The sequence below is a fragment of the Geotrypetes seraphini genome, chromosome 2 (assembly GCF_902459505.1).
Source record: "Geotrypetes seraphini chromosome 2, aGeoSer1.1, whole genome shotgun sequence".
NCBI classification, from domain to species: domain Eukaryota; kingdom Metazoa; phylum Chordata; class Amphibia; order Gymnophiona; family Dermophiidae; genus Geotrypetes; species Geotrypetes seraphini.
This window is the reverse complement of record NC_047085.1, coordinates 1,164,504-1,408,675: the sequence shown is the minus strand read 5'-3', so window position 1 is coordinate 1,408,675 and position 244,172 is coordinate 1,164,504. Positions and strand designations below refer to the sequence as shown.

At 43.6% G+C, this 244,172-nt stretch overlaps 1 protein-coding gene across 1 annotated transcript; it reads right to left on the bottom strand.

Moving 5' to 3' along the window:
- Positions 1–115,221: 115,221 nt before the first annotated feature.
- Positions 115,222–243,860, bottom strand: SPATC1 (spermatogenesis and centriole associated 1). Its single transcript, XM_033934969.1, has 5 exons — positions 243,629–243,860; positions 200,049–200,294; positions 164,138–164,215; positions 153,946–154,088; positions 115,222–115,554 (listed from the first exon to the last, which is right to left on the bottom strand). Exons 1-5 carry the CDS (start codon positions 243,858–243,860, stop codon positions 115,222–115,224), a joined length of 1,032 nt encoding a protein of 343 aa, XP_033790860.1.
- Positions 243,861–244,172: the final 312 nt, after the last annotated feature.

The following is a 244,172-nucleotide window of genomic DNA, read 5'->3' as shown; positions in this document are numbered from 1 at the left end:
AGGCCTTGAACCCATAATATTAGGGTGTCAGGCAGCAGCAGGAATTGAACCCAGACTCCTGACCACTCATGGTTACCCAATCAGCAGTGCCCGGTCCTGTGCCAGAGTCATCCTGCCCTATGATGGTGTCACCATCCCCGTCTCTTTTGATTAGTGTGCAAGGCTCTGGGAACTGGGTTCAATTCCCAGTGCAGCTCCTTGTGACTCTAATAACACATAGCAGTTTAAACATCACTTTTTCTTTGAGCACTTAATCAGCAATTTTCTCTTTCACAAATCAAATACCTCCTTTAAAAGTATCCACCATTCAAAATGCTCATTAATATAACCTTCGATCCTCAGCAACACCACTCTGTGTTCAATAAACTTTCATGTGTTAAATCTTTACCGGATTTTTCTACTTAATATTCAATTACCATCATATCAATATTATTTATTTTCATATTATATTTCTATAGTTTCTATTGCTAGTACTTAGCTTTAATCCATGTTTCGCGGAGTACGCTTTTTCAAGGCAGAGTCCCTATTAATGTCTCACCACCATTCTAGCAAAGATCTTTACTTTATTTTTGCAGCTAAAGTCTAAGAAGATGTTTCTCAGACTGCGGGAGGCATCCTGGCTATTTCCCACAGCCTGCAGCAAACTTGGAAATTCAAAGCCAGGGCCAGATCTGTCAACCAGCCTTGAATTTCCAGTCTACTTTTAGCCGTGTCTGGCATAACTGTCCAAGCCAACATTCATTGGCTGACTGACTAAGTCACAGTGTAGGAAGAGGGATTCAAAGTACAAACCACAAAGGACAACATGAAAAGCACAGCACAATCTACTGTATGTGTAGCTTAGCTCTCTGTGGTACCAGAGAGTGTTAGAAAACTGGAACGCTCTTCCAGAGTCTGTCATAGGGGAAAACACCCTCCAGGGATTCAAGACAAAGTTAGACAAGTTCCTGGTGAACAAGGATATACGCTGGTAGGGCTAGTCTCAGTTAAGGCGTTGGTCTTAGACCAGAGGGCCGCCGCGTGAGCGGATTGCTGGGCACGATGGACCATTGGTCTGACCTAGCAGCGGCAATTTTTATGTTCTTATGATCAACTGTTACTCTGAACGTGTTTCCTTTTCCACCAGTTTGGCAAAGATTTTTCATTGTGACTTCAGTCATTTGATCTTTTAGTCTGACCCCTGAAGCAGGTGGAGATGCCGAAACACAGCTAGTGTCGGATCCATCATTAAAGTAGGATTATCTGGAACTTGAAGGCCTTTTCTGCTCCTAAACTTAAGCAGTCAGTGTTAATTGGCTATGTCACAAGACATCACTGGGATAATCAACTCTCTACCTCTGAATAGTGGTGGTTAGCCAGCAAGGAGCTGTTTCTGGCCAGTCAAGTAGTGCTAAGTATTGGGCGGTAAAGGTTCAATATTTGAAAGGACTTATCCAGGTACTAGCACTTGCTATCTGGATATAGAAACATAGAAGAAACATAGAAAATGACGGCAGAAAAGGGCCGTAGCCCATCAAGTCTGCCCACTCTAATGACCCACCCCCCTGAATTTACTCCCCTAGAGATCCCACGTGAATATCCCATTTTCTTTTAAAGTCTGACACGCTGTTGGCCTCAATCACCTGTAGTGGGAGTTCGTTCCAATGATCGACCACTCTTTTGGTGAAGAAGTACTTTCTGGAATCGCCATGAAACTTCCCTCCTCTGATTTTCAGCGGATGCCCACTGGTGTTCGAGGGTCCTATAAGACAGAAGACTTCATCTTCTGCCTCGATACGGCCCGTGATATACTTAAACATCTCAATCATGTCTCCCCTCTCTCTTCGTTCCTCAAGTGAATACAGCTGCAATTTATTTAGCCGTTCCTCATACGTGAAATCCTTGAGCCCCAAGACCATCCTGGTGGCCATTCGCTGGACTGACTCAATTCTCAGCACATCTTTCCGGTAGTGTGGTCTCCAGAATTGAACACAATACTCCAAATGAGGTCTCACCATGGATCTGTACAATGGCATTATGACTTCAGGTCTCCTGCTAACAAAACCTCTACGGATACAACCCATCATTTGCCTAGCCTTTGAGGAAGCCTTCTCCACTTGATTGGCAGCCTTCATGTCATCACTAATGATCACCCCTAAATCACGTTCTGCCATGGTCCTAATCAAGATCTCACCATCTAGTGTGTAAGTTCTGCATGGATTTCTCTTACCCAGGTGCATTACCTTACACTTTTTAGCATTGAAGCTTAGCTGCCAAGTCGATGACCACTGTTCCAGTAGTAATAGATCCTGCGTCATACTGTCAGGCAAAGTGCTTTTACCTACTATGTTAGATAGTTTGGCGTCGTCGGCGAACAGTGATACTTTTCCTCTAAGCCCTTGGGCCTTATCTCCTATGAATAAGTTGAATAGAATGGGGCCCAAGACCGAGCCCTGTGGCACTCCACTGGTCACATTTGACGTTCTGGAGTAGGTACCGTTTACCGCCACCCTCTGAAGTCTACCACTCAGCCAATCCCTAACCCATGCAGTTAGTGTGTCCCCTAATCCCAGCGATTTCAACTTGTTCAATAACCTGCGGTGTGGGACGCTATCAAAAGCCTTGCTGAAGTCCAAATATACTATATCCAGGGACTCCCCGGCGTCCAGTTGTCTAGTTACCCAGTCAAAGAAGCTAATCAGATTAGATTGGCAGGACCTGCCCTTGCTAAATCCGTGTTGGTGGGGATCACGTAGGTTTTCTTTGTCCAGGATTGTGTAAAGTTTCTGCTTGATCAGTGTTTCCATGAGTTTGCTCACTATGGATGTGAGGCTCACTGGTCTGTAATTTGCCACCTCTGTCCTGCAGCCCTTTTTGTGGAGTAGAATAACGTTAGTTGTTTTCCAGTCCAAGGGGACTCTTCCCGTGTGTAGGGAAAGATTGAAGAGCATGGCTAAAGGTGCCGCGAGGACTTCGCTCAACTCTCTGAGCACCTTGGGGTGTAGGTTGTCTGGTCCCATGGCTTTGTTTACCTTGAGTCTTGAAAGTTCGCAGTAGATGCTGCTGGGTGTAAACTCGAAGTCTTGAAACGGGTCTTTCTGGCTGTGGACCGGCTCCCAGCGCCTCACAGGTGAAGACAGATATGGCCCCCCAAGACAGATATTCAGTGACACTATCTTAGCACTAATATACAGCCAAGCAACAACACACCACTACATTACATAGCCAAGCAACATAATTACTACACTATTCAACCAAACCAGAGGGAGAGAGAAGCCAAAGGGGAAAAAGCAGATAAAACAGCAGGAGAGAGAAGCAGAGGCAGGAGACCAAGAGGGGAATCGTTGAGAGTTAGCTCCACCCACCCCCTGATGTCCACCACTGAAGCTCCGCCTTAAAAGGGGAGGGGCCAACGGAGAAGAGTTGATTTGAGCAGGAGAAAAGCAACTACAGAGAGAGGCAGAGGGAGAGAGAAGCCAAAGGGGGAAAAAAGCAGATAAAAGAGCAGGAAAGAGAAGCAGAGGCAGGAGACCAAGAGGGGAATTGGTGAGAGTTAGCTCCACCCCCCCGACGTCCACCACTGAAGCTCCGCCTTAAAAAGGGGAGGGGCCAATGGAGAAGAGTTGATCTGAGCAGGAGAGCAGGAGAAGCCGCGTGGTGGGCAGCACAAGCCGCGTGGTGGGTAGCACAAGCCGTGTGGTGGAGTAGGAGCAGGCAGCGGTGGAAGCTGAGGTAGCCGGAAGAAGGAAGGAGGGCAGAGATCGGAGGAAGGAGGGCAGAGATCGGAGAGGGTAGCGGCAGCGAGGGTGGGCAGCGGTGAGAGTAAGCTCTGCCCACCCGCACCGCGTCACCAGCAGAGTCAGCGGCCGGACTCACCTTTAAGAGGAGGGGAGCCGCGGTGCGAAGGCAGCATAAGCCGCTTGGTGGAGTTGCAGCAGGCAGCGGCGGAAGCTGAGAGGTAGCCGGGAGGAGGAAGGAGGGCAGAGATCGGAGAGGGTAGCGGCGGCGAGGGCGGGCAGCGGTGAGAGTAAGCTCCGCCCACCCGCACCACGTCACCAGCAGAGTCAGCGGCCGGACTCCCCCTTAAGAGGAGGAGAACCAACGGCGCGCAGCCATTCGGCGAGCGGCAAAGGTGCTCGCCTTAGAGAGAGTGCCTTTGAGAAGGAGCCTTGAGAAGGAGCCGGAGCCCCGGCCGCCCAGCAGATACATCTAAAACAGAGGCAGAGGGGAGAAAGCTGGGTCTGAAAGGAGAGACAGAGGGGCAGTGAACCAGAGGGCGGAAGCCGGCAAGGAGGGGCGGAAGCCTGATCGAGCTGCCCAGCAGCAAATTCAATTCAAATTCATTTCAAACTACTAAAAAAAAAAAAAAGGTACTTTTCTTCTGTTCTCATTCATTCATTTCTTTTCTTTCTTCTCTTTCAAACTAGCTGCACGCCGGGCACACTCCAACACACCGAGGAACTTTAGGTACGAGAAAAGAGAAATGAAGGCAGCAGAAACCCAACGAAGTTTCCCAGTATACTGCATCGAGTGTCATATGTATGATTACCTCCCCTCCGGGAGGCAGGCGTACATATGCGGTCGATGTCAGGAACTGGATAGCCTGAAGAAGGAGGTTGGGAGACTGCAGGTCAGGATCCAGGAGCTGGAGGGACTCCGCATCATGGAGGAACCGTGGGCAATTGCGGCAACTGAGGATACCACCAGAGAGAGCCACATCAACGAGCAGGTTAGAGAGCTCGAGAGATTCATCGAGGAGGCCTGAAAGATGGTGGAGGCACAGGAGCACCAGCAATCCAGAAGGGAACCAACAGAGGGAGGACAGAATCCACCAGACCCCAGGGGGGAAGGACTGTGCGGAGGAACTGAGCGGGCAGAGGGGGCAGAGACCCATCTGAACCCGGAGGAAGGATTGGAGGATCGAGTCACTGATACGGACCTGAGACCCAAGAGGAAGCTGAGGAAAGGCAAATCTGCAATCGTAGTGGGAGACTCAATCCTGAGAGAAGTGGACAGTCATGTAGCAGGAGGCAGAGAGGACCGACTAGTGACATGTCTCCCGGGGGCGAGGACAAAGGACATCTCCGACAGAATCGAGAGAATCCTGGAGGGAGCTGAGATGGAGGAGACAGCAGTGATAATCTACTTGGAACCAACGAAGTCAGCAGAAGGAACTACAACAGGACTACACTGACCGAGCAGTTTAAGATCCTGGGGAGGAAACTGAAGCTGAGGACAAGGAAGATAGCCTACTCAGAGATCCTGCCAGTACCGTGGGCGGATGCAAGGAGGCAGACTGAGCTGCAAGCAATAAACGGTTGGATGAGGAGATGGTGCGATGAGGAGGGTTTCTACTTTGTACGGAACTGGACAACCTTCCTGGGGAAAAGCAAGCTCTACAGGAGAGACGGACTGCACCTGAGCACGCCTGGGACGAGGATGCTGGCACGCAACATCCAGAACGGCATAGACATGGCTTTAAACTGAGGACAAGGGGAAAGCCGATAGTTGATCTGACATCGACACATCGGACTAGAGTATCAAACAAGGATACTGAACCGGGAAATGGCGATAGAGAACTTGAGACTTAGTGGACATTTTTTTTTTTTAAACCCAAAGATGCGATGCTGGGGCCCAAGGAACTAATGAAACTAAAGAGCGCAAAAAGGAGGAAACAGCCAGAGCCAGAGGGACGTTCAAAAATGGGGAAGTAGGCTGAGGACGAGATAGATGCACCACAGGAGGGGGATGAGGACGAAATAGACACACCACAGGAGGAGGATGGACGGAATGAGGCTCGGGGACTGGCAGCCCATGAAGGGGTCGGCAGGAGCACCAAACCACGAGGAAAACAAACAGAGAAAGTAAACAACAGGGACTTAAATTGCCTATACACTAATGCTAGGAGCCTAAGAACCAAAATGGGGGAGCTAGAAGTTATAGCCAGTAAGGAGGACCTAGACATAATTGGAGTCACAGAGACATGGTGGTCCGAGGACAATAAATGGGATGTGGTCCTACCAGGATACAAACTCTATAGGAGGGACAGGACACATAAGAAGGGTGGAGGAATAGCGCTATATATAAAGGACTTCAACCAGGATGGAAACAACAGTAAGGGCGGACGGCTTGGAATCACTATGGGTAAAGCTGACAGGAGGAAATGGAGCAGACATAAAATTAGGACTGTACTATCGCCCACCAGGAAAACTGGAGGCAAACGACCAGGACCTGGAGGCTGAATTGAGGCAGGTATGTAAAAGCGGAAGTGTGGTGGTGATGGGGGATTTCAACTACCCTGGGATAGACTGGAGCATTGGACACTCAAATTGCATGAGAGAAACAAAGTTCCTGGGAGGCAGTGAGGGACTGTTTCATAGAGCAGCTGGTCACGGAACCAACAAGAGGAGATGCCACCCTTGACCTAATCCTCAACGGGCTAGGGGAACCCGCAAAGGAGGTGGTAGTACTAGAGCCACTAGGAAACAGCGATCACAACATGATCCAGTGCAAGCTAGAAATGGGAACATCAAAAGTGAAAAGAACTACAACAACAGCATTCAATTTTAGAAAAGGAAATTACGAGGCCATGAGGAAAATGGTGGGAAAGAAACTCAGCAACAGCTCAGGGAAGATGGAGACCGTAGATGAAGCCTGGGCCCTATTCAAGGGCACGGTGCACAAAGCACAAAACCTGTATGTCCCCAGGTTTAGGAAAGGGTGCAAAAAAAATCAAACCAAAAACCCGGCTTGGATAACAAATGCAGTGAGAAAGGCGATAAGTGACAAGAAAACATCATTTAGAAAATGGAAAAAGGACCAAACTAAGGACAACCAGAAGGAGCACAAAAGGCACCAAAAGGACTGTCACCGAGTGGTTAGGAAAGCAAAAAGAGAATATGAGGAGAGACTGGCGGGGGAAGCAAAAAACTTCAAACCATTCTTCAGGTATGTGAAGGGGAAACAACCAGCCAGGGAGGAAGTGGGACCTTTGGAGGATGAAGACAGGAAGGGAGTGGTTAAGGAGGAAAAAGAGATAGCTGACAGGTTAAACAAGTTCTTCTCGTCAGTCTTCACGAGAGAGGACACAACTACTTTTCATCCCATCCTTTTGTGTTTTCCATTTTTGGCTTCCCACTCTGCTCAATTACATTGTAACTTCTTCCCCTACCTTCCTTTTGTTTCCAGTTTGTCTAGTTATCGTCTGTGTCTAGTCAGTTTTTAATTGTTTTAAAATTTCTTTTATTCTGTAACTTTTATCCATGTGTAAATCGCCTTGAATATTGACAAGGCGATTAATCAAATAAATATTAAACTTGAAACTTGAAACTTGACATCCAATATCCCAGAACCCGAGGAGAACATAAACGGAGACCATGATGAAAAGCTGGTCCAACTAGAAGTAAGCAAAGAGGATGTTCTCGGACAGATAGACAGACTGAAGAGCGACAAATCACCAGGTCCAGATGGCATCCACCCAAGGGTATTAAAGGAACTGAGAAACGAAATATCGGAAACACTACGCCAAATTTGTAACCTATCCTTGAAAACTGGGGAGATCCCAGAGGACTGGAAAATAGCCAATGTCACGCCCATCTTTAAAAAGGGATCAAGGGGTGACCTGGGAAACTACAGGCTGGTGAGCTTGACCTCGGCTCCGGGAAAGATGATGGAAGCACTGGTCAAGGACACAATCTACGAACACATAGAAAACAATGGACAACTGAAGGTGAGCCAGCACGGCTTCTGCAAGGGAAGGTCATGCCTCACGAACTTACTGTATTTCTTTGAGGGAATAAACAGCCAGGTGGATAAAGGGGAATCCATAGACATCATTTACCTTGACTTCCAAAAGGCCTTCGACAAGGTACCTCACGAAAGACTGCTTAGGAAGCTGTGGAGCCACGGGGTGCAGGGGGATGTCCACCGATGGATCAAACACTGGCTGGCAGGCAGGAAACAGAGGGTTGGATTAAAGGGCCATTACTCAGACTGGCAATGGGTCACGAGCGGAGTTCCACAGGGGTCGGTGATGGGACCGCTCCTGTTCAATATATTTATCAATGACCTGGAGACGGGGACGAAATGTGAGGTTATTAAATTTGCTGATGACACCAAACTCTGCAGCAGGGTTAGAAACACGGAAGACTGCAAATACCTGCAAAGAGACCTAACGAGACTGGAAGAGTGGGCAAAAAAGTGGCAGATGAGTTTTAACATAGAGAAATGCAAGGTCATGCATGTAGGGAAAAAGAACCCGATGTTCAGCTACAAAATGGGAGGATCACTGCTAGGGGTGAGCAACCTTGAAAGAGACCTGGGGGTGATGGTGATGAAAGCATCAGCACAATGTGCGACAGCCTCAAAGAAAGTGAACAGAATGTTGGGTATCATTAAAAAGGTTATCACGACCAGGACGAAGGAAGTCATCATGCCGCTATATCGTGCAATGGTGCGCCCACATCTGGAGTACTGTGTCTAGTACTGGTCGCCGTACTCAAGAAGGACATGGCAGTACTTGAGGGGGTCCAGAGGAGAGCAACTAAACTGGTAAATGGTATGGAAAACTTTTCATACGCTGACAGGTTGAAAATGCTGGGGCTGTTCTCCCTGGAAAAGCGGAGACTTAGAGGAGACATGATAGAAACCTTCAAAATCCTGAGGGGCATAGAGAAGATGGACAAGGACAGATTCTTCAGACTGTGGGGGAACCACAAGTACAAGGGGTTACTCGGAGAAATTGAGAGGGGACAGGTTTAGAACAAACGCGAGGAAGTTCTTTTTTACCCAGAGGGTGGTGGACACATGGAACGCGCTTCCACAGGTTGTGATAGGCCAGAGCACACTTCAGGGTTTCAACGAAGGTTTAGATAGGTTCCTAAAGGATGAGGGGATTGAGGGTTACAGATAGATGTAGAGGTAGGTTACAGAAATGGTCAGGAACCACTTCACAGGTCACAGACCTGATGGGCCACTGTGGGAGCAGGTATAGAACAAATGCCTCCCTCAACAAGAACCTCCCTCTAAAAATTTCCCGGAGCGAACTCACTCCAAGAACCCTTCCTCAACAAGAACCCTCTTTTTAAGCATTTCCCCGGAGTTACATACATATTTATCCCATCGTTCCTTGAAGTCGAGTGCGTTACTGGCCTCAACTACCTGACGTGGAAGACCATTCCATCAATCAACCACTCTTTCGGTGAAGAAGTATTTCCTGATGTCACCATGAAATCTCCCACCCTTGAGTTTGAGCGGATGCACTCTGGTTGCCATGGGACCCGTAAGGAAGAAGATATCTTCCTCCACCTCAATACGGCCCGTAAGATATTTGAATGTCTCTATCATGTCACCCCTTTCTCTGCGTTCTTCGAGAGAATATAACTGCAGTCTGCTTAGACTTTCTTCATATGGGAGATCTTAGTGGCTATACGCTGAACCAACTCCATTCTTTTCACTTCCTTTTGATAATGTGGCCTCCAAAACTGAACTCAGTACTCCAGATGAGGTTTCACCATCGACCTGTACAATGGCATTATGACTTCAAGCTTACGGCTGATAAAACTTCTCCGGATGCAACCTAGCATTTGTCAAGCCTTGGCTGAAGCTTTCTCCACCTGATTGGCAGTTTTCATATCTTCACTAATGATTACACCCAGGTCTCGTTCTGCGATGGTTCTTGTTAAGTTTTCACCATTCAGGGTGTATGTTCTGCAGGGGTTATTGCTACCAAGGTGCATCACCTTACACTTTTTGGCATTAAAACTCAGTTGCCAAGTATTAGACCATTGTTCCAGTAAAAGTAGGTCCTGCCTCATAGTATCTGGCACGGTTGTGCTGTCGGGCTTGGTTGCGCTGCCCACAATGTTGCATAGTTTAGTGTCATCCGCAAATAACGCAATTTTACCTTGAAGTCCCTCAGGTAAATCCCTTACAAAGATATTAAATAGTATCGGACCCAAAACCGAGCCCTGTGGCACTCCACTGGTCACTTCCGACATTTCCGAGGGAGTACCATTTACTACCATCCTCTGAAGTCTGCCACTAAGCCAGTCTTTAACCCACGTAGTCAATGTATCTCCCAGACCCATCGTATTCATCTTGTTTAATAACTTACGGAGTGGAACACTATCAAAAGCCTGAAGTCTAAATACACGATATCAAGGGATTGTACCCCATCCAGTTGTTTCGTTACCCAGTCAAAGAAGCTTATCAGATTGGTTTGACAAGACCTTCCCTTTGTAATTCCATGCTGGTGGGGATCCCTCAGTCTTTCGTCGTCCAGAAACGTATCTAATCTGTTTTTAATCAACATTTCCATAAGTTTACACACTATTGATGTGAGACTCAGCAGTCTGTAATTTTCAGCCTCCAACCTGCTTCCCTTTTTGTGAAGCGGAATGACGTTAGCAGTTTTCCAGTCCAAGGGGACTTTTCCCTTGCTTAGGGAAAGATTGAAAAGCGCGTCTAACGGTTTCACCAGGACATCTCTTAATTCCTGAAGTACTCTGGGGCGTAGATTATCTGGCCCCATGGCGAGATTAAAGGAACGAAGTCTGGAATTGGTAGTGGAAGAGAAGGGTATAGATAAAAGGAGTTCTCGGGGAGGTGTATAAGGAGAGAGATACTGAGGGGCTGCATACCGAACACATTTGTAGGTTAGTGATAGGAGTTTGAACTGTATGTGGAGGCAGATGGGAAGCCAGTGAAGTGATTTGAGGAGAGGGGTGAGGTGAGGGTAGTGATAATTAATGCAGCAGAGTTTTGTACAGATTGCAGGGGAAAGAGGTGGTTCAGCGGGAGATCTCTTAGAAGTAGATTGCAGTAGTCTAAGCTTGAATGTGGACAAGAGTTTGGGTAGTGGAGTGATATAGTAAGGGAGGGCGGTCTGCCATTGGCGCAGGCATCTGTCTTCCTCTCGGCCCTCCCACTCCTTTCTGACCCGCCTGTTGCGCACATGTGTACGTCCCTTCCCCATGCGAGCAGCATCATGAACTTGCTACCTGCATCGGTGTCAGCTTTCTCTGACATCACTTTTGGGTCCCATGCCTAGGAAATGATGTCAGAGGGAGAGCAGATACGATGCGGGCAGCAAGTTTGTGATGCTGTTTGTGCCAGGAAAATTAAAGAGGTGGAAAGGAAGGTGGTGGAGAAGACGGCAGGGTTATGGGCACCACCCACCCTTGCTACGCCACTGGGGTAGTGTGCTCAGAGTGGAAGGTGATGTTGTCGAGACAAGTGGCAGAAAAGGAGAGGTCAGAGTAAAGCTTCAACCTATTGCTGCAGTGTGCACTAAGCTACCTTATAAAATCAGGCTACAACACACCTCTACATTATACAGCCAAACTACAACATACCACTATATTTACTCTGAACTACAAGACAGGAAAAAAACCATCATAAAGTTGTAAGAAAATTCTTTAAAACAAGGGCTATCAATTCTAAATCAAGCACATCCTTACCTTAAATACCGACGGCAAACTTACTACAATACCTCAGCGTAGTACGGATGGTTGTGCAGGTTATTTAATAAGAAGCTGACATTGGACTGAATGGAAGAGTCTTCTGCTCTAGAGAGGAGATCCACTACCCTGAGGGTCAAGGGATGCTGGTGTAATTTGCTCCAGAGAGATCCATAGTCTGGAAAGGAACATCATGGAACATGCATCACTTAATCCAGAACTAGGAAAACGATAAAACATCTTCAGCCCCTGTGTTTTGAGGCTGAATTGCTCTAACAAATATTTCATGTCATATCTTCCTGCCCAATCCAACCTGCAACAAAAACTTGTGTGGAGTAAACTCCAAACAGAATTCTAAATGCGAGGCACTATGATGCAAAGTTATGCCAGTGCATAGCACAGGACCCTACAGCTCCCGCATGGTTCATGTTGATGCTTCTCCATGAAAGTGTTATTTATGATTCAATACACAAAATGTAAAAAGGGGCAACATATTGGAGAAACACGCCGAAAATTAAGGACAGGTATCAACCAACGGTGACAATGTCACAGAGGTATCGGTAGGAGACACCTTGGCATCCAGCCATGGTTTGGTTCCACCTCAAGAAAGGATCCACTAGGTCAAATACATCGACTAAGGTCCTAAATTTTAAAGGAACTAACTTTCAGGACATGGGGGACTACGTCTACCAAGTGCTGCAAAACCAAAGCACGACAGACAATGTAGAGGAACTATGGTCGACTCTGAAATCTACCCTGCAAGAAGCAACCAACATATACATTAAAACCGAGAGCAAACAACGCAGAAAAAATAGACTGCAGTGGTTCTCCGCGAAGATCTCAGAACTAGTAAAGCAAAAAAAAAAGCTTTCGTTAACTACAAACAATCACAATGATCGGAAGCTAAAGAAACCTATCTGGCCAAATCCAGAAAAGTTAAAATGACAGTCAGAGAGGCCAAACATAGCTAGGCAGGTAAAGAAAGGGGAGAAATCCTTTTTTAAATACGTTAGCGACAGGAAGAAGAACACAAGCGGTTTGAGCGCCTAAAGAAACCTGACGGCAACTTTACAGATTCGGACACAGACAAAGCAGAACTACTCAATAACTACTTCTGCTCAGTCTTCACCTGCGAAGCACCAGGATCCAGTCTTCAGCCACAGACCAAGGGGAGTTCGGAGGACCCATTCCGGGACATGGAATTTACTGCAAGCAAAGTCTACCATGAGTTATCAAAACTAAAAGTAAACAAAGCTATGGGCCTAGACAATCTACACTCTAGAGTACTTCGAGAATTGAGTGATGTCCTGGCAGAGCTATTAGCCGTACTCTTCAAGCTTTCCCTAAGTAAAGGAAAAGTTCCCCTGGACTGGAAAACTGCCAACGTTATCCCGTTCCACAAAAAGGGATGCAGGTCAGAGGCTGAAAATTATAGACCGGTGAGTCTCACATCAATAGTGATCAAATAGTGGAAAAGTTGATCAAGAACAGATTGGACACATTTCTGGATGATGAAAGATTAACGGATCCCCACCAGCACAACTTTACAAAGGAAAGGTCTTGTCAATCCAATCTGATAAGCTTCTTTGACTGGGTAACTAAAAAACTGGATGGGGTGAGTCCCTGGATATCGTGTATTTAGACTTTAGCAAGGCTTTTGATAGTGTTCCACACCGTAGGTTATTGAACAAGATGAACTCGTTAGGACTCGGAGAAACACTGACAGCATGGGTACAAAACTGGCTTAGCGACAGACTTCAAAGAGTAATGGTAAATGGTATTCCCTCAAAAACGTCAAAAGTGACCAGTGGAGTACCACAGGGCTTGGTCTTGGGCCCGATGCTATTTAATATCTTTGTAAGGGATCTAACTCAGGGACTTTGAGGCAAAATTACATTATTTGCCGATGATGCTAAACTATGCAACATTGTGGGCAGGGCAACAGAACCTGACAGCTCAACAAGTCCCAGCACTATGGAGAAGGACCTGCTTTTATTGGAACAATGGTCCAGTACTTGGCAACTAAACTTTAATGCCAAAAAATGTAAAGTAATGCACCTTGGGAGCGGAAATCCATGCAGAACATACACCTTGAATGGTAAAAACTTAACAAGAACTACTGCAGAAAGGGACTTGGGAGTAGTCATCCGGGATGATATGAAAGCTGCCAATCAGGTGGAGAAAGCTTCAGCAAAGGCTAGACAAATGCTGGGTTGCATCAGAAGGAGCTTTATCAGCCAAAAGCCTGAAGTCATACTATCGTTATACAGATCCATGGTGAGACCTCACCTGGAGTACTGTGTCCAGTTTTGGAGGCCACATTATCAAAAGGATGTGAAGAGAATGGAGTCGATCCAGAGAATGGCCACTAGGATGGTCTCAGGACTTAAAGACATCCCATATGAAGAACGTCTGACCAGACTGCGCTTATATTCTTTTGAAAAGCGCAAAGAAATGGGGGACATGATAGAAAGATTTAAATACATCACAAAACATTTAAATACATAGCATTGAAGTGGAGGAAGAAATCTTTTTTCTAAAGGGTCCCACGGCAACAAGAGGGCATCCGCTAAAACTTAAGGGGGGGAAGATTCCATGGTGACACCAGGAAATACTTCTTCACCGAACGGGTGATTGATCGATGGAATAACCTTCCACGCCAGGTGGTCGAGGCCAGTAGTGTGCTCGACTTCAAGAGTCGATGGGACAAACAGGTGGGGGGTGCTACAGAGTTATGCTTAAAAGATGGATAACCCAGGGAGAGAAGGTTCCTGAGTAGGCAGGCTTGTGGGAGGGAGGGTTCTTGAGTGGGCTGACTTGGGCCGCCGGCCCTCTTCTGCCATCATACTCTATGTTTCTAACCTTCATACACAAAATACAGCTATTACAGGAAAAAATTGAACAGTTCTATTTTTTGTTTCTTCTTGGATTTGTCTGTGGAGATCATTGGGTCAATTCTCTTGTTTTTGTCAGCTCTTTAAGTAAACATTTCTCAAAGAAAGATCATGCCTTTAAGGACCTTACAAGAAAGGTGCTTAAGGGAAACTTAGAGAGCACACAAAGCGGGGTGGGGGGTGGGGGGGGTTGTTTGTGGTGGGAAAGAGTGGACATCTCTCTCGCTGCAGGGGTGTGTGTGTGTTGGTTGGCAGTGGAAGAGATTGAACATCTCTTCCGCTGTTGTGTTTTGGGTTTATTCTGCATGCATAAGAACATAAGAACATAAGCAGTGCCTCCGCCGGGTCAGACCATAGGTCCATCCTGCCCGGCAGTCCGCTCCCGCGGCGGCCCAAACAGGTCACGACCTGTCTGAATCACCAGAAGGGGCTCCCTTGCCACCTTGGTTTCTCATTGAAGTCCTATCTTCCCATCGAAGTCCTAACCCTCCGGTCTTGCACATGCACGACCTGGTTGGGTTTCTATACTTATTACCTGGTTAGCTTTCTATACTTGTGTTACATCCCAGCTCCTCCCTCAGTATCCCACGATCCTTTTATCCCTCAGGAATCCGTCCAATCCCTGTACCGTACTCTGCCTGATCACTTCCTCCGGTAGCGCATTCCAAGTGTCCACGACCCTTTGGGTGAAAAAAAACTTCCTTGCATTTGTTTTGAACCTATCTCCCTTCAGTTTCTCCGAATGCCCCCTCGTACTTGTTGTCCCCTTCAATCTGAAGAATCTGTCCCTATCCACCCTCTCTATGCCCCTCATGATCTTGAAGGTCTCTATCATATCTCCCCTGAGCCTCCTTTTTTCCAGAGAGAAGAGCCCCAGCCTATCCAACCTCTCGGCGTATGGGCAGTGTTCCAGCCCTTTTACCAGTTTCGTTGCTCTCCTTTGGACTCTCTCAAGTACCGCCATGTCCTTCTTGAGGTGCGGCGACCAATACTGAACGCAGTATTCCAGATGTGGACGCACCATCGCTCGATACAATGGCATGATGACTTCCCGCGTCCTGGTTGTTATACCCCTCTTTATGATGCCCAGCATCCTGTTGGCTTTTTTCGAGGCTGCTGCGCACTGTGCAGATGGCTTCAGTAATGCATCCACCAGCACACCCAAGTCTCTCTCAAGTCTGCTGTCTCCCAACAATGCCCCCCCCCCCAATTTGTAGTTGAACAACGGGTTCTTTTTCCCTATATGCATGACCTTGCATTTTTCCACGTTAAAGCGCATTTGCCATTTGTTTGCCCAGTCTTCCAGCTTGTCTAGGTCCCTTTGCAGGTCCTCACACTCCTCCCTGGACCTAACTCTGCCGCACAGTTTGGTATCGTCTGCAAATTTTATAACCTCGCACTTTGCCTCCTTTTCCAGGTCATTGATAAATATGTTGAAGAGTAACAGCCCCAGCACCGATCCCTGTGGCACACCGCTTGTGACTCCCCGCCAGTCAGAATATTGGCCCTTCACTCCGACCCTCTGCAGTCTACCTGACAACCAGTGCTTGATCCATCTGTGCACATCCCCTCCCACCCCGTGGTTCCACAGCTTCCTAAGCAGCCTTTCATGTGGCACCTTGTCGAAAGCCTTTTGAAAATCGAGGTAAATGATGTCTATGGGTTCCCCATTGTCCACCTGACTGCTTATCCCCTCAAAGAAGTACAGAAGGTTCGTTAGGCACGACCTTCCCTTACAGAATCCGTGCTGGCTTGTTCTCAGTAGGCCATTCCTCTCGATGTGCTCGCAAATGCCGTCCTTGATCATAGCTTCCACCATCTTCCCTTATTTAGCGAGTCTTCGCTACTCTCCGCCTACCTCATTTGCATGAGCATTTTTTTTTTGGAGAATGACTCACTTTTTTAAAATTCGCTACCAGAACGGTTGCGATAGCAGCCTGTCGTTTTTTAAGACTCTAGGCCTCAGTAGATCCACTAGTTTCCCACCCAATATCAGACACAGGGCCCTTTCATCCGTAAAGTGTCACTGTGGTATCGTTCTGTCTATACAAACTTGTCTTCAAAATAATAACTCAAAGACCAATAACTCTTATATCAATGATCAAAGTACTATACTCATTCCCCAGAACAAATATCAGAATTAATGGATTAGCTTCTTCTCACTTTGCTCCCACGAGAGGCACCAGGCAAGGATGCCTGCTCTCGCCACTATTATTTAATCTAGCTCTGGAGCCTTTTTTACACTCCATTCGTCTCTACCAAAACATTCAAGGGGTGAGATGTGGTGATTTAGAGGTCAAACTCTCTGCCTACGCAGATGACGTCCTACTGTACCTTACTCCAGCTTCCATCCCTGCACTACTCTCTCTCATCAACAAATTCGCTGCGATCTCGGGGTATAAACTCAATAATAGCAAGATGGAAATTATGCCCTTAAACTCTTCAGTCCAACAACATATGATAGCACAACATGGATTTCAATGGACTAACAATACTCTGAAATACTTAGGTATTCGCTTTGGAAACACCATTGATTCCACCATGGAGAACTGCTCATCTCATTTATTACAATGTGTCAAGGAACAAATCAGCAAATGGACCCCTCTCTGTTTGTCATGGTGGGGCAGACTAGACTCGATTAAAATGGTTCTCACACCCAAAATCCTTTACACTTTGTGTATGCTTCCGATTTTGCTACAACCTTCACTTTACAAAAGGTTGGAAACTATTATGTCCAAATATTTATGGAATAACAGGACTCCCAGGATCGCCCTTCATAAATTGAAACAAGCTAGATCGAAGGGTGGTGTAAACTTTCCTGACCTATTTGACTATCATTGTGCTTTCATCCTCTGTCAGGGCTCCCGATGGCTTTTGTCTGGCGCATCCAACACTACATCCACTGTATGGATGCTTTTTGAAAAAGTCAAATATCACCCAATTCAACTACAATACCTGCCGTTCATGTGTCCATTGACGTCTACTATCACTCGTGATCACATTCACCTGTCAGTAATAAATGTCTTTAAACAAGTTGAGCAGTTCCTGGATATCAAGTGGTTGGACACTTTACATTCTCCTATTTGGCGCAACAAAATGCTTCAAATTCAGAATCAACTGATAGACTGGAAAGTGTGTCAGAAACTAGGGATTCATCAGATATGTCAAATATACAACGGAACAGACTGGTTCTCATTTGATCAGTTGAGTATTAATTCTGGTCTGCCGTCCACACAGCAATTCCATTGGATACAACTGAAACATGCTCTCTCCACCCATATCAAGACTTTTCCTTTGTTGACGGACGAACCTTCCATACTATCATTGTGCTCCCTCATGTCCAGTGGCAGGAAGGAGGCGTCTAATTGGTATAAGTTCATTAGATCTCACAAGACTGTTCGTCCGATTGAGACGGAGAATAAATGGTCCTCTGAATTACATCTGAACCTGGAGGAACAACAATGGGATCATATTTGGTCTAGCACCTCCTATGTTTGTAAAGCGGCCTCTTTTCTACAAACATCTTTATTCCTAACTCACAGAGCATATTGGACACCTAGACGCCTAGCTACATTCACTACTGGAATGAGTGATAAATGTTGGTCATGTGGATCATCCCCTGGTACATTACGCCACATGCTCTTTGATTGCCATTGCTACAAGCCTTTTGGAAAAGAGTATGGGGTGACATTAACTCACTGTTTCAACAGCCCTTACCTCTGACATATCACAATGTCATTATAGGTGCCAATACATCTCTCACCGAAGAACATGATTACCTTCTACACATACTCGTACTCGTAGCCATCAAATATATTCTCTCCAACTGGAAAGCACTGGAAGCGGTGGACTACCATATTTGGTGGAATAGCGTATGCATGTTAGCTAAATTTGAACGTAGTTTTGCTGAAAGGACTGGATCCTTAACTCGATTTGAGCAGATCTGGGCTCCTCTCATTGCCCACTCTAAATTACCACAAACTAAGGTTATCTGAGTTTCATACACACACAATGATTGTACATTGTTAAGCATTCTTTTATATGATGTTGTTGTCAAACTACGCCTCTCATATCTATATACATCGCCTAGAAAATTCGAAATAGGCGATTCATCAAGAGTTAAATAAACTTGAACTTGAAACTTGATAACATGCCTGTTGGGTATCTAATTTTCTTAACTGCATAACTATACAGATGTTGCTTCTTTCTCAATATGTGACTCGACTACTGTTTATTTCTCCCTTTTTTTTTTACCCTTTGCCCTACTTCAAAGTACCATTATTGCTTCGTATCTTTGTATAGAATGCTAATTATTTCTATGTTATGTATTCAAATTTTCAATAAAAACCATTTGAACTTAAAAAAAAAGACCAAGAACTCTGTTCATCCTAAACCCTCAAAAAACTCTTCATACTTGATCCTCTAACCCTTCATTGTAGCTCCTTTCTTTCCCATCTCCTGTAAACCGTGCCGAGCTCTACGAATGTGGAGATGATGCGGTATACAAACCTAAGGTTTAGTTTAGTTTAGTTTAATTCAATATATATCTTGTTCCATTGGCCAATTTATTACAAAGCCTAAATGTGATATTTTACATCTATGCTGATGATATCACTAACATAGTAACATATAGTAACATAGTAGATGACGGCAGATAAAGACCCAAATGGTCCATCCAGTCTGCCCAACCTGATTCAATTTAAATTTTTTAATTTTTTCTTCTTAGCTATTTCTGGGCAAGAATCCAAAGCTTTACCCGGTACTGTGCTTGGGTTCCAACTGCCGAAATCTCTGTTAAGACTTACTCCAGCCCATCTACACCCTCCCAGCCATTGAAGCCCTCCCAAGCCCATCCTCCACCAAACGGCCATATACAGACACAGACCGTGCAAGTCTGCCCAGTACTGGCCTTAGTTCAATATTTAATATTATTTTCTGATTCTAAATCTTCTGTGTTCATCCCACGCTTCTTTGAACTCAGTCACAGTTTTACTCTCCACTACCTCTCTCGGGAGCGCATTCCAGGCATCCACCACCCTCTCCGTAAAGTAGAATTTCCTAACATTGCCTTTGAATCTACCACCCTCAACCTCAAATTATGTCCTCTGGTTTTACCATTTTCCTTTCTCTGAAAAAGATTTTGTTCTACATTAATACCCTTCAAGTATTTGAACGTCTGAATCATATCTCCCCTGTCTCTTCTTTCCTCTTGGGTTATACATATTCAGAGCTTCCAGTCTCTCCTCATACATCTTCTGGCGCAAGCCTCCTATCATTTTCGTCGCCCTCCTCTGGACCCCCTCAAGTCTTCTTACGTCCTTCGCCAGATACGGTCTCCAAAATGGAACACAATACTCCAAGTGGGGCCTTACCAATGACCTGTACAGGGGCATCAACACCTTCTTCCTTCTACTGACTACGCCTCTCTTTATACAGCCCAGCATCCTTCTGGCAGCAGCCACTGCCTTGTCACATTGTTTTTTTCACCTTTAGATCTTTGGACACTATCACCCCAAGGTCCCTCTCCCCGTCCGTGCACATCAGCTTCTCTCCTCCCAGCATATACGGTTCCTACCTTCCTATTATTAATCCCCAAATGCATTACTCTGCATTTCTTTGCATTGAATTTTAGTTACCAGGCTTTAGACCATTCCTCTAACTTTTGCAGATCCTTTTTCATATTTTCCACTCCCTCTTCGGTGTCTACTCTGTTACAAATCTTGGTATCATCTGCAAAAAGGCACACTTTTCCTTCTAACCATTGAAATCTTTTTCAACTGAATTGAACAACTTTATTTCTAATGTTCTGAACAAAATTGAACAATGGACGGCGAAGTCCAACCATAAACTTAATCCTGAAAAGACCAAGATTTTTCTAGCAAGTCCTAATGACAAACTTATGGAGACTACTATTCACTTCAATGGTCAAAATTTTGAAATAGCTACTAATATTAAAGTCTTGGGAGTAACTTTAGACCGTCATTTAACTTTTGAGAATTATACTGATCTTATGTTCTTTTTTTTTTTTTTAGGCTTAATAGTTTTTATTTTCTACTCATTCATTTCTTGCACTTAAAGTATTCTTCGATAACATCTTTGGCCTGAGACTCTTTGCCATAGTCCTTGACAACCACACAACTGCAACCAATTACTTTGCGGGGTTTGCCCTCTCGGTCAATTTTGCAGAGGCCTACCCACTCACCCAGTTTCTTGTTGTCATCAACCTTGAACAGGTTTATCTGATGTTCTGCACACAATGCCTCAACCAGCTTCACATACATGGGTTTGTCGCAGTTCTGTGGAAATGAAGAACTATAGTATTCTCAGAGATCCTACCGGTACCGAGGGCAGATGTGAAAAGGCAGGAAGAACTACAATCAATAAATGCGTGGATGAGGAGATGGTGTGAGGAAGAAGGATTCCTCTTCGTGAGAAACTGGACAACATTCTGGGGCAAGAGCAAGCTCTACAGGAGAGATGGACTGCACCTGAGCACGGCGGGAACAAGACTTCTAGCAAACAACGTCAAGAGAGGAATAGAACAGGCTTTAAACTAAGAGAAAGGGGAAAGCCGACAGTCGACCTAGCGTCGATGATTCGGAAGAAGGTATCCAGTGAAGATACTGAGGGGAAAAAAGGCAGGGAAGAAACAAGAGACAAATTACAGGAGTCAACTAACCCAGAAGAGGAGGTTAGAAAGATTGTAGCAAAAGAGAAGACACCAAAGACCGAAGCACAGGGAAAAGAAATGAAGACGACAAAATGCCAGGATCTAAACTGCATATATACTAATGCAAGGAGTTTAAGAAACAAAATGGGGGAACTAGAAGCCATGGCCAATGCAGAGGACATAGACATCATTGGAATCTCTGAAACGTGGTGGAATGAGGAAAACAAATGGGATACAGCACTGCTGGGGTACAAGCTCTATCGCCGGGACAGGTCAGGTCAAAAAGGAGGAGGAATAGCCCTATACGTAAAAGAAAGCATACAATCGACAAGAATGGACACAGCGGAGATGATCAACAAACTGGAATCGCTATGGGTTAAAATACCAGGTAGGAAAGGGCATGAAATAAAGATGGGCCTAAACTATCGTCCACCCGGGCAAACCGGAGATAGCGATAAAGAAATGGATGCCGAGATGAAGCGAGAATGCAAAAGCGGTTACACAGTTGTTATGGGAGACTTCAACTATCCTGGGATAGACTGGAGTCTTGGAAGCTCAAGATGCGCTAGGGAGACAGAATTCCTGGAGGCTATACAAGATTGCTTCATGGAGCAGCTTGTTAGAGAACCGACGAGAGGAAATGCCACTCTGGATTTAATCCTAAATGGACTAAGGGGACCTGCAAAGGAAGTGGAAGTAGTGGGACCGTTGGGAAACAGCGATCATAATATGATCAAGTTCAAGGTTGAAGTAGGCATACCGAACGGAAAGAGAACCATAGCGACATCTTTCAACTTCAGGAAAGGAAACTATGAAGCAATAAGGGAAATGGTAAGGAAGAAACTTAGGAATACTTCCAAAAAATGGCAAACAGTAGAACATGCCTGGTCTTTTTTCAAAGACACGGTGAGCGAGGCACAAAATCTGCACATCCCCAGATTCAGAAAGGGGTGCAAAAAGGGTCGAACAAAAGACCCAGTATGGATGACTAAAATAGTGAAGGAAGCGATAGGCAATAAGAAAAATTCATTCAGGAAATGGAAAAAGGACAAAACTGAAGGGAACCAGAAGGAGCACAGGAAGTATCAAAAAGAATGTCACCGTGTGGTTCGAAAAGCCAAAAGAGAGTATGAAGAGAGGCTAGCCAGGGAGGCACGAAATTTCAAACCGTTCTTCAGATATGTTAAAGGGAAACAGCCAGCTAGGGAGGAGGTAGGACTGCTGGATGAAGGAGACAGGAAGGGAGCAGTGAAGGAGGAGAAAGAAGTCGCAGAAAGACTCAACATGTTCTTCTCGTCTGTATTTACAAACGAAGACACAACCAACATACCGGAACCTGAACAAATCTTCAATGGAAATCAAGCAGAAAAATTAACATCCATGGAAGTGAGCCTTGATGATGTACACAGGCAGATAGAAAAACTTAAAACTGACAAATCCCCGGGTCCGGACGGAATCCATCCCAGGGTTCTGAAGGAATTAAAGGAGGAGATAGCGGAACTACTGCAGCAAATTTGCAACCTATCCTTGAAAACAGGCATGATCCCGGAGGATTGGAAGATAGCCAATGTCACGCCCATCTTTAAAAAGGGATCAAGAGGTGACCCGGGAAACTACAGACCAGTGAGTTTGACCTCGGTTCCAGGGAAACTGGCGGAAGCACTGATTAAAGAACACATCGATGAACATTTGGAAAGAAACGAACTTTTGAAAACAATCCAACATGGTTTCTGCAGGGGGAGATCGTGCCTAACGAACTTATTGCACTTCTTCGAAGGAATTAACAAACGGATGGACAGAGGAGACCCCATAGACATCATATACCTTGATTTCCAAAAAGCCTTTGACAAGGTGCCTCACGAACGTTTACTCCGGAAACTGAAGAACCATGGAGTGGACGGAGACGTACATAGATGGATCAGAAACTGGTTGGCGGGTAGGAAACAGAGGGTAGGGGTGAAGGGCCACTACTCGGACTGGATGAGGGTCACGAGTGGTGTTCCGCAGGGCTCAGTGCTCGGGCCGCTGCTATTTAATATATTCATAAATGATCTAGAAACAGGCACGAAGTGTGAGATAATAAAATTTGCGGACGATACAAAACTATTTAGTGGAGCTGGGACTAAAGAGGAATGCGAAGGATTGCAAAGGGACTTGAACAAATTGGGGGAATGGGCGGCGAGATGGCAGATGAAGTTCAACGTTGAGAAATGTAAAGTATTGCATGTTGGGAAACAGAAACCCGAGGTACAACTATACGATGGGAGGGATATTATTGAATGAGAGTAACCAAGAAAGGGACTTGGGGGTAATGGTGGACATGACAATGAAGTCGACGGCACAGTGCGCAACAGTCGCTAAGAAAGCAAATAAAATGCTAGGCATAATCAAGAAGGGTATTACAACAAGGACAAAATAAGTTATCCTGCCATTGTATCGGCCGAAGGTGCGCCCGCATCTGGAATACTGCGTCCAGTATTGGTCTCCGTACCTTAGGAAGGATATGGCGTTACTCGAGAGGGTTCAGAGGAGAGCGACACGCTTGATAAAAGGGATGGAAAACCTCTCATACGCTGAGAGATTGGAGAAACTGGGTCTCTTTTCCCTGGAGAAGAGGAGACTTAGAGGGGATATGATAGAGACTTAGAAGATCATGAAGGGCATAGAGAGAGTAGAGAAGGACAGATTCTTCAAACTTTCAAAAAATAAAAGAAGAAGAGGACACTTGGAAAAGTTGAAAGGGGACAGATTTAAAACGAATGCTAGGAAGTTCTTCTTTACCCAACAAGTGGTGGACACCTGGAATGCGCTTCCAGAGGGCGTAATAGGGCAGAGTACAGTACTGGGGTTCAAGAAAGGATTGGACAATTTCCTGCTGGAAAAGGGGATAGAGGGGAATAGAGGATTACTGCACAGGTCCTGGACCTGTTGGGCCGCCGCGTGAGCGGACTGCTGGGCATGATGGACCTCAGGTCTGACCCAGGAGAGGCATTGCTTATGTTCTTATGTTCTATAAAAAAGTTCTTTGATTTGGCTTCTTTTAAGATTCTAGTACAATGCACTATTTTATCCACCCTAGATTACTGTAACATTATGTACTTGGGATCAACAAGAAAACACTTACTAGACTGTGTTTGATACAAAACCCAGCAGTATGTTTGATTTTCGGTTTGAGAAAATTTGATCATGTGAGTCCTTTCTACTTGCAGCTTCACTGACTTCCTTTTGAAGCCAGAGTCATCTTTACATTTGGTTGCATTTGTTTTAAAGTACTCTTCCCAATTGGAAATATACATGTCAAGTAAGAATACATGAAATTCCAGCATGTTTATGTATCCTACTCCAAAAGCTTGCCATTTTAATAGTTTTTTTTGAAAAGACACTTGCTTTTCAAGCTGGAAAAATGAATTCTTGGATGAGCTCCTTGATTGCACATTCACAATCTTATATATTTAGAAAGTCAATGAAAACTTTCCTGTTCGAAAAATTTGTACAATAACTCTATTGTTTATTCTCTGATTTTTGTACTTTCACTGACATGTAACATCCATTCATTGCAACATCCTCTACCTCCCATGCCTAACCTTTATGACCAAACAACTACCAACAATCCAAAATAGAGCTTTAAGACTCATCTACTCATTGAGAAAACATGACCATATCACAGAAGCCTACATCAACTCACATTGGCTACCAATCCAAGAAAGAATACAATTCAAATTCTACTGCCTGTTATTTAAAATTCTTAACGGAGACAGCCCGTCCTACCTGAACAACCGCCTCATCCCAGCATCCACAACCAGACACAGAAAAACACACTCCCCATTCATTCCCCCCCGACCAAAGAAGTAAAACGATCAAAACTACACGACGGCCTCCTGGCCAATCAAGCAGCAAGACTGGACGGCCAGATCTTCAACCTTCTGGTGTCCACCCCAGACTACAGGACATTCAGAAAAAAACTAAAAACCATACTCTTCAAGAAATTCCTGAAACAGCCCTAACCTCACGCTCTCTCAAAAACACTAATAATAGACAAAGGATCTACCCTTTACTTTCATAGCAAGGACAATTGTAGTTTATAAATCTTCTGTTAAGCCTCCCTGTTCTTAACTACCAAAGAAATGTCAAAAGATCTACTCTCTACCACTCTAGCAATTCTATTGTTCTCCCATTGTAACCCTGTTTATAAATCTTTTGTAAGCCGCCTTGAACCGCAAGGTAATGGCGGAATAGAAATCCCTAATGTAATGTAATGTAATGTAACAGTTCTCTTGATGTGAACCGCCCAGAACTATTGGTTGGGCGATATACAAAAAAATAAAATTATTATTATTATTAACTATAAATACTTATTTTTATTTACTTTTTTGAAGGCTAAAAGACCTCAAGTGTTCACTGTAGAGAGCTGTACGGGAACAGGGACAACAGAAATCCCACGGGTTCCCACTTCAGGTCATGGGGATCCCGTGGGGACGTTCCCTAGGGTCACTGGGATCCCATTGGGACGCCCCCTACAGTCACAAGGATCCCATGGGGACGCCTCCTAAGGTCACGGGGATCCTGCGGGGTTCGATACAACTTGAGCCGCGAGGCTCATCTTCTTTTTCCTACCTGCCCTGCCGCAGCACACATAGCCGACTGGAAGTCTTCCCCGATGTCAGCGCTGACGTCAGAGGGAGGGCTTAAGCAAAGCCGTCCCTCCAATGTCAGCGCTGATATCGGGGAAGACTTCCGGTCGCCTATGTGTGCTGCGGCAGGGCAGGCAGGAAATAGAAAATGAGCCTCGTGGCTCGAGCTCCATTTGGCTGAGAAAGTTGCTAAGGTAATTTGCTTGCAGATGAGGGCTGGGAAACAAACGTGGAACACAAAAGGAGGAGGGAGTGCATTTTTGGATACAAGGCATGATCTTGGGAAAGAGGAAGGGAGGGAAAGAGATGCTGAGGTGGGGGAGGGAATGCATTTTTGGACACAGAAGGCATGAACTTGGGAGAGATGAAGGGAGGGAAAGAGATGGTTGTATACACAGGGAATGGAAGAAAGGAGAATTTTTGGTCATAGGGAGGGAGTGAGGTACAGATGAGAGGGAGAAATATTGTGGTGGAAAGGGAACAGTGGGACAGATTGAAATGGATGTAAGAGCGAGGAATGTTGGACATAGTGGTGAAGGAAATGGAGGGAGAGATGTGGCATGGTGCTGGAGAGGGGTGATAGAAGGAGAAATGTTGGGCATGGGACTGGTGGGCAGGGGTGAAAGATGAGAAAGGGTAAATGCTAGACCATGGTAGGAGGAACCAATGGACAGCAACAGAAGAATTTACAGAAGATGGGAAAGCGGAAAAAAGAAACTGGGACCAACTTTATGGAAAAATAAGTCTCCAGACAACAAAGGTAAAAAATGGAATTTATTGACTAAAATATGTTAGCTTTGGGAAATGTATATAGCAGGTGCCTTTGTATTGTGTTCAAAAGAAAAGGAAATGCATTTCTGGTTTTATTTCTACAGTGTTGAAGTACTTGCTGTGACTGGTAGGGAACCCCAAGCACCGCAAGCAGAGGACCTCCTCTAGAGATGGCCAGAATTGCCCTCCACCAAGCACAGCAGTCGCTGGCAACATCCATGAGCCACTGAGGTGCCAGCATCTGTGACTCAGGGACGCTACTGCTGCCTGCCAAGCTTGGCAAAAGGGACCCCCAGCCAACTGCAAAGGAAGTCCTCAGCTGAAGCTTGGGGGTTCTCATCAGCTGAGTATTTATATTTTATATTTACATTAGAGGCTCTGGTAGAAACCTGTTTACAAAGTATGTATTCTTCCCAACTAATATTTTCAAATTAATAAAGTGTCTTTGCTTATTTGTAAATGGGTCTCTACCAGAGTCTTTAATTCAGTAGCATAATTAAATGAAATAACTATTTCTGCAATTTATAGGGACGGGCGGGGACGGAGGGGATGCCTCGCGGGGATGGGTGGGGACGGAGGGATTCCTCGCGGGGACAGGTGGAGACGGAGGGATTCCTCATGGGGACAGGTGGGATTTCTGTCCCTGTGCAACTCTCTAGTTCACTGCCGTCTGTCTTTGGAACAAGTCCTGTCAGAACGACCTCCTGTGAACTATCATTAGTCTCATATGCCTTTCTTTTTATATTATCCTTTATCACTATTAAATACTTTTTTATTAATAATTTATTTTGGCTTCAGGGTTAACTCAGCTGGTATTAACGACTCTCAGCTGAGTTCGTTATTATGCTCTGCTAATAGATGTAGAAAGTCTAAGGCTGGAAGACCTGGATGAATTTGTAATAATTAAAACTAGCTTAACTTCTTTGTTCCTAAAACAAGAAACTAATTCTAATCATTTCAAATCTTTTCTCTTTGAGATTTAGATAAAAGGGTTCCTTTAAGTCTTTTCCTTTACCATATCGTTCTGTTCATTACCTCCTTATTTTATTTTGAGAACTGTAACTCCTCCCAGTTCTCTTTTGTCCTGAATTATTGAATCTATATGTCCTTTCCCCTGTTTTTAACAATTTCTTTTTGGGTTTTTTACATTTTGTACTATGTAAACTGCTTTGGTATTTAAAGCGGTATATCAAGCTGTAATAAACTTGAAACATGAAGACAGGTTAACGCTCGTAAGTTTGTCAAACAAACATTAAGGGGCTGCATCATGCAATAAGCTAGTGGAAGAAATGGCAGAGCATGATTTCCAATTTTCTGGGACAGCAAAAGAACAAAAAGATTGTGGATCAGATTGGAGGAACCGTTTATAGTTTAAGAAACATAGAAACATAGAAATTGACGGCAGAAAAGGGCTACAGCCCATCGAGTCTGCCCATACCAATGACCCACCCCCTGACTCCTACTCTCCCAGAGATCCCACATGAATATCCCATTTTCTCTTGAACTCTAACACGCTGCTGGCCTCAATCACCCTCTGAGGCAGCTCGTTCCAATGATCTACCACCCTTTCAGTGAAGAAGTACTTCCTCGCATCACCCTTAAATTTCCCTCCCCTGATTTTCAGCGAGTGACCTCTGGTTACTGAGGGCCCTATAAGACTGAAGATATCATCTTTCACCTCTATACGCCCAGTAATATACTTAAAGGTCTCAATCATGTCCCCTCTCTCTCTTCGCTCCTCCAGTGAGTACATCCGCAGTTTTTTTAACCTTTCTTCATACGTGAGTTCCCTGAGCCCAAAAACCATCCTGGTAGCCATTCGCTGAACCGACTCAATTCTCAACACATAACTTAAAAACAATAATCTTAGAAACGATCCACAAAAAGTGCTCACAGGATAGAAATCAAATAATGCATAAAATAAAAATAACCCAACAAGGGCCGTGTTTCGGCGAAATAAAAATGCTTTCCTCGGGGATCTTAGAGTCCCTGGCTTTCTTAAATATAAAAACATAGAAATCACAAAAAATCCAAGTAGTTAAGAGGCTACAAACAAGCAGCACCGCTCACAAGTTTCTGGGAACACAATACAGACAAGGATTCCACCAAGCATTAGGCATTTTGTAATGAATTACACGAAAGGCTTTTTTAAGGCCAGAGACTGGTCTATAAGAGATAGCAAGAGGGTTTGTAAGGACTTAAGGCCTCTTTCTTTTTTTGCTGCCATCATTTATTGTGTTAGTCCTTAGTCCTAGGTCTTCTTCACTACTGCAACATCCTCTATCTCCCCTGTCCCGCAACAATGATAAAACAACTATAAATAGTACAAAACACAGCCCGGAGACTAATCTATTCACTAAGAAAATATGACCACATCACCAAGGCATACCTCAACTCACACTGGCTCCCAATTCAAGCAAGAATAATATTTAAATTTGACTGTCTATTATTTAAATCCATAAATGGTGACAGCCCAATCCAACCTACCACAACCAGACACAGGAGAACCCAGACACCATTCACATACTCTTCAATCTAATGGAAAAAACTGTACAATGGCATTCTAGCCACACAGGCAGCAAAACTAGACCACCAACTCTCCAATCTACTAATCACAACCCCAGACTATAAAACTTTCAGAAAAAAAATAAAAACCCTGCTATTCAAGAAATCCATGAAGACTAACTAACACCATATGAAACATTTCAGTCCTCTGAAGCAACCCGCTCTACTTTGTAACACCTCTGGACATGTCCATAAATCATCTTCTGTAATCTGCCTTGAACCGGAAGGTAATGGCGGAATAAAAATCACTAATGTAATATAATGTAATTGTACTAAGAAGCTAGCAATACAACAACAACAAAAAAACCCAAACAAACCAAAGGAAACAAAGAAAAAAAAAGAATTTGTCTATCATCAAATTAGAAAAGAGAAGCCAATTAAGGAAGTACTGTAAATTGAATGAACTAACTCAATGATATGTTGAGAGAACACTAACTCCCGAACAGGAATCCCAGCCAACCCATAATGACATAAAGCCATACTCCAGCCCAGTCTCCTGTTTTCACAGTGGCCAATTCAGGTCACAAGTGCCTGGCAAAAACTCAAATAGCAGCAACATTCCAGAGCTGAGATTGTGATGTCATAAGACCTCATTCCACCAATGCCTAAGAGCCAACCTCACCAGTGATGTCACAATGGCTCAATTGTCCTAGACTTGGCTCATATAAGAACATAAGAATAGCCATACTGGGTCAGACCAGTGGTTCATCTAGCCCAGTATCCCATCTTCACGGTGGCCAATCCAGGTCACAAGCATCTAGCAGAATCCCAAAGAGGAGCAACATTCCATGCTACCAATCCAGGGCAATCAAGTCACAAAAACCCAAAACAAGAACACCTCAAATACTAACAGAAATTAGTTCTTAGAGTGTGGTGTTTGGGAGAAAGGGTTACACATCAAAACAACTAATATGACATAAAAAATTTAATTTGTAAATTTTTTAGAAGACCTCGGTATGGATTGCATAAATCAGATAAACGCAAACGCGTTCAATACTTCAACCCATGCATGAACATAAAGTTCAATGCAACACACCATCATAGGATCTTCCCACGTGCATTATAATGTGTACAAGTACAAACACACAAAAAATTAAAAATAAATGAAGAGGAAACCCAAACTCAAACACACAGTCTCACTGCACAACCCTGTAAATAGGTAAGGTAATAAAAGGACTTATCTTGTGCTGAAAAAATGGTCAAAACCATCTGTCGTCCTGATTTCAAAGCTATATTTAGCTATCTTAAGATTGTTCATCCACCCGTATTTGAAAAGTAGCCCCATCTAAGTTTCTTTTTGGCCTAAGGCCCTAGGCACCCAAAAAAGGCAGCAGGGAAATGTCCATTCTCGAAAAGAACGTCCAAAAGGTGTGTGTGTTGGGGGGGGGGGGATTGAGAATGGCCTACCTTGTACGTTCAGGCGTTTAATTGCCCAGACCACCATTATGTCTACCTTTAAGCCTATTTCTGAAAAAAAATTTGCCCAAGTCCCAAATGCTCATAACAAAACCTTTTACACTAATTCGTCTAAACCCAGGATTCTCTAACTGGTGTCTGGGGGTGGGGGAAGTTCAGTGGGGGTGGGCTTGGGTGGTCCGTGTGGGCTATCTTTGGGGGGTGAGGGGTGTCAGCAGGAGGGAATGGGTATCCCTTCTACCGGGGAAGATTGCGGGAGGGTTCGGGAGTATTGGCAGGAAAGATTGGACATCTCTCCTGCCAGCGATCATTAGGGGGTGGGTCATGCCAGCTTTGTGCAGGAGGGACTGGGCATCCCTCCTGCTGCGATCGTTATGGGTCGGGGAGATGGGTTACCTGGGCTGCTGAGGTGATCGAGGTCAGTGGTCAGTTGCAAGCGTGGGAGTTAGCTTCCTACGGTTTCAATATCGGCCCCAATATATTCTAGATAACAACTTTGAGCTGGTCAGACCATGCACTTTCACTTGATTCTAAAGATAAATCTCTGCAGATTTGGAGATTGAGTGAGGAGGTGATGGCAGACCTACATTAAGTAATTCCAGAATATTTCTTTCTGAATAAGCCTCATGATTCTACTGTGGAGTGCGTGTTGGATGTTTTTATGATCCTGTGCCAGAAACAGTCTTATCAACTGGGTCTCACGCTTGAGAAAGCAACGAGAGCAGAAAGATCAGCCATTGAGGAAGGAGATAGCGGACTTTGAACAGCAATATTTTAATAACCTTTTGAACAGCAGAAAGGTAAACAGGCTGTTCTTAGAGAACAGCTGATACAGTGGAACAGGAGCTGCCTCTTGATCAGAGACTCTACTTCGAAGAAGGCAATAAAATAAGCTCAGTAATTAAAAACTAAACAAGTGCAGTCTGTTACAGCAGTAGAAAAGGGTGGAAAATAAGGTCGGGGTGCACTCAAGTCAATTGTTATGTTGTATATCTCGGCTCTAAGCTATAAATGATGGTTATATATTATTCATCGTATGACGGTTCATAATAAAAAGATTAAAATTTAAACAGAATTATTTCAAGCACTCACCAACCCTAAACCACATGTACATCTATGGATTCAGTTCAACTGTATTTAAAGAAAACCAGCATTTAGACATCCATGTTGCGATTTTGTAAAGCCAGGATAATCCAACTGACTAAGGACCAGTGATTGAACCAACAATCGAAATGAGATAATATCAAAATATGCTCTAATAGTTCTTAGCTTCCATAAAGTAAGGAAACCCTTTCAGACCAGCGAGTCAACCTGATTTTACATAGTAAGGGTATGATCCAAAATTACACCAAGTATCTTTATGGTTGATTGGATGCTATAGATTTGATCATTTCGGACAATTCTGCAATAAGTCCAGAGGGGGTTGTCTAGTTTTGGGTGGGACTAGGGAAGGGGGTTAAAACATGGAGTTGGCTGCCCAAATGATTTCAGATGAGGAAAAAATGTGTATGTTCAAAGAAATGGATGATGTTATTTGGATCTGGTACTCGTTATGTGCAGGTTACTGCTGTCCACTTGAGGAATTAAAGCAAGTCTTCTGTAATCCCCCGAATGTCAACATTCAAGGATATGGGGTCTCTACGACAGCTTCATGAACTATTGGAGTTCAGGGTACTGAATTCTCTTCACATTACCTTCTTAATTGTCCTCAGGACAGAGCTGAGGAGTATCTGATGTTTGTTTTTTTTAATTTCATAATTTTATTGAAATTTTAAATAAGTATAAAACATTACAAAACACGATAAAACAATAAAAGGCAGAGAGATTTTCCAGGAAATAACAATTCATACACTGTCACTACTATAAATATTATGGGGCTCATAATCGAAAGAGAAAAAGGTCCAAAAACCGGCTTAAGTCGACACTTGGACTAACATTATCAAAATACATCCAAGTGCCGATAATGAAAATGGGTTTTAGACGTATTTCTGAACGACCTAGGCCTTCATAGTGCCGCTGAACGACCAAAGCTAAACAGGGCATTTCAAGAGGAGTGTCAAGGGCAGGAGTTGGGCAGGATGTGAGCCAGCTTAGACTTAGTCGTACAGCATGTATAACCAAAAGTTATACAGCCCAGCATAGACAAAACTTGGACGTTGTGACTTAGACCATTTAAAACATGGTCTAAGTCACAAAAGCCCACCTAAAGTCACCAGATAAGCACTGCAAACACATAATAAAAAAACCCACACACTACCCCAATGATCACCGACCCCCCAACCCCATAAAAATCGTAATCACACCTTTAAAATTCAGCCTCCAGACCATCATCACCTGGCAGCCTGGCATAGGAAAGCCAAGCCGGCCAGCACAGAGGCTGCTTAAGCCGTCTTGGGGGTGGGTTAGGGAGCCATGGAGAGGAGGACCCATGCCCATAAGCCCCTGGAATCACTGCATTGATACTTAAACATGTGCATTTCCTTATACACCACCAAAACCCTTTTGTACTGGCATATAAGTGGCTCCTACAGCCATAAGGGCTACTGGGGTGGTAGATAAGTGAGTCTAGGGGATTCTGGAGGTGGTTTTGGGGGCTCACCATGACCTATAAGGGAGCTGTAGTGAGATCATGACATGGCACCCTTTTTGTGAAGTTCACAGCAGTACCCCATTATTTAGATGCCATGTCTGGGTGTTCAGTCCATCACTTTGCAGACCCTTCCCATGTCCAACAGGGCTTGTTCTAGGCATTTTTGACTTGGATGAAAACTTGGACGAAAATGTGGTATAAAGATGGATGATTTAGCGACTTGGACGATCAGATCGGCAGGACGTATAGTTAGATGCTTTTCAAAACAAAAAAACTTTTGGACATATTTTCGAAAATGTGTCCTAGGCTGTTTTTTACTTTGGACGACTTTCGACTTAGACGAAAACGGACTTAAACGTCCCTTTCGATTATGCTCCTCCACATGTCTGAAATGCAAGGGAAATCAGAAGGAGAAAAGTTTTAAACAAAAACATAAAATACAATTTTAATAGTTCCTATCAGTTCTAAGTATTTTTTCTGGAACCTCAAAGAAATCATGAGTGAGTAGCCACAGGGAGCTGTATTTTGTCTATATTATATCTATATTATATAGGGGCATCAGTACTTCCCTTTTCCTACTGGCCATACCTCTCCTTCTGAGGGTGGGGAGTGTGTGGTGCAGGGGTTAGAGCTACAGCTTCAGCATTGAGGCTGTGGGTTCAAATCCCTCGCTGCTCCTTGAGACCCTGGGCAAGTCACTTAATCCCCTATCGATGAAGAAATGGAAGCTGAGATGAAGCGAGAATGCAAAAGCGGTAACACGATTATTATGGGAGACTTCAACTATCCTGGGATAGATTGGAGTCTTGGAAGCTCCAAATGCGCCAGAGAGACCGGATTTCTGGAGGCTATACAGGATTGCTTCATGGATCAACTTGTTAGAGAACCAACAAGAGGGAATGTCACTCTGGACCTAATCCTAAATGGGCTAAGAGGGCCTGCGAAGGAAATGGAAGTAATGGGACCGTTGGGAAACAGTGATCATAATATGATCAAGTTCAAAATTGAAGTAGGAATACCGAAGGGAAAAAGAACCATAGCGACAACTTTTAACTTCAAGAAAGGAAACTACAAAGCGATGAGAGTAATGGTAAGGAAGAAACTTAGGAACACCTCAAAGAAATGGCAGACTGTAGAGCAAGCCTGGTCTTTATTCAAGGACACGGTGATCGAGGCGCAAAATCTGCATATCCAAGATTCAGAAAAGGGTGCAAAAAGAATCAAACAAAAGACCTGGCGTGGATAACCAAAGAAATGAAGAAAGCGATAGGAGATAAGAAGAATTCATTCAGGAAATGGAAAAAGGGCAAAACTGAGGAGAATTGGAAAGAGCACATGAAGTATCAAAAAGAATGTCACCGAGTGGTTAGAAAAGCCAAAAGAGAATATGAAGAAAGGGTAGCCAAGGAAGCATGAAATTTCAAACCGTTCTTCAAATATGTTAAAGGGAAGCAGCTGGCTAGGGAGGAGGTGGGACCGCTGGATGACGGAGACAGGAAGGGAGTGGTGAAGGAGGAGAAAGAAGTGGCGGAAAGACTAAACATGTTCTTTTCGTCTGTATTTACAGAAGAGGAAACATCCAACATACCGGAACTTGAGCAAATCTTCAAAGGAGACCAAACAGATAAACTAACATCCATGGAATTAAGCCTTGAAGACATACGCAGGTAGCTAGAAAAATTAAAAACTGACAAATTGCCGGGCCCGAACGGAATTCACTCAAGGGTTCTGAAAGAACTTAAGGAGGAAATAGCGGAACTACTACAGCAAGTTTTCAATCTATCCCTGAAAACAGGAGTGATCCCGGAGGATTGGAAGATAGCCAATGTTACGCCCATCTTTAAAAAGGGATCAAGAGGTGACCCGGGGAACTACAGACCAGTGAGTCTGACCTCGGTTCCGGGGAAAATGGTGGTAGCGCTGATAAAAGACAGCATCGATGAGCATTTTGAAATTAAAAACTTCTAATCACAAGCCAACATGATTTCTGCAAGGGGAGATCGTGCCTAACAAACTTACTGCACTTCTTCGAAGGAATTAACAAATGGATGGACAAAGAGGACCCCGTAGACATCGTATATTTAGATTTCCAAAAAGTCTTTGACAAGGTATCCCATGAACGCCTACTTCGGACACTAAAGAACCATGGGGTGGAAGGAGACGTACACAGACTGATCAGAAATTGGTTATCGGGTAGGAGTGAAGGGCCATTACTCGGACTGGAGGAGGGTCACGAGTGGTGTTCCACATGGGTCAGTGCTCGGACCGCTGCTATTCAATATATTTATAAATGATATAGAAATAGGGACGAAGTGCGAAATAATATAATTTGCAGACTACATCAAACTATTTAGTGGTGCTCGGACTAAAGAGGACTGCAAAGAATTATAAAGGGACCTGAACAAGCTAAGGGACTGGGCGACGAGATGGCAGATGAAGTTCAATGTAGAGAAATGTAAAGTTTTGCATGTAGGAAGCAAAAACCCGAGGTACAGCTATACGATGGGAGGGATACTATTGAGTGACAGTACCCAAGAAAGGGACTTTGGGGTAGTAGTGGCCAAGACAATGAAGCTGTCGGCACAGTGCACAGCGGTCGCCAAGCGAATGAATAAAATGCTAGGTATAATCAAGGGTATTAAAACCAGAATGAAAGAAGTTATCCTGCTGTTGTATCGAGCGATGGTGCGCCTGCATCTGGAGTACTGCGTCCAATATTGGTCGCCGTACCTTAAGAAGGATATGGTGATACTCGAGAGGGTTCAGAGGAGAGCGACACGTTTGATAAAGGGTATGGAAAACCTTTCATACACTGAGAGACTGGAAAAACTGGGGCTCTTTTCACTGGAGAAGAGAAGACTTAGAGGGGACATGATTGAGACCTATAAGATCATGAAGGGCATAGAGAAAGTGGAGAGGGACAGATTCTTCAAACTCTCGAAAACTACAAGAACGAGAGGGCATTAGGAAAAATTAAAAGGGGACAGATTCAAAACCAATGCTAGGAAGTTTTTCTTTACCCAACGGGTGGTGGACACCTGGAATGCGCTTCCAGAGGGCATGATAGGACAGAGTACGGTATTAGGGTTCAAGAAGGGTTTGGACAATTTTCTGAAGGAAAAGGGGATAGAAGGGTATAGATAGAGGACTACTACACAGGTCCTGGACCTGTTGGGCTGCCACGCGAGCAGACTGCTGGGCACAATGGACCTCTGGTCTGACCCAGCAGAGGCACTTCTTATGTTATGTTATATTCCCTCATTGGTCCAGGTATACTAGATAGAGTTTGAGCCCAACTGTTGAATTATTTGGAACATTTCTCCATTCTGCATGGATCACAGTCAGGATTTAGACCATCATATAGTACAGAGAGAGTTTTGGCATCACTAGTGGATAATTTATGTAGTCTTTTCAGTAAGGGTGTTAGTGCTTTGGTTTTGCAGTTGGACCTGAGTAGTGCGTTCGATCTGGTGGACCATGATAAACTGTTAGAATGTCTGGATACTATAGGCATACATGGCCAAGTTTTAAAATGGTTTGAGGGTTTTCTTAAATTTAGAACTTATCAAGTAAAGCTTAACAATGAACTTTCAAACAGTTGGAGTAACCCTTGTGGAGTACCCCAGGGGTCTCCTCTGTTGCCATTGCTTTTTAACATCTATTTGGCCTCTTTAGGCAACAGATTATCCCAGTTTAAAATAAACTATTTAGTTATTCAGATAACATCACTATTTTAATTCCTGTAGATACCTCTTTCTCTCAAATCATTCAAACTGTGGTTGAGATTTTACAGATAATTGAATTTTGGAGGTGTATAAGGAAATGCACATGTTTAAGTATCAATGCAGTGATTACAGGGGCTTATGGGCATGGGTCCTCTTCTCCATGGCTCCCTAACCCACCCTCAAGACAACTTAAGCTGCCTCTGTGCTGGACAACCAGACTTTCCTATGCCAGGCTGCCAGGTGATGATGGTCTGGAGGCTGAATTTTAAAGGTGTGATTAATATTTTTATGGGGGTGGGGGGATCGGTGATCACTGGGGTAGTGTGTGGGGGTCTGTTTTATGTGTTTGCAGTGCTTATCTTGTGAGTTTAGGTGGGTTTTTGTGTCTAAGTCACAACGTCCAAGTTCCGTCGATCCTGGGCTGTATAACTTTCAATTATACATGCTGTATGACTAAGTGTAAACCGGCCCACGTCCCGCCCAACTCCCACCCTCGACACTCCTCCTGAAAAGCCCCATTTAGCTTGAGTCGTTCAGTGGCACTATGAAGGCCTAGGTCATTTAGAAATACATCCAAAACCCGTTTTTATTATTGGCACTTGGACGTATTTTGACAATGTTCGTCCAAGTGCCAACTTAGGCCGGTTTTTGGACGTTTTTCTCTTTCGATTATGAGCCCCCTATTGTCCTAAATGATAAAATCTATAGCATCCAGTCAACTATAAAGATACTTGGTGTAATTTTGGATCGTACCCATATTATGAAAAATCAGGTTGACTCACTGGTCCAAAAGGGTTTCCATACTTTATGGTAACTAAGAACTATAATGTATGGATCTGGAATGGCCCAGTTGTCGCCCCACCTCACCCATCACCCCATTACCTTCTTGTACACCAAATCTTCACGCTTTCCTGTTTATCAGATCCCTTATAACTTCCACAATAATGACAACCACAAATAAACCACAGACTCTTTATTGATGGTCATAACCAGGCTGCAGCTTTGTTTATTGGGACAAAAAGTAAATAAGCAATTTACAATTGCGTCACCTCCCGAGCTACAAAAATATTGCAATTTTGACAAATCAAAATTAAATTCCACCTGACCCCGCCATGAAGCAAAAGTCTAGGGGGTGGCATGGACCTCCATGCCCCTTTTCCGTGACACATGCCTAAAAGCCCATTAGCTCCCCTGAGCTCACTTCCCCCTAACAATACTGAAGGGGTAACTTACTCAGCCGCTGGGTAAATACAGTAGAGTGACTAAAGGAAGATATTTGAATATGAAAAAGTCACTACTTGAAAAATCACTTCATGAAACTTTATACGTACTCTTATACAATGAACTCTGCTCAGAGACATGAAGGCATAATGTTCCGCCTCACCACCCAATCATTGCAGTGTTCAATACAAATTGCTCCAGACTTAGATTTTAACTGTTGTATTGCTAGCTGCTAAGGCTATGCTTAATTTTTTTTTTTTTTATTATATTTTTATTATTTTCAACTTAAATTTCAAGTATTACACTTGTACAGAAAGCAAGAATAGAATGGATATCAAATACAATAGTAATATAATTCCTAAGTTAACAATTATACTATTTATGCTCAAGTCCACAAATTAAGATCCAAGAATTAAAGAAACTTGACGAAGAGAAAAAAAAAAGAACAGTAATAATAACAGAAAACTGAGAGCTATAGCATTGAGATAGGGGTCACAATATCTAAATTATAGGGCTCAAAGATTGTTAACATTCAGACGAGACATAGCCACGAAGTTAGTCAGTTGTGATGGTTCAAAAAACACATATTTAAACGTACGATAATATACAATACACTTACACGGATGTCTCAAATAAAAAGTTGCCCCCAAAGATAAAACCCCAGGTTTCAAAAGAAGAAATTCACGGCGGCACCTTTGCGTCTCCCGTGCCAGATCTGGGAACATTAATATTTTATAACCAAGAAAGCTTTTTTGTCTATTTTTAAAGTAAAGTTTTAACAACCATGTTTTGTCAATTGGCAAAGCTAAGGTGATAATCATAGTGGCTGGTGATGCTAAATCCTTCTCAGATGTTTCTAAAACCTGTGAAATATTTAAAGGTTCTTGATCTGAAGATTTTACTTTTGGTTGTTGATTTTGTTCTTTATCAGGCAAGTAATAAACCCTTGAAAATGGTGGTAATGAATCCTCGGATATCTCTAAATTTTCCATTAGATATCTCTTAAGCATATCTCTAGGTGTTACTAACTCGAGTCTTGGAAAATTAATTAACCTTAAATTATTGCTACGTGAGTTATTCTCAAGCATTTCAATCTTCTTCCTTAGGTTAATATTGTCTTTAACTAAGATCTCTTGAATTTGTTTCGATGATTCAATTTCTTTTTCTATTTTTTGAATTGATGAATTAGAAGTATTTGTTTCTTCTCTTAAGTTCTTCAGTTCCTTATCATGTTCCTTAATTTTCTCTTCAATTTGTTGAAATGTAGGAGTAATATTTTTAACAAAACCAGCCTAAAGTCACTACTGCAGGTTTAATCAGTACAATTGGAGTTTGTGTAAGTGTAAATTGCTCACCGTCCTGAAGTCCTTCGAGGGGAGTCTTCTGTCCTTCCCCCTCAGATTGAGATGGTATTCCCCCAGACATCTCCATGGGGGCCCTGGAAAAGTGGGCCCCAACCTCCAAGCTCTCCAGTAAATCCTTCCTTGCCTCTGGAGAGGAGAAAACCATTGAATCTGGGGTTTCCCCGCCCCTGGGAGAGCTGGTCGTCTGGGGCTGCGGGGGCGGTGCCCTAACGTCAGGGCTCAGCGTGGTATCGGGCCCAGGAGTATCCACAACGGGTTCGCCTCCCTGTGTCCTCTGCAGGCCGCCATCCGACGTCGCTGTGGCCTCTTGCATGCGCCTCAGGAGATCTTGTATGTTTCCGAGACCCGGGGCTCCAGGACGCCGCGAGGCAGAAGCGGCACTCCGGCCCCGTCTCTTCGGCATCGCGGTAAGTAAAAACCGCTAGGAAAAATTCAAACGAATACGATCCTGGGACACGCAGCTCAGCGCGTCCTGCTCTCAGATCGCCATCTTGGATCGCTACGCTATGCTTAATTTTAATAGCGATTGCAAAATATCAAAGGAGTCTTCACTTAACTTTGAGAGAATAGCTGGTTCCGACGTGCCACGTTTCGAATCTGCGTCAGGGAACCGACACAACATGTATGGTTAGACTGAAGGTGCAAGCTCACTAAAGATGATGTGTAATTTTCTAAAGTTGTCCGAACCCGATTTCTTCTTAGCCTGCGGAGGTAAGGCATGTACCTCCATGCCCCCCATGCCGGGTCACATGACCCGTGACATCACCCCTCAGCTGATCACACTACCACATAACCGCTCATCTTCTGATGAGCCAAAGCTTGTAGCTCGGGATCACCGTCACAGGCCTGTAAACTACAGGCCTCCCCACCCAAAAACAAAGCTGCGACCCCATGCGCTCGAGGCACAGAAATGCTCCCACCCAGCCCTGCGACCAAGCAACCACGAGGCCGTCACCCCCACCAGAAGGGGACTGCCAAATACGCCACCAAAAGCAGACAAGGCCACCCAACTGAACCCACCAAATGCCCGCTTTCTACCGTGAGACCACCGCCCACGGCCGCCACTGAATCCTGGGAATAACCCCTGAACCCCACGCATCCCAGGGGCCCAGAAGGAACACAGACCCACAAGAACGGCAGTAGAATGGCCAGAAGCATCCTCTACCCCCAGGACAAGGCCAGCTGTAGCACCCCGCACTGGAACAGCCGCAAAACAGCCCGAAAACCCTACAGGGAAGGAGAAGACTCACACCACCTATGGCCACAAACCTATCCACACTCTGTGAAAACCCTCACCGGAACACACATCCCCCTACAGGCAAACCTGCCCCTCCGCCAGAAGGATGGAATACCATGCTATCCCAGCACAAGGCAGCTTCAAAGAAGGAACCCAGCAAGGCCCATCCCCCCGGTCCAGCCGACCTCCAAGCCCAACCCCAAAGCCCCAGGACCCACCTCATCGGGCGGGCCAGCACCCAGAATCAGACCCCAAGGATGAGTCCCAAACCCTGCTGAACCCACCCCGCTACCTGGTAGACAAGGGTACCCAGCCAGCCCCACACCTCTCCCACGGAGGAATCCCCCAGAACAGTAAGCAAAGCCCCAGGCAGGACAAACCAAGTCAACACCCCAGGCCACCTCCATAACATCCCCCCTGCCCCTGAATCTCCAGACTGTAACCCTAAGGCACCGACCGCCCAGCAGAGCAGATGAGAAAGACTGAAGGGAAGAAACCACACAACACAACCACAGAGAGATCCCCCGCAGAGCGCAGCCGACCCACGCCCAGGCGTACCCCGCACAGGCACTAGACGCAAAGGGGACCAACCTGACCGACAGAACTATGCCATCAAGGCACCAGGACAACCCGCAGCCCCAGGTCTAGGACCCTGAGCCAATCCCACCATTATACACCAGAGGGCCAGCAAGGAACACCATGCCCTCATCCGGCCCCAAACCCCACACACAAGTCCTGCCCCAGGACTCCCTGAAGGAACCGTCACCACTTGCCAAATCCAAAACCGCGGCTCCCCTCGACACAGCCCCACCAGGGCATGCACTGAACGACCCGTATCCAACCCGACGGAGCCACCGAATACTACCCCAGGCCACAGTACACCTCCCAAACAAGGGGGGGAGGGTAGCCAGAAACTTGGGATGGGGCCCACCGTCATGTAACCAACAGATATACCCAGCCCAAACGCGCGATACTGCAGGACTACCCCCAGCCCTGCCAACCCAATTCCACCAAAGAACAGCGTTACAGTCAGCAACACGCCGACCAAGGAAAGAGGGGAGGAAAAAAAAGGGGGCAGACCGAGACACCCAGATCCCACATTCCACAGGCACTCATACAGCCCACGCCCCAAAGAACCAGGACCAGCCACTACCAAATCGAACCACAAGCCAGTACATGGTCCGGGCAGGAGAACCATCAAGCGGGTGCCACACACCAGAGGGGCCACGATAGCAACCCCATAACCCCTCCAGCAACCAGCATGCCCACGCACCCCCCATCACCAAGAACCCACCAAACCACCCAGACCTACCACAACCCGCCACCGACACACCCAGAAACAGCCCCACATGCAGGGCGGGAGAATAGAGGCCTTTGGCACCTGAACCAGAGCCCCCCAGCCCCCATTGAACTGCAGTACCCCCCCAAGAACCAGGAGCACCTAGCTCCATCTGTGACAATCACCAACCATCCAGCACCGTCCCAAACAATAGGGGGGGGGGCACCGCAAACCCATGGACCCCTGGCAGCCGCCGCGCACATCTCTCCTACCACCGGTGTGCAACCAGCACCTCCCAGCCCACACCAGAAAACCCCCATACCTATCTAGGAGTCCACAGAACCACACCCGTTCCTAACATTCTCAAAGGAGATCCCCAGAACCTCCCCAGTCCCACCCCTGCCTTGGATACCAAAGAACCGCCCCAGGCCATCCCCAAAGACACCAGCCAAACCAGGACAGCCCTGGTCACTCCCAGGAGTCCACAGAACCAATGCCCGGGCCTGCCCCTCCAGGAGTTCACAGAACCACTCCCAATCCCACCCCTCCTGGAGTTCACAGAACTACCCCAGGACCTGCCCCCACATGGGTGTCCCAAAAACCACCCAGGTCACACCCCCTCAGGGGGACCCCCAAAACTACCCAGGTACAGCCCATTCTCGGGAAGACACAGAACTATCGCAGTCCTGCCCCTCCCGAGAGTCCACAGAACCACCCTGGGCCTCTCACCCCGGGGAATCTACAGAACCCACCTTGGTCCTGCCCCCCTCAGGGAGTCTGCAGAACCACCGCAGTCCAGCACCCCCCGAGGAGCCTACAGAACCACCCCCGATCCTACCCCCCCCCCCCCCGGGGAGTCCACAGAACCACCCCGGTCCTGCCCCCCGGGGAGTCCACAGAATCACACCGGTCCTGCCCCCCCCGGGGAGTCCACAGAACCACCCCGGTCCTGCCCCCCAGGGAGTCCACAGAACCACCCTGGCACTGCCCCCCCGTCCCAGATTAATGAAGACATGGAGACAGCGAACTATTAACAGGTATGCAAGGGCAAAGGCTCAACAGGGAATTAAACAGGGAACAGAGCAAGGAACACGGTACCTGCAAAGCTGCCTCCAATGGACATGAAAGACCCTGAACCTCGGAGGCACGTATTGCTCACCTCCTGCCATCATGCTCTGCTCCTCCTCCACCAGCTTTCAGGCTCTTTTTTAGAGCATATTTTGATATTAACTCCTTTCGATTGTTGGTTGAATCACTGGTCCTTAGTCAGTTGGATTATTGTAATATCGTGCATCTTGCTGGTACTCAGAAGAATCTCCAGAGACTGCACATGCTTCAGAATGCAGCAGTCAGATTGATTTTTAATTTGAAGAAGTATGACCATGTCACTGATTTCTATCGCCGATTGCACTGGCTTCCAGTTGAGGCTTGGGTTAAATTTAAGCTCGGCTGTATTTGTTACAAGGCACTAACAGGTCCAATTCCTCAGTATCTTATGGAATCTTATATCATTACAAATTCTAAACATCCGGGGGGGGGGGGCGCTGTTGAGCCCGACTAAGATGGTCATCTGAACAATCGGCTCCGGCAACCCTTACTATTTTCTTTATCTTCTGCTGCACTCTACTCGATTAAGACTCCTGAATTCTACACTAATTATTATATAAACAATGGCTATAGCCAAAACGGGCAAAAGACATAAGCCCGAACCTCAATCACCGGCAAAAGGATCGACATTGGAGAAATCGGAGAAACCTGAAGCTCCTTCCATGATGGACCTTTGGGAAACTATTAAAATGGTCCAGGACATAATGACAGACACCGTGTCTGAAATAAAGGATGCCGTGTCTGAAAGATGCCGTGTCTGAAATAAAGGATGAATTAGCCTCGATCCACATGGATCTCTCTACCTTCAAGTCCAAAGTTGCTGATTTGGAAATTAAAGTGGCAACTGCAGAGATCAACATCAAGGCGCTGCAGAGCCACGTGAAACGCATGCTGGCAATCGAAAAGGAACTGGAAGATGCGAGCAACCGCTCTCGTCAGAACAATGTTCGTCTTTTGGGGGTCCCGGAGGGTCAGGAGGGAAATAATATGATTGCCTTCCTAGAGACTTTCATCCCTACTCTGCTGGATCTTCATTTTAAAAAGGACTTTGAAATTGAACGCACGCATAGATCGCTATCTTCGCGCCAACCTCGTGATCGGCACCCGAGACTCATCGTACTAAAAATCCTCCGCTACCCTCAAGTGCTAGAAATTATGCAAAAAGCACGATCCCTCGCACCTCTAACTCATGAGGGCAACAAGATTCTTTTCCTCCTGGACCTGCATAAAACAACGGTAAAAGCTTTCCGCCTTCCGCCCGCAACTGAAGAAAATGGGTGCCCATTTCGGCATCTTCTATCTGGCACAGATGTGGATCACCTACATGAATCAAACTAGAGACTTCACGGATCCAGAACTTCTAGCCTCGTATATTGAAGACAAGTCTCCGACCCCGATCGACTCAGTCTGACCTTTTCCACTTCTTCTTCATCTGACTCTTCAATGCAAACAGCTAAAAATGACCAAGTGTGACTATTCTACCTTAGTGCACTTCAGCTTATTCACAATCAAAACTGACTCCTTTTATTTTCTCGATTGTCTCTGTGTCCTCCTCCCTCTTAATTACTAACTGTTTCCCCATTCATTGATTGTTTACTTTGCGGTTTATTCTACATTCATTAGTCATGCTTTACGAAAGTCTGACCATGTCTCCCCACTCTTAGCCAAACTTCACTGGCTCCCAGTGATTTCCAGAATCCATTTCAAATGCTCCTGCCTGGCTTTTAAGATCATTCACGGCATCCTTCCTCCCTTAATCCCACTATTTTATAACTCCTCGAGTCCTGACTCTACCAGACCCGCCCAAAAATATAAACTATCCTTCCCCTTTCTACACGGTATTCGCTATGCAGGCAAACTGGGAAAATCCCTTCTCTTCAGAACCACAGGTCTTTGGAATGACCTTGCTACCCCACTGCGGAACCTGGGCTCCCTCCAATTATTCCGCAAGCAACTGAAAATCTGGCTTTTCACTAAAATGTAATTCTATCCCCCCTTACTCTTCTCTTCTATATATAAGTTCATGTAAACATTTTTTTCCTTCTCTTCCTATATTTTAAGTTCTTGTAAACCGTGCCGAGCTCCACATCCATGGAGATGATGCGGTACGTGAAGTATGCAGGCGTCATACTTCATGGCCGATGGCTTTTCAAATCCCCACCACCACCGCCACCACTGTACCTTTTAAAACCCTCCACCTCCTCCCCCAACCAGCTTTGTGGTTAAGGCCTGGCTTCTTCGAGCAGCAGCAGCGTTTAAAATTCGCTGCTGTTGCTGGCTTCAGGCCTTTCTCTCTGGCGGGTCCTACCTACTTCATGTTTTCATGAAGACAGCAATTAATTATAAATGCTGCTGCCCGATGAAGTTGAAGGAGGAAAGGGAGCAGAGGGGGAGAGAATGGTAGGGCATGGAGGTAAGGAGGAAGGTATGGGGGGGAGGAAAATGCTGCACAGGGAAGTGGGGTGGGAGGGAAATGCTGCAGCACAGGGAAATGGAGGGGCAGAAAAAGGAAGGGAGGTGTACTGCTGGTCAGGGGGAGCAGGAAAAAGGGGTTGATGGACAGGGGAAGAGGTGCTGTTGGACAACGGGGGCAGAAAAATGAAGGCAGGCCTACTGCTGGAGAGGGGGAGCAGGAAGGAGGTGATGATGGACAGGGGGGAGGTAAAACAAAGGGAGAAGGGCTGCTGCTGGATAAGGTGAGCAGTGATGGGGTGGTGGAGGACACAGCGGAGGTAAAAGGAAGGGAGAATAGACAGGGGGAGCAGGCAAGGGGTGGTGGTGGACAGCCAAGGAAAAAAAAAGAAAGAAAGAAAGACAGAAATACAGAAAGCGGCTAAGGAGAGAGAAAAAAAACTAAAGACAGACACACACATATATTCTAGCACCCGTTACTGTAACAGGCTATAAGACTAGTATACAAATAGATGGTCTCCCCTTATACTTTCCTGGTGGGGCAGACTTTCCACCATCCGCATGATAATCACCCCTAAGATTAATTATATTCTTGGTATGCTACCCTTTCTTTTTCCCCACTCAGTTTACTCTCATATTGAAAAACTTCTGATTGACTTCTTATGGTGAGGAAAACAACCCAGAATCGCACTACGTAAATTGAAATGTCCTAGAATTCAAGGAGGCACTAACTTCCCCAGTTTTCGTGAATATCATTTAGCTTTTTTGATGTCACAGGGGTCTCTTTGGCTGAATATATATTCTCCACTCATGCTTCCCACATGGAAGACATGGATGCAGAATTAATTGAAGACATAGAGAATATCACTCTACGAGGAGAAGCTGTACTGCTAGGGGACTTCAATATGCCTGATGCAGACTGGAACTCATTTTCAGCGACAACCAGCGGTAGCAGGAGGCTCTTAACCTCCATAAAGGGAGCACGTCTCAAACCAATGGTAACGGAGCCCACTAGGGCCCAGGCGATCCTCGACCTGGTACTCACCAACGGGGAAAGCATCTCAGAGGTCTCAGTAGGAGATACGCTAGCCTCCAGCGACCACAACATAGTATGGTTCAACCTTAGGAAAGGCTTCCCTAGATCAAACACGAAAACAAAGGTACTCAATTTCCAGGGCACAGACTTCGCACGCATGGGAGATTTCGTCCATCAGACGCTGCAGGACCAAGCGGAGACCGATGATGTAGAAGCTAAGTGGTTAACACTGAAATCAACCATACATGAAGCAACTAGCCGCTTCATAAAATCAGTAAATAAACGACAAAGAAACAATAAACCCCAATGGTTCACCACGGAGATCTCGCACCTCATTAAGGAGAAGAAAAAAGCGTTTCTTTCCTACAAGCGCACGGAGAAAAGAGAGGCAAAAGGAGAAAAGAGAGGCAAAATTAGAATATAGGACCAGGTCTACAGCAGTCAAAATGGCAGTTAGGGAGGCAAAACTTCGAGTGGAAGAAATTCTGGCAAAAAAACATTAAAAAGGGGGACAAATCCTTCTTCAGGTATATTAGTGACAGAAAAAGGAACACAGGCGGGATAGTATGCCTTAGAAGACCGGACGGAAGTTACGTGGAAGCAGATTCCAATAAAGCCGAACTACTGAATGAATACTTCTGCTCAGTCTTCACCTGTGAGGCACCAGGACACGGTCCGCAGTTGAAGGCAACACAAAGCACAGAAGACCCGTTTCAGAATTTTGAGTTCACACCAGGTGAAGTTTACAGTGAACTGGCTAGACTCAAGGTGAACAAAGCCATGGGACCAGACAATTTGCACCCAAGAGTGCTCAGAGAATTGAGCGATGTCCTGGCAAAACCGTTGGCTGAGCTATTCAATCTCTCCCTAAGTAAGGGGAAAGTTCCCCTGGACTGGAAATTAGCTAATGTCGTTCCTCTGCAGAGCAGAGGCTGCGAATTATAGACCGGTGAGTCTCACATCAATAGCGTGCAAACTCATGGAAACACTAATTAAAAGCAAATTGGACACGATCTTGAATGAAGGGAATCTTCGGGATCCCAGTCAGCATGGATTCACCAAGGGTAGGTCCTGCCAATCCAATCTCATCAGCTTCATTAACTGGGTAACAAGAAAGTTGGACTTGGGAGAGTCTTTGGACGTCGTGTACCTGGACTTCAATAAAGCTTTTGACAGTGTCCCACACTGCAGGCTGCTAAGCAAGATGGAATCGATGGGGTTAGGAGAGACACTAACTGCATGGGTCAATGATTGGCTGAGTGGCAGACTTCAGAGGGTGGTGGTTAATGGTACCCTCTCTAAAACATCGGAGGTGACCAGTGGAGTGCCGCAGGGCTTGGTCCTGGGTCCACTCCTTTTCAACATATTCATAGGGGATCTGACTCAAGGGCTTCAAGGTAAAATAACACTATTCGCTGATGACGCCAAACTATGTAATATAGTAAGTGAATTTACAGAATTATATAGCGCAGGACCTGCTTACATTGGAAAGTTGGTCCTCAACCTGGCAGCTAGGCTTCAATGCTAAGAAATGTAAGGTCATGCACCTCGGAAGCGGAAATCCATGCAGGACGTACTTCTTGAACGGAGAAACTTTAACTAGGACTTCAGCAGAACAAGATTTAGGAGTAATCATCAGTGCAGACATGAAAACTGCCAATCAAGTGGAGAAGGCTTCATCTAAGGCAAGGCAGATATTGGGTTGTATTAATAGAAGTTTCGTCAGCTGAAAGCCTGAAGTCATAATGCCGTTGTACAGGGCCATGGTGAGACCTCATCTGGAGTACTGTGTGCAATTCTGGAGGCCACATTACAGTAAAGATGTGCGCAGAATTGAATCGGTTCAACGGACGGCCACCAGGATGATCTCGGGGCTCAAGGGTCTCTCGTACGAAGAGAGACTGAACAAATTGCAGCTCTACACTCTTGAGGAACGTAGGAAGAGGGGAGACATGATCGAAACATTTAAGTACCTCACGGGACGTGTCGAAGTGGAAGATGATATTTTCTTTCTCAAGGGACCCTCGGCCACAAGAGGGCACCCGCTCAAACTCAGGGGCGGAAAATTTCATGGCGACACCAGAAAGTATTTCTTCACAGAGAGAGTGATTGATCATTGGAACAAGCTTCCAGTGCAGGTGATCGAGGCAGACAGCGTGCCAGACTTTAAGAATAAATGGGATACCCATGTGGGATCCCTACGAGGGTCAAGATAAGGAAATTGGGTCATTAGGGCATAGACAGGGGGGGGTGGGTAAGCAGAGTGGGCAGACTTGATGGGCTGTAGCCCTTTTCTGCCGTCATCTTCTATGTTTCTATGTTTCTATGGCTACGTTTGGAACACTCTATTGTGGACCCATTTTTCCTACAATATGCTTCCGCCTTACCTCTTCCTTCATCAGCCAAATCAAATCCTATTTTGCTTAGCACCTGGCAAGCAATCAATCATATTGACTCCATCTTGGATAAAAAATGGACAGACTCGATCTCAGTCCCGATATGGAACAATCCTAAACTCAAAATTAATAAAGAAATAGTTATATGGAAATCTTGGCAACGTCAGGGAATCTGGAACCTTTCACATCTAATACAGGCAGACAAGTGGATTTCTTTCTCTGATATCATGGCCAAATATCATATCCCTCCATCCCAGTATTTTAAATGGATACAACTACACCATTGTCTCCATGTGACTTTTCCTTCTCCCTCTTCTTTACATACATCTCCGGATATGCAGCCCATGACACTATCCTTCTCAACATCCAGAGGACAAGCTTCCAAATGGTATAAATTTATCCAATCCAAATGCTTTCAATCTTTACCAGACTCTATAACTAAATGGGACCCGATGCTATAATCCCCCCTCACTATCTCTTTGCTCTGCTTCCCATATGCAAACGGCATTATTTCTCTTTCACAGAGCTTTTTGGACACCTAATAAAATGGCCAAATTGACAAGGTCGTCTGGCGGTTGTTGTTGGACCTGTAAATCCGGTGATGGCTCTTTATGTCATATGCTATATGATTGCCCCCATGTCATGGCCTTTTGGTCTCCTATTTGGCATATGATTACAAAAATTTTCCATATATCTGACCCTTTTTCATTTGATGTTTTAATCACTGGCCCAACGGCCCTCACAACACCTTTCTCCATATATCAAGAGCGCCTACTAACATTATTGCTATTTCTTGCTATTCAAATCATACTTCAAAATTGGAAAGACTCCACGAAACTTGAGTTCAATCATTGGTGGAATTCTGTCTGTTTACACATCAAATATGAACGCCATATTGCGGAACATCATAATTCAATACCCTCTTATAATAAAACTTGGTCACTGCTATTGGAACACTGTAAACTAGACCTCTGATTATGGAATGATTAACCATATCTGCAATGTTCGGTTTTATATTTTGATAGACCTTTTTATTTTTGTTCGACCTTCCTGACTGAATAAAGACCCTTCTCCCAAAGGGTATACCCTTCCTAACTCATACTTCTCTCCACTACAGTTGTTATTTTCTTTATCAGAAATCTTTATTCCCTCCTCATACCATATGTACCCAGATTTGCTGTATTTACCATTACCTTCAACCTTTTATATGTATAATTACTCTTTCTCTGTAATTGGATATACTTGACAAGTGTTATTTCTGTTTGTTTTGTGCTTCTCCGGAAGCCTTTGTTGTATCACTATTTTCATAACCATAAAACCAATAAAAATGTTTTGAACAAAAACAAATTCTAAACATCCTAGAAAATCTCATCCATTATTCTCATCCCCTTCTGTAAAGGGTTGTAAATATAAGAAATTTCAGGATCGTTTGCTGTCTTTTCAAGCAGCCTCATGGAGTAGGAAATTAACTCACATATTCAAAATCTCAAATTCATACCAACAATTTCAACGTGCCTTAAACAAATATCTCTTTAAGAAATTTTTGTAAGTTAGATATAGGATGTTTATTCATTTGTATTATTAGTCTTTGTGAATGGCATAGAACTTAATGGTATTTGCAGTATACAAGTGCTTTTTATGTTATGTTGTTATAGGAAAATATGATAAAGTACCTGAATGTAAACCACTTGGGATATAAGTGGTATATAAACAATAAAATAAATAAATAAACTTAGGAAAGTTCTGGTAGCTCCGCTGACTGACCTTTTTAACGAGTCTCTAGAGTCGGGAATGGTACCGGGGGACTGGAGAAGGGCGGATGTGATCTCTCTCCACAAAAGTGGAAGTAAGGAAGAAGTAGGGAATTACAGGCCGGTAAGTCAGACATCTGTGGTAAGCAAATTAATGGAAACACTTTTAAAACAGAGAATGGTCAAATTTCTGGAATTCTGTCGATTACAGGACCGGAGGCAACATGGATTCATTAGAGGGAGGTCTTGTCAGACAAATCTGATCAATTTCTTTGACTGGGTGACCAGAGAATTGGATAGAGGGAGTGCGCTAGATGTGGTGTATTTAGATTTTAACAAAGCCTTTGACAGTGTTCCACACAGACGTCTAATAAATAAACTGAGTGCCCTCGGGATGGGTCCCAAAGTGACAGGCTGGGTCAAGAACTGGTTGAGTGGAAGGCGACAGAGGTTAGTGATCAATGGAGATAGCTCTGAGGAAAGGGATGTTACAGTGGTGTGCCTCAAGGTTCTGTTCTTGGGCCTCTTCTGAACATTTTTATAAATGATATTGCTGAAGGGTTTTCGGGTAAGATTTGCCTCTTTGCGAATGATTCCAAAATCTGCAATAGAGTAGACATGTCGGATGGTGTGACTAACATGAAGAAAGACCTGGTGAAGCTTAAAGAATGGTCTGAAATTTGGCAGCTAAAATTTAATGCTAAGAAATGCAAGGCCATGCATTTGGGCTGCAAAAAACCGAGGGAATGGTACAGTTTAGGGGGTGAAGAACTTACGTGCACGAAGGAAGAGCCGGACTTGGGTGTGATTGTATGTGATGATCGTAAGGTAGCCAAACAGGTTGAAAAGGTGACTGCGAAAGCTAGATTGCGTAGGGAGAGTTATGGCCAGTAGGAAAAAGGAGGTATTGATGCCTCTGTATAAGACTCTGGTGAGACCTCATTTAGAATATTGTATACAATTCTGGAGGCCGCACCTTCAAATAGATATAAAAAGGATGGAGTTGGTCCAGAGGAAGGCTACTAAGATGGTGTGTAGTCTTCGTGATAAGGCATTTGGGGACAGATTTAAAGATCTCAGTCTGTATACTTTGGAGGAAAGGCAGGGGAGGGGAGATATGATAGACACGTTTAAATACCTATGTAATGTAAATGCGCATGAGTCAAGTCTCTTTCGTTTGAAAGAAAACTCTGCAATGAGAAGGCACAGGATGAAGTTAAGAGGTGATAGGCTCCGAAGTAATCTGAGGAAATACTTTTTTACAGAAAGGGTGATAGATGCAGTCTCCTGGCAGAAGTAGTGGAAACACAGACTGTGTCTGAATGGAAGAAAGTGTGGGATAGGCACGTGGGATCTCTTAGGAGATAGTGATCTGCCTTCATGTTTCTACCCCCTAAACTGTACTGTTCCCATGGGCTTGTGCAGTCCAAACACATGTTTAAAGACAATAGACTGTTTTCAGTCCAATTCTTTATATGTGAGTTTTCAAACCATTGTACCCCTGAGGAAGGCGTGTTCGCTGAAACACGGACCATTGGATTTTTATCATTGTGCTTTTTTAATTGAATTTTCATGGTTTTATATGTCAGTGTTTAATAAATTATCTCCAGAACCTCTGGATCCACAGTTTTTGTTTTATCGGTGGATCATTGGGTCTCCCCATTTTTCTTTGCTGTGCTGCATTTCTGAGCATTTAGGCAGTAGGATGGATGATATTTTAGAGCCATGCCATTTAATATCATCAGGAGACTAAGCTCATTTTGTACAGTTATTTCGTTCATATGTTTTGCCTCTTAGGGGTCCTTTTACTAAGACGTGCTAGCCGTCCATGGACTATAATGGGCACGTTAGCGTTTAGCGTGCGCTAAAATGGCTAGCCCCCTTAATACTTTATAAAATAATGATGTTGTGTGACCTTCAACCATGTCTCAAATTCAGAATGTTTAGGACAATAGGAAACGGCAAATATACCTTATTCATATAATGACAAAATTCAGTGCCTGACAATTGAAATTTATTTACAAATTGAGAAAAAGAAATGACACTGATCTAGAGTGAACTCCAGTGTGAATGAAGTCGGAGACATTCAGGGAAACTCCTCTGGGCAAGTCCCATTCCCCTGTATATATTATGCAAACTGCAGTATTTCTTATCCCATCTCCTGTGTATTTGGTGACTTGGGAGAAGAACAAGTTGCACATTGATTACTACGATTTACTTATTCAATTTTCTATACTGTTACATTACATTGGTGTCTTCTATCCCGCCAATACCTTTCAGTTCTAGGCGGTTTACAAGAGTTGGCCTGGGCATTCCTCAACAAATGATCTTTAGAACTGTTATTCACTCACTCTGAACTTTGTTTATTCCACTCAATCTGTAATACCTTTTAATCATTAAAAACCGCATAGAACTTCACGGTCCTGAGGTATATAAACTGTTATTATTATTATTTCGTATGCGTCGGGATCTGTGGAGGGTCGATCAGGTTTAGTTAGATCATTTGACAAATTTCTTGAATAGAAAAGTTTTAAGTTTTTTCCTGAATGTTTTCTAGTTGGGCATCATAGTCAACAGATTGGAGATGTGGCAGTCTAGTTTCGCTGCTCTGGTGCCTAATAGTCCGTCATATATTTTTTTGCTTTGTATACCTTTGATTGGGGGGTGGGTAAAGTGTGCTTGAGTTCTCCTTGGTCTGGATGTGTTTTTCCTGATTAGGCGGTTGCTCAGATAGCTTGATCCATTTCCATTTAGGGCTTTGAATAGGGTGCAGTAGAATTTGTTTTGTATGCGTGCTTGTACTGGGAGCCAGTGTGAATTTCAGAAAGTGGTGGTAATGTGGTCATATTTTTTCAGGGAGTAAATCAGTGTAAGAGCTGATTTTTGGACTGTTTGTAATTGTTTTACCATGTTGGTTGGGAATGACAGGTATAGGATGTTACAGTAGTCCTAGGATTAGCGCTTGTACCAAGAGTTTGAATTGTTCGTTGTTGAAGTATTTTCAGATTTGCCTTAGGTTGCGCATGGTTCTGAATGCCTTCTGGATCATTTTGCTGATTTGAAGTTACATGGTTCAGCCTTTGTCTATCATATTCCCAGCAGTTTTAGCTTAGGTTGCATAGGGTATGTGATGGAGTCTATTTCTAGGTTTGTTATGGTTGTTGTTTTTTTTTTCTAGAAGTAAGAATTTGGTTTTGTCTTGAATCAGCTTTAATTTGTGGTCTCTCATCCATTTTGACAGTTTCTAGTGCAATGTGTAGTTTGTTCATTGTGTTGGGGTTGGTTTGGTTGAAAGGCAGGACGATGCTGATGTCATCTTCATAGCTGTATGCCTATTTCGTCTAAGCGTGTGCCAAGTGTGGCTATGTAAAGGTTGAAGAGTGTTGGAGATAGTGGGGAGCTTTGGGGGACTCTACAGGGGTTGTTCCAGGATTCTGAGTGTTCCTTGTTTGCTTTTTTCCCTGTCTGTCCTGGTGGGCTCACAATCTATCTAATGTATCTGGGGCAATGGGGGGATTAAGTGACTTGCCCAGGGTCACAGGAAGCAGCATGGGATTTGAACCCACAACCTCAGGGTGCCGAGGCTGTAGCTTTAACCACTCTAGAAATCAAAATGTAGCAAAAGTGATCCAAGTGTAGGACAAACCAGCCATTGTGACATCACATAAGAACATAAGAATTGCCACTGCTGAGTTAGACCAGTGGTCCATCATGCCCAGCAGTCCGCTCACGCGACGGCCCTCTGGTCTAGGACCAGCACCCTAACTGAGACTAGCCCTACCAGTGCATGTTCTTGTTCAGCAAAAACTTGTCTAACTTTGTCTTGAATCCTTGGAGGGTGTTTTCTCCAAAACAGCCTTCTCTGGACCCTTTCGAGTAGTAACATAGAAACATAGAAATAGACGGCAGATAAGGGCCCACGGCCCATCTAGTCTGCCCACCTTAATGTCCCTCCCCTACCTTTGCCCTGTGAATAGATCCCATGTGCCGATCCCATTTGGCCTTAAAATCAGGCACGCTGCTGGCCTCAATCACCTGTAGTGGAAGACTATTCCAGCGATCAACCACTCTTTCAGTGAAAAAGAATTTCCTGGTGTCACCTCGTAGTTTCCTGCCCCTGATTTTCCACGGATGCCCTCTTGTTGTCGTGGGACCCTTGAAAAAGAAGATATCTTCCTCCGCCTCGATGCGGCCCGTAAGATACTTGAACGTCTCGATCATGTCCCCCCTCTCTCTGCGCTCCTCGAGCGAGTATAGCTGTAATTTGTCAAGCCGTTTTTCGTATGGTAGATCCTTGAGTCCCGAGACCATCCGGGTGGCCATTCTTTGCACCGACTCCAGTCTCAGCACATCCTTGCGATAATGCGGCCTCCAGAATTGCACACAGTATTCCAGGTGGGGCCTCACCATGGATCTATACAATGGCATAATGACTTCTGCCTTACGACTGACGAAACCCCTTCGTATGCAGCCCATGATTTGTCTTGCCTTGGACGAAGCCTGCTCCACTTGATTGGCAGACTTCATGTCCTCACTGACGATTACCCCCAAGTCTCGTTCTGCTACCGTTTTTGCTAGGATCTCGCCATTAAGGGTATAAGACTTGCATGGATTCTGGCTGCCCAGGTGCATAACTTTGCATTTTTTTGGCATTGAAGTTGAGTTGCCATGTCCTAGACCATCGCTCCAGTAGGAGTAGGTCGTGCATCATGTTGTCGGGCACTGAATCTTCGTCTGTTGTGCATTTGCCCACTACATTACTCAGTTTGTCCTTCTTCATGTACAGCAACCAGGGCTGGACGCAGTACTCCAGGTGAGGGCGTACCATGGCCCAGTACAGTGGCATGATAACCTTCTCTGATCTGTTCGTGATCCCCTTCTTTATCATTCCTAGCATTCTGTTTGCCCTTTTTGCTGCCACCACACATTGTGTGGACGCCTTCATCGACTTGTCGATCAGAACTCCCAAGTCCCTTTCCTGGGAGGTCTCTCCAAGTACCATCCCGGACATCCTGTATTCGTGCATGAGATTTTTGTTACCGACATGCATCACTTTACACTTATCCATGTTGAACCTCATCTGCCATGTCGATGCCCATTCCTCGAGCTTGATTATGACACGTTGCAGATCTTCGCAATCTCCCTGCATCTTTACTACTCTGAATAACTTCGTATCATCCGCAAATTTAATCACCTCGCTCGTCGTACCTATGTCCAGATTATTTATAAAGATGTTAAAGAGCACGGGTCCAAGCACCGAGACCTGCGGCACCCCACTGGTGACGCTCTTCCAGTCTGAGTATTGTCCATTTACCCCCACTCTCTGTTTCCTATGCTCCAGCCAGTTTTTAATCCACATGAGTATTTCACCCTCAATTCCATGGCGTGCAATTTTCCGAAGTAGTCGTTCATGCGGAACCTTGTCGAACGCCTTCTGAAAATCCAGATATACAATGTCAACTGGATCGCCCTTGTCTATCTGTCTATTTACTCCCTCAAAGAAGTGGAGCAAGTTCGTCAAACACGATCTGCCTTTGCTAAAACCGTGCTGAATGGTCCTCATCAGCCCGTTTCTGTCAAAGTGATCAATGATGCTGTCCTTTATCAGTGACTCTACCATCTTTCCCGGTTCCGAGGTCAGACTCACCGGTCTGTAGTTCCCCGGATCTCCCCTCAAACCTTTCTTGAAGATCGGTGTAACATTCGCCACCTTCCAGTCTTCCAGAATCTTTCCCGATTTGATTGACAGATTGGCTATTAGTTGAAGCAGTTCAGCTATGGTCCCTTTCAGTTCCTTGATGATCCTCGGATGGATGCCATCCGGTCCCAGGGATTTATCGCTCTTAAGCCTATCAATCTGCCTGCATACCTCCTCTAGACTGACCGTCAATCCTGTCAGCTTTCCGTCTTCGTTTCCAGCATATAGCCTGATGGGTTCCGGTATGCTGTGTACATCTTATTGGTGGAATGAGGCATTATGACATCACAATACCAGTTCTGGTTATCTGAGGCTGAGGCTGAGACTTTTCACACTATTTATTTATTCCGTTTTCTATACCATTCTCCCAAAGGAGCTCAGAACAGTTTACATGAATTTATTCAGGTACTCAAGCATTTTTCCCTGTCTGTCCTGGTGGGCTCACAATCTATCTAATGAAGGATTAAATGTCACAAGGAGCAGCATGGGTGCTGAGTCTGTAGTGTTAACTATTGTGCCACACTCTCCCTATTCCATACCAGACGCAAGCAGCGCTGTCCAGAGTCACAAAGAAGACAGTCCTTTCTCAAAGAGCATGGATACAGTTAATCAGTTGGCTGGGTTGGAGGGCAGAGGAGTAGGGTTTGGGACTAAAGGCTATATCAAAAAGGTGGGTTTTCAGTCTGCTTTTAAACAAGGGAAAGGAAGGGTCTTTGGAGCCCTCCATTTCATAGAGAGCCAGAGTCCCAGGGTGAGGTTATTTGCATAATTGCTTTTCATAACCATATTACTCAAACCAAACAGACTTCTTTTTCTGATTTGCAAGGCATGCAAACTATCGGGGATTGCTCTTGTGTGCTCAAGGTTTGTCGCCATTTACGCTGTATTGTTCCAGTAAAATTTACCTGTTGAGTTTCATTATTACCCAATAGCAGAAGTGCTGAGAGGCCAAGCTAGTAACCTGGAATTAATAAGCAGAAGGAGTCAACCATGCACTAGAGAGGGGGAAGACAGCCATACTTTTCCACAAAACGAATTCTTTGGGGAACTGGGAAAATTGTCTTAATGCACATGGACATCAGTATCATTCTGTGCTAAGATTTCAACAGTTCAACAGCCCCTTCGTGGTAGGAAACCCATGTCAATGCTTCCTCAGACCTTCTCTTCTTTGTATCTGACTTTACTAGCCTTGATTACCGGGGGATGGAGGGGTTTGAATGAGTTGTATGCTTCTACATAAAACCCCAGTGTAGCAATTGAGCACAGAGGTTGGGCCAAACTTGGTGCAACACTTTACTGCATTGATTCAAAGCAGGAACTGCATGGGATTGACTGGGATATAGCTATAGTTGGCCCGAATAAGAAGCTTGGGGAGGCTAAGCATCCACAGCCCCATTCCAGTTTCCCCAGCATATCTACCTCTCCCTTTCATTCCCCAGCCCTGCACAGGTCTCCATCGCAGCAATTAAAACAGGCTGCTTCAGGGGCTTCCTGCTGATGTGCCCCACACATAGCGTTACCAGGTAGTTTTTTCTAATCCCGCCCAATTACCTTGAAAAAGCAGCCCAATGTACAAGGGGGTCCTGAAAAGTTCTCAGTCCAGCAAGTTTCCTTTCTTTTTTTGTTTTGTACTTTTCCGACGGAACAAAAAAAATGTATAGCCCTCAATGGGCTGAGAACTTTTCAGCACAACACAGATATTTTCAGAGATCTACTGTGCATTTCCCAATACAAACAGAAAACATCCAAGGGATGGACAAGGAGAGAAGCTAGACCCAGGGTCAGTGAGAAAAAGGGATGATGGACCAGAAGGCAGGGAGTGGAGGAGAAGATAGAGACTAGATTGTGGAAGGGAAAGAGAGAATAGAAGAGGTAAGAAGGGACAGATGCTAGGCAATGAGGGGGGGGGGTCTGCAGGAAGAGATACTGACCCCAGAGTGGTGGAGGGTATGAGAAAAGGGAAGAGAAGAGTGATAAGGGAGAAAGAGAAGTGATGCTTGGCATGGAGGAAACATAGGACAGATAGAGGCAGTACTGGATAAAGAGGGGTTAGGAACACATGAGCAATGCTGGAGATTGGGGTTAGATAGGGGCACAGAACATAAGAACAGCCTTACTAGGTCAGAGCAATGCTCCATTCAGCCCAGTATCCTGTCTTCACGGAGGCCAATCTAAGTCACAAGTACCTGGCAAAAATTCCATGTCATCAATCCAGGTCAAGCAGTGGTTTCCCCCATGTCTCTCTCAACAGAAGACTATGGACTTTTCCTCCAGGAACTTAAATTAAAACCAGCTATTCTATCCGCTCTTACTGAATCCTCTGGCAACGCATTCCAGAGTTTGACTATTCTCTGAGTGAAAAAAGAATTTCTCCCATTAGTTTTAAAAGTATTTCCCTGTAACTTCATCGAGTGTCCCCTAGTCTTTGTAAATCTTGATACAGTAAAAAATTGCTCTAACACAAAACACCTTATCTGAAAAAAACCATGTGTGCAAAGGGTACAATATTGTACCAGGGGTGCCTGCATAATGTACTGAGGCTTTTTCTTTCATCATTTGTAGAAGTTTGGGGGGGGGGGGGGTTCTGAGGTTCTTGTTTCAGTGTCTCTTTTGGATATCAGTATGGTCTTCTCTATATACTTTTACAAAGCACTATAACTTGGATGTGGTGGCTAGGGAGGAAGATGGTTCTTGTATTTGCTGTCGGCTGTGTCCATGCTGATGTGAGCATGGCAGATTTATGAAAGAGAAAATGAGGATGATACAGGTAATAAAGACCCTGAATTAGAAGATTATCCTGGTCTATTGTTATAATAATAATAACAACTTTATTTTTATATACTGCCATACCACAAACAGTTCTAAGCGGTTTACAAGGGAAGAGACTGTCTACAAACAGCGACATTACAGAGAACTTTCGAAATTATATTGGCATGTTAAGTTAAGTCAGGTTTATCTGGAAGTGTTTTGGAAGTACATCAGGTTGAAGTGGGTGCATGCTTTTTTTTTTTTCAATTCTCTCGTGAGCTTGGAAGATTGATACACGATACATATTTTCTTAACTCCTGAAGAGGCTCATGAAAGCCAAAACTCGGACAGTGTCGGGTCCAACCCATGTGTTAATAAAGATTTACTTGAAAAATAAAGGACTGAAATTGGTTTTTGTCCCATCTTTTATCATGTGATTTATTTGTGGGGATTTTGTTCTGGGTTTGTTTGTTTTTTTTAATTTATTTCTACATATGGCATTTATTTTTAATTTTTATATATGTTTTATTACATGTTTATATTATTTACCACATTATTATGTATGTTTTATTGCAAACCACCTAACCTGTCCAGATCATTTATAGATGTTGAAGAGCATGGGTCCAAGCACCAAGCCCTGCGGCACCCCACTGGTGATGCTTTTCCAGTCCAAGTATTGTACATTTACCCCCACTCTCTGTTTCCTATGCTCCAGACAGTTTTTAATCCACGTGAGCATTTTACCCTCAATTCCATGGCTCGCAATTTTCCGAAGTAGTCGTTCATGCGGAACCTTGTCGAACGCCTTTGAAAGTCCAGATATACAATGTCGACCGGCTCGACCTTGTCTATCTACCTGTTCACTCCCTCGAAGAAGTGCAGCAAGTTTGTCAAGGACAAGATCTGCCTTTGCTGAAACCGTGCTGGCTGATCCTCATCAGACCGTGCGCGTCAAGGCGGTCCTTTATGAGCTCCTCTACCATCTTTCCCAGTACCGAGATCAGACTCACTGGTCTGCAGTTTCCTGGGTTTCCCCTTGAACCTTTTTTGAAGATCGGCGTAACATTCGTCACCTTCCAGTCCTCCAGTATCTTTCCCATTTTGATCGATAGATTGGCTATTAGTTGGAGCAGTTCAGCTAAGGCCCCTTTCGGTTCCTTGATGACCCTCGGATGGATGCCATCCGGTCCCGGGGATTTATCACCCTTGAGCCTATCAATCTGCCTGCATACTTCTTCTAAACTGACCGTTAACCCTGTCAGTTTCCCGTTTTCACTTCCAGCATATAGCCTGATGGGTTCGGGTATGCTGTGTATATCCTCTTCGGTAAATATAGACAGTAGACAGGATAGTAGACTTGGGGGTGGGTCAGTAGAGTGGGCAGACCTGATGGGCTATGGCCCTTATCTGCCGTCATCTTCTATGTTTCTATGTTTCTTCTATGACGTAAAAAACGTGTTCAGTCTGTCTGCGATTGCTTTGTCCTCCTTTAGCACTTCCTTTTTTCCTTAGTCATCCAACGGTCCCACCGCTTCCTTCACGGGTCGTTTCCCTTTAATATATCTAAAGAACGTCGATAGATTAGATTAGATTCAAATCTTACTAACCTCACCAAGAATATTATAGAATGCATAACAAAACTTCAATCTTGGGCCCTTACTGTACAAATGAAGCTAAATGGGTCCAAAACAAAACTACTTTGACTTGGCCCAAAGTTAGATCAGCTACCTCCGTTCATTACACTGCCTTCTGGACCTTCACTGCAGATTGAATTCTCAAGCAAAGTTTTGGGCATCATTATAGACTCAACACTTTCATTTACTGATCATCTTATCTCTCTAGTAAAAAAAATGCTTTTTTAGCCTCCATATGTTGAGGAAAGTGAGATCTTATTTCCACCAACAACATTTTGCTGTCCTTGTTCAATCAATCATTCTTTCGAGGCTGGACTACTGCAACTCGGTCTATTTAAGTCTGACCAAGAAAAGTCTTCAAAGACTTCAGCAGATCCAGAATACTGCAGCAAATTTTACCATGTTTTGATGCTCTTGCTACAACTCCAGTGGCTCCCAGTAATTTCCAGGATCTACTTTAAATGAGCCTGCCTAACTTTCAAAATCCTGCATGGCATTCTTCACCCTTTAATTCCTCTATCTTGGAATGCTGTGAGACCTGACATCACCAGATCTATCCAAAAGCTCAAATTATCTTTCCCCTCACTAAAAGGTGTTGCCTAAATTGGAAAATTAGGAAAATCTCTTCACGTCAAAACTACAGAGCTTTGGAATAATTTCCCTGCCCAACTGCGCAACCTGTGCTCTTTCCAACTATTCCTTAGACACCTGAAAACTTGGCTATTTTCAAAAATGTAAATTTCTGCTTCCCCCTACCACCAACTCCCACAGTCCTTTCCTCTTAATTTTTGTAAACCGTGTAGAGAAGATGCGGCATATAAGCGTGGAGGGGCATAATCGAAAGGAACATCTAAGTCCGTTTTTGTTTAAGTCGCAAGTCGTCCAAAGTAAAAAAACAGCTTAGGACACATTTTCAAAAAAATACGTCCAAATTTTTTTTCGTTTTGAAAATCGTCTAAGTATACGTCCTGCCGATCTGATCGTCCAAGTCGCTAAATCATCCATCTTTATACCACATTTTCGTCCAACTTTTCATCCAAGTCAAAAATGCCTAGAACAAGCCCTGTTGGACATGGAAGGGGTCTGCAAAGTGATGGATTGAACACTCAGACATGGCATCTAAATGGTGGGGTACTGCTGTGAACTTCACAAAAAGGGTGCCATGTCTTCATCTCACTACAGCTCCATTATAAGTCACGGTGAGCCCCTCAAACCACCTCCAGAATCCCCTAGACCCACTTATCTACCACCCTAATAGCCCTTATGGCTGCAGGAGCCACATATATGCCAGTAAAAAAGGGTTTTGGGGGTGTATAGGGAAGTGCACATGTTTAAGTATCAATGCAGTGATTACAGGGGCTTATGGGCATGGGTCTCCTCTCCACGAGTCCCTAATCCACCCCCAAGATGGCTTAAGACGCCTCTGTGCAGCACGACTAGGCTTTCCTATGTCAGGCTGCCAGGTAATGATGTTCTGGAGGCACAATTTTCAAGTTGTGATTAATATTTTTATGGGGGTGGGGGGGGGGGGGGGGTCGGTGATCACTAGGGTTATGTGTTTGCAGTGCTTATCTGGTGACTTTAGGTGGGTTTTTGTGACTTAGACCATGTTTTAAATGGTCTAAGTCACAACGTCTAAGTTTCGTCGATCCTGTGCTCTATAACTTCTGGTTATGCATGCAGTACGACTAAGTCTAAGCCTGCCCAGGTCCCGCCCAAATCCCGTCCTCGACACGCCCTGTTTAGCTAGGGTCGTTCAGCGGCACTAATATTTATTTAATTCTTATTTTTTATATCCCCTACTTTGTCTTAGGGCTCCTTTTACGAAGGTGCGCTCCCACCCTTAGCCCCCCCCTCGGGCCTACCTTACATACCCTGGTGGTCTAATGGCCTAGTCAGGGCAGGAGCCATCCCCAGTTGTTCCTTCCCATGTTGGCTCTAAAGTCAAGAGAGTTGCTGTGACTTCAGACTAGGGCTTTTTTTATGTCCTAATTTTATATGGTGACTCAGTCAGTTAGAGCACTAAACATTACCACCAAGAGGCTAAGTTTCTGTCCCACCCCTAATTCTGCCCCTGGATCAGCCACAAACTTTCCAGTTTCAGCATGGGTGAACATAAGAACATTAAAATAGCCTTAGTGGCTCAGACCAATGGTCCATCAAAAGCCCAGTAGCCCATCCTCATGGTGGCCAATTCAGGTCACTTGTACCTGGGAAAACCCCCCAAAGGAGCAACATTCCACGCTCCCAATCCAGGGCAAGCAGTGGTTTCCCCCATGTCTGCCTCATGGAATATTCAGCACTACCCTCGGACTGAATGTTCCTGGACAGCCCCTCACAAGTGATGACAGGGGTGGAATAGGGCAGGGAAGAGAAGTTAGGAAGGTTGCACTGATGATCAGCTCTAGGCTCATAGATCTAAGCAAACGAACGGCATCACTAAATTAAGATGAATTCTTAGCTGAAAATAGGGTGCACATTTAAGGACCTCACCTTTTTCTGAATATTTTTGGTTAATGGCCCTGCCTAAGGGGAACAGTCTTAGAACAAGCCAAAGAGCCATCTCTTTAGGCTCTTACCTTTAATGTTAGACCTGTTAGACTCGTCTGTGACTCAGGATGATGGTGGTTTATTTGCATTGCTATATGTGATATTAAGTTTCTGTTTCTAATATTAATGTACTAAATGAGTCATTTTAATGTATTGCTACTACTGTTTATCATTTCTATAGTGATGAAGGGTGTATGCAGTGCTGTACATTGTCATGATTCTCCTGTCAGATCCTTCAAATGAAGAGGATTTGACTCTTCTGACCCACTAAAGTCCAGGGAATGGGCAGTGGCAAAGCGAGGATGACTAGCACCCGGGGCAGTGGGGCCCTTCTCCTGCCCCCCCCTGCAGCACCCGCATGTCCACACCCCTTCTCTGTACCTTATAATATTGGAGCACACAGCAAAGAACTTACGGCCCACTTCGGCTTCGGAGCTCTTTCTGACATCCCAGAAGTGACATCAGAGAAAGCGCTAAAGCTAACGCGGGCAGCAAGTTTGTCTTGCTCGTGCCGAAGTTACAAAGGTATGGGGAAGGGGTGTGTGTTCATGGCAGGGGGAGGAGTGGGAATGGGGGTGTCCCAAGAAAGACCGCTCCCTCGTACCCCACTTACTATGCCACTGGGACTGGGCACTTGTATACTGCCTTTTTGTGCCTTTAGCATTCAAGGCAGTGACTTACCAGCATCACTGGGATTTGATCTTACAACTGCTAGGTGCAGAGGCAGTGGTTCTACCAATGAGCCACACCTTCCTACCAGATCTATTAGGTGTTTTCGATTCACAACAGTCCTAGGACTTTGAAGAGACTTACCAGGGGTTAGGCAACTATGCTGTAACACTTCCCTTCCCTCTAGGCTTGCCTCTCACTTAAAACCCATCAAATGTCCAGAGGTCAAGTCTAAACAGCACTATAAGGGTTAAAGAGAGGGAGAAACTAGACAGACAAATCACCAATCTGCTGTCTTCGACCACAGACTACAAAACCTTCAAAAAAGAAACAAAAACATGACCAGTTCCTTCCCAAGCTCCACCTACCACACTGTCTGCTCCTATCAAATCTAAAATGTTCAAATTACCCAACACATATTATCTTAATTTCTCAACAATTCTTATGTAATCCACCTATATATCTTGTAACTTCATGACAATTCTTATGTAATCCGCCTTGAACCACAAGGTAATGGCAGAATAGAAATCACTAATATAATGTAGTATGTCCAAATCATAAACGATCATTCCATGCAATACTCAAGTCCAACCATTCAATTCTCAATTCAATATTCCTTGATTTAGTCGTCTTTAGGTCTCGCAAAAACTGTCACATATGCAAAGCATTGATAAAGAAAGCTAAGAAAGAATAGTTTCAAGTTTCATTAAGGTTTGTTATCTATGTAATATCATATACTTCAATGCGTATAACATTTTGAAAAGAAGGAGGACAAAACAAAATGTTTTTATACCATTGAATACAAATTTTATACGTTCTAATACATAACTGGTACAGAAGGCAAGAGGGATGAACTACAATCTTTAAAGAAAGAGAAGAAACATTTAAGGAAGAACACATATGGTGGGAACACATAAGAAGGGAAAAAAAGGAGTTATAAAGGCAGAAATAATCTTAGAAAAAAAAGGATAAATTTGAATCTAAACTAAACTAAACCTTAAGTTTATATACCACATCATCTCCACGGAAGTAGAGCTCGGCACGGTTTACAAGAACTTAAAAATGAGAAAGGGTAGGAAAAGGTTTACATAAGTTTATAAATCGAGTGGAAAAGTAAGGGAAAAGAAATTACATGTTAGAGAAGAGCCAGGTTTTTAGTTGCTTGCGGAATAAATGGAGGGAAACTTGCAAAAGAGACAATAACTCATAACAATTTGTTTAGGTACATCAGAAGCAGAAAACCTGTGAAGGAATCCGTGGGACCGTTGGATGTTCAAGGAGTAAAAGGAGCATTCAGGGAGGATAAGGTCATAGCAGAGAGCAGGGCCGCCATCAGGGCAGTACTACCAGTCCTGCATTCAGGGGCCCGGAGCTGACAGGGGGCCCGGGCCAGTAGCGTACCTGGGGGGGGGGCGATGCGCCCCGGGTGCACGCCCCAAGGAGGTGCACAAGAGAGAGAGCTGAACGGGGACGTTGGGGGACCCGCGGGGTTAAATATAACTCAGCGCTGATGTCGGAGGGAGGGCTTAAGCAAAGCCCGCCCTCCGACGTCAGCGCTGAAGTCGGGGAAGACTTCTGGTCGGCTATGTGTGCGCGGCAGGACAGGCAGGAAATAGAAGACAAGCCTACGCGGCTCAAGCTACATTTTGCTGAGAAAGTTGCTAAGATGGGCTGGGAGGCAAACGGGGAACACAAAAGGGGGAGGGAGTGCATTTTGGACACAAGGCATGAACTTGGGAGAGAGGAAGGGAGGGAAAGCGATGCAGAGGTGGGGGAGGGAATGCATTTTTGGACACAGAAGGCATGGACTTGGGAGAGAGGAAGGGAGGGAAAGAGATGCTGAGGTGGGGGAGGGAATGCATTTTTGGACTCAGAAGGCATGGACTTGGGAGAGAGGAAGGGAGGGAAAGAGATGGTTGTGTACACGGGGAATAGAAGAAAGGAGAATTTTTGGTCATAGGGAGGGAGTGAGGTACAGACAGTGGCATACCAAGGTGGGGGTGGGGGCGGTCTGCCCCGGGTTTACGCCCCAAGGGGGTGTACAGCTGGCCACCCTCCAGTGTTCTCCCTAGGCTGGCAAACTGCGTCTCTTTAGCCACTTGAGTGCCACCGCCGCTATCGGGAACAGGCCGGCGCCGAGTTCACCCTGCTTCTCTTCCCCGTGGGGCCGACCAACTCTTGCCACTCGACGTCAATTCTAACGTCGGAGAGGACGTTCTGGGCCAGCCAATCGCTGCCTGGCTGGCCCAGAACGTCCTCTCCGACGTTAGAAATGATGTCGAGTGGCGAGAGTTGGTCGGCCCCGCGGGGAAGAGAAGCAGGGCAAACTCGGCGCCAGCCTGTTCCCGATAGCGGCAGTGGCAGCCTATTCCCCAGTGGCGGTGGCAGCATTTTCCCAATGGTGGTGGCATAGGGGAGGGCAAGGAGAAAGAAAGAAAGGGGGGGACAGGGAGCCAGAAAAAAAAAAAGAAAGGGGGCTGGGTGAAACAAAGAAAAATGGGACACGGAGAGAGAGAGAAAGACAGACATACAGAATGAAAGAGGGTATGGAGAGAGAGAAAAAGAAAGAAGGGGGCAGGGTGAAACAAAGAAAAAGTTTGGGGAGGGAATGAGGTCTGGAGGAGAGGAAGCATACAGGAGGCTGAAAAAAGGGAAGAAATATTGGATGCACAGTCAGAAGAATAAAGTGCAACCAGAGACTGATGAAATTACCAAAGGTAGGAAAATGATTTTATTTTCAATTTAGTGATCAAAATGTGTCCGTTTTGAGAATTTATATATGCTGTCTATATTTTGCACTATGGCCCCCGTTTACTAAACCGCAATAACGTTTTTTAGCGCAGGGAGCCTATGAGCTTCAAGAGCAGCATGGGGCATTCAGCGGAGGTCCCTGTGCTAAAAACCGCTATTGCGGTTTAGTAAAAGGGGAGGGGGAATATTTGTCTATTTTTGTATAGTTGTTACTGAGGTGACATTACATAAAGTCATCTGCCTTGACCTCTTTGAAAACCCGCGGAATATAAATGATAATTAACATTTTCTCTGCGTACAGCGTGCTTTGTGTTTTTAAAATTTTATTGTTGGTAGATCATTTTGACTTGGCCACAAAGGTAAAGGGGAGGGAGGGGAGCTGCTGAAAGAGTCTACCTTGATGTGGTTGCAGGCTTACAAATCTTTTGGTCAAAGAGTGCGGCGACAGAGAAAAGTATGTGTGTATTCGGCCCATGGAAGAAGGGGGTGTCGGGGGGGGAAGGGGTGCGTGGGGGGCCCAATAGGATTGCTCAGTAAGGGGCCCAGAAATTTCTGACGGCGGCCCTGTGTTTCAGTTGGTCGATGATGATGGTAAAATTCAATCTTTTACACAGCTGCGGGAAGAATTTGATCTCCCATCTACTGATTATATTGCTTATATGCAAATTCAACATTACATTCATTCTCTGCCTTGTGGTTCATTGACGGCTTCTTGCCACGAAATGCTGTCCAAAGCTTTTACCATTGGTTCCCAACTTCCTGTTCCCCTTAAATTCCATCATCGCCATTTGAAGGATGAGTCCCCTTTGCTTGATCATTTAAAATTGAGGAATGCTTCGGCTCGTGATCTGGCTGTAGCATTACCTGATGATATCATTTTGAAAGCTGTCTGTAGGTTGTCCGCTCTTCGCAAATATACCACCTTTTGGGAGCAACATTATAAGTCAATTTTTCGTTTATACATTTCTCCTAAGAGGGCTCACCTTTCTGGGTTCCATGAGACAGCTGGCTGTTTTCGCTGCCAGGCCCCTGAAGCAGGTTTGGGACATATGTTCTGGACTTGTTCTCACAATCAAGATTTTTGGAATGCCATTTTTCTTTTTGTAGAGCGCATTTGGAATATTAAAATTCAACGTTCCCCTTTGTTCTTATTTGGAGCTGTCCCGCATTATTACCCTCATCCAAGGGGGGTTGCTGCTTTCCTTATTGCCCTGAAATGTATCTTGCTGAAATGGCTCAATGGTGAGGCACCAGATTATTCCATCTGGCAATGCTGGCTGATTACCCTCCTGATGTGGGAACAAAGGGATGTGACGGACTTTTCCTTTCTACCAGGGCACATCTTTCAACACACCTGGGAACCCTTTTGGACTACTATGACTCCCAGCCGTTTGCTTAATTGTTGAATTCATGTTTTTCTGTATCACCATGCCCAGTTGGTAGGCCTGAATCCAATTGTTTTGTCTTAGCTTCTATTGTTGTTGTCATTAGAAGGAGGACCTTGGGGGGGAGTTTGGGGGGGTCAGGTATTGTGGGGGTGGGTTTTGTAATATTGAAAGTTGAGCTTATATGCATCTTATCTTGTATATTTGTTTGGTTTCTTCTGATGAGCTCAATAAATATATTTGTACACATAAATGGTTACAGTTGAAACAGGCCATTCAGAAAGGGTTCCCTGATTGGCGCAACTTGAAAAATCAGTAGCCTGCCAAGCCTATGTTTCCAGACAGATTTCCAAGGGCATCAGGCTGCCAAGTGGTATAAATTAATATCTGATTATTTGAATAAAAAACCTAAAACAAGCCTAAAGGACATTGCTACTCAATGGCCACGGATTTGGACTTGGAGGACGAGATCTACAGCGTTAGCATCTATGAGACAAACCTGGTTCTTTTTGTTACATAGAATTTTTTGGACCCCAGTTCATTTGCAAAAGTTGGATAGTTCAAAGTCTAATAGATGCTGCCACTGTCATCTTGAAATAGGGACACTGGATCATTTGTTGTTCTATTGTCCCTTGATACTGAATTTTTGGAAATCAATATGGGGACAAATTAATAGGATATTGGAAACATCGATTCCGTTGTCCTATGATGTGATCATTTGTGGGACGTTGTTGAACGCTAAAAATCCATTTGACAGGTATAAAAGCAGACTCCTTATAATTATGACAGTGATTGCCATGCAAATGATTACTAAGAATTGGAAAAACTGAGGGCTCATTTTACTAAGGTGCGCTAGTGGTTTTAGCGTGGGGTTAGTGTGCGCTACACACTAACGCCTCCATAGAACTTGCGTTAGTATTTTCCATGTAGCGCGGGGTTAGTGCATGCGGCATTGTAGCGCGCGCTAAAAACATTAGCACACCTTAGTAAAAGGAGCCCTGAGACAGACTAAATTTTTCCTTTTGGTGGGAAACTTTATGTCTATGTTATAGATATGGAAAAATGGAGTCCATTAACGAATTTTGTTAACTCTGATTAGTTGTATAATGCCTTTATTTCCTATTTGATTTGCACACACATCCAGGGAGGGAGGGGGGAAAATCAATTTTATATTATTCTTTGATCGAATGTAGTGCTGTTCCTGATAGAATTTATTGCACTTTGTCCTTGAATTGAAAATCAATAAAGAATTGCTGCTTTGTGTCTCATTTCACTCTCGTTATGCTCCTTTCTGTTGGATCATTGTGGCTTGAACATCACATGAAAATCTTCTCTAAACCTCTGCGTGGGATGATCTGTACTGGCTATGGATTCCATATTTCCTATTAACTTTGCCTTGGGCAGGCCCTGACTTGTGCTGTGCCGACTCACAGTGACAATTAATCCTAATATCAAGCAAAACTGTAAAGAAAGTCAAGATATGAAGAAAAGCAGGTGAAACGTGATGGTTTGGAACTCTCGCTCTGCAGTGATCAAGCACTTCACGGTTGTTGAATTTGGTTTCTGCATTCCAACACACTCCCAAGTCAGGGGATGTCCAAGATGTACTCATTCTCTCAGACTCACTGCCAGGGCTCTTAATTAATGCCTGCTGCCAACGACAACTCTTCCTGGAATCAAAAGAGTCCAATACCGCAGTACAGCCTACTTGTAAATAAACATAATCAAATTTAATTGCAGTTCTTTGTGGAGGCATTGTGTTAAGGAAGGAAGTACATAGTCCAAAGATGTTTATGTAGAGGAAAGAGTTGCTGGCTGCTATCATTATCGTTTTGATGGTTGCCAGAGGATGTGATTGCCAGAGGTTGTGGTAAGAGTGGATAGCGTAGCTAGTTTTAAGAAAGGTTTGGAATGTTCCTGGAGGAAAAGCCCATAGTCTGTTATTGAGAAAAACATGCTTGCCCTGGATCGATAGCATGGAATATTACTACTCCTTGGGTTTTGGCCAGGTACTAGTGACCTGGATTGGCCATCGTGAGAACGGGCTGCTGGGCTTGATGGACCATTGGTCTGACCCAGTAAGGCTATTCTTATGTTTTGTATGGAACAGCCCCTCTTTATTTGGTTAACAGATTTTCTATAACTACATACAAACATCTAATCTAATATAATCTAAACCTTAAGTTTATATACCGCATCATCTCCATGAGTATGGAGCTCGACACGGTTTACAAGAACTTAAATAATAGGTAGAGAAGAAGAAAAAGGTTTACATGAACTTATGTGTAGAAGGGAGGAGAAAAAGGGGGGGAGGATAGAGTTACAATTTGGTGAAAAGCCAAGTTTTCAGTTGTTTGCGGAATAATTGAAGGGAGCCCAGGTTCCACAACGGGATGATGAGGTCGTTCCAAAGACCTGTGATTTTGAAGAGAAGGGATTTTCCCAGTTTGCCTGCATAGTGGATGCCACGTAGAGAGGGGAAGGCTAGTTTATACCTTTGGGCAGTTCTGGAGGAGTCAGGACTGGAGGAGTTGAAAGATAGTAGGATAAGGGGGGGAGGATGCCTTGAATGATCTTAAAAGCCAGGCAGGAACATTTGAAATGGATTCTGGAGATTATTGGGAGCCAGTGAAGTTTGGCAAGGAGAGGGGAGGCATGGTCAGATTTGCGTTTTGAGAAGATCAGCTTGGCTGCAGTATTCTGGATTAGTTGGAGTCTTAGAAGACTTTTTTTTGATAGACTTAAGTAGATGGCGTTGCAGTAGTCTAGTTTGGAGAGGATGATGGATTGGACAAGGATGGCAAAGTGTTGTTGGCTGAAGTAGGATCTAACTTTCCTCAGCATGTGGAGGCTGAAAAAGCATGATTTTGCCAAGGAGTTGAGAGGAATCGATAATGATGCCAAGGATCTTGCATGAGAATTCGAGCTGTAGTGCATCGCCTGTGGGTAGTGCAAAAAGGGTGGGCAGGTGTTTGAATTTTGGGCCGAGCCAGAGTAATTTTGTTTTTGATTCGTTTAGTTTCATATGTACTGAGAGGGACCAGGCACGGAGTCTCATTATGCAAGCTGTAATGTTTTCGTGGAGGTTGGTGAGGTTCTGGTCAGTCTCAAGGAGGACAAGGATGTCATCTGCGTAAGTGTAGATTGTTTCAAGGGGGGATAGTTGAAAGAGTTTCAGGGAGGACATATAGATGTTAAAGAGAATAGGGGAAAGGGTGATCCCTGAGGGACACCACAAGATGGAGTCCAAGGAGTGGACATGGAACCATTTGTGTTGACGGTGTAGGAGCGGAAGCGTAAGAAGTTAGAGAACCACATTAGGACAGTGGAGTCAATTCCAATCTCGGAAAGTTGGTAAAGTAGTATGTCGTGGTGGACGACATCAAAAGCAGCAGAAAGATCGAATTGTAATAGGACAGCGAATTTGTTACGTGAGTGTAGTTGTTGCACCTTTGAAATTAGGGAAACTAGGAGGGATTCGGTGCTGAGGCTGGGTCTGAAGCCATGTTGATAGGGATGGAGAATGGAGAATCTCTCGAGATAGGAAGAGAGCTGGGTAGCAACTATGGTTTCTAGGAGTTTGGTAAGTAGAGGGATATTTGCTATGGGACGGTAGTTTGATGGTAAGGAGGGGTCGAGATTGGCTTTTTTCAGAATAGGTGACAAGGCAATGTGACCCATTTCTGTGGAGAACAGGCCTGAAAGTAGAGCAGAGTTAATAAGTCTCGTAAGGGAGGAGAAGGCCTGTGCAGGAATGTTTTCATAAAGGTGGGAGGGGAAAGGGTCTAAGATGCATTTGCAGGATTTCAGTCTGAGACAGAGTTTAGAGATCTGGGGTTCAGATATGGGTTCAAATGTCATCCAGGATCTATCAGCTGGGATAGGGTTTGAGTCATTGGGAGGAAGAGAGTTGTAAGAGACTACTGGGGGGAAAGAACTCCTTATTTTTCATTGAATTTTTCATTGAAAAATTTGGCTAAGTCGTTTGCGGATGGGGGGGGGGGGAAGGGGAAAGGTGGAGTCGTTTTTTGAGGTTAAGTTTCGCCAGATGTAGAACAGAGTGCTATTTTGATTTTTTGATCTGGTGATTTTATCTCCATAGAAATTCTTTCTTGCTTTTTTTAGTACTGTGTTATAGTACTTGATGTTATCTCGCCAGGATTGTCTGTCTGAGGGGGATTTGGATTTTTTCCATTTCCGTTCCAGGGCTCGACATTTCTGTTTTAGTTCCCTGTGGTAGCAGAAAAACTCATGCCCTCTTTAACTTTCCTCCTATCCAGGGCTGTAAAAGCAAGAAATTTCTTAATCACACATTAGCGTTCCAGGCAGCTTTTCACGACAAAGAAATTCGAGCACTATTGCTCACAGCTTACTTCTACAAACATTTTAGAACACAACTGAAGATGGAGACGTACATAGATGGATCAGAAACTGGTTAGCGGGTAACAAACAGAGGGTAGGGGTGAAGGGCCACTACTTGGACTGGAGGAAGGTCACGAGTGGTGTTCCGCAGGGCTTGGGGCTTGGGCCGCTGCTATTTAATATATTTATAAATGATTTAGAAACAGGGACGAAGTGTGAGATAATAAAATTTGCGGACAACACCAAACTATTTAGTTGAGCTCAGACTAAAGAGGACTGTGAAGAGTTACAAAGGGACTTGAACAAACTAGGGGAATGGGCAACGAGATGGCAGATGAAGTTCAACGTTGAGAAGTGTAAAGTACTGCATGTGAGAAGCAGAAACCCAAGGTACAACTATACGATGGGAGGGATGTTATTGAATGAGAGAACCCAAGAAAGGGGGGTAATGGTGGACATGACAATGAAGCCGATGGCACAGTGCACAGCGGCCGCTAAGAAGGCAAACAGAACGAAAGAAGTTATCCTGCCATTGTATCGTCTGCATCTAGAGACTTACAAGATCATGAAGGGCTAGAGAGAGAGAGTAGAGAGGGACAGTTTCTTCAAACTTTCAAAAAATAAAAGAACAAGAGGGTATTCGGAAAAGTTGAAAGGGGACAGATTCAAAACGAATGCTAGGAAGTTCTTCTTTACCCAATGTGTGGTGGACACCTGGAATGTGCTTCCAGAGGGTGTAATAGGGCAGCGTACGGTATTGGGGTTCAAGAAAGGATTGGACAATTTCCTGCTGGAAAAGGGGATAGAGGGGTATAGATAGAGGATTACTGCACAGGTCCTGGACCTGTTGGGCCGCCGCATGAGCAGACTGCTGGGCACGATGGACCTCAGGTCTGACCCAGCAGAGGCATTGCTTATGTTCTTATGTTCTCTAAGTATCTGACTAATTAACTTCCATTTCCTGTATTATGTTCATTGTTAAATAATCTTTTGTAAACCGCATTGAACTAATGGTTATGCGGTTAACCAGTACAATGTAATATACCGTAATATAATTATGAATTGTATTGTAAACTGCCTAAGTGGTAGGCGGTTTACAATAAAAACATAACAATTATTGTGTTCAAAAGAAAAGGAAATGCATTTCTGGTTTTATTTCTACAGTGTTGAAGTACTTGCTGACCCTGGCTGTGACTGGTGGGGATCCCCAAGCACCGCCAGCCAAGGACCTCTTCTAGAGACGGCCAGAACTGCCCTCCACCAAGCGCAGCAGTCGCTGGCAACATCCATGAGCCACTGAGGTGCCAGCATCTGTGACTCAGGGACGCTACTGCTGCCTGCCAAGCTTGGCAAAAGGGACCCCCAGCCAACTGCAAAGGAAGTCCTCAGCTGAAGCTTGGGGGTTCTCATCAGCTGAGTATTTATATTTTATATTTACATTAGAGGCTCTGGTAGAAACCCATTTACAAAGTATATATTCTTCCCAATTAATATTTCCAAATTAATAAAGTCTCTTTGCTTATTTGTAAATGGGTCTCTACCACAGCCTTTAATTCAGTAGCATCTATAATAATAAAATGCTAAGCGCGCATGTGCACTCTTAACCCGTGTTCCCTGAGTCCTGATCTGTCGGGATGTGGCCAGCAGAGTGCGCATGCGCGCTAAGGCAGGAGGAGGGCTTCGAGGTGGGGCATCTGTCGGCGGAGTACAGACGCTAAAGGAGGTAAGGGGTGCTTCCCTGTGGCCCTCTTTGGCAACTTCGCAATGGAGGCGATCAAGATAGGCTGCCGGCGTCAGGGTCTTCCCTCTGCAAGACCCACCTATGCCGAAACAGGAAGTTGAAAAAAGAGGCGGAACTCGCAGAGGGAAAGCATTGACGCCGGCAGCCTGTCTTGATCACCGCCACTGCCAAGAGACAGCCGTGGTTGGAAGGTGGACGTTACTGTCTGGACGGAGAAGCGGTGATGCGATCTTGCTTTGTTTTGGGGGGAAGGGTGCGCTTGCTGCCGGGAGAGAGCTGTGTCAGGGTTGCCATTGCTATGGGAGCAGCAGGGCGAGGGATCCATGCGGGTATTGTGCTGTTGTTGTGAGGAAAGGCTCTGGGGGTGCTTTGGTGGCAAGTCGGATGCCACCTACAGCAGAACATCCTGTTTCCAGGGCCTTCTGAACATTCTGAAGATCAAGGGAGCAGGAGAAGAAGGAGTAATATGCTGTAAATTACATGTGAGCTGAATGAAGGACAGACATGCTGGAGATAACCTGGGGTAGTGGGAAGGAAGGAATAAACAAATGATGAATGAAAGAATGAATGCTGGACATTCCTAGGAAAGAGAAGCTGGAAATAAAATCATGAGTAGGAATGAGCAGGTCAGCAGGACTCCATGGAGAATGACAGAAGCTGAGCGGAGGGGGGATTCCCAGGAAAAAGGAAGGGGTACTGCTTTGGGGTAGGGTACAAGAGAAAGGGTAAAAAAGGAAGAGAAGCTGATTGGGGGTGGAATATAGGGAAAGGAAGAATGGTCTTAGAGGCAAGGGAAGGAAGGAGCTGGGACTAAATGCAGTGGAGGATCTATGAGGGCCAAAAGGGTACAGAGGACTACGGAAATGGTGAAAGGTGAAGTGGTGTGACTGGGATTAGTGGAAGGCAGGGTACGGGCATGGAAGAAGCAGGGTTTAGGTGGGGCTATTCTAGCACCCGTTACTGTAACACATGTAAAGGGCTAAAACACTAGTAATTAAATAAAATTATTTCTGAAGTTCATAGGGACAGGCGGGGACGGATTTGATTCCAGCGGGGACGGGTTTGATTTCTGTCCCCGCGTAACTATCTAGTCAGCACACTAGGAGAAAGGGATTTTGGATAAAGACTATACTCCAAACTCATATTTACAAAATTGGTTAGTGGAGGAAATAGTAGTCAGCAGATGGGCTTCTTTGAAGTTTGAGATAAGATTGAATTCACCCCAGCACCAATCAGGTAGAACACCGGTTTCTCAATCTTTAAGTTCAACATTTTTATTAATTTTACAGTAATAAACAACAGCAGTAACATAAATAAACATCCCTCTACCCAACATAACACCCTTAAAGCCAGGTCCCCATCAGACTGACAAGCTTGAAGAATGGTCTGAAATTTGGCAGCTAAAATTTAATGCTAAGAAATGCAAGGTCATGCATTTGGGCTGCAAAAACACAAGGGAACAGTAAAGTTTAGGGGGTGAAGAGCTTATGTGTACGACAGAAGAGCAGGACTTGGGTGTGATTGTATGTGAGGATCTTAAGGTGGCCAAACAGGTTGAAAAGGTGACAGCAAAAGCTAGAAGGATGCTAAGTTGCATAGGGAGAGGTATGGCCAATAGGAAAAAGGAGGTATTGATGCCTCTGTATAATACTCTGGTGAGACCTCATCTAATATAATAAAACCCTAAGCTGCACATGCACACTCCTACCTGCGTGCGCCCATTTTCTGTGAGCTGTAGGGCACCGCAGGTAGGAGTGCGCATGCGTGCGAAGCTCTCTCCCTCCCCCCTGAGGTGGATGTCGGCCACGGCAGCTGTCGGCGGCCCAAGGCGGATGTTGGGCGCGGCGGTTGTTGGCGGCTGCAGGCCGCGGCGGCTGAGCCCGGACGGCATTTACAAATAAAACAGGCAAGTTTTTAAAGGATGGCTTTTCAACCCCCCCACCACCACCGCCACCGCCACCGCTGTACCTTTTAAAACCCTCCCCCCCCAACTTTGTGGTTAAGGCCTGGCTTCTTCGGGCAGCAGCAGCGTTTAAAATTCGCTGCTGTTGCCGGCTTCAGGCCTTCCTCTGTGGCGGGCCCTGCTTACTTCATGTTTTCATGAAGACAGGACCCGCCAGAGAGGAAGACCTGAAGCTAGCAACAGCAATTAATTATAAATGCTGCTGCTGCCTGATGAAGTTGAAGGAGGAAAGGGAGCAGAGGGGGAGAGAATGGTAGGGCATGGAGGTAAGGAGGAAGGTATGGGGAGGGAGGAAAATGCTGCACAGGGAAGTGGGGTGGGAGGGAAATGCTGCAGCACACGGAAATGGAGGGGCAGAAAAAGGAAGGGAGGTGTACTGCTGGGCAGGGGGAGCAGGAAAAAGCGGTTGATGGACAGGGGGGGCAGAAAAATGAAGGCAGGCCTACTGCTGGACAGGGGGAGCAGGAAGGAGGTGATGATGGACAGGGGGAGGTAAAACAAAGGGAGAAGGGCTGCTGCTGCTGGATAAGGTGAGCAGTGATGGGGTGGTGGACACAGGGGAGGTAAAAGGAAGGGAGAATGGACAGGGGGAGCAGGCAAGGGGTGATGGTGGACAGCCAAGGGAAAAAAAAAGAAAGAAAAACAGACAGAAATACAGAAAGAGGCTAAGGAGAGAGAGAAAAAATAAAGACAGACACACAGACATATATTCTAGCACCCGTTAATGTAACGGGCTATAAGACTAGTTTAGAATATTGTATACAATTTTGGAGGCCGCACTGTCAAAAAGATATAAAAAGGATGGAGTCGATCCAGAGGAAGGCTACTAAAATGGTATGTGGTCTTCGTGATAAGGCGTATGGGGACAGACTTAAAGATCTCAATCTGTATACTTTGGAGGAAAGGCGGGAGAGGGGAGATATGATAGAGACGTTTAAATACTTGCATAATATAAATGTACATGAGTTGCATCTCTTTCATTTGAAAGGAAACTCTGCAATGAGAGGGCATAGGATGAAGTTAAGAGGTGACAGGCTCCGGAGTAATCTGAGGAAATACTTTTTTATGGAAAGGGTGGTAAATGCATGGAACAGTCTTCCGGAAGAGGTGGTGGAAACAGAGAGTGTGTCTGAATTCAAGAAACTTGGGATAGGCACGTGGGATCTCTTGGAGACAGAAAGAGATCATGGTTACTGCGGTTTGGCCTTTATCTGCCGTCATGTTTCTATTCAGCCCAAACCCTTTTAAAAAGGAGTCAGCTGGGCTTTTTTTCCACAGCAGCTACTTCCTCATACTTCTGTACTAACAAACAACATTCCATCAGGCAAAGTCAAATAAAACAGTACTATTCTTCCATTCAGTTCAAATATGTTGTAACTAGCCCCACTGATATATCAAACAACTTTTCTCAGCCTTAGGCAAAATTTGGGGCAAAGCCACAAACTGCAAAACTACCCGAAAATGATGTAAACAGACCTACAAAACTATTATAACACATGTTTAAAAGTTCCCACCTCTAGATGACAAAACCAAAACACACTAGCCCCATCTTTAGTTGACTGGGCCAGTTCAATGCACTCATCCAGTGTGTGTGTAAAGTGTAAACCAGCCTTTAACTTACTTCACCTTATATTGGAAATAGTTGGCTAAACTATTTTGGACTCCTTGTTGGTGCAGTGGTATGACTGTCTCTAGATATAGGTTGGTGCAAGTGTCACGATACCTAGAAGGGTTCCCAAATAACTCAATGCAACCAAGGGATTCAACAAGAAAAGAAGTATAAAATTTATTGAGCAAAATTTTGTGAAGAGCACTAGGTAAGCTCTTCAGGGAAGGTAACAATTTGTAAGGCTGGATGGCATTCACCGATTGGCAGCTTACAAAGATAAACAGGATGTTGTATTTACCATTTAAAATTCATAGAAACTTAAATGCTACAAGACAAACTATATCACATGTCTACCCCTAAACCCGTATGACTACTGAAACCCAGTGTTTCAACTGACTACATTTGGGGTTTCTATCCGCAGATAAGTTAAAATCCCCCTTCTCGGGTGGTGGTCACCTCTACATGCTAGGACAATGGTCCCCTGTCCACAAATACTCTCATTCACCCCCCTATAGGTGTCAGCAAATCTACATTCCACAGGTATCCCTTAGGGCAGATACACTACAACAGGGATCTCAAAGTCCATCCTCGAGGGCCGCAATCCAGTTGGGTTTTCAGGATTTTCCCAATGAATATACATTGAAAGCAGTGCATGCACATAGATTTCATGCATATTCATTGGGGAAATCCTGAAAACCCGACTGGATTGCGGCCCTCAAGATCTGAAGTGTTACTGGCTGTCTTGCGTTGGGTACCATGATCCTCAGCGTCTATGTCTTTATTGGTTGCTGAAGTCAGCTCATCGTCTCAGGAACTCTGGAGCACCTACTACACTGACTACATGGTAAGAGCGGATAGCGTAGCTGGTTTTAAGAAAGGTTTGGACAAGTTCCTGGAGGAAAAGTCCATAGTCTGTTATTGAGAAAGACATGGGGGAAGCCACTGCTAGCCCTGGATCGGTAGCATGGAATGTTGCTACTCCTTGGGTTTTGGCCAGGTACTAGTGACCTGGATTGGCCACCGTGAGAATGGGCCTCTGGGCTCGATGGACCAGTATGGCTATTCTTATATTTTTATGTACCCAGGATCACAAGGAGCAGCGTGGGTTTGAACCTACAATCTCAGGGTTCTGAAGCTGTAGCTTTAACCACTGTGCCACACAATCCCCTCGATTTCTGTCCCTGTGTAATTCTCTACTCAGCAGCCCTCTCTCTTTCTCTCCAACAGGCCCTCTCACTTCAGCCCATCTGCACCTTCAGCTTTTCCAAAGGCTCACCTCTTCCAATAGCAGCTCCCTTTTTTATAAGCCTGCAGCTTCTCTTCATTCCAGCCGGTGGCTCTTCTTCTGTTTCTACCTTGACTGCTTTTCTCCCACTTGCCTGAGCTGGTCCTCATTCCACGGTGTCAGGGCCTGTCTGCTCCCTCTGTCTCCAGCCGCATGGCTGCTCACTGCCCTGCTTCCTGGTCCCTTCTTCTTACCAGTCTCCCTTGGGCTTCTTCTCCTCCCTGGTGTCTGATTGGTGCAGACTATTGTTAGGCAGTGACTCTCCTTCTTTCTTCAATTTGCTCAAATTTCATGCCGGTCTGAGTGATTGGCTTTCTGCTGTCTCCTCTCCCATTGGCTCCCCCTCTTCTGTCAGGGAGGAGAGGAGCCTAAGGACCTGATTGGCTCAGATGCCAAAGGCATCACATGATAGGCGGGCCTCGGAGGAGGAATGACTGAGCAGCCCTCCTGCTCCCAACTTCCTTGAAAGGAACAAGAGGGTTCGAAAGGGGGGGGGGTAGTTTAAGGGAACTTCCGGCGGCAGGAGGAGTGAGCATCCCTCCTGCCTTTTGGGGGGAGGGTATGTCCCACAGCTGAGCCAGAAGACTTCTCTCTGACATCAACATTAGAGGAAAAGCTTCCGGCTCTGCCGCCGCCTGCGGCTTTGTGCAGAGAAACAACTGCGGCAGGGAGGGGGAGGGAGCTGGCCAGAAGGGAAACACCCGGGGGGGCAATGAGCAAAACGCCGCATTGCCCTCAAGCTGGGCCAAATGTGGCCCATGGGCTGCGGGTTGGACACCCATGTCCTAATCTTTACCACTGATCTTTTTAGCTTCTTTTTAACAATTTTCCTCATTTTATTGTTGTTGCTCTTTCAAAGATTAAAGGCTGCTACAGTAGATTTCTTTAGTGAATTCACTCCCGCTATCAGCTCAAATTTGATCATGTTATGATCTCTGTTTTCCAGTGAGTGGACCCAACACAGTTACGGTCGGAAAATACCACAAATGACTTTGACTGCGAATCGCGGACCACAAATTCACGGGGGAGCACTGTATTTAGATTTTAGCAAAGCCTCTGACAGTGTTCCACACAGATGTCTGATAAACAAACTGAGTGCCCTTGGGATGGGTCCCAAAGTGACGGGCTGGGTCAGGAACTGGTTGAGTGGAAGGCAACAAAGGGTAGTGATCAATAGAGATCGCTCTGAGGAAAGGGATGTTACCAGTGGTATGCCTCAAGGTTCTGTTCTTGGGCCTGTTCTTTTTAACATTTTATAAACGATATTGCTGAAGGGTTGTTGGGTAAGATATGCCTCTTTGCGGATGATACCAAAATCTGCAATAGAGCAGACACGCCAGATGGTGTGAATAACATGGAGAAAGACCTGGTGAAGCTTGAAGAATGGTCTGAAATTTGGCTGAAAAAAACCTGATGGAATGGTACAGCTTAGGGGGTGAAAAACTTATGTGCACTGACAGAAGAGCGGGACTTGGGTATGATTGTATGTTATGATCTTAAAGTGGCCAAACAGGTTGAAAGGTGATGGCGAAAGTTAGAATGATGCTAGGTTGCATAGGGAGAGGTATGGCCAGTCTGTAGAAGACTCTGGTGAGACCTCATTTAGAATATTGTGTACAATTCTGGAGGCCGCACCTTCAAAAATATATAAAAAGGATGGAGTCAGTCCAGAGGAAGGCTACTAAAATGGTGTGTGATCTTCGTGATAAGGCGTACGCAGACAGACTTAAAGATCTCAGTCTGTATACTTTGGAGGAAAGACAGGAGAGTGGCGATATGATAGTCATTTAAATACCTACATAATATAAATTTCTTTCATTTGAAAGGAAACTCTGCAATGAGAGGGCATAGGATGAAGTTAAGAGGTGATAGATTCAGGAGTAATCTGAGGAAATACTTTTTTACAGAAAGGGTGGTAGATGTGTGAAACAGTCTCCCGGATGAGGTGGTGGAAACAGACTGTGTCTGAATTCAAAAGGGCCTGGGATAGGCACATGTGATCTCTCCACAAGGAAAGGAGTTGGCCAGGCGTGGAAGACCAACTCCGCCCCCAAAGTGACCTTGTGGCACTGCCTTTTCAAAGACTTCCGCAAGGCTACTCCACTGCTAGACAAGCCTCAACACCATCTCTATCCTCCCGCACCACTACTACATATAACATGCCTCCAACATTCCAGGCCACCCCGTTCCCCACTCTCAAATTTGCACTCATCAATGCAAGATCAGCTAACAACAAGACCATCCTCCTCCACGACCTCATTTGTGACAACACTTGGGACGCTCTCATGATCACTGAAACCTGGCTCCAAGACAACGATGGAATTGCACTAAGTGAATTATGTCCTCCAGGCTACCAGGCACTAACCTGCTCATGCACCTCTGGGAAAGGAGGTGTAATGACCATCATCGTCAAGATTGCCACCACACCGAAACTGATAAGCTCTATCAACATTCCCACTCTAGAGGCTCTAGCCTTCACCATAGGATATAAACACAAAATTACCCTTATACTACTTTACAAAGCCCCCAACTCCCCAACAGAAGCCCTAGAGTCCCTCCTCGAATTCATCACCGAATTATCCATCTCCCACAAACGCGTGACCATCCTGGGAGACTTCAACTTCCCAGACTACCCCAACACCTCAGGACAGTGTGACAACTTCCTCTCCTCCCTCTCCGACCTGGGATTTCACCAAGCTGTAACCACCCCTACCCACTCAGCAGGCAACATTTTAGACTTAATCTTTACCCTAAAAGATCCAACAGCAGAGCCTCAACAAACAATCTGAACCACTACACCTGACCCATGGTCAGACCACCACCTCATTGAATTCCAACTCCCATACGAAACTACCCCAGCCCTGCGGAAAGACCCTATCCCACCCACCCAACAACAACTCCCTAATTCAGTCAACCTTTCAGTCATGGTCGCAGACATTCGCAATCTAAACAAAACCTGCACCCAACATCCTCACTCCATTGACCTAACAGCCTCCACCTGGCACTCCAACATCCAATCCCTCTATAACAGCCTCGCTCAGCCAAAAACAACACGAATAACCACTAACAAAACACCTGCTCCCTGGTATACCAGCAACCTCTGATCCATAAAAAGATCACTGACGAAAGCAGAAAGAAACTGGATCAAACACCCAAATTCAGAAACCAAAGCTCACTGGGAAAACACATCTGTCACCTACAAAGCTGCCATCCTAGAAGCAAAGAAAGCCTACTACTCTCACATTCTACAGATAGTCCCAGCTAGATCTAAACAACTGTTTGCCCTCACAAACCAACTCTTCACCAAAGCCCAAGGAAAAAGCCACAACAACCCAACAGAACTTGATAGTGAGACTCTCTCGAACTTCTTCCAATCCAAGGTACAAACCATTCGCGAAAATCTTGATACCACCACCAGCACCAACCCTCCACCAGCACACCCCCAACCTAACCGAAATACTCCATCCTCGACCACTCTCCCCCAACTTCATTTGACCACCCAAGCTGAGGTTCTCAAAACCCTGAGAGAACTCAAGCCCTTCAGCACCATCTTCGACCCCTGCCCATCCAGCCTCATACTGTCCACAGAAGACACCATGGCAGAATCTATTCTCCCCATCATTAACTCTTCCCTTTCCACGGGAGCAGTACCTCTCAGCTGGAAGTCAGCTATCATCAAGCCCATTCTCAAAAAACCCATCCTCAACCCTAACGAACCTGGCAACTACCACCCAATCTTCAACCTCCCATTTGTCTCCAAACTCCTAGAGTGAATAGTGCTACGCCAATTACACCCTTTCATTGAAGAACAAGCTGCCCTGTTCCCTGCACAATCTGGCTTCTGAACAGGCCACAGCACAGAGTCGGTACTCCTGGATATCATTGATGACAGCTGGTCGATACTTGATAAAGACGATGATACCCTACTGGTCCTACTTGACCTCAGTGCTGCCTTTGACACTGTTGACCACCACCTCCTCCCATCCAGACTCTATGGCTTTGGAATCAAGGACTCTGCCCTCCAATGGTTCACCTCCTTCCTTCACCAAAGAACCCAAACAGTCCTACACAAGGCCACACAAATCTAACCTTAAGCCCATCAAATACAGCGTTCCACAAAGTGCCCTTCTATTCCCCCTCCTATTTAACCTCTACATCAGACCTGTCATTGATATAGCCCAGAAATACAATTTTAAAATCCACTCCTATGCCGATGACATCCAGCTGCTCCTCCCATTAGACAAAAACCGATCATCCCAAATCACCAGCCTCCAACACTGCCTCTCCAAATTGAAAACCTGGATGACTAACAATAGACTACAGCTGAACGCCTCCAAGACCGAACTTTTATGGATCAGGAAAAAAAGCACCAAATACACACGTCCAACACTCTCATGGGACTCCACCTTACTAACAGCAGCAGATCAGGCACACAGCCTAGGAGTAACATTAGACGGTCACCTGTCTCTGTCCACCCACATTTCTTAAGTAGTCTCCACCTCCTTCTACTACCTCCGCCAACTGAGAAGGATCAAACCCTACATCTCCACACCTGACCTGGCCCAACTCCTCTACACTTATGTCCTCTTCAGGATGGATTACTGCAACTCCCTATTTAATGGAATAGCCAAAAAAGATCTCAAGCGCCTCCAGTGGGTACAAAATGCAGCAATCCGCCTTCTGCATAGCCTCAACTACCACAACCCCATCTCCCCAGCCCTCCGTGAAGAGCACTGGCTTCCGATTAACCAACGCTGCACATTCAAGGCCCTGGTAATAGCACATAAAAGAATTTACGTCACCACTCCAGCCTACATAGAATCCAAGCTAACCCTATACACCCCCACCCGCCCCCTCTGCTCAGAAATGGAGAAATGCCTATGCATCCCCCCAGGAAGGTCTCTCCTATCAGAAACTTCCCGCAAACACTCCTATAGCCACTTCATCCCCCAACTCTGGAACTAACTCCCCCCGCAAATCAGATCACAGAACTCATTGATGGCCTTCCGGAAAGCGGTAAAGATCCTCCTCTTCAACTAAAATTACAACTGCGATCTACCCCTTAAATTCCACCTTCCTTCTCCCCTCCTTCTTCCATCCTGAACCTCTACTTAAATTACTGTATAAGTTTCAAGTTTCAAGTTTAATAATTCTCTTGATTAATCGCTTAATCTTACTTCAAAGCGATGAACAATTTAAAATACATTCAATAGAAAACAATACAGTACACACTTTAAATAATCACATTGGGTTAAAAACTAACACATCATTTTGGGAACATAAGGTAAAAGGGGATTGTGAAATACAATTCAATATAGAAAAGCAATACAAAGGAAAAGTACAAGAGGAAGACAAGTAAAAACATAGTTTAACACTATAAAATCTTTGGCCTAAGGATTAGTATATTAAGCACCAAAGGCATCTTTAAAAAGAAATGTTTTTAGATTACTTTTAAATTTTCCTAGATCCTGCTCCTGTCACAAATAAATTGGGAGAGAGTTCCAAGTCTGTGGGGCAGTTACTGAAAAAATAAGCTGTCGTCTAGTATTGATAATCTTAAGCGAGGGAATAGTTAATAAATTTTGTTCATTGGATCTTAAGGTTCTGTTTGGATGATACGGAATTAATAATTTATATATAAATGCTGGAGTTTTATTGAGAAGAGTTTTAAAGGTAAGCAGACAAAGTTTATATGTAATCCGATGAATAACTGGAAGCCAATGCGCATTTTTTAGAAGAGGTGTAACGTGGTCGAATTTTGTAGATTTGGTTATGAGTTTAATAGAAACATTTTGAATAATTTGGAGACGTTTAATTTCATTCAATGATATTCCTTTAAAGAGAGCATTGCAATAGTCTATCTTTGAAATCACCAAAGAGTGAATAAGAATATTTAGTGATTTTGGACATAAGAATTTTGAGATTGATCGAATCCTACGTTATCTATAGAAGGTGGATTTAACAATATTGCTGATGTGATCGTGAAAATTCAGCTTGTTGTCGAAAGTAACTCCTAAGATTTTTATATTTTTAACTATTTGAAGGGGGACATTTTTTATAGTAATAGGAGCAATAAGAACATAAGTATTGCCTCTGCCGGGTCAGACCAGGGGTCCATCGTGCCCAGCAGCCCGCTCCTGCGATGGCCCTTGAGGTCCTTGACCTGTAAGTTACCACCACCTGAATTGTTTATGCTCTAATCCTGAAGTACCCTGTGTCAGCCTAGAGGCCTATGGGAAATTATATCAATCTGACTCTGGCATGGGAAGGTAGATAGACCCTTAGTGCAGGGAAACTGTGTTAAGTTTCCCTGATATGGTTTTAAGTTTCCCTGATTGAATCATGACTAGCTAAAAGGTGTTAATGTCTGATTAAGAGGGTGCTTAGGACAATGGTGCACAGATCAAGCCAGAGACTTAATCCCATCACCATGCTTGCAGGTATCTCACCCTCCTTAGCAATTAAATTAACCATTGTTTCAAACAGTTTACAAATTCTAAACAGAAAGATACTGGGGCATACAGGTTTCTATATTGAGCCAAGGTATAAAAGCCTGCTCTCTGCAACACACATATATCTCTCTTTTTCTATGGAGATATCAATGTATCTTTTCCCTGGAGAAGAGGAGACTTAGAGGGGATATGATAGAGACTTACAAGATCATGAAGGGCATAGAGAGAGCAGAGAGGGACAGATTCTTCAAACTTTCGAATAATAAAAGAACAAGAAGGCATTTGGAAAAGTAGAAAGGGGACAGATTCAAAACAAATGCTAGGAAGTTCTTCTTTACCCAACGTGTGGTGGACACCTGGAATGCGCTTCTAGAGAGCGTAATAGGGCAGAGTACGGTACTGGGGTTCAAGAAAGGATTGGACAATTTCCTGCTGGAAAAGGGGATAGAGGGGGTGTAGATAGAGGATTACTGCACAGGTCATGAGTGGACTGCTGGGCGCGATGGACCTCAGGTCTGACCCAGCGGAGGCATTGCTTATGTTCTTATGTTCTTAAGTGACTTGCCTAGGGTAACAAGGAGCTGAAGTGGGAATCAAACCCACTTCCCCAGGATCGCTATTAGACTACTCTCTCCCTTCCCACACTACTTGAATAATTCCCAGTTTCATTATTAGTAAAATATCTTGATATAGGGCCTGATTCAAGGAGGTGTTATTCTCTTTTTGTGTTTACTCGTAACATGGTAGATGATGGCAAATAAAGACTTTCACAGTCCATCCAGTCTGCCAATAAGATAAACTCATATTTTCTTGATCTTCCCAGCCGAAGCATACTCCCAGTATTTGTTTTGACTTGTCAGAGTGAGGGTGCAGAGCTGGTGATGTTTGCAGCAAAACAAGATCTATTTATAGGGCATGTTGCATTGTTTCCACATAAGGTTGGTTTTTTAAAATTAATTTAGCAGCAGTTCAGTCTGTAGCATATGTGCCATGTTCCAGAGGTGGAGTAATTCTGCAGATTTCACACTTGGCTACAAAGGATACTTTTATCTGACCTGGTGTGTTACATAAGCTCTAGTTGGTTGCCGTTCTGCAATGGTCTGTTGATAATTTCTACAAATAATATTTTACCATGATAGCATAGTAGATGACTGTAGGTAAGGAGCCACACTGTCTATCCAGTCTGCCCAACAAAATAGATTGCATTACACCTGATCTTGATTTGTTAATACCATTTTCAGGGCACAGACTGTAGAAGTCTCCTGGCACTCCATTTCTTCCTCCACTTTCCAAGGTAGAATAAAGAAATAAAACAAAAACCAAAGGAAATAAGATGATACCTTTTTCATTGGACTAACTCAATGCATTTTATCTGTACCCTTCTCCTCCACTGCCAACTCCAGACTTCGTCCCTTCTTTCTTGCCGCACCGTATGCCTGGAACAGGCTGCCTGAATCAATACGTCATGTCTAGTCCTTAGCAGTATTCAAATCCAAGCTAAAAGCCCACTTTTTGGAAACTGCTGTCAGATACCTGTACCCACGGTATCATTTCCCTACCAGAGGAGTCTGTCATAGGAGAATACACCCTCCAGGGATTCAAAACAAAGTTAGACAAGTTCCTGCTGAACAAGGATGTATGCTGGTAGGCAGTGGCATACCAAGGGGGGGGGGGGGAGGTCCGCCCCGGGTGCAGCCTTGGGAGGTGCACAGCCGGCCAGGTCCCCTTACCTTCGTGGTGCTTTCTCCCACCACCGCTCGCCCGACCAACAGGCCCGGTCCAACAAACCTCCCTGCCCTGTGGCCGCGAGTCTAAATTACCTTCTTACAGCAGCTGGAGCATTGAAGCTGCGTGTGGCTGCCGTAAAGGTCATCTCTGATGCAACTGGAAGTTCCATCAGAGACGACCTTTATGGCAGCCATAGTAGGGAGAAGGACGCTGACAGGACATGGGAAGACAGGGGGGGAGAAGGGTGCTGAAAGGACATGGGGAAGCCAGGGGGGGGAAAAGGGATGCTGAAAGGACATGGGGAAGACAGAGGGGGGGGGAGAAGGACTCTGAAAGCACATGGGGAAGACAGAGGGGGGAGAAGGACGCTGACAGGACATGGGGAAGACGGGGGGAGGACGAGGACGCTGAAAGGAAATGGGGAAGAGAGAGTGAGGAGAAGATACTGAAGGGAAATGGGGAAGAGAGAGTGGGGAGAAGACACTAGCAGGGAAGAAGACAGAGATGCCAGACTATGGGGGGAGTGGAGGGAAGAAGATGGGTGAAGACCAATTTGGAAGGAGGGAGAAAGGGAGAAGCACAGTAACAGAGCAAATGGAAGACGCAGAGAGAAGAGAGACAGTGGATGGAAGGAATTGAATGAGAACATGAGGAAAGCAGAAACCAGGCAACAAAGGTAGAAAAAAAATTATATTTCTTTTTTTTTTTGCTTCAGAATAAAGTAGTATATTAGTTGTGTTGATAAAAATTTATAAACAAAGCCCTGCCAGCTGAACATCTCTTTCGCCAGTTCAGCAGCCAGAACTTTGATTTATAAGGAAGGAATAAGCTAAAAATTGCAGTACTGAGGCTTGTTGGATGCTGTGGGGATGGTGACAGGGCGGTGAATGGGATGGCGGTGACGAGGCGGTGGAGGGGACGGTGCAGTGACGGGGACAGATATTTTCCCCGTGTCATTCTCTAGTGTTCACGTCAAAAGCTTCCCTCTGACTCAGCTTCCTGTTTTCGCTTTTGACTGAGCACCGCATTGCCGATCTGAAGTTCTGTTGATGCCAGGGGTAGAAGGAGGCCTGTTGCCGATCTTAAGTGTTATCGTGGGGGAGGGGGGGTTGCAGATCTTGTTGCCAAAATCAGAAAGGTGAGGAAGGGAGAAAGATGGGCCTGTGGTGGATGGAGAGATTGAGAGAAGGGGGCAGATGATGGAAGTAGGGAGAAGGGGCAGATGATGGAAGTGGGGATAGAGAAGAGGGCAGATGATGGGGGAAAATGATTGAGTTAGGGAAATACTGGAGGGGGTGAGGGAAAGAGGTGGCGAGCTGTAGGTAGACAGTAAAAAATGAAATTGATGAGAGGGTAGTAAGAACATAATGTAGATGGATGCAGAAAATAAATTGAAAAGGAAAATGAGGGAAGAAAGGGATTGCAGAAGAGAGGTGTGGGAGAGGGAAGGAGAGGAGAGAGATGCCAGATCAATGGGGTGAAAGGAGAAATGGAAGGGGGAGGCATACAGTTTCTGGAAGGGACATAGAAGGAGAGAAGATGCCATATAGGGAGGGGCAGACAGATGGCAAACAGTGGATGGAAGGAAGACAGTAACAAGAAGATGAGGAAAGCAGAAACCAGAGAAGACAAAGGTAGAACAAAAATTTTCTATTTATTTATTGCTTTAGGAGACATGTGTCACTGTTTCTGTGGAGCATTGTATGCAGAGTCCAGCTTCTTGCTGGTTCAATTTAACCTTTGTCTATGTATTTCTATTTTATCCCCCCTTTTACTAAACTGTGGAGCGTTTTTTAGCGCCAGCCGTGGTGGTAGCAGCTCTGATGCTCAGAATTCTATGAGCGTCAGAACTGTTACCACCATGGCTAAAATCCACACTATTTTGTAAAAGGGGGAGGGGTTAGTTTGTGATGACATATTCCGTACTAGACGAAGGTGTTTTCTGTGTTCTGTATGTTCGAAAGACATGGTTTTCTGTTAGGATTGATGGTGTAGGATTGATCTGTACTAGTCTGGCTTGTTTAGTTTTACAATGGGTGTATTGATGTACTGTTCACTGCAATATGTAAGATGCTGCCTTTTCCTAGATACTCATGTGTGACGTGTGGCTTGTTACTAAAAATCATGTTTTTTGTACAGATGGGGGGGGGGGGTGCCAAAAAATGATGGGCCCCGGGTGTTACATATGCTAGGTATGCCAATGCTGGTAGGGCTAGTCTCAGTTATGGCGCTGGTCTTTGATCAAAGGGCTGCCACATAAGCGGACGTCTGGGCATGATGGACCACTGGTCTGACCCAGCAGCAACAATTCTGATGTTCTTATAATCTCCCCACCCCTAAAATATCCAGTCTGACAAATTAGATTGTTAGCTCTTATGAGCAAGGACTGTTTTTTGTATGTTAAATGTATAGATCTGCATACACCTTGCAGCACTATAGAAATGATAAATTGTTGTAGTAGTAGCTTTCAAAGGTAACCCTTCTTCAGATCAGGAAAAAAAAAAAATCTGAAGGATTACCTTCGAAAGCTCATCATAAAATGCATTGAGTTAGTCCAATGAAAAAGGTATCACCTTATTTCCTTTGGGTTTTCTTTTATTTCTTTATACTTCCTTTGCAAGAAAAGAGCAGTCCACAAGCTCCACCTAGAGTCCTGAATTAGTAAATCTCACAGTCTTAGGCGTCCCATACGTCAGCACACTTTTCCATCTACAAGAACTCAAAGAAAGTTAGAATTGGCCAGTCTATAAGTGAAGCAAAATGTATAACATAAGTTCGAAGGCGAGTATATGCCCTCAGGTAAGTGAATCACTAAATATCTCTACACAAAAGGGAAAAGGGGCAATGTCTACAAAGCAGCATATACTAATGCTTAAAGTATGGGAAACCAGATTCTGGTAAAAAAGAAAGCCAATAATAAGAAAGCAAGAGAAGCTCCTTGAAGAGAAAACAGAACTAAGTTCTATCTACTAAGATATCTACTATCTAGGTTGCCTCTTCTAAACTAAACTAAACTAAACCTTAGGTTTGTATACCGCATCTTCTCCATGATCGTAGAGCTCGGCACGGTTTACAGGACTAAGATAGAATGGAACTCCAAAGGATGGTTGTGGATTAAGAGTAAAGGAGGAATAGAGGGTTTTAGGGTACCAGAGAGGGGGGAGGTGTTACATTTTTGAGAAAAGCCAAGTTTTCAGATGTTTTCAGAAGAGTTGGAGGGAGCTTGAATTTCGGAGAGGGGATGTAAGGTTGTTCCAGAGCTTGGTGATTCTAAAGGGGAGGGATGTCCCTAGTTTTCCAGCATGGGATATACCTTTTATAGATGGGAAGGATAGTTTTAATTTTTGGGAGGGTCTGGTGGAATTGGAATTAGAGGAATTCCAAGATAGTGGAATAACGGGAGGAAGAATGCCGTGAAGGATCTTGAAAGTTAGGCAGGCACATTTGAAGTGGACCCTGGAGATTATTGGAAGCCAGTGAAGCTTGGACAGAAGTGGTGAGACATGATCAAATTTACTTTTTGTGAAAATAATCTTAGCCGCAGCATTCTGAATCTGCTGGAGTCTGAGGAGGCTTTTCTTAGTTAGGCTTAAGTAGATAGAGTTGCAATAGTCTAATGTGGAGAGGATGATGGATTGTACAAGGACGGCAAAGTGTTTTTGATGGAAACAGGATCTCACTTTCCTCAGCATATGAAGGCTAAAGAAGCATTTTTTTACCATGGAGTGGAGGTGGTCATTGAAGGATAGTGAGGAGTCCACGATGATGCCCAGAACTTTGCTTGAGAACTCAAGCTGTAGTGTGGGGCCGGAGGACAGTGGAATGGAGGTGGGTAAATGGTCTAATATTGGACCGAGCCAAAGTAGTTTTGTTTTGGACTAGTTTACTTTCATTTGAACAGTGAGGGCCCAGTTTTGGAGGTTCGATATACATGAGGATTTGTTCTCGGAGAGGTTAGTGAGGTTTGAGTCGGTCTCGAGGAGGACAAGGATGTCATCAGCATAAGTGTAAAGTGTTTCAAGGGGGGATAGATGGAGGAGTTTCAGAGAGGACATATAGATATTGAAAAGAATAAGAGATAGAGGTGAACCTTGCGGGACTCCACATGTCGGTTTCCAGGGGGAGGATGAGGTGCCGTTCATGTTAACGGTGTAAGAACGGGAACGTAAGAATTTTGAGAACCAGTCTAGAACTGTGGAGTTGATGCCTATCTCGGAGAGTTGGAAAACTAGAATATCATGATGGACTACGTCAAAAGCAGCAGAAAGGTCAAATTGTAGAAGAACAGCGAACTTATTATGAGAATGAAGTTGTTGAACCTTAGAGATGAGTGAGGCCAATAGGGATTCGGTGCTGAAATTGGGTCTGAATCCATATTGGTAAGGAAGGAGAATAGAGAATCTTTCTAAGTAGGATGAGAGTTGGGAAGATATGATAGACTCTAGCATCTTGGTTAGGAGAGGGATATTTGCTATTGGATGATAGCTGGATGGAGTGGAGGGGTCTAGATCAGATTTTTTCAGTAGTGGGGTCAAAGCAATGTGTCCCATTTCAGAAGAGAATAGGCCCGATAGAAGGGCAGAGTTTATAAGTTTGGTGAGAGCTGCGATAGCCTGTGTGGGAATTTTCTCAAATAGGTAGGAGCCGAAACCTGGCTAACCTCCGACTCAGACCCACGCATAACCGAATTCTGCCCAAGAGGATACAAACTAGAACTAGTCTGTCGACAAAACAAGCGAGGGGGAGGACTGGCCATACTAGTAAAAAACAACCTTAACCTAAAAGTCCTGGATAAACGCTCCTCCCCCTACCTGGACCTTCTAGCATGCCAACTATCCGATCACACACTCACAGGTACCTTAACTTGCCTTCTTTTCTATTTTACACCAGGCAAATGGAACACCTCCAAACACGAACTCGAAGACTTCATATTCCAGAACTCTCTTAACTCAACACATAACCTGCTCCTCGGAGACTTTAATCTACACCTAGAAGACCACACTTCAAAACAAGTCAAAGATCTACTCTCATACCTCAATGCACTTTCCTACCAAATCCTTAATCCCTAATCCATGAAAAAGGCCACCAACTTGATATTGCAGCATACACAGCCCAAAACTCCAATACACCAGACATTCACATCTCCAACGGTACTTGGCACCCCTCCCTATGGTTAGACCACCACAAATATACCTTCAATATCAACTGGGCACAAAGCAACAACAAACCTGAACCTCACAAAACCTCCTACAAAACCCATCAAAAAATCGAACCAACCACATTCTGGGACAAAATAGATCCCGCTATAGACACTATAGACTCAACAGATCCGATAGAATTTATATACCACTAGCGAACCTTAAGCGAAACAACACTGAATGAACTAGCCTCATTAAAACCTAAACACAGAATTTGCAGGCCTTCCGACAAATGGTTCAACACTGAACTACTACAACTAAAAAGGCATTGTAGACAACTCGAAAGAGCTTGGAAAAAACAGAACCAGGATCAAACCAAAGTCAAATGGAGAAACCTAATCAAACAATACAAGATCAAATTTAATGAAAAACGGAAAGCCTACCACTCCAAACTAGTTGGCACAGCAACCTCAGACACTAAAATGCTCTTCAAACTTGTAAAGAACCTCATTAATACCAAACCTCTCTCAGCCACCCAAGGAAACCACCCACCAACAGCCTCCCAACTAGCTGACCACTACAAAAGCAAGATCACCACAATCAGATCCACCTTCAACAACTCATCAACATACCTCGACGAGATCATAACAAAACCTACAACAGAAGAACCCATAGCAGCAGACAGGACCTGGACCACCTTCCCACTAGTTCAATGGTTTGACATGGACCATCTCTACAAAAAATATAGCAAAGCATCATGTGACTTGAATAACTATCCCTCATATCTCCTAACAAACGCCACTCCTAAATTCAGAGCCAACCTCATGCAATGGATTCAAACCACACTCACGAAAGGTCAATTCCCACCTGAACTAGGTGAAATTATAATCACCCCTCTATTGAAAGATCTCAAAGGCCCAATAGACACCCCCTCTAACTACAGACCCATCGCCTCAATCCCACTGTACATTAAAATAATAGAAGGACTTGTAGCACAATACCTCACCAACTACCTAGAAGACCACAACATACTTCACCCTTCTCAATCAGGATTCAGATCCAGTTATAGCACAGAGACATTATTAGCAACGCTACTAGATACAGCTAGACAGCACCTTAGTAAAGGAAGAAGAATATTGCTAATTCAACTAGTTCTCTCAGCGGCATTCGACCTGGTTGACCACACCATACTGCTTCAGATACTTGACGCCATAGGGATCTCAGGAGTAGTATACAACTGGTTCCAAGAATTCCTAAAAACAAGAACCTACAGAGTCAAACGACCACAAATTGGACCCTTGGTCTAACCCCGGTGGAGTCCCACAAGGATCACCGTTGTCACCTATGCTTTTCAACCTCTTCTTATCATCCCTTGGCATCACCCTAGATACCCTAAATGTAACATCTTTCAGCTACGTGGATGATATAACCATACTACTCCCCTTCGACATCCAAGACCCCACCTCGTTAGGCAACCTAAAAACAACACTGGAAACAGTGGAAGAATGGACGCTAGACTACAAACTGAAATTAAACTCGGACAAAACAAAATTCCTACTACTTGAAAAGGACAAAACCCCATCCATAACAGAACTAAAAATAAACGCCACCAAATACCCCATACAGCCCTCTCTCAAAATCATTGGAGTCTCGATAGATAGATGCTGCACAATGCAGACCCAAATCAACAAAACCACTCAAAAAGCATTTTTCACCATGTGCAACTTACGAAAAATAAGAAAATTCTTCGAAAAAGATCACTACAGGATCCTAGTCCAATCTCTTGTCCTAGGACTAGTGGACTATTGCAATATCCTCTATCTTCCTTGCCCCACAATCTTGATAAACTAACTACAGACCATTCAAAACGCAGCCCTCAGGCTGATCTATTCACTCGGAAAATTTGATCATATCACCAATGCCTACCTAGATTCACACTGGCTACCGATACGAGCTCGAATCCAATTCAAATTCTACTGTCTCTTATTCAAAGCAACAAACGGAACTGCACCCACCTATCTCAACAACCGGCTAAATCATAACAGCATATCCAGACCAAGAAGAACCCAGACCCTATTCTCCTACCCACCACTTAAGGGAACTCAGCGCAAAAAAATGTATGACGGCCTCCTAGCGACGCAGGCAGTGAAGCTGGACCCCTCCATCTTCAACCTGCTGACAACTACAAGTGACTTTAAATCATTCCGAAAACAAATCAAAACTCTGCTTTTCAAAAAAACTATACAACCTTCTTATCCCCCCCCTCTCTTCCTCCGCCCTCCACGCAAACTACCAGCTAACCTCCTCCCTTCTACTTTTATCCCCCCTTTGACCCTTTCAAGAAACCAACCCTAAACCTCTTCTTCCCTTCTAGTGATCCTAAACTCTCCCCCTTACCTTGCTATTCAACGCCTCTAATCTGTAATCCCCCTGAATCCACTATATAAGCGTCCCCTGCATCTACTGTGTAATCATTCTCTAAATGGCAACTTCCTGGCAATGTCCAGCAATCTTATACTGTAAATTGTAACTTCCTGGAAATGTCCAGCTATCTTACACTGTAATCTGCTTAGAACTGCAAGGTACAGGCGGAATAGAAGTCACTAATGTAATGTAATGTAAGATAAGGAAAAATAAAATCGTTATTCCAGCAATATAAAATTAGAATGTAAACCAATCCTTTCTTAAAATAAATCAGGCACATGTTGCAAAAAGAAAAACTCTCAATTTACAATGTCCTTCTCCTAATTGGTTGAATAGCCTATAAATTAAATATCAACCTTGGGATGGGTGGGAGCAGAGGTGGGTGAGAGGGAATTAAACAATAAACAGACACTTTCCTGAACTGTAATCTGTGCTCTAAACTGCAACCTAAAATATTAATCTAGATTCTAAAACACTTTTCATATAAAACCCTAACAGAAACTTTAAAGCGGGGGTGTCCAACCCGCGGCCCATGGGCTGCATGCAGCCCCATGAAATATTTTGTGTGGCCCACTCACGCTCGAGGATGATGCAGTATTTTCTGTCTTGCCGGCGCCCTCCTCCATCTTCCTGCATCGTTCTCTGAAAGCCGTGGGTAGTGGATCCTATGTGCCTCTTGCAGCTGACCCAGAAGTGTTCCTCTGACGTCACGACGTCAGAGAAAACGCTTCCAGATCAGCTGCAGGAGGCGCATGGAAGCCGCTGCAGTGGCTTTCAGTGAACGCTGCAGGAAGATGGAGGAGGGCGCCGGCAAGACACAAAACACCGCATCACCGAAGCACCCGGCAAGACGGTAAACACATTCGAGCATTGTTGGGGGTGCTGCCTGGGGGGGTGGAGGACACGCAGGACAGGTTGGCCTGTTTGGCCTTCACGGCTGCCTGGATGGTGATAGCCCTTCATTGGAAGAGCTCAACGGTGCCTACCCTGCTTTACTAACTCGGCGCTGGCAGCAATTTGAGGTGGTGTGGGGTCGATTTCTCGCAGTGGAGGGAATGGATTGTGCTAGAACTGAAGGGTGATGGGGGAGGGAGCGGTGATTGGATTCCTGGGTGGTTGGGCTGTGGCTTGGATATAGGGAGTTGGGGGCTCCACTTGGTCTTCTAGGTGGTTGGGGAAGGTACCGAGGGGGGGGGGTAGGGAAGGGGGGGTTCTGTTTTGTTCTCTTAAAAATGTTCAGCACAGTTCTTGTTCTTGGTGGGACATTGTTGTTTGGTTGTTACTTTTCAGGAGATTGGGATCCTTGTGTTTTTCTTGTTTCCTATCTGTGTTTAAATAAAGAATGATAAAAACAAAACAAAAACATCAACGGGCTAAGGAACTGGGAGTTACAGTCACCAGCAGCAGTAGCCCTTCAGGAGAAGGCAGAGAGGGCTGGGGGCAGTAGTGAAGGAGACAGAATGAAGGGAAAGATAGAGGGGAGCATGAGCCATAAGATGGAAGAATGGAGGGAGTGAAGGAAAGAGATAGAGGTGAGGGAGATAATAGAAAGGGAGAATTGGGTGTCTGAGAGAGGGAAAGAGATGGTGCAATGGTTCAACAAGGAAATTTCGGACCTCATTAAAATGAAAAAAGAAACATTTATTACCTACAAACATCTTGGGAAAAGGGAGGCAAAAGAAGACTATCTGGCCAGATCTAAGGCTGTCAAAAAGGCAGTCAGGGAAGCCAAACTTCAAACAGAGGAAGATCTAGCACGGAACATTAAAAAAGGGGACAAATCCTTCTTCAGGTACATTAGCGACAGGAAGAGAAACAAAAATGGAATAGAACGCCTTAGGAAATCAGATGGAAACTACGCAGAATCTGATACTGCCAAAGCAGAACTGCTAAACGAATACTTCTGCTCAGTATTCACCTGTGAAGCACCGGGAGATGGTCCGCAACTACAAATAAGAAACAGCCAAAATGACCTGTTTCGTGATTACGAGTTTACACCTAGTAATGTCTACCACGAACTTTCAAGACTCAAAGTAGACAAAGCTATGGGGCCAGACAATCTACACCCCAGGGTACTCAGAGAGCTGAGTGAAGTTCTGGCTAAACCAATATCCGTACTCTTCAATCTTTCCATGCGCACGGGAATAGTACCCCTAGACTGGAAAACAGCTAACGTAATTCCACTCCACAAAAAGGGCTGCAGAACGGAGACAGGAAATTACAGACCAGTGAGTCTTACATCCATAGTGTGCAAACTCATGGAAACACTGATCAAACAGGAACTTGACAAAATTCTAGATGAAGAAAATCTACGTGATCCACATCAACACGGATTCACCAGGGGAAGGTCCTGCCAATCTAATCTGATTGACTTCTTTGATTGGGTGACCAGTCATCTGGATGCCGGTGAGTCCCTTGACGTGATATACTTGGACTTCAGCAAAGCTTTTGATAGCGTTCCACACCGCAGGCTGTTGAACAAACTAAAATCGATGGGATTAGGGGATACATTCACAACATGGGTAAGGGATTGGCTAGATGGTAGGCTTCAAAGGGTGATGGTAAATGGTACCCCCTCCAAAACGTCAGCAGTGATGAGTGGAGTACCTCAGGGCTCCGTCTTAGGGCCGATTCTATTCAATTTATTCATAGGAGATTTGACCCAAGGACTTAGAGGAAAAGTATCACTGTTTGCTGACGATGCCAAACTATGCAACATAGTTGGCAAAAGCAGTGTGCCTGACTTTATGACGCAGGACCTAAGACAGCTTGAACAGTGGTCATCAACTTGGCAGCTGGGCTTTAATGCTAAAAAATGTAAAGTAATGCACCTAGGCAAAAAAAATCCACACAGAACTTACACACTAAATGGTGAAACCTTGTCCAGGACCACGGTGGAACGTGACTTAGGAGTGATCATTAGCGACGATATGAAGGCTGCCAATCAGGTAGAGAAGGCATCATCCAAGGCAAGACAAATGATGGGCTGTATCCGTAGGGGTTTTGTCAGCAGAAAACCTGAAGTCATAATGCCGCTGTACAGATCCATGGTGAGACCTCATCTCGAGTATTGTGTTCAATTCTGGAGACCACACTACCGAAAAGATGTGTTGAGAATTGAGTCGGTTCAGCGAATGGCTACCAGGATGGTTTTGGGGCTCAGGGAACTCACGTATGAAGAAAGGTTAAAAAAACTCCGGATGTACTCACTGGAGGAGCGAAGAGAGAGAGGGGACATGATTGAGACCTTTAAGTATATTACTGGGCGTATAGAGGTGAAAGATGATATCTTCAGTCTTACAGGGCCCTCAGTAACCAGAGGACACTCGCTGAAAATCAGGGGAGGGAAATTTCAGGGTGATGCGAGGAAGTACTTCTTCACTGAAAGGGTGGTAGATCATTGGAACGAGCTGCCTCAGAGGGTGATTGAGGCCAGCAGCGTGTTAGAGTTCAAGAGAAAATGGGATATTCATGTGGGATCTCTAGGAGAGTAAGAATCAGGGAGTGGGTCATTGGTATGGGCAGACTCGATGGGCTATAGCCCTTTTCTGCCGTCAATTTCTATGTTTCTATGTTTCTATGTTTCTATGTTTCTATGTTTCTAATTGGGGAGAGAGAAGGGGAAAAACATACTGGGCCGATGAAGCCTCCTGGACTTTTTTTTTAAATACAGAGGAGGAGAGAGCTTATAGGGCCAGAAACAGATGACAGAGAGATGATGGCCAGAAACAGGCCAGAGAGATGGTGGGCAATAGTCTGAAGGGAGAAAAGTTGGACCTGGGGTGGTGTGGAGGAAGAGGGAAAGAGATACTTGAAGGGAGAACTGTTGGGAAGAGAAAGGGAGAAATGGTGGACCTGGGGAAGGCAGGCAGGCAGGGGAAGAGATGGGATGGGGGCAGTTGGAAAGAGAAAGGGAGAGAAGTTGGATTTGGGGATGGAAGGGAGGGAGGAAGAAATATTAGGCCTGTGGATGGAAGGAAGAGAGATGCAGCATCTCTCTTTTTTTCCCCTCCATTTCATTGTTCAGCATCAAGGTGGAAGAGGAAAGAAGAAAAACAGAAAAGAGAGGGAGCAAAATGTTGGACTATGGGGATAAAGGAGCAGAGATGGACCCATAGGACGGCAGGAGGGAAGAGAGCTGGGATAAGATGCTAGGAGATGGAAAGAAAAGGACAGGGAATTATAGCCTGACCAGAGGAGAGATGGAGGGGGATTCTTAAAGTGGTGAGCCATTTGGAGAAGACAAGATGAGTGAGAAAGCAGTGAGTACAGTAGTAGAAATGTAGTAATGGGGAGTAGATAGAAGGGAACAGGAGGCTGGAAAAAGAGTGAGATGGGAAATGGGAGAGATAGGGACTGAGAGAAGATAGAGAATTGAGAGGTAGCTGAACATTTAAAAAAAAGGGTGAGAAAGGAAGGCAAGATTTGAGTGGGAAAGGAGTGAGATGGGAAAGCTAGGAACTGAGAGAAGATGGAGAATTGAGAGGTAGCTGAACATTTAAAAAGAAGAAGGGTGAGAAAGGAAGGTAAGATTTGAATGGGAAAGGAGTGAGATGGGAAATGGGAGAGCTAGGGACTGAGAGAAGATGGAGAATTGAGAGGTAGCTGAACATTTAAAAAGAAGAAGGGTGAGAAAGGAAGGCAAGATTTGAGTGGACAGAGGCAAAAAAGAAAAGAAAAAGTTAAGAAAGCTGAAAAGGAAAAATCAATACATTGGAGATAGGCATAGGAAGGAAATGAAACGAGAGAAGAGGAGAAAAAAATGGACAGCAGACACTGGAAAGAGAATTAGTTGAAGATAGAGAAAAAACAGAAAGAGAAACTGGGACCAAGATGTTCGGGCCAAGTCAGGGAGGCAGCAGGCTTAAGCAGGCACCAGCGGGAGAAGGAGAGGAGAAGTGCTGGTCGCGTGGGAGAGAGAGAGAGCAGGCGAAGGCAAAGGCAGGCAGAGCGGGGTAGCGGCGAGAGGAAGCTCCGCCCACCCCCAGCGAGTCAGAGCGCCCGGACTCCCCCCTTAAAAGGAGGAGAAACAGCGGCAAGGGAACTTGTTCGGGCCAAGTCAGGGAGGCAGCAGGCTTAAGCAGGCACCAGCGGGAGAAGGAGAGGAGAAGTGCTGGTCGCGTGGGAGAGAGAGAGAGCAGGCGAAGGCAAAGGCAGGCAGAGCGGGGTAGCGGCGAGAGGAAGCTCCGCCCACCCCCAGCGAGTCAGAGCGCCCGGACTCCCCCCTTAAAAGGGGGCGAGCCAACGGCGCGTGGCCGTTCGGCGCGCGGCGAAGGCGAGCGGCAAAGGCGCTCGCCTTAGCGAGGGCGCCTTCGCGAAGGAGCCGAGAGAAGGAGCCAGGAGTCCAGGCTGCTCAGCAGCAATTTAAGTTTCAATCTTCTTTAATAACTTCTTATAAAAAATAAAAAATAAAAAAAAATTTTCTTTCTTCTATTCTCATTATTTTTTCTCTCTCTATTTCTACACCTAGCTACACGTCAGACAAACTCAAGCGCACCGAGGGACTTAAATCACAAGGAAGGAACAATGGAGGCAGCAGGAGGCCAGCGAAGTTTCCCAGTATACTGCATTGATTGTCACATGTATGACTACCTCCCTTCCGGGAGGCAGGCCTACATATGCAGTCGATGTCAGGAACTGGCTAGCCTGAAGAAGGAGGTCGGGAGACTGCAGATCAAAGTACAGGAGCTAGAAGGACTCCGCTCCATAGAGGAACCAAGGGAGCTTGAATCAACTGAGGACACCACCAGAGAGAACCACTTCAACAATCAGGTCAGGGAGCTCGAAAGATTCATCGAGGAGGCCTGCAAGATGGTAGAAACACAGGAACACCCGCTCTTCAGAAGGGAACAAACTGATGGAGGACAGGACCCGCCAGGAGCCACCGGGACCCACCAGGACCCACCAGGAGCTGAGGGAGAGGAACCCAGCGGAGAAACAAATCAGGAGAATGAAGGATTGGAGGACCCAATCATCGACACAGACCTGAGACCCAGGAGGAAGCTGAGGAGAGGAAAATCTGCTATCGTGGTGGGAGACTCAATCCTGAGAGAGGTGGACAGTCACATAGCAGGAGGCAGAGCGGATCGCCTAGTGACATGTCTCCCAGGGGCGAGGACAAAGGACATCTCCGACAAAATTGAGAGAATCATGGAGGGAGCTGAGACAGAGGAAACAGCAGTGATAATCCACGTCGGAACAAATGACGTCAGCAGAAGAAATTTCAACATGACTACACTGACCGAGCAGTTTAAGATCCTGGGGAGGAAGCTGAAGCTGAGGACAGGGAAGATAGCCTTTTCAGAGATCCTGCCAGTGCCAAGGGCAGATGCGAGGAGGCAGACCGAGCTGCAAGCCACAAATGGATGGCTGAGGCGATGGTGTGACGAGGAAGGTTTCCTCTTTGTATGGAACTGGTCAACCTTCCTGGGGAAAAACAAGCTCTACAGGAGAGACGGACTGCATTTGAGCACGGCTGGGACGAGGATGCTGGCACGTAACATCCAGACCTGCATAGACATGACTTTAAACTGAAAACAAGGGGAAAGCCGAGAGTCGATCTGACCTCGACACATCGGACCACAGTATCGAGCAAGGATACTGAAACAGGAAAGGAAGATGCCTGTATCTTGGTGTGATTTACAGACCTCCGAGACAACAGGTAGACAAGGATATGGAATTAATCGAAGACATTGAAAACATCACCTTGCGTGGGGACACAGTACTGTTAGGGGATTTTAATATGCCCGATACAGATTGGAATGCACTTACAGCACAAACTAGCGGCAGTAGAAGGTTGTTAACCTCCATAAAGGGTGCACAGCTCAAACAATTGGTATTGGAGCCCACTAGGAACCAGGCGTTACTAGACCTGGTACTCACCAACGGAGACAGCGTATCAGAAGTTTCGGTAGGTGATACGCTGGCCTCCAGCGACCATAACATGGTTTGGTTCAACCTTAGGAAGGGTTTCTCCAGATCGACCACAACAACAAAGGTCCTAAATTTTCGTGGCACTGACTTCAAACGCATGGGAGACTTCGTCCATCGGGCACTGCAAGACCATGCCGAAACCAATAATGTAGAGGCTATGTGGGCAAACCTGAAATCTACCCTACATGAAGCAATAAATCGCTATATAAAAACAACAAGCAAACGACGGAGGAATAATAGACCCCAGTGGTTCACTACAGAAATCTCGGACCCTCGTTAAGAAAAGAAAAAAAGCATTTGTTTCCTACAAACATCAGGAAGAGGAGCAGCAAAAGAAGACTATCTGGCCAAGTCCAATAGCTGTCAAAACGGCAGTCAGAGAGGCCAAGCTTCAGATAGAAGAGAATCTAGCAAAGGACATTAAGAAAAGGGATTAAATCCTTCTTCAGGTACATCAGTGATAGGAAAAGAAACACAAATGGGATAGTACGCCTTAGGAAAGCAGACGGGACTTATGCAGAATCAGATTCCGATAAAGCCGAACTACTAAACGAATACTTCTGCTCAGTCTTTACCTGCGAGGCGCCAGGGTCCGGTCCACAGTTGCAAGCAAGGCATAGCTCAGATGACCCGTTCTGGATTTCGAGTTTACACCCAGCAGCGCTACTGCGAGCTATCAAGACTCAAAGTGAACAAAGCCATGGGACCGGACAATCTACACCCCAGGGTGCTTAGAGAGCTGTGTGATGTCCTGGCAGAGCCATTGTCTGTGCTCTTCAATCTTTCCTTGAAGGCGGGAAAAGTCCCCTTGGACTGGAAACAGCCAATGTAATCCCACTCCACAAAAAGGGCTGCAGGACAGATGGCTGAGAATTACAGACCAGTGAGTCTCACATCCCATAGTGAGTAAACTCATGGAAACACTAATTAAGCATAAATTAGATACAATCCTAGACGAGAAGAATCTACGGGATCCCCGCCAACATGGATTTACCAGAGGCAGGTCCTGCCAATCCAATCTGATTAATTTCTTTGACTGGATAACAAGGAAACTGGATTGTGGGTGAGTCCCTGGACGTCGTTTACTTGGACTTTAGTAAAGCTTTTGATTAGCGTTCCACACCGCAGACTATTGAACAAGATGAAATCAATGGGACTGGAGAGAGACGTTAACTACATGGGTCGGTGATTGGCTAAACAGTAGACTTCAGAGAGTGGTGGTAAATGGTGCCCCTTCAAAAACGTCGGAGGTGATCAGTGGAGTACCTCAGGGCTCGGTCTTGGGCCCGATCCTCTTCAACATATTTGTGAGAGATCTGACTCAGGGGCTTCAGGGTAAAATCACATTATTCGCCGATGACGCCAAACTATGCAACATAGTAAGCGAGAACACTTTACCAGACAGTATGACGCAGGACCTACTTCTATTGGAACATTGGTCCTCGACTTGGCAGCTAAACTTCAATGCTAGAAAATGTAAGGTCATGCACCTCGGCAGCAGGAATCCATGCAAAACTTACACACTAAATGGTGAAACCTTAGTTAGGACCAAGGCGGAACGTGATTTGGGGGTGATCATTAGCGAAGACATGAAGACTGCCAATCAAGTGGAGAAGGCTTCATCAAAGGCAAGACAAATGATGGGTTGCATCCGAAGAAGTTTTATCAGCCGGAAGCCTGAAGTTATAATGCCACTGTACAGATCCATGGTGAGGCCTCATCTGGAGTATTGTGTACAATTCTGGAGGCCACATTACCGAAAGGATGTGCTGAGAGTTGAGTCAGTTCAAAGAATGGCCACCAAAATGGTCTCGGGACTCAAAGACCTCCCGTATGAAGAAAGGCTGAATAAATTGCAGCTATATTCACTTGAAGAACGTAGAGAGAGAGGAGACATGATAGAGACGTTTAAATATATCACCGGCCGTATTGAGGTGGAAGATTGATATCTTCTTTTTTAAAGGCCCCTCTGCTACAAGAGGCCATCCGCTGAAAATCAGGGGCGGGAAATTTCATGGCGACACCAGGAAGTTCTTCTTCACCGAAAGGGTGGTCGATCGTTGGAATGAACTTCCACCTCAGGTGATTCAGGCCAGCAGCGTGAAGGATTTTAAAAGGAAATGGGATACACATGTGGGATCTCTAGGGGGGTAAATTCAAGGGGGTAGGGTTGTTGAGGTGGGCAGACTTGATGGGCTGTGGCCCTTTTCTGCCGTCATCTTCTATGTTTCTATGTTTCTAAGAAGGGTGAGAAAGGAAGGCAAGATTTGAGTGGACAGAGGCAAAAAAGAAAAGAAAAAGTTAAGAAAGCTGAAAAGAAAAATCAATACATTGGAGACAGGCATAGGAAGGAAATGAAACGAGAGAAGAGGAGAAAAAAATGGACAGCAGACACTGGAAAGAGAATTAGTTGAAGATAGAGAAAAAACAGAAAGAGAAACTGGGACCAAGATGATGGAATAACAAAACATCCAGTCAACATGATAGAAAAAAATGGTTTTATTTTGAATTTATTAACTAGAATATGTTAGCTTTGGGATATGTGCATCACAATTATTTTTGTATTCAGTGGCTTAGTCATATACAGCTGATTTGGGGGAGGGACAAGCCCAAAATTAGTGGATGGGCACCAAAGTTTCTCCCTGCCTGAGTGCAATTTATAAATACTTGAGCTAGTGGGGATTCCCAAGCCCTGCCAACTGAAGAGATTTTCCTCTCAGGTACTCCAGCATTTTCCCTATCTGTCCTGGTGGGCTCACAATCTATCTAACGTACCTGGGGCTATGGAGGATTAAGTGACTTGCCCAGGGTCACAAGGAGTAGCGCGGGGTTTGAACCCACAACCCCAGGGTGCTGAGGCTGTAGATCCAACCACTGCGCCACACTCCTCAGTCTGGCAACTCATAATCTCCAAGCTTTGCAGCCAATGGCAATATCCTCAAGCTGCCCCTGCTTTCATGCATGCATGAAAGCCAAAGGGGGGGCAGGGAGGAGAGAAGGCAGCCGCTCTGCAATATTGCTGCCAGCTGCAGAACTTGGGAAGTTGGAGGGGGAGGAGGAGGCTGTCAGTTGGTGAGGCTTGGGGATCCCTACTAGCTACAACAGGGGAAATGTTCATTTTGAGGGAGCCTAAGCTCAAACTGGGAGGCCCAAAAAAGCAGTAATATTTACCCTGATTAAGCGATCTTCCACAAACGCTCCTGACAGCTGATTCAGCATCCCAGCTCTAATGAGGCTCACCTCTGAAGAGGCTCACCGTAGCTGTAATAGAAGTGAATGGGAGAACCAGGAGCGCGTATCCCTGCTCATCAGAGTGGGGATGTGGAAGCCTGTGGCTGCTCCCACTGTCAGCGGTGCATGTGGAGGATCACTCAGACAGGGTAAGTATTACTGCTTTTTTGGGTTTCTTTCCACAGTGTCCCTTTAATGAAGGTTTATTATTAGATATGTACATCTTCTATATTAGTGATTGCAAATTTGGGACCTGCTCAACCTTTTTTTTTTGCTCATCATTGTGTGGCCCCAGAAAAATTTTTTTCGGCCAATGCGGCCCAGGGAAGTCAAAAGGTTGGACACCCCTGTTTTAAAGGCTATAGTTGGGATGATTTTCGGAGTGTGGCAAGGCAGTCCAGCTATCTCTTGTCAGCAGTGAACCTGGAAATTCAAGGCCGGGGCGGTATTTGTCAACTGGCATTGAATTTCTGGGCTATTTTTCGCTGCAGTTGACATATTTAGGTCCATCTATCTGGCTGCTAAACTTAGCCAGTCAGCCAATTAGTATGACGTGTGACGTAACTGGTGACTGGGATATTCTGTGTTTTGATGTACAGTGCTGTAGTTTATTCATCAGGAGAGAGCCGACTACTCGTATCTCCCACTGAATTTTCATCTTTAGCTGTGTCTCACTGGCTAAATAGAGCTGAATATTGGGCAGAGTATTGAACCCCAGGTTCCCCAGTAGGTAAGATCCTCCACTCAGCATCTCTTCAGGACTGGAAGCAGCTGAGTCCTGGTTAACTTCCATTACATTAGTGACTTCTATTCCGCTTGTACCTAGGCAGATTACAGAGAAGCTAACTGGACATTTCCAGAAGATTTGCAAGTTAGGTAGTGGTATACATGGTTGATACTTTGGAGAGAAAAAAATGACAAGAGGGGTTTACAAGGGGAAGAGTTAAGATGTCTGGATACATTTTTGGAATAGCAGAGTTTTGATTCCTTTTCCTGTGTTTTGTATAGTCTGTAGTTGTTTTATCATGAATGCAGGACTAGGGATTGGACTATGAGCCTATATTGCTCTATGTCGAAGAATTTTCTTATTTTTCGTAGATTTCTCATGGTTCAAAATGCTTTCTGGGTAGTCTTGTTAATTTGGACCTGCATTGTGCAGCTTCTATCTAACGTGATGCATTTAATCTGACCTTTCAACTTTTCCCTTGTATCTGAATAATAAAGCAGCTTCTTTCTTCCTTCCTAACAGAAATACCTTTCCAAAATGTACTCTAGCAAATAATTTCAAACACAAATATGACCTTTCCTTGCTTACTAGTTCTTTTTTAGAGACTAAGCTGTACTTTAAACCAATGTTAAACACTGAACAGAAAATATTTTAAGGAGATATTGGGATTAACAAATGCAGAGGCCTTGCAAATTATGAATTGTTATATTCCTCAGAAAAAGAAAGTAACATCTGACCTAGTAGTTTCTACAGAGATTGACTTGACAGACTTCCTGGAGGATTCCCAGGATACTATACTACAGTGGTCTCAAACTCGTGGCCCGGGGGCCACATGCAGCCCCCCAGGCACTATTTTGAGGCCCTCGGTATGTTTATCATAATCGCAAAAGTAAAATAAAACAGTTTCTTGATCATATCTCTTTAGCTATAAATGACAATATTATTATTAAGACTTAGCCAAAAGGAAAGATTTATAAACTATAAAGAGTTTTACCTCATGCAAAATTGTAATTTCTTTAATAAGACAGTAACTATTTTTTTTCTGCGGCCCTCCAAGTACTAACAAATCCAAAATGTGGCCCTGCAAAGGGTTTGAGTTTGAGACCACTGCTATACTACATAGATCTACTCTTGATCACCTGTTTAAGTGAGTTGGATAAAAATTTGATAATGAGATCATATTTTAAGAACAGATCTGTAAAATTTTGTGGGGATCTCGTATCAATTTTTCCAGACGTAACTAAAGCAACACAATATGGTAGAAAAGAATTCCTTAAATTAAAATCTAGAGCAGTAGCTTTGAAAGCGGTTTTCTTTTTAAAGTTTCCATGTAAATGTATTATGAAGTTTCGACAAAATGAATGTATATTTTGGGACCCTTTGCAATTACAACAATTTCTGAGCAAACAAGAATTATCTGAGGAAAAGGGGGTTGATATTGATTGCCGATCTTTGTTGGGAGTTAATATAGCACAATAAGAAGTTTTGGCCCATTATGAGCTATATTTGTTTGTAATATTATGGTGAATTATCAATGACTCCTCCAATATTATTGGGCTAGAAAGATATGTAATGAGAGATGTTTTCTTATTTGTAACGATTATGACTTTGTTATCTTTATTCTTTTGCTGTTATATTTTGAACTGCAAAGTTGGAAAATTATTTTAAAAAAATTAAAATAAAACAAAACAAAAAACACTGAATAGAGGTTTTTCTGAATTGTATTCTGTGCTCTAAACTGTTATCTTAAAGTCTAGACTCTAAAACACTTTTGATTTAAAACCTTAACAGAGACTTTAAAGACTAAACTGACTTTGCTAAATAAGCAAAGTAATATAAAAAAAGACAGTGAAATGACCTTATGTTTACCTTTCCCAAAGTTTGAACACCAGCAGGTAAGACACTCCAATGAAGTTTTTCTCCCTTCAGCAGGTCCTCACTCAGCGTCTCTTCAGGACTAGCATTGTCTCTCACACACACCATAGAGGTCACAGAATGTGGAGAATGGTGATATTCTATAGGCGGTAAATTAGGGCAGCCTGAGGAAAATCTGACGTGCATTTGTTCTGTTTGAGCTGGGGTGCTCTGTAATACTTTTTGGTAACATTATCTGGACAGTGTCAGGCACTCTATAAGTTGGGGTGCTCTGTGTCTATATCCCCGACCCTGGCACTATCCGAACAGGGCTGGGCTGCTCTGTAACAACATTCACAGACTTGTGTTTTGAGATATGCATTTGGCAAAAAAGTAGCAGAGATTGTATTATACAAATGCATCCAGCTTTTAGAGAAAACTCTGCCTTGATTGCATTTTCATGCACTAAAGATTTAAGAGATTCTAAGTCCTGCATTATTACCATCATTGAGAAAGCAGAAATTGGATGATTTGAGAGGCCATTTTAAATGTGGAATAAGTAGCAGATGCTCTATTAGTGAATTATTAATCCATGTGATAAAAAGTGGCATGTGTTAAAACATTTCACAAATTGTAAATCCAAGTTTGTTGTTTATGCTATATTGTCCATGTAACAAACTATACATTGGGATGACCTCTAGAGTTCAAAATAAGAATGTTGGAATATAATTCTAATTTAAGGTAAAACAAATGCACATAAATTTGATGAACTTACCGTAGATGCTATGTTGCAGACAAGGTTTCTGACTCGGGCCATCAAACCTCTAAAAGTCCACTAACTGTGAGTACATCTACTCTATTTATTCAATAAAGTAAATTTCAGAAAAACTCGCACCCTCCGCTCAAAGTCAGAGACACGCCTATGCGTCCCCCCCGGAAGATCCCTGCTCACAGAAACTGCCCACAAACGATCCTACAGCCACTTCATTCCACACCTCTGGAACCAACTTCCCCCCCAACTTAGACAACAGAACTCATTATTAGCATTCCGTAAATCGGTAAAGACCCTCCTCTTCAATTAAAGATCCCCTCTGTCTCTCCCCCCCTTAAGCCCCACCCTCCACTCTCCTATCTCCTTCCCGAAATTCCAGTATTACCCTCTCTTACTCTTTCCACTAAAAAATTGCACCTATACGCTATAACTTTCCTTACATGAAACTACTGTATTTCCCCCCTCTCTCTCTCTGCTCAATCCCCCTGTATTTAATTCTCTCCAAAAACTATAAATCCAACCACTAAACCTGTTGTACTACTTATATGTCTAGTTACTCCGCATTGTGTATGTTCAATTGTAAACCGTCCTGAGCTACTGGGAGGACGGGATAAAAATCTAAATAAATAAATAAATAAATAAATAAAATAAATAAATAAATTCTAGAGACTTTTTGTGTGTGCTGAGGTTTAACTCTCTGGAGAATATAGCATAAGTCTGTTTAGAGCAGTGTTTCTCAACTCTGCCCTGGAGGTTTGCAGGATGTCCACAATGAAAAGGCATAAACTTGATTTGCATACATTGCCTCCATTATATGCAAATTCCTTTCATACATATTCATTGTGGATATTCTAAAAACCTGACTGGCAAGGGGGTACTCCAGGACTGAGTTGAGAAGTACTGGCTTAGAGGGTCCCGGGCTGGGACCAGAACAATATGCAGCGCTATCTTGATCAAACATTGAGAGTAATCTGTAAGTGAGAAAGAACAGTTAAGTATTTGGAAATGAGGTGTGGCCTAGTGGTAGAGGCTGTGGGACCCTTCTTTGCCTCACTTACAAAATAAGTACCTGCATATATGTGAACCACTTTGATAGTATAACCATTCCTTTTCCTTTGTATTGATTTTAATTCATGCTTATTTTCAGTGAATAAGAATAAGCTTGAAATTGTGGATCACAAAGACAATGAAGAAGTCATTGAGCGAAACGGAGGTCCCACCAGGCAGGATAAGTTTGATGGTCTTTTTGAATTAAGGCACTTTAACATTATAAACTGGTAATATGTATCTGCAATTTATAAATCGATAAAAAGTGAGGGAGCTTCTGAGCGCATTGAAAGAAAGAAGACTGGAGCAACGTCTGGGTTTGGTGCTGCTTCAAATCCATGGATGCATTAAGAGGGGAACTCACGAAAGGGCATTAAGCGTGTTAGCATGTGCCAATGCACATGATACTTTTTCATGAATTCCCCTCTTAGTGGCTGTTGATAAATGTAAAAACCTTTTGCTTATTGGACTGAAAATGTATAAGTTCCAAAGTATAAATTGCAGGAATAAATAATTATATAGAATATTCAAAAGCACTTATGCACATGGAGATGATGGTGCTAAAAAAGAAACAGACCATTTTGGAGAAACAGTGTCTCCAAAAAGGGGGAAGGATTTAGGGCAGGGGCGTCCAACCTTGGCCCTCGCCAGGTTGGGTTTTCAGGATTTCCCAAATGAATAAGCATGAGATCTATTTGCATACAATGGAACCAGTGCATACCCAAAGATCTAATGGAAATTCATTAGGGAAATCCTGAAAACCTGACTGGATTGTGGCCCTCAAGGACTGATATTTAGGGCTTTCCAGGAGAGACATCTAAGCAGAAATGATGCAGTCCATATTTGAAGCTATTTAGCCATGGAAATAGCACTCAGCAGGCTCAGCAGAGATATTTGATGGTGTTATTTGACTGTCTTGGTACTATCCAGGTAATGCCAGGCTGGTCCAGAGTGTAACTAACATTCACCAGGCTCAGCAGTTATCTCACTGTCTCGGTACTATCCAGGTAATACCTGGCTGGTCCAGGGGTGGCACTAGAGTTTAACCAAAACTCACCGGGCTCAGCAGGGATTTTCGAGGGTATTATTACAGTACATTATGGATTTCTATTCCGCCATTACCTTGGGGTTCAAGGCAGATTACAAAAGAGTTAAATAAGATGGAATACAAAAAGATATTTGGATATTTTCCAAGGGAGATGGAAAGAGTAACAGTACATTTCCAGGGAAGATAAAGAGTGGATCAGGTTTTTTCTGGTGGTCGGGGAGGTGGTGGTAGGAAAGACAGAAGCTTATGGAGTTACGTCTTTTTCAGGGATTTTTTGAAGAGTATAGTCTTTAATTCTTTTCTGAATGTTTTGTAGTCTGGGGTCGTTATCAGTAGACTGGAGATTTGGTTGTCTAGTTTTGCTGCTTGAGTGGCTAGGAGGCCATCATATAGTTTTTTCCGTTTAACTTCTTTGATTGGCGGGTGTGTGAATGGGGTGTGAGTTTTTCTGTGCCTGGTTGAGGTGGTTTGGAAGAGACGGTTGTTCAGGTAGGTTGGGCTGTCTCCGTTTATAGTTCTGTAAAGTACCGGTAGACAGTATAATTTGAAAAGGATTCTTGCTGGGATTGGAAGCCAATGTGAGTTGAGGTATGCCTCTGTAATGTGGTCATGTTTCCTAAATGAGTAGATGAATCTCAGTGCTGTGTTTTGAATTGTTTGTAATTGTTTTATTGTTGCAGGGCAAGGGAGACAGAGGATGTTGCAATAGTCTAGACCAAGTATTAGGGATTGTACTTTGAGCTTGAATTGTGTTTTCTCGAAGAATTTTCAAACTTGTCTTAAGTTTCTCATAACTGCAAATTATTTTTTTTATTGTTTTATTGATTTGTGGTTGATGGTGCAGGATCTGTCTATTGTCATTCCTAGTAGTTTTAAGTGGGTTGTGTTGATTTCTAAATTGGTTATGGTTGGGATTTTGTTATTTTCAAGGAGGATGAAGTTTGTTTTGTCTGGGTTCAGTTTCAGTTTGTGGTCTTTCATCCAAGTCGCTATTGAATCTAGTGTTTGGTGTAGTGTATCTGTTATAGAGTGTTTTGGTTGATCAAAAGGAATGAGGATTGTAATGTCGTCTGCATAGCTGTAGGAGGTTAGGCCTAGTTTATCCAGGTGGGCACCTAGGGAGGCTATGTATAGGTTGAAGAGAGTAGGGGACAGTGGAGATCCCTGGGGCACACCGCAGGGGTTGGACCAAAGTTCGGATTTTTCTTTATCTGATTTTACTCTGTATGTTTTGGATTTTAGGAAGCCTTCAAACCATGATTATACTTTATCAGTGATACCTACTGTGTCCAGAATTTGTAGTAGGATGTTATGGTCCACCAGGTCGAATGCAGCGGTTAGGTCCAGTTGTATTAGCGTCATTTTTTTTCCTGTACTGAGGTGTTGTCTAGCTGTGTCCATAAGGGAGCCTAGTAGTGTCTCTGTGCTGAAGTTGGTTCTGAAGCCAGATTGTGTGGAGTGGTCTTCTAGGTAATTGGTGAGGAGTTTAGCTATTAGACCTTCTATTATTTTGACATAGAGAGGTATGGAGGTAATGGGTCTGTAGTTGTATGATTGGTCCGTTGGTCCTTTGGGATATTTTAGGATCGGGGTGATGATGATTTTGCTGAGGTCAATAGGGAAGAGGCAGTCTGTGAGCATGGTTTGTATCCTTTGTAGGAGAAGAGCACGATATTTAGTGCTGGAGGTTGTTAAGAGATATGGTGGACAGTGATTGAGATCACAGGATGCATGGTTGTACTTTTTGTAGTTTGTTGAATTCGGGCCATTGTAGTTTGGGGAAGTGAGACCAGGTTCTGTCTGCTGCAGTTGAGTCTTTTTCTGTAGTATGTATTGTAAATTCAATAAGGTGGGTCAGGGTATTGGTGAGGGCAGCTCTGGCATTAGTAATTTTGTTCTGGCAGTGTTCTGCTAAGAGGGTGGCTGAGGAGGGGAGGGGTGTTGTTAGTGACTAGGTAGGGTTTGGTGTCAGTCAAATCTTTTAGTATTCAAAATTGTTTTTTGGTGTCTTGGGTTTCTGTGCCCATTAGGTTGATGTAGTGAGCTTTTCTCTTTTCCTTTAATTGTAGTTTGTATTGTTTGTTGATTTTTTTCCAGGCGGCTTTCATATGATCTAGGTTAGTTTTTCTCCATTTTCTTTCTAGCTGTCTACATTGTCTTTTGAGTAGTAGTAGTTCGTTGTCAAACCAGTGGTCTGATCGTCTTCTGGTTCTAGTTTTGGTTTGTAATGGGGCTAGTTCATCAAGGGTTTTGGAGTAGAGAATGACACGGTGGCGGTTTACCCGCGGCCACCGCATTTTAGCCGCGGGTCACCCGCCGAAAACGGGGAAGAAAACTAGCAGTCGCTGCGGCGATGGGGACAAGGCCATTCACCGCTCGCGGGGCGGTGAATGGTCTTGTCTCCGCAGTGAGGTATCAAGGATCGCGCGGTCCCCGCAGCCACCGCCCGCCCGCCCGTAGCATTTAGCCAGCTCCCTCCCTCCACCTCACCTTAAATTTCGAGTTTTCCGGCTTCCTTTTTTCCGAGCCGCACGTGTTCAAAAATCCGTGCACGCGCGGCTGCGCGAGTCAATCAATCTTCTCCTCTGACACAACCGGAAACAGGAAGTTGCAGGAGAGGAGAAGTTTGATTGACTCGCGCAGCCGCGCGTGCACGGATTTTTGAACACGTGCGGCTCGGAAAAAAGGAAGCCGGAAAACTCGAAATTTAAGGTGAGGTGGAGGGAGGGAGCTGGCTAAATGCACGGCTTTTTGAACGCGTGCGGCTAGGGAAAAAGGAAGCCGGCAAACTCGGAACGAATATAAGGTGAGGTGGAGGGAGGGTGGGGGCTGCTGGACCATTCTTCATTACTTTGCCATACTAATTCCATTCTATGTTAGGTGCCACGGACTCAGATTCGAGTCCTAGCGATGATGAGTTAAAGATCCCAAAAGAAGCCAACTTCTAAATCCAGTGGTTAGAGCTACACTACACTCCTTGTGACCCTGGGCAAGTCACTTAATCCCTATTGCTTCTGACACAATGGGCAGTTCCAAAGACCAAGACTGGCCAGTGTCAAAGACAGGATGCTGAGCTTGATAGACCCTTAGTCTCCACTGTTTTTAGTGATCAACAAAGTTTTATGTTTCTATAATCACCCTAATTCTGTTATCATTGGACTAGATATTCAAAATGATTTAAATGGCCAGGACAGGCTCCTGGCTGTTCAAATCATCTGTCCAGGGCTAACCAGGCATTTTCAATCTTCATGTTCAGCCCAAATGGTGTCACACAATTCAGCAAAAATACCCAATGTTGTTCCTCATAATTTAAATATTGCTCATAGAAGGAACAACATTGGGTATTTTTGCAAATGGAAGTTGGAGGGTTAATTCCCTTGAAACAGCCAATTGAGTGAAACATGAATTCATGCTGGGACACAAGATAGGTTGAATTTGTTTTGAATTTAAAAAGAAAAATGATCAATGAAGAATACTATAATGGCAAGAAAATATAATGATAAAACAGCAACTAATTTTGCCTATTTTTATATATTAAAAAAGTACTACATAAGGTGAATGTCCATATTGCTGTCTGTTGTTCTGCTGAGCACTGGCATTGAAACAGCAAAATGCATTTATTGCATACTTGTCCTCTGTCGGAAACATTATGGTGGTATATTAGTTGTGTTAATAAAAATTTATAAACAAAGCCCTGCCAGCTGAACATCTCTTTCTCTAGTTCAGCAGCAGGAACTTTGATTTATAAGAATGGAATACGCTAAATATTAGAGTACTAAGGCTTATATGGATGCTGCGGGGACGGTGACGGGGCGGTGAATGGGATGGCAGTGGCGGTGACGGGGCGGTGAAAGGGATGGCAGTGACGGTGACGGGGCGGTGAATGGAATGGCGGTGACGGGGCGGTGCAGAGGATGGTGGGCCGGGAACGGGGCGGTGACGGGGACAGATTTTTTCCCCGTGTCATTCTCTATTTTGGAGCTCAATTTGTTATCTGAACAACACTACTGAATATTCTGTTGGACTGCCTCAGTACCATCCAGGTAATGCCAGGCTGGTCTAGGGGTGGCACTAATGTAACTAACACTCACTGGGCTCAGGCAGTGATATTCAGCAGCATTAACTATTACCACCAGAGGTCAAATATTTACTCCATATATGTTTTGATGGTCTGTGGAAATAATAAGTACAACATGAAATGTCTCACTTAGAAGGGATCATAATTTGGCTTCTAAATATCTTCAGGCCAAGGTACCAAAAGTCTGTATTCCAGTCAGGCACATCATTTTCCCATTCCAGAGATAAAATCTTATAGGTTAGTTAAAACTTAACCCCCCCCCCTCAAAAAAAAAAAAAGTACAATTTGCAAGGGCTCCCCAGACACGTGGACTTCACTCCCAGTGGATTAAAAGGTGGTAAGTGATTACATAGTGGATCCGGGGGGGAGAAGGGAAAGGTCATAAAGCGTGACATTAGTTTAATTTAGTGTTTATGAAATTTGTACTGTAGATGGAACGTTGTAATCTGCTTTGCATGATCTTGTTCGTCTGTATTGTAATATACTGTATATATTTGAATTAAATTACAATTAAATGCACAGTGTCACTGAATATCAGTAAGATTTGAAACCATCTAAGGTTAGACATTTCATATGATATGTTGACTGAATGACTCAATATTAACCCCTGAGTAACCATTTAAAGTTATTTGCATATTTTCCAGGTAGCCACTGAAAAAGACACTCATAAATTTAAGCCTAGGTCTTACAATGTTCAACATTAGGGAGTTTCCCTCCAAAATTATGTACCAGAAGCCTTTGTGAGAACCACACAGCAGAATCCACTGTAATAGCCCCCCCCCCCCCCCCAGTAAACGAGACAGGGCTGAGGAGATGCAGAGGTCTTTATTGCAGTCTACTGCCATGGGTCATTTGTAAAGGCTGCCGTGCTCTGGGGAAAAAAAAGGGCTTTTACCAGACAAACAAAGGCTTTCCATCTTCCTTGGACAAATGCTTCAGACATCTAAGTAAGATGAGGACATCCTTCAGGTCGTCAGCGGGCACCGCAGAACTGGCTGTTTTCTTCAGGGTCTCGGGGTCCATGAGAGATTTTAGTTCATTGCTGCCGGGCTGCGGCCGTTCTTTCAGAATACCGTATGTGTTCACAAGATATTCGGAGAACTGCGGATGCACTTTGGGATCATAGCAGTACTCACAGAGTTTATTCATGATATCTGAGTAACGTTTCAGCATTTCGGAGCGCTTGTTTTCATTCACTTTGTTCGTCTGACAGTCAATAGAAAACTGCGCAGGAAAACAAGGATCAGATTCAGAAGCAGGATGAGCCCCCACCCCAGCACTTCTGTAACCTTAAGCCCTCCAGCCCCAGTCAGTTGGAAAGAGTGAGCCTCAAGCACAGGTCTCTCTCCATCCAAAGTACCACTGAAACCCTTAGTCCCAGTTCAGGAGTACCCTATAGCCAAACACAAAGGGAAAGGCCCTAGGGGAATCTCCAGTCTTCTGCCCCCCTTCCCACAATTATCTTTCATGCCCCCTGAGATTACTAGAATTAAGGTCAACCACCATGTATCTCCCAATTGTACAGCTGATTGCAGTGCCACTCTCCCCGTGCCAGCTGAGCCGGTAGAGAGAGAGCAGTGGCTGCGGGCTTGTTTTTCTTTTACTTGCGAGTGGGTTGTGTGTGCTGGACTTAAAGGCACACAACACACGCACAAGCAGCTACCAGCAGCTTCAGACCTGCTGGAAAATTTTGCCCTTTTTGACTATGACACAGAGTGCGCCTTGTAATGCATTTGCATAGGGTTCTTGGTAGCTGCTATTGGGATTGGTGAACAAATAAAGAGATGTGCTAGCATCAGTTTGGGAAGGCTTATTCACACTAATGCTGCAACCTACTACCAACAGGGGAAACAAAGATCTCAGTTCAGCTTCATGGATCTTAAAAAAAACACTCCCCATATCCAGTCTAATAATATATAATGATTCTATCACTTTTCAGCACCATCATCTCTTTATTGGCCAAAGCCGCCAAGAACCCTTGTGCACATCGGAGGCTGCACTTCCTTGCACGTAAGACCGGCTTTAACCACTTTTACACGCACATAAAGTTTTTGAGCATCGAGGCCTGGGTCTGATGTTTTGCTGTGACTGTAGCTACTCTTTATTCCCTTCCGAAGCTGCCGCCCTAAGCTGCCATCTAGTTTGTTAACGGTTAAGCCAACGCTGGAAAGAAAAAGCAGCACCAACAGGCTTTGCATAGAAGGGTAATTTTCAACAGGGGGCCCAGGTTAAGAGAGCAGTGGTGCAGTGATTAAAGCTACAGTCTCAGCACCCTGAGGTTGTGGGTTCAAGTCCTGGGCAAGTCACTTAATCCCCCATTGTCCCAGGTACATTAGATAGATTGAGAGTCCACTGGGACAGACAGGAAAATGCTTGCGTACCTGACTAAATTCATGTATAGAAAACGGAATAAATAAATCAAATCTATGTACATTAACATTGGGCTCATTTGAATAAAAGTGACTTTCATCATACTGCGCTTGGCTGTGTGTTTTGTCCAGCTTTTTTCATACTTCATTAATTTGAAGTTTCATTAAAAAGTCAATAACTTTTCCCATGGTGTTTCTTGCCTGAAATTTAATATTTTGAGCAATAAATAACAAAGCCAAATCCTTTGAAAATCAGATAAACAAAAATAATACAATCACACCATAATCCAAGAGAAAAATTGACAAGACAGTCTGAAAGAATTAAGCAAAAGAAAAGACAGATACATCAGTATCTAATAAGAAAGACCTGAAACAATTCAAATCCCATAATGGATGAAAAGAATCTCTCACCAAGAACACCCTAAGATTAGGTTAAGTCTTCTTCAGTTCTACTCAACTCTTCCAGTTGGGAGGTTCAAGAAAAACAAGCGGATAGTGTAGCTGGTTTGAAGAAAGGTTTGGACAATTTCCTGGAGGAAGACATGGGGGAGGCCACTGCTTGCCCTGAATTGGTAGCATGGAATGTTGCTACTCCTTGGGTTTTGGCCAGGCCTGGATTGGCCACCGTGAGAACAGGCTACTGGGCTTGATGGACCATTGGTCTTGTGTTCTTAAGCTTTTCTCTGAAACTTCACTAGATACTGACCAGGACATTTCAGGAAACAGGACATACCAGAACCAGTGCTCTGGGTTTCAATTTCAGAAAATCTTTTTTGGACTACTTGGGTTTTATTAGAAACATCTGGAAACAGATAAATCAAATCTCCATGAAAGTACGCTAACTAGTTCCTAACCACTAAATTCTTTTGAGGGTAACTAACATAGAACCTTGAAAGGTATTGAAATAATACCATCAAATTTACCTCTAAAGGATCTCCCACTCCCACAACTGCAACAGTCTTTACACTAGTTACAACATAATATACTTTAAATATTTGCAGAACAGAGTTGGAGTCCACTGTAAAATATTAACTATGTACTGTTTCAGCACTTCTACATACAAAGGAAAATTTAAAAAATGCAAATTATTACGGTAAAACTGGTTTTTAATCCTCTCAAGCTTAGGCCCCTTCCCAGTGCACCCTGGGAAGGGCCTAAGACTCTGATTGGCCCAGGCACCATAGGAGGGGTCTTAGGAACCTGAGCCAATCAGGGCCTTAGGCCCCTTTCTGTGATGCACTGGGAGGGGGATTTAAGACTCTGATAGCACAGGAAGCCCTTACCCATAGGAGGGACCTTAGGCATCTGGGCCAATCAGGGCATTAGGCCCCTCCCAGTGCATCACAGGATGCACCAGGAAGGGGAAGGCTTGCCATTTTGAAGAGGCGGGCCTTCCGGCATCCCACTTGCTGATCTTCCAGTCAAGGTATCGAGGGTGTTGAGAGGGGGGTGTCATTCAGATAGGATGGAGTGGGCATCCCTCCTGCCAATTTCAGGTGTGTGTGGTGGTGTTAGGGGTATCCTCAGGCAGGAGGGTGTGGGCATCCCTCCTGCTAATTGGGGAGGGGGTCTTCTGCCTACTGCTGCTGCTGTCCCTGCTGGCTGAGCTGATCACAGGGGAATCCCCGATTAGCTGAGCTGGCAGGACTTCCTGAAGCTGCCAGCTTTGGGACTTTCCCTGCTGGCTCAACTGATGGGTTGGCAGGGGAAGTCCTTCTGGCTCAGCTGGTTGGGGATTCCCCTGCCACGATCAGCTCAGTTGGCTGTGAGAGCTTTTTAAATTTTGACAGGAGGGATGAGGTGAGGAGCTGTGCCTAGCAATTGCTTTTCTGAGCAGACGCAAAGCACAATTCATTTTTTTACCAGGGCTGCTCCACAAATCAGGCACAATTCTCTAACCAGCGCTGTCACATGCGAGGCGACCACCAACATGGGCACCAGTTGGAGAATCTGGGGGTTCTTGTCTCTAAAAAATCATCAGATGTATCACTACTCACAGAAGAGCTCGGAGATGTAAATTGTGGAGGTGGCCTGGTCATTTGTGTGTTGCTCGCTGAAGAAATATCTTTTTTATGATTAATCCATGCATATATTCAATTGGTCAGTTTGGACTAGCGACCTGTTCAGATAGTTATTATTAGGCCCTCAGCGTCAAACTGATCTTTATGAAATAGCCACCTGAAGTTGTATATGCTATTTATATTTGATATATTCAATTGGTGGCATAATCATTAGTATCCTGTGCCCACTTTTTAATCTTTTGTTTTCACACAAGATTTTGGATTTTCAGGCAAGACCTCACCATGTTCCTCCAGACTTTCTTGTAAGTCTGGCCCAGTTGGCTATGAATTTTGTTCTTTTAGGTTTAAACAATTATTATGGATGCTAACAATATCAAATACAGTAAAAGACACAAATGCTAAATACAATAATGATGCATCAAATACAATAATATAACAAACACATATAATACTGTCTATATCCCTTGTTCTTTTTCAAGATGAATGATATCTTCAGATCTCAGGTGTTGCAATGGGTGCAACCTTTGCTCCCTCTGCAGCATGTTTACACATGAATGAATTTGAACTGGAATGGCTTTCCTGCTTTCCAATTTTTGTAATATAGTAACATAGTAGATGACGGCAGATAAAGACCCGAATGGCCCATCCAGTCTACCCAACTTGATTCAATAAAAAAATTTTAATTTTTTCTTCTTAGCTATTTCTGGGCAAGAATCCAAAGCTCTACCCGGTACTGTGCTTGGGTTCCAACTGCCGAAATCTCCGTCAAAACCGACTCCAGCCCATCTATACCCTTCCTGCCATTGAAGCCCTCCCCAGCCCATCCTCTCCCAAACGGCCATATACAGACAGACACAGACCATGAAAGTCTGCCCAGTACTGGCCTTAGTTCTTCAATATTTAATATTTTCTGATTCTAGACCCTCTGTGTTCATCCCACGCTTCTTTGAACTCCATCCCTGTTTTCTTCTCCACCACCTCTCTCAGGAGCACATTCCAAGCATCCACTACCCTCTCCGTAAAGTAGAATTTCCTAACATTGCTCTTGAATCTACCACCCCTCAACCTCAAATTATGTCCTCTGGTTTTACCATTTTCCTTTCTCTGGAAAAGATTTTGTTCTATGTTAATACCTGTCTGAATCATATCTCCCCTGTCCCTCCTTTCCTCTAGGGTATACATATTCAGGGCTTACAGTCTCTCTTCATACGTCTTCTGGCGCAAGCCTCCTATCATTTTTGTCGCCCTCCTCTGGACCGCTTCAAGTCTTCTTACATCCTTTGCCAGATACGGTCTCCAAAACTGAACACAATACTCCAAGTGGGGCCTCACCAACGACCTGTACAGGGGCATCAACACCTTCTTCATTCTACTGGCTACACCTCTCTTTATACAGCCCAGCATTCTTCTGGTAGCAGCCACCGCCTTGTCACACTGTTTTTTCGCCTTTAGATCTTCAGACACTATCACCACAAGGTCCCTCTCCCCGTCTGTGCATATCAGCTTCTCAGCTCCCAGCATATATGGTTGCTTATGATTATTAATCCCCAAATGCATTACTCTGCATTTCTTTACATTGAATTTTAGTTGCCAGGCAATTAGGCCATTCCTCTAACTTTTGCAGATCCTTTTTCATATTTTCCACTCGCCCTTCGGTGTCTACTCTGTTACAAATTTTGGTATCATCTGGAAAAAGGCAAACTCTTCCTTCTAACCCTTCAGCAATGCCACTCACAAACATATTGAACAGGATCGGCCCCAGCATCGATCCCTGAGGGACTCCACGAATCACCTTTCCTTCCTCAGAGCGACTTCCATTAACCAACACCCTCTGGCGAATGTCTGACAGACAGTTTCTAACCCAGTTCACTATTTTGGGTCCTAACTTCAGCCCTTCAAGTTTGTTCAAGAGCTTCCTATGAGGAACCATATCAAAGGCTTTGCTGAAATCTAAGTAAATTACATCTAGCATATGTCCCCGATCCAGCTCTCCGGTCACCCAATCAAAATATTCAATCAGGTTTGTTTGGCACATAGAGAAAGAAAGGGGGCATGGAAAGAGAAAGAAAGAAGGGGGCAGGGTGAAAGAAAGAAATGGGGCACGGAGAGAGAGAAAGACAGACATAGAGAAAGAAAGGGGACATGAAGAAAGAAAGAAAGAAGGGGCAGGGTGAAAGAAAGAAATGGGGCACGGAGAGAGAGAAAGACAGACATAGAGAAAGAAAGGGGGCATGGAGAGAGAAAGAAAGAAGGAGGCAGGGTGAAACAAAGAAAGAAAGAAATGTGGCACAGAGAGAGAGAGAGAGAGAAAAAGACAGACATACGGAAAGAAAGGGGACATGGAGAAAGAAAGAAAGAAGGGGGCAGTGTGAAAGAAAGAAATGGGGCACAGAGAGAGAGAAAGACAGACATAGAGAAAGAAAGGGGGCATGGAGAGAGAAAGAAAAAAGGGGCAGGGCGAAAGAAAGAAAGAAAAAAATGGGGCACGGAGAGAGAGAAAGACAGACATAGAGAAAGAAAGGGGGCATGGAGAGAGAAAGAAAGAAGGGGGCAGGGTGAAACAAAGAAAGAAAGAAATGGGGCACGGAGAGAGAAAGACAGACATACAGAAAGAAAGGGGACATGGAGAAAGAAAGAAAGAAGGGGGCAGGGTGAAACAAAGAAATGGGACAGAGAGAGAGAGAAAGACAGACATAGAGAAAGAAAGGGAGCAAGGAGAGAGAAAGAAAGAAGGGGGTAGGGTGAAACAAAGAAAAGGTTGGGGGAGGAAATGAGGTCTGGAGGAGAGGAAGCATACAGGAGGCTGAAAGAAGGGAAGAAATATTGGATGCACAGTCAGAAGAATAAAGTGCAACCAGAGACTGATGAAATTACCAAACAAAGGTAGGAAAAATGATTTTATTTTCAATTTAGTGATCAAAATGTATCCGTTTTGAGAATTTATATATGCTGTCTATATTTTGCACTATGGCCCCCTTTTACTAAACCGCAATAGCAGTTTTTAGTGCAGGGAGCCTATGAGCGTCGAGAGTAGCGTGGGGCATTCAGCGCAGCTCCCTGCGCTAAAAAAACACTATCGCGGTTTAGTAAAAAGGGAGAGGGTATATTTGTCTATTTTTGTATAGTTGTTACTGAGGTGACATTGTATAAAGTCATCTGCCTTGACCTCTTTGAATACCCATGGAATATAAATGATAATTAATATTTTCTCTGTGTACAGTGTGCTTTGTTTTTTTAAATTTATTGTTTGTTGGTAAATAATTTTGACTTGGCTACAAAGCTAAGGGGGAGGGAGGGAGGGGAACTGCTGAAAGATATCTAGTAATCCTTGCAGGCTTGACTGTGCAGGGAATTATTTTTGTAAAATCATGTTTTGTTATGTGACTGACATTATTTAGACTTTAATTTCTATGAATGAATAGAATGAAAATGATATAAAATTACTTGCTTGTTTTTATGTGCGTGCGCTGAAGGAAAGTGGAGAGAGAGTGGGCTGACGACACTGAAGGGAAATGGGGAAGAGAGAGTGGGGAGAAGACGCTGATTTATAAATTGACAATTGTATAGAATATTGTTTCTTTTTATACTTTAATATAATAAGTTCAATATAAAACAATTCAAGGATTGTATGGATGGAATCAGGTAGTTTGCGGGGATGGGGGACCGAGCTTATGGTATTTTCTTATTTCTCATTTGTTTTATTTTTATTTGTTAATTTGTAAAGTGGTGATTGTTATGTATCAGTTTTTTCAAATTTACATCTACTGGCTTTATATTTTGCACTGTATTAGAGGACATGTGTTACTGTTTTTTGTGGTGTTGCATTGTATCCAGGGTCTGGTTTCTTGGTGGTTCAGTTTAACTTTTGTCTACATATTTCTATTTTTAGTTTGTGATTATTCCATATTGGGCGAGGGTGTATCTCTGTTCTGTGTGTATGTAAAGAACATAGTTTTCAGTTGGCATTGACTGCAGGATCAACTGACTGTGAGGGATCTGGTTTGTTTAGTTTTACAATGTATGTGTTGGTGTTCTACTGCTCACTGCAGTGTTTAAGATGCTGCCTTTTCCTAGGTACACTCTTGTTGTGCGATATGTAGATTGTTACTAAAAATCATATTTTTCATATAGATGGGGGGTGTCAAAAAATGATGGGCATTTCAGTTGTTTATGTTTATTAAAATCTTTATATACTTCATATAATAATAATAATAATAACAGCTTATATACCACAATACCGTGAAGTTCTATGCGGTTTACAAAAGATTAAGCAAAGGTACAAATTGACTGACTTCAAGAGGGGAAGAGGAAAGAGAAGTAATTAGACAGGAAATTCATTGTTGAGGAGAAAAGCATATACAGCCAAAAAGGATCAAAGTGGTTTACAGTATAATTCAATTAAAATTATGAAAAGAACTCCATTTAAGTAGAAAAGAAGAATTTTAGAAATAACATTTCTAATACATAATATCCTGTAACATCTAAATTAATAAAATTATAAAAATGTAGTTCTCAATTCATCTCGTCACTTTAAAAAGACCATATGCCTTTAAATGTCTTTTGAAATTTGGAAAAGATTCTTCCTTTCTCAATTCTACAGGCAAGCTGTTCCATGATATTGGGACTAAGGGCTCCTTTTATCAAGCCGCGTGATAGTGCGCATTAAACCGCCAGCTGCACTAGCCGCTAACACCTGCCTTGAGCAGGTGGTAGTTTTGGCCAGCGCGGGGGTTAACGTGTGATTAAAAGTTACACGCACTAACCCCGCTAGCGCGGCTTGATAAAAGGAACCCTAAATAAAAAAATTTACAATTTCTAGTCGAGGCAAGATGAGCCTTTGAAATATGGGGATCGTTCAAAGATCTTAATCAACAGTTTGATTTCAAACATAATTTCAAGACTTTTTCAAATGAGTTTTGTCATGTGGATATAACTCAAAGATTTTGAAATGGGAAACCCCCAAAAATGTGTGAGAGGGAAGATAATGTTTTTACGGTGGTCACCAAATATACTAATGCAGCCCTACTCTTTATAAAATCATAGTCAGAATGCATGAATTGTTCAAAAATTCTTCCTTACGGAGGGGAAAATATGAAAGAAAATTTAAGCCCTTCCAATTTACCATCAGTGAAATCAATTAAATCGTAGGACTGCTGTATCGTACTTTGGATTGTTTCCCTACTCTCATGCAATGTGGTATACTTGATGGTGTCTTTCTTTTTTGATTACTTCCGAAGTTCTCGGAAGCTTCTCGTATTTTTTTTTTTTTCTGTATTGCTATTGTTTATAAAACCAATAAAATTATTGGAACTTAAAAAAAATCATTGGTCTTAGTGGGTCATTTTAATGTAGCCATTGTGTCAATTATGCCATCATTTTACAAACGTCTTATTTCACTAATCCCCATGATGGCAAAACTTATTTTTTTGAACATTTTAGTAACTGCCTCTGCTATTCTTTGTCCATGTAGGAAGATCTACATACGGAAGACTATCAGAAGTTTTAAGATCCATTTATATGCATTTCCAAATTACAGTCTTGGGCTTCTCAGGTTCTCAGGTTCAAATGAAATTGAATACTATAAAAACAAAATTACTTTGGTTTAAACATAAGAACATAAGTAGCGCCTCTGCTGGGTCAGACCAGAGGTCCATCGTGCCCAGCAGCCCGCTCACGCGGTGGCCCATCAGGTCCAGGACCTATATAGTAATCCTCTATCTATACCCTTCTATCCCCTTTTCCTTCAGGAAATTATCTAATCCCTTTTTGAACCCCAAAACCGTACTCTGTCCTATCACACCCTCTGGAAGCGCATTCCAGGTGTCCACCACCCTTTGGGTGAAGAAGAACTTCCTAGCACTGGTTCTGAATCTGTCCCCTCTCAATTTTTCTGAATGCCCTCTCGTTCTTGTAGTTTTTGAAAGTTTGAAGTCTGTCCCTCTCCACTTTCTCTATGCCCTTCATGATCTTGTAAGTCTCTATCATATCCCCTCTAAGCCTCCTCTTTTCCATGGAAAAGAGCTACAGTTTCTCTAATCTTTCAGCATATGAAAGGTTTTCCATACCTTTTATCAATCGTGTCGCTCTTTTCTGAACCCTCTCAAGTATCGCCATATCCTTCTTAAGGTATGGCGACCAGTATTGGACGCAGTACTCCAGATGCGGGCGCACCATCACCCGATACAACGGCAGGATAACTTCTTTCGTTCTGGTTGTAATACCTTTCTTGATAATACCAAGCATTCTATTCCCCTTCTTAGAGGCTGCTGTGCACTGTGCCAACAGCTTCATTGTCCTGTCCACCATCACCCCCAAGTCCTTTTCTAGGGTACTTTCACCCATTACCAGCCCTCAAATCGTATAGCTGTACTTCGGGTTTCCATTTCCTACATGCAAGACTTTACATTTCCCTACATTAAACTTCATTTGCCATTTCATCACCCACTCTTCTAGTTTGTTCAGGTCCCTTTGTAGATCCTCACAGTCCTCTTTGGTTCTAACTCCACTAAATAGTTTGGTGTCAACTGTGAATTTTATTACTTCGCACTTCATCCCTGTTTCTAGATCATTTATAAATACATTGACCAGCGGCGGTCCGAGTACCGACCCCTGTGGAACACCACTCGTGACCCTCCTCCAGTCCGAGTAGTGGCCCTTCACTCCTACCCTTTGCTTCCTACCCACTAACCAATTTTTGATCCATCTATGAACTTGCAACTCTCGCCAGTTCAATCACCTTTAACTCCTTATCAATTGAGTCTTCTTCAAGAGTGTTGGGTATTATTTAAGACTAGTATTTTAGCCCGTTACATTAACGGGTGCTAGAATATATGTATGGCAGTCTTTATTTCTGTGTCTCTCTCTGTCCCGCTGTCTTTCTTTCTGTCTGTCTCTCTCCCTGGCCCCCTTTGTCTGCCTGTCTTTCTGTGTCTCTCCCTGTCCCTGTGTCTTTCTTCTTTTCTTTCTATCTCCCTTCCTCCCGCTGGTGCTAGAATATATGTCTGTCTTTCTTTCTGTTTCTCTCCCTACCCCTGTCTTTTTCTTTCTGTCTCTCTCCCTCCCTGGCCCCCTTTGTATGTCTGTCTTTCTGTCTCTCTCCCTGCCCCTGTCCCTGTGTATTTCTTCCTATCTCCTTCCTACTTTTACTGACTGGCTATCCATTAAAACTCCCCATAGGCGTCTTTTAAGTTAAAAAGAAATTTCACCCCGGCCTGTAGGTCAGGGGTTTCTTGGGCTGACCGCCACCCGCTGCTGGTGGCTCCGTGCTCGCCCGCCGCGGCCTGCAGTTGCCGGCAGCCTACAGCCGCCATGGTCTGCAGCTGCCGACAGCCACCGCGGCCTACAGTCGCCGCGGTCTGCAGCTGCCAACAGCCGCTGCGGCCGACATCTGCCTCGGGGGAAGAGAGAAAGAGAGAGAGATTCGCGCACATGCGCACTCCTACCTGCGGTGCCCTACAGCGCATGGAAAATGGGAGCATGCAGGTGGGAGTGCGCATGCGCGGCTTAGTGTTTTATTATATTAGATAGTGTAGCTACTTTGCTCTTCTTCTGTTTTGTTTTTTGCAGTTGTAACTTAAATTTATGGTATTATTACTCTGCAATGTTGCTTAGGATAGGTGGCTGTTTTTCTGCGCAGCATGCACTCCTCTAGTACTTCATTTTCATAGATGTCTCTATGATTACTGGTTCAAGCCAAAAAAAAAAAGCCAAATGAGCAGGCAAAACAATAAAAAAAAAATGCAGCAAGAAAAAAGACAGAAGCCAATTCTAGCAATATGTGGTTCCTTTTCATTGTTCTGGTACAGTGTGATCAGACCCTCTATGGGTGTTTTGCCCCTCCCCCTTTCTGCCGACGCTGGCTTGCTGCTATTACAGGCTGAGAATGCCTCGGCTGCTGTGCGCGGGACAGTCAGTGTAGCTCATGCTTTGACGGCCTGTAGGTCAGGGGTTTCTCGGGCTGACTGCCACCCACTGCTGGTGGCTCCGTGCCCCGTGGTCGCCCGCCACGGCCTGCAGCTGCTGACAGCCGCGGCAGCCTGCAGACACCAGTAGCCGACAGCCGCCACGGCCTGCAGCCGCCGACAGCCACCGCGGCCTATAGCCACCGACAGCTGCTGCGGTCTGCAGCTGCCGACAGCCGCCACGGCCGACATCTGCCTTGGGGGAAGAGAGAAAGAGAGAGATATTCGTGCACATGCGCACTCCTATCTGCGGTGCCCTACAGCTCACGGAAAATGGGAGCACGCAGGTGGGAGTGCACATGCACGGCTTAGGGTTTTATTATATTAGATTCCTCCCTTTCTTTTCATCGTCAGGTAAATCATTTAACTAAGAAATGTTTTTCAGTATGCGTAAATTGAAAAGTATTCATCATCTGTTCTTCCAACATCTTTTTGCAATACTGACTCCATGTTTTCACCAAACAGTTCTTCCCCAACACATGGAATGTGTGCTAGGCGATCCTGAAGTTTAAGATCCATATCAGAGGCTTGCATCCAAGCCAAACATCTCATAGCTATAGCTATTGATGAAACTCTAGATGTTAGTTCAAAGGCATCAAACAAGGTGCGAGCCAAATATTTTCTTGTTTGGGTTAAAGCATGAGCTACATGTTTAAAATCTGACAATCGATCTGGTGGAATATACTGTTGTTCAAACTCAAAAACCTTGTTTGCTCACTTGTTTTTAATTTAAAAATTATAATTTAAAACCATGTTGGCTAACTTAGAGTTCTGATATAAACGTCAACTAAATTTATCAATGGTTCTGCCTTCACGACCAGGTGGAGCTGAAGCATAAACCCTAATACTAGATGTTTTCTTCGGGGTAGGATCTACCAGCAACGATTGATGTTGAAGTTGCAGTTTATCAAAGCCTGGGACATGAAATAATTCTATATAAAGAATCCAACTTTCTAGGAGCGATGATTGCTGTCATTGGAGTCTCCCAATTTTTTAACAGGGATTCTTTTAATAATGGATGAAGAGGCAATTTCAAAAGTTCTTGAGATGGCTCATCAAAATCTAAAGTTTCTATAAGCTCAGTTCTAGGTTCCAAGTCTGCCTCTAATTTTACAGAAAGCTTTCCCCTTCTGTCTTATCTACTTAGTGAAAGACAGGCTTTCTGGAGGAGATCTTATCTTAGGTGGTATACCATATGATTCAGGAGCTGATAATTCCCCCTCCTCCCCTCCCCCCACTCTGAACCAGTTTGATTGGACATTAAATCTGAGTTTTGATTGAGAACGTCGATGTTTAGTTGGGGAACGTCGATGCTGTGATAAAGAACGTTGACACTTTGAAGAATTACCCCGATGGTTTCAAGATGAATGTCGATGTATCTATGCAGAATCTTGATATTTAGATGTTGAATGCCGATGCATCAATGCAGAATCTCGATCCTTAGATTTTGAATGATGATGCAGGGATGTATAATCTCTGTGTTTCGATTGTCGATGCATCAAAGTAGATTCTTGATAACTCGATATATGTGTGTGCTTCGATGTAGAATCACAATGCTTCGATGATGTCGGAAGTGACCAGCGGAGTGCCGCAGGGCTCAGTCCTGGGTCCACTCCTCTTCAACATATTCATTAGGGATTTGACTCAAGGGCTTCAAGGTAAGGTAACCTTATTCGCTGATGACGCCAAACTATGCAATATTATAAACGGCTACAATCTGCATAATAATATGGAACAGGACCTCCGTACTTTAGAAAGTTGGTCCTCTGTCTGGCAGCTGGGCTTCAATGCCAAGAAATGTAAGGTCATGCATCTCGGACATGGAAATCCATGCAGAACTTACACCTTGAATGGAGAAACTTTAACCAAGACTACGGCAGAACGAGACTTGGGAGTGATCATCAGTGCAGACATGAAGACTGCTACTCAAGTGGAGAAGGCTTCATCTAAGGCACGGCAGATGATGGGTTGCATCAAGAGAAGTTTCGTCAACAGGAAGCCTGAGGTCATGATGCCATTATACAGAGCCATAGTGAGACCTCATCTAGAATACTGTGTGCAATTTTGGAGACCACATTACCGTAAAGATGTGCTCAGAATTGAGTCGGTTCAGCGGATGGCCACCAGGATGGTCTCGGGGCTAAAGGGTCTCTCGTACGAAGAAAGACTGAACAAATTGCAGCTCTATACCCTCGAGGAGCGTAGGGAGAGGGGAGACATGATTGAGACATTTAAGTACATCACGGGATGGGTCGAGGTGGAAGATGATATCTTTCTTCTCAAAGGACCCTCGAACACAAGAGGACATCCGCTCAAACTCAGGGGAGGGAAGTTTCGCGGAGACGTCAGGAAATACTTCTTCACGGAACGAGTGATAGAGCATTGGAATAAGCTTCCAGTACAGGTGATCGAAGCCCGCAGTATCCCAGACTTCAAGAATAAATGGGATACCTATGTGGGATCACTGCGAGAGTCATACCAATGAATAGGGTCGCTAGGATATAGACTTAATAGAGCAGGTCAGTAGAGTTAAGGGGGCCAGTAGACTTAAAAGGGGGTCAATGGTATGGGCAAACTTGATGGGCTGTAGCCCTTATCTGCCGTCATCTTTCTATGTTTCTATGATGCTTTGAAGAATTTGAAGATCGGTGACGTTCTGAACGAGAAAGTTGATGGCTTCTGGAAGTTGATCGATGTTCTGAAAATAAACGTTGATGGTGGCTTGTAGAACATCGATGAGAAACAGAAAGATGTTTGGAAGCTGGCTCTGAAACAGTAACTTGTGCAATATGAGAACTACACTCAGGCTATTCTGGTACCGATGATGCTGAGAATGGCACAGAGAATAGCTTGAACATACTGCTAAAATCTCTTTGCAAAAGGTCTTCAACCTGGGATTTAAATTTCTGTACTGATACCTGAGACTGAGCGGGTATCAATGATACTGCCGGTCGTCTAGGGGTGGGAGATCTCAAAAAGGATGCACGCCCTATAAGAGGCAATTTCAGCACAAATGGTGAGCATCGATGTGGGAGTTTGGCCTGCATCAAGGGACTTGATGCTGGAGAGGCCTGCGATGCTGGCTTGGAGACAGAGGGCCTCTTAGCAGGTTTTGTGGATGCAAGGTCCGATGTTGATGCCAATGTCAATGCAGAAGTAGACAGTGCCAATGTCAAAGACTTATCCGGCATAGCTGAATCAGAAATTTTTTCCTGCTGGATCTTCTATGCTTTAAGCGAACGTTTTTGGAGGGTGTAATAAAGAAAGCAGGTTCAGATTACAAACACTAAATGTAACAGCTATGTGGGTCAGTGATAGAAATATATCCTTGATACCGACAGCACTTTTTAAAACCCGTTAACGGTTTCGACATGGACAATAGTCAACCTACATTCTCAAAGAGGATAGGGAAAGGAAAAAAATTAATTATCTTCCTCTATAATTGTCTTTTAGATGGAAAGAAATACACAAACTGAGTACAAAAACTAAAAATTAAACAAGAAAATGGTTTGTGACGAAGGGAAGGCAACGCAGCAATGAAAAATACAGTTTCTTTGCTCCTTAGAAAATAAAGCACTAAGGTATCGTGAGTTCACATCGTGCGGGAAGGCACTTGCGCATTCGTGGTAGCGGGTAGTTTAAAAGCTTTGGATTTCTTAAAGTGCCGATACACTATTTACTCTCTGTGCAGCGGGCTCCGAGGACGACGTCACCCACATGTGAGAATATGCTGCCTAATGCTTACATTTTGGTGGAATACAATATGTCATATATTCAAAGTGGAAAGAGTAATAGCAATACAAAGAGGGACATATACTAAATTTATAAAAATATGGGGGCCATTGACAAAATATTGCAGTGAATAGTCATCACTTCTTCTCTTCTTTTCTTTTTCTTCTTTTTGGCACACCAAAGGGGGAGGGTATTGGTAATAATGTTACATAATATGTTATAATGTGTTTTGCAATATGTGTATATTTTGGTTGGAAGGTGGGGGAGGGGTTAAACATATTATTAGATTTTATGTAGTAGATATCAAAGTGATGTTGTGTAAGAACTTGTTGTAATATAATATTTTGTGCACTTATTGTCAAATATGAAAATGAATAAAGAATTATTAAAAAAAAATTTTTAGGAAAAGGTTGAAAACTCACTTGTTTTCCTAGTTTTGTTACCCTGCATTGTTTAGTTTCTGTTGAAATGCATCCCCGATGCTATACATCAGTTTTTGACTTTTAGTATCCCACTTAAAACCTTACCTAAGTCTAGTATAACATGTGAAGTGCTTCTCTGCAGATCACAGAGGTACAGTGGTAGCAAAGACATTGTTTGGTAATGTTCAAGCCTGCTAAAGAAGCTACTGGAAATTGGCTGATGAAAGACAAAAGTATGAAACCAGATGCACTAAAGTCAGCAATCGTCACTCAACTTGTTTTCACAGCTTTAGCGACAATCGCTTTTAGCAATCCAATGCACAAAAGGACCCACCGCGTGTTTTTTCCCTCGATCGCCCATTTTCCGATCTTGCCATGTAAATTAGCTAAAACCCCATGCAAAGTAGCCAAGCGATTGATGCATTAACATCACTTGGCTATGCAAAAAAAAAAAACCAACTGTGGTTTTAGCTGTCGGAAAAAAATGTGAGGTCTGCCTGGGTTTAAAACTTTTTTTTTTTTCAATGGCACATATTTTACATGAGTTACACATGCAAAATATCTGTCCCATTAAAAGAAAAGGAAAAAGTCCCCCACCACTGATGACGGCCCTCCCCAACGACATCAGGAATTCCCCCACCCCCGAGAGAAAATTGGCAGGAGAGATGCCCACTCCCACCTGCCAGTTCAGGTTCCCCTTCCTCCTGAAAAAAAAAGGCAAGAGAGATACCCACCCTCCTGCCACCAGATGCTCTCACAAACCCTACCCCCACTCCCCGAATCCTCCCCCCGTGTATCTTTTCTAGATGTTGGGAGCTGGAGAGAGGCATGGTCCCTCCAGCTCTAAGGCCACCCATTGAAAATGACAGGCCTTCCCCTCCCCAGTGCACCACGTGATGCATGGGGAGAAGCCTAAGGCCCTGATTGGCCAATCAAGTCATTTTCCATAGGCAGGCCTTGGAGCTGGAGGGACCGTGCTTCCCTCCAGCTCCCAACATCTAGCAAAGGTACGGGGGTTCAGGGAATGTGTGTGTGTGTGAGAGAGGGTTCAGGGGAGCATCCAGTAGCAGGAGGTAGTGGGCATCCCTCATGCCTTTTTTTTCAGGAGGGGAGGGGAGGAGATGGTTGGAGGAGCAGTGGTGTGGGAATCCAGGACCAGGTGGGGCTTGGAGTGGGGGTATTTGGCCAGTCAGGAGGGAGTAGGCATCCCTCCTGCCATTTTTGCTGCTGCGGTAGGGTCACGGTGCCGGTTCATGGGGGGTTGTTGGGGAGGGCCATCAGTGGGTGGGGGCTTTTTTTTTTTTTTAATGGGGCAGATTGTACGTGTGCAACACAAAAAGAAGTCCTAACAGCAGTGAGAGGAGGCTGCTTCCCCTGTCACTGCTGTTAGGGCTCTGCGTATGTGTCAATTGCTCACTGAATGATTGATCTGTCAGGTTTGCAAGCAATTGATTTGCTCCTCTGTGCAATTCATTTGCATGCAAACTTGGTAGCACATTGATCGCTGATCCACAATTGGCCAGAGAATCAGCCAACAGTGATCCAATTGGTATTACCGACTGACTTTAGGTCCAAACTTCCTGGAAAAGTGTCTAGAATAGTGGTAAAACACATCCTTGTGATTTTCAAGTCCTAACGTACATAGGCACCAGCTTCGTGGGTGCTATGGGTACTTGAGCACCCCAAATATTTTTCCCTGTAAGTCTGTAGATCTGAGGACAAGAAACTCCATTCTGCAGAGCTATAGGAAGGAAGTGCTTCAATTCAGGAAGGTTCAGATTAAATAGTTAGCAAGGCTAGGGAGGTCACCTGAGAGGGGCTACAGTCAGCTATTTAGAGGCAGCGGGGAGGGCCTAGATGTGGGGGACGGAGAGATGAATCTGCTGTCCTCCCTGAGTGTTTGCTTGGGAGGAGCTACAGTCAGCAGATTAACCCTTCCCCTTAACTATATCCATGACATCCTGTTTATCTGTCTTGTCTGTTTAGATTGTAAGCTCTTTGGAGCAGGGAGTGTCTTCTTTGTGACTCTATACAGCACTGCGTACGTCTGGTAACACTATAGAAATAATTCATAGTAGTATCTAAGCTGCTGCTCCCGCCTCCCCCTGCATCCTGTTGGCTGGTGTCTGTCCAATAAACTGCAGGGGAGGAGGGAGTTGCTGAGCCTAGCAGCTGCCAATGGGGAAGGCAAGTGCAGCGAGAGAGACTGGATGATGGGGACTGTGGGGGAGGATTAGAAACAGGATAGGAGGGTGATAAGAATTCAGGAAGAGCATGGGCTGTGAGGAGGGAGACATAATCTAGGCAAGAGGAAAATGAACAGGCAGCGGGGACACAAGCTGCAGAGATTGGTGGGCAAGCAGTGGTTCAATTTCTTTGTAATTAATCAACAGTGTATGGGAGCATCTCAATTTTGTCATATAACTCCCATCCTACAACAGCTTAGAGTATCCAGTTAAGACTTTGGTAATGGTGATTGTTGCAGTTTTCCGGGTCTTGTCCCGTTTGGGTATGTACTGAAAACACACTTATTCCACAGACTGAACTCTTAATACACTTTACTTCTACTTCTTTCACCTCCATCCACTAATGACCAGGAATCTCTTCCTACTCGTGTTTATTGTACATTCCTAACCTGTTAACTTCAATGACTTCATTGTTTGTACCTTTGATTAACTGATGTGAACCGCCTAGAACTCGCTGGTATACAAAATAAATTATTATTATTATTAGAACTGATATTTCAGCCATCATGCTGTGACTTTCCTTAGGGTGTGCTGTGAGATGGGTCCTCAAACCTGATTGGCTGGGGCTTGAAGTGACTGAGGCAGGAAAGTCCGTTGGTCACCAATCTGAATCTTGGCAGGAGAGTCTATTGGTTACAAATTCAAATTTTGGCGGGAAAGTCCTTTGCTAATAGTGTTCAAAGTTCTAACGAATGATGTTCCTTCATCTATTTCCTCAGGTTTGAAGATATATTGCTAATTCAGACCCTGAGATCTTAGGGCAAATGTTTGTTAGATGGTTCCTCTTTTCAACAGATTCGTTTGCAATAAAATGAAGCATGTTTTTTTTTAAACTACAGGACCTAATCACATCCAGAAAATTCATGAAAGCTTATTTGTTTTAGCAGCTTTTTTCTTAATGTACAGATGATCTAATGGATGTATTGTAGGTTCAGCAAATTACTGTAAGTTTTCTTTTATATTTGATTGTATGTTTTGATTTGCTGTACTAATAGTAGATAGAATTAGGTATATGCATCACCCGAACCATAATAGTCTGGGTTTTTGGGGTTTAATTTGAGATAGTATCTTGCCAATCATTCTGTACTCTAGCCAGCACTAGAGATAAATTTGCAAAGATGCTAAAGTGAAGTTTTGCTAATTCTCCCCCTCTTTTACTAAGGCCAGCACGTCCATAGACATTAGGATTTAGCATGCCTTAACAAAAGGACCCCTCTGTGTTTTGCTCAGTGGAAAGTGGTACTCTGGGGTTATCTTTGTCAGTGAGCTTAAAGATATGGCTTACTATTAGACCATTTGAATTTGAATAAGGGTTTGGCTTGCCATTGAACCAGTGTCTAGCTAGGAGGGGCCATTTCCTCAGACAAAGCCTTGGTGGGAACACATGCTAGAAGCAAGCAGCTCTAAGAGCTAAATCATCCTGAATTGTATATCCCTGATTTTGCTTTAAGCATAGAATCTAATACTTTCCCTTTCTGTTCAATCTTCTACTGTACTTTCAGCTAGTAAAAAAAATTAATTAACAAAAACCTCTTTTCTTTTATATTTTTGCTTGGTTCTCTGCTGAATTAAGAATTTATAGTCCCACTTACCCTCCCTACCTACCATGGGTTTGCTATTGATATAAAGATACCCCAATAGTCAAGAATACTTATCTGTCTATTCCCATACAAACCAATCAGGATGACTTTTATTTACTGCAATCTTTGTTCTGCTTTAGTTCCAAGGCACATCATCTGGAGACTTAGGGCTTGCCCCATCTGTCTTCAGCTTTCTAGTATTAAGAAGGAGCTCTGTAAGCTTAAGCCGGAATTGGATGTAATCAAAGCAGCTTACATCACTCCACAGAATCATACCAATTTACCATCAGTGCCTTAAAGAGTATTGCAATCAAGGAATAAATGGATCACAGTAAGGTCAGGTGACACAGAAACATCCACCCTCTCAATTATTTTGCTCCATTAGAGCATTGCAGTGCTCAAGAAAAAATTGAGATGAAACTAGAACCAGTGAAAGCAACTCATGATGAAAAGCATCCCCAAAGGAAAAATAAGAAAGTTTAAACCAGAAAATTATTGCTGTTAGGGGATTTAATCATCAGAGGCATTAACCTTGGAACACAAGTCAAGGAACCTAAAATAGTGAAGTGTCTCCCAGGATCCTCAGCTTCCAGGAGTACCAAAAAAAATACTGTCTATAATTTGGGAAGAAACAAAGAATTCAAAAGCTGATGTTGTTATCTACTTGGGAACAAATCACCTAGCCATCAATACCCCATTTGTGGTACATAAAGCTTTTGGGGAGTTGGGGCAAGGGTTAAAACCTTTTGTAAAGATTCTAACTTTTTCAGAAGTACTGCCTACATATGGAAAAGAGAGGAACGAGTACTAAATACTGAGATCTTCAATAGGTGGCTCAGATCCTGGTGTCATCAAGAAGGCTTTAGGTACATAGGAGGATGGGGAAATACATGGATGGGCTGCATCTTACTTTCACAGGTAAAAGAATCCTTGCTGAGAAATTCACGCAATATGTTTCTGGGCGTTTCTTTAAAAATAGATCTAAGGACTTCCTGGGCCTCCACATTCAGATATTTCCTGATGTCTCGAGAGAGACTCAGAAGAGAAGAAGGGAATTTCTAATGTTGACTCAAATAGGTTTTTTTTTCTTTCTTAGATACCCCTGAAAATGTGTTATTAGATACTGTTCCTTAAAATATGTGTTTGTAGAAGCAGCTCATTTGACTGCTTTCCTATCTCTGAAGGGTCTTGAGCGTGAAGGAACCTAAGGAATAATTAGCTCTCTTTCAGCATCAGATTAAGTGATTTGTTTTGTTAACTTATTATTATTAATTCAAATTACTCTTATCGTTCATCTTGGATCCCAAAATTGAGGACTAGTGTGTGATTTAGACAAGACGTGTTTTCTTTTTATAGTATGATTTATTTTCAGAATTGAACGTAAATTTAAATATTATGTTTTCGTGATTACACTTTCTGTACAAGATGATATGCGTGATAATAATGTGAAAATCTTATAAAAAACTAAAATGTGGGGGTGGCCTATGTATGCAGGACACTTACAGTAGCCATCCCCAGCAGAGGACAAGGTGTGATGGTAGTAAAGATAGCAATGTACACAACAATATTAGCAATATACTTCTTAGCAAGGCAACAAATGAGACAAAACAAAAAACTAGACAAAAAATGAAATTGCCACTAAAAAGTAGCTGCAAAGCAATTTCCGCAAACGCTCACAGTCTAAGCAACAAAAATCATAATCTGCACACAGTCATGTTAGTGGCAGACTTGGATTTTGTTGCTATCACAAAGTCATGATTCAGTGATTCCCATTGGATGAGACACAAACATACCGGGCTATAATCTTTTTAGGAAGGACAGAGATGGTCAAAAAGGTGGAGGAGTAGTTCTTTATGTGAAGACCAATATCTAAGCGACTGAAATGCAGGGGGCCTGGGGAAAGGAAGAAGCAATATGGATAGCTTTGAACAGAGTAGATAAGAACATAAGAACATAAGAAGTTGCCCCCGCTGAGTCAGACCAGAGGTCCATCTTGCTCAGCGGTCCGCTCCCGCGGCGGCCCATCAGGCCTAGTGCCTGAACAGTGGTCCCTGATTAATTTTGTAACTTACCTCTAATCCCATCCCTATAATCTACCTTTACTCTTATCTGTACCCCTCAATCCTTCTTCTCTTCTGAGTCTCTTTTCTCCTGCACCATCGGCCAAGAGAGGAGAGGAGCGTGGGAGCCCTGCTCCGCCCCTCCCTCAGCCCAGCGCGAGTCCTCGGGAGCCTGAAAAAGTTCTCCCCCACCAAGTGCAGCCTTTTCTCCTGCACCATCGGCCAAGAGAGGAGAGGAGCGTGGGAGCCCTGCTCCGCCCCTCCCTCAGTCCAACGAGATCTCCAAGCGGCTCCACTCAGGTGAAGGGCTCCCTGGCTGAAACCTGCAGTTGACAATATTCTGGAATCCTCTGACCTGACTCCCCCACGGAGCTATTTCTTCTTTTTTTTTTTCTTTCATGTTACAAGCTCCTCCACAGAGCACTAAGCGCTCTGGCTCCCTCTAATTACATCAAATTGCATACTCCTACATGCTCAACCTGCATATATAATTCACGTATAACTGTTTAACATACACATTTATCTCGTACAAGCTGCATGCTCTCTAACTAACATAACTACATATACAACTTATTTTAACTAACAACAATTAACTATTCAATCCTCAGCAACTCAACTTTTTGTTCTCTGGTTCCTTCTTTTTTTCTGTCTCCTAGCTTTCTCCTTATCCAATTGCTCCTCCAGTTGCCCCAAAAATAACAATTCGGCTCCAAGCTCCTGACTTAACTCTGTCAAAATTGACCCCCATCAAACCATAATTACAACAGTAGGACTTAGCCCCGACTCGATAGCGAGACTCTCCTGAATTCCTCTGACCCAACGCCTCAAACCCCCCTCCTACCATGCTTCCAACTCTTCAGGCCACCACCCTCCCCACCCCCCCTCCCACCACTTTACAAACCACCTCCCCGCCCTCCCCCACCCTCACCACTTCCCCTACACTCCTTACAACACTATACTTCACCATCCCCATTATTACAGGCCAAGGCAGATACGGTGATCTCTCCCCCCAACCTAAAAAAAGCCGTACCAGAGACCCTGCCAACCTCATCCCCATTCTTCCCTCTCCACAAGCCCCTTCACGCAATACACTCAAACTACCACTCATCAATGCAAGATCAGTTAACAACAAATCCTTCATCCTACACGACCTCATCTGTGACAAGACTTGGGACGCCCTCATGATCACTGAAACCTGGCTCCAAGACAATGATGGGATAACACTAGGCGAACTATGTCCTCCAGGCTACCAAGCCCTTGCCTGCTCACGTACCTCTGGGAAAGGAGGTGGCGTGACTACCATTGTCAAGACCTCCGCCACACCAAAACTGATAAATTCCATTAATATTCCCTCCCTAGAAGCAATTGCGTTCACCATAGGTCACAAACAAAAAATCGCCCTCATACTCCTCTACAGAACTCCCAACTCTCCAGCAGATACCCTAGAGACCCTCCTCGAATTCATCACCGAACTATCTATCTCACACAAACACGTGACAATCCTGGGAGATTTCAATTTCCCAGACTACCCCAACACTTCAGGACAAATTGACAACTTCCTCTCCTCCCTCTCTGACCTGGGATTCCACCAAGCTATTACCACCCCCACGCACTCAGCAGGCAACATCTTAGACTTGCTCTTCACCCTCAGAGACCCAACTGCAGAGCCCCGACAAACTTATACCACCACACCTGTCCCATGGTCAGACCACCACCTCATTGAATTCGAACTCCCACTCGAAAATACCATAACCCCGCGTAAAGATCCTACCCCCCCCCACCCTACGTCAACTCCCTAATTCGGTCAGCCCTCAAACCATGGCCGCGGGTATTCGCACCCTAAATGAAACCTGCACCCAACATCCCCACTCCATTGACCTGGCTGCCTCCACATGGCACTCCAACATTCAATCCCTCTATAATAGCCTTGTCCAGACAAAAACAACCCAAAAAATCACCAACAAAGCACCTGCCCCCTGGTACACTAATGACCTCCGATCCATAAAACGATCACTGAGAAAAGCAGAAAGGATCTGGATCAAACACCCGTGCACAGAAACCAAAGCCCACTGGAATAACATATCCATCACCTACAAAGCAGCCATTCTAGAAGCAAAAAAGACCTACTACTCTCGCCTCCTACAACTAGCCCCTTCTAGATCTAAACAACTGTTCACCCTCACAAACCAACTCTTCACTAACGCCCAAAGAAAAAATCACAGCAACCAAACAGAACTCGATAGCGAGACTCTCTCGAACTTCTTCCAATCCAAAATACAAACCATTCGAGATAACCTTGACGCCAACACCAAACCTGCTCCTACTCAGCCCCAGCCGACTCCAAATACCACCTCTTCCGCCGCTCTCTCCCAATTTCATATAGCCACTCATACTGAAGTTCTTGAAACACTGAGAGAACTCAAACCCTCCAACACCATCCTCGACCCCTGCCCGTCCAGCCTCCTGCTATCCACAGAAGATGCCATGGCAGAATCCATCCTCCCCATCATTAACACCTCTCTAACCACTGGGACTGTTCCCCTCAGCTGGAAGTCAGCTATTATCAAACCCACTCTCAAAAAACCCACCCTTGATCCTAACGAACCTGGCAACTATCGCCCAGTCTCCAACCTCCCATTTGTCTCCAAACTCCTTGAACGAATTGTACTCCACCGACTACACCCGTTCATTGAAGAACAAGCTGCTCTATCTCCAGCCCAATCCGGCTTCCGAAAAGGCCACAGCACAGAATCAGTACTCCTCGATATCATGGATGACAGCTGGTCTATACTCGACAAAGGCAGTGATGCCCTACTAGTCCTACTAGACCTCAGCGCTGCCTTTGACACAGTCGACCACAATCTCCTCACATCCAGACTTTACGACATCGGAATCAAGGACACAGCCCTCCAATGGATCACCTCCTTCCTCCATCAAAGGACCCAGACTGTCCTACTAGGAACACATAAATCTAACCCCAAGCCTATCAAATATGGTGTTCCTCAAGGCGCCCTTCTATCCCCCCTCCTATTCAACCTCTACGTCAGGCCTGTCATCGATATAGCGAAGAAATATAACATTAAAATCCACTCTTATGCAGATGACATCCAGCTACTCCTCCCTCTAGGCGAGAACCGGTCGTCCCAAATTGCTAACCTCCAACACTGCCTCTCTGACATGAAAACTTGGATGTCAAACAACAAACTTCAACTTAACGCCTCTAAAACCGAACTCTTATGGATCAGGAAAAAAAACACCAAATACCCACGTCCTACACTAGCATGGGACTCCACTCTACTAACGGCAACAGATCAGGTTCGCAGCCTAGGAGTAACCCTAGACGGACACCTATCCCTATCTGCCCACATATCCCAAGTAATCTCCACCTCTTTCTACTACCTTCGCCAACTGAAAAGGATCAAACCCTACATCTCCACACCGGACCTCGCCCAACTCCTCTACGCATATGTTCTCTCCAGAATGGATTATTGTAACTCCCTATTTAATGGACTAACCAAAAATAATCTCAAACGCCTTCAACGGGTCCAAAATGCAGCTATCCGCCTCCTACACAACCTCAACTACCACGATCCCATCTCCCCAGCACTCCGTGCTGAACACTGGCTCCCAATTAGCCAGCGCTGTGCCTTCAAGGCCCTGACAATTGCCCACAAGACAATTTATTCCTCCACCCCCTCCTACATAAAATCCAAGCTTCCCATCTACACCCCCACTCGCACCCTCCGCTCAAAATTGGAGATACGCCTATGCACCCCCCCCGGAAGGTCCCTCCTCACAGAAACTGCCCGCAAACGGTCCTACAGCCACTTCATTCCACACCTCTGGAACCAACTCCCCCCTCAACTCAGACAACAGAACTCATTATTAACATTCCGCAAATTGATAAAGACCCTCCTCTTCAACTAAAGATCACCCTCTGTCTTCTCCCCCCCTTAACCCCCCTCTCTCCTCTCTCCCCTGCCTATCTTCTCCCTAAATTTCAATATAGTCCTCTCCTAGTCCTTACACTGACAAACTGTATCTAAACTCATAGAACTGTTCTTAAACTAAACTACTTATATGTAAAGTCTACTCTTAATTTGCTTATTCTCCTTTTATTTAAATTACATCACATTCTTATAGTCCAAACATTTAAACCTGTTGTACTTCTTATATGTCAAATTACTCTCCATTGTGTATGTTCACTTGTAGACCGTTCTGAGCTACTGGGAGGACGGGATAAAAATCTAAATAAATAAATAAATAAATAAATCCCTTTGTCTTCCAAGTACCTATCCAAAGCTTCTTTGAACCCCTGTAGCGTGCTCCTGTTTATCACATCCTCTGGTAGTGCGTTCCATGTATCCACCACCCTCTGTGTGAAAAAGAACTTCCTGGCGTTTGTTCTAAACCTCTCCCCTTTCAATTTCTCTGAGTGCCCCCTTGTACTTATTGATCCCCTTAATTTGAAAAATCTGTCCCTGTCTATTTTTTCTATGCCCTTCATGATCTTGAAGGTTTCTATCATGTCTCCTCTAAGTCTCCGCTTTTCCAGGGAGAAAAGCCCTAGCTTTTTCAGTCTGTCAGTATATGAGAGGTCCTCCATGCCCTTTATTAGCTTAGTTGCTCTTCTCTGGACCCTCTCAAGTACCTCCATGTCCTTCTTGAGGTACGGCGACCAGAACTGAACACAGTACTCCAGGTGCGGGCGCACCATAGCACGATACAGTGGCAGGATGACTTCCTTTGTCCTGGTCGTGATACCCTTCTTAATGATACCCAACATTCTGTTTGCTTTCCTTGAGGCCGTGGCACACTGCGCCGACGCCTTCAATGTTGTGTCTACCATCACTCCCAGGTCTCTTTCAAGGTCGCTCACCCCTAGCACTGATCCCCCCATTTTGTAAGTGAACATCGGGGTTTTTTTCCCTATATGCATGACCTTGCATTTCCCTATGTTGAAACTCATTTGCCACTTTTTGGCCCATTTTTCCAGTGTTGTCAGATCTTTTTGGAGATCTTCGCAGTCCTCCATGTTATTAATCTTGCGATATAGTTTGGTGTCATCCGCAAATTTAATAACCTCACATTTTGTTCCTGCTTCCAGGTCGTTAATGAATATATTGAATAGGAGCGGTCCCAGCACCGACCCCTGTGGAACTCCGCTCGTGACCCATTGCCAGTCTGAGTAATGCCCCTTTACTCCAACCCTCTGTTTCCTGTCCGCCAGCCAGTTTTTGATCCATCGGTGGACCTCCCCTTGCACCCCATGGTTCCATAGCTTCCTTAGTAGTCTTTCGTGTGGCACATTGTCGAAGGCTTTTTGGAACTTCTGTCTTCGTGGATGTTTTCTAAAGACCTCCAACTCAATCGTGTTAATTAGATAAAGATCTTGTTGCAGATATCTATAAGCTAGGGAAGAAAGGAGAGGTGCTGTTGCTAGGTAAATTCAACCTGCTGGATTTGGATTGGAAAGTTTCGTCTGCAGAATCGGAAAGAAGTAGGGAGATAGTAGATACCCTTCAAGGGTCTCTGCTTAGACAAATGGTGATGGAACCAAAGAGGAAAAAAATGATACTGGATCTGGTGCTCACAAATGGGAAAGTGTTTCTAATGTCTGAGTGGGCACCTACCTGGGCGGTAATGATCATCAAATGGTTTGGTTTTATAGATCAGCTAAAGTGGAAGGCAACCACACAAAACTCAGAGTCCTGGATTTCAAACTTATGTACTTTATTAGCATGGGAGAATATCTAAAGAAAGAGCTAATAGGATAGGAGGGCATAAGGGAAGTGGAAAAACATTGGTCCAAGCTGAAAGGAACAACAAAAACTGGTGACAGACCTTTATATGAGGAAAATAAACTGTAAAAGAGTAAGGGGTTATTTTCCGCTAATGTTACCATTCCACCTCTATACAGCAGGGACTGCCAGACCAAGACTGAGTGGACTACATGTCCCAGACTGCACAGGGCTATAGCTCAGTACTGAACTACCTTAACAAGATAACCCTGCTGAGTCAGGGGGCGTGGTTCAGCAGGGAGGTATTATCTGCCACAGAGGAGAATCATTAGGGAGAGGTCCCAGAGTGAGAGGATCCCAAAGGAGAGAAACCTTCCCTAGCCGTGGTTGCATTCAAGCCTTGGGGAGAACTTGAGTGAAAAAGCTGAAAACCCATCCAGGAAAACACTAGAGAGGTGAGCTTCTAATCCAAGACCTCTGTAAACTGAACCTGCTGGTTTAAAGGTGACTGTCCTGTGTTTGGGGTGTGGCAGCTGAGCTGAAGCCAGTTGAGCCTGTTGCTGGAGAAAGGGGATTTCTTTCTCCTAAATGTTCTTCTGTTTGGACTATTTAAAAAGTGAAGTAGAAACCAGACTTATGGCGCTTTAAACCTGAGAGAACTGGGGAAACTGACCAAAATCTTGCTAGACTGCCTATGAGATGGCCACCTGCCTAAAGTGTACAGGCTGCTGCACTAGACACGAGATATAAAAGTTAAAAGAATATCTTTGCCTTTCCTGAGCCTATGAGGGAATAGGCTCAGGTAGATGTCTCAATAAAACATTTTGTTGCACCTTCTAAAGTGGTTTATGTGTGCTGGTTGGGAGAATGTGCAGGGTTCCTGGAAAACCCTGCCAGGAATCTCTAACAAAAACAAGAGAAAAGGAAACCGATATGGTTCTCCAAACTAGTGGTGGAGAAAATAAAGACAAAAGAGTTGGCATTGTGAAACATAAAATTACTCAAGAGGAACGCAAAAAGGAATACCGGATGAAAATGGAAGACGCAAAGGCGCAGGCAGAAGACCAAAATTTTTTTCAGATATATTAGTGAAAGAAGGAAGACAAAAATGGAATTGTGAAACTGAAAGAAGTTATGAACCGTTATGTGGAGAGTGATCAGGAAAAAGCAAACATGCTAAACTAATACTTCTGTTCGGTGTTCACAGAAGAAAAACCTGGAAAAGGACCGCAATTGGATGGCAAAATTACACATGGATATCGCACCTTTCACAGAAGAAAGTATTTATGAACAACTTGAAAAATTGAAGGTTGACAAAGCCATGGGACCAGACAGGATCCATCCCCGGATTTTGAGGGAGCTCAGAAAGGTTCTGGTGGCTCCACTTAAAGATTTGTTCAATAAATCCCTGGAGATGGGAGTGGTTCTGTGGGATTGGAGAAGAGTGGATGTAGTTCCTCTTCACAAAAGTGGTTGCAAAGGTGAAGTGGGAAACTACAGGCCGGTAATCCTCACTTCGGTGATTGGAAAAATAATGGAAGCATTGCTGGGTAACCAGAGAATTAGATCAAGCAAGCACACTAGATATAATTTACTTAGATTTCTGCAAAGCCTTTGACACGGTTCCTCATAGAAGGCTCTTAAACAAACTTGACTGGCTGAAGTTAGGACCCAAAGTGGTGAACTAGATTAGAAACTAGTTGACAGACATCAGAGAGTGGTGGTGAATGGAATTTGCTCAGAGGAAGGAAAGGTGAGTAGTGGAGTGCCTCAAGGATCGGTGCTGGGGCTGATTCTGTTCAATATATTTGTGAGCAATATTGCAAAAGGGATAGGAGGAAAGGTTTGCCTTTTTACGGATGATACCAAGATTGGTAATAAAGTGGAGACCTTGACATCTTCTATTTCATCATGTGAGTTTACGCGATAATCAGCCTGGTCCTAATCTGGAGGTACTGGCAACTACTTGCGCAGATGATCTTCATTGCTCTTTGACTGCCTCCAACTACAACAAGTACTTAAGAACTTGCGGAAGGTGTCTACTCATGTCATTCATTGGGAATTTCAAATGAAGATTGTTCTACGACTCTATATATCGCCCATGCATGCTTATCAGATGGGAATTACTCCGGTGCTTACTTGTCCTAAATGTGCACATGCTTCTTTGGGCCATATGCTTTGTTCATGTCCCCGAATCCACCAGTTTTGGCTCTGCTTGGGCCATTACACTTCTACATTGTGGGACCGATGCTGGACTCCAGCTCCCGAGCACTATTTGGACATTATACTATTGTGTCCTCGAAACCCAAAGGAATGACAGCTTTTATTGCTAGAGTGATACTTCTGGGCAAGAAAGCCATTCTAACTAATTGGCTGTCCAGCGACCCGCCGTCCTATGGTCAATGGCGGTCATTGATGATTGTCCATGCCTCTTTGGAACTTAGACACTTTGGTACCCTTGATGCAGGATCAGGCCGCCGCTTCAGATTGATCTGGGAATGTTTCTGGATGGATCTCACCCCTTGCGCTCGAAGTCGACTCTTGAACTTGTGATGTTATAGTTCCTTTGTGTTGATTGCTTTGGATTTGCTATTCAACCATGCGAAAGGAGGGGATGGCGGGGGGAGAGGGGTGGTTGGGGGGAGGGAACTGTGTTGTGCACTTTTATAAGACTTCAGTTATGCTTTATTGTTTACATTTCTAGCATTTCTTTGAAACTTTAATAAAAATTATTTGAACATAAAGTGGACACCTCGGAGAGAGTAGAAAACATGAAAAAGGATCACAAAAATTGAAAGAATAGTCTGTCTGGCAATTAAAATTCAATGCAAAGACATTTAGGGAGTAGATATCCGAGGTGGATGTATGTGCCGGGAGGCAAGAGGCTGATATGCATGAACGGGGCAAAAGACCTTGGGATTAGGGTTACCAGACATCCAAGAAAATCCAGACGCGTCCTCTTTTTAGAGGACTGTTCAGGCTCCCGAACAGACTTTCAAAAACCTGGCATTTGTATAGGTTTTGGAAAATCCCGACGAGCTCCGGCCGCATCTAGAGGGCAACTGAGCATGCACGGATGATGTCACACACATCTGTGGATGCTCCAGTCCAGGCCCTCCAGACGCAGCTGGATCTCATCCGGAAGAAGTGAAGAGGCTTTGTGGGGCAGAGCTGGAGGTGGAACAGGGCAGGGTCATGTGTCCGGGGTTTCCCGAAGAAAAATATGGTAATCCTACTTGGGATGATAGTGTCTGAGGATATGAAAGCGACAAAGCAGTGTTATGAGGTGGTGGCTGTAGCAAGAAGGGTGCTAGAGAGAGGTGTAACCAGCAGAAGAAAGGAGGTATTGATGCCCCTGTAGTGTATCTAGATTTTCAGAAAGCTTTTGACAAAGTTCCTCATGAGAGGCTCCTGAGAAAATTAAAGAGTCATGGGATAGGAGGCAAAGTTCAGTTGTGTATTAGGAACTGGTTATTGAATAGAAAACAGAGGGTAGGGTTAAATGGTCATTCTTCTCAATGGAACATTGGCATGTCGCAGGGATCAGTGCGAAAAGGGCGAACAGAATGCTAGGAATGATTAAGAATGGGATCACGAACAGATCTGAAAAGGTTATCATGCCGTTATACCGGGCCATGGTACGCCCCCACCTGGAATACTGCATCCAACACTGGTTGCCGTACATGAAAAAGAACATAGTACTACTCGAAAGGGTCCAGAGAAGAGCGATGAAAATAGTTAAGGGATTGGGGGAGTTGCCGTACAACGAGAGGCTAGAGAAACTGGGCCTCTTCTCCCTTGAAAAGAGGAGACTGAGAGGGGACGTGATCGAAACATTCAAGATATTGAAGGGAATTGACTTAGTAGAGAAAGAGAGACTGTTCACCCTCTCCAAGGTTAGAGAATGAGAGTGCACTCAGTAAAGTTAGAAGGGAAAAGATTCCGTACAAACGTAAGGAAGTTCTTCTTCACTCAGAGAGTGATAGAAACCTGGAATACTCTTCCGGAGGCTGTTATAGGGGAAAGACCCTGCAGGGATTCAAGACAAATGAGATGGATAACCTGGACATACAGATGGATAAACTGGACATACTGTCCTCACTTGTGTGTGCTGGATACTACAGACATTTTTAACATATATTTCCCATAGCCTGGCCCAGCTTGTACCTTGCTGTCTGTGAACACATGTATCCTTTGAAATGCTAACCCAGCTGGCTGCAAAGTTCCTGTCTCCATTCCCTGCTGGGAGTATATTTCTCCAAGGTTCTGCTGAACTGTTATCAGTGCTGTATGACTTCACATATGCCAGGCACCCTGAAAAGCCATAAAACATTTATAACAAGCAACAATCCCTGCAGGATGACAGGGGCTTAGAAAGATGAGGGAGCTTGGTACCAAGACAGCACTTTAACCAGACTGGACATTTGCTGCCTGTCTCTGAAGCAAGTTATGGGAACCAAGAACAGCTGGGGTGCTGAAAGGTCACCCTTGCCAACTTTCTGCATAAGACTGTCTACAAGGACGCCATCCTGAAGATGTACAGCGTTGTAAAACCACAAATTACCATCTGCAAGGTGATAAGGATCTCAGAGCTGTAGGAAGAAAGTTCACGAAGAATTCTCTGTTTCTGCTTAGGCCCCCCTCCTGGGGGGGAGGGGTAAGTGAGAGAGGCATGGACTGGGGGGAAGAATAGTTAGGTATACATTTTTGTACCAATAGGGAAGTACATGACCAGAGTTCGGGGAGGTGCTTTTTGGAACAAAGGAAGAATTTCTCTATATAAAAAAACATGCATCACAGGTAGAGCCAGAGAGATTTACTTGCTTATGCCAGCGGGTGTGCTAACCCCCTGTTCGGCATATGGGTCTAAGTTCTACTCTCCATTGCATATTCTGAACTGACAATATATTTCTTTCTGCTATGTCTTTGCTGCTGTAATTTTGTAAGTCTTTATACTAACAATAAAAATGTTGTCTGTTTTGGAAACTACAATGCCGTCCAGTAGTCATTCCAATGAGGTAAGCTAAGCAGCATTTACTTCACAAGGTTGGATAAGTTCCTACTAGAATAGAACATAGGCAAGTAAGGTCTTTGACCTAAGGGCCGCTGCATGAGCGGACTGCTGGGCACGATGGACATTCTTATGTTCTTATGTATGGAAATACTTTCAAAATCAATAGGAGGAAATATTTTTTCACTCAGAGAATAATTAAGCTCTGGAACACATTACCAGAGGTTGTGGTAAGAGTGGATAGCATAGCTGGTTTTAAGAAAGGTTTGGACAAATTCCTGGAGAAAAGTCCATAGTTTGTTATTAAGACACTAGCTTTATAGCCCGTTACATTAACGGGTGCTGTGTGTCTGTCTTTCTTTCTTTCTTTCTTTCTCTGTCTCCTTAGCCGTTTTCTGTATTTCTGTCTTTCTTTCTTTCTTTTAGCTGTCCATCACCACCCCTTGCGTGCTCCCCCTGTCCATTCTCCCTTCCTTTTACCTCCCCTGTGTCCACCACCACCCCTTCACTGCTCCCCTTATCCAGAAGCAGCCCTTCTCCCTTTGTTTTACCTCCCCCCTGTCCATCAGCACCTCTTCCTCTCCCCCTGCCCATCAGCACCTCTTCCTGCTCCTCCTGCTGCATACTGGCCCAGCACTGGTTGCAAGTCTTGTCTGTGCTCTACAGCCATCAGCAGACCTGATGCAAGGAGATTGGGACAGATTAACTCTTACCTGATCGCTTTCCAGTGTGCTGAATTAAAACGTGTTACTGGAAGTCAAACTCGATGCAGGCATAGGAACGGTGATGTGGCAACTTCAAACTTTAAAAGGCAAAAATACTCAGTTTCTTCTTAGCCCTTAGCACTTCCCTTTCAGTAATGTGATTCCCTTTTTTAATTCAAAGCCGACGCCGCGGCTCCTCTCTCGATCCCCGCCAGGTGTGGTTCGAGAGAGTAGTCGTGGCGGTGGCTTAGATGCGCTGTGTTGGGGAAGGGGGTGGTAGGCAGGCGCGGGGACCGGGTTGCACGCTTTCACGTTCAGTAGATTTCACGGCTTCTGTGGTGCCTGAGCTGAAGGAGAGGGAGCGGGTTGTGCGCGGCGGGGGAGGCCCGACTGCCCCAGCTGTAGCTTCTTCATCGTCGGTGATGTTGGAGAGGGATTGGACTGGTGAGGAGCTTCGGGGGCTGCTGCTGTTCTTCCACCGTGTCGGGCCCTTCGCTTTTCCTGAGTGAGCCGAGTTGCCATGTGTGATATAAAAAGCGCGCATGCGCACGCTTGTGGCCACTTCCCGACAGATCAGATTTCAGGGAACATGGCTTAAGAGTGCGCATGCGCGCTTAGCATTATATGATTATAGATGGGGAAAGCCACTGCTTGCCCTGGATCGGTAGTATGGAACGTTGCTACTCTTTAGGTTTTGGTCAGGTACTGGTGACCTGGATTGGCCACCGTGAGAACAGGCTTGATGGACCATTGGTCTGACCCAGTAAGGCTATTCTTATGCCCAAGAGGAGGGGGAGTCTTGGTCTAAGGTGCTCCCTTTACTCCTGTACGTTGAAGGAGGGGAGCAGACATCTTTGGATTTGGCAAGGAAAACTAATGAACTTCAAAGGAGACTAAGCTGCTCTCAGATTTGGTTGATCCTAATTTCCCCTTCTATGTCTGAGTAAAAGAAGGAGACTCTGCTGGCTGGGGAACTGGGATAGAGAAGAGACACTTGTGAGAGATGAAATTATTTGAATCTGATACCTGTGAATATGTAAATAGTTGACAAGCAAGTTAATAAACTGTTTAATTACCTCATGGTTCCTGCCTGTTCTTCATCCCAAGAGACAGGGGAGACTGAGTGAATGATTGGAGCACCAGGACCTGCATTCCCTCCGGCCAAGCTCTGGAGGAACAGTGAGTGACTGACAGTGACTGACTTTTTATAGGCCCTGGTGCAGGGTGGAAAAACTCCCCCCCCCTCCCCGACCCTGAAGAGCTGACTGTAGTCTGCCCTGAGGCGCCGACAGGTGGAAGCCAGGGCTGCACTGGCTTAGACCAATGGTCCATCTAGCCCAGTAGCCCGTCTTCACTGTGGCCAATCCAGGTCACAAGTATCTACCAAAAGCCCAAACAGTAGTAACATTCCATGCTACCAATTTGGGGTAACCATTGGCTTCCCCCATGTCTGTCTCAATAACAGATTATGGACTTTTTCTTCAGGAACTTGTCCAAACTTTTTTTTAAACCAGGTATGTTCAAAATTTTATAAGAGTGAAGGGGATCAGGCCAAAAGAAAAGGAAATATAGAAACATGATGGCAGATAAAGGCCAAATGGCCCATCTAGTCTGTCCATCCGCAGTAACCATTATCTCTTTCTCTCTCTGAGAGATCCCACGTGCCCTTTTGAATTCAGACACAGACACAGGAAGGAATAACTCAGGTGGAGGAGGGCTATGCCTCTCTTAGGGTAGAGACTTGTTAATATAAGAGAAGAAAAAGTACTTAGCAAGTTTAAAAGTCTTCTAAAAAGCTGGCTTTTCAAGGATGCTTTTAACTGATTCATTTAAATTTCACCGTAGTAGGATATTTCAGTGGCCCAGAAGTACTGTAAAATGAAAATTAAGTGGGTATCCTTCCCCAACCTCATGTTTCATTACCTATCCCTTTTTATTTGTTTAAGAATTGTATTTATTTTTTTTCTTTCCTCCCTTTTCAAACGTATTATTTTATAAAAATTGTATTAATTGTCTTGTTTTTTAATTTTCTATATTAACTTAATTTTTAACTAAATGTAAATCGCATTGGATTTGGATTTTGCGATCAAATCAAATATTTAAATAAACTTGAAACTTGGAATAAACTTAATTTCAAATTTATTAGAGTGGGAAATGGAACTGTCTGCAGGATCGTGGACGAAGATTTTTTAGGAAGCCAGAAAGTGTTCGATTAGTAGCTTGATAAAGGAGAATGCATATAAAATTATCTGTAGATGGTATTTAACACTCTGGCTTTGAGGCTTCGGAAAGATGTTGTAGGGAGTGTTGGAAGAAAGACTGAGTACTTCTGAGGGAAGGTAAAGAAGTTTTGGGAACAAGTGGGGGTAGAAATGAAGATTATTCAGAGGAGTCAAGAATTAGTGTGCTTGGGTTGGCGTCTAGAATATTAGGTAAGCAGAAAAGAAGTGTGGTTAAGACGAGCATTAGAGCAGCCAGATGGGGAAAAGCAGAACTTTAGAGTTCTGGTGGAATAGATTACGGTTGATAGCTAGCAAGGGAAAATGAAGGGGATTTAATAAGAAGGGGAAGGAATGGACCCATTATTGGAAAGAGTAGCAAGCAAGAGTTTCATTAAATGGGGAATGAGAGAGACTGAGGGTGGAGGCTCGAATGTGTGTAGTACATAAGAACATAAGAAATGCCTCTGCTGGGTCAGACCCGAGGTCCATCGTGCCCAGCAGTCCGCTCACGCGGCGGCCCAACAGGTCCAGGACCTGCGCAGTAATCTTCTATCTATACCCCTCTATCCCCTTTTCCAGTAAGAATTTGTCTAATCTTTTCTTGAACCCCAGTACTGTACTCTGCCCAATTGCGTCCTCTGGAAGCGCATTCCAGGTGTCCACCACACGTTGGGTAAAAAAGAACTTCCTAGTATTTGTTTTGAATCTGTCTCCTATCAACTTTTCTGAGTGCCCTCTTGTTCTTTTATTTTTCAAAAGTTTGAAGAATCTGTCCCTCTTTACTCTTTCTATGCCCTTCATGATCTTATAAGTCTCTATCATATCCCCTCTAAGTCTTCTCTTCTCCAGGAAAAAGAGACCCAGCTTCTCCAATCTCTCAGTATATGACAGGTTTTCCATACCTTTTATCAGACGTGTCGCTCTCCTCTGAACCCTCTCGACTAACGCCATATCCTTCTTAAGGTACGGCGACCAATATTGGACGCAGTACTCCAAATGCAGGCGCACCATTGCCAGATACAACGGCAAGATAACCTCTTTCGTTCTGGCTGTAATACCCTTTTTGATTATACCAAGCATTCTATTCGCTCTCTTAGCGGACGCTGCACACTGTGCCATCGGCTTCATTGTCATGTCCACCAATACCCCCAAGTCCCTTTCCTGGGTACTCTTATTCAATAATATCCCTCCCATTGTATAGTTGTACCTCGAGTTTCTGCTCCCCACATGTAATACCTTACATTTCTCAATGTTAAACTTCATCTGCCATCTCGTCGCCCATTCTTCTAGTTTGTTCAAGTCCCTTTGCAATTCTTCGCATTCCTCTGTAGTCCGAGCTCCATTAAATAGTTTAGTGTCGTCCGCAAATTTTATTATCTCGCACTTCGTCCCTGTTTCTAGATCATTTATGAAGATATTAAATAGCAGTGGCCCGAGCACCGAGCCCTGCGGGACACCACTCGTGACCCTCCTCCAGTCGGAGTAGTGGCCCTTCACCCCTACCCTTTGTTTTCTACCCTCCAACCAGTTTCTGATCCATCTATGTACGTCTCCTTCCACCCCATGGTTCTTTAGTTTCCGGAGTAGACGTTCATGGGGCACCTTATCAAAGGCTTTTTGGAAATCTAGATATATGATGTCAATGGGGTCTCCTTTGTCCATCTGTTTGTTAATCCCTTCGAAGAAGTGCAATAAGTTTGTTTGGCACGATCTTCCCTTGCAGAAACTATGCTGGCTGGCTATCAGAAGTTCGTGTTTTTCAAAATGTTGATCAATGTTTTCTTTTATCAGTGCTTCTGCCATTTTCCCCGGAACCGAAGTCAGGCTCACCGGCCTGTAGTTTCCCGGATCACCTCTTGATACCTTTTTAAAGATGGGCGTAACGTTGGCTATCTTCCAATCCTCCGAGATCTCGCCTGTTTTCAGGGATAAGTTGCAAATTTGCTGCAGTAGTTCCGCTATCTCCTCTTTTAATTCCTTCAGAACCCTTGGATGTATGCCATCCGGACCCAGGGATTTGTCAGTTTTTAGTTTTTCAATCTGCCTGCGAACGTCCTCAATGCTCACTTCTATGAATGTTAATTTTTCTGCTTGACTTCCGTTGAAGAATTGCTCAGGTTCCGGCATGTTGGGCGTGTTTTCATTAGTAAATACAGACGAGAAGAACATGTTAAGCCTTTCTGCCACTACTTCTCCTCCTTCACCACTCCCTTCCTGTCTCCGTCGTCCAGCGGTCCCACTTCCTCTCTAGCTGGCTGCTTCCCTTTAACATATCTGAAGAACGGTTTGAAATTTCTTGCTTCCCTGGCTAGCCTTTCTTCATACTCTCTTTTAGCTTTCCGAACCTCATGGTGACATTCTTTTTGATATTTCTTGTGCTCTTTCCAGTTCCCCTCAGATTTGTCCTTTTTCCATTTTTTGAATGAATTTTTATTATTGCCTATCGCTTCCTTCACTATTTTGGTTATCCACGCCGGGTCTTTTGTTCGATTCTTTTTGCACCCCTTCCTGAATCTGGGGATATACAGATTTTGCACCTCGTTCACCATGTCCCTGAAGAAGGACCAGGCATGATTTACCGTTAGCCAGGGGTGGGGGGCAGTATTTTTGTGGTGGTTAGGAGGAATGAGCAGCAGCAGATGGGCAGTGTTAGAGATGGAGGATCGCGTTTGATGCACGTAATTTTGTAAACCGTATAGTTTTTATGCGGTATATCAATTTTTAAATAAATAAAATGAATTGATACTGCACAGAAGAAAGGCCCGGCAATCTACAATGAAAACTTGATGATGTTCATCAAGTCACTAGGACTCGAATATAAGTTGAGGGCACCTAACAACAGGAGGAATGGATGTGGTGGGGAGGGGAGAATAGTTATGCAGGAGTAAGTAGAGGGGATCATACAGATTTTGATGTGGTCAGTAATTCTGCTGCAGTTACTGATATTCAATCACCACTGAAAGTTAAAAATCAATCAGGTTATCTCACAGCCAGAGAAGATGCATTCGTAGGCACTTTTCCTTGTGCCAGAGTGGATGGAATGAATGAAAAACAAGATCAAGGCAGTTTGGCAACAAGGCTGAAAGTAAGGTCAAATGTGGCCTGGCATGTTCATATCCTTCCAGCACACAAACACCACCTACCTCAAACACCCCTATTATGCTACTGCCCCACACACTCCAGCTACAGCACAATATCCCTGAGGCACACCACTTCTATTCCCTCACCTCAGACACCCCACAATTCCCCTGCTCCTGTCCCAGTCTCCCCCACCCACCCCTCCAGTCACTCATCAGTTTCTGCACCGCCCCCTTTCTTTGCTCTCTGACCATACCTGTATAGAGGACCTTCCTACCATGAACATTTCCTTGTCCCTTGCCTCAAGTATCAGCCCTACCTGTGGCATTGTTCTGCTTCTGTCGCTGACATTCTCTGCACCTCCACCTCCCAACTTCTCCCCACTGTACAATTCTAATTTACCCATCATCAGAGTCCGAATCATCTGTCCTCAATACCAGAAACCTTTCCAAAGGTTCTCTTGCCTACCTCATTTATTTTTTCAGTAATGTTGGACACAGAAATACCGTAGAGTCTGACTCGGTCCTGAAAGACGGAGGCTAAGATGCGACGGTCTAGCTGAAAGGCGATTTCGCCAACAGTTCTCTCCATGCAGCGAAGCTGATGGGAATCTGAGAAAGAAGAATTGTTTTGCTCTGTTACGTTCTGTTGTATAAAAACTAAGGTAGTAATGAGTTCAGTATTTAAAACTGTATATCTGGGAAGCAGATGCTTCTAACCAAATAAATAGCACTGACCAGGTCAATCAGAAATTTTCAACAGTATTATCCAGATAATGCTGCCGAAAATTTTCACCGACTGTCTGGCACTGTATGAATAGTACCCGGGCAGTCTGGGGTGGAGCTAAAGCAAAGCCTGTAATTATCCAGTTACTGCAAGCTGGGAAACTATCTGGATAAAATCAGGACAACACAAATTTGGGCTGTTATCTAAGAGCTGGTCTAGATATATCGAGTGCAAATAGAAATGTTAATTTCAAATAATGCAAATGAACAAATATCCAATACGGAATAGAAAAGAATAATCTTCTAGACCAGGGGTGTCCAACCTTTTGGCTTCCCTGGGCCGCATTGGCCGAAAAAATGTTTCTGGGGCCGCGCAAACGCTGCACCAAGACAGAGGAGGGAGCCGGCAAGACGGTAAACACCCAGGGGAAAACATTGCATCGCCCTCGACCGGGGCTGCACAAAATACTTCATGGGGCCACAGGTTGGACACCCCTGTTCTAGACCATTTCTAGGATGCACACATTAAAGCAGAAACTAGCTAAAGTGACAGGAACTGTTTTTGGCTTCTTTTGAAATTTCATGCAATCAATTTCCAATCTGAGATCATGTGACAGAGAGCTCCTTTTCACACCCCTGACCCCCTAAACCCAGATCATCCCATGGCTTAAGGCCATACTATCAATTGAAGCTTGTCTTTGTAGGATCTGCCCTGAATTGTAACCAATGTCATTTTATAAGCATTGCTGATAATCTTTCAAATTTACTAGTGTAACCCCATAATCTGGTTCATGCATTTCAAAGTAATTGTATTTTACTGGGTAGTTTTTCTTTCTGCATCCCACACAAAACACTATTATGCTAATCAAATTGTGTTGAAACATAGAAATGAATTAAAATTTGGGTTGATCAAAATGAAAATAACCTCTAATTCTCCAAAGATTTCTCAGTTTCCTAGATCAGAACAACTGTCTGCTGACGCTTAGCTAATAAAGGAATAAGATACTCAAAGATGTCTTCAGAGAAAACCAGAGGCCATTCCTGTCTTTATCATCTCAGAATCTTGATTTCCTAACCAGAGAAATTTAGCAGAGTTAGGCCCTAATGCAGCAAAAACAGCCTGCATTCGTTTTGCCATCTGTGTGCACTAAGCGGGCACACAGATGGCATTCTGTGCCCCCTTCCCTTGTGGGGAAGGGGGCACAGAATGCTCAAAAGAACATAAGAGTTGCCATACTGGGACAGACCAAAGGTCCATCAAGCCCAGTATCCTGTTCCATGGTAGTTACCAGTTAGCACATACAGCGCAGAAGGCCATAATGACTGCCACATTCACTTTTGGAAATAGCCATGTGCTAATACATGTAGTAACAAAATGTAAAGGAATTTTTGGTCAAATTTTTACTTTTTAGGTATATAATAAATAGACCAAAAAAGTCACTACCCTGTGAACTGTCACTGCAAACAAAAAGTTAATCGAACGAGCCTCAGACACAATTTCAAGTCAGCTACCTGAGGCTTGTTTGATTAACTTTTTGTTTGCAGTGACAGTTCACAGGGTAGTGACTTTTTTGGTCTATTTATTATAAACCTAATACATGTAGTAATAGCGTGCAGCTAAAAGTGAAACAAGATCTTTTTATGTTTGCACAAGAAGTGGTATCAGTGTACAGGAAAGACCCGCGTAATGGCGCGCTAAGCCCATTTCTCGGTGCAGCTTAATAAAAGAGCTCCTATTTAGATTTAAGAAATGTTATGAGACCCAGATTTCCTCCAGATTGAAACATCTTTGGATTTTATTCAACCAGTTTGAAAGTGAAGAGGATGGGGTTCACAACAATTCCCCAACAATACAATGACAGAGATACAGGGAAAGAAAAGAAAGTGATAACAAGCAGTAACTTCTGAAAAGGAAATTACAAAGGATGAGACTCATGGTGGGGAAGAAGATAAGCACTGTAAAAACACTAGAGCAAACATGGACACAGTCACCAAGATGCAAAATCTATATATACCGTGTATCAACAAGGGATCCAAGAGGAAAAAGAACAAGGAACCGGCGTGGCTCACTGTAGCAGTGAAGGAAGCGATCAGAGACAATAAGACTTCGTTTAAGGAATGGAAAAGGTCAAAAATGGATGAAAACTGGAAAAAGCACAAACAACATCAAAGCAGGTGCCATAAGGCAATGAGAGGGGCCAAAAGAGATTACAAGGATAAAATTGCCAAGGAGGCAAAAAACTTCAAGCTGTTCTTTCGATATATTAAGGGGAAACGACCCGCAAAGGAAGCGGTGGGGCTGTTGGACGACCATGGAGTGCTAAAAGAGGACAAAGCCATCACCGACAAACTGAACACATTTTTTGCATCTGTATTTACCGAAGAGGATATTCACAACATACCAGAAGCTGACAGGCTATACGCAGGAAAAGAAGACGGGAAACTGACAGGGTTGATGGTCCGTCTAGAAGAGGTATGCAGACAGATTGATAGGCTTAAAAACGATAAATCCCCGGGACCGGATGGCATCTATCCAAGGGTAATCAAGGAACTGAAAGGGGCTATAGCTGAACTGCTTCAACTAATGACCCATCTGTCAATCAAATCAGGAAGGATTCCAGAAGACTGGAAAGTGGCAAATGTTACACCGATTTTCAAGAAAGGTTCGAGGGGATCTGGGAAACTACAGACCGGTGAGTCAGGAAAGATGGTAGAGGCGCTGATAAAGGACTGCATCATTGATCACCTTGACGGACACAATCTGATGAGGACCAGCCAGCATGGTTTCAGCAAAGGGAGATCTTGCTTGACGAACTTGATGCAGGTCTTCGAGGGAGTAAAAACAGGCAGATAGACAAGGGTGACCCGGTCGACATCGTACATCTGGATTATCAAAAGGCGTTCAACAAGGTTCCGCATGAATGACTACTTTGAAAAATTACGAGCCATGGAATTGAGGGTGAAATACTCAAGTGGATTAAAAATTGGCTGGCAGATAGGAAACAGAGAGTGGGGGTAAATGGACTGTACTCGGACTGGAAAAGTGTCACAAGTATAGTGCCACAGGGTTCGGTGCTTGGACTCGTGCTCTTCAACATATTTATAAACAACCTGGAAATTTGTACGATGAGTGAGGTGATTAAATTTGCAGACGATACAAAGTTATTCAGAGTAGTGAAGTTGCAGGAGGATTATGAAGACCTGCAATGTGACATAAACACACTCGAGAAATGGGCCACAACTTGGCAAGTGAGGTTTAACGTGGATAAGTGTAAGGTGATCCATGTCAGTTACAAAAATCTTATACATGAATACAGGATGTCCCGTGTAGTACTTGGAGAGACTCCCCAGGAAAGAGACTTGGGAGTACTGGTCGACAAGTCAATGAAGCTGTCTGCTTAATGCGCGGCGGCAGCGAAAAGGGCGAACAGAATGCTAGGAATGATTAAGAAGGGGATCACAAACAGATCCGAGAAAGTTATCATGCCGCTATACCAGGCCATGGTACGCCCTCACCTGGAATACTGCATCCAGCACTGGTCGCCGTACATGAAGAAGGACAACTAAGCTAATAAAGGGTATGGAGGACCTCTCATATACTGACAGACTGAAAAGGCTAGGGCTTTTCTCCCTGGAAAAGCGGAGACTTGGAGGAGACATGATAGAAACCTTCAAGATCATGAAGGGCATAGAAAAAATAGACAGGGACAGATTTTTCAAATTAAGGGGATCAACAAGTACAATGGGGCACTCAGAGAAATTGAAAGGGGAGAAGTTTAGAACAAACGCTAGGAAGTTATTTTTCACACAGAGGGTGGTGGATACATGGAACGCACTACCGGAGGATGTGATAAACAGGAGCATGCTACAGGGGTTCAAAGAAGCTTTGGATAGGTACTTGGAAGACAAAGGGATTGAGGGGTACAGATAAGAGTAGAGGTAGATTATAGGGATGGGATTAGAGGTAAGTTATAAAATTAATCAGGGATCACTGTTCAGGCACTAGGCCTGATGGGCCGCCGCGGGAGCGGACCGCTGAGCAAGATGGACCTCTGGTCTGACTCAGCGGGGGCAACTTCTTATGTTCTTATGTACTACTCGAAAAGGTCCAGAGAAGAGCGACTAAAATGGTTAAGGAGCTGGAGGAGTTGCCATACAGTGAGAGATTACAGAAAGTCGGCCTCTTCTCCCTTGAAACATTCAAGATAAGGAAGGGAATAGACTTTGTAGCTAAAAACAGGTTGTTCACCCTCTTCAAGGTAGAGAGAAAGCGAGGGCACTCTCTAAATTTAAAAGGGGATAGATTCCGTACAAATGTAAGGAAGTTCTTCTTAACCCAGAGAGTGGTAGAAAACTGGAACTTTCTTCCGGAGGCTGTTAAAGGGGAAAACACCCTCCAGGGATTCAAGACAAAGTTAGACAAGTTCCTGCTGAACCAGAACGTACGCAGATAAGGCTAGTCTCAGTCAGGGCATTGGTCTTTGACCAGTGTGAGCGGACTATTAGGCACAATGGACCACTGGTCTGATCCAGCAGCGGCAATTCTTATGTTCTTGAGGATATTGTTATGTAAATGGTAAAAGATTAATAACTAAAAACAAAACACAAATATATATTACACCCAGCCATCAACAAAATCCCTCTCTGTTGTATCAGTCCAAGTTTCATTCAGCTGCAGAAGGTATTTATTTATTTAGTTGGCTTTATTTCAGGTGTTTTCATTGGTTGCTCAAGTTTGGATTTTAGCTCAGAAGTTTTCATTGGTTGCTCAAGGTTGGGTTTAGCTCAGGTGTTTTTGTTGGTTGCTCAAGGCTGGATTTTAGCTCAGGTGTTTTTATGTTGATTGCACAAGGTTGGGTTTAGCTCAGGTGTTTTTGTTGGTTGCTCAAGGCTGGATTTTAGCTCAGGTGTTTTTATGTTGATTGCACAAGGTTGGGTTTAGCTCAGGTGTTTTTGTAGGTTGCTCAAGGCTGGATTTTAGTTCAGGTGTTTTTGTTGATTGCTCAAAGTTGGGTTTAGCTCAGAAGTTTTTGTTGGTTGCTCAAGATTGGGGTTTAGCTCAGGTGTTTTCGTTGGTTGTTCAAGGTGAGTTACATTCAGATGTATAAGGTATGTAGTTGTTTAGATTTAGCTGGAATCTTTTTTTAAATTATTTTTTTATAGCTTTGAACAATAATACAATCAAGCAAATAATAGATTTAAATGAGGAATAGAAAATAAATATGAAGGTTCTTCAAAAAGTTTTTGCACTTTCATATTTTCGCAGGAAATGGTTGGGACGGGAGAAGTGGTAAAGAGAGTTTGGTTAGTAGGATGCTGGGAAAGATGCATCGCAAAGCAGGGTGATTATGTGGAAAGTGATGTCATTTGCTTTTGAGATATTTAAAAAAAATGTGCGGAAACCTTTTGAAGATCCCTCACATATACAGTAGAAGTGGAAGAATGCACTCTAACTATGAAAATTGTTCATCCAGAAGCATATGTTTACAGCTTCAGTCCACATTTAAACTGGAGAATCCAATTTAATAGGAAATCTAAATACTGTATTAGAAAGAGTAAACTGAAGGAAGAAATGTTGATGTATATACACTTTCCATAACTGCAGAAGATGTAGTCAACACTGAATGTCTTTTGGAAACCGAAAAGGAAGTTAAAGTTGATGGTTCCCAAAATTTGCAGGGAAATTTCAGATAAAAATGACGTAAAACATCCAGTCTAAGCCTTAAAAACTACTTTTGCTTTTTCTGAGTGTCTCTTGACACCATTGGGAATACTGGAGTCTTCTACATCATAAACCTTTGAATCTGAAATAATTTCTAAGTATTAAAAGTCAAAACCAGTGATGACTGAATTATTTCAAGTTTTTTCCCAGATAACTCTCTTTATTAACTTTCAGGGATTGTCATGTAATATCCTCATCTACAACTTCTTATTTGGAAAATAATATATACATACGATAAGCTATGGAATAACCTCATTAGATAGTGCTGGCCCATCCAATACAAAAATTTTTAATAACTTTTTAGGTGAAGTATTTGGCACAGTTGGAAAATTCAAGAATCATAAATTCACTCCTCTGAACATGGAGGGGCATAATCAAAAAATACATCTAGGTCCATTTTGGGCCTAAGCCGCTAGTCGCCCAAAGTCGGACATGTCAATAGTCCATTTTTGAAAAATACGTCCAAAATATTTCTTTTTTTGAGAATCATCTACTTCTACGTCCAGCCGTTTGATTGACCAGACTGCTAAATCGTCTATCTTTATACCCCATTCTTGTCCAAAAATTCATCCAAGTCAAAAAAGCCTAGAACAAAGTATTGGACTGGACACCCAGACATGGCACCTTATAGGGCACTGCTGCAAACTTCACCAAAAGGGTGCCACATAAACATCTTACCATAACTCTCTTATAGGTCATGGTGAGCCCCCCCAAAAACCTACTAGACCCACATGTCTACCACCCCAATAGCCCTTATGGCTGCAGGTGGCACCTAAATGGCAGTACAATAGGGTTTTAGGGGGTGAACTTTTCACCATGAATGCAGTGATTAGAGTGGCTTATGGGCCTGGGTCCTCCTCTCTATGGTTCACTAGCCCACCCCCCAAACTACTTAAGCCACCTCTGTGCAGCTCTACTAGGCTTTCCTATGCCAGGCGCTGATGTTCTGGAAGCAGGTATGTATGTTTTTATTCAGATTTTTATGGTATTGTGGAGGGGGTTAGTGATCACTGGGAGAGTGGGGGGGGGGGGGTCTGTGCTTTGTGTCTGCAGTGCTTATCTGGTCATTTTGGTTATCTTCTGGGCATTTAGACCTGTTTATAGATTGCCTAAGTTACTACGTACATGTTCCATCTAGGCAGTCTTGTTAAAGTTTCAGTTATACTTGCAGTACGACTAAGTCTAGGTCAACCCATGACCTGCCCAAATTTCGCCCTCACCACTCCTCCTAAAGTGCCCCTTTTTACTCTGGGCGTACAGCGGCAGGGAAAAGGCCTAAGCTGCTTTTAGATACGTCTAAAACCCATTTCGATTATCGGCACTTGGACAACCTGTCTTTGATTATCGAAGTGTCGATTTAGGCGGGATTTTAGACATATTTCTGTTTCGATTATGAGCCCCATATTTTCTATCTTCTCATCAAATTTGCATCTGCTATATATGAGCAACAGTTTGTTGAATATTTTCTGTCACCTTCACAGAGGTAGAAATGTCAGCAATCTCAGTTTCCATTGTTTTAACTTTGGCTTCCAACTCAGTAATTCGAGGAGTTAAAACATTTACTGGGAGTAAAGTTTTTGTCAAATCTGATAAGAAAAGCCACTACTTGCCCTGGATTGATGTTATGGATTGCCACTACTATTTGGGTTTTTGCCGGGTACTTGTGATTTGGATTGGCCTCCGTGAAGACAGGCTACTGGGCTAGATGGACCATTGGTCTGACCCAGGAAGGCTATTCTGTAAGTTATGTGGCAGAAGGCACCCTACCACCACCTAACATAATTGTTTTATTTGGCTTTAATTGGAGTGGTAATTGACTGTGTCATTAAAAACGAATTAGAAACTCATTTTTAAAAAGTTGCATTACATTACATTAGTGATTTCTATTCCGCCTTTACTTTGCAGTTCAAGGCGGATTACATAAGAGTTGTTATGATAATAAGAACATATTGTTAAGATATTAAGAAGTACTTAAGGAATAGTTTGAGCATTTTCTAATTTGTTATGGAGTAGTTGGTAATAATTGCAGGAGGAGTTCAGAGCCTGTTTGGTTGTGTTATATTGGTTTTATGTATTTTATTGAAGAGTAGGGCTTTTGTTTCTTTTTTGAAGGTTTTGTAGTCTGTGGTTGAGGTCAGCAGATTGGTGAGTTGTCGATCCAGTTTCGCTGCTCTGGTGGCCAATAGGTTCATCCATTTTTCTTCTTTTGACATTTTTGGTTGGTGGGTGTGTGGGTTGTCCTGTGTCTGGTTGAGGTGAATTGGGTTAGTCGATTGCTCCATGTATAGCTTTGAAAAGAAGGCAGTGGGATTTGAAGTGTACTCTGGCTTGTATTGGGAGCCAGTGTGAGTCGTGGTATGTCTCTGTGACGTGGTCGTATTTCTTCAGTGAGTAGATAAGTCTTAGGGCTGGGTTTTGTATTGTTTGAAGTTGTTTTATTGTGGTTGCTGGGCAGGGGAGATATAGTATGTTGCAGTAGTCCATTAAGCCTAGTATTAGTGATTGAACCACTCGTTGGAATTGTTTCATATCGAATAATTTTCTGACTTGTCTTAGGTTTCTCGTGGTTGCGAATGATGATTTTATTATTTTGTTGATTTGTGGTTGCATGGTACAGCCTCTGTCTATCAGTACTCCGAGGAGTTTTAGTGTGGGTTGAATGGGGTATGAGACCGAGTTTATTACTAGGTTAGTCAAAGTTGGGGTTTTGCTGTTTTCTAGGAGGATGAAGTTTGTTTTGTCAGGGTTAAGTTTAGTTTGTGTTCTTTCATCCATGTTGATACTTTTTCAAGTGTTCTGTGTATTGTGCCTATCATGGTGGGCGCAGGTTGGTCGAAAGGGAGGAGTATGGAGTCCTAATTGTATCTACAGCAAGCCACCTAATGGTACCTAAAGTCAGAGTAGGGGGGCAAAGGCAAGGTTAGGGGTCAAAGGAAACCATGGACACCGTTAGACGTGATTCTCAAAAGAACTTAGGCATCTGTAAAGCAGGTCAGTAAAACCTTTGCCCACATTATCAGCACCTACGTTTTCTGATAGGAGCTGTTCACCACAATTCTTTAAATTGTGCCTAAGTGCGATTGACATATGACCGGTGCCTTTTTTTATAGGCGCTGCCAATTTAGGCACCATTTACAGAATCCGGCCCATAGTGTCCAAAGTCATTTCTTAACAAGGAGCCTTGAAGAACTTGAATTATACTTTTAGAATCAGAGGGCTCAGTACTTGAATCAGCCTCATCTCCTTCTGTTAGCAGCATTCCTCCCAGTTTGCAAAGTCTTCCTGCATCTGTTCCAAATCCAACTCCAACTTCTCAGCAACACATCCTTCATCATTCAGGTGCCACTTTTCTAATGACACTCCTGCCCTCCTTCTACAGTCTTTCACTGGCTGTGCACTGGATCCTTACTCACTGCTGGTGCATGGCAAGCAAAGCAGTCAATTGGTTCCACACTGAACAAAGCCAAAGAGCAAGGCCCTCCTTTATGCTTCATTTCAAAGAAACAAGAGAATAGATAAATGTGAACCCCTTTGCTAGCATGGGGTAGCCATCTTGGATTCTCCAGCTCAGGTCTTTTCTTTGCTACATTCAGGTACGGGAGGTATATATGTACTTAGGATTCAGCTAAGGTCTTTTGATTAGTAGCTGAAAATGGGGAAATATTCAGGTATAGGAGATATTTAGAATTTAGCTCAGGACTTTTCATTGGCAATTCAAGATGTTATATACAGTATATGCGTAATGCTGATGACAATTCACAGATATAGGATTCATGACTTTAGCACTGGAACTGGGGAGAATTCATTAACAGGTGCTAATGATTAGCACAAGACATCTATAGGAATATAACGGTTAGCGCCTGTTGATGAATCCCCCCCCTAAACTAAAAGTTATTCTGATTATTGGTCCAAGAACACTGCCACCAAAATGCCCCATATTTTCCCCCCTTTTAGGATTTCTAACTTGGGCATGCAATAATTTATACATTCCTAGAACTGTTCTTTCAACATCCTCAAATTTAAAAAAAAGACTGTCTATGTCCTCTTGAATATGATCCTTTCTCTGCATATAGAAAGCTGTCTAGCAATGGTGAAAAAATTTAACTAGACTGACACCTACAAAGCCAGACTCAAAGGACAGAGAGAAAAATAATGTATAAGATTAACATGAGGAAGAAGCATAAATGAACGTGGTGTGGAGTGAATCACTCACCTGAATACTTTAAGCAGAAAGGTTTAGACATTATATCCAACGGGGAGCTCAACACATCTTGACTTTTCGATTGGGAATCTATGATCAACAGAAAAACCAGATGAGATGGTGCCAGGAAAACAGGGTGTGTAATAATTAGCAAACCTTTAAAAATATTTTGAAACATTCAAAAAAACTGAGCTCCTAAGTTAGACTCCAACATTTTTGCCTCATTTTCAGCCCTACTTGTGAGCCTAAGTTTCATTCGGCCCTAGTAAATGTTCAAGGAGGCAAATTTAGGAGCATAACTGAAAAGGACCCTGTAGTGCATTTCATGCATGCTAATTTCACTAGCACACATTAAGCTTTAGTAAATGGGACCTGAGGTTAGGAGCACAAATTCTTTGAATGTTGGCCTTACACAGGATAAAACAAAGTTAAAAGTACAATGAAAAATCAGGAAAAAATATCTATTGAAACAAACAGCTTAACCCCTTAATTGTCTACTACAAGGAGGCTTAAATGATAAGAAAAATTACTTCAGAACTGGAGCTTCGGACCCATGGTGTGTAGAGAGTAGTGCTGCCCGATTCAGGAAAAAAAAAATTCAATTCGATTCAGCCTATTGAATTGATTTTTTTGATTCAATTCAATTTTCTTGCCCAATTGGGTGTTTTTTTCAAACATCCTGGCGGATTTATTTTATAGCCTCTTCACCCCCTTTGCCTTCTCCTAACCACACTGCGCTGTGGTGTAAACAAAAAAAAACTTTTCCTCTCTGTTAAATCCTAGCTCACGTTTGCGGTCTAACACCAACTCTGGCAGGATACACATTTCAAATCTGACATATTGTAATCACAAAACAGAAAATAAAATTATTTTTTCTACCTTTGTTGTCTGGTCATTATTCAAATCTTGTTGGTCCCCGGCTCTGGTTGTCTTCTGATAACTTGCTTGCCAGGGTCTCCTTCTTTCTTCTTTCTCTGTGCTAATCATCCATCTTCTATCTCTGTCCTCCCCTTCCGTTTCCCTTCCCTCCCCTGGAGGTCTGGAATCTTTCCTTTTTTTTGTCTCTATCCACAGATCCACCTTTTCTCAACTACCCTTTCATCCAGAATCTCTCCCTCCTTCCCCACCACCCTAGGGTCCACCATATCTCCCTTTCTTTTCCCAACTACCCTCCTATCCAGTATCTCTATCACCCCTCCACACCATCCCTTGTGTCCAACTTCTCTCCCTTTCTGTTCCTTCCCTCCCTAAATCCCATTGTCCACCATCTCTCTCCCTCTCCTCTGTTTTTAGACCCATTATTTCTTCCCCCCCAAAGTCTGGCATATGCACGTCTCTTTGAAACCCCCTTCCCTCCCTCCCTCCCTCTGTGTCCTTCTACACCAGGGCCCCCTCCCCTGAAGGTCTGTCCGCCCCTGAAGGCCTGCACCTCCCCCTGAAGGCTTGCCTGCCCCCCCCTGAAGGCCTGTGCCACCACCCCTGAAGGCCTGCCCCCCCCCTTTGAAGGCCTGCACCTCCCTGAAGGCCTGTATCCTACCCCTGAAGGCCTGTACCCCTCCCGAAGGACTGCGCCCCCCCCCCCCCCGAAAGTCCTACTTGTTCCCCCTGGCCTCCCGTGCACCATTTACCTAATATCAGCAGCTGCAGAGAAGATCGCCATTGCTAGCGATCTTTGCAAACTGCCATAGTCTTCGGAGCTGTTTCCTCTGCCGCGATCCTGCCTCTGACGCCAGAGGAGGGGCAGGACTGCGGCAGAGGAAACAGCTCTGAAGACCTATGGCAGCTTGCAAAGATCGCTAGCAACGGTGATCTTCTCTGCAGCTGCTGATATTAGGTAAATGGTGCACGGGAGGCCGGGGGGAAGCCGGACACCAGCGGGAGGCCAGAGGGGAAGCCGGACACCAGCACTTCCTGACTGACCCTCTCCCCCTTGCCCTCTAAAGCAGGTGCGGCAGCGGCTGGCCAGCAAGAGGCAGCGCTGCCGCACCTGCTTTAGGGGGGAGGGGGAGGGTCAGTTACCGAATCAGGAGGCCAGTTTTTGTTTTGTTTTGTTTTAAATCACCTGAAGTGAATTGGTGAACCGATTCAAATTGTGAATCGGGCAGCACTAGTAGAGAGAGCCTCGGTTCAAGAGGTGCTGGCTGCTGCTAATGTTGCTTCACACAGGAAACAGACTCAAGAAGGACATTTGTTCTGGAGTTTGCCAATGTCCCAGTCAGGGAAACACAAAACAAAATTCAAGATGAACAAGGAGACCCCTTCATGTGGTCTGTTTGTAATATGCTGAACCAGCAGGGAGAGCAGACTCTCTCTACATACCACCAAGACTCCCAGCTCTGGGCACTGCATATGTTGACATACGAGAGTTTTGGTAGACCTTTGTCGTCAATGATGTGCTGTCTTTTCAACATACAGGCCAATTTTCAAATGCCACGGTCATCCTTTGTTAATGCTTACTGTAGAACTTAAATATTTTACACATTTTCAGTGTTGATATCCAAGGAAGCAGCACTGTATATCTCTATGTCTTAAGTGCTGCCGCGATATGGAAATCAAGTAAAGTCCAAAGAGAGGTAAATATCAACCATGCTTTCATCAAACCATCACCTCAAAATATAACCTTAACAATGGCAAAAGATATTTTTATATATATCTGAATATACATTTTTAAAATTTACATGTAGGGGTTGACATTGAGCTGACAGCACTCAGCATTTTGCTGACCACTGCTGCGTTATTTCTAGATATTCAATGTTGGGCCAGGTCTGGGCTTCAGCATTGAATATTTGGTTTTGTAGAGCCAACTAACACTTAGCTGGTTATGTCCAGTATTCAGCACTTAAACAGCTCTTGATTATCACCTAAAGATAGGACTTTCATCTGGTCCTATTTATACAGTTTACCTGGCCAGTTAAGTTCTGAATATTGGCTCTTATCTGACCAAGTGCCAACTCTGCCCCAGAAAGACTCCCAAAAGAGCCGATTAGGAGTTTGTACTAATTAGTTATTTTAAATGGCGCTAACTAGTTAAATACTACTGAAAATGACTGGTTAGCCTCAACACATGATTGTACTAGCCAGGGGTCATTTATGGATAGTTAAATTGCATTGGATATAGATCCTTTAATATATATATACTGTATAGAGAGAGAGAACCTAACAACAACACATTATCTGTGCAAGAATTCCTTGATCTAATTACACAAGTGACTGTGAACTATCCCAGGATGGTGATTATGGGAGATTTCAATCTTCATATCGACACCATCACAGCTGTCTTCCTGGGCACAATGACAGCACTAAGATTCACATATGAAAAGAGCCACATACTAGACTTGGTACTCTACAAAGGGATTGACATCCCAGAACACCACAATAGCAGTATTGAAATTACACCCCTATTATAGACAGACCATTTTCTAATTAAGTTTTCCCTAAGTCACCACCTGAAACAAATGGCATCTCCCAGAGTTTAGAAGGAGATCAGACGAGAAAAAACTGACACTGAGAATCTCTTAGAGGCCTTGGACTATCCACAAGGATGAAATGGCAACTACAGTCAGAAGATTAATATTTGGAATACACACTTAGCTAAGACCTTAGAGAAAATGGCTCCACTAAAAGAGGTCCTTATGCCCCACTCACAAACGTTCACCAAGGTTTTCTTCAGAACTTAAAACCCTTAAGTGGGAAAGACGGAAACTGGAAAGGAGATGGCATAAATGCTGCCTGAATGAGGACAGGCTAAATTGTACCAGCACAGATAGGGAAAAATGCTTGAGTACCTGTTATAAGTGGTATATAAATACTCAAATAAATAAAAAAATACTTTGCCAACAACATTAAAAGTGTCCGCCAGTCTCCAATCAGATAAACAGGAGCTCACAAATTGCCCCCTCCTGACACATATATATTGGACTCATCTAACCCAGTAACACCGGAGGGTCTTGACAAAATCCTAAGAGACCTGCTCCCTTGATCCTTGTCCATCAAAGATAGTACAACAGGTGAGCAGGGGCCTCATAGAAGTCGCCCCAAAAATGATGAACTCCTCTTTTTCAATCAGCAACAACATTAAAAAAGGCTAAAGAACAACAACCTTGATCAGGATAAACTGGAAAGTTATTGTCAGTATCTAACATTCCATTTCTAGGAAAACTTACAGAGCAGTGATTGGGTAGAAGAGGGAAACTCACTAGATCCATGTCAATCTAGATACGGACATCTAAATGACATAGATAGCCGACGAAGGCGCGCAACAAAGGCGCATGCACCTTAGTGCGCGCCTTTGTGAAGCGCCTGCAGTGACGACAGTTGGATTCTGAAGCTAACAAAATAACAGGCTCCAATCAGGTAATCACTTAGATTTAAGCACAACTAACTTGTTGCTATACCTTACCATACACAAAGGTTGGAATACCTTGTTAAACTTAATTCGTGGGTAAACCTTGTTATACTTAATTTGTAAAACCTGTCCCCCGCCAGGATCAGGTTATCAGTTAGCTTCACTCTCAACTAACTTGCTGTACCTAGTTATACTTAACAGTTGGTATACCTTGCTATACTTAATCGGTTGGTTTTACCTTGTAATATTGTATATTACCTTGTAATATTGCTATACTTAATTTTGTTGGTTGTACCTTGTAATATTGTAATTGTTGTATTCATCTCACACTATCCTGTTTAAACATCTAAGAGCACTAAGAACAACTCTCACCACTCAGGCATAGGCAATCCAAAGAGACAGATAACACCAATAGAGCAAAGAACTCCAGAACCAACACCCCTTTTTACACACAAAAATGGCAACACGCACATTTAAACTCATCCTAGTCCTACTACTGCTCTCCCTACTCATAGAGAAATGGAAAACTGCAGGATACCACACACATTCTATACCCATCCTCACAACAACACACAGACTGGTTCAACCCAACAGGAAAGTCCAAACCCCCAGAACCCTGACACCTTGTCCATCATCCAACCACGAAAACATTCTCACAATCTGGGGAAAAAGACCCCCAACAAAACCTAAGACAAGACCACAAAAACTTCAAACACCTTCCAGAACACTAATCAATACACTAACTACTCACCCTCTCATAAAATTCACATCAAAAGCATGCGCATATATGAATATATGATCTATCAACCCAAAGACAGAACTAATCAAAGACTGGCTGATCAAAGATAATCTAGGTTGCCTCTTCCTAGCCGAAACCTGGCTCACTTCTGACTCAGACACTAGCATTACTGAATTCTGCCCAAACGGATACAAACTAAAGCTAGTATGTAGAGAAAAGAGAAGAGGAGGAGGTCTAGCAATCATTGCAAAAAACAACTTCAACATTAAAGTCCTAGCCATGCACTCCACCCCCCACCTAGACCTTCTAGCCTGCCAACTTTCTGACAACACTTTCACAGGAACTCTGAACTGCCTTCTCTGCTATGTCACACCAGGAAAATGGAACACCTCTAAACAAGAACTCGAAGAATTTATCCTCCAGCATTCCCTCTCCTCCACACATAACCTGATCCTAGGAGACATCAATCTCCACTTAGAAGACCACACCTCCAAACAAGTAGCAGACATTCTTTCATACCTCAACACTCTATCTTACCAGATACTCAATCCCGAACCCACGCATGAAAAGGGCCATCAACTTGATATAGCCGCTTACACTTTCCCCAACCTTAACACACAAAACATCCACATCACCAACGGCTCATGGCATCCCACCTTATGGTTTGACCATTACAAGTACACCTTCACAATTAACTGGGTGCAGAATAACAACAAACCCACACCACACACAACAAGCTTCAAGTCCAGAAAGAAAATCGAACCTACCACATTCTGGGACACAGTAGACCCAGAAATAGACCTAAACAATCCCAAAGGATTCATAAACACCTGGCGCTCCACAAGTGAATCCGCTTTAAACAAACTAGCACCACTAAAAACAAAAAATAAAATATGCAGACCATCAGACAAATGGTTTGACGCCGAACTCCTACACCTAAAAAGACAATGCAGACAATTAGAAAGGACATGGAAAAAACAGAAACAAGACCACACCAAAACAGAATGGAGACACCAAATCAAACAATACAAAATCAAACTGAAGGAAAAAAGAACAGACTACTACTCCAAACTCATTGGCACCAATAAACCGGACACAAAAAATCTTTTCAACCTTGTCAGAAATCTCACTGATACCAAACCCCACCTCGCCACCCTAGGAAACCAAACTCCAACAGCCTCCCAACTAGCGGACCATTTCAAACACAAAATCATCACAATCAGATCCACATTCAACAACTCTCGAAACATCTTAGAAGAGATACTAACAAAACCCACAAAAGACGAAGCCACCTCAGCAGATAGGATCTGGACCGACTTCCCAATGACACAATGGTCAGACCTAGACCGGCTGTACAAAAAATACAGCAAATCTTCATGTGATTTGAACAATTGTCCTCCTTATCTACTAGCTACAGCGTCCACTAAATTCACAGCTGGTCTCACGCTATGGCTGCAAACCACCCTAAGGGAAGGTCAGTTCCCTCCAGAACTTGGCGAAATCATAATTACTCCCATACTAAAAGACCCCAAAGGCCCAATAGACAGCCCAACAAATTATAGACCAATCGCTTCTATACCTCTATACGTCAAACTCATAGAGGGTCTAGTAGCACAATATCTCGCCAATTACCTAGAAGACCACCACATCCTACACCCTACTCAATCCGGATTCAGAACCAATCACAGTACTGAAACACTTCTGGTTTCCCTACTAGACATAGCCCGTCAGCACCTCAGCAAAGGAAATAAGTTACTAATCATCCAACTCGATCTTTCAGCAGCATTCGACCTAGTTGACCATTCCATACTACTCCAGATACTAGATGCCATAGGAATATCAGGTAATGTTCTCAACTGGTTCCAAGGATTCCTCAAAACAAGATCATACTGAGTCAAGTCAAATGATCTTCTATCCGACTCATGGTCAAACCCCTGCGGAGTTCCACAAGGATCCCCTCTATCGCCCATACTTTTCAACCTCTTCATAGCATCCCTAGGCACGGCCCTAGACGCCCTAAACATTACATCCTTCAGCTACGCGGATGATATAACCATCCTCCTCCCCTTCGACATCCAAGACCCCACCTCCAACAGACGCCTGAAAACAACATTGGAAACTGTAGAAAAATGGATGACGAACCACAAGTTAAAACTGAATGCGGAGAAAACCAAATTCCTACTACTAGAGAAGGAACAAAAACCATCCCTAACAGAACTAGATGTAAACACAATCAAATATCCAATACAGAATACTCTCAAAATTCTGGGAACACACCTAGACAGAGGCTGCACAATGCAAACACAAATACACAAAACCATAAAAAAAGCATTCTTCACCATGCGAAACCTAAGAAAAATAAGAAAATTATTTTCCAAAGAACACTTCAAGATCATTGTACAATCCCTCATACTCAGCTCCTTAGATTACTGCAACAGCCTCTACCTACCTTGCCCAAATACTATGATAAAACAACTACAGACCATTCAGAACACAGCTATCAGAATCATCTACTCGCTCAGCAAATTCGACCACGTCACACCCGCCTATGTAGACTCTCACTGGCTTCCGATAAAAGCAAGAACTCAATTCAAACTCTACTGCTTACTTTTCAAAGTAACCCATGGTATGCCCCCAATTACCTGAACAACCGTCTTTGCCGCTACCGACTACCCAGATCAAGAAGAACTCAGAATCTTTTCACCTTCCCCCCTCATAATGGTACCCGACGTAAGAAAATTTACGACAGCCTTCTAGCAACTCAGGCAGCGAAAACTGACCCCACCATCACCAAACTGATGATCAGAACAACAGACATCAAAGTGTTTCGGAAAGAAATCAAAACATTTCTTTTCAAAAAACACGTCCTTACTTAATATTCTCCTCCCCAATCGCACATGCACTCTCCCCAGCAAATAACACACTAGTCATCCCCTTGAACCTCATTTACCAAAAATATCCAAACTCCTAAATAAGCATTTCCCTTAGGTATCCATTTAACCTTCTCCTAAATAAGCATCTCCCTTAGGTATCCACTCAACTGATTCCTTCAAAGTTAGGTATCTTTCTTCAGTTGCCTATATTGTTTTCCCCACTGAACCTTGTAACTACTTGAACCCTGTCAAGCTATTCTATCGATAAATCCAGATATCTTATACTTGTATTTCTATACCACAACATGTAATTTACTTAAATCGTTGTAATGTAATTCTCTCAGTAATGTCCTGATCTCTTTTAACTGTAATCCACTTAGAACCGCAAGGCACAGGCGGAATAGAAATCACAAATGTAATGTAATGTAATGATATTTTATATGCAATGGCATTAACGTGATTGTAGCGTTTAATGTTACCAAGAAGTCTGATTCCAGCATTCTGTAATGTTTGTAACCTTTTAATTAGGGCTTGCGGTAAGCCTAAAAAGACAGTATTTCCATAGTCTAGTCTTGCAGTGAATAAAGCATGTATCATGGATTACAAAGCTGATTTCTTAAAGTGCCTTTTATTGAGTGCAGTTGCCTCACATGTGTAAAAGCTTTTCTTGATCGCCAAAAGTATGGGCAGAGTCCATAAGTACTCCTAGGACTCATACACTGTCCACGAATCTGTCCTCTCCTGGTTTGTCTTCTACCTCTCCCATCACACCTTTAGTGTATGTGTTGGTGGATCCTCCTCTGATGCTATCCCACTAGCAGTTGGTGTACCACAGGGTTCTGTCATAGGACCTTTTCTCATCTCTCTCTACACCTCTTCCCTTTGTGCCCTAATTTCCTCCCATGGTTTTGAGTATCACCTATATGCTGATGATTCCCAGATCTACCTCTCTATATCCAAGATCTCACCAAAACTTTACGACTTTATGATCATCATCCCATTTACTAACTCTATCTCGGAAACTACTCCCAAGGGGCGTAACTCTGGATCAACGCCTAACCATGAAAGACCAGGTGGACTCCTTAATCAGAAAGGGTTTTTTCACTCTCTGGAAACTTAGATCCATTAAATATATTTTGATATGTCAGCATTCAGAATCCTGGTACAATCCCTCGTATTAAGTCAATTTGATTACTGTAACATCGCCTATCTAGCAATTTCGCAAAAGAATATGCAACTTTTACAATTAATGCAAAATGCAGTGGTCAGACTAAAATTTGATCACGTGACATCATACTACCGGCAGTTGCACTGGCTGCCCATGGAAGCACGTGTAAAGTTTAAGTTCGCCTACCTTTGCTTTAAAGCACAGTTCTTCAACCGCCGGTCCGCAGATAATTCCTGCCGGTCCGCACAGGACCGGCGAGATAAACATCTTCAATTTCCTGCCGGTCCGCACAGGACCGGCAAGATCGAGGAGCACAGGGCCGGAGAGTTAACGGGGAGACTCAGACTGTGCTTTCTTCCCTCCCAGCGGCTCTCCTTACAAGCGCAGCAATTCAGGAAGGAAGCCTTGGAGCTTTTGCTGAGTCGGGCCGCCTCTGATGATGCAACTTCCGCTTTCCTCAGAGGCGGTGCGACCCAACAAAGGACCCAAGGCTGCCTTACTGAATCGCAGCGCTGGCAAGTAAGGAGAGTTGCTGGGAGGGGAGAAAGCTGCTGGGCATGGTGAAAAAAAAAGGGTCAGCTGTTACTGGACCTGGAGAGGGAGGAGAGATGCTGCTGGGAGGGGAGGGGGGAAAGGAGTCTGGGAAGCTGCTGGGCATGGTGAAAAAGGGATAGCTGCTACTGGACCTAGAGAGGGAGAAGGAGAGATGCTGCTGGGAGGGGAGGAAGGAAAGGAGTCTGGGAAGCTGCTGGGCAAGGGGAAAAAGGGACAGCTGCTACTGGACCTGGAGAGGGAGAAGGAGAGATGATGCTGGGAGGGGAGGAGGGAAAGGAGTCTGGGAAGCTGCTGGGCAAGGGGAAAATGGGACAGCTGCTACTGGACCTGGAGAGGGAGGAGAGATTCTGCTGGGAGGGGAGGGGGGAAAGGAGTCTGGGAAGCTGCTGGGCATGGTGAAAAAGGGATAGCTGCTACTGGACCTAGAGAGGGAGAAGGAGAGATGCTGCTGGGAGGGGAGGAGGGAAAGGAGTCTGGGAAGCTGCTGGGCAAGGGGAAAATGGGACAGCTGCTACTGGACCTGGAGGAAGGGAGAAGGAGAGATGCTGCTGAGAGGGGAGGAGGGAAAGGAAAGGGAAGAGAGTTACTGCTGGACAGGGGGAGGAGGGAAGGGAGAAGAAAAAAGGAAGGAAACAGCTTGCAGGGAGTTTAGAGGAGGGGAAGGGAAGAGACAGGAATGAGATGGGAAGGGGGTCAGCAGAGAAATTAAGAGGGACAAAGATTCTAGATCTGGTGTAGGAGAGATAAAAATGAAGAGAGTAGTGAAGCTGGAATGAATCATGTAAAAAGGAGAGAGGGGCATAGGCTGGATGGAAAGGGGAGGGGGGCATAGAAAGAAACAAATACCTTATGGAAGGGGGAGAGGTCAGACAGTAGATGGAAGGGGCAGATGCTGGATTGAAGAGACAGAGAGGGCAGACGCTGGAAGGAAGAGAGTGAAAAGAAGATGAAAGCAGAAACCAGAGACAACAAAAGGTAGAAAAAATAATTTTATTTCTATTTTGTGATTAGAATATATCAGATTTAAAATATGTATCTTGCTAGAGCTGGTGTTAGACATAACTGGGGACTGCAAAGCCCAGGCAGTGCTTCTTTAACTTCCAGCTGGCTTAGGGCTCTCTCTGACCAAGGGACAGTTGCCCTAGTTGCATTCCCCTAACACTATTCCTGTCATGTGTGACTGCAGTATTCTGTTAGCATGATATTTCTGTGTAGCATTCTGTAATAATTTGGCTTATTCAGTTTTCTTGATAGTAGAGGGGATATATGTGAAGGGGAGGGGAGACAGGGGTTTTGTTGATCCTTGCTCTGTATTATTTGTATTTATAAAATGACAATTGTACAGAATATTGTTTCTTTTTATACTTTAATAAAATACATTCAGTATACAATCATAACTGAGGCTTGTGCGGATGGGATCAGATGGTTTGCGAGGACCGAGCTCGCGGAGTCGGGGCGGAAACAGGGTTTTTAAATTTCAGTCCTAGTAGTTTGCCGGTCCACAAAATAATTTTTTTTTTCCCGCCGATCCATAGGTGTAAAAAGGTTGAAGAACACAACTTTAAAGTACTATACGGACTAGTCCCTAAATACATAACTGACCTTTTCTCCCTCTCAGCCAACAGACACAAGAGATGCTCACATTTGACCTTCGTTTCCCCCCCCAGTTAGAGGATGTAAACTAAAAAAACACCATCAACACCTTCTCTCACATCAGGCAGCATTATAGGGTAAAGATCTAGAACAATTGCTCTCGCCCACTACTTATGAGGAATTCAGGAAGCGCCTAAAAACATATCTGTTCCTGAAATATTTAGACAGTTGACCCGTACATCTCTTTCCCCTCAATAACGGTTCCCTTGACCTCTTAACCACTTTCTCTCACCTCCTTTAAGTTCAATCAATTTGTACCATTTTTTAATCTTATGTAAACCGCATAGAACTTCATGGTCCTGCGGTATATAAACTGTTATTAAAACTCCAAGAAAAAGTCTGAGCCTGTTTGTCTAACATTGCTGCCTGGATGTCCCACTGCCACCTGGTAATTTTTATTTCGGTTATTCTTCCCAACATGCATCACTGCATTTGTCCACATTAAATTTAATCTGTCACTTGGATGCCCAGTCTTCCAATTTCCTAAGGTCTTCCTGCATTTTTTCTCAGTCCACATGCGTTTTAACAACTTTGAATAGTTTAGTGTCATCTGAAAATTTAATCACCTCACTCATCGTTCCAATTTCCAGATCGTTTATAAATAAGTTAAATAGCACGGTCGTAGTAAACATCCATGCGGCACTCCACTATTTGCCCTCTTCCATGACCCTACCCTCTTTTTTCTATCTGATAACCAATTCCTAATCCATAACTGAACTTTGCCTCTTATCCGATGACTAATTTTCTCATGAGGAACTTTGTCAAATGCTTTCTGAAAATCTAGATACACTACACCAGCTCACCTTTATCCACCTCCCCGAGAACTCTGCTCCTCAGATAAGTTGCTTTTATCTGTACCCTTCTCCTCCACTTCCACACTTTGTTCCTTTCATCTCACTGAGCCCATTCACCAGCTCCTTTCTATCCCTTTTTCAAAAATGGGCTGAAAACCCACCTTTTGGAGATAGCCTTCAACTCATAACCCTGCTCCTTACTGCCCTCTGCTCACCATCCCCGCTAACTTTTGCATCTAGTTTATCTGTCTTCATGGATTAGATTGTGAGCTCATTCAAGCAGGGACTATATCCTGCGTGATTCTGTAGTATGTCTAGCAGCGCTCTAGAAATAATTAATAATAATAATAATAATAACTTTATTCTTGTATACCGCATTACCATGGAAGTTCTATGCGGTTAACAGATGAAGAGACTGTACATTACAGCGAAGTTACAATTTCGTTAATGTTACATTTACATAATAGACTATACATTTTCAGTCATGTTACATTTACATTTTAGACGATAACTTTATGGTGAAGTTATTTTTTCAGCTAGGTTATATATTCGGAGTAGTTACATTCGCTATAAGTTACATACTGCGGTGTTACAAATGGCAGTGTTACATACGGGGGTAAAGAGTCTGGGGGTGAGTCGAGGTCAAAGGAGGAGGAAGGAGGAGGGAGGGTAGATCAGAGGAATTTGTCAAAAAGGTAGGTTTTGATTAATTTCCTGAATGTTTGATAGGGGGGGGGGAATTGGAGATGAGAGTAGAGAGGCATTTGTTCCATTTGCCCGCTTGGAATGCTAGAGATCGGTCGAGGAATTTTTTGTAAAGGCAGCCCTTCGGGGAGGGAAAGGAAAACAGGCAGGTATTTTGAGTACAAGAGGGGCCATCAATTTCAAGGTGCTCAGATAGGTAAACTGGTGAAGAGCCAGCTAAGGTTTTGAAGCAGAGGCAAGCGAATTTAAAGATGATTCTTGCCTCCACCGGCAGCCAGTGGAACTTAGTGTAGTAGGGGCTAACGTGGTCATATTTTTTGAGGCCGAAAATGAGGCGAACAGCTGCATTTTGTACTATTCTTAAACGTTTGATGGTGTTTTTGTAGGCTCTTAGGTATATAATAGTACAGGAGTAGTACAAGTATCAATTTGCAATATACTTTTTCTCCTATTCTACTCAAAAATAGAAAATGTAAAGCAATTTGTACTCATCTTTAATATCTAAGTCGGCATGGGGACTCACATCCAACATGAAATCATGTTTCACATCAAGCTGTATGAAGGAATATCCCCTGCAACAAAAATATATATATATAATATTAAAAACAAAATAGTCTTTAGAAACCAATTTTTTAACTAAGAGAAAGCTTAGCAATGATGTTTGCTGTATCCAACATACCTATAAAGAAAGCCACGCTGTTATGAGGTCTCAGTAATGCCATCAAAAAGGTGCTGGCTTTTTTTCACTTCCTTATAACCTATGACTCAAAAATCACATGACTGCTACTGACCATTCACAGAAATCAAAGAATTTTCAATAAACATGAATAGGATGGGTATACTGTTTATATATCTAAGTGGTTTACAGTGGATAGTGAGCGGGTTCTCTGAGGGCCAGATTCACCAAACAGTACCATAATTGGCAGCCACTTAAAAAAGTTGCGCCAATCATATGTCAATCATGCAAGGCGCTGTTTGGAGAATTGCGGCTATGTGTTGGAAATGTAGGCCAGGGTTTTAAAGGTCTACATTTCCAATGCCTACCTTGGATGAGAATTGTATCTCGAGAGATGGCTAATGGCGCCTAAGGTCACTTCAAGGTGCCTCCTTAGTTGGGACAACGGAGCCATTCCTAGAGCCGCATATGGGCACCTCCATTTTTTTTAATGGTGTTTTAATTGGGTTTTAAGTGTTGCAGTCAATTACTGCACTAATTGAACCAATTAAAACAATTAAGTTAGGCAGTGATAGGGGCTTGAACTTTACCTGTTGTAATCCTTGATTTATGTTAAGATGTAATCAAACACAATGACTGCTTCACCTCATATAAATAAGGCTGCATGGACAAATAGATGGTTGACACATTTTTTAAATAAATTATTAAAATAGATAGATATGTATATTTAAGGAAAGGGATTGGGACTTGTATACTGCCTTTTTGTAGTTATACAATCACACTCAAAGCGGTTTACATACAGGTACTTCAAGCATTTTCCCTGTCTGTCCCAGTGGGCTCACAAGGGGCAGTGGAGGATTAAGTGACTTGCCCAGTGCAGGATTTGAACCCACAACCTCAGGGTGCTGAGGCTATAGCTCTAACCACTACGCCACACTACCCTTAAACTCAAATACGAGCTTGACATTCCTAGCTTCAATGCATAGTTTTGGCTGTGGATCAGTCCAATTAGCTCCTGTCACTGTATAATGACACCATTGGCAGTGACCACATTGTTCATGAGTTGCTTGAATTATCTCAATTGCTGTCATCTCATAAGGAGAAGAGGCCAAACATTCACCTATTCTGTATTTTCTCCCCTCTTATATGCCATAACTGGGAAATCTGAAAAAAAGGTCTAAATTGCATAACTTAACAATGATTTCTAATAAATTGATCAAAATGTTTAGGTAAAGTTGAAAATGGGACAATACTTTAGCACTTCTTGAATCTCAGTACACTTTCCCTGTAATAATAGTTCTCTGTGTTCAAACCTTGCTCTTAAACAGGCTTGTCTAACTGCTGATCTGGGATAACTAGTTCTTGGGTTTTCCCATTTAAAAATGAAATGGGTACTCGGATACTTGATGAGAAAGTTGATAATTGGAATTCTGAGGTTAATACTCTATATAAGAGTTCAATTTCTAACAAAGTGTTACAGCTCCTACTCGGAATTAGTCATCTCCAGTCATCTCCTTGACTTAATGATCAGCGCCCGCAATTAAAAAAAAAAAGCAGTTAGAAAAAGCTGTGGGAGTGTGATATAAAGATTAGTCATCTATTCATAAAGGAAAAAGAAAGCTTCTGATGATAGACTTGAAATTTTTGAGGCCATGAAGGCCTATTTCACTCAACTGTTGTCTAAGATAACGAATAGGTCTAGAAATATCTTTGTAATGACTAAAATGTTGATTGAAACATCCAGGGGTGCCAAACAGGATTTCGCCTCACAGTTGGATAGTGAAGTTTCCTCTCTTTTCTTTTTTGATAAGACTGAAAGAATTTGTCTAGCATTAGATGCTGAAAATGCTGCATCTGGAATTGATCTTATGCCACCTAATATTACAAGATTCGAAACAACTACCATTGTTGTTACTACTGGTTTATCTGCTTTCCAAGAAGTCAGAACTTTCATCCATCTTCATCTGTCTTTGATCATTGCCCTTTTTCTTTTTCTTCTTTTTTTTCTTTATTTATATTCTTTTACAAGTTGAATAAACAATACTTGAGAGGAAATACATCAATTTAAGAAGAAGCCCAAAAATAAAATTTTAAAATAATTCCACACTAGTAACCATGATTAAAGTCCACATTAAGGAGAGAGAGAATCAAGCAAATTCCAAGGGAAGTTGGACTTCAAGAAATAACTAAATTAATCAAATTACAGAGTACAGCTAGAGTCAATTATTAGCCTGGTTAGGAGATTCCATGGAAGTCTCTGGGCCTCTTGTAGTTGCTTTACCCTCAAGAAAGAATTGTAACTGATCTGGTTCATAAAAGATATATCTATTATTCTGATATGTAATGCAACATTTACATGGAAAACGTAACTGAAAGGTTGCTCCCAAATTCAAAGTTAACTGACGATAATCCAGAAATTTCTTACGTCTGGCTTGCGTCCATTTCGAAACAACAGGAAATATTGAAATCTTGAATCCATAAAATTCCACATTATCAGTCCTATAAAATAGACGAAGAATTGCTTCCTTATCTTGAAGAAATACAAAAGTTACCAGCAAAGTGGCTCTAACTGAAATTTCCTCTTGGGATGTCTCTAGCATACCAGTGAGATTCAATTCTCCTGGTGATGTTCCTCCTTTTTCTTCATGCACTTTTGGAAGATTAAGGTAATATAATTTTTGTAACGGTGGCATGTTATTTTCTGGAAATTTCAAAACTGATTTCAAAAAGGAATAAAATAAATCTCTAGGTGATTGAAACTTGGAGACAGGATAATTTAAGAGTCTCAAATTCAGATTGCTATTTGCATTCTCCAAATTTTCTATTTTCCTAGTAAGCAAAACTTTTTCCTTCAGGTGTAAATTAGTAGATACTTTAACTTCTGCCACAGTTTTTTCTAATTTGTCCATTCTAATAGACTGGTGTTGGAATTTCTCATCAAGGGTTTTAAATTGAGTATTAGAATTTTGAACTGAGGAAACAAACTGGGAGCATACCTTATGCAAAGATTCCAAGGCACTTCAGATCGCTTCCATGTCAATCACTGATGGTCTGATCAGAGGAGCTGGGAGAGATATTCCTGGAGGCTCCACACAAGAATCCGCCTCTCCAGTCCCTGCTTCACTCCGAATTTCACATCCTCAGGGTTCAGATGCTGGCTGTAGGAAAGTCAGCAAGCTATGATCCTCATCCAGGCGAAACCTGCAGTGCCAACGGAGACATCAACTCCAGTGCTTCCTGGGCTGCTGTAGGCGTCCCCGACATCCCGGGGTGCGGAGGAACTCCAGGTCCCAGCGGGCTGAGCGAGACGATCATTGCCTTTTTTTGTTGTTGATGGCAGATGGAGAAAATGCCTTTGAAAGATGGAATAGTCCACAATTTTGGAAAATGGCAGTTGTTCATCCTAAGAAAGTTACACTTGATTTTGCTAGACCAGAAAATTACAAGCCTGTTTCAAATTTGCTTCTCTTGTTAAAGGTTGATGAACTGGGCCTATTAAGAACCTAAGACTAGCCTTACTGGGTCAGACCAATGGTCCATCAAGCCCAGTAACCCATTCTTATAGTGGCCAATCCAGGTCACTAGAATCTGGCCAAAACCCAAGGAGTAGCAACATTCCATGCTACCGATCCAGGGCAAGCGGAGGCTTCCCCTATGTCTTAATAACAGACTAAGGACTTTTCCTCCAGGAAATTGTCCAGTCTGTTTTTTATCTCATGGCATTGAGACAATGTTGTTGAATGTTATTTATGACTGTGGGGAAATATCTTGACAAAGGTTCTGATGTTTTCTTATTATTATTGGACCTGAAAGGGTACTTTGATGCCATTGATCATTTGATATTGTTGGTCAGAATTCTTTGCTGGTCTAAGTCTTTTATTGAATAAAGATATAAATCTGTTCTGGTAAGATCTAACCTACTAAACCAAAGCCTTTGTTGTCCGTAGTTCTTTGCTTTTTAATCTCTATGTGAGACTTGTTGTAGACATTGCAATAGAATTTGGGATTGGTCCGCGTTTAGCCCATGATAGTCAGCTCAAGAGGTTACAGAATTGTGTGTTAAAAATTATGAGGTGGATAATTCTGAACAGATTGCAATTAAATCCCTCAAAGACTGAACTTCTTTGGATCCATAGATAATTGCACCAATCTCCAGCCTGGTTTACTATGGGACAGGGTGGTTTTAACTGCGAAGGATCAAGTTCATAGTCTAGAAGACATTGAATTGAACTCTGGTCAACTTGTGAATGTCATTTCTCACGTATTGTTGGTTCTGGTTTTTATTTTTATGAATAAGACCACTAAATATTCAAAATGTGTGTTGCATTACCAAGGGGAAAGATTTTTTGTTCTTCCTTCAGCTACGGCTTTTCATCTTGAATGAGCTTCACTCTTCTATGTATTCTTATTCAGTTGCCTTTTCTTGGAATAAGATTCTTCCTTTCTACAGATTTATTGATGATTTGTTTGGGTTTAGGAAAGCTATCAAAATTGTATTTTTTAAATTAAAGGTTATAGATTTCTAGGAAAATTAGAAGCTATTGTGTTTTAATTATGACATGATTTTTGTGGCATTTTAAAATTTTATCAGATTGTATCTATATTTTTCATTTCTCGCATTTTATGTTCTGTATGGATTTTGTTTTGTTATTTGTTTATGTATGTTTTTTTTTGTTACCTATACTGGGCTCTGTTGGGAGGACAGGATAAAAAATGAAATTACAACCTGCAGTACACAACCTTGGGTGAATCTCTTCATAAAGATGGTTAATAAATTCCAATAAATAAATAATGCCCCCTTATACAAAACCGTAGTGCATTTTTTAGTGCCGGCCATGGTGGTAACATCTCTGAGGCTCATAGGAATTTTATGAGCATCAGAGCTGTTACCACAGCTTTGTAAAAGGGGGGCTGGGGAGGGGTAAATGAGGCACAATCAGTGATTTTGATTGTTTCTGAAAATCTTGTAGGGAAGAACAAATTCAGTGAAGTTGCAAGAACTGACATAGGGAGATTATATTTTAAATAATGAAGATGAAAACTATTAAATCATTAAAATTGTTTCATTTCACAAGTTTCTGATAAAGAGTAGTAATCTATCTCATTTCCTATGATTTTTCATTTAACACAAGTCCAAAAGTTCAATTCTAAATTGACCATAGATATTATAAATTGTATATTAGGGGCCAGTGCTTTCTAACAAAGTTGCAAATGAAGGTTTATTTTGGGGAAAATCCTCCAACTGTTGACATCTCTTTACAGTATATAAACCACACTCCAAATGGAACCCTATGGGACCATTTAGATCCTGTAGTTTCTACATTTAAAGATTTGGTTTTTAGAGATCTACAGGAGTCTAAAAAGAATAGCACCATTAGGTGGAAAGACTTTCTCTAGGTGCCATCAACTTGCACTTGAGGAATTACAGATGTAAAAAAAGATCAGTTTTGTGCTAGTCTGCTAAGGTCCACCAGCGTCATTGCCATGATTGTTTTCAACATGTCCAGCCACCTGATTGCAGGTGGACTTTTTCACCTGGTTCCTTCGATCTTCCCAACATAATGTCCTTCTATTCTGACAGTGTGACCAAAATAAGATAGTTGAAACTTCATCATTTGGATTATGAATGACATAATCGGTTTGATCTCTTCTAGAATCAATTTGTTAGTTCTTCTGGCAGGTCACGGCACATATAAAATCCTTCTCCAACACCAAAGTTCAAATGAGTCAATCTTCTTTCTGTCTTGTTTCCTTAGTGTCCAGCTTTCACATCCGTAATTGAGCACTGAGAAAATGAGTTCTGATAAGTCTGATCTTCGTTTGGAGTGTTATTTCCTTGCCTTTGAATACTTTGTCAAGATCCTTCATTGAAGAACAATCCAGTATGCTATTCTGTAGAGTATTTCTTCTCTGCTAGTTGCTTCTTTGTTTATGAAAGAGCCCAGGAGATTGAAATCCTTGTATAGTGGCTTTTGGTATTTTTTGCTCTTCTCCAATATCCATATAACACTGGCAATAATGTCTCTTGTTCCTTGACCTTTTCTGAAACCAGCCTGAACTTCGGGTAGGTCTTGCTCAACATATGATTGTAGCCTTTGTTGTGTTATTTTCAGCAATATTTTACTGATGTGTGGAATTAATACAATTATTCTGTATTTGTTACAGTCCTTGGTGTAACCTTTCTTTGATAGAGCTATAAAAATTATCTCCGATTGGTTGGCCATGGTTTTTCCTTCCAAATCTGTTAACACAGTCAAGTGAGGGCCATGATAGCACCTTCTGAGCCTTTGATTAATTCAACTGGAATACCATAGATACCAGGTGACTTGTTGTCCATAAAGCTTTAATTGCTGCTATGACTTATTATTTTAAAATATCTGGTTCTTCTTCAACATCAGTTTACATAACATAACATCGTATTTCTATACCGCATAACCATAAGTTAAATTCAGTTTACAAAAATTACATAATTTACAAAAAAGGGCCATAGATAACTACTCAGACAAGTTTCCTGTTCAGTTTCCCCAATATTATCCTCAGTGCCTGTTATGAATAGTTTTTCTGTATATTGTTTCCATCTCTTTTTAATGCTTCTTGGATCATTCAATATCATACAAATAATTCCAGTAAAAACACATCAAATTAAACCCAATAACTCTATTAACAGTACCTCAAATTAAGTGCTGACGGTCCATCAAGCCCAATATTCTGTTTCCAACAGTAGCTAACCCAGGTCCCAAGTGCCTAGCTAGATCCCAAGTAATAAAATAGATTTATACTGCTTATCCTAGGAATAAACAGTGGGTTTCCCCAAGCCATCTCAATATTAGCCTATGGATTTCTCTTTTAGGAAATTTTCCAAACCTTTTTTTAAACCCTGCTAAGTTAACTGATTTCACCACATTCTCTGGCAATGAATTCCAGAGTTTAATTACAAGATGAGTACATAAGAACATAAGAATTGCTGCTGTTGGGTCAGACCAGTGGTCCATCGTGCCCAGAAGTCCGCTCACGCGGTGACCCTTAGGTCAAAGACCAGTGCCCTAACTGAGATTAGCCTTACCTGCGTACGTTCTGGTTCAGCAGGAACTTGTCTAACTTTGTTTTGAAGCCTCCAGAAGAGTGTTCCAATTTTCTACCACTCTCTGGGTGTACGGAATCTATCCCCTTTTAACTTTAGTAAGTGCCCTCTCATTCTCTCTACATTGGAGAGGGTGAACAACCTGTCTCTATCTACTAAGTCTATTCCCTTCATTATCTTGAATGTTTTGATCATGTTCCCTCTCAGTCTCCACTTTTTAAGGGAGAAGAGGCCCAGTTTCTCTAATCTCTCTCTGTACGGCAACTCCTCCAGCCCCTTAACCATTTTAGTCGCTCTTCTCTGGACCCTTTGAGTAGTACTGTGTCCTTCATGTACGGCGCCCAGTGCTGGATTCAGTATTCCAGGTGAGGGTGTACCATGGCCCGGTACAGCAGCATGATAACCTTCTCTAATCTGTTCGTGATCCTTTTCTTAATCATTCCTAGCATTCTGTTCGCTCTTCTCACCACCGCCACCGCATATTGCATTGACTTGTCAACCAGTACTCCCAAGTCTCTTTCCTGCGGGGTCTCCAAGTACTGCACCAGATATTCTGTATTCGTGTATAAGATTTTTGTTACCAACATGCATCACCTTACACTTATCCACGTTAAACCTCATTTGCTATGTCGCAGCCCATTTCTCGAGCGTGTTTATGTCACATTGCAGGTCTTCATAATCCTCCTGCGACTTCACTACTCTGAATAACTTTGTATCATCTGCAAATTTAATCACCTCACTTGTCGTACCAATTTCCAGGTCGTTTATAAATACGTTGAAGAGCATGGGTCCAAGCACCGAACCCTGTGGCACTCCACTCGAGATGCTTTTCTAGTCCGAGTATTGTCCATTTACCCCCACTCTCTGTTTCCTATCTGCCAGCCAGTTTTAAATCCACGTGAGTATTTCACACTTGATTCCATGACTCACAATTTTTCAAAGTAGTCATTCACGTGGAACCTTGTTGAATGCCTTCTGAAAATCCAGATATACAACCCTTGTCTATCTGCCTGTTTACTCCTCGAAGTGCAGCAAGTTCGTCAAGCAAGATCTTCCCTTGTTGAAGCTGTGCTGGCTGGTCCTCATCAGATTGTGTCCATCAAGATGATCAATGATGCGGTCCTTCATCAGCGCCTATACCTTCTTTCCTGGTACCAAGGTCAGACTCACCAGTCTGTAGTTTCCCAGATCTCCCCTTGAATCTTTCTTGAAGATCGGCGTAACATTCATCACTTTCCAGTCTTCCGGAATCCTTCCTGATTTGATCAACAGATTAGCTATTAGTTGAAGCAGTTCAGCTATAGCCCCTTTCAGTTCCTTGATTATCCTCGGATGGATGCCATCCAATCCCGGGGATTTATTATTTTTAAGCCTATCAATCTGCCTGCATACCTCTTCTAGACTGACTGTCAACCCTGTCAGTTTCCCGTCTTCATCACATGCTCCCTAGTCATAGTATTTTTGGAAAGAGTAAACAAGTGATTCATATCTACCCTCTATCATATCACCCCTGAGCTGTCTCTTCTCCAAGCTGGAAAGCCCTAGGGCCCTAGTTGCTTTAGCCTTTCCTCAAAGGGAAGTTGTCCCATCCACTTTATCATTTTCGTCGTCCTTCTCTGTACCTTTTCTAATTTTGTTATATTTTCTTTGGCATATGGCGACCAGAATTGCACACAATATTTGAGGTGCGGATGTACCATAGAGTGATACAAGGGAATTATAACATTTTCATCTTTGTTTTCCATTTCTTTCCTGATTTATTTATTTTACCGCCTCTCAAAGTTATCTAAGCAGTTTATAATCAGGTACTCAAGCAGTTTCCCTATCTGTCCTGGTTGGCTCACAATCTGTCAATGTAGCTGGGCAGCGGAGGATTAAATGATTTCGCACAACCTCAGGGTGCTGAGGCTGTTGCTCAAACCTCTAGGCCATTCCTTTCTCCTATTTGCTTTTTTAGTCGCCACAGCACATTGAGCTGAGGGTTTTAACATATCCTCAGCAATGACGATCCTTTCCTGAGCAGTGACTCCTAACATTTCCTCTTTCCCACATTCATCACTTTGCACTTGCTCACATTAAACGTCATCTATTACTTTGACGCCTAGTCTCTCAGTCTCATGAAGTCCATTTTCAAGGATTTCATCCACATTTTTGTTTAATTTGGCAGAATTGATTATTAAACCATTTTTGGAATGCTTGTACCTAACAAGAATCCCCGAAGAGAAGAAAAATCTAAGCAATAATTCCCCAAAATGATTTCTCCCAAAGTGATCCAGGAGAGGTCACCAGAAGAACTAATCTATAGTGTATAAATGAATAATCAATAATTCAACTGGAAGGGATCAATTTCAGAGGCCCCACTTAATGTCATCCACAATTCACTGGACTTTATTCTGCCTAAACAGAAGTATCATAAAAGCTCTATAACATAATGCACTCTCCTGTATGGGTGCATAGTTTTATCGAGAACCACAATGTAGTCCTATACTGTGGCCCTCCTCATTGTTTTTATCGACTTTAGCAAACATTTTCACAAATTTATGACTTATCTATGCAAAAGCAGATCCCTGGTTCAACAGAGCAGCCTGCTTCATTTGGTATTTCCTCAGGAAGCCTTGTCTGTGCGCAATCGGAAAGTTGGCGCAAGGTCAACAGATACATGTCCCTTGCTACTCTTTGGGATTCGGCCAGGATTGGCTAGTGTTAGAAGTAAGATATTGGGCTAAAAATGGACTGTGTCTGATCCAGAATGGCTAGTCTTATGTTTTTATTGAGTAGCTCCCTTGGTGGCCACATTTTACGAATCATGTTTTCAATCATCTATTTCACTTTGGAAACAGCTTTTGGATGATTCCAAAGATGACTTAATATACAGTACTTTGGACAGTTGTTTAATTTGCTGAACTTTAATTTACAATTTAGTCTTGGACTTGTGTGCAATGAAATATGATGGGAAATTAATTGCTGCTCTTCACCATTTGTATGATTTCATAGTTTTCATCTTTATTGTTTAAAGTCGATTCCTTCAGCTTCACTGAAATTGTTCTTTTCTATAAGACTTTCAGGTGCAGGGTAGGTTCAGAAAACAGCACCCAAATTTGAGTACCGAGCGCCATCCTACAAAGAGTGCTCCGAGGTGGGGGCCATTTATGGAATAACACTTATTGCTGGGATCCATGAATTGAACCCAAATTTATGGCCTAAATTAAATGCTTATTCCCCCCCCCCCCCACCCTACTCTGAATCTTTACTGAATGCCCCTGGCTTGTGCGGTGCACAGTTGGATCGATTTTTTTGTGCAGACACAGGCTCTTTGATTATTACCAATTTACATTGTGGTTTGTTTTAACCCTTAACAACCTATGGACCCCTGAAGAAGGCGGGTTCGGGTCCCTGGGTTTGTAAAAAGAGTGAGCATAAGAAACCGCATTTTATACTTGGTATAATAAATATAGCCAGCATCTTGTACATATTGTCTGCAGTTTTCTTTTGTTTCTTGCTTGTTGCCATATCCCTTACCATGGCCAGGCTCCCTTTTCAGTTGTGCTCTACTTAGCAATGCCAATTAAAGCCAATATTATTGGCGCTAATTAACTCATTACAGTACTCAAATTGAGCACCATGTGTAGAATTTGTTTATAACCATACATTTTTTGGAAAGTGGTTATCCCAGAACAGTTGCTAGATCAGTCTATTTAAGAGCAAGGCTTGCACAAAGAGAATTATTATTACAGAAAAAGTGTACTGAGATTCAGCTTGTGTTGTCCTGTTTTCAACTTTAAACATTGTGCTCAATTTATTAGAAATCATTATCATGTTATGCAACTGTATCCCCCTTTATTTAGATTTCCCAGTTATGGCACATGAGGGGGAAAAATATAGGTGAATGTTTGGCCTCTTCTTCTTCTTAGGAGATGACGGCAACTCATGAACAATGTGGTCACTGCCAATGGTGTCATCCAGCGACAGGAGCTAATTGGACTGATCCACAGACAAAACTATGCATTGAAGCTAGGAATGCTAACTTCTTATTTGAGTTTAAGGGTAGTATATATAATTATTAGTCCATGCAATCTTATTTATATGAGGTGAAACACTCATTCTGTTTGATTACATCTTGATGAACTCAATCAAGGATTACAACAGGTAACTCGTATGACATTGGTAGGATAAACAACCTAATGTTGCTAATATTCGTGGAGAATCATAGATCAGTATGAAAAACAATTGAGAAAGAGCAGCCATTGGATGTATTATTTGAATATAATAATTCCTCATGGCTTAAAGGCCAAAATCAAATGGATGACATTCATTGGAATCTTTGATTTCTGTCATTGGCCAGTAGCAATCATGTGATTTTGAGTTCTAGGGTATAAATAGGTGAAAACAAATTCCACTGCCATTTTGATAGCTTTATGGAGACTTCATAATGGCATGACTTAGTTTAAAGGTATGTTGGATGTCACAAACTTCATTGCTAAGTTTTCTCTTGTTTAAAAAATAGTCTTTAATATTATAGATATACAGTATTTCTTTGTGATACAGCTTGATGTGAAGCATGGTTTCATGTTGAATGTGAGTCCCCATGAAAACTTATTAAAGATGAGTACAAACTGCTTTTCATGTTCTATTTTTGAGAAGAATATGAGAAGAAGTATTTTGGAAATTGATAGTAAAATTGAAAAGTTGCATTTTGTACTTATGATAATTCTAGTGCATTGACCTCTAATTTATTAACTTTAAAGTTTCATATCTAGTGAGAGATTTTCTTTAAGGCTAGAGCTGCATTTCAATCACAATTTTAATCATGATTAATCACACAATTAAAGGTATGTTATTTGTTTTATTTTTCCCACTGCAGCTACTTGTGACCCCAGGCATGTCACTTAACCCTACATTGACCAGAGTCACAAGGAGCTGTAGTGAGAAAAAAAAATAAACAACATATCTTTAATGGCGTGATCATAAAATATTTACATAATATAAGGGAGTAAAACAATGTTTCTAACAATGTTGCATTAGATGATAAGTTTGCTAATGAGTTGCATTAAGGGATAAACCGGGAAAGTAATTATCAAACAGCAAGCCTGAAAAGCAGACTATTGGGATCAGGAAGCCCAGCTCATACCATCGAGAGAAACAGAATGGTAAAAAAACTCCTATAAAACGTCTACAAAAACCAAGACTCATCTGCAGTTCAAGAAAATGTCAATATAAACCACTCGGATAAAATAAGCATTTCTCTTAAAGTCAAGATTTTCAGTCGAGTTGCTGAAAATAAGCTACTTTGGATTGGATGTGAAGTTTCATCAACTCGACTGAAAATCTTGACACTAAAATAAGTGCTTATTTTGCCCGAGAGGTTTATATTGACATTTTCTTGAACTGCAGATGATTTAAGAATTGCTTTACTGAGACAGATCAAAGGTCCATCAAGCCCAGGATCCTGTTTCCAACAGTGGCCAACCCAGGTCCCAAGTAGTACAACAGATTTTATGCTGCTTATCCTAGGAATACGCAATGGATTTCCCCAAGACATCTCGATGATGGCCTATGGACTTCTCTTTTAGGAAATTATCCAAACCTTTTTTAAACCCCACTAAGTTAACTGATTTCACCACATTCTCTGGCAACTAATTCCAGAGTTTAATTACACGTTGTGTAAAGAAATATTTTCTCCGGTTTGTTTTAAATCTACTACTTAGTAGCTTCATCATATGTCCCCTAGTCCTAGTATTTTTGGAAAGAGTGAACAAGCGATTCACATCTACCCTTTCCACTCATCATTTTATAGACCTACTATATATCATATCACCCTTGAGCCATCTCTTCTCCAAGCTGAAGAGCCTGAGCCGCTTTAGCCTTTCCTCATAGGGAAGCTATCCCATCCCTTTTATCATTTTTGTCACCCTTCTCTGAGCCTTTTCTAATTCTGCTACATCTTTTTTGAGATATGGTGATCAGAACTACACACAGTATTTGAGGTGCAGCCATAACATAGAGCGATACAAGGGCATTATAACGTTTTCATCTTTGTTTTCCTTTCCTTTCCTGATAATTCCTAACATTCTATTTGATTTCGTAGCCACTGCCACACGTTGAGCTGAGAGTTTCAACGTATCCTCAACAATGACACCTAGATCCTTTTCCTGGGGAGTGACTTCTAACATAGAACCCAGCATCACATAGCTATAGTTTGAGTTCCTCTTTCCCACATAAGAACATAAGAAGTTGCCTCCGCTGGGTCAGACCAGGGGTCCATCGCGCCCAGCAGTCCGCTCACGCGGCGGCCCATGAAGTCCATGACCTGTAAGTGATCCTTTGTCTAAAACCTTTCAATACCCTTTCATCATCCTATCTCTGTCTCTATCTATATCCCTCAATCCGCGTATCCTTCAGGAACTTGTCCAATCCCTCTTTGAATCCTCTTAATGTATTCTGTCCTATTACATCCTCCGGAAGCGCATTCCAGGTGTCCACCACCCTCTGAGTGAAGAAAAATTTCCTAGCATTGGTTCTAAACCTGTCCCCTTTCAATTTTTCCGAGTGCCCCCTTGTTCTGGTAGTTCCCAATAGGCTGAAGAATCTGTCCCTTTCCACCTTCTCTATGCCCTTCATGATCTTGTAAGTCTCTATCATGTCTCCTCTGAGTCTCCGCTTTTCCAGGGTGAAGAGCCCCAGCCTTTCTAGCCTCTCAGCGTATGAAAGGTTTTCCATACCCTTTATCACTCTTGTCGCTCTTCTCTGAACCCTCTCAAGTATCTCCATGTCCTTCTTTAGGTACGGCGACCAATATTGGACACAGTATTCCAGATGCGGTCGCACCATCGCGCGATACAGCGGCATGATGACTTCCTTCGTTCTGGTTGTAATACCCTTCTTAATAATACCCAACATTCTGTTTGCCTTCTTTGAGGCTGCTGCGCATTGTGCTGTTGACTTCATTGTTGTGTCCACCAGCACACCCAAGTCTTTTTCAAGGTTACTTCCCTCTAGTACTAATCCCCCCATTTGGTAGCTGAACATCGGATTCTTCTTTCCTATATGTATGACCTTGCATTTCCGCACATTGAAGTTCATCTGCCATTTATTTGCCCACTCTTCCAGTTTGTTCAGGTCCCTTTGTAGGTCCTCACATTCTTCCACAGTTCTAACCCTGCTACAGAGTTTAGTGTCATCCGCAAATTTTATAACTTCACACTTCGTCCCCTTTTCCAGGTCATTTATAAATACGTTGAACAGCAGCGGTCTGAGTACTGACCCCTGTGGAACTCTGCTCGTGACCCTCCTCCAGTCCGAGTAGTGGCCCTTCACTCCAACCCTTTGCTTCCTCCAGTGCTTGACCCATCTGTGCATGTCCCCTTCCACTCCGTGGTTCCACAGCTTCTTAAGTAGCCGTTCATGGGACACCTTGTCAAAGGCTTTTTGGAAGTCGAGATAAATGATGTCTACGGGTACCCCTTGGTCCATCTGGCTGCTTACCCCCTCAAAGAAGTGCAGCAAGTTTGTTTGGCATGATCTTCCTTTGCAGAAGCCATCTTGGCTCGCTTTCATTAGCCCATTTTTGTCAATGTGCTCATAGATGCTGTCCTTTATCAGTGCTTCTACCATCTTGCCCGGAACCGATGTCAGACTTACCGGCCTGTAGTTTCCCGGGTCTCCTCTCGATCCCTTTTTAAAGATAGATGTAACATTTGCTATCCTCCAGTCCTCTGGGATCTCGCCAGTTTTCAAGGATAGGTTGCAAACTCGTTGGAGTATTTCCGCTATTTCGTTCCTTAGTTCTTTTAGTACCCTTGGGTGGATCCCGTCTGGGCCTGGTGATTTGTCACTTTTCAATCTATCTATCTGTTGGAATGATAGTCTGGGTTTTTGTAGAACGGTCTTTTTCTCCTTTCCTTTTATAGGAGTTTTTTTACTGTTCCCGATTGTTTAGAGCAAGCCAGTGATATGAGCTAGGCTTCTGATCCCAATAGTGATCATACCATACATTTTCTTCTATACCGCAAGTTTCAGCAAGGAATTAATGTGGTCCACAACAAGATTTCTGACCATTGGACATGAACAGAAACACAAATGTCATATATTTTGAATTATTGGTTTATAGATATTTCTGCATTGCAATAATAAGTCTGAAGCGGAGATGAGTCTTTAACGTTTTCTTAAAGTTGTAATATGTGTATGGTTGACACAAGAGTTGTGGGAGGCCATTCCAGTTTTGGGGCCTTGGAATGCAAAGTGGATCCATATAAGATTTTTGGCGTACAAGTAGATGTGAAGAGAAAGTTAGTTTAAAGTGCTATGTCGATCTCAAGTTGAAGAAGTCGAATGTAACACTTACCCACCGTACCTCTGGAACAAACTACCTGCCCGCACAAGATCGCTGAAAGGTCTACTGAACTTCAGTCAATAAAAACTTACTTCTTCCCCTGACCCTCTATGAGAGTGCGCTGATCTAAGTTCCTCAAACCTTCTGACAAAATGCCCCGACCTCCACTGTCTTGAGTCTCATACTCTATGTGCTTCGTCCTATGTCTGACCATACAATGTTTTCTCATACAATGTTCCTCCACACTTTGTCATACCATTTGCCATATTTGTCCTACTACACTATAATACACTATGCTATCTAATATAATAAAACGCTAAGCCGCGCATGCGCACTCCCACCTGCGTGCGTCCGTTTTCCGTGAGATGAAGGGCACCTTAGATAGGAGTGCGCATGCGCGCTTACGTCACCAGCCGCCAATGCCTCCACAAGCCGACCGCAGCCAGCCGCCGATCTCCATTCCTCCAGCGGGCGGGCGGGGGGGGGTCTCGGAGGAGAGGGATCGTGGCCGCTCAGCGCCCCCACCGAGGAGCCCAGCAACTTTCCGCCCCGGCTCTAAAACCGACCCAAGTCCTTTGCCGCCGCCCCTTCCCTTCCCGCGGGCCCGACTACCTACCCGGCGATTCAAGCAGCGTGTGCAGCAGTCTTCACACGCTGCTTCGGGGCCTTCTACTGCCCTGATTTGCTCTGCTGCGTCTCTGATGATGTCATCAGGGACGTGCCAGAGTAAATCAGGGTAGTAGAAGGACCCGAAGCAGTGTGTGAAGACTGCTGCACACGCTGTTTGAATCGCCATGTGTAGTCGGGCCCGTGGGAAGGGAAAGGGGGGTAGAGGAAATGCTAATGCTGCTGCATAGGGAACTGGTGTGGAGGGTGGGAAATTGAGGGGGAGGGAATTCTGCTTTGGACAGACAGACAGAAGGAGGAAGGGAGACAGAAAGAAAAGAAGAAAGACACAGGGGCAGGTGCACAGGGAACTGGTGTGGGGGGAGGGAAATGGAGGGGGAGGGAATGCTGCTTCGGACAGACAGACAGAGGGAGGAAGGGAGACAGAAAGAAAAGAAGAAAGACACAGGGCAGGGAAATACACAGAAAGACAGACAGACAAAGGGGGCCAGGAACAGAGACAGACAGAAAGAAAGACAGCGGGGGTCGCGTCAGGAGGGGTGCGGGATGTGGCAGAGGGAACTTTTCCAATGGGTGCAACTGGGCGGCTGTCGGGATCTCTGATCAGGGGCAGAGCAAGGTAAGTGTATCATAGGGATAAGAAGGAGGAAGGGGGGAGAAAAAGGAAGGGACGCCTACTGCTGGACAGGAGAAGGAAAGAGGTGCTGATGGACAGGGGGGGTGAAGAAAAAGGAACGGAGGCCTAATGTTGGACAGGGGGAACAGAAAAGAGGTACTGCTGGACAGGGGGGGTAAAACAAAGGGAGAAGGGCTGCTACTGCATAAGGAGAGCAGTGAAGGGGTGGTGGTGGACACAGGGGAGGTAAAAGGAAGGGAGAATGGACAGGGGGAGCAGGCAAAGGGTGGTGATGGACAGCCAAGGAAAAAGAAAGACAGAAAGAAAGAAAGTGGCTAAGGAGAGAGAGAGAGAAAGAAATAGTACACCATATTTACTGTACTATGTTTGCCACGCTACAATTTCTCATGTCATGTCTGCCACACAGTGTTTGCTATTCCATGTCTTCCATGCTATGCTTCATCATGCATGCTTGCCTTACCATTTCTGCCAAGTTGTGCCATGCTATATTAGTCATGCTTCGTAATACCTGAGGTTGTGGGTTCAAACCCATGCTGTTCCTTGTGACCCTGGGCAAGTCACTTAATCCCCCCATTACCCCAGGTACATTAGATAGATTGTGAGCCCACCGGGACAGAGAGGGAAAAATGCTTCAGTACCTGAATAAATTCATGTCAACCATTCTGAGCTCTCCTGGGAGAACAGTAGAGAAAATTGAATTAAATTTTAAAAAAATGTTAGGTTTTGCCATGCTTTGCTCACCGATCGTGTCACGACCAGTTTGCGAGCCTTCGCCAACCCTGAGCCGATTCACTAATCTTCTATCCAATCTCCACATGCAAATGAGGGAAATGGCATGAAGATTGGGCTGGCCCATCCAAAAAGGACCAGTTGCTCACGTCCTTGTCGACTGACCTGCTGAAATCTCAGCATCCAAAAAACAATCTGGGCCAAAACATTTTAAACACATCTCCTGCTCTCTGCCATCTTCCCTGCAGTGCAACCCGTGGGTTTAGCGGGGCTGCACTACAGTGGGTTAAAACCACGGACTCACGAGTAAAAGTCCAGGAACAGCAGCTTCTTTATTCGGAAGGATAAAACCATGTTTTGAGGGGGTTTCTTACATGTGCACAAAAGATCCCAAGGTTGAAGATAATTTTGCATTCAAAGTATTACGGGAAGTGCACGAAAAATTGTATATTTATTGATTTCTAGCCTCTACCTATACACCCGAATGTAAGAGAGAAGCACTCTCCCAGATGGAGAATTTTTTTTGGTTTTTTTGCAAACCGTTTATGCCACGGAAAGCAAGCGCATGTGGCAAAGAAGATGGTCTAGGCATGCGTCAGGATTGCTCTGGGGTCACTGTGGGGCGTGCTTCCGATTGCTGCAATTTGCACGAGGACACGTTGTGAATCAGTGGCCCAGCAAAGATGAGTTTAGTGAATCTAGGCCTATGTCTGCCATCTCTTGTTAGTCAATGCTTGCCATGCTATCTCCTACCACACTCTATCTGTTACACAGGGGTTAAAGCTACAGCCCCAGCACCCTGAGGTTGTGGTTTCAAACCCACACTGCTCTTTGTGACCCTAGACAAGTGACTTAACCCCCCTCATTGGCCCAGATACATTAAATAGATTGTGAACCCACCAGGACAGACAGGGAAAAATGCTTGAGTGCCTGAATAAATTCATGTCAACTGTTCTGAGCTCCCCTGGGAGAATAGTATGTGGAAGAGAAAAATTCTTTCCTAATGGTTTGAGATATATATTAAACAGGGACGCCACAAAAGGCCTTCCATTGCCCTTAGTTACTTCATATGTTCATTTGGTCAGGAACCATGTGAACCACTTCAATACCAGAGTCAAAGAGAGTGGGATGTCAGACTGCAAAAGGACAGATTGGGTTCCCCTATAGCCTTTGAGGTCAGTTCTAGCAAGAGTGATTCTGTTCTGTGCCTGGATCTAAACCCGTGTTGCATGGGATAGTCATGTGGGATCTCTTAGAGAGAGGAAGAGATAGGCAGACTGGATGGGCCATAGTATTCCAGCCACTGGCCTAAAGTTCTCTGCCTCTTAGGAATTAGGGACTGATAGGGATTTGGAATATAGACCATGCTCCAAACTAGTATTAAGAAGATCTGTCAGCCAGTCTAGGAATGCGGATAGGGATGGGGACATGAACCACCAGATGAGATGGGCTGATGTCTAGGCAGCAGTGTTTCTTTGATAATCGATGTACCAGGTCGGAGATTGTATCTGGAGTGACTGGAGTGAATTTATTCTGTTTCTGTATCTTTGGGAGCTCAGAACGGGTTACAATTGACATTCACAGTAAAATACAGGACAAAAGTTACAGAAGAGGGGGAGCAAGGGGTGCATGGGAAGGGAGGAGGGTTGAGAGAGAGGGAGCGGGAGATTAAGGAAGGGGAGCAAGGAGGGGGCTGTCCATTAGGACTGTTCAGTTGAAGAGATGGGTCTTCAGCCTTTACCGGAAGGTCATCAGCGAATCTTGGGATCTTATCTGGGCAAGCAATTGGTTCCAAAGTCGGGGGATGAAGTGGCTGTAGGAGCTGAAAAAGAGGCATTTTGAGCGGTTCTTGGATTGTCATAGTACACTTCTCCCTCCGTATTCGTTGTGATAGGGGATTAACAAACCCACGAATACTGAAAAGCCGTGAATAACTTTTTCATATGTAGACCTGGCCTATTCCTGAAGGAGAGGCAAAACATGGTGAAGAATGTGCTGGGAATTAGCTATTTTCTCTGTAAAAGCTTGGAATCAGAGATTTCTCTATGCAAGCTGATGTAATTGGGGGGGGGGGGGGGGGAGGAGCCAGCAAGCTAAAAAACGTGAATAATCGAAAATGCAAATGCTGAAACCGCGAATACGGAGGGAGACGTGTATAGTTTTTTGGCTTCTGGTACAGCTAACTTAAAATGCTTTTCTTCTTTCCTCCATCATATAAAGCAATCATGAGTTTGTCTTTTTCTAATTTTCTTACTTTTGTTCGCGAGGCTAATAGTGGTTCTGAAAACCACAGGTTGGATTTCTTTTTTCGGTTTAATGTCTAGTCAGGGCATCTTTGTCTAGGACGGACATGGTGAGGTCCTGCCATTTGATTTCGAACATGTCTCTGTTGGAGCCTATTGGTACCAACTGGTCTGTGAGTAATTTCCAGAATTCTCCTGGTGGTATCTCATAATTACACATTTTTATTGAAATGCAGCTCTAAGAATAAAAAGTAATGAAAAGCTAAGAAATACAAATTAAAGAATCTAAACCAGCCTGCAGAAACAGTTTTCAGGCCCATGTATGGCATTTTGTAACAGGGACGCTGCTCCGCTGCCACAATGATGTCTGTGTGCGTTGTTATCCCCCATTCATAGTTTGGATGCTTCCATTTGTAAAATGGATGTAACCACCTCAAGAACGTCCATTTCTCTTGTGTTGTAGAATGCATCTGCTGATGTACAGCCTAGTCTAACATATGTGAGGAATGGATATTCATAGGTGACATACTGACTATTAACTCTGAATTCTGAATTGAAGGAAGGAAATTGTGGAGACAGATACAATCTTAAATTCTTTATTATGTAGCCCTGCAGCTTCCTGCCATGCGGCTCGCTCCGCGGGCTCCAGCCAACTCCTCGGGTCAGGGGGTCGGTCACTGATACCAGGGCTCACAAAAAGATGAAAGAACCACACACATAACTGCTTACAGTCCTTCACGGACTCACAATTCACTCGAGCTTGGGCATAGGCCAGGGCCAGATAACTCTGGTAGGTCGAAGGATAGGCAACTCAGAAGTTTCACTCACCCCATTCAAACTTCTCACTCTCCTTTCTGATGAAACAACAGCTCAGCCTGAGGTATAAGTGAACCAAACTGGAACTTTATTGAAATTGATTAAGGAACAGTCTTTAAACTATTTTCACCCACTCAGTGAAAGGCTGACACTCTGGTTCCATCAACAGATTTCCCCCTGTCACTTCCAGTTCACTTTAGAGCAAAGGTTTATAGTCTCTTCAACAGAAATGGCAGACTCTTGATTCATCAATAGATTTCTCACTTCCAGTTTCCAAGTTCTCCAATAGAGTCAATTAATTACAATTTCTTCAGCATGGAAGGCAGACACTTTGGTTCTGTCACTTCCAGTTCTCTTTAGTTTGAACTATTTACAATTTCTTGTCAGTTCCCTCCCAAATCTATCTATGGGAGTCTCCCTCAGTCTCGGGCTTTGGCGGGAGAGAGTATCAACCAAAAAGCATAGTTTACATTCCCTCCTTCTTTTTTATAACCTCCAGCTCCTGCCAGTGACTTCCAGAAAAATCCTCCACCACTGCTTTTACAGCAGAGGCATTTTTAGGGGGGTCACACTCATCCTCCTCTAAAGGACCTCAGAGGGCATCATCTTATACCCTCTTTTATACGCCACTGAAGTATAATACATATCACAAACATATTGTTGTTTTTGCCCATTTTTACCCTTTCAACACTTCTTTACCATACTCAGACATTAACCAGGTTTCCTTGTCACCTCTCTTAATTCCCTTTAAGGAAACTTGGACCATACTCCCATCACCTTTTTCCCTTTCCTCCCTCCAGAGGAACAATAGTCCATTCCCCCCTCGTGAGCAAAACATGTCACCCTCCTCCCAGGATCCATTTTTCCCTCAGAAAATGTCACATTACTTCCCCCCACCAGGCAACCTCCCAACCCACCCTCCCAAGTGGGTTTTAACTCAACATAATTTTTCTTCAATTTCCAACGTATCATGGATGTCATCACCTTTACCACATTAGCAGATATACAGCCGTACTGTTACATATTTGTCCCCCATCTCCCACTCACATCAACATTTTTCTTTTTTTGATTTAAAGAAATTCACCACCGTGATGTTTCTCAACATCCTCAGCATATTCAGATTCTCCCCATCAATTTAATTTTCCATCACATTAATACAGCCACAATTTTGTAACTTTTCCTATCAAACTATATACCACAATATCCACCCAGATGTTCTAAGTGAAATATTTTAGTTTTATTTCACACTCATCAGCAAGTTTATTATTGATGTGAATTTCTCAAATTAAAGTCATCTCTCACAGTGGATACATTATGTCCTTTCCTTCTTAACCATACTGCAATGGGTTGGGCTTCTTCACTACCACCCGACCCAGAAGGGCATGGTTCACACTGTAGAATTTTATCTGGTGTTCTGTCCATCACCTTTACAAAGTGCTTCCAGATACTCCTGCCAATGTGCCAATCTCTCCATTGGGATTGCACCTCTCCCCGGGACTAGGACTCAGGTGGGATCAGGCCTCATATGGTTGAAGATCTCCTCCTTCACCCAGGTCTCCCACTTTGCCTCCACCACCATCACATATAAAGGCACATACGGGTACCATAACCTCTATAGCAGTGATTCCCAACCCTGTCCTGGAGGAACACCAGGCCAATCGGGTTTTCAGGCTAGCCCTAATGAATATGCATGAGAGAGATTTGCATATGATGGAAGTGATAGGCATGCAAATTTGCTTCATGCATATTCATTAGGGCTAGCCTGAAAATCCAATTGGCCTGGTGTTCCTCCAGGACAGGGTTGGGAACCACTGCTCTATAGGACCCACACCAGGCACCGGATGTAGCGCTCTGTTCTGCTCAGCCTGGGCAGTTTCTCCTCTCCTGCATTCTCAGGCTCCACCCAGGAGAGCCTGGGGTATAGATAGGGCATCCAATCATGGGACAACCCACCTTCCAACAATTCTGAGTGTGCCATATAATCACCCTCCAGTGAGGCCACACCCATCTCATCATCTCTTAAGAGTCGATAAATCTCCAAATTCCAAACAGTCCACTCTGTCATCAGCTCAGTTGTCACAGCAGAATCCACTTTCCCCAAAGCCAAACAAAGGAAGTGAAACACAGCCTCAGGTTGAGGCAGTCCAGCATCCAAGTCTTTAGGTACATTTCTGGAGGTTCCCAAGTTGGTTCCCTTGGCTCGCAAAGGGGGACCAGTTCATTTTACTCATCAAAAGAAGCGGGACTGATGAAGGGGTTATTCTCCCTGTAACTTCTTGCTCTCGGGGAGGTGTTGATTTTTCCTCTCCCCACAGTTCTTGCAGTTTCATGACCTCACCGGAGTAACTTTGGCTCATTGAGTTCTCCATCTCAGGGTAGAGCAATCCCAGATGATCCTTCCATGCCTGCACCATCCTTCCTCAACCCTACCCCAAAGGCATTTTGGATCTTGTACTGTCCGCCAATATGGTTGCTGAACAGGAGGCTTCTTACCTCAGGATTTTGATTCCCTGAACCAGGCCACCTAAGGTGAAAATGGGTCCCGGTCTCAATTCACTACTCCCCAGGCTAGTCTCTCTTCCGATCACATATTCCAAAGTTTCATCCTCGTGGGTCAAGTTCTGATAGATTCTGCTGAGGGCTCCCGCTGGTATAATTTCTTTTTGGCAAACAGCAGCACAGCTGTACCAGCATCTCAGCTCCTCTGGTTCCGCAATAATTGCACACAATGTTGCTCACAAGGACTCCATCCTCCACCATGATTTCGATGGAGTCATCTTTGATATTTTAGCACTCTTGGCAGATTTGGCTCTCTGCTTCTTCTCTCCATGTTCAAGCTCTCCTGGGAAAAGAGACCTCCAGCTCCTCCCATAGGTCTCTCTAGCCATAGTAAAGTTCAGTGACCACCTGAAAAATCCTCCACCACTACTTTTATAGCAGAGGCAATTTTCAAGGGGGGGGGGGTTGTCACAGTTAGTAATAGATTAAAATAATGCCTGACATAGCCATGTTTTGCTCTACTTAAGGCATTACTGTGGGTGATAAAGAAAGTGGCTAAATTCCTTCTCAGTCACTTTCTTTATTTCTTACTCACAGTAAGGCCTCATGGTGTCACCATAAAGAGACATATGTAACACCATCCATTCCGGTCCCCACACAATCTTAATATTAGTACAGGAAGACTCTCTGCACATTCTATAATTCATTATTTAATGTACAAACAGTTTTATTTGATTATTTATCTGTCTTTTAATGGCAATTAAACTTTTAATGGCAATATGATTTGCTAATATTTGTTACTCATAATTGATTATAAATTTCCTGTTTTACTGTCAAGTTTAATCCCCTAAAGCAGCCATGTCAGGAATTAATTTAATCTACTGTTAAGAATTTAAACATGTAATATGTCTCATCAAGCCTGCCTCCACAATTTCCTTCTTTCAGGACCTAGCAGACTTTGTGCCTACCTGTTTTGTTGGGGGGGGGGGGGGGGTTGGATCATATTTTATTTGGACATCTTTTCTAAAATGAAGCTTCTTATTTTCTTCATTCAGCTACTTTTTCCCCTTTTTTGAAAAATAGTCTTTTGGCCCTAGTAGCCTTTTTCACCTTTCATTTTAAACATTACGTTTTTTTAATGCATTAATACATCTAAACTGGATTTTAAAAATTGTAGTTTTAAATAACATCCACACCTGATGCAAACTCTTCATTTATTTTTGTTCTTTATTACTTGTGTGACCAGTCAGGCTCCGGGCCTGCGGTTTCACTATTGTCCATCAGGGGAGCCAGAGAGAAGCCCAGGTGAGAGAGCAGGCTCAGTTAAAGCAGGGCGTGGCTCCTCCCCATGAAAGGCCAGTAGTTTGCTCTTGTTTAGAGAAGGTGAGAGGGAAGTCACGGGTCTCTTCCCAAGTAAAGCATTGCTGGATCAAGCTAGGGTAATGCCATAGACCTGGGTGTGGAAGATGCTGGATCCACACCACCATTTGCAGAACAGGCCAGCATGTGTTGTAGAGCTGCAAAGAAAGGCAAGAGGCTTGGCAACCATTTTCAAAGACTGAGCCAAGAAATGTGAGTTTTTTTTCTGTTTGCTGTTTTGGCTGAGATTGGGGGTTTTTTCTCTCAGTCAGTTGCATGGACTTTCTGAACTGTGGGACTGTTTTTCTATTTTGATTATGTGCACAATATGTTAAGCTGGGAGTACTTTTGTGGGGAGAAGTTTGCCAACAACTGGGAGGGATTTTGAAAGCTGTTACACCGGCAGACATGATCTGGAGCTCCTTTCAAGATTTAGAGTGGAACAATTACAACAGACTATATAACAAATACTCTAAATCCTATTGCGTTCTGGACTCATGCCCCCCAGAAATCATGAAAGTGGCACCTTTAGCATTTAAACTATCGTTGATGCAATATTTGGCTCATAACCTAAAAACTGGGAAGTTCCTCTATAATAATGGTCACATAATAATAACCCCAATTCTAAAAAATTGTAAAGAATCTTCAGCTATAATATCCAACTACAGACCAGTAGCATCCATTCCGTTTATTGTAAAAATTATGGAGGGATTGGTACACACCCAACTGATGGATTATCTGGATCAGTTCTCTCTCCTACATGAAACTCAATCCGGTTTTAGACCGTTATTCAGTATTGAGACAGTAATTGCAGCTATTTTAGACAATCTGCGCCTACTGTTTAGTAAGGGCCTTAATGCCCTGGTTATGCAATTCGATATGAGTTCTGCCTTTGATCTAGTAGACCACGGGAAATTCCTGCAATGCCTAGACGCCATTGGTATCAGGGACGAGGTGCTGAATTGGTTCCGTGGCTTCCTTATGTCCCGCACTTATCAAATACGTTTTAATTATGGACTTTCAGATACCTGGAGCAATCCATCCGGTGTGCCACAAGGGTCTCCGCTATCTCCATTGCTCTTCAACGTCTACATGTCCTCACTAGGCACGCAGCTAACCCAGTTAGGGATAAAACTATTTAGTTATGCAGATGATTTTACGATCATCATCCCATTCGTTAATTCTATCTCTGAAACTATTCCTAAAGCTTCAGAAGCCATAAACGTGATGGAGCACTGGATGACAACCTTTAGGCTCAAACTTTATTCAGAAAAGACAACTTTCTTCGTTGCTTCGCCACATCCGCTTGACACCAAATCACCACTATGTATCAATAATCTTAATTACCCTATCCAACCTACAATAAAGATACTAGGTGTAACTTTGGATCAGTGCCTAACCATGAGAGACCAGGTGGACTCCTTGATCAGAAAGGGATTTTTCACTCTCTGGAAACTCAGATCCATTAAAGCTTATTTCGATACAGCGGCATTCAGAACCCTAGTCCAATCCCTCGTACTGAGTCTACTTGACTACTGCAACATCGCCTATTTAGCAATTTCCCAAAAGAACATGCAGCGTTTACAATTGATGCAAAATGCAGCGGTCAAACTGATCTTTGGGCTGAGGAAGTTTGACCACGTGACACCCTACTACCGGCAGCTGCATTGGCTGCCAATGGAGGCGCGCGTAAAGTTTAAATTTGCCTGCTTCTGCTTCAAAGCACTACACGGACTTGCCCCTAAATATATAACTGACCTTTTCGTCTTCTCAGCCAACAGACACAAGAGAAGCTCACATTCCAACTTTGTTTCCCCCCCAGTGAGAGGTTGGCGTTGAAGCTGAGTTGCCAGGACCTAGACCAGCGCTCCAGTAGGAGTAGGTCGTGCATCATGTTGTCGGATATTGAATTTATGTCTGTTGTGCTTTTGCACACTACATTGCTTAGTTTGGCGTCATCGGCGAATAATGTTATTTTACCTCGCAGCTCTTCTGTCAAGTCTCTTATAAAGATGTTAAATAGGATCGGGCCCTTGAAGAAGTGCAGCAAGTTCGTCAAGCAAGATCTTCCCTTGCTGAAGCCATGCTGGCTGATCCTCATCAGATCGTGTCCATCAAGGTGATCAATGATGCGGTCTTTTAACAGCGCCTCTACCATCTTTCCCGGTACCGAGGTCAGATTCACCAGTTTGTAGTTTCCTGGATTTCCCCTTGGAACTTTCTTGAAGATTGGTGTAACATTCACCACTTTCCAGTCTTCCGGAATCCTTCCCTATTTGATTGACAAATTGGCTATCAGTTGAAGCAGTTCAGCTGTAGCCCCTTTCAGTTCCTTGATTACTCTCGGATGAATGCCATCCAGTCCCAGGGATTTATCGTTTTTAAGCCTATCAATGTGCCTGCATACCTCTTCTAGACTGACCGTCAACCCTGTCAGTTTCCCATCTTCGCTTCCTACGTATACCCTGTCGGCTTCCAGTATGTTGTGTATATCCTCTTCGGTAAACACAGACGCAAAAAAATGTGTTCAGTTTGTTGGCGATGGCTTTGTCCTCCTTTAGCACTCCCTTTATTCCATGGTCATCCAGCGGCCCCACTGCTTCCTTCGCGGGTCATTTCCCTTTAATATATATCGAAAGAACAGCTTGAAGTTTTTCGCTTCCTTGGCTATTTTTTCCTCATAGTCTCTTTTGGCCCCTCTTACTGCCTTGTGACAACTGCTTTGATGTTGTTTGTGCTCTTTCCAGTTTTCGTCCGTTTTTGAACTTTTCCATTCCTTAAACAAAGTCTTCTTGTCTCTGAACACTTCCTTCACTGCTACAGTGAGCCACGCCAGTTCCTTGTTCTTTTTCCTCTTGGATTCCTTGTTGGTACGTGGTATATATAGATTTTGCGCCTCAGTGACCGTGTCCTTAAAAAGGGACCATGCTTGCTCTAGCGTTTTTACAGTGCTTATCCTTTTCTTAATCTTTTTCCCCACCATGACTCTCATTCCTTTGTAATTCCCTTTTTGGAAGTTCAGTGCCGTGGCCGATGTTCTGGATCGATGTTTCGCCCCTGTGTCCAGGTTGAAGCGGATCACATTGTGATCACTGCTTTCCAGCATCCCTTCTACTTCTACACCTTGCGCCGGTCCTTGTAGTCCATTTAGAATTAAATCCAGAATTGCATTTCCTCTCGTATTTTCCTTAACAAGTTGTTCCAGAAAGCATCCAGGAACTTGGTCTCCCTACCATAGCCGGAGGTGCCTAGGTTCCAGTCTATCCCCGGATAATTGAAGTTACCCATGATAACTGCGTTGCCTCCCTTGCAGTTGTGTTTAATCTCGTCCGTCATCTCTCCATCAATTTCTTCAGACTGCTCTGGGGGTTGGTAGTAGATGCATACGGAGGAAGTTTAGCCATCACATAGTTCGGCGCCATGTCATGCAAGGATTTGAACACTAGCATCAGGCTCTTGAAGACACAACGTTTAGCTACAGGCAACCAGTGAGCCGACGCTAAAACCTGAGAGACAGGCACAGAGGTTTTATAGAAGCCTGATAGCTTAGCTTATCCGCTTAGAACCGCAAGGCACAAGCGGAATAGAAATCACTAATGTAATGTAATGTAATGTAATAGCTGCATTTTGAACACACTGGAGCCGTTGTACATTCTTTGCCATGAGACAATTGAATAGCGCATTGCAGTAATCTATGCGGGAGAGTATAGGGCATAGAGTAGTTGGACAAAGTCAGACTCTGAAAAGTAGTTCCTTATTTTTTTGGAGTTGTCGCAGGTAGTAAAATGAGGAAGATACCACCTGAGAGATATGGTTGGAGAGTGACAGGTTGAAGTCAAGGAGTATTCCTAGGCTGCGCACTTGGTCTTTTGAGGTTAGAGTATTTGAGTCCCAGCACAGTGAGGGATGGTCACGGTCACAGCGTTCTTTGCGGATCCAAAGGAGTTCCGTCTTGGAGGCATTTAGTTGAACTTTATTGACAGACATCCAGTTCTTGATTTCCAAAAGGCAGTTTAAGAGTATCTCAACCTGGGCATCACGGGCTTCTCCTAGCGGTAGGTATAGTTGGATGTCATCTGCAAAGGAGTGAATCTGTATTTGATATTTGCGGGCTATGTCTAGGACAGGTCTAATGTAGAGATTAAATAATAGGGGGGGATAGTAGAGCCCCTGTGGAACATCATATTTGATCAGTTTCGGTCTTGATAGCATGTCATTGAGCAGAACACTTTGGGATCTGTTTTCCAGGAATGAGCAGATCCATTGTAGCGCAATGTCTCGGATTCCAATTTCAAATAGCCATTCAATGAGGCGAACATGGTCAATAGTGTCAAACACCGCGCTGAGATCTAGAAGCACAAAAAAGGACATCATTACCCTTGTCCATGCGTTTCCAGCAGTCATCGATGATGTCTAGAAGGATGGTTTCAGTACTGTGGAATTTCCTGAATCCTGATTGGAAGGCGGATAGTGTTCCTTGTTCGTCGATGAAGGAGAGTAATTGGCTTAACACTGTTTTCTCCAGAATCTTGGAGACAAATGGTAGGTTGGAGACAGGTTTAAAGTTGCCGGGCTCATTAGGGTCGAGCATTGGTTTTTTCAAAATCGGCCTAATAACTGCCAACTTCCAGTCTGAGGGCACTATGCTTGTTTGTAGTGAAGTGTTGATGAGAGAAAGGATAGAGTCTACAAAGGCATCTTTCATCACCATTAGGAGATGTGGCAGACAGGGGTCCTGGTTGGAGCTAGAAGGGTGAATTGTGTCTAGTATTTCAGCGATGTCATCGTGGGAGACTGTTTAAAAACTAGTTAGGTTCTCAGCTGTAGTTTTAATTGTTTTATCTAAGTCATGGGGGGGCAATGTCTGCAGTGTGGCAGAGTCAAGCTAAGCTGTTGGCGGACAGGTTATCTCTCCTCCTTCCAGGTCTTATTGGCTCTAATCAGGTGGGCTTTGTACGGGGCAGACAATCGGTCCATAACATGTGTAAGGTGCTTTTAGTCATCACTCATGCCCAACACCGAGATATTCCTATGGTGTTGGTAAGCTTAGATGCTGCCTGCGCTTTTCATCAGGTGGATTGGCAGTATTTATGAACTGTGTTAATTATATGGGTCTTGATGGTTGGTATCTGCAGGCCTTTAAGACATTATACTCTGATTCAACCTTACTGACCCCTTTCCAATTAAACACGGCACTAGACAGGGTTGTCCTTTGTCCTCCCCTTCTATTTCTACTTTACTTAGAACCCTTTTTCCATACTGTGGCACAGGACCCGCATGTGGCCGGTCTCCAATTTCCTAAGAAGTCAGTTAAGGGCTTGGCTTTTGCTAACGACTTACTTTTTGACTATCTAATCCCCATCGGTCGATCCCACTTCTATTACAATCCCTTGAAGAGTTTCAGTTTTATTTGTGGTTTATGCTGAATTACATTACATCCATGGTTTTGGCCATTCCAGCCACGATTTCAGACCATTGGGTGGGCGATTTTCCATTTTCCTGAGCTCAGATCTCTATTAAATATTTGGGAGTGTGGATTCCTTGAGATCTTACTACGCTTTATGCGTGTAATGTGGACTCCTTACTGGCTGATAGTCTTCATTCTCTGACTCTTTGGTCTACTTTCCCCTTATCAGTGGCAGGGCGGGTGGCTTTATATAACATGGTATTGTTCCCAAAATGGCTGTATAGATTTCAAGTTCTATCACTTTTGCTATCTCATTCTCACCATCATCATCTGACCTGTGGGTTGCAAAAATTTATTTGGGGGGGTAAGAGACCATGTATGACTCTGAACAGGGTATGTTTACCTTGGGACAGTGGGGGGATATGGTTTATTAAATGTTCATTGGTATGAATTGGCGTGTCAGATGAGACACATCAATGACTGGTTTAGGGGCACTTGTTTTTCTGATCCAGTTCTTGAGCTCTCCATACTTGCCCCTTATCATTTTAGTTTTATGCTACATACAACCAGCTCTGCCCTTCGTGCCGTGGTGGAGAGCTATCCAATCTTTGGTCCGGAGCAACGGACATGGCGATGGGTCTGCAAGGTTCTGTTTATGTCCTTTTCTGTATCTCCTTATCTCCCTATTCAGGGTAATGCAAGTTTTTTTGCCAGGGATTTAGAGCCAGTCATTTCAAAGGTGGGCAGTTGGGAGACTTTGTTATTTGTTTCAATTGTTTACGGAGGAAGATCTTTTAACCTTTTCCTATCGTATGTCCCGGATGACGGGACATTCTAAAAAATGTCGTTGCCATCATATGTCCCATGGCATGGGACATACAGTACACCTTCTACCTATCATTTGTCCTATCTATTGGACCATTGTGTTTACAATAGCTGTAAATGATAACGGTGAATAATACAAAACTTTGCTAAAATAATTACAATTGGAACCAGCGTAACGTAAAATTTATTACGATAGGAAAAGGTTAATCTCCTTTGAAACCTTATGCTGATGAACAAATGGAAGCAGAGATGAAACGGGAATGCAAAAACGGTAACACGATCATTATGGGAGACTTCAACTATCCCGGAATAGACTGGAGTCTTGGAAACTTAAAATGTGCCAGGAAGACTGGATTACTGGAGGCTATACAGGATTGCTTCATGGATCAGCTTGTCAGAGAACCGACGAGATGAAATGGCACTCTGGATCTAATCCTTAATGGGCTAAGAGGACCTGCAAAGGATGTGGAAGTAGTGGGACCGTTGGGAAACAGCGATTATAACATGATAAAGTTCAAAGTTGAAGTAGGAATACCAAAGGGAAAGAGAACCACAGCGACAACTTTTAACTTCAAGAAAGGAAACTATGAAGCAATGAGTGTAATGGTAAGGAAAAAACTCAGGAACAACACAAAGAAATGGCAGACTGTAGAGCAAGCCTGGTCTTTATTCAAGGACACGGTAAGCGAGGCGCAAAATCGGTATATCCCCCGATTCAGAAAAGGGTGCAAAAAGAGCCGAACAAAAGACCCTGCGTGGATAACTAAAGAAGTGAAGAAAGCGATAAGAAGAATTCATTCAAGAAATGGAAAAAAGGCAAAACCGAGGAGAACTGGAAAGAACACAGAGAGGCTAGCCAGGGAAGCACAAAATTTCAAACCATTCTTCAGATATGTTAAAGAGAAGCAGCCGGATGACGGAGATAGGAAGGGAGTGGTTAAGGAGGAGAAAGAAGTGGCGGAAAAACGAAACATGTTCTTTTCGTCAGTATTTACAAAAGAAGACACATCCAACATACCGGAACCTGAACAAATCTTCAAAGGAGACCAAGCAGAGAAATTAACATCCATGGAAGTAAGCCTTGAGGACGTACACAGGCAGATAGAAAAATTAAAAACTGACAAATCGCCGGGCCCGGACAGAGTCCACCCTAGAGTATTGAAAGAACTAAAGAAGGAAATAGCGGAACTACTACAGCAGGTTTGTAATCTATCCCTGAAAACAGGCGTGATCCCGGAGGATTGGAAGATAGCCAATGTTATGCCCATCTGTAAAAAGGGATCGATAGGTAACCCGGGGAACTACAGACCGGTAAGTCTGACCTTGGTTCCGGGGAAAATGGCGGAAGCGCTGATAAAAGATAGCATCGAGGAGCATCTAGAGAGGCATAAACTTATGAAAACAAGCCAACATGGGTTCTGCAAGGGAAGATCATGCCTGACGAACTTATTTCACTTCTTCAAAGGAATTAACAAATGGATGGACAAAGGGGACCCCATAGACATTGTATACTTAGACTTCCAAAAAGCCTGACAAGGTACCCCATGAACGCCTACTTCGGAAACTAAAGAACCATGGAGTGGAAGGAGACGTACACAGATGGATCAGGAATTGGTTGCGGGTAGAAAACAGAGGGTAAGAATGAAGGGCCACTACTTGGACTGGAGGAAGGTCACGAGTGGTGTTCCGCAGGGGTCGGTGCTTGGACCGCTATTATTCAATGTATTTATAAATGATCTAAAAACAGGGACGAAGAGCGAAGTAATAAAATTCGCAGATGACACCAAGCTATTTAATGGGGCTAGGACTAAAGAGGACTGCGAAGATTTACAAAGGGACCTGAACAAACTAGGGGAGTGGGCGACGAGATGGCAGATGAAGTTCAGTGTAGAGAAATGTAAAGTCTTACACGTAGGAAATAGAAACTCGAGGTACAGCTACACGATGGGAGGGCTGTTATTGAATGAGAGTTCTCAAGAAAGGGACTTGGGGGTAATAGTGGACATGACAATGAAGCCGTCGGCACAATGCGCAGCGGCTGCTAAGAAAGCAAATAGAATGCTAGGAATAATCAAGAAGGGTATTACAAGCAGAACAAAAGAAGTTATCCTGCCGTTGTATCGGGCAATGGTGCGCCCACATCTGGAGTACTGCATCCAATATTGGTCGCCGTACCTAAAGAAGGATATGGCGATACTCAAGAGGGTTCAGAAGAGAGTGACACGTTTGATAAAAGGTATGGAAAACCTTTCATATGCTGAAAAATTAGAGAAGCTGGAGCTTTTTTCGCTGGAGAAGAGGAGACTTAGAGGGGATATGATAGAGACTTATAAGATCACGAAGGGCATGGAGAAAGTGGAGAGGGACAGATCCTTCAAACTTTCGAAAACTACAAGAACGAGAGGGCATTCGGAAAATTAAAAGGGGACAGATTCAGAACCAATGCTAGGAAGTTCTTCTTCACCCAACGGGTGGTGGACACCTGGAACGCGCTTCCAGAGGGAGTGATAGAACAGGGTATGATATTGGAGTTCAAGAAGGGATTGGACAATTTTCTGAAGGAAAAGGGGATAGAAGGGTATAGACAGAGGGCTAGTATACAGGTCCTGGACCTGATGGGCCGCCGCGTGAGCGGACTGCTGGGCATGATGGACCTCAGGTCTGACCCAGCAAAGGCACGGCTTATGTTCTTATGTTATGTTCTTAAGTTGCCTAGACAGGATATTTTCTCCTATTATCAATTATATACAGGCCTTGTCAGCATGTCATCTCACTGAAGACTATAGGGAAACAAAAGTCGGAGATGTTCAGTCTTTCAGCTCAGCAACATATTCCTTTACGATTTCATCATGTAGGCATTGTAGAGTCAACCTGGTACTAACTTTGAGATTCTGGCTGCAACCTGGGAGGAGGACTTGCACTGTGCACTTACTGCACATCAATTACAATGATTGAAAAATTCACGAAAATTAACAGGAAATGTATTGCACTGGGAATTACAATTGAAGTTTCTTTTGAGACTATATATTTCACCCATGAGGGCTTTTCGCATGGGAATCATGCAAGCCCATGGTTGTCCCAAGTGTGGTCAGGCTCAGGCCACCTTGGGTCATATGTTTTAGAAGTGTCCGGCGATAATGTCTTTTTGGACTTGCCTGGGACAATTTACATCTGCCTTATGGGGCAGGTGGTGGACTCCAGCTCCAAGAACATTGTTTAGTTTTTTATATGATAGTCTCCTCTAAACCTAAAGGCATGTCAGCGTTTGCTGCTCGAGTTATGCTGCTGGGCAAAAAGACAGTCCTGTCCAGTTGGCTGTCCAGTGAGCCTGCGACTTACAGCCAGTGGAGATCGGCAATGATTGTGCAAGCCTCCTTGGAACTCAGATGATTTGTGGACCTTGATTCTGGTGTGGGAGAGCGCTTTCGTCTGATTTGGGAGCCATTTTGGAGGGACCTTACACCACTTGTGAGAAGTCGTTTATTGAATACGTGACCCATATTCTGTCCAATTGTATTTTGTGCCTACCTTGGGTTGTGTTGGGAGGGGAGGGATGGGTGGGGGGTTGGGTAGGGGGTTTGTTACTTGTGCTTTTGTACTAAGAAAAAAGTTGTTCTTTGCAATTGTTGATATGTTTGCACTTTGTTATAAGAACATAAGCAATGCCTCTGCTGGGTCAGACCTGAGGTCCATCGTGCCCAGCAGTCCACTCACGCGGCGGCCCAACAGGTCCAGGACCTGTGCAGTAATCCTCTATCTATACCCCTCTATCCCCTTTTCCAGCAGGAAATTGTCCAATCCTTTCTTGAACCCCAGTACCGTACTCTGCCCTATTACGCCCTCTGGAAGCGCATTCCAGGTGTCCACCACACGTTGGGTAAAGAAGAACTTCCTAGCTTTCGTTTTGAATCTGTCCCCTTTCAACTTTTCTTGTTGTTTTATTTTTTGATACATTTAAATATATGAAAAGATTTTTTTGATCTATTGCAGGTCCATGATAGTTGATCAGCGTAGTACTTCTTTTTAGCCTCTAGGGTGGCTTTTTCATATTCTTCATGTAGTTTCTTCCATTGTCACTGTTAAGTCTGGAATTGTACCATTTCCTTTCCGCTCGCCTTACATAGAAACATAGAAATAGACGGCAGATAAGGGCCAAGGCCCATCTAGTCTGCCCACCCTAATGTCCCTCCCCTATCTTCGCCCTGTGAATAGATCCCTCCCCTACCTTCGCCCTGTGAATAGATCCCATGTGACGATCCCATTTGGCCTTAAAATCAGGCCTTAATTCTCTTTTCTTAGTTCTTTTTTTTTTATTTGCATTTCAAATTAAATATAAGAATCCTCTTGTCTCAGTAATACACAGCACAATTATTAAAGAGTATATATGATTTGTCATCAAAATTTAAAGAAAAAAACATAAGAAACTATAAATCATATAAACATTAACACAATATCCAAAACTCTTCCTTAGACCACACAACAGCCATGGAGAAACAAGTAAGAAAGATAGAGAGATCTCTTACTATAGGAAAATTGGTTACAAACAAAGCTTAATGAGGTACCAACCGGCCTTCCTTTCTTTTACAGCTCTATTGCATTAATTTTTTAGCTTCCAAAAAAATTAGAAGCTGCTCTGGTTCAAAAAATACATATTTTATACCAGCATATTATATCTGACATTTACGTGAATAGGATAACAAGAAATTTGCTCCCATTTTTTACTGCTTCTTCCCGCATAACTAAAAATAACTTTCTGCGGTCTTGTGTTACTTTAGTGACATCTGGGAATATCCTAATTTTTTGTCCCATAAAAAGACTGGGGAAATTGAAAAAAGGCCTTCATAATTAAATTCAGGTCCTGCTCAAAGACAAGTGAGATGACCAAAATTCCTCGATATTCGATTTCCTCAGGGGAATTTTCTAATAAATCAGTCAAATTATTCAGGTCAATTTGTTGTTCCATTTCTTGTTGATTTTCCAGTGAATTCTCTCTCTTTCTCGGTAGGTAATATAATCTGTTTATTGATGGAATCATTTCAGAGGTGAATTGAAGATTTTCTATCAAATATTTTTTTAAACAAGTCTGAAGGATTAGTTAATTGTATTTTAGGAAAATTAAATATCTGAAAATTAAGCCTCATATTGTGATTCTCCAATTGTTCAATTTTCTTCTGAAAAAGGACTCTATCTTTGACAACAGTAGTTGAAATTTTCTGACGGGACGAAATTTCCTTGGTTATCTGGTCAAACTTAGAGTCCGTTTCAGTTTTAATATTTTGTACAGAGGTAGTAAGTTCATCCAATTTACTCACGATTTTTTAGAATTGTCCAGCTGATTGAGTTGCAGCAGTTTCTAATTTTTGGAGCGTTCTCCAAATGTTAGGCAAAGTTGCCTGCGAGGAGTCTGTTCCTTCCGCACCTCCATTCGATGTTATCTCGGCTTCATGGGCTGCATGGGGTTCTCCTCCAGTTGGTGTCGGGCATATCAGGTCCTCAGCATTCCCGCCCTCAACACAACCCTGAGCCGGATTAGGCAGTGAACGAGCTGCAGGAGGAGAAAGCGATGTTTCTAGCCCTAAGGCTCCAATGTTTCCCTCCACCGGAGCATCCACAGGGATAATTCCCCTCTTTCTCTGGCTGGTGAGCTTGTCAGGAACCGGTCCAACAATGACTGCCCATTGTAGGAAGGTCCAGTTGGACAGACCCCTTGCGTTTCGTATGAAGCATAATAAATCTCACTAGGAGAGAAAACGCTGGCAAACAAGTGCTCAGACTGAGGAATAGCAAGATAAGTGGAACTCAAGTTCCTAGTTGCTACCATGCCACCACCATATTCCTCTTTTTTTTTTTTTAGTTCTTAAGCCGTCAGTAAACCAGGGGAGGAATATTTGCAGGGGTACTATTTGACCATCGACCATAGCCTTCTTATGGAAAGACTACAGTCTATCGGAATCACTGATCAGGTTTTCTCTTGGTTTAAATCTTACTTTACTAATCGTTCTTCAATCATAACCTTTAATAATAGTACATCAAATGTATTTTCAGCTTCATTTGGTATTCCTCAAGGTTCCATTCTCTCTCCTTTATTATTTAATATTTTCTTAGCGCCGCTTCTGACCCTTTGCCAATCCATTGGCTTTCATGTCTTTGCATATGCAGATGACATTCAGCTTATACACCAGCTAGAATATAATAACCCTGATGAAATAGCATCTGTCAATAGGAAACTTGAGCTTGTTCATCAATGGCTAGAGACTAACCGGCTAGCCTTAAACATTGAAAAAACGAATGTTATGTTCTTCCCATGGAAGGATGACCAAAAGCTGCTTTCTCCAATCACCATTAAAGGTTCGACCTTACAACTAACAAGAAGCATCAAGATCCTAGGAGTTATCTTTGATAATAAACTCACTTACCATGAACACATTAATAGTATTGTTAGATCCACATTTTTTCGACTACAGCAAATTCGTTCAGTTTCAAAATTTCTATCCCCTAAATCCATAAATATTTTAGTTCATTCTTTGGTAATTTCGAAAATTGATTACTGTAACGCACCGTTCAAAGGTATTGCTTTAAAAGAAATCCGTCATTTACAGATCATACAAAATGCTTCTATAAAACTTATAAAAAAAGCAAAAAAATTCGATCACGTTACTCCGTTACTCAGGGAAGCACATTGGCTCCCTGTAGCCCATCGAATAACCTACAAATTAAACTTATTAGTTTTTAAAAGTCTTCTTTGTAAATCTCCCTCTTTTATTTACAGAGTTTTGATCCCCTATACCCCACTTAGATCTCTTAGATCTATTGATCAACATCTTTTGACAGTCCCTTCTTTAAAAATTATAAATACACGGCGAAATTCAATCTTCTCCGTTACAGCACCTCAAACCTGGAATTTACTTCCAATCAATATTCGTGATGAATTAGATTTGGTTAAATTTAAGAGTAAGCTCAAATGTTTTCTTTTTAAAGATGCATTTGACAGCTGAGATAACCAGTACGTACGACCCGACCAAAGTTTTTTATAGATCTCATATGTACTACTTTGGCCTCCCTTTGTTCTTCCTTTCCTAATGTTGTTTACCATAAATGTTTTCTTTAGCCTTCTCAAAATTGTATTTCTTTCCCTTCTCCTTCCCCTTTGTACCCCATATTTGTCCTAAGTGTTTTGTTTTCGTTTTTTTTTACATGAAATTGTCAGTCTCCCCCTATTAACTTATGTTATTATTATACTATGTACATCGCTTAGAATGTTGAATAAGTGATTAATCAAATATTGAATAAACTTGGAAACTTGGATTCTTTAACCGAGACTAGCCTTTCATATAGAGTTTTTACCTCAGTGTGCCAGTCCATGGCAGCTTCATCAACAGATTGAGAGTTTGATTTTGATGATCCTGCTAGGTTTGAAAGGCCTGTGAAGAGATTTTCTAGGTTGATTGCGTTGTTGTTCTACATCATCTTATGTTGGGGTTGCTTCCTGGTTGATGGTTGCTTTGTGTAGGTATGGTTGAATGTGATCAAATGGTGATCAGACCAGGGTACTGGTTTGGTGGTGCAGGCTGGGGTCTGTGTGTAGAATAAAGTGCCTTTTTGAGTAAAGATTAGGTCTAGGATGTGGCCCGAAGTGTGAGTCGGTGAAGAGACCATTTGTTGGAAGCCTAGGTCTGGCAGTGAAGTGATGAAATAATAATAAAAATAACAGTTTATATACTGCAGTACCGTGAAGTTCTATGTGGTTTACAAAATATTAAAAGATGTTACAAATTGAATGAACTTTTGATAGCAATTGTTCTAGATCTTTACCCCATAATGCTGCCTGATGTGAGAGAAGGTGTTCATGGTGTTTTTTTCAGTTTACATCCTCTAACTGGGGGGGAAACGAAGTTAGAGTGTGAGCTTCTCTTGTGTCTGTTGGTTGAGAAGGAGAAAAGGTCAGTTATGTATTTAGGGGCTAGTCCGTATAGTGCTTTAAAGCAGAGGCAAGCGAACTTAAAATTTACACGTGACTCCATCGGCAGCCAGTGCAACTGCCGGTAGCAAGGTGTCACATGATCAAATTTCTTTAATCCGAAGATTAGTCTGACTGCTGCATTTTGCATTAATTGTAAACGTCGCATATTCTTTTGGGAGATTGCCAAATAGGCGATGTTACAGTAATCAAGTTGACTTAGTACGAGGGATTGTACCAGGATTCTGAATGCTGGTGTATCAAAATATGATTTGATGGATCTAAGTTTCCAGAGAGTGAAAAAACCCTTTCTGATTAAGGAGTCCACCTGGTCTTTCATGGTTAGACATTGATCCAGAGTTACACCCAGTATCTTCATGGTAGACTGAATAGGGTAACTAAGTTTATTGATGCATAGTGGTGTTTTGGTGTCAAGCGGGTGTGGTGAAGCAACAAAAAATTTTGTTTTTTCTAAATTAAGTTTGAGCTTGAAGTCAGTCATCCATTGTTCCATCAAATTTATAGCTTCTGATGCTTTGGGAATAGTTTCCGAGATAGAGTTAGCAAATGGGATGATAATCGTAAAGTCGTCTGCATAACTGAATAATTTTATCCCCAGCTGGGTTAATTGCACACCCAGTGAGGACATGTAGACATTGAAAAGCAATGGGGATAGCGATGACCCTTGTGGCACACCGGATGGATTGCTCCAGGTATCGGAGCGATCATAATTGAAACGTATCTGATAAGTACGGAACATAAAGAAGCCATAAAACCAGTTCAACACCTCATCCCTGATACCAATAGCGTCTAGGCATTGTAGCATTTTCCCATGGTCTACTAGATCACAGTTCTTCAACCGCCGGTCCGCGGTCCGGTGCCGGTCCGCAAAAAAATATGGCAGGTCCGCGAAGGATTCAGGACCCCGCCGCAGCAAAAGGTGCCGGCGTCAGCTGATGTGCAACTTCCTGTTGCCGTCACTATGCCGGCACTCCTGCCTGCCACCACCGACTCCTGCCGCGTATGTCTCTGCACCCCCAGAAAAGCAGCGGCAGGTCTGTGAGCTTTTAACTTTGGCACACAGCTGCCCCTAGGCAGTATTTTAGCGCAGTTTCATGAGGCAGCCTTGGGGCCTTTGGTAGGCCGGCCCACATCGCATCATCGAAGCGGGCCAACCTACCAAAGGCCCCGAGGCTGCCTCATGAAACCGCGCTAAAATACAGCTTAGGGGCAGCTGTGTGCCGAAGTTAAAAGCACACAGAGCTGCCGCTAGCCTACATCGAGGAAACATTTGCTGGAGAGGGAAGGATGGAAGGGAGTAGAAGTGCTCCTAGACAAGGGAGGGGAAGGGGCTACTGCTGGCAGGGGAGAAGGGAAAGGGAAGGGATGAGAATTACTGTTGGATAAGGGGAGGAGGAAAGGGAGAAGGGGTACTTCTGGACAAGGGAGGGGAAGGGGCTACTGCTGACAGGGGAGAAGGGGAAGGGAAAGGGAAGAGAGTTACTGTTGGATAAGGGGAGGAAGAAAGGGAGAAGGTACTGCTTGAACATTGGAAGGAAACAGCTGGCAGGGAGATTAGAGGAGGGGAAGGAGTCAGGATGGAATGGAGAGATCAGATGAGGGAAAGGGGAGAGACAGAGGAATGACAAGGTAGAGAGAGATTGATGCTGGGAAGGGGGGTTAGATGAAAAATAAGGAAAGAGGGACAAAGATGCTAGATCTGGTGTAGGAGAGAGGGGCATAGAAAGAACGCAGATACCATATGGGAGGGGGAGGGGTAGAGGGCAGACAGTGGATGGAAGAGGCAGATGCTGGATTGAAGAGACAGAGGGCAGACGCTGGATGGAAGAGAGTGAAAAGATGATGGAAGCAGAAACCAGAGACGACAAAAGGTAGAAAAAAAAAATTTATTTCTATCTTGTGATTAGAATATATCAGATTTAAAATATGTATCCTGCTAAAGCTGATGTTAGACATAACTGGGGAGTGCAAAGCCCAGGCAGTGCGTCTTTAGCTTCCAGCTGGCTTAGGGCTTTCTCTGACCAGGAGGCAGTTACCCTAGTTGCACTCCCCCTAACACCATTCCTGCCATGTGTGACTGCGGTATTCTGTTAGCATGATATTTGTGTAGCATTCTGTAATAATTTGGCTTATTCAGTTTTCTTGATAGTAGAGGGGATATATGTGAAGGGGAGGGGAGATGGGGGTTTTGTTGATCCTTACCCTGTATTATTTATATTTATAAAATGACAATTGTACAGAATATTGTTTCTTTTTATACTTTAATAAAATATGTTCAGTATAAAATCATAACTATTTGAGGCTTGTGCGGATGGGATCAGATGGTTAACGGGACTGAGCTCGCGAGGACAGGGCGGCAATGGGTTTTTTTAAAATTTCAGTCTTATTAGTTTGCCGGTCTACGAAATAATTATTTTATTTCCGCCGGTCCAAAGGTGTAAAAAGGTTAAAGAACACTGTACTAGATCAAAGGCAGAGCTCATATCAAATTGCGTTGAGGTCCTTGCTAAACAATAGACGCAGATTATCTAGGATAGCCGCGATTACTGTCTCCTTACTGAATAAAAGTCTGAATCCGGATTGAGTTTCAAGTAGGAGAGAGAACTGATTGAGATATTCCATCAATGGGTGTGTACCGATCCCTCCATGATTTTTACAAAAAATGGAATGGATGCTACTGGTCTGTAGTTGGTTACTAGAGCTGATGATTCTTTATTATTTTTTAGGATTGGGGTTATTATTATGTGACCATTGTTAGTAAAGAACTTCCCTTTTTTTAGGTTATGGACTAAGTAGTGTAGCAACGATAGTTTAAATTCTAATGGTGCCGCTTTCATAATTTCCGGGGGACGTGAGTCCAGAACGCAATATGATTTAGAGTATTTATTATATAGTTTGGTATAATCATTCCATTCTAAGTCTAGAAAAGAACTCCAGATCATATCTGCTGGTATTTCATTTCCTTGTTGTTAGCTATTTGATGATCACTGGGGTCCTTTGTTGAACAGTTGTTTCTTAGGTTTTTAATTTTTGAATCGAAATGCAGTGCTAAATCATTCACAGAGGGTGACTTAATGTTGTGTACGGGTAGAGTGTAGTGAGTGGTGTCAAATAAATTTGTGATCAAGTTGAACAGCTCTTTTGTATTGATTCTTTGTGAACCATTGCAAGATAAGTTGATTTTGATGGAGTAGAATGCTTTACGTTTATCTTTTATCAGTTGTTTGTAGCTTTTTATGTTGGCTCTCCATTTGTTATGGCTGCCAATTCTCCTGTTTTATTCCAAATTCTTTCCAGTCGTCTAGCTAGTTGTTTCATTTTTAGAAGTTCGGTGTCGAACTATTTGTTATATTTATTTGCACTGCTTTTGCTATTACGTTTAGGGGCAATTTTATCTAAAATGGATGTGCTGGTTGTCGTCCAGTGATCCCAGAAATCAACTCCTTCATCTATCTCCGCTTGCAGTTCATATTGTGGATTAATATAACCTCTTGTGTGATGTTCTCTTTTTATCATCGGACGTGTTTTAGATTTTCGATGAGACCAGATTAACTTGAAATAGTAAGTAAAATGGTCAGACTAGATGTCGTGACACCAGATGCCTTCAGGCAGAGAGATGACAGGGTTTAGGATTTCCTTTGTGGACATGGCTACCCCATCTAAATGATGGCCTTTTTCATGTGTTTGTGTGGGTACAGGGAGGTTGTAGTTAAGTAGGGATAGAAAGTTTTTAAACTCTTTCGTGTCTGTTTTGTCCTCTTCATCTAGGTGTATGTTTATGTCTCCTGTGATGATATTGTAGGAAGGGGCCTATTGAATTATGTAGGACAAAATACACAGAAGTCCTCTTTGGCTTTTGGCCAACTTTTTGGTGGGACATAGAATAATATGCAAGATAGGGATTCTTCTAATTGATTGTTACTGATTTTACAGGCTAAAATTTCTAGTTGGTTGGTCGCTTTGGAATCCAATAATTCGAACTCAAATCCTTCTTTAAGAATAATTGCTAATCCTCCTCCTTTTTTTCCCTCATGGTTTAGCGTAAGGATTTTAAAGTTATCTTGTAGGAGATCAGTTATTATTGGATCATCTGCAGACAATAGCCATGTTTCGGTTAGAAAAAGGCAGGCTATTTGCTTGCTGATGATTCAATCTTTAATTAGGAAAGCCTTATTCCTGACAGATCTAGTATTAAGATATGCACAGGGAATAGATGCGGATGTGATAAGTTTGGTAGAGGTAGTGGTTCTGATAGGTTTTATTTCCCTTATTCTTTTTTAAGGGTTCATTGATGTCTGCTGGGGGTTCTGTTGAAATCTGCTGGGGCTCAGGTGTTGGGTGGATAGCTTGTGAAGTTGAAGTCTCCAAGTATAATGATTTGGTTGTGTGTGATGGCCAGTTTGCTAAGGACAGATAGTAGGTTATCTAAGACGGTCATTGGAGAGTGTGATGCTCTGTATATCAAAGCGAAGGTTAGGTCTCTAGTGCATCTAGTATGATGGTGTCTATCAATCTTGGGTTGAGATTAGACTTTATGGTGGCAGCTACACCTCCACCTCTAGTGTCGTTGCCTGAGCAAGCTATTGCTTGGTATCCTGGAGGGCACAGCATACCCAGGGTAAATTATTTAGGTTATCTGTGCTATTGGAAGGGGGATCTTTCTAAGTGAATTCTTAGCTGCGCCCTGACAAAGGCACAAATTTGACTTAATTGCATCAATTTGATTTCCACCATATGTATAGGGCTGCTCTTGTAATAAAGTCAGCATTTTATTCTAGTAGCTGATTTCTCAAGAGACCAATATCCACTTCAATGTGATACCCTCATAACCAGCTTAAAAACTGAAATACAGACAGTGGTGTCTCAAGAAAGAAATATATGGGATGTTAACAGGGAGGGCCCTCTACATCACACACCCCTATCCCAACCCTTGAAGCAACATGGATTCACTGGAGATAGGTCTTGTCAAACAAATATGATCAATTTTCTTTCACTAGGTGGTATATTTAGATTTTAGCAAAGCCTTTGATGGTGTTCAACATAGACGTCTAATAAATAAGCTGAGTGCCCTCGGGATGGGCCCCAAAGTGACAGGCTGGGTCAGGAATTGGTTCCTCTTGAGAGGCTCCAGAAAAAATTAAAGAGTCATGGGATAAGTGGCAACATTCAGTTGTGGATTAGGAATTAGTTATCAGATAGAAACAGAAGGTAGGGTTAAATGGTCATTTTTCTCAATGGAGGAGAGTAAACAGTGGAGTGCCGCAGGGATCTGTACTAGGACTGGTACTATTTAACTTATTAATAAATGATCTGAAAATTGGAACGACGAGTGAGGTGATTAAATTTGCAGATGACACTAAACTGTTCAAAGTTGTTAAAACGCATGCAGATTGTGAAAAATTGCAGGTGGACCTTAGGAAATTGGAAGACTGGGCGTCCCACTGGCAGATGAAATTTAATGTGGACAAATACAGTGTTGCACATTGGAAAGAATAACCCAAGTCACAGTTACTGGATTTTTGGAGGTTAGCACCCAAGAAAAGAATCTGAGTGTCATTGTAGACAATACGATGAAACCTTCCGCCCAATGTGTGGTGGCAGCCAAAAAAAGCAAATAAGATGCTAGGAATTATTTTAAAAGGGATGGTTAACAAGACTAAGAATGTTACAATGCCTCTGTATCGATCCATGGTACGACCTCACCTGGAGTATTGTGTTCAGTTCTGGTCTCCTTATCTCAAGAATGATATAGCAACACTAGAAAAGGTTCAATGAAGAGCGACCAAGATGATAAAGGGAATGTAACTCCTTTCGTATGAGGAAAGACTAAAATGGTTAGGGCTCTTTAGCTTCGAAAAGAGACAGCTGAGGAGAGATATGATTGAAGTCTACAAAATCCTGAGTGGAGTAGAACAGGTACAAGTGGATCAATTTTTCATTTCATTAAAAATTATAAAGACTAGGGAATAATGAAGTTACAAGGAAATACTTTTTAAAACCAATAGGAGGAAATTCTTATCATACATAGAATAGTTAAGCTCTGGAATGCATTGCCAGAGGTTGTGGTAAGAGCGGATAGCGTAGTTGGTTTAAGAAAGGTTTGGACAGGTTTCTGGAGGAAAAGTCCATAGTCTGTTATTGAGAAAGACATGGGTGAAGCCACTGTTTGCCCTAGATTGGTAGCATAGAATGTTGCTACTCTTGGGGTTTTAGCCAGGTACTAGTGACGTAGATTGGCCACTGTGAGAACGGGCTACTGGGCTTGACCGACCATTGGTCTGACCCAATAAGGCTATTCTTATGTTCTTATGAGTGGAAGGCAACAGAGGGTAGTGGTCAATGGAGATCACTCTGAGGAAAGGGATGTTACCAGTGGTTCAGTTCTTGGGACTATTCTATTGCTGAAGGGCTGTCAGGTAAGATTTGGCTCTTTGCAGATGATTCCAGTACCCATAATGGTGTGGAAAACATGAAGAAGAACCTAGGAAAGGCAAGGCAGAGAGGGGAGATTTGGTAGAGACCTTTAAATACCTACAAGGCCTAAATGCACATTAGTCGAGTCTCTTTCATTGAAAGGAAGCTCTTGAATGAGAGGCATAGGATGAAGTTAAGAGGTGATAAGCTCAGGAGTAATTTAAGGAAATACTATTTTACAGAAAGGGTGGTAGAGGCATGGAATAGTCTCCCAGTAGAGGTGGTGGAAACAAAGATTGTGTCTGAATTCAAGAAAGCTTAGGACAGGTATGTGGAGTCTCCTAGGGAGAGGAGGAGATAATGGAATAGGCCATTTGGCCTTTAACTGCCATCATGTTTCTATGTTTCCGAACCCTCGTTTCTACCTACTAATTGCCAGATCCTCACTATTCCCTCAAAAGTCTTTCGCAATCTCTCCCCCCCCCCCCCCCCCCATTCATTCATCTTCTGCTTTTTCCAGGGTCTCTGCTCCATGTGACATTTCTTTTCTTTATGCCCCTATTTGTCCTGTATACCTGTATATTGTGTCCCTTCCCCCATCCCCACTGCCTTATCCAATCTCTCCCTTCTATCCAGCCAAGTTCCCTCTCCCTGCAGCATCCCTATCTCTCCCACCCCCATCCTGCTCCTCTGCTGATATGGTACCTTTTGTACCTCGCTCTCTCCGTCCCCCCTCCCCCCTCCCCAAACTGGCAAATCTTTTTTTTCATTTCCTCCAACCTCCTTGTTCACTGTAGCATCAGCCACAAAGCCAGACCCATCCAGGAAGCTTTCTTTGTTCAGCCCATCCTCCTCTGATGTAATTTCCTGTCCCCACATAGGCGGAGCTGCAGAAAGAAAGCTTTGGGGGATAGGCTTGCTTTGCCGAGTGAGGTCGTGAAAGGATAAACTTTGTTGGACCTTGGGGCAAGGGGAGTGAGGCAGCTGTTCTGGCCTGAGGCTGAGAAATTTGGAAACTGGCTATGAGCCAGAGAAAGACAAGTGGCAGGCGCTGGCCCTGGTCCATTTGCTGATCTCCTGAAGCTTGAGGAAAAGGAAAATGGGTTGCAAATTGGCAATTTCTAACCTGAAGTGTTCAACGAAATGATGCTTACATATCCCGTTCTGTTCCTTCAACAAGTTGTCCCTTTTCTTAAAGCTGGCCCTGTTTCTAGTTGCAGGAACAGCAGATGAAAGAGGCACCAACATTTTAGACTCTGCCCTTTTCACCTGAGGTGCTGGGAAAGTTTCAGATCTCTCTCCGAAATTAATAGCAGAACTGAAGAAGAGAAGCTGCTGCTGGCCCCCTTTTACGAAGTCAGACTCAAGACACCCCATTCAATGCCTAAGGGCTTTGTCCCATTGGCCAGACCAGGATCCCTTCTGCATTTCAACAATTTCTACATAAAATACATAGATTTGTAGGGTTGTCCTTTTCGAGGACATGTCCGGGAGTCTGGACGGCTTCTCAAAACCCGGCACTTTGTCTGGGTTTTTATGGTATCCGTGGACGTCGCACACACACACTTGACATCATTGGGTTGCATTCGCGCATGCGCAGATGCCATCACGAAGCACGAACAGGTTAAGGGATGGGCAGAACTGGGCGGACCTGGGGCGAAGGAAAACCTGGTAACCCCATAGATATATACTAGACATAGTATTTGTAAATTAGTGTATAACATAAACATCAAATACGTATTATCAATAGGATAGTTCAGTTTAAAACCTAAAGAACAGTGTTATGGTTTATGATTTGTTTCAATTTGCTATACTGCTCCCCAGTGGCATAGTAAAGGGGGAGGGGTGTTGACCAGCTTGGGGACTGTCTTGGTGGGGGCGCTGACACCTCTCTGCCCCCCCCTCCCTCCTCCATGTTTAACTATTTCAATTTTCAGCAGCGCAAGCAAATTCTCCGGCCTGCTGTTTGCACCAGCCTGACTCCCCTCTAAAATCACTTCCAGGTCACAGGGCCAGGAAGTGACACCAGAGGGAAAGCCAACACCGGTGTGAGCAGCAGGCCGGAAAAGCTGCTTTTGCTGGCAAAGATTTAATGAGGTATGGGGGAAGGGAGGGTGTGAGTGTATTGGGGGGGGGGGCAGGGAAGGAGCAGGGGGGTAGTGGAGAGGAAAGTGGAGAATGGAGAGGAGGGTACTGGGGTGTGCCACTGCTCAGGGTACCTTCTACCCTCGCTACTCCACTGCCGCTTTCTATATATCACAAGGCAATTTACAATCCAATAAAATTAAGAATAAAAGAGGAAAGGAAAGCCAGATATTCATAGAACAGTCTACAGTCATACCAAGAGGGAAAAAAATATCATCACAAAAAAAATCAACATAAGAACAGTCATTCTGGGTCAGAGCAATGGCCCATCAAGCCCAGTAGCCCGTTCTCATGATGGCCAATCCTGGTCACTAGTACCTGGCCAAAACCCAAAGAGGAACAACATTCCATGCTACTGATCCAGGGCAAGCAGAGGCTTCGCCTATGTCTGTCTCAATAGTAAACTATGGCCTTTTTCTCCAGAAACTTCTTTCATTTTTAAACCCAGCTATGCAAACCACTGTTACCACAGCCTCTGGCTTTTTGGGACTTTTTTTGTGTATGAGAGGTTTACCCTCTGCTCTTTCTGGATTCTATTGCTCATAAAGATAGTTAATGGGCTTTTCAGTACCGTGCTTACTGTTAGTTGACCTAGTAGCATTCTCAGTAAACCTAGTCTTATCCACATTCTAGCTATGTTTCTTAGTATTCTGAGTGTTGTAATAGGTAGACGTAGGTAGGGGTTATTGTTTATACAATACGAAGGGTCGCTGAAAAGTTCTCAGCCCAACCAAGAAGAGAATGATGTGGAACCATGAAACTTACAAGTTATTCCACACTTTTCATTTCATTTCATATCAGATCGGAGAAGGTTATCTTGCCGCTGTACCGGGCCATGGTGCGCCCCCACCTGGAATACTGCATCCAACACTGGTCGGCGTACATGAAGGACACAGTACTACTTGAAAGGGTCCAGAGAAGAGCGATTAAAATGGTTAAGGGGCTGGAAGAGCTGCCGTACAGTGAGAGATTAGAGAAATTGGACCTCTTTTCCCTTGAAAAGAGGAGACCGAGAAGGGGACATGATCAAAACATTCAAGATACTGAAGGGGATAGACTTAGTAGATAAGGACAGGTTGTTCATCCTCTCCAAGGTAGAGAGAACAAGAGGGCACTCTCTAAAGTTAAAAGGGGATATATTCCGTACAAACGTAAGGAAGTTATTCTTCTCCCAGAGAGTGGTGGAAAACTGGAACGCTCTTCCGGAGGCTGTTATAGGGGAAAACACCCTCCAGGGATTCAAGACAAAGTTAGACAATTTCCTGCTAAACCAGAACGTACGCAGGTTAAGGCTAGACTCAATTAGGGCAATGGTGTTTGACCTAAGGGCCGCTGTGGGAGCAGACTGCTGGGCACAATGGACCACTGGTCTTACCCAGCAGCTGCAATCCTTATGTTCTTATTGAAATGGAAGTGTGGAATAACTTATAGGTTTCATGGCTCCACATCATTCTCTTCTTGGTTGGGGTGAAAACTTTTCAGTGGTCTCTAGTAGGTAATGGAGCTATAACAAACCTTTGACTGCCCTGTCTTTGCTGGCTGTTTGGTTCTTGTTGGGTGAGTGTTTCAGTAGTTTTTGTGCTGCGTATTGTTTTTTGAAAGCTTTTATACCACTACTAATGACTAGGTAGTCAATTCAGAGTGGTTTATTTGAGCCTCCATAATGGTGTTACAATAAGTGAGCTTTTGTAATGGTGTTACAATACCAGGCTAGCATTTTCTGGGAGTGTTTTACACTCCTGACAAAATTAAACCATAATCAATGCATGAGCTTCTGTAAAGATGTTGCAGTACAGAGTTAGTGTTTTCCGTAGATGGTTTTCAATATAGACATAATTAATCTATGATCTAACATCCTTCTTATATGGTCTTGTTTGGAGAGCTTATTGTGGCTGTGCAAAAAAGTATGCCTTTGGCTTGTGCTGATCAAATAGGCAGCCTAGGTGTCGTAAGCAATGGGTGGATTTTTGGCTCCCACACTTCTCTCCTACCTCGAGGTCCTGTTGGGGCAGCTCCTGGGTGGACCAGAACTACCCTGAAGAACTTAATTGGGGATTCCTGCGGCCATGGTGATGTCTGCAGGGGACAGAGCTTCAACTCCCACGCCTCTCTCCTGCCTTGTGATCCTGTTTGGGGTGGACCAGATCTGTTGTGAAGAACAATTATTTCTCTCAGACCTGTCACATCTTTAAGAGAGAGGAGCATCCAGTGATTGTGGTGTCACTGTGGGAGGGGATTAATGCTACACAGATGACTTCCTGAGACTGCCTCACCCAGTTGTGATGATGCAGGTAGTGAGGAGGGTAAGACTCCACAGCAGGTCAGGTGTTGAAAGGAAGGAATAGTTAGTTACCTCTCTCAGTTCAGTTGGCACTAAAGGATTGATTGCTTCAGGTAGTTTGAGAAACAGATCTTTATAGCTGTAAATTCAGCCCTAGGCCTGGAATAATCAAAGCCTTCCAAGCAGCTGAGAAACAAATGACTGTACTTTACACTTGATTCCGAGGTGGGGTTGATAGCAGATTTCAGTTTCATAGAATAGAATCATATGATACGGTAGTTATGTGGTTAAAATAAATCTCAACTCACAGATAGCAGTTATGCTCTTTTTACTTTTTGGTTCTGATATCCTTTGGTGGTCCATTTGAGGCTTTTCTTTCATTGTTCAAGAGGAGGGTGAGATATAAATATGGATCCAGCTCAAACCGATTTATATCCCGTCCTCCCCAAAGAGCTCAGAATGGGTTACAAGTAATTAAATAGTAATTACATAGTAATTAAAACAAACAAGATACAGATAATTAGGAAGTATGGCTATAGTGGAGAATAGTTTGTAATATGAAGAGAAGATAAATTTTTCCTTTCTCCAGACAAAATAAATGCAAGAAGTTTGAAATAAAACTGAGACAGACTGCAAAGTTTGAGTAGTAAATAAAGAAAACGTGTGTGCCAGTCCCAGCTCCAGCCCTCCAAAAGAGGTGAACTTCAACTCAGAGATTGCAGCTTCTGATCCTGAGGTCCTTTGAGCCAATCGATGTAGATCCAGCTCAGATCAGAAGCACTTGCTTGAAAAGTGCAGGGAGGTTAAAAGTTTCCTTCATCCAACCAAAACAAATGAAAGGAATGAAAACTCAGGACTGGGACCCCAATGTAGACGATAATTAAACATTGTATTTAACCCCAATTGCAGGAGCCCAATGTGAACACAGCCTTCCTCCGACTCTGTTCTTCAAGAAGTTGTTCAAACTAGAAAGTGACACAGGAACCACTACTGCGGTACTTGGGACAGAGGCCAAAAATTCCCACAGGAATGGTGGGCTGTTCTGCAGTAGTTCCACGGGAACAAGAACCATGCTCGCAATGTTTTACTTTTGATCTTTTCCTCGGGCTTGTTCTGCCTTCCGCCCACCTACCTCAGACTTCTCCGCCTCCCACCTTGAACCGGGAGCAGCGGAGACAGAGCGGGAGCAGTGACCAGAGCACAAGGGCGAACTCTGCCCACTCCACGTTGCATCCATATTCCTTCCCAACTGGACACAACTTAAGACCAACCACCTATTCGGAGATAATCACAGAAAAACAAACAAACAAACAAACCCCAAATAACCGGTCATAGCACAGGATCAACATAATCGGAAAACCTCCCCCTACCACAAATATGAAGAAAAACCATCATACACTCACCCAGGTTATCCTACTAATCCTCCTTATTACCAACTGGAAGGTAGTAGCAAATAACATATCCACTCCTCCCACTAGCTCAATCTCAAACAATATCCAACACCACAACAGGAGAATTCCAACAATCAGAAGCACTAACCACCATGCCAGCAGTCCTCACCCCATATCCACATCTTGGGAAAGAAGATCTACGCACCCCAAGACCAAACCTCAACACCTACCTAAAGCACTCATCTACCCCAAAACATCTCACAACCAACAAACAGAAATCACCACTCTAACATGTGCCTACCAAAACATCAGAGCCTTAGGCCCAAAAATAGAACATATTAAAAACTGGATAAAAAACGAGAACATAGACTGCCTCTTCCTTACAGAAACCTGGCTAACATCAGACTCAGATCCTAGAATAACAGAAGTCTGCCCTCAGGGATACAAAATAACAGTGTCTTGCAGGGAGAAAAAAAGAGGAGGAGGACTTGCAATCATTTTCAAAGACTCACTAACCCTAAGCATTCTCGAAAAAACATCCACCCCACACATGGACCTTCTAGCATGCCAACTCTCAAGCATCACACTAAAGAGCACACTAAATTGCATGCTCTGCTACATACCGCCGGGAAACTGGTCCACAGTAAGACCTGAATTTGAAAACTTCATATATCAAAACTCACTCACAGCAGCACACAACCTTATCCTAGGAGATATAAACCTACATCTAGAAGACCAAACATCCAAACCAGCTGATAACCTTCTATCATTCCTCGACGCCTTATCCTTCCGAATCTTAAATCCTCAATCCACCCATGAGAAAGGACACCAACTTGACATCGCAGCCTTCATGACCCATCAAACATCCACTTTAGAAATTCAAACTTCTAATGGAATCTGGTCCCCTTCCCTGTGGTCAGACCACTACACATACACTTTCAACTTAATCTGGACTAAAAACAAAACCATGCCAAAAAACAAAAAAATAACCTACACCTCATGCAAGCACATCGAGCCCACCAAATTCTGGACAAAAATAGATGAATCAATCCTGGAATACAACTCCAAGGACTTCATTTCACACTGGTGTAATTTGAGCGATAACATCCTTGATGAGCTAGCCCCATCAAAAACCAAAACTAGAACCAGCAGACAATCTGACCAATGGTTTGACAATGATCTACTCCTACTCAAAAGACAATGTAGAAGACTAGAAAGAGAATGGAGAAAAAATAACCTAGAACACACGAAAACCACCTGGAAAAAAATTAACAAATAATACAAAATACAACTAAAGATTAAGAGGAAAACATACTACACCAACCTAATTGGGAAAGAAACCCAAGAATCCAAAAAACTATTCCAAATATTAAAACAACTAACAGACACCAAACCCCTCATAACCACCAACATCGCCCCCCCCTCCCTCAGCCACCCTCTTAGCAGAACACTTCAAAAATAAAATCACAAATGCCAGAGCTACCCTCAACTGCTCACCACCTCACCTAATTGAACTCACAATATGCCCCACAGAAAAAGAGTCAACAGCCGCAGACAGATCTTGGTCCCAATTCCCCAATATACAATGGCCCGAATTCAACAAACTCTACAAAAAGTACAGCCATGCATCATGTGACCTCAACCACTGCCCACCATATCTCCTAACAACGTCCAGTACAAAATTCCGTATTCTACTCTTTCAATGGATACAAAACATGCTCACAGGTGGCCTTTTCCCAACTAACCTCAGTGAAATCATCATCACTCCGATTCTGAAAGACCCGAAAGGACCAACTGATCAACCGTCCAACTACAGACCCATCGCCTCAATCCCTCTAAACGTCAAACTAATAGAAGGACTAGTAGCTAAACTCCTCACCACCTACCTAGAAAATCATAACATACTACACCCAACACAATCTGGCTTCAGAACCAACTTCAGTACAGAGACATTACTAGGTTCCCATATGGATACAATTAGACAACACCTCAGCACTGGAAAAAGAATGCTTCTCATACAACTGGATCTAACAGCAGCATTTGATCTGGTAGACCACAACATACTACTGCAAATTTTAGACTCAATAGGTATCTCAGACAATGTACTCTCATGGTTCAAGGGTTTCCTTAAATCAAGATCATACAGAGTTAAATCAGATAAAGAAAAATCTGAATCTTGGTCCAACCCCTGTGGAGTTCCACAAGGATCTCCTCTGTCTCCTACTCTATTCAACCTATATACTGCCTCCCTCGGAACATACATGGAAAAACTAGGCTTAACCTCCTATAGTTATGCTGATGATTTCACCATCCTCATACCTTTTGATCAGCCAAAGACCACCATAACAGGCACTCTACACCGAACTATGGAAACAGTAGCGAATTGGATGGAAGACCACAAACTGAAACTCAACCCAGACAAAACAAAATTCATTCTCCTCGAAAATAACAAAACCCCCACTATTACCAATATAGAAATCAACTCGATCAATTACCCCATCCAAAACACCCTGAAACTATAGACAGATGTTGCACCATGCAATCACAAATAAACAAAACAATTCAGAAATATTTTGCTGTAATGAGGAACCTAAGACAAATACGCAAATTCTTTGAAAGAGCACAATTCCAGCTTATAGTTCAATCCCTTATCCTAGGTATACTGGATTATTGCAATATCCTCTATCTCCCCTGCCCTGCAATAATGATCAAACAACTTCAAACAGTCCAAAATACAGCACTAAGACTCGTCTACTCCCTAAAAAAACACGACCACATCACTGAAGCTTTCATGAGCTCACACTGGCTCCCAATCCAGGAAAGAATACTATTCAAATTTTACTGCACGCTATTTAAAACCATAAATGGTGACAGCCCAACCTACCTGAACAACCGACTCATCCATAATACCTCAACCAGACATAGAAAATCTCACACCCCATTCACACACCTGCCAATCAAAGAAGTTAAACGAAAAAAACTTTACGACGGACTCCTAGCCACCCAAGCAGCGAAACTGGATAACCAAATCTCCAATCTGCTAATTACAACCACGGACTACAAGCTATTCAGAAAAGAAATAAAGACCATACTCTTCAAGAAATCCCTGCTTAAGTCTTAACACCACGATTCCATCATTCCTCCTAGCTTCTTAATTCCCTGAGAATACCCGCCCTCTACACTAGTCATGACCACTGATCTCTTCTTATAACAGACCACTGTTCTCTTTATGTAACTGACCAACCTTAATTATTTTGTAATCCGCCTTGAACTGCAAGGTAATGGCGGAATAGAAATCTCTAATGTAATGTAATGTAATATTCCTGCGGTAATGGAAAGATTGGATTCCCTCTACGCTGCACTTCCTGCCGCCATCCTGGCCGCTGCTACTCCTCAAAATGAGCAACAGTAGTGGCAAAACAGCTCACCTCATTCTCCTGCTGGTCCACACTTGTAGCTTTAGTCTGATCAGTGGCTGGCTCTGCCCCAGAACAGGAAGAGGATGTTGGAGGAGTGTGACCAGCAGCTGTGCAGCTGTGAGTAGACCGGTAGCAGAATGAGGTGTGCTGTTTTGCTATTGCTGCTTGTTTAGAGAAACAGCAGCAGTGGTGGGGTGGCCATGGGAGGGAGGAGGGGAAGGTACAAGAAGCAGCCGCTGGAGTAAAGAAGAGCCAAGAGGCAGATGGGGAGGAGATGAGAGAGAGGAAGATGCTGAATAGAAAGGGAAAGACCCCATGGTGTTCTTTGATGGTCGGTATATTAAAATTAATGAACTTGAACTTTAACTAGATAGAAGGGAGAAGTGAAAGGGCTGATGCTAGATGAAAAGAAGACACTATATGGGGGGGAGAAAAAGAGGTGGCTAACGCTAGATGAAAGGGGAGACAGACAGGAGGAAAATATGGATGAAAAGGGGGAGAGAGGGAAGAGGCAGGGAGATGGAGAGGAAAGGGAAAGAAGGAGATGCCAGACCACAAGAGGGGGGGAGGGAAGGAGACAGAGATTCCAGACCAGAGATTAGAAGGAAAGGAGGGGAAAGAGAGATGCCAGACTGCAGGAAGGGGGAGGGAAGAAGAGATAAGTTGGACCACTGGAAGAAAGAGGAAGACGGAAGAAGAGAGATTTCAGCCTAGGGGAGGAGGAAGGGAAAGAGGGGAGAGACATGCCAGAGTGTGGGACAGAGAGGAGAAAGATGACGTACCATAAAAAGGGAGACGTGGAAGACAATGATGTCAGAGCATGGGAGACAGAGGGAGGAGATGATGCACAGGGATGGGTGGGGAAGGAAAGAGAGGTGAAAGAAGTGCTGTTTATGGATAGATGACAATAGGGGAGAAGAAAGAGGGATGCGATGGTACACATGGATGGAAAAGTGAAAGGGAAGGGTAGAGGGAGGGAGGAGATGGTGCACATGGATAGATGGGAAGGGAAGACATGAGAAAAGTAGATAAATTTGAGAAGAAAACAGAAAAATGCAAGAAAGTTGAATGCCAAAGATGAATGTAGGGCAGAAAGGGAAGGAGAAAAACAGCAAATGGATAAGGCGGCCCTGGAAACACAGTTAAAAGCACAGACAGAAGGAAGTGCAACCAGAGACTAGGAAAACAACATCACCAGACAACAAAGGTAGGAAAAGTGATTTTATTTATTTTTAGTATTTATATATCACTTATAACCTAAGGTACTCCAGCATTTTTCCCTGTCTGTCCCGGTGGGCTTACACCTGGGGCAATGGGGGAGTAAGTGACTTGATAAACCACTCTATAATCACAAACACAAAGGGACCAAAATCATCCGAACTCCACTACCCTTAGTGTACATCCTATTCTCAAGAAAAGATATTTTACTTTTTACTCTTTCACAGTTACAAAATTTTAACCACTTCTTGGCTCAACAGCACAACGGAGGCATAAATGTTAATAAAGCCACCAAGTAGGAATCTTTTAAAGGGGGAGAAAAAGCCTCCGACTCGTAGCAGCTGCTAATTTTTTTAAGCATTCAGGCTACAGTTAGAGCTACCTCATCGGCACAAAACCCCCACCTCCAAGCACTCCTACTATTTTTTTTTTAATATTTATTTATTTTTAAATATATTTATCCACTTTAAATATCTCTTATAAATGATTGACGATGGCCAGCCAGTGTTTTGCTAAGCTGCGTCAGGGCTTCCAAACTTAAGAATCACTCAATTAATCATCCACATGCACTGGGAGCCATGACATAACATAACTTTACTAGTGTGTAAGCCCGTTACATTAATGGGTGCTAGAATAGATGTCTGTCTGTCTGGTTTTTTTCTTTGTCTCTTTCTCTCTCCTTGGACGCTGCCTTATCTGTCTGTGTCTCTCCCTATGTCCTTAGTGCCCCTTTCTATGTCCCAATCACTATCTTCCAGACTTTGTCCCACCCCCATCCCCCGATGCCAGCCTGACTGCCTCCATCACATCCCCCTGAGCAGCATGTTTCCATTTAACCCCACCCCCCTGCCGACCCTACCCGGCACACCTGAAACCCCCGTTGACCCTCCCACCGCTAGACGGCAGACAAACCTCCCGGCTCCAGCAGCGTCTGAGGCACAGTAAACACGCTGCTTCGCGTCCTTCTACTGCCCTAATTTCCTCTGCCGCATCTCTGATGATATCATCAGGGATGCGGCAGAGGAAATCAGGCCAGTAGAAGGATGCGAAGCAGCGTGTTTACTGTGCCTCAGATGCTGCTGGAGCCGGGAGGTTTGTGTTCGTCTCGCAGTGGGAGATTCAGCTGGGAGGGTCAACAGGGGTTTCGGGTGTGCCGGGTAGGGTCGGCGCCAGGGGGGGAGTCGCGGCATGTTACCTGCCGCCGGTCGTTAGAATAGAACCCTAAGCGCGCATGCATATTCTTACCTGCCACGGACATACAGATCAGGGATCAGGGAACACGCAGGTCAGAGTGTGCATGCGCGCTTAGCGTTTTATTATAGTAGATTCTTCTATACCGCCATAACCAAACGATTTCTAGGCGGTTTACACAGAAGAAGGCTGGACAATCAGCAAAATACAAATAGTTAAAAATACAACAGTTACTTAGATATGCTCAAAGTAGAGTTTTGCTAACAATAGTACCCACATTTAAGAAATAAATTTGTGAAACAGCGCTGACTTAATTTCTTTACGAAATGCACCATAAGACAACATAGCTTCACCAATGTATTTACCCAGCCAAAATTGCTGTTTACCTGCTTGACATGCGAAGAGTCTAATCCAAAAAAGTCTTGTATCTGCAACCAGTAATTTATGGATAAGCAAATAAATGTGAATTCCTAGTTTTCCTTATAGGACTATACAACACGAAATGAGATAAAAGATAAGTTGGGGCCAATCCCCAAATCAATTTAAAACAGATACAAGAAAATCTGAATAGTGCACGCGCCTCCACCGGCAGCCAATGCAGCAAACAATAGTAAGGACTGATATGGTCGTGTTTCTTCAATCCAAATATTAGTCGAACAGCCGTATTCTGTACTATTCTCAATTTTCTCAGTAATTTCTTTGGAGCTTCCAAATAGACAATGTTGCAATAATCCAGTATAGATAAAACCAAAGCCTGCACCAATAGTCTAAAGGATAAAGAATCAAAGTAATTTTTTATGGTCTTTAATTTCCATAGTGCAAAAAAGCTTTTTTATAACTGAATCCATATGTTCTGTCATGGTTAGATGGCAATCTAGAGTTTAAAATCGGGTAGTCATAGCTATTCAAGTGAAATGATGGTTTAAACTCCTAAAGAACAGCGTTCGGCACTTAATCTCAGTTTTGGATTTTGTGGCAGATTTGCCACAAAATAGCAATGTATACGAGAGATAAGCGGAGAGAGTGTGGAAAATCGTTTGCCTGATCCAGCATAGCGCTGTGAAAGATAAGTGCTTAGGATATTGGTATTATCAATATAACAACCCGTAAGCAGTCTGCGTACATTAGCGGGAAGTGATTTTATGGTCGCTCCTGACACAGCTGTTCTTGAGGAGTTTAAGAGTTTGGCTCCCAGTGCATGTGGATGATTAATTGAGTGATTCTTACGTTTGGAAGCCCTGACGCAGCTTAGCGAAACACTGGCTGGACGGACATTTAAGTCTCCGTTGCACTGTTGAGCCAAGAAGAGGTTAAAATTTTGTAACTGTGAAAAGAGTAAAAAGTAAAATCTCTTTTCTTGAGAATAGGATGTGGAGTTTGGATGAAGTGACTTGCCCAGGATCACTAGGAGCAGCATGGGATTTGAACCTACAACCTCAGGGTGCTGAGACTGTAGCTCTAACACTGTGCCACACACTCCCCACAGTGAAATGTGTCAGTTTTGATAATCTACAGTACATTTGCTGTCTATATTTTGCACTGTTCAGGGAAAAAAATCATTGATTTCTATTTCTCTGGTGCTGCCAGAGAATGTGGTCAAATCAGTTAGCTTAGCAGGGTTTAAAAAGTTTGGAAACTTTCCTTTAAGTGAAGTCCATAGGTCATTATTGAGAAGGCTTGAGGAAATTCACTGCTTATTCCTAGGATAAGCAGCATAAAATCTGTTTTACTACTTGGGACTTGGGTTGGCCACTGTTGGAAATAGGATACTGGGCTTTATGGACGTTTGGTCTGTCCTGGTTCTTATTTATTTATTTCTTTATACTCTGCCTTTCCCAAGGTGGGTTACAGTAAAGTACATACACAAACAGAATCACATACAAAACAAGAAATCAAACATCAATATAACATCATCATAATAATGTAAAGCCTCGTAAAATTACAGCTACCAGCGCCTTGCATCAAAAAACTATAAATCAAGTCCCATATTTTCGTAAAACTACTCAAACTAGATTGCTGTCGTAAATATCCCAGAAGTGTATTCCACACACAAAATTAGCTAGCTCTAGACACAGCTGTGGTTCATATGGCAGAATGCTATCCATCAAATGTTTCGTACATGCAGGGTCTGGCATTGTAGACCGCCTTGAACTGAAAGGTATTGGCAGGATAGAAAACACTAATGTGGCTGCCTCTACAAGAGATTCATTGATAGAACCCTACATTCCAAGCGGGCAAATGGAACAATTGCCTTACCGCCCTCATCTCCAACTCCCCGCCCTACCACCTGTTCAGGAAGTCACTAAAAACCTACCTCTTCGACAAATTCCGCTAACGCTGCCTTCCCCCCTTCCCTGCACCCTCCTGACCTCGATATGCCTCCATGCCCTCTGACTTCGCCCCCCTCCCAAGCCACTATGGCCTCTCTTTCTCAATTTCTGTTTTACCTAATTGCCCTGCCTTTTCATTGCCTCACATTTAACATCACCGTATAACATGTAACATCGCTGTATATGCATAGCCTCCTCTTTAGTATATGACTTTTTATTACTGCTATTTATGTAACATCTCTGTAAATGTAACAACACTATAATATGTATCATCGCTGTAAATGTACAGTCTCTTCTATTGTTAACCGCATTGAACTTCCATGGTATTGCGGTATACAAGAATAAAGTTATTATTATTATTATTATTATTAATGTAATATTAGGACTTTTATTTGAGGTCCTGTATTTGCATAGAATTCATTTGTGTTTTGCACAAGTGACTGAGGTCTGGTGTTCTGGTAGGAATGAAGATTGAGAAGTGTCACTGGTGTCATGGCCTCAAGTAAGAAGATATTTGTCAGCCCAGTTAGACCCAAAACCTATCTCACTTAGAAATTAGTGAGGGTCACTGCCGTAGGGTTACCCTATAGGTCCAGAAAAAGGAGAGACAAAAAAGAACAGTGGTTCTGGAAATGTTTATTCTTTCAAGGTGACCCAATCTCAGTCCATCCTCCTTTTTCTGAAGCGCTTCCTGTTTGGTTTCTCACTGAAAAGGCAATAAGCCACGAGCTATTGGTTAATACTAAGGATTGCCTGTATAGATTTAAGCTTCATGCAAATGACTAAGAGAAAAAGCACTAGATGCACTAAAGACCGCTCTGATCTGATTCTAAAAGAACAATTGATATGCATAAAATTTTGTATGCAAATGATTTGCGTGAAGGTTCGTTATAATTCCCGTTTCTCTACTCCCATTGATCACTGTGAGACACACACATGCAAAGCTGGCAGGGGAAGCCCAAGAGCAGCCTCCTGCCACTCGGCTGTTCATGGCAGGAAACTTTTTTTTAATGGATACAAATGTGTGTGTTATACACACACAATATCTGATTCATTAAAAAAAAAAAAAAAAAAAAAACCACTCCCCCCTATCGATGACAGCCCTCCCCAACATTCCCCCCCTCCTCGATGATCAGGCACCGGGGACTTCTCCCCCCCCCCCCCATCAGCTAATATGGCAGGAGGGATGCCCAGTCCCTCCTGCCATTGGAGCCCCCCCACACACCAAGCTGCTACCACTGCACCCAGAGGTTGTGAGATCAAAACCCAGTGCTGCTCCTTGTGACCTTGAGCAAGTCACCACGAATTTAAACTTTGAAATGCCAGAGCCACAAAAAAGCGGTATAGCAAAAAGGTATCCAAAGTGACCAGATAATCACTGCAGAGATAAAGTAAGGACCCCCTACACACTCCTCCAGTGTTGACCCCATCACACACCCACAAAGATCGGAATAAAAACATCCAGAACATCAACACCTGGTATAGGAAAGCCTAGTAGAGATGTCTTAAATAGCCTGGGGGGGTGGGCTAGTGAACCATAGAGAGGAGAAGCCACTCTAACCACTCCACTTATGGTGGAAAATGTATGCCCATTTCCATCTCTAAACCTCAAATACCTTTCAGTTCATTGCGTTGAACAAAAGAGTAAAGAGGCTGCACAATAACAGTGATCTACAAAATTTCTGAAAGACAAGATTCTAGTAATAGTTTTCAGTTACCCATAAATCTAACAAAAAAAAAAATTATTTCAGTAACCAACCCCTCAATCCTTTTGCACTGCCATATAGGTGCCACCTGCAGCCATAAGGGCTATTGGGGTTGCAGATAGATGGGTATAGTGGGTTTGGGGGGGGCTCACCATAACCTACAAGGGAGTTCTGGTGAGATGTTTATGTTACATCTTTTTTTTGAAGTTCACAGCAGTGCCCTGTAAGGTGTCCCACTGCTCTGTTGCCATGTCTGGGTGGCCAGTCCATTACAAGATTAGCCCCTCCTATGCCTAAATGGTCTTGTTCTGGGCATTTGGGACTTGGTCGAAAATGTGGTACTGACGGTCTGAACAAACAGTAGCCTGGACGTCCAGATAGAAGATTTTTGGATGTATTTTTCGAGAATGGGCATTTTCCTGCTGCCAACTTTGGGCATCTAACACCATATGACCAAATTGGACTTAGAAGTATGTTTGGATTATGCTCCTCTATCTGGGGTGTTTGTTTGCCATCACACAGAGAAAAGCACTAAGCCATGTGCTATTAGTTTGCTTTTACACTGGAAAAAAGGCTCTAAGTTATTTGTGTGTGATATTCTGAGGGGTGTCCTTGATATGTTTTTATTGTCTGGACTAAAATGTCCCTGGTATTGAGCTGATGTTTGGTTTTCCATGTGCAATGCAGAACTTAGCGTGCATCCCAGGTTGTACTTTTATTGATGTTCTTACAAAAAAAATAAAATAGAAACTGCCCCCTGCCCCTGCCCCTAGATTTAAAAGGTTTATTTGCAATTCTTTAACATCCAGACGGCTTTTCAAAACCTGGCACTTTGTCTGGGTTTTGAAAAGCCTCCTCAAATCGCGTCAGGCAGGGAGGAAGGTAGCTGGGGACGGGGCAAGGGCAGGACATTATAGGGTGGGGATGGGCAGAACTGAGCAGGCCTGGGATGTGGGTCTAGGGGTTCGGATTTTCCGATTGGAAATTCTGGCAACCCTATGCTTTAGGCCCATAAAATTGAGGGGAAGAAAATGGAGACAATGAGGGGACAGGGATAAATCTTTGTCTCTGCGTCTCTCTCTAGTCCAAACCTTTCTTAAAAACAGACATAAGAACATAAGAAGTGCTTCTGCTGGGTCAGACCAGAGGTCCGCTCGCGCAGCGGCACTACAGGTCTAGGACCTGTGTAGTAGTCCTCTATCTTTACCCCTTTATCCCCTTTTCCTTCAGAAAATTGTCCAATCTCTAATACCGTACTCTGTCCTATCACGCCCTCTGGAAGCTCATTCCAGGTGTCCACCACCCTTTGGGTGAAGAAGAACTTCCTAGCATTGGTTTTGAATCTGTCCCCTTTCAGCATTTCCGAATGCCCTCTCGTTCTTGTAGTTTTTGAAAGTTTGAAGAATCTGTCCCTCTCCACTTTCTCTATGGCCTTCATGATCTTGTAAGTTTCTATCATATCTCCTCTAATTCACCACATCCACAGCTTAATTGTACGTTGAGTGAAAAAAAATAAGAACATAAGAATAGCCTCACTGGTCAGACCAATGGTCCATCAAGCCCAGTAGCCCGTTCTCAGGGTGGCCAATCCAGGTCACTAGTACCTGGCCAAAACCCAAGAAGTAGCAATATTCCATGCTACCGATACAGGGCAAGCGGTGGCTTCCCCGTATCTTTCTCAATAACAGACTAGGGACATTTCCTCCAGGAACTTGTCAAAACCAGCTACGCTATCCACTCTTACCACATCCTCTGGCAACGCGTTCCAGAGCTTAACTATTCTCTGAGTGAAAAAATATTTCCTCCCATTGGTTTTAAGAGTATTTCCCTGTAACTTCATCGAGTGTCCCCTAGTCTTTGTCATTTTTGACAGAAAAATCAGTCCACTTGTACCCGTTCTACTACTCTACTCAGGATTTTGTAGACTTCTTAAATGTATTTACAGTAAATCTTCTATTATAGTATCCTCTTGTCCTAACATATTCGAGAACATGACCTAATTGCCCCTTCCACCTCACTCTTGAGTTGACCTCTATCATCTCTCCCTTCAGTTGAGGAGCCCTGACCTCTTTAGCCTTTTATCATTACATTACACTATTATTTGTATACCACATAACTTTATTTCGTTCTATGCAATTCACAGCTTAAGAATCTTAGACAGTCTCAGGAATTACAACAAAATAACGGATTGTTAAGTCCTGATCTTACATTACAACAATTTATCAAATAGATGAGTTTTCTGAAATGTTTCTACGATACTACATTGGCTATTAACCAGCTAAGTTCCTTGTCTCTGACGCTGCCTGAAACGAGAGTAACCTATCAAAGTATTTTTTATATTGACATTCCTTAACAGAAGAGAAAATGAAGTATGTTACGAGGCATTGAGACTGTTTAGATACAATAGTTCAAAATGTTCCTTAAGATTTGCAGAAAGGCCAAACGACACTTTTTAACATAATGATTCAACTTTGGCGTCAATCGGAAGCCAGTGCAGTTTCATCAAAGGTAGGGTTACCAGATTTTTCGGACCCCTAGACCCTCCCCCAGGCCTGCCCAGGTCCACCCATCCCATAACCGCCCCAGTCCCACTCCCTGATGCCAGTCCCACCCTAGCTCCACCCCCTAGTGCCTGCTTTAGTTGGCCAGGAGGCAATCCAGGATTGAGAGGAGGCTTTTCAAAACCCAGGGAAATCCAGACATCTGTCAACCCTAGTCTGGGGGTCTGGAAGGTTTTTCAAAACCAGACACTTTGTCCGGGCAGGAAAAGTCACTGTTGGGCAGGAGGACATCCAACAGTGATTTGTTCCAAGCTTTTCAAATCCCTGACAAAGTGCCGGGTTTTGAAAAGCCATCCGGACCCCCATATTAGGGTTACCAGATGTCTGGATTTCACTGGATGGCTTTCAAAACCCGGACAAAGTGCCAGGTTCTGAAAAGCCTCCTCTCAATCGCGTTGGACAGGAGGCAATCTGCACATGCGCGGTTTGCCTCCTGTCCAACCAAAGCAGGCAACGGGGGTGGAGATGGGTGGACCTGGGGGTGGGTCTAGGGTGTCCAGATTTTGCAATCATAAAATCTGGCAACCCTTCCCCGAACATGTCCTCATAAGGAGGACAAGTCCGGAGGAATCCGGACATCTGGTAACCCTAATCATAGGGGACCTGTTCCATTTTCTTAATCATTTTCCATTGACCTGAAAAAGGAAGGACAGTAGTTCTGGAACACCTGTCACAGATGCATTGTGTAGTCTAGCAAGCAGGTACTGTAGTTCTACATACTTAAATGAATTATCAAAGCAGCACAGAGTCTTAAACAAGGTCTAAAGTTCTGGCCAGAGCTGCATCCCGAGCCAAGGATTTCAACTTATTGTATTTGTAACTAGCCTTGAACTTTGATTTGGAAAGACAAATCTAAAATCCAAATTCAAATCATCCATGACAACTCGAAGATCCTTTTCCTTCATCTGCTATTTTGACCCTCCAATCCAGCCAGGCCTTTCTACTTTGAATAATTTTGTCATCTCCACACTCAATCAGTTCATGTGACGTTGCTTTTCTATGTCATTGAATATATTGAGCGTGATTATCAATAGAGATCTTGTTGGCACCTCACACTTTACCTTTCTACATTGAGGAAATTGCCCATTTAACCCTGCCTTGTAATCAGTTCCCAGTGGAGAACAGGACATCAATTCCTATGCAATGATTTTTGAATTTCCTTAGGAGCCTCTCACGAATTCTGAAAGATTAGTAAGACTGAGAAAAGTTGCTGCATCCAAGGCCAAACCCATAAGGTCTGACCCAAAGGAGGTGAAAATAGTGAGGCTGCACCAGCAGAGATTATTGAAGCTATAGAAATTCTCATTGGAAATCTTGTGAGCACCTCTTTGACATTATACTTTCTGAGGGCTTACTTGTGGGGAAATAGCCTGGAACACAGTTTCAGACCGCAGAAAAGCACAGGGGGTAGGTTATGAGCCTGGAACAGAGCCAAGAACAGTTAATCCCTAATCCATCCCCTCTTCTCCTGGTAACTCCCAAGCTTTTCCCAGCTCTACAGTTCCACTTCTCTTATCTTCAATTAAGCCTTGTTCTCCCTCCCCCATCTCACATCCTGTGTTAGTTGTTTTTTTTCTTCATCTGTTCTACAAAGAGATAGCATCAATTTGCAAATAAATGTGATTACTTAACTTTTTCTATGACTACAAAGATTGTTGAGATTCCAAAGATTGATAGAAATCTCTTGCCACCAGGAATATTCTATTGACTTTTAAGATGACAGAAAAATGAGAATCTGATTGTGGGGAAAGTGTGAAACTTTTGCTCTCAGTATTAGCTTTCTGGATGGCCTGATAGTGCAGTAACCAATCCGTTTCAGGTATGAACATCCAACAATTCAAGTTCCTTAAAACTTTGGAGATAGTCCTCCAGCATTCCAAAGCCTGATGGCTTATTACCAAAACACAGCTACTGGAGGAGGGAAATTGTTCCATAATTTCAGAGGCAAAAAAATAGAACCTGGTTCAAAACCAGATGGGATTGACTTTCAGTCAACTTGCCTATCTTGGACTGTCTTGACTGGATACATTTTCATTGGAGACCTAAATTTGGCTGATTTATTTATGTAATTTGTCTATTATATATCTTTTCTTGTTTGTAAAAGGCAGTATAACCGATTAATCAAGTCAAATCAAGCTGTCATGAGCATCATCCCAGCTTCAATGTATCTTTACATTGGGGAAGGATGCAACATCGATAGGGCCTCATCTTCACTTAGAGTGGTGGTCTCCAACACACAGTCCTCAATTATGGCCCTCAAACAGTTGGCTGAAATGCTCTGCAAATCTTGTAAATGCATTAAATTCAATCTTGCCCACATGATGCAAACAATCTCTTAACTGTGTATCTCAGGTGTCTCAGTTATGGAATTTTCAACTGATGACAATCCAAAATACAGTGAATTTTTAAAATATATCCTTGAAGTTGTAGAATCAACATTAGTATTAATTTTGAATGCTTAATACCCAGTCTGAACAAGCAGGCCAAGGCAGTAGTATATGTAAGCTTGAAATCTTTTGGTGGCTCTCAAAGCTTTCTCCTATTCACATTGCAGTCCTTTCCATGGAAAAGGTTGGAGACCACTGATTTAGACTAGCCTAGGCACCTAAATCATGAGCATGCAAGGACACGACAGTGAGCAGAGACAGTGATCTTTGCTGTTGCTTGTAATATAACTTTAATTTGAATTGTTGCACTAGTATGTGGGACCAGGTTCTTCCTAGAGTGTTAGGCAGGTTGCAGAGCTTTGGCACTAGACCCCTTTCCCCCTCCCATCCCTGATACTGTTGTGATTTGTACATGCTCCTACCTCTGACTTTTCTCTCATCGGAGTTGACAGCAGCAGAAGAAGGATGGTTGTGTTGTGAGTGCGAATGGTACGCATCTTTTTTCTCTATGCTGCCATGCTCAGCGAGAATGTACCTCAGCTCCACATTCTCCTGGATTAATCCCACCAGCTTACGCAGCTCACTGTTCTCCTCCAGCAGCTTCTCATTCTGGGCTTTGATAGTCTTCAGATCGTGGCTGTTTCGAGCTTCCATCATAACGAGTGACGAGTTACAAAGGAGGCTGAGTTGCTAAGGTTCAGCTACACCTTATAGTAAGGAGACCTCCTGCAACCAGCTCAGATACTCCTCACTCACATTGTGAGGTCATCATTTATTACAAAGCACACAGTGACATCAGAGGGAGGTCCAGAGCTGCCAGAGCCTAGAGGCAGGAAGTAATCATTCAGCAGTAGGGGAGAACCCGCAGAGATCATTACCCCAACATACCAACATGAATCAATCCCATCCCAACCCAACCACACCAGCACTCCATAATCCATACAGGTAAACTTGCCTATTTCTGAT

Excerpts from the sequence above, each read along its gene's own strand:
- SPATC1 (XM_033934969.1), bottom strand. The coding sequence starts at position 243,860 with ATGGAAGCTCGAAACAGCCACGATCTGAAGACTATCAAAGCCCAGAAT. Across the intron at positions 200,295-243,628 it reads CGATGAGAGAAAAGTCAGAG|CCAAGGGAACCAACTTGGGA; the intron begins GTAGGAGCATGT and ends CCCCTTTGCGAG. Across the intron at positions 164,216-200,048 it reads ACACTCAGAATTGTTGGAAG|ATTCCCAATCGAAAAGTCAA; the intron begins GTGGGTTGTCCC and ends TGTTGATCATAG.